This window comes from Lepisosteus oculatus, chromosome 14 (assembly GCF_040954835.1).
Source record: "Lepisosteus oculatus isolate fLepOcu1 chromosome 14, fLepOcu1.hap2, whole genome shotgun sequence".
NCBI classification, from domain to species: Eukaryota; Metazoa; Chordata; class Actinopteri; order Semionotiformes; family Lepisosteidae; genus Lepisosteus; species Lepisosteus oculatus.
Window position 1 is genome coordinate 40,250,034 of NC_090709.1, and position 222,555 is coordinate 40,472,588.

General features: G+C 53.5%; 12 protein-coding genes and 3 long non-coding RNA genes across 27 annotated transcripts in view; 5 read left to right on the forward strand and 10 right to left on the reverse strand.

The window, feature by feature from the left end:
* The window catches only part of LOC107075370 (uncharacterized), an 11,260-nt gene extending 2,935 nt beyond the window's left edge, over nt 1–8,325 (reverse strand). Inside the window, exons 1-7 of one of the 2 annotated variants that reach the window (XM_069197879.1) lie at nt 8,203–8,325; nt 8,041–8,110; nt 6,132–6,188; nt 4,364–4,696; nt 3,261–3,581; nt 1,719–1,970; nt 834–869 (exon numbers count right to left, since the gene is read on the reverse strand). In XM_069197879.1, the coding sequence (XP_069053980.1) occupies nt 834–869; nt 1,719–1,970; nt 3,261–3,581; nt 4,364–4,696; nt 6,132–6,188; nt 8,041–8,065 (1,024 nt within the window). In that variant the 5' untranslated portion in view covers nt 8,066–8,110; nt 8,203–8,325. The other variant, XM_069197878.1, reaches the window with a different exon arrangement.
* Nucleotides 8,326–11,527: 3,202 nt separating this feature from the next.
* On the forward strand, nt 11,528–13,172 carry LOC107076050 (uncharacterized). Of its 2 annotated transcripts, none has more exons than XM_015339401.2 (2): nt 11,528–12,544; nt 12,885–13,172. In XM_015339401.2, exon 1 carries the CDS (start codon nt 11,869–11,871, stop codon nt 12,502–12,504), a length of 636 nt encoding a protein of 211 aa, XP_015194887.1. In that variant the 5' UTR covers nt 11,528–11,868; the 3' UTR covers nt 12,505–12,544; nt 12,885–13,172. The 2 variants fall into 2 exon arrangements, with proteins under 2 accessions (XP_015194887.1, XP_015194888.1); XM_015339402.2 differs by having other exon boundaries at nt 12,935–13,172.
* Nucleotides 13,173–40,017: 26,845 nt separating this feature from the next.
* LOC138242715 (uncharacterized) lies at nt 40,018–44,325 on the reverse strand. The gene is made up of 3 exons (XR_011191667.1): nt 44,025–44,325; nt 41,843–43,899; nt 40,018–41,620 (listed from the first exon to the last, which is right to left on the reverse strand). It is a non-coding gene; the product is annotated as an uncharacterized lncRNA (long non-coding RNA).
* A 4,731-nt stretch (nt 44,326–49,056) lies between these two features.
* Nucleotides 49,057–55,533, reverse strand: LOC138243124 (uncharacterized). The gene is made up of 3 exons (XM_069198628.1): nt 52,845–55,533; nt 50,476–50,808; nt 49,057–49,994 (listed from the first exon to the last, which is right to left on the reverse strand). Exons 1-3 carry the CDS (start codon nt 52,882–52,884, stop codon nt 49,675–49,677), a joined length of 693 nt encoding a protein of 230 aa, XP_069054729.1. The 5' UTR covers nt 52,885–55,533; the 3' UTR covers nt 49,057–49,674.
* A 778-nt stretch (nt 55,534–56,311) lies between these two features.
* Nucleotides 56,312–69,054, reverse strand: LOC138243086 (coiled-coil domain-containing protein 177). Of its 2 annotated transcripts, XM_069198591.1 has the most exons (12): nt 68,808–69,054; nt 68,441–68,626; nt 65,531–66,689; nt 64,879–65,013; nt 63,144–63,260; nt 61,954–62,064; nt 60,719–60,856; nt 59,774–59,953; nt 58,959–59,150; nt 58,643–58,834; nt 57,951–58,087; nt 56,312–57,080 (listed from the first exon to the last, which is right to left on the reverse strand). In XM_069198591.1, the coding sequence occupies exons 3-11, from the start codon at nt 66,659–66,661 to the stop codon at nt 57,983–57,985; spliced, it is 2,301 nt and encodes a 766-aa protein (XP_069054692.1). In that variant the 5' UTR covers nt 66,662–66,689; nt 68,441–68,626; nt 68,808–69,054; the 3' UTR covers nt 56,312–57,080; nt 57,951–57,982. The 2 variants fall into 2 exon arrangements, with proteins under 2 accessions (XP_069054692.1, XP_069054691.1); XM_069198590.1 differs by lacking the exon at nt 68,441–68,626.
* Nucleotides 69,055–69,795: 741 nt separating this feature from the next.
* On the reverse strand, nt 69,796–79,082 carry LOC138243478 (lysosomal thioesterase PPT2-A-like). Its single transcript, XM_069199100.1, has 8 exons — nt 78,551–79,082; nt 76,048–76,201; nt 75,394–75,489; nt 74,438–74,545; nt 73,947–74,030; nt 73,696–73,780; nt 73,535–73,589; nt 69,796–72,170 (listed from the first exon to the last, which is right to left on the reverse strand). The coding sequence occupies exons 1-8, from the start codon at nt 78,716–78,718 to the stop codon at nt 72,027–72,029; spliced, it is 894 nt and encodes a 297-aa protein (XP_069055201.1). The 5' UTR covers nt 78,719–79,082; the 3' UTR covers nt 69,796–72,026.
* Nucleotides 79,083–79,586: 504 nt separating this feature from the next.
* cratb (carnitine O-acetyltransferase b) lies at nt 79,587–98,067 on the reverse strand. Its single transcript, XM_069199099.1, has 14 exons — nt 97,560–98,067; nt 96,128–96,343; nt 95,916–96,034; nt 95,788–95,841; nt 95,149–95,314; nt 94,400–94,574; nt 87,017–87,195; nt 86,832–86,932; nt 86,043–86,162; nt 85,152–85,274; nt 83,941–84,076; nt 83,411–83,473; nt 82,665–82,802; nt 79,587–80,576 (listed from the first exon to the last, which is right to left on the reverse strand). Exons 1-14 carry the CDS (start codon nt 97,608–97,610, stop codon nt 80,367–80,369), a joined length of 1,851 nt encoding a protein of 616 aa, XP_069055200.1. The 5' UTR covers nt 97,611–98,067; the 3' UTR covers nt 79,587–80,366.
* A 1,447-nt stretch (nt 98,068–99,514) lies between these two features.
* LOC138242407 (collagen alpha-1(I) chain-like) lies at nt 99,515–114,307 on the reverse strand. Its single transcript, XM_069197877.1, has 4 exons — nt 113,701–114,307; nt 108,778–112,012; nt 101,282–101,483; nt 99,515–100,861 (listed from the first exon to the last, which is right to left on the reverse strand). Exons 2-4 carry the CDS (start codon nt 111,991–111,993, stop codon nt 100,842–100,844), a joined length of 3,438 nt encoding a protein of 1,145 aa, XP_069053978.1. The 5' UTR covers nt 111,994–112,012; nt 113,701–114,307; the 3' UTR covers nt 99,515–100,841.
* Nucleotides 114,308–114,972: 665 nt separating this feature from the next.
* On the reverse strand, nt 114,973–122,007 carry nrm (nurim). 2 transcript variants are annotated; one of them, XM_069197883.1, is made up of 5 exons: nt 121,784–122,007; nt 119,744–119,937; nt 119,385–119,561; nt 117,063–117,402; nt 114,973–117,019 (listed from the first exon to the last, which is right to left on the reverse strand). In XM_069197883.1, exons 1-4 carry the CDS (start codon nt 121,938–121,940, stop codon nt 117,097–117,099), a joined length of 834 nt encoding a protein of 277 aa, XP_069053984.1. In that variant the 5' UTR covers nt 121,941–122,007; the 3' UTR covers nt 114,973–117,019; nt 117,063–117,096. The 2 variants fall into 2 exon arrangements, with proteins under 2 accessions (XP_069053984.1, XP_069053983.1); XM_069197882.1 differs by having other exon boundaries at nt 114,973–117,402.
* An 8,973-nt stretch (nt 122,008–130,980) lies between these two features.
* Nucleotides 130,981–157,845, forward strand: dhx16 (DEAH (Asp-Glu-Ala-His) box polypeptide 16). 2 transcript variants are annotated; one of them, XM_069198281.1, is made up of 21 exons: nt 130,981–131,200; nt 132,822–133,020; nt 133,974–134,239; nt 135,108–135,297; nt 136,614–136,670; nt 141,533–141,787; nt 142,539–142,790; nt 143,918–144,118; nt 144,709–144,819; nt 144,934–145,049; nt 146,858–147,068; nt 147,936–148,034; nt 149,146–149,298; nt 150,176–150,316; nt 151,505–151,667; nt 152,189–152,307; nt 153,378–153,445; nt 153,595–153,757; nt 154,983–155,144; nt 156,335–156,508; nt 157,173–157,845. In XM_069198281.1, exons 2-21 carry the CDS (start codon nt 132,823–132,825, stop codon nt 157,299–157,301), a joined length of 3,228 nt encoding a protein of 1,075 aa, XP_069054382.1. In that variant the 5' UTR covers nt 130,981–131,200; nt 132,822; the 3' UTR covers nt 157,302–157,845. The 2 variants fall into 2 exon arrangements, with proteins under 2 accessions (XP_069054382.1, XP_069054383.1); XM_069198282.1 differs by having other exon boundaries at nt 143,921–144,118.
* A 3,653-nt stretch (nt 157,846–161,498) lies between these two features.
* Nucleotides 161,499–164,390, forward strand: rnf183 (ring finger protein 183). Its single transcript, XM_069198689.1, has 2 exons — nt 161,499–161,662; nt 162,332–164,390. Exon 2 carries the CDS (start codon nt 162,439–162,441, stop codon nt 163,279–163,281), a length of 843 nt encoding a protein of 280 aa, XP_069054790.1. The 5' UTR covers nt 161,499–161,662; nt 162,332–162,438; the 3' UTR covers nt 163,282–164,390.
* A 6,519-nt stretch (nt 164,391–170,909) lies between these two features.
* Nucleotides 170,910–179,405, reverse strand: LOC138243065 (uncharacterized). 3 transcript variants are annotated; one of them, XM_069198565.1, is made up of 5 exons: nt 179,126–179,405; nt 178,313–178,654; nt 174,297–174,437; nt 173,590–173,663; nt 170,910–173,322 (listed from the first exon to the last, which is right to left on the reverse strand). In XM_069198565.1, exons 1-5 carry the CDS (start codon nt 179,337–179,339, stop codon nt 173,185–173,187), a joined length of 909 nt encoding a protein of 302 aa, XP_069054666.1. In that variant the 5' UTR covers nt 179,340–179,405; the 3' UTR covers nt 170,910–173,184. The 3 variants fall into 3 exon arrangements, with proteins under 3 accessions (XP_069054666.1, XP_069054665.1, XP_069054664.1); XM_069198564.1 differs by having other exon boundaries at nt 173,590–173,720; XM_069198563.1 differs by lacking the exons at nt 170,910–173,322; nt 173,590–173,663; nt 174,297–174,437 and having other exon boundaries at nt 176,177–178,654.
* Nucleotides 179,406–182,266: 2,861 nt separating this feature from the next.
* LOC138242621 (CD276 antigen-like) lies at nt 182,267–187,263 on the forward strand. The gene is made up of 8 exons (XM_069198164.1): nt 182,267–182,277; nt 182,423–182,512; nt 184,085–184,140; nt 184,647–184,978; nt 185,075–185,477; nt 185,568–185,852; nt 185,943–186,221; nt 186,388–187,263. Exons 1-8 carry the CDS (start codon nt 182,267–182,269, stop codon nt 186,492–186,494), a joined length of 1,563 nt encoding a protein of 520 aa, XP_069054265.1. The 3' UTR covers nt 186,495–187,263.
* Nucleotides 187,264–190,759: 3,496 nt separating this feature from the next.
* On the forward strand, nt 190,760–194,905 carry LOC138243072 (uncharacterized). The gene is made up of 5 exons (XR_011191921.1): nt 190,760–190,821; nt 192,572–194,266; nt 194,357–194,471; nt 194,554–194,686; nt 194,768–194,905. It is a non-coding gene; the product is annotated as an uncharacterized lncRNA (long non-coding RNA).
* A 15,380-nt stretch (nt 194,906–210,285) lies between these two features.
* LOC107076021 (uncharacterized) lies at nt 210,286–215,997 on the reverse strand. Of its 6 annotated transcripts, none has more exons than XR_011191914.1 (3): nt 214,004–215,997; nt 213,744–213,797; nt 210,286–211,166 (listed from the first exon to the last, which is right to left on the reverse strand). It is a non-coding gene; the product is annotated as an uncharacterized lncRNA (long non-coding RNA). The 6 variants fall into 6 exon arrangements; XR_011191911.1 differs by having other exon boundaries at nt 210,287–211,169; XR_011191915.1 differs by having other exon boundaries at nt 210,296–211,169; nt 213,744–215,634; nt 215,764–215,997.
* Between the last annotated feature and the right edge of the window lie 6,558 nt (nt 215,998–222,555).

Here is a 222,555-nt window from a genome sequence, read left to right on the forward strand (position 1 = left end):
CTGGACTGGGACTGGAGCTCCTATTGTAACAGACTGTTCTACTGCACTGGGACTGGAGCTCCTATTGTAACAGGCGGTTCTACTGCACTGGGGCTGGAGCTCCTATTGTAACAGACTGTTCTACTGGACTGGGACTGGAGCTCCTATTGTAACAGACTGGTCTACTGGACTGGGACTGGAGCTCCTATTGTAACAGACTGTTCTACTGGACTGGGACTGGAGCTCCTATTGTAACAGGACTGTTCTACTGCACTGGGACTGGAGCTCCTATTGTAACAGGCTGTTCTACTGCACTGGGGCTGGAGCTCCTATTGTAACAGACTGTTCTACTGGACTGGGACTGGAGCTCCTACTGTAACAGGACTGTTCTACTTGACTGGGACTGGAGCTCCTATTGTAACAGACTGTTCTACTGCACTGGGACTGGAGCTCCTATTGTAACAGACTGGTCTACTGCACTGGGACTGGAGCTCCTATTGTAACAGACTGTTCTACTGCACTGGGACTGGAGCTCCTATTGTAACAGACTGGTCTACTGCACTGGGACTGGAGCTCCTATTGTAACAGACTGTTCTACTGGACTGGGACTGGAGCTCCTATTGTAACAGACTGTTCTACTGCACTGGGACTGGAGCTCCTATTGTAACAGACTGTTCTACTGCACTGGGACTGGAGCTCCTATTGTAACAGACTGTTCTACTGGACTGGAGCTCCTATTGTAACAGACTGTTCTACTGGACTGGAGCTCCTATTGTAACAGACTGTTCTACTGCACTGGTAGACTTAGCAACACTACATAATGAAGCTGCAATATTAAATTACAGAAACATTACCTTTATCTCTTTGATGAGGATTTTTTTTGTCTGACACTAGAAAAGAAGAGAAAGAAATCAGTTTTGTATTTGCTGTTGTGTCTTTTTTGAAGATATCTGACTGTGAAAAGAGGATATGGCTCTTTTTGTCTGGAAAATCTTCTTGATCATCTATCCAGAACACAGCCATACTGTGTGGCTGCAACAGTATAAACGTACAGACAACAGAGCAGACAATGTGGTGTAACTCACTGGTGTTGATTCAGATCAGGCACTGAACTGATTGTTCTAACTGGTCCACATGAATGTCTCATAATTCAAATTACTACCCGAACATCATGAAAGCAGGACTTTTACCCAGTTCTACCTTGTAAGATATTACAAACATGAAAAGATCGACATCTTTCAGTAAACTGATTTCAGACTTAGTAACAGAAATGTAAATGATTTGTACGTAAAGATGTGAGGATTATATACTGTATTTTCGGTTTTAAAAACCAGGTGACAACAGAAACTTTATATGACCCCCTGTATTCTGTTAAAGGATATTTCTGTGCACATCTTCATCACCAGTCATGTGTTTAGGTTCAGCAGTGAAAGGATCTGATTCTGGAAACAGACTCCAGAGATTTCTGGGGTGAATTCTATGAGTGTTTCCTCTCTATCATCTGTTGCTAGCTATTTCTCCTTCTCCAAACTGTATCCTGCATTTCTCTCAGTGTCAGACACACCTGAAATCTTCAATCAGCCTCGAATCTTTCAACACCCCAATATAACATTTCCATTCTCAGCTGTAGACAGGACCCTGACTTTATTTGATATAATCTGTTCAACTCTGTCTCCTTTGTAATTTAAGAGCTCAAAGCTGAGGAACAGGAGAAATGAGAGTGTAGTAGCTCTCCTCACCTTCGACAGTGACAGTGATGACACTGATGGTCCTGTTCATCCTCCTATCTCTCACAGTGTAGCTGCCCTGATCAGCCTGCGTGAGGGTGTGGATGACCAGAGAGCCGTTCTGCACTGAGACATGCTCATTTCGGGTGTCTGAGCTCTTTGGATAAACCACAGTGTTGTGAAACAGCACCTCCACCTCATCGTCATCGAACACAGGGACTGAGAGATCTCCTCCAGACACTGCACTGCGGTTCTCTGTCCGAACTGAAAGAGACAGACGGAGTCACCATGAACTTCATCTCACTTCACAGAACACCTGGATCTGCTTGTGTGGATCAGCTGAGAGAAGAGGAGCCACATTCCACAGGACAAAGAGAGTACAGGCTGGATATAAAGGAGGCTCGGTGTACCAGAGGTGCTGGACAGTAAGTCACTCAGGGTGGAGGGGTGGGCAGGAGAGTAGAGAGGGACACGTGTGTGACTGTCCAGCTGGAGGTTGAAGACAAAGGACAGTGACCCCTGATTACAGACGAGGGGAAATGAGTCTGTCAGCTGGAGCTCCCAGGTGCTTCCAGGGGTGGGACACTACAATATCCAGTCTAGCATTTTAATGGGCGACGGGATTAGACACATGCTAAAATACTTGAAATGATTATTACAGACCCGTTTTCTTACTGACTCAACTGATTTCATGTAAATTCTGTTTCTGCTCTCTCATGTCCCTCATTTCTTTTTAAACTTGAATTAATCACAGTTTTGTATCCTCAAACCAAAGTGTTCTCAGAGAAAATACCGTACATTTAGTTCCATGTCACCCTGGCAGCTTGTGTGGGTCTCATGAGTAAGGAGCTCTGAGGTCCACAGGCAGGTGTTCTCATACCCTGATGTTACAATTTCACACAGCCGTGAACACCACTGAGACCTGACTGTGGCTCCTTAAATCTTACACCTGTGTGCGTGTTAAAATGAATCATGAACTACTTACTATTACAGAGGAAAACATTGTGTGACTGTAACCCGTGACAGTGAGTCCAACATCACGAGGAAACTCCAGCTTATCATGTTTCCAGTAGACAGCAAACGCAAATATGGATCTAGGAGGCCCTGACCCAGCGAGTCCACCAGCTAGAGTCCAGAAGAGGTTGTGGACAAAGTGCTTCCATTTTCTAACGGCTTGTTCCTGCTGAAGTTCGCAGCGCTAACAGGCTGAGCAGACCAGACCAGACTCCTCCTGGGGGGCTCCCAGGCGCTCAGTGAAGATATATAATCCCTCTTGTGTATCCTGGGGCTGTCTGCTCCCAGCAGGAGGCGCTGGTGAGGCTTTGCTCCAAGTCTGAAGCCCTTGTGGGTTTTAGACTTCTTCTATAACAAGGATTGCTTTGCTCGGTGCAATGCTGTATAACGTTTTTAGAAATGTTTAACAAAGAAACGTTGATGACCTGTTCGCTTCAACTTTATCAGAGTTAGGAATTAGTTTGGAGGGCACCCTAAATATATGTGTAAATGTAAACTATGAACTGTTTATTTGTAAGAAGAGGTAACAGAATGTGTTACCTGTCACAGTGAGTCGAACGTCATCGAGAAACTGCAGGTGATCATGGTTCCCTCTGTAATAACAATTGTATTCAGCTTCATCTGAGAGCTTTGTGTGGTGGAGGGTGAGAGAGAAGTTCCCCTGTCTGATCTTCTCTCTGGACACCTCAGCTCTGCTCTTATAGTCAGGGCCAGGATACTGTTTCCCACTGGAGACATCAAGCACTGGTCTGTCTGGAGTCTGCCAATGGATTCTGAGCTGCTCCTCAGGGATTCCAGTAGCCCTGGTCCCATCACAGGGCAGAGTGACCGAGTCACCCAGAGGCACCGATAGTGGGAGCGCTGAGGAGACAGAGACACAATACAGCATTATACACACATACACACCCTCACAGACACACACAGGAGAGAGAGACACAGCAACACACCTAGACACCCCCTCACAGAAACACACTGGAGAGAGAGAGACACAGCAACACAACTAGACACCCCCTCACAGACACACACTGGAGAGAGAGACACAGCAACACACCTAGACACCCCCTGACAGACACCCACTGGAGAGAGAGACACAGCAACACACCTAGACACCCCCTGACAGACACAAAGAAACAGACATATTCACAAACACATCTCTGCCCAACACATCATGGGCAGTGCCTTACCATCCATCCAGGAAATCTACAACACCAGGAGTCTGACAAAAGCCACCAGAATTATGTCTGACCCCACTCACCCCAGTCATAACTTGTTTGTCCCCCTACCATCTGGCAGAAGGTTCCGGACACTCCAGTCGCACACGACTAGACTCCAGAACAGCTTCTTCCCCAGAGCCGTCAAGCTGGTGACGCCCCCACTCCCTCCCATCATGCTGTGATCTCTCCTCACTGCTTCCTGTCCCCACAACGACTGTACTCCAACACTACTACACACACGACACCTGAATGCAAGCCGAAACTGAACTTAAAACTGGACTACTTGTACTCTTTATTAATCACTGTATTGTTTTTGCACTGTTCGTCGAATTACTTTTGCACTGTTTTTGTCCTGTTTGTGTACTTTTCTCTGCTGGCGTGTTTGCACAGTTTCTTCAGCACTGCAGAGCGATCAAGAGTGATGGTTACCTAGGACGATGACCTCAACTTCACCAAGAAGCTTCATCAGGCCTCCCATCCCTCTGTAATAACACTCGTACAGGCCAGTGTCGGAGAAGGAGGCCTGGAGGAGGCTCAGGGAGAAGTCCCCCTGTCTGACCTTCTCCCGGGACACCTGGGCTCTGGGCTCGAACCCGGGGCCGGGAAAGGCTCGTCCGCTGTGGAAATCCAGCACAGGCCTCGTGGGGGTTTTCCACTGGACGTGTAACTGGTCCTCGGGGATCCCAGCGGCTGGTGTCCCATCACAGGGCAGAGTGACCGAGTCCCCGACTGTCAGGAACACTGGGACTGGAGCTGCTGAGGCTGAGAGAGACAGCAGCACAGTTACACAACTGCACACACCCTCCGACACACAGCTACACAACTACATACTGTACACCCTCAGACACACATCTACACAACTACACAACTGCACACACCCTCAGACACACAGCTACACACACCCTCAGACACACAGCTACACAACTGGACACACCCTCAGACACACAGCTACACAACTACACAACTGCACACACCCTCCGACACACAGCTACACAACTGCACAACTGCACACACCCTCAGACACACATCTACACAACTACATACTGTACACCCTCAGACACACAGCTACACACACCCTCAGACACACAGCTACACAACTGGACACACCCTCAGACACACAGCTACACAACTACACAACTGCACACACCCTCAGACACACAGCTACACAGCTACACAACTGGACACACCCTCAGACACACATCTACACAACTACACAACTGCACACACCCTCAGACACACAGCTACAGACACCCTCAGACACACAGCTACACAACTACACAACTGCACACACCCTCAGACACACAGCTACACAGTTACACAACTGCACGCACCCTCAGACACACAGCTACACAGCTACACAACTGGACACACCCTCAGACACACATCTACACAACTACATACTGTACACCCTCAGACACACAGCTACACACACCCTCAGACACACAGCTACACAACTGGACACACCCTCAGACACACAGCTACACAACTACATACTGTACACCCTCAGACACACAGCTACACACACCCTCAGACACACAGCTACACAACTGCACACACCCTCAGACACACAGCTACACAGCTACACAACTGCACACACCCTCCGACACACAGCTACACAACTATATACTGTACACACCCTCCGACACACCTACACAACTACACAACTGCACACACCCTCCGACACACAGCAACACAACTACATACTGTACACCCTCCGACACATAGCTACACAACTACATATTGTACACCCTCCGACACACAGCTACACAACTACACAACTGCACACACCCTCAGACACACAGCTACACAGCTACACAACTGCACACACCCTCCGACACACAGCTACACAACTATATACTGTACACACCCTCCGACACACCTACACAACTACACAACTGCACACACCCTCCGACACACAGCAACACAACCGAACACACCCTCTGAGACACACAGAGGAGAGAGAGAGAGACACACACACAACAACAACTAGACACGTTTTATATTTAAAAAAAACAGAATAAGAAATATCACTAAGCTACATACAGTCGGATGAAGTTTAACCCATTTGCATTGCTGAGCTGCACTGAACATCACTGCCCGGGTGGTGAGAGTGCGTCTCAGCTTTGTGCTTGGTCTCTGCATCACGCTTGTCGTATCCTCGGTCCTGCGCAGTGTAGGTTTACACTCTCACACTTACCCAACCGAAGAGCTGACAACAGCAGAGCTGTGCCTCTAAGCAGGGAGCAACCAGTCACTGGAGCAGGAAGAGAAAGACAACACAAGAGCCTGACTTTACACTGTCGTCTGACAAGCTTTCTGGAGCTTCGCTGATCAGACAGTCCGGCTTAAACTTGTACATCAGATACCTACAGTAGCAGCGAATCCAGCAAAAAAAAAAAAGTCCTGTCCCTGGCCTTCTTTGCGTCTCAAAAACATGCGGAAAGGTTTCGGAATTTTTAGGTTTGCTCGAACTGTCCCCTTGTGAGGAAACCTGGTACCATTCGCGATTCTGGGGTGTCTGCGGTTCGGTCAAACGCTGATTGACACGACACGACGACAAAGGCAAAAGGCAGCCGTCCGAAGATCGGAATCGGAATCAGTAGTAAAGAAACACCTGATAAACAAAAGTCAGGTTTGGCCGTTGACGAGCTGGGACAAGTCTCAGTCCAATCAAATGCATTTCGACCGTGGAAGAAGATTATAGTCCTAATCTCACTTTTGTCAGGTTTGGAGTTGACTGGCTACATTACACTGGACTTTCTACAGGGGCATTCAGTGTATTTAAATATATTGGATATCCATTCATCCAATTTCTAACAGCGTTATCCAGTACACCAAGACAGGGTTCACCTTGGACAGGACACCAGTCCATCACAGGACACACACATACACTCACACACCCTGGACAGGACACCAGTCCATCACAGGACACACACACACACTCACACACCCTGGACAGGACACCAGTCCATCACAGGACACACACTCACACACCCTGGACAGGACACCAGTCCATCACAGGACACACACACCCTGGACAGGACACCAGTCCATCACAGGACACACACACACTCACACACCCTGGACAGGACACCAGTCCATCATAGGACACACACACACTCACACACACACACCCTGGACACCAGTCCATCACAGGACACACACAGACACACTCACACACCCTGGACAGGACACCAGTCCATCACAGGACACATGATAAACTACAGCGACCCTCCTTAAACCACCGTGGGAGGGTCACTCGTGGGAGTCCTGACACCCGTGGTCCCCTTTGCAACGCGATCCAGCTGTAGGACAGGGATCTGGTAAAAAAAAAACCTCTGACACCCCAGTCTATACAGCGCCTGCGCACAGCTCCGTGAGGCTGACACGCCTAGAAACAGCTCAGACGCTCTGAAGACCCCCCAACTCCTGAACTTCAACTCCCAGTGCGGGCGAGGATCCGAGCCAGATAACACGCGGTTCTTAGAAGATTTAACACTCACAGATAGATGTCAGATGCCGAAACTAATTAAAAAAATATAGACTACAGTACCTCTACGTGCCCAGGGCTCGATTTAAAGAGCAATTGTTCTACTGATCTGGCGCTGTTTGAGCTTGAATTATCGTATATATTATATGCATCTTCCTAATGATTTCACTTTGCTTTTTTGTCTCCTCCTCGCCCCCACAAAAAAATGACAGAACAATCAACTTTCGTTGTTAAAGGGAAAGTAGTTTCTTACTTTCGCATTCAAATCCGCCAACAATTTCATTGCGTCGAATTAAAAATTAACCGTTTTAAAAAAATGCGATAGTTTGGATGGGGTCACTTAGAAGTGAATCTTAGGCAACATACAAGCCTGTTACCCGGAGAGTTTTGCTAAACAATTTCAGAATCTCCGAAAACCTAAAGAAGACGAAGAGTCAAAACGAAACTTTAACTTTAACGATTTGCCCCTTCGAGAACATACAACACTAAAAACAAAACTTACGACCTTCACCAGAATACCAGAATATACAAATCCGTAAACGACACCGAGGAGTCTTTCTATTAAACGACCAAACCGAAATCACATCTGAAGACTTAAAACCAAAATGTCGCTCACCTGCGACACGTCCCGATTCAATCATTTCCCGCGGGGACACAGGTTCTCGGCAGTTAGAGGTTACCTTACTCTTAGAGGGAAAAGATTTTTTTTTTTAATAAGAAAAATCCAACTTCAGTAAATCGATCTTCGATGACAATGACAGCACTGTCGTTTTAATACCTGACAGAACACGAGCCCAGGGAAGCTGAAATGCAAATATCCTGCCTCATTTGGGTGTGGAGGACGACTTGTTTTCCTATAAAGCCTGCAGGGTCTGTGATAACTGATCTAGATCTTCCTTGTGTGTTGTATCAGGAAAGAGAATCAGACGCGGAAATACAACTGAAAATAGCCCCCCCCCCCATTCTGCCCAGATTCTAGCCTTGAAATCCTGCGATCTCGGTATATTTTCACGCTAAAAACCGATGAAGACCACCGTTAGCACCAGGCAGACCCCCCCACAGAAGAACTAACCTATAGTCTATCGTGAGGGAATGCACGATCACGTTTTCTCAAGGGGCACCCCAAAACATTATCCCCAGAGCGGAATGCGGTTCATTGTTGAGCCCACGAGTAACTAAGAGAGAAACCAACAGGTGTCCCGTCGACCCACAGCAGAGAGCTGGCCTTGGACCGCCAGACTTGGTGTCGGTGTTCTCTTGCTTGAGTGAGAATCGCCTTTCTGTTGAGGATGATGATGATGATCTAGCGCGCCTGACGACGACAGAACACGTCGTGGTGTTTTCAGTGGAGACCTGTGCGCCGTCGTACAAGCTGCAGACTCTAAAATCTGGCCCGGCTCCACCTGTCCGGACCACATTTCACAGGTGCGCCTGAGAGCGCGCTCGCGTGTGGGATTCCAGTGGGGCTCGCTGTCGGACTGGAAGGCGTTATGGGGGTGATCAGGTCGGCCAGTCCGTCCCTGGGGTACAGCACCCTTTTTTGCGGACATTTTTACAGCTCGCTGTCTCAGGAGGGCCGGGACTATCGATAGGGATTCCAGTCAGCCTGGTGTCTCTCTCTTCTCCCCCCCGTCCCGCTGGGGAGCGTCACAGGAGCAGACAGACCCGAACCCCCAGATTCAGAGACAGCGGATGACTGACCTCCACCCCTGCCCCTGACTACACTCACCTACACTGTTACACCTGCAGTACTACACACACAGCTGGTTTTTCTCTCCTCACACCGCTCTGCACTGGCTTGTTTGTTGTTGCTGCTGTTGTGTGTTTGTGTTTTTGGTGATTCCTTTAATGTCTTTGCATCTGAGCACGCGTGCAAGAAAGCACCTCGTTGCGCTGAACCGAACCATCGTCGAAATGAATGTAGATGATAACTGTGCCTTTCGTGAATGTAGCTCAGAAACCACACGGCATATTATTATTATTTTTTGATTATGTCCTGTTGTCAATCTTCCAGGACCGAGTTGCAAACTTATTGTGATATAAATACTTTTTATATTACTTCTTATGTTATATTTTTATATTGTTATATTAAAAAAAACTTATAGAAACTTCAATCCCATTGGAAACAATACAAAACTGGCCCCTGTATTTGACTTCATCATTATACTGGCACGCTGTTACAGTATATACGCAAGAGTCCGCTGTTTGAACATTTTAAAACAGATGTAAAGGCGTGTTTACAGACGATTTCGAGAGGTACAGTGAGGACATGAAAGCTTATCTTTATTTAACAATAAACTTCATTTTATATAGCGCCTTGAAAGGTGGCATCTCAAAGCGCTTTACTCTGTTTAAACATGCACCCCCTGACGATGTGATCGATATGCTTGTTATATGTGTACTCGTGCTCGTATTGAATTTCCTTTTGTGGTTCAGATAAAAACAAAAACAAAACCAAAACCAAAAAAAAACAAAAAACTTCTGAATCGAAAACTCTTGTAAGGAGCCCTTACGCCGAGGCGGTGTGAAAACCAGCGGTTTTATTTCAATTTTATTTAATTTCATTATCAATGAGGCAAATTAGGTTAGTTAACTTCACGGTATTTTGTTTTCCAGTTATTTGTTTGGATTTCAGCCCAACCAGACTTTGGCTCCGTGTCTTGCGATTGTTCTAGTCCTATGGGTACGGACAAAAAAACTGCCCTCTTCCTGTAATTAAACCCCGGTCGATGAGTTTAGATTTACATGATAAAATGTGAAAGGTTTTCCCTGTGCGCCCTGAAACTCGAACAAGACGTCCGTGGGCAAGTGACGAGAAACAGCTCCTGTGTCACAACAAACAGAGCGTTTGGGAGGAGGACACCCGACGTCTGTATTTAAATAGAGAAAATGACAGTTAAACGACCACAGGGGACACATTTCCTCATTCAGCCGCGCAGACACGTCTTCCTCGTCGGGAAAAGGAAGATGTCGCTCTACCCATGCTTCTTTGACAAGAAACGAGCCAAGTTTAGCTCCCAGTCCGAAAGACCACACTCCTTTCCGACTGGTGTGGACTCCTGAGACCAGTACCCACTTGTATGTCATATCTGTAATATATCCCGCAGAGTACAAACAGCGTATGAGCGCTTCAGATGTCCTGAGGTACGGTTTCAGACGCACTGCCCCCAGGAAGTCCAGAGTTGATCTTTCAGGTGTCGTGCAGATAAACTGCAGTTTCTACCGAGTCTTACAGTATGTGCATCTCCTGAACATCTCCTGCTGCCGGATCTACCGCTGTGATCATGAAGCACCTCCGGTCAGGACAGCGACTCGCCCATCTCTTCCTGTTTGAGTGAAGGGCGTGTGCGAACACAAGCTCCCGGTGGGGGGTTATTTTATCAATCTATCTTGTATGGCGTCTTTCGATTCTAGAGACACTTTACACGCATTAACCCATTGCAGGTCCAGAGCCCAGCTCCTCTGTGGTCAGTCAGTATCGGTCAGTACCGTGTCCCTGCAGGTCCAGAGCCCAGCTCCTCTGTGGTCAGTCAGTGTCGGTCAGTACCGTGTCCCTGCAGGTCCAGAGCCCAGCTCCTCTGTGGTCAGTCAGTGTCGGTCAGTACTGTGTCCTGCAGGTCCAGAGCCGAGCTCCTCTGTGGTCAGTCAGTATGGGTCAGTACCGTGTCCCTGCAGGTCCAGAGCCCAGCTCCTCTGTGGTCAGTCAGTATCGGTCAGTACCGTGTCCCTGCAGGTCCAGAGCCCAGCTCCTCTGTGGTCAGTCAGTGTCGGTCAGTACTGTGTCCTGCAGGTCCAGAGCCCAGCTCCTCTGTGGTCAGTCAGTATGGGTCAGTACTGTGTCCGGCAGAACCAGAGCCCAGCTCCTCTGTGGTCAGTCAGTGTCGGTCAGTACTGTGTCCTGCAGGTCCAGAGCCCAGCTCCTCTGTGGTCAGTCAGTGTCGGTCAGTACTGTGTCCCGCAGGTCCAGAGCTGAGTAGTGTCTAAGAAATCGAAACTGAAACTGTGGATATGAAGAATAAACAAGTCGTTTACTTTCGTTTCCCCTCCTGTCAAAACCACCACATTCTAGAAACCGGGCTCGGTCACAGAATAGTTTCTGTTCTGAGAATAGTTTTCTTTGCGTTTGATCAGGCGGCCAGCGATGTGCTCAAAGTGTGCCCCGCACTCGTCACGTGGAGTTTTATCGGAAACATGCTGAGGCTCACGGAGAACCGCACTGAGCTGGCATGGTGACCACATACGACAACCCGTTACACAAGCGTGCTCACACACAACACAGCACAAGGTAGGTATGCCTGCAGTCTGTAAACGCAGAGAGAGAGAGACTGCGATAGGTGAACAGATGGACCAGTCTGGGCTGTTGTTTTTTTTCGGGGGGTGCAGGTAATATAAGCCCAGAGTCAATCATAGTCCAGTCATTCCTGGACGCAACATCTCTCACAGAATGACTGGCACAGATGCTCATCGTGGCGGGTGCAGAGAGAAGCTCCGAACAGCTGATCGTTTCACAGAGGATGAAACACACAGGCTTCAGACGTTTGTGTGGAGGTATTGGATTAAGGTGGGATTCCCTCTGCAGTGCAGAGGATGTCGTCTGGACTATCTGATCAACGACAGGGGCTACGCTACATTCCAGGGACAGCAGGACCATGTGAACTTCTCACAGGGCGGCAGTGATGAAGCACTTGTCTCTTGCTTTGTCAACTCGCCTGATGGCGGTGGGGAGAAGGGACAGATTGCTGTCAAAAGCAATCCCAGTGCTTCTCCTGGATACAGAAGCGCCCGTCCTTTCGTAAGCTCCCACACGTACCAGCTGTACTCGCCGACGGAGGTGTTGAGCATCGGCTTCCTGGCCGCAGCCAGGCTGGAGAGCGTGGCCATCGACGTGGTCGAGCGCAAGGAGCTCAACACAGTCTACATGCAAACTGCCGAAGCCGTCCTGGTGGAGAGGTACAGGGAGAAGAGAGCGTTAGAGTCCCTGAGAGGGAGGTGTCAGGTCCTGAAGATCAAGAAGGAAGAAGAACAAGCAGGGGACAACCGTGTGGGCGGAATGGAGAGACTGGCAGTGAAAAACGAGTAGACCCCCCTGTCCGCTCCAGTCAGAAGGTGCAGAACTGCAGGTCAGTGCACAGCCGTCTAGTCCCTAGAGCCTCAAGACAGGAAGCTCTGTAACGGAGCGTCTGATGTCCGTTTTAGTCGTTGTGCATAAAACTCCACTTTTTCTAGATAGCATCTACTTGGCTCATTTCTGTATTACATCTCCCTGAGCGAAACTTAAACCCTGAACTTCACTGAGGCACTGATGAGTGATGTACATCAGGGGAGGCAGCGGATTCCTTTCGTGTGAGAGTCTTGAAATGCTTTTAAAGGGCTCTCTGTTTTATTTCCGTGCAGTGAACTGAAACTATTTAGTGATTAATTCCTGTATTGGTGTTCTCTCCATCTCTCTCCTGTTCTCAGTCTCTCTCTCTGCCTCCCTCCCTCTACCTCTCTCCCACCACCCTGACCAGGCACTTCGGAGACCAGTGCCTCCGGTCCCGCTCACCTCCCTGCCTTGGAATCCTCTACAGCTCCCCGGCGCCCCCTGCTGGTCGCCGCTGGCCTCCACAGCTCCTGCCGGATGGATCAGAGCCCCCGCAAAGCTACCGCTGTTTAAGCACAACACATCAGTCAAGAAGTGCAGATCTTGATGTGATCCGTTTCTCTCTGCTTTCCTGTGCCTTAATAAAGAAACTGCGATTTTACCCAGCCTGGTTCCATCAGTCTCTGTTCTGCTGCGCTCCTGTCTCTCTCCGACTCGGTATGTTCTAAGGCAGTGGTTCTCAAACTGTGGTACGCGTACCGGCAGTGGTACGTGGCGTGCCGACAAGTGATACGCCAAATGACCCTGGTACTGTGTCGTGTGCGCTGAAAAAGCTGGACGGGTTTTCATATTTTGTATTTTAAAACGTGTCGAAGACGCAGCCTACGTCCTACGATACAGTGCGCGCTAATAGTTCAGTGGACACAAGAGATACTCTGTAATTCTATACCACTATAGGGAATGCGTGCTACGGATGCAAGTGACCAATTGTATTTAAAAAAAGCTACTGTATCTCCAGCAAATAGGGAGAAAGGAGAATGTGCGTGATTTTGGAACAATGCTAACGTTGTAAACACAGGAATGCATAGAAATACGTGCTACGAACGCAGGTAATCTTGTGAGCACACGAAAGCGTGATAACGGAAAAATATTTAAGAACTGTTCTAATTTGCGAAAAATACACCGAGCGTCTCTGTGTTTCGCTCCCATGCGCATGAAATAAAAACTTTAAATAAATACGGAAATAAAAACGGAAACGCGGAAAAATGCAAGCTTGCGGATTGCTAAAGCAGGTAAGCTACACTATTTTTGAAGAACCTTATTTACCGTTGGCAAAAGAGCTGACACGTATTATGTGTAGAGAAAAGGCTGCTAAACAGCTCGACCTGCTGCCCCCCTGAAAGACACAGTCATTCATAGAATTATTGAAATGAAGGATTATATCAAAAGTGATATAAGTGATACACTGTTTTTCCACTATGAATATTATTCAGTATTTATACAGGTTTGAATACCGTGTGGTGGAGAAAAAAAGCACGTGTGTATTATTTTATTGTTGTTTCTCACTACGGCTGCTCCTACAGAGGCTGATTTGAATGTTTACAGTTTGAAAAGGGGCGATTTGACACTTTTTTTTTACTTTTCTGTGTTTCCTCACAAGTTACTCGAGTTCTTACGAGAGAAGGGTTTCAAAACATAAACCAGGCATGCGCGCTATGGGGGGGCGGGTTTAAGGTTCTGGTTGGTCAGAAGTCGCTGGGAATGACAGAGACCTCAACCTATCAGAGGAGCTGTTCCCACAGCCGGGCTATTTGAACCGGTGGGAGGGGTGAGTCGCCATCTTGGCTGCAACTTGTGTTAAAGCGGACAGGTGCTTCACTTGTACTGCAATCAAAGGCGTTTTTATGTAGCTCAGCAAACATTTGCTTTTGCTGGAAAGCCGATAGATTGTCGACGTGCTTTGTCGTCTTTTAAACTGTTCTAAACGAGAGGTGAATATTTTTAATGGGGAAGAAATGTTCGTGTTGCTGTGTGTTGATGTATCTGGTTACAGAACACAGTTCTGAGGAGTTGGGCTCGTCTGGTGTTTTGTGATGTGTAGTCCGTGGTGTGGCGTTTTGTGGTTTTTATATTTATAAATATTTATCATTCCGTTGTGCACTTTGTATCTGAAGTGTTTTGGCACACGTTGCGCTGTTGACTCGTTTATTATACAATAGTTGCTCTGCGGTGAAAACACACATTATGTTCGTCTTTAGTGAGTTATCGGACCTCACCTGCGCCTGCCGTATTTTGCAAAACAGTTAATTTATTTGGAAACGGAGAAGTGAAGCGTTGTCAGCAAATACAGACGTGTTGTCGGATGTGTGTACTATGTGCTGTGCAGTGTGTGTCCGTACTTCTTGACAAAGGGATGGGCACTTTCTGATGCTTGAGCTTGGGTCCGTGTTATAAACAACATCCATTTTTTTTTGGTTCAGTTTACATTTTTATGTCTTGGATAGACTAGGGCTTTAATATTACCGTTCAAAGATAATTACATGCTACAAGTAAAGTATTTTTGTTATGTAAAATGACATTTTCAACCCTGGATATAACGACACCGACCCACAGAAACCACGCAATGCCCTTATAATAGAAAATATTTGTTTGCAGCGTTAATTAGCAACAGATGCCCCCAGCTGCTCTTAAAGTCATCATTACAAAAGGCCTGAACTTGACCGGGTGCTTCACTTTTACTGCAATAAAAAGCGTTTTTCTCCAAGGTAAGGGGAAAAAGTTATGTAACTTCACAAACATTTGCTTTTGTCATTGCGTTTTGCTGGAAAAACGATAAATTATCACCGTGCTTCGTCGTCTTTTAAACTTCTCAACGCGAGGTGAATATTTGTAATGGGGAAAAAAAGGATCATTTGCTTTTTGCTGATTGGTTACAAAGCACAGTTCTGGAAAGTTTAGGTTGCGTTGTGGTTTAGCTGGTGTGTGTGTATATATATATTATTCACCCGTTGTGCAGTTTCTATCTGAAGTGTTTTTGTCAGCGTTGCACTGTTGACTCGTTTATTACAAAATAGTTTCACTGCTGGAAAAACAAACAAAACATTAAATAGCGGAAGATGCACACAGCTACTCTTAAAGTCATCAATAAAACAGGTCTGTGACATTATTTCTTTCAAAGACCGTATTGGTGTTATCCGCGCTGGCATAATGCGAATAGTTCATGATATAAAAACAACCGGAAGATGAAAGCAGTAGATTGTTTTACTTTGTGTTGTTTGTAAATCCCTTCACTGTTAAAGAAAAAACATGTATTCAGAGGCAGCTACATTACACCCTCTCAAAAAACAGGTTTTTCTGATGCACATTAACATGAGTGAGAGTCAGAGAGAGTGTAGCTGAGACAGAGGGACTGTTCTCAGTTCTGTTTCTGTCTTGAGTCATTTTCACTCCACAGCTTCTCCCTGAAAACTGAGTCCTGCTGGTTTGTTTTACAGGCTTCTCTTATAAATCAACACCTAGGCTGTAGATGTGTGCTGTTTCTTATTACTTTATAGGAAAATCTCATCATTTGCAATGTAGTGGAGTATGTTTGCTAGCAAGATATCAGCGATTTTCAGTCAGAACCAGTGTTTTCTGTACACCAGGTGGAGTTTTGCACGAATGTCGGTTATTGTGCGAGACGTCGGTGTGAAATGGCGAGTGTGGAGTGACCAGGGCAGGTTGGGGTTCCAGTGATGGATGGGGGTGCACCTGCAGGCAGTGGGCTGGTGAGGACTGTGTCTGTGGGCTCATGTGGTCGTGTTTGTGGACGGGTGTCTCAGAGGGGCCTTCCAGCAGGTTCTCAGGAAGCTCTTCAGGAAGAGAGCCGGCAGTGGTCTGAAGTGGATCTCCTGGACTCGCCCCTGACCGGTCTGCTCCCAGTCCTGGCCTGGACTCTGGGATTCGCTGTGGGAGCTGAGTCTTGGGTCAGGAGTCGATGCTGACTCACACACTGAGAGACAGACAGGCGCCACCCCAACCCTGCTCCACCTACACACAAACACACAGAGTCCTACACAATTGCAAATTTGGTTTGGGAAGCTCCAGGACAGGTCAGGAGGGACTGGGAATGTGGGGGCTGCTCCCCCTGATGATAGGAAATGGGACCAGGCAGCCAGGACTGGAGAGGGCGCCCCCAGACCTGCAGTTAGAGGACAGGGGGACAGGGGACCCCCCCATCAGCCAGGCAGGTAAGTGCAGAGCAGGTGAGTCTCTCCTTCGCTGGGTTTCCCTCACAGGTGACGCTGGTCTTCATCGGTCCTGCAGGGATGTGATCGGACCAATCTGGGATTGACACTCCGAGGGGGCAGAGCAGGAGTTGTCTCGGGGAGACCGACAGGATGTCCCGACTGCCTTCCTCCTCCTCCCTGCCTGCTGGAGGAAGAGGAGGATGACGAAGAGCTACTGCTGACCCTGGTCCAGGTGGAGAGGGGATCTCCATCCTTTTGTTGGGGTGTGGGAGAGTGACCTCAGGGTGGTGTCCTGACCTGCTGTCTCTCCCTCAAGATTCTGGTCAGACTGCTGCCTCTAGACTCATGAAACATCATAGTCACTGCACTGGGTATTTAATATAATCGTCACTGCACTGTTTTCATGACGAAGGACAGTTACTGTACTGTGTGTTCACTGTTATCACCACACTGTTTATTTAAATAATAACCACTGTACTGTGTGTTCACTAATCACCATACTGGGTATTCAGTATAATAATCACTGAACTGTTTTCATAATGAGGGACACACACTGTACTGTGTGTTCACTGTAATAATCACTGTTCTCTGTTTTTATTGTGAGGGACAATCGCTGTACTGGGTTTTTACTGTAATCACCATACTGGGTCTTCAGTATAATTGCTTTATTGGGTAATTGATGTTATAGTCACTACTCCATTTTCACTGACAGACAGTTGTTGTACTGGGTATTTACTGTAAAATACTGTAAAAATCACTGTACCAGGTGTTCAGTATAATAAAAACTAGTGGGTGTTCACTATGAGAGGCAAACACTGTGCTTGGTATTCACTGTAATCATCACTGCACTGGGTGTTCAGTACAATAATAACTACTGGGTGTTCACTGTTATAATCACTGCACTGGGTATAATTTCACTGTACTGGGTGTTCAGAGTGCTGTCTGTTACTCACTGTACAGATCAGTCCTGTTTTTCAGTTGTAGGTGGGCTCCTGAAAAGACTGCTGAGCCCAGAAGCAGGAGTGTGATTAGAGAGGAGGGACAGGTGAGGGGAGCTGTTTAAATCACCTGTGTGAGGCTGTCAGGGGCTGTGGGGCAGGGAGACACTGGGGGCTGTCGGGGGCTGTGGCGCAGGGGAGACACTGGGGAGGCTGTGGGGCAGGGGGACACTGGGAGGACGAGCTCAGTGTTGTCCCCATGAGGTACCTCTCACTCATCCCTGCTGCAGCTGTGTGTGTGATTCCCAGGACAGAAGTGTGGAGCTCACAGAGCAGAGGAAGTCAGAAACTCCTGCTGGAGCACCTGACTCAATATTCTGTACAAACAGGCAGAGAAATAACATGGAGCCCTTTTCTTGGATAGAAACTGCAATTCAGTTATCCGTTTTTTCTTGATTAATAATTTTGTGCTGTTTATTTGGAGAACTTTTCTCTAACAGACAATGTTTTTTGTGAATAGTTTTACTACAGATTCACTGTACTGGGTATTCACTTTAATGGTCAGTCACTTCTACAGTCTCTTGAATATTTACTGGAAACTCACTGTAGTGGTTAGTCATTTTAGATAGATACTTTATTAATCCCGTGAGGGAAATTGCAGTGCAACAGCAGCTTAACACACACAACAGCCACAGTGTAACGAATTATATAATAATAGTACAATACATACAATACAAGAGTTACTCACAGTCCGAACACACAAGAACAAACTAGAACAGAACAGTACACAGAACATCGTATCACACATATGAATATAAATATAGATGTAACTATAGATATAAATATAAATGTATTGCACAGGTCCCTGGCATATATATATATTGCACAAAAAATGGTTGTAAACGGGAAAGGAAAGAGAACAGATGTAGCAGTAGATGTGTTCAGTCCAGAAACAGGTCCCTGTCAGTGTTGCCTCTGCCCAGACGCAAGGTGGATGTGTTGTACAGTCTTATGGCAGAAGGCCAGAATGACCTCCTGTAGCGCTCCCTGTCGCACCGTGGATGGATCAGTCTATTCCTGAACGTGCTCTTCATTCCTGCAAGCCTGTCGTAGAGGGGATGGGAGAAGTTGTCCATGATGGCCTTTGACAGATTCACTAAGAAATAACCTCTACTGCACATTCACAAACTAGTAAGTTTCTTACCTCAATAATTACTGACTTGCATTTTCACTGTTAATAGTTAAACACTAAACCAGTGTTTTTCCTGAATATTCACTCCACTGCTGGTCCCAGTCTGGCGAGAGCAGGAGGACTGGGGGTACCACTGGAATCCTGAAGGAGAAAAAGTCAAGAGGGAGGACAGACACCCCGACATCGGAGCTCTCTCCCAGTTGGACACCAGGAGCCCTGACGCCCTCATCCTCCCCCATCGGCTCCATCTCTCCGGTCGTCTCGTCTGGACGTCGGGCTCCAGGATCTCAGGGAAGGTTCCCTCCTCCCAGCCCGGCTCAGGCCTGAGGAGTCTGGAAGATCTGGGAGAAGCCAACAGGAAGAAACTCCTCCTGGACCTCGACTCTGGGAGGAGCCCAGAGCCTGGACCCCCCTGGAGACTCGGGCTGGCCAGGAGGAGGAGGAGGAGCCCAGGGGTGTCAGGAGGAGGAGGAGAAGGAGCCCAGTGGTGCAACAGAAATGAAGGGGAGCCCAGGGGTGTCAGAACCTCTGAACGAGGTGAGGAAGGGGGAGAGAGAGCCTGTGGACAACACACCTGTGTTTCTCCAGGACGGGTCTCCAGAACAGCAGCTCTGGACCGGAGCAGTCGGGACTCGGTGGAGCACAGGCTGCCTTCAGGCCTGTTTATTCCCACCAGGAGCCTGGTCAGGCCCTGTACCAGGCAGGAGAGGGCACCCCCAGACCTGCACAGGACAAGGGGGTGTGTGACTGGTCGTACAAGATGGGACAGGGTACCCCCATAAGCACAGAAGGGTACAAGGTGCCAAACAGGTCACTCCCTGCCCGCTTAAGCCTGTGAGGGTGACGATGATGAAGAGCTGCAGATGCCCCTGGTCCAGGTGGAGAGCTGGACTCCTCCTGTCGGGGTGCCAGGGGGTGACCCTCAGGGCTGTGTCCTGACCTCCTGCTGTCTCTCGCCCACAAGGACCTGGTCAGTGTGCTGTTGACACTACGGTCTCGAACCCGAGTCCAGCTCGAGCACAAGGTCAGGTTAGTCCTGTCACTCCTGTGTCACACCCAGGGCTGGAACCCACAACCCTACTAGTGAGAGGAGAACTGTTAATGCTCCACCAGTATTGATATTGGTACATGATGAAATATTGTTCATTTTATTACCATTTATATTAGTCAAATTAGTTTATTAGCAGCACCAGCATTAGAATCTAATTATCGGTGCTGAATATGCACTACACCACCATCAGGAGCGGAAGAGAGTTCAGACATCTCTGATTCATTAACTAACTGGCTCCTCTGATTCTCAGGTGTAATATTGTACTGTTGTCATTATGGTCTCCTGCGAGCTCATCTTGAGAGACGAGTGAAGGTTGGGCTCTGTCTGAGATGACAAAGCTCAGAGAGATGACAGAGCCTTCAGACTCCTGAAACAGCTGCTCAGCCTACACCCCCGCCTCCTGCTCTCTGATGTCAACACCCACAAACCACGGGATCAGGGGTCAAGGGTCAGGAGCGACTCCAGTACACGGCAGATTTCCTGTTTTCCTTAATTTTCCAGCATGTCCAGAGGCTGACGTTGGGAAGACGGGTAGGAGGGGGCTGTTCCCAGCCGAGGGTGAGGGAGACGGAGCCTGAACACTGCAGCACAGGTTCTGAGCACAACGGCGTCTCTCCAGTCGGTAACGCCTGTCTGCTGTGCTCTCTGGTCCGGTGTGCTTTGTTACTCGGCTGTCTCTCCAGTCAGGTCCTGGAGCACTGAGGCTCTGTCTGTGAATCCAGGAATAATCCTGCGGTACCCAACCAGCAGTCCCAGGACTGAGCGGACTTGTCTGGGAGCGAGGCCGGGATCTCGTTGGCCCGGTGCTTGGACAGCCCAGTGGCCGGCGCTGTGCTCCAGGTGGACCGAACCGCTCCCTTCCCGCCCGGTCCCGCTCGGTGGGTCCCCCCCCCTTGAGGGACGTCTCGGTCGTTGCAGGCGCTCGGTCCAGGAGGGGGCGGTAGATGATGACGTCATCACCATGCGCCCCTGGGAGGAAGTCTCCGCGGCCCCCTGGGGTCCAGAAGGCAGAGAGTTAACTGGAAGCAGACGTCCGGGCGTTTGGAGAGCAGCTGAGTGTTCACAAGGTCAGTTCGTGTCACAGTGTTCTTGCCAGAGGTCTGGTGGGCTGATCTGTGTGACTGTTCCTCGCCTCCCCAGTATGTCATCCGCCCGGGGCGCCTGCAGGTGTCGGGGGTCAAGTCCCCACAGAGTCTCGAACCTCCATCTCGCCTTCGTCGGGACCAGAGCTCCGGGTTCTGCCCCGCTGGCTCACCGGTGGGGCTCGGCTCGGTCCAGTTTCACCAGGGTGTCTCGTTCTTCTTTCAGCTGCCTGGTCTGGACGAGTCGGGATTTGGGCCGGCCCTTTCTCCGTCGGCTCGATAACGCTGTGGTCTCGCCGCCCTCCCTCCTGACCAGTCCCAGAATGGAGCGGGAGAGGAGACACTGGTCAGGTCCGGTCGTTGGTCTGGCTTCAGGGTGAGAGAATCAGCATTGATCAGGGCGTTTCAAACCACGACACGAGTCAAATGTGCACTTGGACTTGGGAAACCTCCTGTTGACATCGCAGGATAGACCGAATTTCCAGGTACGTGCGGCGCTGTGTTCTGTAGTTCAGGACGAGGCAGAGGAGAAGTGACACTGTGAACAAGCAGGCCTGCTTTAGTTCAATAGAAAGATGACTCTCCGTTTCAAGATGGGTTTTGCCCACAAATACTCCTTGTGAACTCTGCACGTAGATCACGTCTCTGCGGTGAAGTATCTGCTGCACAATCGGTGCTCATTCGCTCATCACTGTGACTAGTGAGCAGGAAGGGCAGCTCCACATCGCGATGCCTGGGAACTCTCGCTCTCGCCCGAGGCCAGAGCAGGGGTTTCCAACCAAGTGGCGACAATTCAGTACTGCCAGGAAATTCACGACTTGGTGCTTAATTTGGAATTTGAAAAATCTTGTAAGATTGTCAATGAAGTTGTTACAGAGGTTTAACAACTGGGCTGAGAAATTGGGACTGCAGTTCATCTTGAAACGAGCCGTTGTGTTCGTTTTCTGTGTGATGAAGCCAGTCGCCCTTCACCACGGAGTCTTCCTCGGCCTCCACAGCTCCTGCTCCCAGCATGTCTCCGCGGGAGAGGCGGTCCGGGCGGGAAGGACCGGTCTGTCTCCTCCGGCCCAGTCGCTCCGCTCCCCTGGGCGCGGGCACAGTACTGGTCTCCTCCGGCCCAGTCGCTCCGCTCTCCTGGGCCACAGGCACGGTACTGGTCTCCTCCGGCCCAGTCGCTCCGCTCTCCTCTCTCTGCGCCTTGTCCTGTCTCCGGGGTCTCGATCGTCCGCAGCACAGTGAGGCATTTCGCCTCGGACCACTCTCTTGCTGTGCCGGACCCCCAGCTGGGCGCGAGACCTGGGGGTAACGCTCGCTCGGTGTGGATATCGGGCTCCGGTCGGGGGGTCACTGACCTGGTCTCCTGGCCTGGGAGGATTCTGAACTGGACCCCAGAGAAACAGCTGAGAGCCCTGGACATCATCAAGAACAGCTCCCGGGCCCCAAGCAGACTCTTCAGACCCCATTCAGGGCTGGACATGAACATGGCTGGACTCAGGCGATATAAACCTCTGGAAAGCTGTTCCAGTTCAGGGCTCTGTGGGAAGTGCACCTCGTGTGTGTCTCCTGTGTTCTCCGCCATTGTCGTTCCAGTCGACCTGATCTCGAACCCTCACGGGACTGTGCTGGGACTCCTCTCATCCCGACTCCTGGGAGCTCGTATCGGGATCTTGTGAGGAGTCCACCAGGATGGGTTCGGTGACTCCTCAGCACTACCCACGGCGAGCCTCGAGCTGGGTCCCTCGGTTCGGACGGTCCTGTCTGCTTCAGGGTCTTCCTCCTGATCTCCATGACCGCAGCGCAGGTCTTCCCAGCGGCTGTGTGCTGTCGGATCTTCCCACAGTCGTCACTGGGAGGATCCCCTCCCTGGAGTTAGAGGATCGCTGGTGTCACCTGGGTGAGTCAGGTGTGGGACGTATCTGAGTACCTTTCACTGGGGGGACGGGAGACACACTGGGGGACTTTCAGTGTCCCTTCTGTCCACATCCAGAGCACACAGGTGCTGTTTCCTTGCTTTCAGGGCCACTGTGGTCTGCAGAGAGCTGCCCTTCTCCTCTACACTCTACAGAGCGGGTTACCGAGCCCGGGAGCTGTCCAGGTCTGAGGTCAGTGGGCATGTCGGTTCGCAACACGTATGGGTGGAGAGATCGGGTATAGGCTGGACTCTCTCTGCTGTATTTTCCTTAATTCTCCAGGATGTCCAGAGGCAGACAGTGAGAAGATGGAGGTGGGATACTCTCTCCTGTCCGTCTTAATCCTAATTTTCCAGGATGGCCAGAGGCAGACAATGGAGAGACAGGTATAGTTGGGATTTGGGATAGAAGTTGGATGCTCTCCTGTAATCTTTTCCCTTATTTTCTAGGATGTACTCAAAATTGACAGTGGGAAGATGGGTATGTATGAAGATTGAACCTGTTCCTGTATTCTTTCCTAATTTTCCAGGATCTTCTGAGGAAGACAGTGGCGAGACAGGTATGGATGTGAAGATGGAGTCGGGTTTGGGTGCTCTCTCCTCTCTTTTTCCCTAGTTTTCCAGGGTGTCCAGAAAAGTCAGTGGGAACACCAGTGTTGATGAAGTGTTGGGATGGAGGTTGAATGCTCTCTCCTGTCTTTCTTTTCCCTAATTTTCCAGAGTCCAGAGGCTGCCAGTGGGAAGATGCATATGGATGAGGTGTTGGGGTTGACATTGGAATGTATTTTTCCAGGTTGTCCAGAGGCAGACAATGGAGAGATCGGTATGTTTGGGATATAAGTTGGATGCTTTCTCTGTAATCTTTTCCCTAATTTTCCGGGATGTACTCAAAATTGACAGTGGGAAGACGGGTATGTATGAAGATAGAATATGGGAAGAGGTTCATTCCTAATTTTCCAGGATGTCCAAAAGCCAACAGTCTATGGATAGGAAGATAGATAGGGGATTCATGATCTGTCCTGTTTCTTTTCCCCAATTTTCCAGGATGGCCAGAGACTGCCAGTGGGAAGACAGGTATGGATGTGAAGATGGAGTTGGGGTTGGATGCTGTCTCCTGTTTCTTTTCCCTAATTTTCCAGGAGGTCCAGAAAAGTCAGTGGGAAGACTAGTGTGGAGGAAGTGTTGGGATGAAGGTTGATGCTCAGTCCTGTGTTCATGTCTGTGGTTTTCCCGAATGTCCAGAGGCTAACAGTGGGAAGACGGGTATGGATGAGGAGTTGGAATGGAGCTTGGATGCTCACTCCTGTCTCTTTTCCCTAATTTTCCAGAGTCCAGAGGCTGCCAGTGGGAGGATAGGTAAGGATGAGGTGTTGGAATTGACATTGGACTGTATTTTCCTTAATTTTCCAGGCTGGCCAGAGGCTGATAGTGGAAGACAGGTATGTATGAAGATTTGAAACCTCTCCTGTCTCTTTTTCCTAATTTTTCAGGTTATCCAGAGGCTGCCACTGGGTAGATGGGTATGTAGGAGGTGTTGGGATTGACATTGGACTGTATTTTCCTTATTTTTCCAGGTTGTCCAGAGCCGGCCAGTGGGGAGACGGGTATGGCTGGGAGTTGGGATGGAGGTGAGAAGCTCTTTCCTGTCTCTCTTCCTCCTTGTGTTGGTCTCTGTGACGTCTGTCTGTCTCTTGAGCTGTGTGTCTTTCTCTCAGTCCAGCTGCTTGTGCTCTGTAAAACACTACACTCCTGCAGTATTAAACAGGGCTTTTTGACTGTGGATTGCAGGTTTGATTCCAGAGGGGACACAGTCTTGTACCCCAGAGTGAGGTACTTTGCTCAGATGGGCTGTTCTGATCATGGTTATCAGTGGCTGTACTGTAGGGAGTGGAGTGCTGACAATGGTGTACTCCATTCTCGAGAGTATTGTACCTTAATACACTGACACGTCTGTGTGTTGAACTGTCACCTGAGCTGAACTTTGGTACTGCATGATACACCAGTGAGTTCTTTCCAATATTATATTTTAATACCCTCACCTGTGTACTGTACCCACATCTCCACTGAGCTTTAATACGCAAAACCGGGGGAATTATCAAGCCTGTACCTCTCTTGTACTGAGCCTTTATTCTGAGTGACACACCTGTGTGCTGAGCTCACACCTGGACTGGACTGTAGTACTGAAACCAGTGTGCTGAGCTCTCACTTGTAGTGAGTGTTAATTCTCACATTGACACACGAGTGCTGAACTCTCACCTTTACTGTGCTTTTATACTCAAGTGTGTACTGACCCCTCATGTGAACTGTACTATCATACTTAAACCAGTATAACCAGTGTGATACACCTGTGTGCTAAACCTTGACTGTGCTTTAATACTCAAACCTCTGTGCTCAGCTCTCACCTGGACTGGACTAAAATATTTAAACCAGTGTGCTGAACCCTCACTTGTACCGAGTGTTAATTCTCCCATTGACACACGAGCGCTGAACTCTCCCCTTTACTGTGCTTTCAAACCTGTCAAACTCAAACCTGTGTTGTAAACCTTCACACAGACTGGACTATTAATACTTAAACAAGTTTGGTGAACTGAGCTTTAATATTCAAGTGATACACCTGTGTGCTGAACTCTCACCTTGACCGTTTTAATACTCAAACCTGTGTGCTCAATTCTCACCTGGACTGTACTGTAATACTCAAACCTGTGTGCTGAACTCTCATCTCCACTGTGGTCTAATACAAACTCCAAAGGGCTGCACTGCTGTCTGTGCGGTGTGGTAATACTCCAACCTAGAAACTAAACTCGCCTTGACTGTTGTAATTCTCAAACCTCTGTGCTGGGCTCTCAGCTGTACTATACTGATACTCTGTACTGTACTGTAATCCTCAGATAAGTGGACTCACAGGTCTGACTGGTACTAATTTACAATACTCAGACCTGTGTTCTGGACTCTCACCAGTACTGAGCTTTCATACGCAATGACATCTTTGTGTTGAATTTTCACCTGTACTGTACTATAAAACTTAAACCAGTGTGCTGAACTCTCAATTGCACTGTGCTTCAATACTCAGTGACACACCAGTATGCTGAACTTCCACCTGCAGTGTTCTTTAATACGTGAATCAGTGTGCTACACTCTTACCTTTTACTGAGTTGTAATACCTAATGACACACCTGTGTGCTTTACTCTCACCTTGACTGTTTAATACTCACACCTGTGTGGTCAGTTCTCACCTGGACTCTAGCTTGTACTGACCTTTAGTACTCAGTGACACATCAGTTTGCTGAGCCTTCACCTGCAGTGTATTGTAATACTCAGATGTGTGTGTGTGCTGGATTCTCAACTTTCTGTGCCTTAATCCTGAAAGTGTTGTGGTCACCTCTCACCCGGACTGTACTAAAACACATCAACTAGTGCTTTTTTCTGTGCCTTAATACTGAAACCTGTGTTCTGAACTCTCCTCTGCAGTGAGCTTTAATACAAAAACCTGTTTGCTTCTTTTTCGTCTGTAATGAGTGGTAATACGCAGATTGGTCATCTTTACTCTGGTCTTTTCTGTGCTTTAATCCTCTCATCGGTTTGGACATCTCTCTCCCTGACTGTACTAAACTACTTCACCCAGTGTGCTGAACTCTTGCTTGTACTGAGCTGTCATACTCAGTGACACAATCGTTTGTAGAACCCTCACCTGCAGTGTTTTATAATACTGAGCCCTGCATGATGAACTGTAACCTGTGCTGTTCTTGTGCAGTGCTCAGACGTGTGTCCTGAATGGTCTCCAGTACTGAGCTTTAATCCACCACAGCACCCCTGGGTGCTGGATTCTCACCTGTACTGTACAATACGAGTTAAACCAGTGTGCTGCTCTCACTTGTGCTGAGCTTCAGTACTAGACCAGTCTGGTGAACCTTCACCTGTGGTGTTTTAATACTCAAATCTGTGTGCTGATCTGAACTGTTATAATACTCAGCCCTGTGTCATGTGCTGAACTCTCATCTGTACTGTTTTGTAACCCACAGACCTGTGTACTGTACTGTGTTGTCATATATGGACTGGTGTACTGAACCGTCACCTGAACTCTGGAAAACGAGAGTACCGGAGGTTTCGGGCCCGGAGTACCAGACTCGGAGACGGTTTATACCCCTGCACTATCAAACTACTGAACTCCCAGCCTCTCTCGCCTACGATCTGAACCTCACAGCGCCTTCTCTATAACCACAAACACACACACATTGAAATCTACTTCTACCTTCCATGTCAAAAAGCTCACTCCACATCATTTCTGTCCTTTTTATTTCATTGTGTTGATGTTGTTGCACACTGCCTGTTGTCTCTGTCTTCTATTATACAATTGCATTGTTGTTTTTGTGTACTACTTATTGTCTGAGAGCCAGCTCACTAGCATTTCGTTATCCTATATACCTGTAGGTGAGTGTAATGACAATGAACTTGAACAGTGTTGTAACAATCAGCCTCTGTCCTGTATTGCAGTGTTAATACTCAGACTTCAGGCTGAAAGTGTCCCCTGTCATCGATTGTAATACTGAGCCCTATGTGTGGTAATCTGAACTATCGCCTATAGTGTGTTGTAAAACCCAGACCGATGTAGTGTTGCAGTCTAATAATTGGACCCGTGTTCCAAACTGTCCCCCGTCATACTCCTGCCTGTGTACTGTACTCTGCTGTAATAATGTGCTGACATGTCACCTCGATCCTCTTGTATTGTTCAACCCTCTGTCCTGTGATGTGAACTGTCCCCTCTCCTGTTGTAATACTGAAACCTGTGTGCTGTACGACAGTGTAATAATTGGACTGCGCTGCTGAACTGTATTGTAGCACTCGGAGCTGGCCATGGTCCTGTGCTGTAATAGTGTACTTCTGTGTGCTGATCTGTCACCTCTATGGTGTTGTAATACCCTGACTTGTGGACTGTGCTTTAGTCTATTCAGTTGACCAGTGTGCCAACTGGTTCTCTGTACTCCACTGTAATATTCAGGTCTCTGTATTGTACTGCAATGTGAAGTGTCACTTGTACTTTATTGTAAGATTCAGATCTCTGTATAGTACTCTTATGCGCATGGTCACCTGTACTTTAGTGTAATATCCAGGTCTTTATTGTACTGTCATGTACTCTCTCATATGCTGGGCTGTGTATTGAACTGTCTCCTGTACTTCATTGTAAGATTCAGATCTGTATTGTACTGTGAAGTTAATTGTCCTCTGTCCTCTATTGTCATATTCAGATCTTTGTATTATGGGCATTGTCACCTCTACTCTATTGTCATATACAGGACTCTGTATTGTACTGTGAAGTGACATGCCACCTGTACTTTATTGTAAGGTTCAGATCTCTTTGTTGTACTCTTGTGTGAACGGTCACCTGTACTGCACTGTAAGACTCAGATCCCTGTAGTGTACTGTCACCTGTACTCTATTGTATCATTCAGATCTCTAGTGTATTGTGAAGTGAATTGTTCCCTGTACTGTCATATTCAGATCTTTGTATTGTCATGTGAACTGTCATCTCTACTATATTGTAAGACTCACATCTCTGTATTGTTCTGTTACCTGTATTCCGTTGTAATATGCAGGACTCTGTATTGTATTGTGAAGTGAATTGTCCTCTGTCCTCTATTGTCATATTCAGATCTTTGTATTATCATGTACACTGTCACCTGTACTCTACTGTAAGACTCAATTCTCTGTATTGAACTGTGAAGTGAACTGTCACCTGTACTCTATTGTCATACTCTGATTTCTATTCTAATGTGAAGTGAATTGTCCCCTTGTATACTATTTTCATATTCAGATCTTAGTACACATGAACATAGTCACATCTCCTCTATTGTAATATGCAGGACTCTGTATTGAACTGTCACCTGTACTTTATTTTAAGATTCAGCTCTGTATTGGACTGTTACTTCATCACTATTGTATTCAGCTGTCTGGACTGTAGGCTGATGTCAATTGTCACTTGTACTCTATTGTAATATTCAGGTCTCTCTATTGTATGGTGATTTGAACTGTCCCCTGTACTCTATGGTAGTATTTTGCCCCCTGTAGGGTAGGGAGATGCACTGTCTCTTCTACGGTGTTGTAGTGTTTATCTTTGTATTGTACTCTCATGTACACAGTCATCTGTAATCTGTTGTAGTATTCCGCTCTCTGTACTGTCTATTGTAAGACTTGTAGCTCAGACCTCTGTCCTAAACTCTTAGGAGAGGAAGTGTAAAATCTCCAGGCCTGATCTCTTCCCTGGTACTGTCCTAGAACAACATGCCTACTCGTGTTTCACCTCTGTTGAGCAGCAGTGTTTACAGTTGGAGTTATTTTGCTGCTCAACAGTTTGTCATGTCCTGCTCCACTACTCTACTCTCCCTTAATCAGATCTGCCTTCTCTTCTACAGTAACCACCTCAAGCTGAGGTTATTGTGGACATGATGTGTGAATTGTCTGTGCTCAGCCTATATTCCTTTGCTATTCCCCTCGCAGAAGGAGGTCTTGTTTTGTCAATGTAGCCTGTGGGGGGTACCCCCATGTCGGATGCGTAAGAGAGCTGATGGACCGGTCACTATAGTAACCGCGCAGGGTGAGTGAGCGAAGACTGATGCACCTACTGCCTGTGGCCACGCCGTCTTCACTGCTCAAGGGTGAGGAACCCCACTCCCAGGAGTCAAACCCCAGGAGCGGAGAGGAGTGCGAGTCTGGGGCAGTCCTGAGGGCAGGGCTGCTGTCTCTGTGCTCAGGGTGATCTCCTCCTGGCTCTGTTTCATACTGCAGAAGTGTTACCCAAGGTGTGGGAACTGAGGTGCAGTAACAGCCTTTGTCCACCAGCTGGTGTCTGACAGTGGGGGCGCAGAGATGGTCAGGTTTCCTTTCAATCTAATGCAGCTCCTTCCTCTCAGCTCCATGGTGCAGTCATCTGCTCCAGGCTGGCCTCATCTGATACTGGGAGATACAGGTGGGACAGTGCTGGAGTGTGTGTACAATGGGCCAAGGGAGGGGTACAGTCTCAACTCTCTGTTACTCTCACTGGGACTGTCCTGCTTCATGAACTACATTTCCCAGCAGGCCATGAGGAGGATTGTGGCCAATAGGCTGCCTTCCCCTGGGTTGATAAGGTGCAGGTGTTGTCAATTGAAGCCTGCAGCCAGTGTATATAATAAGGAGCTCAGAAAAGAGAGAGCTCAGGGCCTGGTTGAACTCCTGCAGAGGGCTGGAGCCTGGAGGTGCAAGTTCATACATTCTGTGGATTTGTCACTGGGAAGGAAAAGGTTAAAGAGCAGGGAAACTGTCTGAAGCTGTGCTGAAGGAATATATATTGATCAACAAACTGGGTTATTTTTAATAAGAGTTTTGTAACTCACTCTGCCCATTGTGTCAGTTTTGCTGCATTCTGACACTCCAGCTCATAGTGTGACAAACTTCACTGTGACACTACGATGGTCCTGGTCACAACTCTGTCAGCTGACCAGCTGCAGAAACAGGATTGGTCAGGTGACAATTAAAAAGCAGGAAGTGGAGTCTCCCAGTGTTGCTGCAGCCAGAGCAGCGAGTGGAGGAAGGAGCTGCTGGAGAAGGAAGACCAGTTCACAGCTCTGTCTGTGTCCTTCCCAGCACAACCCCCTGCTCTCCTACAGTCAGGGCACGTGTTTCATCTCTCTCACTTCCACAGAGCTCAGCAGGACTGGTTTGCTTTAGACATCGTTCACATATGATCTGGGATATGGTGCATGTCCTCTACTACCTATTTTCCTGTTTTTCCATTGATCTAGAGTGGAAGTTTGCTGGTGACCCTGTGACAACTCGCAGATTCTCCCCTCATGACGATCAACCTTTCTCACCAGCCCAGCAGTGGCCCTGACTGACCAGAAGATAAAGCCAGTTGTTTTTCCAGCTCAGAGGGGACAGGAGACCTGTCCTGACCCAGTGTCCAGTTGACAGCCCCACTCCCCGTCCAAGTGAGATGCAGGCAGACGGCTCTCAGAACAAACACTTTCACAGCCAGGTAAGGAAGGTAAGGAAACGGTACTCTTTATTCACAGTTTGGGATAAAGCAGTCCAGAAACCAGAAGACAAACCTCTAGTTCTTCTGCAAACTGTTGATAGACATGCATCCAGACACAGCTCCCAGGCTCAGCAGTCAGACGACCTCCCCCTGACTCAGCTCTGCAGCTCTTCCCTCCTGCTCTGCTCAGCACAACTGCTCTCTGTCCCCAGCAGCACCAGACTGAAGGCCTCCCCTCCTGCCTTTTAACTGTCTCCCCACCAATCGTCTTCCACCAATTAGGCAGGTGATTATAGGCAGCAGGTTGTTCTCCTGGGCCTCGTTGGGGATGAAGGTCAGACCAGTGCCACTGTCTTGCCTGAACCTGCTGTGGTTTGGGAGAGGCGTGTGACGGGAAGGTGAAGTGGTTTTTGGGTCTTTCTGATCCCATATTATAATCGGTGTTAAACCATTGCTGTAGTTTGTTTTGGGTCTCGGGATTAACCTTGCTGGATGTCCTACAGGCTCACCTTCCTCATCCTCTGTGTTGGGACTCAGTTGTTCCTGAAATCAATAAAAAATAAACCCAATTCAACTAGGAAAACTGTGTGATTAGTTTTCCAGGATGAGTAAAAGCATAAATGTTAAAATATGCAGAAAATTCAATGAAAATAAACAGCTTGTTTATCAGAGGCTTTGATCCCACAGCCCCAGAGTTAGAAGCCCAGAGCTCTTCCACTGAGCCACAGTGTCTCTGTGAGTCTGGGGCTCCTGTGTGCTCTTGGTTTTCCCGGCTCAGGGTTCAAGACTGAGGGATAAAAGACAGACCGAATAAACTCTCCATCAGGACAGGAGCCAGTGGAGGAGTGGAGATGGTGCAGAACTCCTGAGCCCAAGGTTGCAGGTTCAAGTCCTGGCTGAGGTGGGTTTGCAGTGTGGTTCTCCCCAGCAGTGACAGGGTGAGAAGTAAAAGCCCACAGCTCTCGTGTCTTTATTTATCACCGTGTTACTGTTCACAAGAATTAAATTAACAAAAGCTCCAGGTCCTTCCAGGATTTGAACCCACAACCACCAGGCAGAAGTCCAGAGCTCTTCCCCTGAGCCACAGTGTGTCTTTGTAGATCTGGGGCTCCTGTGGGCTCTTGGTCTTCTTCCCAGTTCAGGGCTGAAACGGAGGGATAAGAGCCGGACCGAATCCCTCTCCCCTTGGGCCTGGAGCAGGTGGAGGAGTGGAGACGGTGCTGCGCTCATGACCAGAAGGTTGTGGGTTCAAGTCCTGGCTGATCCCTGGTAAGTAAACCAAGGTGAGTATGTGGGCAGGATGATGGGGAGGGGCTATTACTGGGGGGTAGTGGGGGGGGTGGAGGAGGCAGAGCAGGGCCAGGGGGAGGGGCAGCTAGTGGGGGGTGGGCTAGAGCAGGGTAGCTGCTAGGTTAGGCAGGGGGGTAGTGGGTGGTTAGGGTAGAGTAGCAGTAGAGGGAGGGGTAGTGAGTGGGTAGAGTAGGGTAGGGCTAGGATAGGATAGACAGTTAGGTGGGTGGGGTAGCACTAGGGGGAGGGGTAGCTCCAGTGGGGTAGTGGGGGGTAGGATAGAGTAGGGCAGGGCTAGGGAGAGAGGTGGGGGGTGGGTGAGTAGAGTAGGGCAGGGCTAGGAAGAGGAGCTGGGAGGGGTGACAGGAGGAGGCAGGGCTGGAGAGGTGAGGGAGGAGGAGTGGCCTGGGCCTGAGGGGGCAGGAGGAAGAGGAGCTGGGAGGGGGGCCCAGGCCAGGGTAGGAGGGAGGGGTGACGGGAGGAGGCAGGTAGGGGCAGGCAGGCAAGGAGAGATGAGGGGCAGGTGGAGGAGCTGGGAGGGTGGGGGTAGAGCAGGAGAGGAGGCAGGTAGGCAAGGAGAGGTGAGGAGGGAGGGAGGCCCAGGCAGGAGGGAAGGGGGAAGGAGGCCCAGGGAGGGGGGAAGTGCAAAACTTCTAAACTTCTTTTCTTTTGTAGGAGTGGAGGTGGGGGGGGGGGGGGTGACTGGGGCAGGAGGGTGGAGATGATGAAAGTTTGAAAGTTTTCCATGCAAAAGAAGTTTTGCCCTCCATCCTTCCTCACCTCTCCTCTACTTGCCTGAGGGAGGCCCAGGCAGGAGGGAAGGGGGAAGGAGGCCCAGGGAGGGGGGAAGTGCAAAACTTCTAAACTTCTTTTCTTTTGTAGGAGTGGAGGTGGGGGGGGGGGGGGGGGGGGTGACTGGGGCAGGAGGGTGGAGATGATGAAAGTTTGAAAGTTTTCCATGCAAAAGAAGTTTTGCCCTCCATCCTTCCTCACCTCTCCTCTACTTGCCTGCCTGCCTCCTCTCCTCACTCCACCCCACCTCCACTCTGCCTGGCCCTGCCCCCCTCACCTGCTCTACCCCCACCCTCCCAGCTCCTCCTCCTCCTCCCTCACCTCTCCTCGCCTGCCTCCTCCTGTCACCCCTCCCTCCTACCCTGGCCTGGCCTGGGCCCCCCTCCCAACTCCTCCTCCTCCTGCCCCCTCAGGCCCAGGCCACCTGCCACTCCTCCTCCCTCACCTCTCCTTGCCTACCTGCCTCCTCTCCTGCTCTACCCCCACCCTCCCAGCTCCTCCACCTGCCCCTCATCTCTCCTTGCCTGCCTGCCCCTACCTGCCTCCTCCCGTCACCCCTGCCTCCTACCCTGGCCTGGGCCCCCCTCCTCCTCCACCAGCCTAGTCCTGCCCTACTCTACTCTACTCACCCCTCCCCCTTGTGCTACTCTACCTGCTACCCCCCTGTCTAACCTCACACTTGTCCTGCCCTACTCTATCCTACCCCCCACTACCCCACTGGAGCTACCCCTCCCCCTAGTGCTACCCCACCCACCTAACTGTCTATCCTATCCTAGCCCTACCCTACTCTACCCACTCACTACCCCTCCCTCTACCCTAACCACCCACTACCCCCCTGCCTAACCTAGCAGCTACCCTGCTCTACCCTTCCTAGCCCACCCCCCACTAGCTGCCCCTCCCCCTGGCCCTGCTCTGCCTCCTCCACCCCCCCACTACCCCCCAGTAATAGCCCCTCCCCATCATCCTGCCCACATACTCACCTTGGTTTACTTACCAGGGATCAGCCAGGACTTGAACCCACAACCTCCTGGTCATGAACACAGCACCGTCTCCACTCCTCCACCTGCTCCAGGCCCAAGGGGAGAGGGATTCGGTCCGGCTCTTATCCCTCCGTTTCAGCCCTGAACTGGGAAGAAGACCAAGAGCCCACAGGAGCCCCAGACCTACAAAGACACACTGTGGCTCAGGGGAAGAGCTCTGGACTTCTGCCTGGAGGTTGTGGGTTCAAATCCTGGAAGGACCTGGAGCTTTTGTTAATTTAATTCTTGTGAACAGTAACACGGTGATAAATAAAGACACGAGAGCTGTGGGCTTTTACTTCTCACCCCGGTCACCGCTGGGGAGAACCACACTGCAAACCCACCTCAGTTCTCAGCCAGGACTTGAACCTGCAACCTTGGGCTCAGGAGCTCCGCACCATCTCCACTCCTCCACTGGCTCCTGTCCTGAAGGAGAGCTCATTCGGTCTGTCTTTTATCCCTCAGTCTTGAACCCTGAGCTGGGAAAACCAAGAGCACACAGGAGCCCCAGACTCACAGAGACACTGTGGCTCAGTGGAAGAGCTTTGGGTTTCTAACTCTGGGGCTGTGGGATCAAAGCCTCTGAAAAACAAGCTGTTTATTTTCATTGAATTCTCTGCATATTTTAACATTTATGCTTTTACTCATCATGGAAAACTAATCACACAGTTTTCCTAGTTGAATTGGGTTTATTTTTTATTGATTTCAGGAACAACTGAGTCCCAACACAGAGGATGAGGAGGGTGAGCCTGTAGGACATCCAGCAAGGTTAATCCTGAGACCCAAAACAAACTACAGCAAAGGTTTAACACTGATTATAATATGGGATCAGAAAGACCCAAAAACCACTTCACCTTCCCGTCACACGCCTCTCCCAAACCACAGCAGGTTCAGGCAAGAGTGGCACTGGTCTGACCTTCATCCCCAACGAGGCCCAGGAGAACAACCTGCTGCCTATAATCACCTGCCTAATTGGTGGAAGACGATTGGTGGGGAGACAGTTAAAAGGCAGGAGGGGAGGCCTTCAGTCTGGTGCTGCTGGGGACAGAGAGCAGTTGTGCTGAGCAGAGCAGGAGGGAAGAGATGCAGACCTGAGTCAGGGGGAGGTCTGACTTCTGAGCCTGGGAGCTGTGTCTGGATGCATGTCTAGCGACAGTTTGCAGAAGAACTAGAGGTTTGTCTTCTGGTTTCAGGACTGCTTTATCCCAAACTGTGAATAAAGAACACCGTTTCCTTACCTTCCTTACCTGGCTGTGAAAGTGTTTGTTCTGAGAGCCATCTGCCTGTGTCTCACTTGGACGGGGAGTGGGGCTGTCAACTGGACACTGGGTCAGGACAGGTCTCCTGTCCCCTCTGAGCTGGAAAAACAACTGGCTTTATCTTCTGGTCAGTCAGGGCCACTGCTGGGCTGGTGAGAAAGGTTGATCGTCATGAGGGGAGAATCTGTGAGTTGTCACAGGGTCACCAGCAAACTTCCACTCTAGATCAATGGAAAAACAGGAAAATAGGTAGTAGAGTACATACACCATATCCCAGATCGTATATGAACGATGTCTAAAGCAAACCCGTCCTGCTGAGCTCTGTGGAAGTAAGAGAGATGAAACACATGCCCTGACTGTAGGAGAGCAGGGGGTTGTGCTGGGAAGGACACAGACTGAGCTGTGAACTGGTCTTTCTTCAGCAGCTCCTTCCTCCACTCACTGCTCTGGCTGCAGCAACACTGGGAGACTCCACTTCCTGCTTTTTGTCACCTGACCAATCCTGTTTCTGCAGCTGGTCAGCTGACAGAGTTGTGCCCAGTGACAAATCCACACAATGTATGAACTTGCACCTCCAGGCTCCAGCCCTCTGCAGGAATTCAACCAGGCCCTGAGCTCTCTCTTTTGTGAGCTCCTCATTATATACACTGGCTGCAGGCTTCAATTGACAACACCTGCACCTTATCAACCCAGGGGAGGCAGCCTATTGGCCACAATCGTCCTCATGGCCTGCTGGTAAATGTAGTTCATGAAGTCCTGCAGCAGGACAGTCCCAGTGAGAGAGTAGCAGAGGGTTGAGACTGTACCCCTGCCTTGGCCCATTTTACACACTAACACTGCCCCACCTGCATCTCCCACTGTAAGACCAGTCCAGCCTGGAGTGGGTGACTGCACCAGGGAGCGAACATCAAGGTGGTGCATTAGATTGAGTAGCAAGCAGACTGATCATCTCTGTGGCAGGGGACTTTTTTTCCCCTCTTGTGGCACTGGGTACAGCTGCACAAGTAAGAATTCCACTAGGGTTATGGTAGATGGCAAATATAAAAAACCTGGACTCTTGCACCTCCTCTCCTGCACACACTGCCATCTGCTGGAGCACAGCTGTTACTGCACCTCAGCTACCCCACTGGGGTAACTCTTCTGCATGAGAGAGGTGCTGCAGCCCTTTAGACATGAATTGGTGACTGAGGAGTCTTCAATCTGAAACAGGTAGGAGGTTATACTGACAGAAGACAGAGCAGCCTCTGCCCTCAGGAAACCCCCAGACTCACCTCCTTACCCATGGCTCAGTTTGGGTCCTGGACCAGGGGTTTCACCTCTTTACTCTTGAGCAGTGAGGAGCTCCAGCTCTCCCCCTGTCTCTCGTGGGCACAGGCAGCAGCTGGGTCAATATCCTTACTCACACCTCGACTTACTGACCACAGGCACAGGGTAGGCAGCTTTCTTGACCTTCAGCTACAGGGGGAGCATGTTTGTGCACAACTCAGGATGACCGAGGCCACATTTCCCAAACGAGACCTACTTCCTGTGAAGCCCACAACCACAAAGCACAGCCCAGGAGTAGAGCAGGACCCTAGCCACTGATGCGCACACACGTGTACAATAACCTCCCCCCAGGTTACCACTGTTAATTCAGGATACGTCAGTCCTGAACTTGAGGGAGAGGCTCAGCGCGGTGTAACAGAATACAAAACACTTCAGCACCAGATTGGGTCCATCTTTAAGGACTGGAGCTCCCTAGAGGAAGAACATCAACGCCTGCCTTCGGCTGTGACAGCAGCAGACTGGGGTGTGGTCATGTGGGGAGGTTACACCAACACTAGTAAGAGCTTAGGCCGCAGGTCAACCATTTTTAAAAGAACAGGTCAGAGACGGGAGTGCTACAATACAGGACAGGCGAGAGTCCACCTTCAGGTACACAACTGAGTTGAATAGGACAGGGGAGCTGTTGGCCTCCTGGGGCAAGTACTACAGTCCACAACTTTGGCTGTTAAAACACAATAGAGATAACGGTTCACATGATAGACAAGGCTAAAGGTTACAGTACTATATTAGTAACACTGTTTTAACTACACATAGTACAGTGGATTACTGGACAGAGGGCCCAGGGTTCATCCACAGTACAAGTGACAGCTCAGTACAATAGTCCACATTCACCAGTACAGGACACAGGTCTGACTCTTACACTAGAGTACAGGTGACCATTTAGTACACAGGTCCACTTATTATAGTGCAGTAGAGGGCACATGACTATATTACCACAGAATACAGGTGACAAGTCAGGGTATTACACTAGATTACAGGTGACAGTTTGGCACACTGCTCTAATTACACCATCATACAACAGAGCTGAGTATTACATCACTCCAGTGACAGTTCACATGCCCATACAATACAGAGGTCTGGGTATTACAAGACAAGTAACATTTAACAACACCACAGTACCCAGGTCTGAGTATCACACTAGAGTACAGGTAACAGTTTGGTACACTGAACGGGTTATTACATTATAGTACAGTACCCATGGCTGGGTATTACAGCACCATACAGGTGACAGTTGACATCCCAGTACAAGAGATCAGGATCTCACACTAGATTACAGGTGACAGTTTGGCACACATTCCTCTAATTACACCATCATACAGCACAGAGGGCATTACAACAGTACAAGTGACAGTTCACATCACCATACAGTACAGGTCTAGGTATTACTACAATATAGGTAACAGTTAACAGGAGAGTACAGTACACAGGACTGAGTATTACACTAGAGCACAGGTGACAGTTTGACACACTGCTGTGTTTATTACACTGTCATACAGCTGGGTAATACAACAATACAAGTGACCATTCACATCCCCATACAACACATAGGTCTGAGTAATACAATATAGAAAACATTTAACATGACAGTGTACAGATGTCTGCCTATTAGCACAGATGAGTGGTACACTGAACTGGTTATTACACTATAGGACAGTACACATGGCTGGGTATTACAACACTGGACAGTTGACATCACAGTACAGTAGACAAGTCAGTGAATTACAATAGATTACAGGTGAGAGTTTGGTACACCAAATGGGTTATTACATTGTAGATCAGTACACATGGCAGGATATTAGAATACACTACAGGTGACAACACAGTACAGTAGAAAAGCCAGGGTATCACACTAGAACACAGGTGACTGTTAAAGACTAAAGGCTGTATGTTACACTGAAATACAGAACAGAGGGTGACTGTTACAACAGTGGACAATCTCAGTTCAGTACAGCAGTCCATGTATTACAGCACAGTACGGTACACAGGACTGACTATGACAGAACAGTACAGGTGACAGTTCAACACACTCGGCTCAGTCTTACAACAGTACAGGACACAGGGCTGAGCATTGGCACAGTACAGCTCATCACACAGATCTGAGTATTAAAACACCGCAGGTGAGGGTTCAACAAGCAGTTGTGTCACAGAATTAATATCTAGTACAAGTGAGTTCAGCACAGTCCAGGTAAGAGGGGAGCACACATTTGAGTAATTATAATTATAATCATAATCAAGTGAGAGAAAAGCACAGAGGAGCGTCATTGAGTACTGAAACCGAGTAAAGGCGAGTGTAGCACACAGACTCAAGTATTAAAGTAACTTACCACTGAAGGTTCACTCTACTTCCATGTCACTGTGTATTAAAGCTCAGTTACAAGTACAAGTTCAGCCACACTATTAGAGTACAGTCCACCTGTTTAAATAGAAGAGATGAGAGTTCAGCACACAGACACGAGTATTATAAAGATCACTGCAGGTCAAAAGGTCAGCATACTGGTTTAACACTGAGGATTCAAGTCAAGTTCATTGTCATTATACTCATACAGGTAGATGGGATAAAATGCTATTGAGCTTGTACTCAGACGATAAGTAGCAAAAAAAAACAATACAATTGTATATTAAAGGACAACAGGCAATGTGGAAATACATGCATCAACAGAACAGAATAAAGGATAGAAATGGGGAGTGTGAGGTAGGGGTAGATTTCAATGTGTGTGAGTTTGTGGTAAGAGAGAAGGCACTGTGGGGTTCAGATCGTAGGTGAGAGAGGCTGGGAGTTTAATACTCTGATAGAGCAGGGGTAAAAACTGTCTCCGAATCTGGTAGTCCAGGTACCATTTTCCAGATGGTAGAGGGTCATGCAGGCTGTAGCTGGGGTGGGTGGGGTCTTTGAAGATGCCTAGAGCTTTCCTCAAGCCCCGTCTGCTGAGAGTTCACATCTCTATTACAACACAGTACAGTTACAGTTCATCACACAGGGCTGAGTACCCTAATAGGACAGCTGCCAGTTTAGCATAAACATCTGGGTATTAAAACACTGCAGGTGAAGGTTCAACAGACAGTTGTGTCACTGAGTATTACATTTCAATACAAGCGAGAGATGAGCACACTGCTTGAAGTAGTTTAGTACAGTCCGGGGGAGAGCTGAACACAGATTTGAGTATTAAAGTACAGTAAAGCTAGAGTTTAGTGTACAGGTCTGTGTATTACCACACATTACAGACAAGAATGAAGCACACAGGGTTTTGTATTAAAGCTCACTGCAGATGAGAGTTCAGAACACAGGTTTCAGAATTAAAACAGAAAAAAAGTACCAGTTATTTTTAGTACAGTCCAGGTGAGAGCCGACCGCACAGATTTGAGTATAAAAACATTAAAAACAATGAAAGTAAAAGTAAATTATACAGGTGTGTCTGAGTATTAAAACCCAGTAAAAAGGTAAGAGTGTAGCACACTGATTTGAGTATTAAAGAACACTGCAGGTGAAAGTTCACCATACTGGTGTCGCCGAGTATTGAAGCGCAGTACAATTGAGAGTTCACTACAGATGAAGGTTCAGCATAGAGGCATGTCAGTGAATATTGAAGTTCAGCACAAGTCTGAGCATTACAACAGTACAGTTCATCACACAGGGCTGAGTACTCTCATAGTACAGTTGACAGCTCAGCACACAGACTTGAGTATTCAAGTACACTGCAGGTGAAGGTTCGACAAACTAGTGCATCACTGAGTATTCCAGTTCAGTACAAGGGAGAGTTCAGCACCCTGGTTTAAGTAGTTTAGTACAGTCCAGGTGAGGGTTTACTCACCAGATTTGAGCATTAAAAAAAAAAAAAATCAAGCTATAAAAAGGTGAGATTAAAGCACACAGGTGTGTCAGTACGTATTAAGTCTCACAGGGTAGCACGCAGATTTGAGTATTGAAGTACACTACAGATGAAGGTTCAGCATACACGTTGCTGAATATTAAAACTCACTTACAAGTTAGGGATCAGCACAGTGGTTTAATAAGTATTTTAGTGCAGTCCAGGTGAGAGCCGAGCGCAGAGGTTTGAGTATTAAAGCACAGTAAAGGTGAGAGTTCTGCACACAGGTGTATCACACTGGTTTAAGTATGATAGTCCAGTCCACATGAGGGGTCAGTACACACTTGAGTATGAAAGCACAGTAATAGGTGAGAGTTTAGCACTCGTGTGTCAATGTGAGAATTAAATTAAGTACAAGTTCAGCACCCTGGTTTCAGTATTACAGCACAGTCCACAGGATAGCTCAGCACACAGGTCTGTCATTGAGAATTAAAGCTCAGGACAGGAGAGAGTTACTTATACAAGTGTGAGGATTACCAGTATTAACGCTCAGTGCAGATGGGAGTACAGTACACAGGTTTGGGTGTTCAAGTGTTATATAGGAAAGACTTCAGCACCCTGGTATTTATCATTGAGTAACAAAGTTCAGCTCAGGTGAAAGATCAACTCACAGATGTGTCAATGTATTAAGGTACAATCCTCTTGAGAATTGAGTACACCATTGTCAACACTCCACTCCCTACAGTACAGCCACTGATAACCCTGATCAGAACAGTCCATCTGAGCAAAGTACCTCACTCTGGGGTACAAGACTGTGTCCCCCTCTGGAATCAAACCTGCAATCCACAGTCAAAAAGCCCTGTTTAATACTGGAGAAGTGTAGTGTCTTACAGAGGACAGGCAGCTGGACTGAGCGAGTGAGACACACAGCTCAAGAGACGTCACAGAGACCGACACAAGGAGGAAGAGAAAGACAGGAAAGAGCTTCTCACCTCCACCCCAACTCCCAGCCATACTTGTCTTCCCACTGGACAACCTGGAAAAATAAGGAAAATACAGTCCAATGTCAATCCCAACACCTCATCCATACCCATCTTCCCACTGCCAGCCACTGGACTTTCTGGGAAAACTACAGAAATGATCACAGGACAGAGTATCAACCTCCATCCACACTGGTCTTCCCACTGTCAGCCTCTGGACATTCTGGCAAAACTAGAGAAATGAAAACAGGACTGAGCATCAACCTCCATCCACACTGGTGTTCCCACTGACTTCTCTGGACACCATGGAAAATTAGGGAAAAGAAACACAGGAGACAGCACCCAACCCCGACTCCATCTTCACATCCATACCCGTCTCTCCACTGTCTTCCTCAGAAGATCCTGGAAAATTATGGAACAAGAAAACAGGAGAGGGTTCAATCTTCATTCATACCTGTCCTCCCACTGTCAGCCTCGACAATTTAGGAAAATACAGTCCAATGAGTCCAGTGTAAACCCCAACATCTCTTTCATACCCATCTTCCCACTGGCAGCCTCTGGACTAAAATTAGGGAAAAGAGACCGGAGTGAGCTTCCAACCTCCGTTCCAACTCCTCATCCATACCCATCTTCCGACCGTCTGCCACTGGACATTCTGGAAAACTACAGAAATGAACAAGACTGACCGTCAACCTCCTTCCACACTAGTCTTGCCTCTGGCCATTTTCTGGACATCCTAGACGGCATCTGAACTCCAATCCATCTTCCCACTGTCAATTATTTTGGACATCCTGGAAAATTAGGGAAAGATTACAGGAGAGGGTAACCAACCTCTATCCCAACTCCCAGCCATACCTGTCTTCCCACTGTCTGTCCTGTGTTCATTGCTGTAGTTTTCCCAGAATGTCCTGAGGCAGAGCATCAACCTTCATCCACACTGGTCTTCCCTCCGTCTTCCTCAGAACATCCTGGAAAATTAGGGAACAAGAACACAGAAGAGAGTTCAATCCTCATACATACATGTCTTCCCACTGGCAGCCTCTGGCCAGCCTGGACAATTCAGGAAAATACAGTCCAATGTCAACCCCAACACCTTTCATACCCATCTTCCCACTGGCAGCCTCTGGACACCGGAAGATTAGGGAAAAGAGAGACAGGAGTGAGAATCCAACCTCCATTCCAACTCCCCTTCCATACTCATCTTCCCACTGTCAATTTTATGGACATCCTAGAAAATAAGGGAAAAGACTACAGGAGAGAGCATCTAACCTCTATCCCAACTTCCAGCCATACCCGTCTTCCCACTGGCAGCCTCTGGACATCCTGGAAAACCAGGGAAAATACAGGAGAGGGTTGACATTTTCTGGACATCCTAGAAAAGTAGGAAAAAGATTAAAGGAGAGAACATCCAATCTCTATCCCAACCATACCAGTCTTCCCACTAGCCACCTCCATTCAGCCTGGAAAATCATACAGGAGAGAGTTCAGCATCAATCCCAGCACCACACCTGCCTCTCGACTATCTGCTTGTGGACATCCTGGAAAATTTGGGGAAAAAATTACAGGAGAGGGTAACCAACGTCTATCCCAACTGCCAGCCATACCCCTCTTCCCACTGGCAGCCTGGAAAATGGAAAAGATCACAGGAGAGAGCATCCCACCTCTATCCCAACTCCTCATCCATACTGGTCTCCCCACTGTCAGCCACTGGACAACCTGTCTTCTGTCTGCCTCAGGACATTCTGGAAAACTACAGAAATGAACACAGGACAGAGCGTCATCCTCCATCCCAACACTCGATCCACACTGGTCTTCCCACTGTCTGCCCCCGCATTGGAGTCCATCTTGACCTTTGACACCTGACATTTTGGTGTTTGACCTCAGAGCAGGAGACGCTGCTGGAGACAGGAGAGACAATCAACCCCCATTCTGTCTTCCTATCCGTACCGGTCTTCCCACTGGCAGCCTCTGGATATCTTGGAAAATAAGGGAAAAGAGATGGGAGAGACCATCAACCTCCATTCCAACTCCTCCTCCATACCCGTCTTCCCAGTGTCAATTTTATGGACATCCTAGAACATCAGGGAAAAAGATTCTAGGAGAGAACATCCAACCTCTATCCCAGCCATACTTGTCTCTCCACTGTCCGCCCCTGGACATCTTGGAAAGTTAAGGAAATGAAAACAGGAGAGGGTTACAGCCCGTCGTCTTCCCACTGTTTGCCACTGGACAGCCCATCTTCCCATTGGACATTCTGGAAAACCACAGAAATGAACACAGGACAGAGCATCAACCTCCATCCCAACACTCCATCCACACTGGTTTTCCCACTGGCTGGGAAAAAAAATAGGATTCCCACCTCCATTCCAATTCCCCTTCCACTCTGTCTTCCCACTGTCAATTCTTTTGGACATCCAGGAAAGTTAAGGAAAAGAAACACAGGAGAGGGTAACCAACCTCTATCCCAACTCCCAGCCATACCTGTCTTCCCACTGGCAGCCTCTGGACAGCCTTGAAAATTAGGGAAGAGAAAACAGGAGGGGGTTTAATCTTCATACATACAGGTCTTCCCAGTGTCAGCCACCAGACTTACTGGAAAATGGAGAAGGGAAAAGAGACAGGAGAGAGCATCCCACCTCCATCCCAGGAAACGCTGCTGTAGGCTACACAGCTGGGACAGCTGGTTTGTGTGTCTGAGGGCAGCAATCTCTCTGTGCCTGGTCATCCGTCTTCAGCCCAGCGTTCACCTGTCACTCAAGATGGAGAGAAAACCTGACCTTAACTATTACAGCTGTACAATAACTACACAACGTCACTCAGCACAGAGGAGCTGTGTGGATTCTTTCACAACTAACAGAGCAGAGGCATGTCTGAGCTCTCTGTTCTAGTCCTGATGGTGGCGTCATACACATTACATACAGGTGACAAGAGTGCTGCTTCTATCACCAGTGTTTCTGCTGAAAATAACAGAACTGTGTCTCTTACTAGTGTCCTCTTGGGGAAAAAAAACAGCAACACTGCTTCTATTACAAGTACTGCTACTGAAAACAACAATAATACTGCTTCCAATAATAGTGCTGCTAATAAAATAAGTCTACTAATAGTATTACTATTAATTCAAGAATAACTACTTCACCAGGCTCTAATATCAATGCTAGTAACTAAGTTAGTGCAGGTTCTCCTCTCTCACTAGTAGGGTTGTGGGTTCCAGCCCTGAGTGTGACACAGGAGTGACAGGACTAACCTGACCTTGTGCTCGTGCTGGAGGGTGGTGATGGACTCGGATACGAAAAAGGAGTAGTATCAACAGCACACTGACCAGGTTCTTGTGGGCGAGAGACAGCAGGAGGTCAGGACACAGCCCTGAGGGTCACCCCCTGGAGCCCCGATAGGAGGAGTCCACTGGCTCTCCGCCTGGAGCTCGTCTCCCAGGAGCAGCCTGAATCAGGGTCACCTGCAGCTCTTCGTCATCATGGTCATCCTCACAGGCTCCAGCAGGCAGGAGATCGGGACACCCTGGATGTCTCCCCAAGACGATTCCTACTCTGTCCCCTCGGAGTCTGTGGATCCCAGATTGGTCCGATCAGCACCGATCATGAAGTCCAGCGTCACCTGCGAGGGACAGCCAGTGAAGGAGAGACTCACCTGGTCTGCACTCACCTGCCTGGTGCCTCGTACCCTCCTGTCCAGTCCAGAACATCCTCTTGCATGGTACAGTGTTGCCCCACTTCACCCCTGGCTGCCTGATCCTGTTTCCCAACACAGGGGGGCAGCTCCCACATTCCCAGTCCCTCCCCACCTGTCCCACAGCCTCCCTGACCTCTCCCTGCCTGCAGGGTCAGGTTCCTCCTGCAGGAGCTGTGTCTGGTGGGAATAAACAGGCCTGAAGGCAGCCTGTGCTCCACCGAGTCCCGACTGCTCCGGTCCAGAGCTGCTGTTCTGGTGACCCGTCCTGGAGAAACACAGGCCTGTTGTCCACAGGCTCTCTCTCCCCCTTCGGAGGTTCTGACACCCCTGGGCTCCTCTTCATTGTTGTGGCACAACTGGGCTCCTCCTCCTCTTTGTTCCAACACCCCTGGGTGTCCAGGCGCCAGGCTCCTCCTCCTGGCCAGCCCGAGTCTCCGGGGGGGTCCAGGCGCTGGGCTCCTCCCAGAGTCGAGGTCCAGGAGGAGTTTCTTCCTGTTGGCTTCTCCCAGATCTTCCAGACTCCTCAGGCCTGAGCCGGGCTGGGAGGAGGGAACCTTCCCTGAGATCCTGGAGCCCGACGTCCAGACGAGACGACCGGAGAGATGGAGCCGATGGGGGAGGATGAGGGCTTCAGGGCTCCTGTTGTCCCACTGGGAGAGAGCTCCGATGTTGGGGCATCTGCATTTCCTTTCGTCTCTTCCAGAATTTCCACAAGAAGTAGCCTTGTACCCCAGTGTGCTCATTGACTGGTTTAGTGACAAAAATCACGTTTCCTTACCTGGAGACGAAACCACGTACCAGGACCTTATTTTACGATCCGCTCAGAAGAAATGCGAACGTGATGGGACATGATTTGGTGCTTTTTCGTCACTATCGACTGACTCCGCGGTGAGGAAGATGCGGCACCCGTCTTCGTCACTGGTGGACGTCCCCGTAACCGACTCGCAGCCTCAAACAGAGAAGATACACCCATTCAAAACAGACTGGGATCAAGCGCAACACGTGTCGCCCCTCAATGTGCGGAAGACCTCTGCAGACACAAATGTATATACTGTATTGTACACACAACGGAGGAAAAAAAACGTTTCCTTACCTGTGAAGGATCTCCGTATGAATCTGTATCATTTATCAGTGCAAATAAAAACCGCTTCAATAGGATTCGCGTTCAAATTCAAACCTAGTAGTCTCGTACACTCATTTAGTATAATGTATCATGAATGACCCTCTTAAATTAAGAACAGGAACATCCCGTTATACATAAACGCGACACAAAGTTATAGTTCTATATTAACCTGACCAAACATTCATTTACGGTTTAAATGAATTGAAATGCTCCGACTCAGAGCGTCTTGTAGCTCGTGTTAATCAGGACAGCAATGCGGAGCCCTTTGTGTATTAAGCACAAGTTCAGCTGGTCTCGAACTTGACACACATTAAAAACAAACTTGGATAAAGTGCAACAAGCCGCCCCTCAATGTGCAGAAGACCTGTGCAGACACAAATGTATATATGATACAGGCAACCGAAAAAAACGTTCGCTTACATATGAATCTGTATCATTTCTCAGTGCAAATAAAACCCGCTTTAATAGGATTCGCGTTCAAATTCAAACCCGCAGCTGCTGCTCTCGTTGGTGTCGTGACTAATTGCACTTGAGTATGGCGTTAGTCATCTCGGACCCTCATCTGGTCTGATTGAGCATGACTGTCCTTCTTAAATTAAGAACAAGAACATCCCGATATACATAAATACCACACAAAGTAATAGTTCTACATATTCATTTACGGTTTAAATGAATTTAAATGCTCCGACTCAGAGCGTCTTGTAGTTCGTGTTAATGAGCACAACAATGCGGAGCCCTTTGTGTATTAAGCACGAGTTCAGCTGGTCTCCAACTTGACACACATTAAAAACAAACAGATTAAAGTACATTACATGTTGCTGCTTAAAATGCAGAAGACCTGTTCAGACACAAATGTATACATGATACACACAACCGAGAAAAACGTTCGCTTACATATGAAGGATCTCCGGATGAATCTTCTTCATTTATCAGTGCAAATAAAAGCCTCTTTAATAGGATTCGCGTTCAAATTCAAACGCAGTAGTCTCGTACCTCATCTGGTATAATTTAGCATGAATGACCCTCTTAAATTAAGAACAGGAACATCCCGTTATACATCAACACGACACAAAGTCATAGTTCTATATTAACGCGACCAGCATATTCATTTACGGTTTAAATGAATTGAAATGCTCCGACTCAGAGCGTCTTGTAGTTCGTGTTAATCAGGACAACAATGCTGAGTCCTTTGTATATTAAGCACGAGTTCAGCTGGTCTCCAGCTTCACTCCGCACGGTTTTTTTCGTAGCATTGAGCTCAGAGCTGTAGCTCTTCTCCAGACAGCAGCGTGCTCTCCGAATGCTCGTTATAACTGACCCACAGCGGTCAGTATGAAGTTTGCGCTGAACACTGTACATCACCCACACGCGGTACCTCTGCTTCCGAGCCCAGTCAGCTCTGCTGTGTTCACGACGGGACCTCCGCTCTCTCTCTCCGGTGATCTGATCCGACAAATGACGTTTCCCTCCGCTCTGGGCCCCAGACCTCTCTCACACCACCTGGGTGCGATCGCACCCCGGCCAATCAGGAGACTTCGTCAATTAAGCAATTAAGAGTCCCGAAACTTTATTGAAAACGCAAGTTCAGTTTCTGAAGAATGCATCTGAAAATACAGTTATAATTTTGCTTGAAAATGCACTTTACCGGTGTAACAAGGATAAGAAGCAGCAGGCTGTACACTAAAAAACAAGCTTAAAAAAATACGATTTCCTAAAAACGACATTCGATCTTTTAAACAACACAGGGCAGAGAGGGGCGACCGGAGAATTGCAGAGTAAACTTAACGATATTTAAGTTCATAAATGTTAAGATAGGTGTCAGTTCTGTACGTGATAGAAATATTTATGCAACACAATAAGTACATCGAAGATGACTAACAGAATTGGAATTTTATGACCTTTCAAAGGTATAAATCTCAGTTCTGTACATTATGCAGTATATCTAATAAGTCATTATATTAAAATTAAAATTAAAAATTAATGTAAATTAAAATATATACATCTCAGTTCTGTTCCACGATAGAAATATTTCTCTAACGAAGTAACTAATTAAATTAAAGAGGATATAAATTCATGTGATGGCAAATAATTAAATCTCAGTTCTGTACATGATGTATCTAATGAAGAAAGTTATTGTAATAAAGATGATAGAATTCCACGTCATTTCAAAGACATAAATCTCTTCTGAACACGATACAAGTATTTGTCTAGTGAAATCAGTAATTGCGCATAAACAAATCTCTGTTCTTTCTGCACATGACAGTACTGTAGCTCTTAGGACTAACATATACGTCACTGCGTCTGTACAGATACACTCAACGTGAAGAGACAGTTCTGTAAAATGGTCCGATTTCGATATAGAAGGAGTCTCTGATCCGGGGGGGGGGGGCTTGACCTCTGACCTCTGACCTCTGGGTTATCACTGTCTGTCCACTAGTGGGGTTTCAAGAAAACCGCCACCTCATCTCCACCCCCACAGGGCTCAGATTCGGGGCTCCAGCTGCATCCCCTGTCCCCTCCGAACCGGGGTCTGGACCGGCCGAGTGGACGCCGACCCGACCCGACCCGACCCGACCCGCGACCCCAGGACGCCATGGTCAGTTCTTGGTTCCGAGCAGGCTCTCGAAACGCGTCCTCAGAGCTCTCCTCTTGCAGAAGCCAATCGCCAATCCGCAAATAATCAGAGCCACAGTGACCACAGTGACCGCAGCGATGACCGCAGCGATGGACTGGGCTCCTGAGGGCCCTGAAACCACAGAAACTGTCCGTCAGTAACTACATGGTGACCACAGTACACATCGGTGATGAGGATTCTGCACTGAGATTCATGGAGATAGACTGGGACTGGAGCTCTTATTGTAACAGACTGGTCTACTGGACTGGGACTGGAGCTCCTATTGTAACAGACTGTTCTACTGCACTGGGACTGGAGCTCCTATTGTAACAGACTGGTCTACTGCACTGGGACTGGAGCTCCTATTGTAACAGACAGGTCTACTGGACTGGGACTGGAGCTCCTATTGTAACAGACTGTTCTACTGGACTGGGACTGGAGCTCCTATTGTAACAGACTGTTCTACTGGACTGGGACTGGAGCTCCTATTGTAACAGACTGTTCTACTGCACTGGGACTGGAGCTCCTACTGTAACAGACTGTTCTACTGGACTGGGACTGGAGCTCCTATTGTAACAGACTGGTCTACTGCACTGGGACTGGAGCTCCTATTGTAACAGGACTGTTCTACTGCACTGGGACTGGAGCTCCTATTGTAACAGACTGGTCTACTGCACTGGGACTGGAGCTCCTATTGTAACAGACTGGTCTACTGCACTGGGACTGGAGCTCCTATTGTAACAGACTGGTCTACTGGACTGGGACTGGAGCTCCTACTGTAACAGACTGGTCTACTGGACTGGGACTGGAGCTCCTATTGTAACAGACTGTTCTACTGGACTGGGACTGGAGCTCCTATTAATCAGTTACAAATTCCTCTCTCCCTTATCCACTCACCCTCCACAGTGACGATCACAGTGCTGATGGTGTTTCCCTGAAGGTCCCTCACTGTGTAGCTCCCCTGATCAGACGCCCTCAGCTCCTGCAGTCTGAGCTCCTGATTGTCCACTGACACTCTGTCTCTGTACTGGGGGACACAGCTGGCTGTGCTGTTCTGGACAGAACACACTGAGGTCCAGTCTCCTGAGCCTGCAGGGTCAAACAGCACCTCCACCGGCTCTCCAGTGAACAGGGGGACAGACAGAGAGGCTCCAGCCTGCAGGCTCAGGACTTCTGATCGAGCTGAAAGACACAAGGAGGAAGGAGTTGACTGGGCAGAGTTTCACACACTGGTGACCAGTTCACGCTCACATCCCCCATTTCTGTGGTCTGACTATATTCCCGTCAGACAACATTACACAATCTCGCATCTCCTCTCTCCACTGCCCGTTTACCCAGGGCACAATAATAATAATAATAATAATAATAATAATAATAATGTCTTACACTTATATAGCGCTTTTCTGGACACTCCACTCAAAGTGCTTTACAGGTAATGGGGAATCCCACTACCACCACCAATGTGCAGCCCCACCTGGATGAACCCATTCCTGTGTCCCTGCCTGTCTCCTGTCTCACACACCCTCCCCTTACCACTGACGGCCAGGACTCAGGCACGATGCATCCTGGGATCCGTCTGGAGCGACACTTTGAAAACACGAGACTATTCTCTCCTGGCCCGAACCCTGCCCCCCTGTCTTGGAAAAAACGTCCCAGATCGTACCTGTAACGTTGAGCCGGACCCTCCCCAAACAAAGCAGGTTGTTGATTTCCTTCTTGAACGCGCACTCGTAGACGTCCTCGTCGGAGAAGGAGGCCTGGAGGAGACTCAGGGAGAAGTCCCCCCGTCTGATCTTCTCCCGGGACACCTGGGCTCTGGTCTCGAACCCGGGGCCGGCGTAGGGCTTCCCTCTGCTGAACGCACAGACGAAGAGCCGAACGGTTTTCCATCTCAGGTAGATCCGATCTTCTGGGGTCCCCCTGTAGGCTGATCCATCGCAGGGCAGAGAGACAGAGTCCCCAAACCTCACCGACACCGAGACAGGACCTGGGCAGACTGAGGGAGACAGCAGCGCCGTCACGGACACACAAAGACATCAGCCACTGCCTCCCAGCGACACCGAGAAAGAGACGCAGGACAGCACCCTTACAGACACACGCAGGAGAAACTCAGCCGCAGTGACAGACAGCTGTATTGATACCGTTATAGTTATTGGAAGAGGCTCTTGAGGTGTCTCGGGTGTCTGAGGGACAACAGTCAAACGTCCAGCGGGTGTCAACATTTCTAACGCTCGGGAGCTTCGGAGCAAGAGAGGAACTGAGGTCCTCACTCGGGTGGGGGGGACACACACCAACCCGATGGGAGGAATGGTCTGGTTCTCCTTGGTTAAATCGAGCGCTGGGTCAATGGTCGAGAGACATTGACCGCGGAGGAATAGAGAGATCTGACAGGTAGAGGAGTGAAGACGGGGCCAGACGGCGGGGGGGGGTCCTCGTTCCGATTGTCCCCCAAGACCAGACTGGGGTTCAGTATCTGAAGCCAGTCCGTTGTACTTAGGAAACTCGGATTTCCTGTATAGGGAACCCCGAGGTGAAAAACAGTCTCTCCTGTTCAACGGAGGCCGTTTCGGAAAGAGGGAGATACGCTGCCCGTTCATTCTGTAGCACCTGGGCTGACAGAGAGAGATTTCACTCCAGGTTGGGTGCCGTCTGGCGGAGAAGGTAGGTTTAGGTACCCCGTTTGGCAGCGTAGGTGTTATACAGCAGTGGTTCTCAAACGTTCTGGGCCAAGTACCACCCCTGACCAAACCAAAGCATCCAAGTGACACCTGCAGGTCGTCTTCACCTACAGGAACCCCAGGAATTCTCAATGAGCAACATGAGCGCGCACACACTCACGCTCACAAATAATCAAAATAGCACCGAGCACTTAGATCATATGGATCAGGCGTGCGTGCTCGATCGGCGCTGGGCGTCAGTACTCTCGGTGTCTGTTCCTTTCAGCCAGGACATATGTGTCACGGACGTCCAAAGGGACTCACCCTGGGGAGCAGGAGAGCGGAAAAAGACCCATATGCGTAGCGGCGAGACGGGAAAAAGGCCCGGGCTCGTTAGTGCAAAGAGTTCAGGAATGCCGTATAGAAACCTAGGCCCTCAGGGAGCGGACGTGGGGCGCCCTGGTGCTAGGCGGGTCTCAGGACATCCGAACGTCAATGCTGAGCCAGGACAGAGTGCAAGACCCGGAAATATATAGCCCAAGGGAAAGAGAGGGACCGGAAGGACAGCAGACCGGAAACTAGGGACAGGGCAGAGAAGGAGCGCCCTCTGGCTGCAGAGGGCGTGACAATAAGACCTGATTTCTGCGAGGTATTTACTTCCGATCGCTTGTTCTGTTGGCAAAGGTGGAGCTGAGCCGTGTCTCTAGAGGGATTCGTGTGGGCGTTGCATCGACGAAGGGAGGCACTCATTTTATTCAAACAGAAAATCTGAAAACCCGTCTCAAGCTTTCTGAAACTGGTTAAGTAAATTCCAGATGAAAAACGCATATGATTTTTAATTGTTCGATTTTTAATTCCCAATTCTTCAGTGCACACAACACATTTCCAGGGTCATCTGGCACACCACCAGGGGGCGCTCCGTACCACAGTTTGAGAGCCACTGTTACGGAGGATTTGGGTACTTGCTAGCAGTCTGGGGATTTTCTGGTTGTTCAGGACCTGGGCCTTCTGAGATACCTGGTTTGTAAACTGAGTAACTTGTATGTTGTACTGTAGGTTTATGTGGTGTGTTGTTCAGTGTGTCATCATCATGCAATTTTAATATTTCTTTAACCCAGTGGGGCAGAATTATTACTGTTATTTAAGGACAAGCACTGATTTCTGTGAGAAACAGTTAATACTGAACAGCACACAGAGCGCCAACAGAGACACACTGAGAGTAAATGAGATATTATTTTCCAATCGGGGCCCGAAGATTAAACACAAGCAGGATGCATTGATCATTACTGGGTCTCTGCACTTTGAATATTTAGCATTTTGCTTTTACCTCCCTGTAAATAGGAGAAACAAAGTAATAAATGTCTTGAGCTCTCACCTCCATTGAAGATCCCACCAAAGAGAACCCAGAGCATCATACGGGGACTCAGCAGAGAGACACAGCACAGCAAATACAGAAACAGTCGCTATAACAAGGAACACATGAATAAGACTCACTCACTTTTAGAACAGGCTCAATCATAGATCAGGCATTTCAGAAACAGCAGGGCTGTCCAGTCCTGGTCCTGGAGGGGTCAGTGTGTGTGTGTCTGCAGAGTCTCCAGGGGTCTTTAAAGCAGGGCTGTCCAGTCCTGGTCCTGGAGGGGTCAGTGTGTGTGTCTGCAGAGTCTCCAGGGGTCTTTAAAGCAGGGCTGTCCAGTCCTGGTCCTGGAGGGGTCAGTGTGTGTGTGTCTGCAGAGTCTCCAGGGGTCTTTAAAGCAGGGCTGTCCAGTCCTGGTCCTGGAGGGGTCAGTGTGTGTGTGTGTCTGCAGAGTCTCCAGGGGTCTTTAAAGCAGGGCTGTCCAGTCCTGGTCCTGTAGGGGTCAGTGTGTGTGTGTGTCTGCAGAGTCTCCAGGGGTCTTTAAAGCAGGGCTGTCCAGTCCTGGTCCTGGAGGGGTCAGTGTGTGTGTGTCTGCAGAGTCTCCAGGGGTCTTTAAAGCAGGGCTGTCCAGTCCTGGTCCTGGAGGGGTCAGTGTGTGTGTGTGTCTGCAGAGTCTCCAGGGGTCTTTAAAGCAGGGCTGTCCAGTCCTGGTCCTGGAGGGGTCAGTGTGTGTGTGTCTGCAGAGTCTCCAGGGGTCTTTAAAGCAGGGCTGTCCAGTCCTGGTCCTGGAGGGGTCAGTGTGTGTGTGTGTCTGCAGAGTCTCCAGGGGTCTTTAAAGCAGGGCTGTCCAGTCCTGGTCCTGGAGGGGTCAGTGTGTGTTATGTGTGTCTGCAGAGTCTCTGTCTTTAATGCAACACCACCAGAAGAGCTGCTAAACTCTGTCAATTAAGCCAATAACAAGCTAAACGTAATGTTTAAGAGCCCTCCCTACAGCAGCCTGAAAATATCAATTCCTTTGAATAATAGACAACTGTGCAGGTACTATACAGCATTAATGTGCTTTCATTTCCGTTTGGTATGTGGTATTTATGCAGAGTTACTCAATAGAAGAGGTAAAGCTCTGACACATATTATAATCAATAATTTATATAACAGTGTGAAACAAAGAAAAACTCCGACGAGACCCGACACGAGACTTGAAAATCCTCAAGAGCCGTTCGTGCCACTAGCAGGTAACAGGGAGAACAGTTACACGATGGAGACGAAGCGAAGCGTTAAGAAGACATACCGAGGCGCACAAATTAAAAAGGCGGACGTCACCTTCACGATAGCGTCCAAATCAGCACACAGACTGGCTCAAACCGCACAAACACAATTCTTCACCGAACCTCAGGCGCACAGCGTCACATGAGCCTTGTCCCTGTGTCTGCCGACGTAAAAAAACATTAACAGGCAGAATATTTCTCTTCACCAAGATAACTGCAACTCGTTCAACTGGCTCACGCCCCTCAAAGAGGAAATGAATTTCAATCTCTTCGCGATGCAAAAACAGAAACACCGCGCCTGATCTCAACAGCTTGTATGAGAGGGGAGGAATGAGATTCTTCTCCGTCATTTACTGTCATTCGAGCGCTGTTTGGTCCGGCTGAGAAATTTCTGCAGCTTCTGTCCGATTTTGCGCGGGGCAATAATATCAAATTCAAGTAAAAGCCCCCCCAGACGTGGACTAGCTTATCCCAGCACTGCAGATACCCAGACCGACCCCTCCAGGACCAGGACTGGACAGCCCTGCTTTAAAGACCCCTGGAGACTCTGCAGACACACACACACACTGACCCCTCCAGGAACAGGACTGGACAGCCCTGCTTTAAAGACCCCTGGAGACTCTGCAGACACACACACACACACTGACCCCTCCAGGACCAGGACTGGACAGCCCTGCTTTAAAGACCCCTGGAGACTCTGCAGACACACACACACTGACCCCTCCAGGACCAGGACTGGACAGCCCTGCTTTAAAGACCCCTGGAGACTCTGCAGACACACACACACTGACCCCTCCAGGACCAGGACTGGACAGCCCTGCTTTAAAGACCCCTGGAGACTCTGCACACACACACACACTGACCCCTCCAGGACCAGGACTGGACAGCCCTGCTTTAAAGACCCCTGGAGACTCTGCAGACACACACACACACTGACCCCTCCAGGACCAGGACTGGACAGCCCTGCTTTAAAGATTAGTTACAGCGTCAAAAAATAAGATTATTTACCAACCTACACCAGTAACACAGAAGCGCCTCAACTGCATTCCTTCCCAATATAAAAATGGAAATATGTCTTCCTCTCCTCCAGAAAACTAACCCTAAAGCTTGTTTGACAGCTATCATGTGCTTCACTGCACAAAACTAAGAAAACGCCCCACCTGATCGCAGGAACCACCTGATCCCTTTCTGACTCAATACAGAGATGTGTTATTACAGGTCAGGCGTTTCGGCTTCATCAAGGGCTGTCCTGGAGGGGTCAGTGTGTGTGTGTGTCTGCAGAGTCTCCAGGGGTCTTTAAAGCAGGGCTGTCCAGTCCTGGTCCTGGAGGGGTCAGTGTGTGTGTGTCTGCAGAGTCTCCAGGGGTCTTTAAAGCAGGGCTGTCCAGTCCTGGTCCTGGAGGGGTCAGTGTGTGTGTCTGCAGAGTCTCCAGGGGTCTTTAAAGCAGGGGTCCCTTTAAACCTCGATGACCTCAGGCCAGGGCCAAATGTCTGCACCAGCACCAGGTACATGGCAGGAGGAAGACAACGCCAGAGCCTTCCTCCTCCTTCTCCTCCTCGGCTGCTCTCGGTGGTGTCCGAGTCCCCCTGCCCCCCGTGTCTGAGCTCCCTGTCTCCAGTCCTCTGGGGCGACCCCGGGTTATTCTGGGGTGCGGGGGGGTGTCCCTGTGGCCAGAGCTCGACCAGCCCGCTGTGTGCAAGCAGCCAGCACTAACCAGAGTGTTCGCACCCCATCCCCCAGCGCCCCTCTGCCGGTCCCTGGCGCCGGCGCACCCCTCTCGCTCTCCCAGACCCCCCCTGACCAGCGGGGTGATACCGAGCGACGACACAACTCGGGGGGGGGTCCATCTCGGTGGACTGGCGCCTGCCCCCCTTTCAGAGCTTAGATGATGATGATGATGATGCCGACAGTACCTCACACTTCTTCTTGCGCCTTTCTGGACCCTCCACTCAGAGCTCTTCCCAGGTCAGGGGGCTCCCCTCCAGCCCCCCCCCCCAGTGTGTACCCCCACCTGGATGATGCTCCAGTCCGCTCAGCACACAGCAGCTCTCAGTGGGGAGGAGAGCAGAGGGATGGAGCCAGTTCAGAGAGGGGGGGTGATTAGGAATCAGGCCAGGACACTGGGGTAACACCCCTACTCTTCTGGAGAGACGCTCTAGGATTGTTAATGACCCCCGGTCGATAAAAATACAGATAAAGAGACTGCAAAGGCCAGCGAGGTGGTGTACGGTCAGCGCCCAGCTTTATAAGAACAGCAGAGGGGGTATCTTCAACATCCAGTCCCACAGAGCGCCGTCAGAGTCCGAAAACAATCAGCAACGTGCCCTCCCATGTACCACCCCCACCCCCCCTCCCGATTCCAGTTTTTTTACCCTTAAAATAAAATCCCACTCATTCCCCCTCCGACCTTTGACCTTTGACCCCAGAACCCCCTCCACACACACACCCAAAAAAAAGAGAGTCCTTCGTCCTTCACTGTCCGCCAGCAGGGCACTGCCGGATCGCCGTCGGGAGACTCCCCAGCACCCGGGAGGGGTGAAGGGAGGAGGGTGGAGGATCGGCGGAGATCAGCACCGTCGCAGGGCAACTCTCTGAGTGGGGGCCAGAGATATCGGGGTCCCCACCTCAGATTATACTACTCCCCCTCCCCTCCGTGGTGCACCAGCATGGATGTCCCCCCACCACCCCCTGATTTCACGGGACACTCCCATCCAGCGACACAGGAAGACACACACTCAGGTGAGCCTGTCCAGTCCAGCTCGTTCATCTGAGCCCGATGAGGCAGAGAGCTGTGGGATCACAGAGTCCAGCAGGCCGGGCAGTGGGCAGCCAGCGGGTGGGTGGACTGAGCTGTTCACCTCTCTGGCAGGTAAAAGCTTTTTTGTGTGTGTGTGTGTCGGGCAGTGAGGTGTCGCCCTCTTGTGGCGACAGGCGGAATGGAGGAATTTTCGCCGGAGACGGGAGAGACGTCGGTCTCGCATGCCGGCGGCTGGAAGAGAAAGACAGGCCGAAAAAAAAAAAAGGCCGAAAATCAACAAAAAATTATTTAAAAAAAACAGAGGGTGCCGACCGTTCAATTAGTCTGTCAAGGTGCAGCAGTGCAAATCAGAGATTCAGTCACGGACAGAGAAATCCAGCTTTCGGGAAATGGGAATTAATTATGAAAGTAATAACTGTTAAGTATGGCTTCTCTCCAGACACAGCTGGGTGAGCTCCTCCAGTCAGGACAGGAGGCTCTACTGTACACAGAGGGGGGCGGGGGTGGGGAACAAGCTGCCCAGCCCTGTGGTTGAAGCCGATACCCTGGCTTCTCTCCAGACACAGCTGGGTGAGCTCCTCCAGTCAGGACAGGAGGCTCTACTGTACACAGAGGGGGGCGGGGGTGGGGAACAGGCTGCCCAGCCCTGTGGTTGAAGCCGATACCCCGGCTCCTCTCCAGACACAGCTGGGTGAGCTCCTCCAGTCAGGACAGGAGGCTCTTCTGTACACAGAGGGGGGCGGGGGTGGGGAACAAGCTGCCCAGCCCTGTGGTTGAAGCCGATACCCTGGCTTCTCTCAGGACACAGCTGGGTGAGCTCCTCCAGTCAGGACAGGAGGCTCTTCTGTACACAAAGAGGGGTGGGAGAGGGGAACAAGCCGAATGAGCTCCTCAAGTCAGGACAGGAGGCTCTGCTGTACACAGAGAGGGGTGGGGGAGGGGAACAGGCCGCCCAGCCCTGTTGCTAAAGATGTGATGCTGGGAAGAATAAACTGCTAACGATCAACCAGGCCCGTCTCGGCCTCCTCTCTCCTCCAGACTCCTCTCCTCTGCGATCAGTCCCGTCTTCGTCTCGCGTAAGGACGAGACGCTCAAACTCACCGGACCGACGGCGGCTCCCTCCCCCTGCTGGGTCACAGGGTGTCCTTCAGGGCCGTGCGGGGCTCCAGCCGGGCCAGCAGGGTCTGCTGCAGCTCTGACAGCAGCCGGTCCTTCTCCTCCGCGTCGCTCAGGATTTGCTGGACCGGAACCACAGAGAGAGAGAGAGAGAGAAAGTTCTGAGCTCAGGACCCAGGGAGCAGGACACTCTCACCCCTGGGCAGGTTCTCCCAGAAGAAGTAATAATTGTTAAGTATGGCTTCTCTCCAGACACAGCTGGGTGAGCTCCTTCAGTCAGGACAGGAGGCTCTTCTGTACACAGAGAGGGGTGGGGGTGTGGAACAAGCTGCCCAGCCCTGTGGCTGAAGCCGATACCCTGGCTTCTCTCCAGACACAGCTGGGTGAGCTCCTCCAGTCAGGACAGGAGGCTCTTCTGTACACAGAGAGGGGTGGGGGTGTGGAACACGCTGCCCAGCCCTGTGGTTGAAGCCGATACCCACCAGCCTGTGTTTGGACTGTGGGAGGACACACACACCGACATGGGGGGGGGTCATGCAGACTCCACACAGACAGCAGCGCCGGTACAGCACTGACCTCAGGGCCACAGAGCCGAGAGGCGGCAGCGCTCAATACTGTACCCCCCCGGGAACAGAAGCCATCCCCATCATCACCACCCTCATCACAACACCGGAGACCTGAATGAGCTGGTCCCGGTTCTCCAGCCTCTCTCTCAGCCCCCTCGTCTCCCTCTCCTGCTCCTCCCTCTCGCACGCCCGCTGCCTCTCTCCCTCCCGGATCTCCCTCTCCTTCTCCCGGAGCTCGCGGAGAGCCGCGGCCAGTCGGGCGGACACCGCGTCCAGGGCCTGGGAGTGACCGTCACACCGCGCCTGGGAGAGAGACAGAGACGGAGAGACAGGAGAGAGACACACACACAGGGGTTAATAACTCTTCATCGGGCCGGGGCAGGTGGGGCCGGAAATTTCAGCATTCCCAGAAATGGCGGCTGCCCACCTGCATCGCCGCCTCCAGGTGGTGCAGGGCGGCCGTCAGCTGTTCGACCTCCTGCCACTGGGTGGCGCAGTGCTCCTCCCGCTCCCTCAGAGCCCGGGCCAGCTGGTCCCCCTTCTCCCGCAGCTGACTGGCCAGCTGGCTCTCCGCCCCGCCCCCCTCCACGCCCCGGCCAATCACGGACTCCGACAACGCCTGTGGGGGGGGGGGGGGGGAGGAGACAGGGAGTGATTGACAGGTTCTGTTCTGTATTTCGTACACACACATGTACACATCCTCTCTGCAAACTGCTCTCCGCTCGCACCGGACTTTGACTGCAATGTCTCTCCAGGGTGTGTGAGTGTGTGTGTGTGTCCTGTGATGGCCTGGTGTCCTGTCCAGGGTGTGTGAGTGTGTGTGTGTGTCCTGTGATGGTCGGGTGTCCTGTCCAGGGTGTGTGAGTGTGAGTGTGTGTGTCCTGTGATGGACTGGTGTCCTGTCCAGGGTGTGTGTGTGTGAGTGTGTCCCGTGATGGCCTGGTGTCCTGTCCAGGGTGTGTGAGTGTGTGTGTCCCGTGATGGACTGGTGTCCTGTCCAGGGTGTGTGAGTGTGTGTGTCCCCTGTGATGGACTGGTGTCCTGTCCAGGGTGTGTGAGTGTGTGTGTCCCCTGTGATGGACTGGTGTCCTGTCCAGGGGTGTGTGTGGGGGTGTGTGTGTGTGTGTCCTGTGATGGACTTGTGTCCTGTCCAGGGTGTGTGAGTGTGTGTGTGTCCTGTGATGGACGGGTGTCTGTGTGTGTGTGTGTGTGTGTGTGTGTGTGTGCTGGATGGATCAGTACCTGCATGTCGCGGGCTGTGCTCTCCAGCGCCCCCTGCAGGTCCCCGGCGAGGCGAGTCCTCTCCAGCAGGGCGGCGCCCTGCGCGGCGTCCCGGCGCCTCCAGGCCTCCCGCTCCCTCTGCGCCGCCGCCCGCGCGTCCCGCAGCGCCCCCTCCTGGCGGCCCAGCGCCGCCCGCAGCTCCTGGCCGGGCAGGGAGACCGCCGTCACCTCTCCCCGGGGGTACAGGGGGACAGGGGCCTCGAGCGCCCCTGGGGGGACTCCAGATCTCCAGGCGCTGCCGGCTCCCCGGACACCCGGACACGGTTCGGAAGAGTATCCCCCCCCCCACTTTTCCCAGTTCGGCACTTTGTTGTGCTGTTGGGGGACCAGTAGGGGTGCCCTAGAGCTCTAGACAGGACCCCCACGTTCCCCTGCAAATACTGCCCCCCGTGAGGTTACGACTCCCAGGTCACTGTGTGTGTGTGTGTGTGAGTGAGTGACTGTGTCCTGTGATGGACTGGTGTCCTGTCCAGGGTGTGTGAGTGACTGTGTCCTGTGATGGACTGGTGTCCTGTCCAGGGTGTGTGAGTGTGTGTGTGTGTCCCGTGATGGACTGGTGTCCTGTCCAGGGTGTGTGAGTGTGTGTGTGTGTCCCGTGATGGACTGGTGTCCTGTCCAGGGTGTGTGAGTGTGTGTGTGTGTCCCGTGATGGACTGGTGTCCTGCCCAGGGTGTGTGAGTGTGTGTGTGAGTGTGTGATGGACTGGTGTCCTGTCCAGGGTGTGTGAGTGTGTGATGGACTGGTGTCCTGTCCAGGGTGTGTGAGTGTGTGATGGACTGGTGTCCTGTCCAGGGTGTGTGAGTGTGTGTGTGTCCTGTGATGGACTGCTGTCCTGTCCAGGGTGTGTGAGCCTGTGTCTGGGCCCGCTCAGGGTGAAAGGCGCTATACAGACCGGCCCTCACTCACGTGGATGGTGTCCTCGTTGCTCTGCAGCACGGCGGCCAGGCGGCTCAGGTCCCTGTCCTTCTCCCGGAGTGCCCTCCGCAGGGACTCCAGCTCCCGGTCCCTCTCCCGCAGCTCCGAGAACTTGGAGTCCAGGGCGCGCTGGAGACGCACACAGACACGCAAACACGCCGCACGTTACACAGACCGGACACTGATCGCACACAGCCCCTAGAGCCGATCCCAGAGAGAGAGAGATCGCACCAGACGGACAGCCCTAAAGGCCGATCCCAGAGGGAGAGATCACACCAGACGCACAGTCCCAGAGAGAATCACACCAGCCACACAGCCCCTAGAGCCGATCCCAGAGAGAGAGAGATCGCACCAGACGGACAGCCCTAAAGGCCGATCCCAGAGGGAGAGATCACACCAGACGGACAGTCCCAGAGAGAATCACCAGCCACACAGCCCCTAGAGCCGATTCCAGAGAGAGAGATCGCACCAGACAGCCCTAAAGGCCGATCCCAGAGGGAGAGATCACACCAGACGCACAGTCCCAGAGAGAATCACACCAGCCACACAGCCCCTAGAGCCGATCCCAGAGAGGGGGATCGCACCAGACGGACAGCCCTAAGGGCCGATCCCAGAGGGAGAGATCAAACCAGACGGACAGTCCCAGAGAGAATCACACCAGCCACACAGCCCCTAGAGCCGATCCCAGAGAGGGGCATCCCACCAGACGGACAGCCCTAAGGGCCGATCCCAGAGGGAGAGATCACACCAGACGGACAGTCCCAGAGAGAATCACACCAGCCACACAGCCCCTAGAGCCGATCCCAGAGAGGGGGATCGCACCAGACACTCAGCCCTAAGGGCCGATCCCAGAGAGCGAGAGAGACCGCACCAGACACTCAGCCCTAAGGGCCGATCCCAGAGAGCGAGAGAGACCGCACCAGACACTCAGCCCTAAGGGCCGATCCCAGAGAGCGAGAGAGACCGCACCAGACACTCAGCCCTAAGGGCCGATCCCAGAGAGCGAGAGAGACCGCACCAGACACTCAGCCCTAAGGGCCGATCCCAGAGAGCGAGAGAGACTGCACCAGACACTCAGCCCTAAGGGCTGATCCCAGAGAGCGAGAGAGACCGCACCAGACACTCAGCCCTAAGGGCCGAACCCCGAAGGAGAGATCGCATCGAACCCCGTCTCGGGGACACTGGGGTCCCGGGACACCGCAGGGAGTAACCCGCCGGACGCTCACCTCGACGGCCAGCTCCCTCTCCTTCAGTCTGTCCTGCAGCCTCTCTACCAGGGCGCCCTGGAGCTCACCGGCCGACCCCAGGGTGACCTTCTTCAGCAGGCCGAGACAGTCCTGCAGAGAGACGCCCACACGGTAAGGCGAAACTGATCAGGGTACGGAGACGTCCAGGATATCGACTCAGCGAGATGTCTGGAGAAGTCCAGGTCCATTCTCAAGGGCCCCAGTCATCCCAGTCGCAAACTGGTTTCCCTCCTACTGCCCGGTAAACGGTACCAGAGCATCCGGTCCAAGTCCGACAGACTACAGAACAGCTCCCACCTCCAGGCAGTCAGACTGCTGAACAGCCGGCCTGCGGCTCCTTCAGCTCATCCCCCGCCCTGGATACACGGACACAGCTGTCACTGTATTGGGCACAACTGGACCACTGGGACACTGGGACTGCACTGTATTGGGCACAACTGGACCACTGGGACACTGGGACTGCACACACTCTGGACACATCGCAGCTCTGTGTAGACTGACCCCTGTCTGAGCTTCTCTTGTTCCGTTTCTATCGCACTGTTCTCTACTTTTATGTCACCTTATTTCGTAACTTGAACTGTGTGATTTTTTCCATTTTGGGAGCTCGTAGAAAAGACATTTCATTGGCAGCAACCACTGCGGCACGCTGTCTTGTGGTGCATTTGAGAGATAAACTTTGATTGATTGATGCATTTGATAAATAAACTTTAATTGATTGATTGACTGTATTGTGGTGCATTTGAGAGACAAACTTTGATTGATTGATGCATTTGATAAATAAACTTTCATTGATTGATTGACTGACTGTATTGTGGTGCATTTGAGAGACAAACTTTGATTGATTGATGCATTTGATAAATAAACTTTAATTGATTGACTGACTATTGTGGTGCATTTGAGAGACAAACTTTGATTGATTGATGCATTTGATAAATAAACTTTAATTGATTGATTGACTGACTGTATTGTGGTGCATTTGAGAGACAAACTTTGATTGATTGATGCATTTGATAAATAAACTTTAATTGATTGATTGACTGACTGTATTGTGGTGCATTTGAGAGACAAACTTTGATTGATTGATGCATTTGATAAATTGACTTTGATTGATTGATTGATTGACTGACAGGGCGAAGCCCGCCTCCCCCCTCCCCTCCCCCATCACTGACCTGTACGATCCTCTCCCTGCTGTGCAGACTCTGCCCCAGGCGGTGTACCAGCTGCAGCTGCCACTGGGGGGCGCCGTGCTCTCCGTTCTCGGGGGGCTGGACGGCGGGGCCGGCCGGCTGGGGGGGGGGAAGACACGGGCTCGTCAGCCCCCCATGACCGCCGACGCAGGCCAGCGGGACCTTGGGGGCTCTGTGCTCGGGGACAGCGACCTCCTTTCTGAAAACCCCGAGCCCCTCCATTGATCGCCGTTTGAGTCGGCTTCCCAGACGCGTTTGACCTCTCCCCCCGAATATCATCGGACGGGTCACTAACGAGAGGTCAATCGGGCCCGTTTAGAGGTCATTATTCCTTCTTCCACACACCCCCACCACAAAGGGTATCAGCTTCCAACCACAGGGCTGGGCAGCTTGTTCCCCACCCCCACCCCCCTCTGTGTACAGCAGAGCCTCCTGTCCTGACTGGAGGAGCTCACCCAGCTGTGTCTGGAGAGAAGCCAGGGTATCGGCTTCAACCACAGGGCTGGGCAGCTTGTTCCCCACCCCCACCCCCCTCGGTGTACAGAAGAGCCCCCTGTCCTGACTGGAGGAGCTCACCCAGCTGTGTCTGGAGAGAAGCCAGGGTATCGGCTTCAACCACAGGGCTGGGCAGCCTGTTCCCCACCCCCACCCCCCTCTGTGTACAGTAGAGCCCCCTGTCCTGACTGGAGGAGCTCACCCAGCTGTGTCTGGAGAGAAGCCAGGGTATCGGCTTCAACCACAGGGCTGGGCAGCTTGTTCCACACCCCCACCCCCCTCTGTGTACAGTAGAGACTCCTGTCCTGACTGGAGGAGCTCACCCAGCTGTGTCTGGAGAGGAGCCAGGGTATCTGCTTCAACCACAGGGCTGGGCAGCTTGTTCCCCACCCCCACCCCCCTCTGTGTACAGAAGAGCCTCCTGTTCTCAGCTTTGGACACAGTTTCCCAGTTCATCCTGCAGAACGGTTTGACTTCCTCAGCGATGGCGGAGGATTCGGAGCCCTGGGAGTGAGTGCCCCCCCCCCCCGCTGCAGAGCGAGCGATTATCGGATCATCGCGTCTCGCCTGCAGGCTGACTGGCGGAGCGAGGGAGAGGGGGGACACCAGCCCTACAGAGGAATTCTGCTCCAGCGAGATTCCAGACGGGAGACACGCCCTGCACCTGTCCGTACCCGGGCGAGTCCTCAAGGCACAGAGGACAGCTCACGTCTGTAGATGAACAGATCTCACAGAGAAACCTCATCCTGCACTGGGACCCCGACTGTAGAGACTCACCCCAGACTGGGACCCCGACTGTAGAGACTCACCCTGCACTGGGACCCCGACTGTAGAGACTCACCCCAGACTGGGACCCCGACTGTAGAGACTCACCCTGCACTGGGACCCCGACTGTAGAGACTCACCCCAGACTGGGACCCCGACTGTAGAGACTCACCCTGCACTGGGACCCTCACTGTAGAGACTCACCCTGCACTGGGACCCCGACTGTAGAGTCTCGTCCCGGACTGGGACCCCGACTGTAGAGTCTCGTCCCGGACTGGGACCCCGACTGTAGAGACTCACCCTGCACTGGGACCCTGACTGTAGAGACTCACCCCAGACTGGGACCCTCACTGTAGAGACTCACCCTGCACTGGGACCCTCACTGTAGAGACTCACCCCGGACTGGGACCCCACTGGTGATATTCCAGTGCTTGAACACTGCTCTGCACACACTCACCATGTCTGGGCTCTGCGCCGCCCTGGCCCCGCCCCTCAGCTCCGCCTCCAGGGTCCTGATCCGGGCCTGGGCCTGATCGAGCTGCCCTCTCAGCTGCCCGACAGCGTTCTGCAAGAGCTGACGCGCCGCAGCCCTCTGCCCAGAGAGAGAGGGAGAGAGAGAGGGACGCGCAGGTCGATGAAGGATGAGGATGTTCACAGTGACCCTTAACCCCTGACTGAAGACCCCCCAGAGCCCCTGAAGGACTGGGGTGCTCAGAGCCTGTGACCTTTAACCCCTGACCGAAGACCCACCAGAGCCCCTGAAGGACTGGGGCTCTCAGAGCCTGTGACCTTTAACCCCTGACTGAAGACCCCCGGAGCCCCTGAAGGACTGGGGCTCTCAGAGCCTGTGACCTTTAACCCCTGGCTGAAGACCCCAGAGCCCCTGAAGGTCTGGGGGTCTCAGAGCCTGAACTGAGCCAGTTACTGTCTTCATGAGCCCAGAGTCACAGTGACCTTTAACCCCTGACTGAGGACCCCCGGAGCCCCTGAAGGACTGGGAGCCTGTGACCTTTAACCCCTGACTGAAGACCCCCCAGACCCCCTGAAGTACTGGGGTCCCCTCAGCGGCTCCTCGACACATCCCCCCTCGAGACCGTTCGTCCCCTCACCTCCCCGTGCAGAGGGATGTACTCCTCCCCCAGCCGGGCCAGGACGTCCCTCTCCTCCTCCTCCTCCTCCTCCTCCTCGCCGCGCGCCTCCAGTCCCTCCCCGAAGCTCAGCTTCCTCGCCAGCCCCCGCCCCCTGCTCCGGTCCCGGACGGGAAGCCTGCTCCCGGCCGGAGAGGCGACGGGCCTGGGCTGGATCCCCCTCAGCAGCCCGAGGGCGTCCGCCAGCTCCCCGGCCCCGCCCCCCGAGAGCAGCGATAGGCCGGAGGCCGGGCGGGAGGCGGGGCCGGGGGCGGGGCCGTCGAGGCCCGGCAGCGACAGGCTGGAGCTGGCCAGGGAGGAGGGGGTGGAGCCCAGGCTGAGGGCGCCGCGGCGACCGGCCGGGGGGGGCGGGGCCGGGCCCAGCCCGTCCAGGGACAGGCTGCGGGCCGGGCCGCGGGGCAGCAGGGGCCGCTGGGCCAGGCGGCGGGGGAGCCCGCAGACGGACTCGTACTGGGACTCGGGCACCCGGAGGGCGTGGCAGCCCCCGCAGAGCCTGCCCCCCCCCGGGCAGGCCGCCCCGCCCTCGGCCCACCACTCCAGCCCGGCGAAGGCCATGTCGTCCTGCAGGAGCTGCCGGTACGCCTCCCCGGGCCCCCCCTCCTCCTCCTCCTCCTCCCCCTCCTCCTCGGCCCGGTGGCGCCGCCCGTACGCCCGGGCCAGCTGGCGGCCCAGACGGGCCCGCTCCCCCTCCAGGCGGCGCAGGCGCTCGGCCGACAGGGCGCGCACGCGGGCCATCACGGCGTCGAAGCGGAAGAGCCGCGCCAGGGCGGCCGCGCACCTGCCGCAGAGGAACTCCCCCCGCCCGCCCCCCCGCGGCACGGGCCGGCCCAGCAGGTGGGTCAGCACCGCCAGCGGGTCGGGCCGCGGCCGGGCGGCGGGGGAGGGGGGCAGGGAGAGGGAGGAGGAGGAGGAGAGGGAGGAAGAGGAGGAGGAGGAGGGGGGGGCGTCGGCTCGGAGGGAGGGGACGCTGCCCCAGGACGCGGGGGCCCCCCCCTGGGGGGGCCGGCGCCGGCCCCCGAAGAGCCACCGCCGCTGGGCGCCCCTAAGGGGCTCCCCGCACACCCGGCACTCCTCGTTGGCCCTCGTCGTCATGGCGCCGCCGCCGAGCTTCTAGAACGACCTAGAAGAGGGAAGAGGGGGTGTCAATGGGGGGGGGGGGATGGGGGTCCCCCCTAGAACGACCGGGCCCAAGAATTGAAAACGACGCACGGGACCGGGGGAAGAGGAACCGGGCCAGGAAACCGAGTGTCTCCCGTGTTCCAGGGGTCCCGGGGGTTCGGGGGTTCAGGGGTCCCGGGGGTACGGGCGGGGCTGTCTGTTTGGAGCCTGCACGCTCTCTCCAGGGGCTCCTCACACCCCCCCGGGCCGGGGACCGGCTGGTGGGTTACTGGGCTTCTGGGAAAACTGGCCCTGGTGTGAGTGTGCGTGTGTCCTGTCCAGGGTGTGTGAGTGTGTCCTGTGATGGACTGGTGTCCTGTCCAGACTGGTCTACTGCACTGGGACTGGAGCTCCTATTGTAACAGACTGCTCTACTGGACTGGGACTGGAGCTCCTATTGTAACAGACTGTCCTACTGGACTGGGACTGGAGCTCCTATTGTAACAGACTGGTCTACTGCACTGGGACTGGAGCTCCTATTGTAACAGACTGGTCTACTGGACTGGGACTGGAGCTCCTATTGTAACAGGACTGTTCTACTGCACTGGGACTGGAGTTCCTATTGTAACAGACTGTTCTACTGGACTGGGACTGGAGCTCCTATTGTAACAGACTGTTCTACTGGACTGGGACTGGAGCTCCTATTGTAACAGACTGTTCTACTGGACTGGGACTGGCGCTCCTATTGTAACAGACTGGTCTACTGCACTGGGACTGGAGCTCCTATTGTAACAGACTGGTCTACTGCACTGGGACTGGAGCTCCTATTGTAACAGACTGGTCTACTGGACTGGGACTGGAGCTCCTATTGTAACAGACTGGTCTACTGCACTGGGACTGGAGCTCCTATTGTAACAGACTGTTCTACTGCACTGGGACTGGAGCTCCTATTGTAACAGACTGGTCTACTGCACTGGGACTGGAGCTCCTACTGTAACAGACTGTTCTACTGGACTGGGACTGGAGCTCCTACTGTAACAGACTGTTCTACTGGACTGGGACTGGAGCTCCTATTGTAACAGACTGGTCTACTGGACTGGGACTGGAGCTCCTATTGTAACAGACTGTTCTACTGGACTGGGACTGGAGCTCCTATTGTAACAGACTGTTCTACTGGACTGGGACTGGAGCTCCTATTGTAACAGACTGTTCTACTGGACTGGGACTGGGGCTCCTATTGTAACAGACTGTTCTACTGGACTGGGACTGGAGCTCCTATTGTAACAGACTGTTCTACTGGACTGGGACTGGAGCTCCTATTGTAACAGACTGTTCTACTGCACTGGGACTGGAGCTCCTACTGTAACAGACTGGTCTACTGCACTGGGACTGGAGCTCCTACTGTAACAGACTGTTCTACTGGACTGGGACTGGAGCTCCTACTGTAACAGACTGTTCTACTGGACTGGGACTGGAGCTCCTATTGTAACAGACTGGTCTACTGCACTGGGACTGGAGCTCCTATTGTAACAGACTGTTCTACTGGACTGGGACTGGAGCTCATATTGTAACAGACTGGTCTACTGCACTGGGACTGGAGCTCCTATTGTAACAGACTGGTCTACTGCACTGGGACTGGAGCTCCTACTGTAACAGGACTGTTCTACAAATTTGCTAGTCATATCACCCGCTGCAAAAAACAAGTTCAGCGAGGGAGACAATTTGCAATTTCAAGCGAGTCCAATTTCGACAGCGAACCCCAGTCGGCCTGACCTGCACGACCGGAATCACGCCACGCCGGGGGTCACGCCGTGTGTGACGACAAACCAGCACCGAGCACAGATACTCCAGCGATCGACGAAACAGCAAGATAAGCTCTGATTTCCCAACAGCGCCGGCACCTCCGATATAACTCAACCCCGCTCTGTCCCGCTGAAGTCGGTTTGCCCGCAACGCCCGCTGTTTCAAAACAAGTCGCGCAAAACAAACAAAATAAAAAAAATAAATAAAAGAAGCTTTTAGCTGCAGCCGACGTGTCGTGCTGTCGACTCACCTCCGACGACACGCCGGCTTTTCCGCGACACCCCAAGTTCCCAAGCTGTTCGGATCGGATCGGATCGGGTCGGATCGGGTCGCTTACCTGAGTGAACGCGGAACTCCTGCAGCCCGAGTCTCTCTCTCTCTCTCTCTCTTTCTCTCCCTCCTGTGACAGGAGACCAGTTTTCTCTCAATCCGCCCGTCCGAGGCAGCTGATCAGACACACGTCCCCCGCTTCTGCGCTGGTTCGGACGGGTAGGTTTGGAGGTTAATGAGGGGCGATGGAGAAAGACACACACACAGAACTCCCTCCGAGCCGTGTGTGTGTGTGAGACAGAGTGATTACTGGGAGGGAGCTGCTGACGTCACGGCTCTCTACCTGTCGGTGACGCGCCCCTCAGAGACTCCCCTTTCTTCGCGCGTGGCGTGTCGGGACCAGCGCGGCTTCTTACGTCTCCTCTCTTTCCCTGAAGGAAGCCGAGCCCAGCCGAGCCGTCGAGGGGGGAGATCACGCAGGAGGATTTCCACAGCGGGGTGTGCGCGGGTGTCTGCCGGCCGCTCAGTCCGGCTGTTGAACGCTGGTGTACGGAGCTGATCTCCATCACCCGCAACTGCAGGGAGCCCCGGCCCGGGGTCAGAGGTCACCCTCAACCAGGGGTGTCCCACCCTGGGGTCATAGGTCACTCTCAACCAGGGGTGTCCCACCCTGAGTGCCCTGGCCTGGGGTCATAGGTCACCCTCAATCGGGGGTGCCCCACTCTGAGTTCAATAGGGTCATAGGTCACCCTCAATCAGGGGTGTTCCACCCTGGGGTCATAGGTCACTCAATCAGGGTTGTCCCACTCTGAGAGCCCTGCTCCAGGTTGAATAGGGTCATAGGTCACCCTCAATCAGGGGTGCCCCACCCTGAGAGCCCCGCTCCGGGTTCAATAGGGTCATAGATCACCCTCAATCAGGGGTGTCCCACCCTGGGGTCATAGGTCACCCTCAATCAGGGGCGTCCCACCCCGAGGTCATGGGTCACACTCAGTATCTTGTCTTCCTGTTGGAGTGACCCCCGTTCCCCCCAAAAAACACAACCGGAAACCAGGCACTTTTCCAAAACCTCGTTTTAATGAACAGAGCTCAGAGCCAGGCCGGGAGAGGTGCAGCTCAGTCCGTCTCCCTCCGTAGCTCACTCCTCCTCCTCCACCGCCAGTACAGCATGCCGGCTGGCTCTGGGACCCGTCTCCCCTTTTCAGCTCGGAATTCGGTTATTGCAGAGGAATCCCGAGGGACAGGGGCAAAATACGCAAAACCGCTCGCCGGAAAATACGACACAGGTACAGAGTTCCCTTCTGAGGACACTCACACACTAACACACACACACAGGTACAGTTCCCTTCTGAGGACACTCACACACTGACACACACCGACACACAGGACCAGTTCCCTTCTGAGGACACACACACACACACACCCACACACAGGTACAGTTCCCTTCTGAGTACACTGACACACACTGACACACACACAGGTACAGTTCCTTCTGATGACGCGGAACACCAAGAGACACACACTGACACACACACAGGTACAGTTCCTTCTGATGACGCGGAACACCAAGAGACACACACTGACACACACAAACACACACTGACACACCCACACAGGTACAGTTCCTTCTGATGACGCGGAACACCAAGAGACACACACTGACACACACAAACACACACTGACACACCCACACAGGTACAGTTCCTTCTGAGGACGTGGAACACAAACACACACACTGACACACACACACTGACACTCAACAGGCGCCTCTGGCTGGGAGCTCAGCGTGGAGAGTGGGAGTGAGCTTCCCTTCGTCCCGAGATCCGGGGTACAAGCCCCGACTCTACCTGCCGAGGGGGTGGGGGTCTGTCAGGGGGGGAAACGCCCTCTTCAGAGCCCCAGTTCAGGGTCACAGGTCACCCTCAATCAGGGGTGTCCCACCCTGGGGTCATAGGTCACCCTCAATTAGGGGTGACCAATCCTGAGAGCCCCAATCCAGGGTCATAGGTCACCCTTAATTTGGGGTGTCCAATCCTGAGAGCCCCAATCCAGGGTCATAGGTCACACTGAATCAGGGGGGTCCCAACATGAGAACCCCAGTCCAGTAAGTACGAAAACAGCGACCTTACTGGTATCCCCCTCTCTATACACACACACACGTGTGAGTTACCCCCAAGTGCACAAGCTGTGTGAAACTACAAATCCAGGCTCTTCTGGGTGAGTGATCAGACCTGCTCAGAAAACGTGCAAATTCCTCCTGTCTGATACCTCCTTCCCCTGCCAGGGCAGAATCCTGCTGAGCTAACAGAGATAATACCCTCAGGCCTGGCCTTGACACTGAGAGAGCACACACAGGCACAGGAGAGACACCCAGCCCAGAGAGCAAACACTTTAAACACACACAGGAGAGACACTCAGAGCAGACAGCACACACACACACACAGGAGAGACACTCAGAGCAGACAGCACACACACAAACAGGAGAGACACTCAGAGCAGAGAGCACACACACACACAGGAGAGACACTCAGAGCAGAGAGCACACACACACACAGGAGAGACACTCAGAGCAGAGAGCACACACACACACAGGAGAGACACTCAGAGCAGAGAGCACACACACACAGGAGAGACACTCAGAGCAGACAGCACACACACACAGAGCAGAGAGCACACACACACAGAGCAGAGAGCACACACACACAGGAGAGACACTCAGAACAGACAGCACACACACACAGAGCAGAGAGCACACACACACAGAGCAGAGAGCACACACACACAGAGCAGAGAGCACACACACACAGGAGAGACACTCAGAGCAGAGAGCACACACACACAGGACACACTCAGAGCAGACAGCACACACACACAGGAGAGACACTCAGAGCAGACAGCACACACACACAGGAGAGACACTCAGAGCAGACAGCACACACACACACAAACGCAGGAGAGGCACTCAGAGCAGAGAGCACACACACACACGAGAGACACTCAGAGCAGACATCACACACACACATAGGAGAGACACTCAGAGCAGACAGCACACACACAGACAGGAGACAGCACACACCCACACTCCGATCGACAATTTCACAACCCACGCAGGTGTGACACACCATATAGAAAACAAAACCGTAGGCGCATACAGAGGCCAAGAAGCACACCACTTCTTCTCGATCGTTACTCTCACATCTGGACAGACGACTGAGCACAGAGGAAAGAGGACACATCCTTACAAAACACGGGTTGTACTGGGCAGTAAGGGTGTGTGTGTGTGTCTCTACGTGAGCCACCTCTCTATACAGCCTGTGAACACTGTCAGGTTGGAGTGCCACTTGGTGTGGTAGACTCCTGGGAAAACACAGACCACCAGGTCACCCCTGGACTGTAGCGTCTGGAGACCAAAAGAGTCCTGTTTGTACACCTGGGAGAGAGAGAGAGAGAGAGAGAGGGGTTAATACACACACACTGGACACTCCAGTACATGAACACTGCACTGAGAGAGAGAGGGGTTCACACACACACACTGACTGGACACTCCAGTACATGAACACTGCACTGAAAGAGAGGGGGGTTCATACAGACACACTGACTGGACACTCCAGTACATGAACACTGCACTGAGAGAGAGAGGGGTTCACACAGACACACTGACTGGACACTCCAGTACATGAACACTGCACTGAGAGAGAGGGGGGTTCATACAGACACACTGACTGGACACTCCAGTACATGAACACTGCACTGAGAGAGAGAGGGGTTCATACAGACACACTGACTGGACACTCCAGTACATGAACACTGCACTGAGAGAGAGAGGGGTTCATACAGACACTGACTGGACACTCCAGTACATGAACACTGCACTGAGAGAGAGAGGGGTTCATACAGACACACTGACTGGACACTCCAGTACATGAACACTGCACTGAGAGAGAGAGGGGTTCATACAGACACTGACTGGACACTCCAGTACATGAACACTGCACTGAGAGAGAGAGGGGTTCATACACACACACTGACTGGACACTCCAGTACATGAACACTGCACTGAGAGAGAGGGGTTCATACACACACACTGACTGGACACTCCAGGACATGAACACTGCACTGAGAGAGAGAGGGGTTCACACACACACACTGACTGGACACTCCAGTACATGAACACTGCACTGAGAGAGAGAGGGGTTCATACACACACACTGACTGGACACTCCAGTACATGAACACTGCACTGAGAGAGAGAGGGGTTCACACAGACACACTGACTGGACACTCCAGTACAGGAACACTGCACTGAGAGAGAGAGGGGTTCATACAGACACACTGACTGGACACTCCAGTACATGAACACTGCACTGAGAGAGAGAGGGGTTCATACACACACACTGACTGGACACTCCAGTACATGAACACTGCACTGAGAGAGAGAGGGGTTCACACAGACACACTGACTGGACACTCCAGTACAGGAACACTGCACTGAGAGAGAGAGGGGTTCATACAGACACACTGACTGGACACTCCAGTACATGAACACTGCACTGAGAGAGAGGGGTTCATACAGACACACTGACTGGACACTCCAGTACATGAACACTGCACTGAGAGAGAGGGACACAATCCGTCAGTAATCAATGCTAAATCTGTTAGTCTGCGTCTACAGTCCGTCTACAGCAGATCAGCACAGGGCTTCCTGACGAGACCTGTCGGAGAACTAACACTCTCGCTGAGGCCCCTGAATCAGCCCCATTAACAAGACCTCCGGGGGTAACAAATCATCCTCACCTGCTGCTCCTTCAGCTCCACCACGGTTTCGTTCTCGTTGTAGAAAGCAAAGTGACTGAGAGGAGGGAAAAGAGAAGAGAAGGAGAGATTAGAGGCAAAACAATAGTACCACCAGTACAGACGAGACAGGATGAACCGAGCGTCCCACACCCCACACCCACCTGGACTGCCAGGGCGTGATGACTCCATCGTCAGGGCCCCCGATCAGAACCAGCTTCTTCAGACGCAGGAAGTTCTTCTTCCACACTGCGGGGGGGGGGAGAGAGAGAGAGGGGGGCTCATGCTGGGGCCCAGGACCGACACCGAGAGAGGCCCGCAGACGGCTCCGTGCCGGATAACCCATCAGGTGGGGGAGGAGGAGAAAGAGGAGGAGGAGGAAGAGGAGGAGGCTGGGCGGGCGGCCCTTCCTTACCTGTGGAGTTGGGGTTGGGGCGCTCGCTGTTGACCACGGCCAGGAAGTCGCTGCTGTTGACATACAGGTCCCTGTGGTGGGGGTCTGGAACAGGCGAAGACGACGTCGGGGTTAGCGTGCGTCCTGAGGCTTGACCGTCTCTCTCTCTCTCTCTCCGTTTACCCCCCCAGGGTCTCGATTTCAATTCCTCTCCCTCCGTCAAACCCCCCCCCACGCCTCCTTCGTTTCGTCCCACGAGGGGAGGGCGGGGGGCTGGAGGTCGATCACACCTGCCTCACCCCTGGAGTGAGCCACCAGACTGGAGTGGAGTGCGACATTGGTGTCAGTGGTGGGATGGCGGCTTCAGCATCGCCCCCCTTAAGAGTGACCGGGGGATACGGGAGTGAGACTGACCCTCGTTGGGACCTCTGTACCCCTCGCGTCACTACCCGAAACGTGATGACGCACAGCAGACAGAAAATGAAGCCCCCACCCCCCACCCCCTCTCTCACCGTTCCAGTAGTTACAGATGGACACTTTCTGGCCCACGGCGCTGTAGCAGAAGCGAAACAGGTTGGATTTCACGAAATGAGGAAACAGGTACTTCAGGTAGTCTGTGTCTGGAGAAAAGAACAGTCGATCACATAAACCGATTGCATTTCGACCAGTTAATTCCACCATTGATTGCTAGCATCAGCCCTGTCACTGCAGATACATCACCTCTGTCAGTGCAGATACAGCGATAACCATCACCCCTGTCACCGCAGATAAAGCTGCTACCATCACCTCTGTCAGTGCAGAGACAGCTACCACCATCACCTCTGTCACCCCAGATACAGCTGCTACCATCACCTCTGTCACCCCAAATAGTTACTACAGTCACCGCAGATAGTTACTACTGTCACCTTTGTCACTACAGATACAGCTACTACCATCACCCCTGTCACAGCAGATACAGCTACTACCATCACCTCTGTCACAGCAGAGACAGCTACCACCATCACCCCTGTCACAGCAGATACAGCTGCTACCATCACCTCTGTCAGTGCAGAGACAGCTACCACCATCACCTCTGTCAGTGCAGATACAGCTGCTACCATCACCTCTGTCACTGCAGATAGTTACTACTGTCACCTTTGTCACTGCAGATACAGCTATAACCATCACCTCGGTCACCGCAGTTACTACTGTCACCTCCGTCACCACAGATAGATACTAGTCACCTGTCACTGCAGACAGCTACTACTATCGCCTCTGTCACCGCAGAGACAGCTACAAACATCACCTCCGTCACCCCAGATAGTTACTACTGTCACCACAGATAGTGACTACCGTCACCTCTGTCCCTGCAGATACAGCTACTACCATCACCTCTGTCACTGCCAGTACTGTCCTACTGCTGCTGGTATTACTGCTCCAGATGGTACTGGCACTGCTGTCGAGAGAGCGAGGGAGAGCAGACCCTGACCTCCGTACTGTCCGGCCTGCGGAGAGGACAGGGAGATGAAGGAGTCGACGTTGTGATCTGGGAGGGTGGAGAGGATCCCCCGACACACCAGCCCCCCTGAGAGAGAAAGAGAGACAAGAGAGCCAGGTGTTGAGACAGTCAAACTGGGAGACAGACCATGCGCTCCTTTAACGAGAGAGAGAGAGAGACAGAGTGAGAGGAGAGGGACTGGAGAGGGACAGAGATGGAGAGGAGACAGGAGAGTGAGAGGAGAGAGACTGGAGAGGGACAGAGAGGGAGAGGAGACAGGAGAGTGAGAGGAAAGAGATAGGAGAGGGACAGAGTGAGAGGAGAGGGACAGCGAGGGAGAGGAGACAGGAGAGTGAGAGGAAAGAGACTGGAGAGAGATAGGAGAGAGACAGAGTGAGAGGAGAGTGGAGAGGGACAGGAGACAGGAGAGTGAGAGGAGAGAGACTGGAGTGGGACAGAGAGGGAGAGGAGAGAGACTGGAGAGGGACAGAGAGGGAGAGGAGACAGGAGAGTGAGAGGGAGTGAGGCGAGAGTGACACACAGAGATACAGATGGCGTTCAGTCCCCCAGTCGAACACCGCCGTGTGCCCCGTAACCTGGCGGGGGTGGAGAGAGAGAGAGAGAGAGGCGGCGAGGCCCCCGTACCCTGAGAGTAGCAGATGAGGTGCACTCCGTCCGCAGCGTTCTGCATGATGGGGTAGATGGCCTCTTTGAACCCTTCCACCTGCTTCCACAGCGGCTGCAGGCTGGCGCTGCGGTCGAACAGGTCGATGACCGTCACGTTGGTGCTGGGATGGGACTGCAGCACGCAGAGAGAGACAGAGAGCAGGGTTAACTGCCCGTCTCGCTGAGGGCCTGTCTCGCTGAGGCAGAAGCAAGTGTGTATCTGTGTGACCCTGTGTGTGTGCGTCTATGAGGCAGTGTGTGCCTGTGCTACTCTGTGTCTGTGAGGCAGTGTGTGCCTGTGCTACTCTGTGTGTGTGTCTGTGAGGCAGTGTGTGCCTGTGCTACTCTGTGTGTGTGTGTGTGTGTGTCTGTGAGGCAGTGTGTTCCTGTGCTACTCTGTGTGTGTCTGTGTGACCCTGTATGTGTGCGTCTATGAGGCAGTGTGTGTGTGTGTGTGTGTGTGTGAGCCAGTGTGTGCCTGTGCTACTCTGTGTGTGTCTATGAGGCTGTGTGTGTGTGCCTGTGCTACTCTGTGTGTGTCTATGAGGCTGTGTGTGTGTGCCTGTGCTACTCTGTGTGTGTGTCTGTGAGGCAGTGTGTGCCTGTGCTACTCTGTGTGTGTGTGTGTGAGGCAGTGTGTTCCTGTGCTACTCTGTGTGTGTCTGTGTGACCCTGTATGTGTGCGTCTATGAGGCAGTGTGTGTGTGTGTGAGCCAGTGTGTGCCTGTGCTACTCTGTGTGTGTCTATGAGGCTGTGTGTGTGTGCCTGTGCTACTCTGTGTGTGTGTCTATGAGGCAGTGTGTGTCTGTGCGACCCTGTGTGTGTGTCTATGAGGCAGTGTGTGTGTCCCTGTCAGTTCTTCTCAAATGACCACAGCTCCAACCAGACCAGCTCTCCGGGTCAGGTGGGGAACTCCTGAGTTTTCTTAAGCACTTTGCAAGGGCCGAAAAGAGGATTTCCCTCCCCCCAAACTTCCCCCTTTTGGGCCGTTTCGTTTTCTAACCGGACAGGCGCCGGCCACCACCAACGCCGCAGGTTTCGGGCCACACAAACAACAACAAAAAAAGATTAAAAAAAAAACCCCGCCGTTAACGGCATCTTCCTTTCCGTTTTCGCCATCTTTAACGGCTCCCGTCTTACAAAGTGGGGGGCTTTGAGTGGAGTGCCCAGAAAAGACGCTATATAAGTGTAATTTATTATTATTATTATTTTTATTATTATAAAACGGCGCAAACGGTGAGAAAACGAAACCGGCCCAACGGTCGGGCCCGCGCCGGTTCAAACGGCCCGCCCGGGCTCCTCGCGCCGCGGCGGTTGGAGGCGGAGAGACGAGGAGAGGAGGAGAGGAGGAGGAGGAGGAGGAGGGGGGACGAGGTTAATGGCGTTTAAAATAAAAAGAAAACAAACAAAGTTTACGACGGGGAGGGCGTGACGGGCGTTGGCAGGAGGGGAGCTCGCATTACGCTTATCGCAGCGGTTTGCCGCGGGGGAGGCGGCCTCGCCGGCTCAAAGGGCCGTGTTGACCGCAGCCGGCCAGCCGCCGTGTCGCAACGGCCATTAGGAAACGCTTAACACGCCGCAGGCACACGGGAGGGGGGCTACAGCGCCCTGGGCCGAAACTCGCCTCCCGTCTCCGACTCCTCTCCCCCTGTGCCTCCTGTCCTCCCGTCTCTGACTCCTCTCCCCCTCCTGTCCTCCTGTCTCTGACTCCTCTCCCCCTGCCCCCCCTCCTGTCCTCCTGTCTCTGACTCCTCTCCCCCTGCCCCCCCTCCTGTCCTCCTGTCTCTGACTCCTCTCCCCCTGCCCCCTCTCCTGTCCTCCTGTCTCTGACTCCTCTCCCCCTGCCCCCTCTCCTGTCCTCCTGTCTCTGACTCCTCTCCCCCTGCCCCCCCTCCTGTCCTCCCGTCTCTGACTCCTCTCCCCCTGCCCCCCCTCCTGTCCTCCCGTCTCTGACTCCTCTCCCCCTGCCCCCCCTCCTGTCCTCCTGTCTCTGACTCCTCTCCCCCTGCCCCCACTCCTGTCCTCCCGTCTCCGACTCCTCTCCCTGTGCCACCTCCTGTCTCTGACTCCTCTCCCCCTGCCGCCTCCTCCTGTCCTCCCATCTCTGACTCCTCTCCCCCTGCCCCCTCTCCTGTCCTCCAGTCCCTGACTCCTCTCCCACTGTGTTCCCTCCTGTCCTCCAGTCTCTGACTCCTCTCCCCCTGCCCCCTCTCCTGTCCTCCTGTCTCTGACTCCTCTCCCCCTGCCCCCCCTCCTGTCCTCCCATCTCTGACTCCTCTCCCCCTGCCCCCCTCCTGTCCTCCCGTCTCTGACTCCTCTCCCCCTGTGCCCCCTCCTGTCCTCCAGTCTCTGACTCCTCTCCCCCTGTCCCCTCTCTTGTTCTCCCATCTCTGACTCCTCTCCCCCTGTCCTCCTATTCCTTTCTCTTCTCTAACTCCTCTCCTCCTGTCCCCCCCCCCCCGGTCCCGTGTCTCCTCTCACCTGGTTGATGAAGCCCAGCAGGGTCAGGAAGTCCAGCGAGCTGTCGAACAGCCCGTGCACGATCACCACGGGCTTGTAGCCGAGCGCCGAGCCCAGCAGGCAGGCGGCCAGCAGGGGCAGCCAGGGGCGCCAGGGCCGCCGGGACCCCCCGGCTCCGGCTCCGCGCATCGCCCCCTGTCTCACCCGAGGGCCACCATGCGAGGACAGGCGGAGCGACCCGAAGCCCCCTCACGGGCTCAGCGCTGCCATTCCCCCGTGAAAACAAAACCAAACAAAACACCAGCGCTCTCGCCCTCTCTCCGTCTGTCTGCGCGCCAGCAGAAATAGGAAACCACAGCGGCCCCCGGGCGACCTGCTTCACAAGACGCCGTGAGAGGCGAGGGGCGGCTTCTTCTCCGCTTTTCTCCGCCGCACAAGCTCCGCTGTCCCCCCCAGCGCAGACGGTAGTCACAGAAGTGCAAACACTCCGGGCTGCTGCTGCTGTCTGTCTCTCTCTCGCCGGCCGGCCCTCCTCCTCCTCCTTCCGAGATGCGCGCCCGTGACGTCACGTCCGCTCTGCCCGGGGTGTCCGTCGCGCTGTCTCTCTCTCTCCTCCTCCTCCTCCTCCTGCTGCTTCTTCTTCTTCAGCCGAGCCCCGCGATAAAGGCAGGAGGGAGAGTCCTCGCCCCCGATCGATTTTCTCTCCGCTCCCTCCGGCGAGAGCCGACCAAGCCGGAGAACCCGTTGTGTTGGTGTTGTTGTTGTTGTTGTTTGTGTTGTTCCGCGGGTCGCCGAGGAGGAGATGGCGAAGATAAACAAGCTTCTGTCCGCCCACCCCAGTATTGACTGGGGCTGCAGGGAGACGTGGCAGTGCAGAGCTACTGCTGCCCCAGCTGGCCTTTTGGAGCCCGGAGGGGGGTTGAGTCCGGTTGGGGGCACCTTCTGTGGGGAGTCTGCATGTTCCACCCCACCCCCACACATAACCGCCCCCCTCTCCCACCCGCCGAACCGCCACCGAGCGACACACGCACAACAAAACGAGGGGGAGACTCGTCCATCCAAGAAACGTCCTTTTATTTCATGTCCCGTAAAAAGGGATTTGGTCACAGGTCAGAGGTCAATTCCCAGAATCTCACCCCCCCCCCCCCCATCCCTCCTTTCTCCCCCCCCAGCTGACAGCAGCACCCATGGGGGGGTGGGTTGAAGGCCTAATTACAACTTGGCCAATGGGCTTCGAAGGTCCCAGGCAATCAGCCAATAGTCTTTGAGGGTCCCAAACTCTCAGCCAATCATCTTCAAGCTTCCCAAACTCTCAGCCAATCATCTTCAAGTGTCCCAGACTCACGGCCAATGGCCTGCGACGGGCTCAAGCTCTCAGCCAATGGGCTTCAAGCTTCCCAAACTCACAGCCAATGGCCTGCGACGGGCTCAAGCCCTAAGCCACACCCAGTCTCCTCCACCCAACACTTCTTTAAAAAGGTTTTCAAAGACGGCTTTCAAACTGCACCCAGAATCCCACTTCTCTTTGCTGCTTGTGTGTGTGTGTATATAGAAGTGTGTGTACATGTGTCTGCTTGTTGTTAGTGTGTCTGAGTGTGTATAAGTGTGTGTGTGGCTGGGTGTGGGAGAGTGTGTATAAATGTGTGTGTGTGTAGTTGTGTGTGTGTGCTTGCGTGCTGCAGTTTCTGTTCCTCACAAGCGATCCAGGAGGCACGGCGGGGGTGAAGTGGTCACACATCAGAGTTAAGTGTGTGTGCGTGTCCCTCCACACCACAACCTGCCTCCAGGGATCCCAGAACCCCCTGCAGCGTGCGTGTCCGCGAGTCCCCCCGCGCTCTCAGGCCGTGTACGAGGGCTGCAGCAGCTCCTGCAGCAGCAAGAGGGCGCTCTGCAGCTCCTGCGCCAGGCGGTCCGCGTGCGTCTCCTCGCAGCAGTTGAAGGCCGAGACGGAGAAGTTGATGTGCTCGTTCAGGGGGTTGTAGCAGACGGCGTAACCGTCGGGCACCTGCGGGCCGAAGCACATCACGCTGTCCGTCCGAGAGGACACCTGCAGGGGCAGGGAGAGGGGCTGAGGGCACGGTACTCTCAGGGCAGTGTTCATGTCCTGGAGTGTCCAGTCAGTGTGTGTGTATGAACCCCTCTCTCTCTCAGTGCAGTGTTCATGTACTGGAGTGTCCAGTCAGTGTGTGTGTATGAACCCCTCTCTCTCTCAGTGCAGTGTTCATGTACTGGAGTGTCCAGTCAGTGTGTCTGTATGAACCCCTCTCTCTCTCAGTGCAGTGTTCATGTACTGGAGTGTCCAGTCAGTGTGTCTGTATGAACCCCTCTCTCTCTCAGTGCAGTGTTCATGTACTGGAGTGTCCAGTCAGTGTGTGTGTATGAGCCCCTCTCTCTCTCAGTGCAGTGTTCATGTACTGGAGTGTCCAGTCAGTGTGTGTGTATGAACCCCTCTCTCTCTCAGTGCAGTGTTCATGTACTGGAGTGTCCAGTCAGTGTGTCTGTATGAACCCCTCTCTCTCTCAGTGCAGTGTTCATGTACTGGAGTGTCCAGTCAGTGTGTCTGTGTGAGCCCCTCTCTCTCTCAGTGTAGTGTTCATGTCCTGGAGTGTCCAGTCAGTGTGTGTGTATGAACCCCTCTCTCTCTCAGTGCAGTGTTCATGTACTGGAGTGTCCAGTCAGTGTGTGTATGAACCCCTCTCTCTCTCAGTGCAGTGTTCATGTCCTGGAGTGTCCAGTCAGTGTGTGTGTATGAACCCCTCTCTCTCTCAGTGCAGTGTTCATGTACTGGAGTGTCCAGTCAGGGTGTCTGTATGAACCCCTCTCTCTCTCAGTGCAGTGTTCATGTACTGGAGTGTCCAGTCAGTGTGTGTGTATGAACCCCTCTCTCTCTCAGTGCAGTGTTCATGTACTGGAGTGTCCAGTCAGTGTGTCTGTGTGAACCCCTCTCTCTCTCAGTGCAGTGTTCATGTACTGGAGTGTCCAGTCAGTGTGTCTGTATGAACCCCTCTCTCTCTCAGTGCAGTGTTCATGTACTGGAGTGTCCAGTCAGTGTGTGTGTATGAACCCCTCTCTCTCTCAGTGCAGTGTTCATGTACTGGAGTGTCCAGTCAGTGTGTGTGTATGAACCCCTCTCTCTCTCAGTGCAGTGTTCATGTACTGGAGTGTCCAGTCAGTGTGTCTGTATGAACCCCTCTCTCTCTCAGTGCAGTGTTCATGTACTGGAGTGTCCAGTCAGTGTGTCTGTATGAACCCCTCTCTCTCTCAGTGCAGTGTTCATGTACTGGAGTGTCCAGTCAGTGTGTGTGTGTGAACCCCTCTCTCTCTCAGTGCAGTGTTCATGTACTGGAGTGTCCAGTCAGTGTGTCTGTATGAACCCCTCTCTCTCTCAGTGCAGTGTTCATGTACTGGAGTGTCCAGTCAGTGTGTGTGTATGAACCCCTCTCTCTCTCAGTGCAGTGTTCATGTACTGGAGTGTCCAGTCAGTGTGTGTGTATGAACCCCTCTCTCTCAGTGCAGTGTTCATGTACTGGAGTGTCCAGTCAGTGTGTCTGTATGAACCCCTCTCTCTCTCAGTGCAGTGTTCATGTACTGGAGTGTCCAGTCAGTGTGTCTGTATGAACCCCTCTCTCTCTCAGTGCAGTGTTCATGTACTGGAGTGTCCAGTCAGTGTGTGTGTATGAACCCCTCTCTCTCTCAGTGCAGTGTTCATGTACTGGAGTGTCCAGTCAGTGTGTGTGTATGAACCCCTCTCTCTCAGTGCAGTGTTCATGTACTGGAGTGTCCAGTCAGTGTGTCTGTGTGAACCCCTCTCTCTCTCAGTGCAGTGTTCATGTACTGGAGTGTCCAGTCAGTGTGTGTGTATGAACCCCTCTCTCTCTCAGTGCAGTGTTCATGTACTGGAGTGTCCAGTCAGTGTGTCTGTATGAACCCCTCTCTCTCTCTCTCAGTGCAGTGTTCATGTCCTGGAGTGTCCAGTCAGTGTGTCTGTGTGAACCCCTCTCTCTCAGTGCAGTGTTCATGTACTGGAGTGTCCAGTCAGTGTGTCTGTATGAACCCCTCTTTCTCTCAGTGCAGTGTTCATGTACTGGAGTGTCTCTCTCTCTCTCTCTCTCTCTCTCTCTCTCTCTCTCTGTACCTGTCCCGTCCTGAGTCTCCAGTGGGTGGCCAGGGCGTAGGCAGTGTCCATGAACAGTCTGGGCACGCTCAGCCCCTCCTCGATGGCCTGCAGCTTGAGGCCCAGCAGGTGCCGGTCAATGGCCTGTCCCTGGAGCGCCTGAGAGGAAATCGTGAAGAAAAGACCCCAGAGATTCGCCAAGGTGGGGATTCAAACGCGCAAACATCTGTACATAATCCATGCGGGGTGGGGGGGTGGGAGGGATCTGATCTGCACGTCACTCACCGAGCTGGGTGTATGCCCTGCTGCTGGGCTGCCCACGGACCGCCTGAGCCAAATTTGCAAAAGGACCCCCCAGACTGGAGCTTTCTGGCCCCCTGCCAGCCCCCTGCCTCCGCCCCTCCCTGGCGTATCCGGGGCAAGAAACGGCCGCCCCACGCGTATCGACCCGACAGAACCGGTCCACCAGGGGAAACCAGGAACCGAACGCCGGCCCGCGATTGGCCGGCCCGGGGCCGACCCCCAGGGCCTTTGTGATGTCATCCCAGCAGCGAGTTCCGGCCGCTCTCGGGCTCCAGCGTGTATCCCTACGCCGCCCCCAGAGAACTATTTAACGCGGCAGGAAGGTCGATTTGTCTCGTTTTCTGTTCCCGTACGGCGCTGAAAGAAGGCCCAGCGTTTGCCTTAAGCAAGATCACCCCCCACACACCCGTCCCCAGCCGGGGATACAGGGACGAGTTCGGGGTCCTCGGCCCCAGGAATGTTACCTGGTCCGTCAGGGTGCTGTGAGCCTCGATGGCCTCCTTCAGCAGGGCCACCTTCATCTCCCTCTGCAACAAGAAGACCCCGCGTCAGCGCGCTGTCGCCTCTCCCTTCCCCTCTGCCCCCACCCCCCAGGGCTCACTCCCCGCCCCTTCCTGTCCCCGGGACTCACTCCCCGCCCCTTCCTGTCCCCGGGACTCACTCCCCGCCCCTTCCTGTCCCCGGGACTCACTCCCCGCCCCTTCCTGTCCCCACCCCCATGGCACACTCCCCACCCCTTCCTGTCCCCGGGACTCACTCCCCGCCCCTTCCTGTCCCCGGGACTCACTCCCCGCCCCTTCCTGTCCCCACCCCCATGGCACACTCCCCACCCCTTCCTGTCCCCGGGACTCACTCCCCGCCCCTTCCTGTCCCCGGGACACAATCCCCGCCCCTTCCTGTCCCTGGGACTCACTCCCCGCCCCTTCCTGTCCCCGCCCCCATGGCACAATCCCCGCCCCTTCCTGTCCCCGCCCTCCCCGGCAGGGGTCGTTACCATGGTGCCGGGGTCGTCGACGGCCTGCACGAACCGCAGCGCCTCGCTGGTGGCCGAGCGGATGGTGTCGGTGCGCCCCCCTCTGAACATCCGCAGCGACGCAGTGTCGCTGGTCGCACACAGCTCCCCGTACATCCTGGGACACAGAGAGAGAGATTAACACCCCACACACTGACCCCTCCAGGACCAGGACTGGACAGCCCTGCTTTAAAGACCCCTGGAGACTCTGCAGACACACACACACACTGACCCCTCCAGGACCAGGACTGGACAGCCCTGCTTTAAAGACCCCTGGAGACTCTGCAGACACACACACACTGACCCCTCCAGGACCAGGACTGGACAGCCCTGCTTTAAAGACCCCTGGAGACTCTGCAGACACACACACTGACCCCTCCAGGACCAGGACTGGACAGCCCTGCTTTAAAGACCCCTGGAGACTCTGCAGACACACACACTGACCCCTCCAGGACCAGGACTGGACAGCCCTGCTTTAAAGACCCCTGGAGACTCTGCAGACACACACACTGACCCCTCCAGGACCAGGACTGGACAGCCCTGCTTTAAAGAGCCCTGGAGACTCTGCAGACACACACACACACTGACCCCTCCAGGACCAGGACTGGACAGCCCTGCTTTAAAGACCCCTGGAGACTCTGCGGACACACACACACTAACCCCTCCAGGACCAGGACTGGACAGCCCTGCTTTAAAGACCCCTGGAGACTCTGCAGACACACACACACTGACCCCTCCAGGACCAGGACCGGACAGCCCTGCTTTAAAGACCCCTGGAGACTCTGCAGACACACACACACACTGACCCCTCCAGGACCAGGACTGGACAGCCCTGCTTTAAAGACCCCTGGAGACTCTGCAGACACACACACACACTGACCCCTCCAGGACCAGGACTGGACAGCCCTGCTTTAAAGACCCCTGGAGACTCTGCAGACACACACACACTGACCCCTCCAGGACCAGGACTGGACAGCCCTGCTTTAAAGACCCCTGGAGACTCTGCAGACACACACACACTGACCCCTCCAGGACCAGGACTGGACAGCCCTGCTTTAAAGACCCCTGGAGACTCTGCAGACACACACACACTGACCCCTCCAGGACCAGGACTGGACAGCCCTGCTTTAAAGACCCCTGGAGACTCTGCAGACACACAGAGCCCAGAGACAGAGACAGGCAGTGTTCCTCACCTGTAGTAAGCCAGCTGGAGAGCCACCTGGATGAGGGAGTTCGGGCTCAGCCGGTATTTCTTGGGGAAGTTCTTCCCGAACCTCCGGAACGTGAAACAGCTGATGTCCAAGTCGTTGATCAGGCTGCGGAAACGAAAAAAATCGCCGACTCAGACGAGGAGGAGGAACGCCACAGACGCCCCTTCCCACAATCCCCGGCAGCCCCCACAATGCACCGCCTCTCGATTTCCTTTTTGTTTTTTTTTGGGGGGGGGCGGTCGTGCTTTTCCAGCTCGTCCGAATTTAAAATCCGCGCGTCCGAGAGAACGTCACGCTGCCTGGAAACGAGAGGAGGAAGGGTTCTCCTCCCAGCCTTGACCGCGGGGGATTCAGAGCTGGACTGCGAGACGCCCGTCTTCAGCTTTACCCTCCTTCGTGACTCCTGCGCTGGAGTCCCCGCACTGGCTCCCCGTCAAGTGTCCCCTCGGCCCCTGTCCTCCAACTCCGGTCCCCCCTCTGTCCCCCCCAGCCCGTCTACACTCTGGGGGAGGTGTAGAAGGGGTCTTTCGCCCGCTGCGCCCCCGAGCTCTGGAACCCTCTCCCCCAGGAATCTCAGAGAGGCCCCCCTGCAGGTCCAGACTCAAAACCCGCTTCTTTCGGGAATCAGAATCATCTCCCGGCCCCGGCCCCGATATCGCCTGTCCCTGTCACGTCCGTCGCCTAAAACGCTTCGAGAGGCTGCTTTTAAAAGGCGCTATATAAAGTCCAGTTTATCGAAGCATTACCAGGGACGAGCCGCCGCCCACCCCGGCGTGGCCAGACGGCGCTGCCCTTACGCAGGCTGTCCATAAGGTGGCGCTGGACCGCAGGGCTGGGGGGCACTGCGGGGGGACCCCCCCGTGGGTCACTGACCTGTCCAGGTTGAGCTTGGCCATCTCGATGTCCCTCTTGATCTCGGGGTCGATGTAGAAGTACAGCTTCTTGGGCAGTGGCAGGGGGACCATGGGGGCGCGCACCGTCTCCGGCTGCTTGCTGCGGGGGACACGGCGACGCCGTTTCCAGGGGCGACAGGCACGCTCACACGAGCGCAGCATCGCCGTCTCCAAGGGCGACAGGCACGCTCACACGAGTGCAGCATCGCCGTTTCCAAGGGCGACAGGCACGCTCACACGAGTGCAGCATCGCCGTTTCCAAGGGCGACAGGCACGCTCACACGAGTGCAGCATCGCCGTCTCCAAGGGCGACAGGCACGCTCACACGAGCACAGCATCGCCGCCTCCAAGGGCGACAGGCACACTCACACGAGCACAGCATCGCCGCCTCCAAGGGCGACAGGCACACTCACACGAGCGCAGCATCGCCGTCTCCAAGGGTGACGGACTGACACACAAGCACAGCGTCGCCGTTTCCAAGGGCGACAGGCATGCTCACACGAGCACAGCGTCGCCGTTTCCAAGGGCGACGGACCGACACACGAGCACAGCGTCGCCGTTTCCAAGGGCGACAGGCACGCTCAAACAACCACAGCGGTGCCGTTTCCAAGGGCGACAGACCGACACACAAGCACAGCATCGCCGTTTCCAAGGGCGACAGGCACGCTCAAACAACCACAGCGGCGCCGTTTCCAAGGGCAACGGACTGACACGCAAGGCGGTGATGTATGCAGTCCCCGCCCTGCCCCGCCCTCTCCCCTCCACTGACCAGTAGTCCAGCACGTGGTCCACCAGCGTGGCCACCGGGGGGCCCTCGGCGATGGCCTGCTCGTACACCACTCCACAGGAGCCGTCCTCCCCCACGACGAACTGGGCAGAGGGTGGACAGGGCTGTGGTCAGCGTGCACGTGGACTGTGACGGTGATGGGCTGCCAGGGATGACGGACAGCTCACCTGCAGGGTCTTGTCGAACCAGCGGTTGCCGCTGTTGGAGTAGGTCCCGCCCCCGTGCAGCATCTGCGCGGCCATGCGGCTGGAGTACCTCTCCTCCGACACCCTCATCACCGGGGCGTCCAGACACACCGTGAAGACCCCCCTCTCGATCGCCCGCACCGACTCCCGGTTAATCTTGTCTGAGAGAGAGAGGGGTCAATACAGACACACTGACTGGACACTCCAGTACATGAACACTGCACTGAGAGAGAGGGGTTCATACAGACACTGACTGGACACTCCAGTACATGAACACTGCACTGAGAGAGAGAGAGGGGTTCATACACACACACTGACTGGACACTCCAGTACATGAACACTGCACTGAGAGAGAGAGGGGTTCATACAGACACCCTGACTGGACACTCCAGTACATGAACACTGCACTGAGAGAGAGAGGGGTTCATACACACACACACTGACTGGACACTCCAGTACATGAACACTGCACTGAGAGAGAGAGGGGGGTTCATACAGACACACTGACTGGACACTCCAGTACATGAACACTGCACTGAGAGAGAGAGGGGTTCATACACACACACTGACTGGACACTCCAGTACATGAACACTGCACTGAGAGAGAGAGGGGTTCATACAGACACACTGACTGGACACTCCAGTACATGAACACTGCACTGAGAGAGAGAGAGGGGTTCACACAGACACACTGACTGGACACTCCAGTACATGAACACTGCACTGAGAGAGAGAGGGGTTCATACAGACACACTGACTGGACACTCCAGTACATGAACACTGCACTGAGAGAGAGAGGGGTTCATACAGACACACTGACTGGACACTCCAGTACATGAACACTGCACTGAGAGAGAGAGGGGTTCACACAGACACACTGACTGGACACTCCAGTACATGAACACTGCACTGAGAGAGAGAGAGGGGTTCACACAGACACACTGACTGGACACTCCAGTACATGAACACTGCACTGAGAGAGAGAGGGGTTCATACACACACACTGACTGGACACTCCAGTACATGAACACTGCACTGAGAGAGAGAGAGGGGTTCACACAGACACACTGACTGGACACTCCAGTACATGAACACTGCACTGAGAGAGAGAGGGGTTCACACACACACACTGACTGGACACTCCAGTACATGAACACTGCACTGAGAGAGAGAGGGGTTCATACAGACACACTGACTGGACACTCCAGGACATGAACACTGCACTGAGAGAGAGAGGGGTTCACACACACACACTGACTGGACACTCCAGTACATGAACACTGCACTGAGAGAGAGAGGGGTTCATACACACACTGACTGGACACTCCAGTACATGAACACTGCACTGAGAGAGAGTTCAATCAAACTTTATTTGACAGAAAAAAAACAAAAGTATTAATCAAGGGTCTTAAAACTCTATTTTAAGAATTAAGAAAAAAAAAATAATAAAAATAAATAAAAATCATAATTGGAATAAAACTCTTTCATTATTTATGATCCTGCACAGGACATTTCCAAAACACCAAAACTTTTCGAATGTTCTGAGGTCATTATGCGATTTGTAAAACAGAAATTCTAACGATATCCTGCTCTTCACCAACCCTTCGAACATCCTCACCAAGTCTACAGACCCGGAACCAGAGATCTTATTTTTCCGAGTCCTGTAGATGGTGAGTTTGGCCTGGCCCAGCAAAAAATTAGCGAGGAGGGTCTGAGTTTTCCGTTTTTTTGTGTGACCTACCCCAAACACGAAGATAACATTGTTGAAGGCCAGGCCAAGGTTGGTGAAGAGCCGGATCAGTACGGCAAACATGGGCGACAGGCGGGGGCAGGCGCTGTAGCAGTGGAACACCGTCTCCCTCTGAGCGCAGAAGGGACAGGCGTCAGACACCGCCGGGTCCAGAACCGACACAAACGAGTTGACCCCCAGGATGGTGTGCAGGACCCTCCACTGCAGATCACCAGCCCTCTTGTTGAGGGGAAATCTGTAGAGGCTACCCCAGGCAGGCCGGACGTCATCCGGCACTCCCAGACGAGCCCTCCAGGGGGTGTCAGGGAGCGCGGACAGCTGGGCCTGGTGCCTAGATGTTACGACTAGTCTGTACAGACATTTCCCCCCAACACCAGCTAGAGACCTCTCCTCTGAGGCAAGGGGCTCAAGGAGAGATCCCGTCGGTCCGGAACTGAGCGCAGGAGACACTAGCAGACCAGGGAAAGGAGGCTGTGTGGTTGGAATGCGATGATCCTCAAACAGACCCTGGATCAGCAGCATCTCCTGGAGAGGCAGAGCAGAGCGAAGCTGACTGAGAAACCTGTCTACACACCGCCGCGAGTGTAGTCCCAGCGCGTCACACGCCCACTCCACGCTGCGCCAGCAGCCCTGATCCACGTCCAGCAGGTGGTGGAGCTGTGTAATGTTGGCGTGGACCAGTCTGCTGGTAAAGTCCAAGGAGCGGCCCGGTTCTATGTCCATTCGTAGATTGTGTATTAATGGTTCCCTGAGTGTCCAGTATAGACTGGGCCGCTCCTCTTCCCTCTGCACGCGCAGATGCCGCCAGGCCTCCAGGAGACTGCGCTGGAAAGGCGGCAGTGGAGACAGGTCAACCCTGCTGGTGTCCATTAGGAAGAGCACACAGTCGAGCCCGAGGTGTCCTGCTCGACGCAGCAGGGTGAAGGTCAGCTCCCTCCAGGACAGCGAGGCCGGGCCGAACAGCAGCTTCTGCACTGCCTGCAGGCGAAAGGCGTCCACTCGGCTCCGGATGTCGATAAGTCCTTGCCCTCCGTCCTCTCTGGGCAAATAGAGGACGCCCCTCCGCAGCCAGTGCAGTCCGTCCCAGAAGAAGTCGAGGAGCGTAGCCTGCAGCTCCTCGACCAGTCCGGCTGGTGGCTCCAGACACACCAAGCGATGCCACAACATCGAAGCCACCAGGGTGTTGACAATCAGAGCCCGGCCTCTGTAGGAGATCTGGGGGAGCAGCCAGCGCCAGCGGTCCAGACGACCTTTCACTTTTTCAAGGAGCCCCTCCCAGTTCTTTTTCACGCTGGCCTCATCCCCCAGGTGCACCCCCAGGTATTTGAGTCCCCCTCTGGTCCAGCTGAGCCTCTCTGGCAAGGCTGAGGGACCCATCTCGCTCCACTCCCCCAGGAGTAGGGCGCTACTCTTGGCCCAGTTCACTTTGGCTGATGATAGCCGCTGGAAATCACTTAAAGTTGTCTGTAGCGCCCTGACATCCTGTTCTCCACTGACCACGACCATGATGTCATCAGCGTACGCCGAGATCTTGACAGTGGAGTCAGGGCAGCCCGGGATGGACAGCCCCTTGATGACCCGGCGCAGCTGATGTAGCAGAGGCTCGATGGCAAGGGAGTAGAGCATTCCTGAGAGTGCACAGCCCTGCCTGACTCCCCTCCGCACTGGAAACGGAGCACTCAGCCCTCCGTTGACCTTTAGCACACTGAAGATGTCACTGTACAGCACCTGAATCATGGCAACAAAGACAGGGCTGAACCCGAAGGACCTCATGGTCCTCCACAAATACTGATGTTCAACCCTATCAAAGGCCTTTTCCTGGTCTAACGAAATGAGACCAGTGTCTAAACCCAATAGTCTGGAGGTGGCCAAAACATCTCGAATCAGAAATATGTTATCAAAGATTGACCTTCCGGGCACGCAGTACGATTGGTCGGAGTGCACCACAGACCCCAGCACCACCTTCAGCCTGTTGGCCAGAGCCTTGGACAGGATTTTATAATCCACACACAGCAGGGCAACAGGTCTCCAGTTCTTAATGTCACACAGGTCCCCTTTCTTGGGCAGCAGGGTGACAATAGCTCTCCTGCAACTCAGTGGCAGATCCCCCTGCTCCAGACTTTCCAAATATACATCGAGCAGGTCAGGACCCAGCACAGCCCAGAAGGCACGATAGAATTCGGCTGACAGGCCATCGAGACCAGGGGTCTTGCCATTGCTCAAGCCACTGAGTGCGGTGGAGAGCTCCTCCAGGGAGAGAGGCCTCTCCAGCCCTGCCCTTTCCTCTTCGGGGACCTGTGGAAGGTCTTCAAGGAACCTGCGTGTGCGGACCGAGTCCTCACTAGCCTCGCTGGAGAAGAGCGCTTTATAGAACTGCACGGTCCTCTCCTGGATCTGCCCGGCCTCGTGCAGCTCCTGCCCTGTCTCCGAGCGCAGGCAGTGGATCTGCCGGCTCTGGCCCGGTTTCTTCTCTAGGCCGAAGAAATAGCGAGTCGGGGCGTCTACCTGTGATGCACTCTGAACCCTAGAATTTATTAGAGCTCCTTGTACTTTTGTGTCCAGAAGGCCAATGAGTGATTCTTTTTGGGTTTGGAGGTCATCAATTAGCCTCCTGTCTGCACGACACTCCAGAGCCTGGTGGAGCTCCAGAATGTCTCTCTCCAGAGCCTTCATGGACTCATGGATACCTCTCGTGACACTTCCAGTGTACTGCTGGCAGAACTGGCGAATCTGCACCTTGCCAATATCCCACCACTGCCTCAGGGAGACAAAGTGGGCTTTCTGACTCCTCCACTGCTGCCAGAAGAACACGAGGCAGTCGCAGAAGTGAGCATCGTCAAGCAGCTGGGTATTAAAGTGCCAGTAGGCACTGCGGGCCCTCACTGATGGCACAGCGACTGTGCAGACAGTGAGACAGTGGTCCGACAGGCCCACTGGACAGATGGAGCACTGCTTGACGATGCTGTAATGATGTTTACGGCAGTAAAGTCGGTCTAGCCTGGCCAGAGAGAGGGTATTCCCCCTGACCTGGGCCCAGGTGTACTGCCTCGTGTCCCCATGACATCTCCTCCAGATGTCAGTGAGGTCAGACTTGACGAGGATCCTGCGCAACTCCCTGGCCGACGGGCCATGTGGCTCTGCATGATTCCTGTCCAGTGTGCTGTTCTCTGTGCAGTTGAAATCCCCCCCCAGGAAGACCAGCTCTTCAGGCTGGCAGGTCGCCAGTGCAGTCTCAAGCTCCCTGAAGAGGGTGACCCTCTCCCCGCCGTCGGTGGGAGCGTAAACGTTAATAAAAACAAAGGTTTTCTTTCCGATAACTACTCGCACGAGTAGCAGGCGACCCTTCACCACCTCCTGGACGGCGATAGAGAGGGGCTTGAACCCCACAGAGAACAGCACCGCGACCCCCGCGCTCACAGGGGACCCGTGACTGTACACGATGTCCCCCTGCCACTCCCGCTGCCAGGCGACGATGTTGGAGCTGTCGGTGTGGGTCTCCTGCAGGAAAGTCACCTGCAGGTTCTTTTCTTTGATAATCTCCAACACCGCAGCTCGCTTCAAAGCCCTCCTGCACCCATTGGTGTTCAAACTCCCTATCCTAATGTCGCCCATGTTTGCGGAAAAGAAAAAAAGAAAAAACATAAAACACGAACAGACACGTAGCACGCAGACGGATAGTGATGTGACGTGAGGGACAGGACTCATTCGTGCTGAGGTGCGTTCCGCGGTCCTGCCTTGATCTTACCTAAAAGGCTCTTCAGGCGCCATCTCTCCTGATCGCTGAAGTCATTCGCACCCGAGCCCCTCTTCAGATGGCGCGTCGCGGAGAGGACAAAGAGCTCGGTGTCGGGAAAAAAGTCCTCGACCACAGTTCCCCTCTTACCTTTAGTCTTCTCTAAGAACTCCCTAATGCTCTGGAAACTGTAGCCTCCTCTGCAGCTCCGCCGGGCCGAGGAGCCCGAGGCGAGAGAGGAGTCGGTGAAGCCGCCCTCGTCGTCGCTCCCGGACTCCGAGGAGCTCCGGGCGGCGGCGGCGGTGGCGGCGAGGACACTCCAGCGCGTCCTCACTCTCCCGGTGTCGGAGTCACTCGCGGCCCCCGGGCCGGCGACAGAGCCGCCCTCCACCGAGCTCTCTGTGCTGCGCTTCTTCTGCACCGCACTCTGCACAGATTTTTTCGTGCGCTTTCTCCGCGGCGTCTTAAAACCATCATCTATTTTTTCAGATGATAACTCATTTCCTCCCCACACCGTGTCTACAATTTTCGCTGGCGCTTGAGACGCGTTTTCCCCTGTCGGTGTCACTACCTGCTCTCTCTCTCCCTGACTCTCCTGAGCAGCGCTCATCTCTCCGCCAGCGCTCATCTCTTGCTCTCCGGTGTGGGGGGCTCCCTGCTCTTCTGAGGGCTGCGGTGGTCCACTCTTTACTATCTGCTCTCCTGATTGGGACGCCACCGGCTCGGGCTCACCTGCTCCCTCCAGCGATCTCCTCTCCTGCACCCCGGCCGTGGGCTCTGACTCCCCGCTGCCTCCCTGTGCTGCTCCGCTCCCCGCTGCCTGACGCTGTCGGCTAGCCTCCTGTGCGCCCTGGGGCTGAGGCTCCCTGCCTGTCTCTTCCTCCACCTCCGGGCAGTTCTTCACCACATGCCCCTCGCTCCCGCACCTGAAGCACTTCATCGATTCCGAAGTCACGAATACAACATAGTCGCAGCTGTCAATACGAAATTTAAGGGCCACATTGATCTCTTCCGTGGGGTTTTTTAGGATGACGTAGACCTGTCTCCGGAAAGAGACGACGTGCTTCAGCTGCGGAGCCCTGCAGCCCAGAGGGACCCTCCTGATCGGAGAGACCACCTGTCCGTATCGGGACAGTTCCCTCTCCAGCAGCTCGTTCCTCATGAACGGAGGCACGTTGGAGAGGGTGATCTTTCGAGCCGGGGCCGCGAGAGGCAGTACCGGGGTGAAGGTGCCGTCCAGGACAACTCCCTTCTCCACCAGGGTGTTTGCCAAATCGGTAGACTGCAAGAAAATGACTATACCTCCACTCATGCGGGAAGCGGACCTGATGTTCCTGCAGCCCACGACCTCCCCGACCGCAAGAACGCACCTCTCAAGCGGACAGAACTCCGCAGGGGAGATTTTCACACCATGGCGACGAGTTAGTTTCTCAAAGGAGAGGTCTGGAGGATCAGAGCCTCCAGAACCGGCCATGATGAGAAAATAAACCCCGCTTTTCCCCAAAAAAGACAGAAAAACACAAACCCAGTGAAGAAAACACCGCCACACGATCAAACCCACCGAAGCTCCGCCCACTCACTCACTCAGTCTCGCGAGAAACACACAGAGAGAGAGAGAGGGGTTCATACAGACACACTGACTGGACACTCCAGGACATGAACACTGCACTGAGAGAGAGAGGGGTTCACACACACACACTGACTGGACACTCCAGTACATGAACACTGCACTGAGAGAGAGAGGGGTTCATACAGACACACTGACTGGACACTCCAGGACATGAACACTGCACTGAGAGAGAGAGGGGGGTTAATACAGACACTCTGAGAGAGACAGGGGTTAATGCGGACACTGGACACTTCTGTCCCCTGTGCCTCACACCTCTCAGGAGTCTGTTGTAGGCTTGACCCCACGTGTTCCTGTGCTGGCTGGTCAGGATGCCCATGGGCTCTTTGTCTGTCTTCCATGACTGAGCTCTAATCCTCTGCAGCTGTGTGTGGATCTGACCCACGGTCAGTGGGGAACCATCACTGTTGTACACCTCTAACTGGAAAAACTGACCAGAGAGACACAGAGAGAGAGAGAGAGAGAGATCACTGCTGGACACCTCTAACTGGAAATAACTACCCATCTTACAGCTCCTGTCCACAATGACAGCTGAGTACAGCAGTAGTAAAGAAGGAGTAAACAGTGAGTAGAGTGCGTGTAGACACCAGACAGCTCCTGTCCATAATGACAGTTGAGTACTAGTAAAGAAGGAGTAAACAGTGAGTAGAGTGTGGGTAGACACCAGACAGCTCCTGCCCACAATCACAATTGAGTGCAGCAGTAGTAAAGAAGGAGTAAACAGTGAGGAGAGGGTGTGTAGACACCAGACATCTCCTGTCCACAATCCCAGTTGAGTGCAGCAGTAGTAAAGAAGGAGTAAACAGTGAGGAGAGGGTGTGTAGACACCAGACAGCTCCTGTCCACAATCCCAGTTGAGTGCAGCAGTAGTAAAGAAGGAGTAAACAGTGAGTAGAGGGTGTGTAGACACCAGACAGCTCCTGCCCACAATGACAGCTGAGTGCCGCAGCAGTGAAGTGCGAGTAGAGAGCGAGTAGAGAGCGAGTAGGGCCCGCGGGCAGTACCTGGTAGTTCCTGACCACGGTGATGTGCGTGGGCGGCCGGCGGGACCGGTTGTGCAGGATCACATGGTCGTGTTTGGGGCCGGGGACTCGGCAGGACGAGAAGATCTGGGAGTACTGCTCCATACAGAGAGGGCGACCCCGCATGTACTCCACTAACAGAGTGTGACTGAGGGAGAGAGAGGGGTTCACACTGACACCCTGACTGGACACTCCAGTACATGAACACTGCACTGAGAGAGAGGGGTTCACACACACACACTGACTGGACACTCCAGTACATGAACACTGCACTGAGAGAGAGAGGGGTTCATACACACACACTGACTGGACACTCCAGTACATGAACACTGCACTGAGAGAGAGAGGGGTTCATACACACACACTGACTGGACACTCCAGTACATGAACACTGCACTGAGAGAGAGAGGGGTTCATACAGACACCCTGACTGGACACTCCAGTACATGAACACTGCACTGAGAGAGAGAGGGGTTCATACACACACACTGACTGGACACTCCAGTACATGAACACTGCACTGAGAGAGAGAGGGGTTCATACAGACACACTGACTGGACACTCCAGTACATGAACACTGCACTGAGAGAGAGAGAGAGGGGTTCATACAGACACACTCACCTGTCAATCTTGGCCTTGAAGTCCAGGACTCCTGCGATGAGTTTGGCTGCAAACCTGCCGACACACAGACAGATATGAGATACCTGGAGCCAGAGGGGGGTCTGGGGGGGCCGGGGGGGGTGACCTACATGAGCTGCCCTCTCCAGTCGCTGTAGTCCTGCCGGGGCAGAGTGAGGGCGGGGTTCGAGTGCACGGCCAGGGGCAGCCGGCTCTCCAGGTAGGCCGAGCGCTGCCACCAGTCCGAGATCTGGGAGGGGGAGAGGAGACAGGGCGCTCAGGCCGGCCCGCGGGGCGGGGGGCAGGGGGCGGCGCCGGCGGGCCCGGTTCGGTGCGGTCTTACCCAGTTGTTGGTCCGCTGGGCCCTCCTCTCCAGCCCCCCCTGCAGCCTCTCCCCCGGGCCCCCCGGGGCCCCCAGCTTCAGGGCCTCGGAGCGCGTGTGCTCCAGCTCGGAGCTGGGCAGGTGGGGCTCCAGGGCCCGCAGGTACCGGCTCAGGGTCTGGGCCAGGGGGGGCACCGGCTGGGGGGGCACCGAGGAGCTGAAGCCCCGGGCCCACAGCTGGGGGGAGAGGGGGGGGGGGAGAGAGGGAGGAAGAGGGAGAGGGAGAGATGGAGAGAGGAAGAGGGAGGGGGAGAGGGAGAGGAAGAGGGAGGGGGAGAGGGAGAGGAATGGAGAGGGAGAGGAAGAGGGATGGGGAGAGAGAGGAATGGAGAGGGAGAGGGAGAGGGGGGGAGAGACAGGGGGAGGAAGAGGGAGAGGGGGGGAGAGAGGGAGGGGGGGAGGGAGGAAGAGGGAGAGAGAGAGGGAGGGAGGGAGGAAGAGGGAGGGGGAGAGGGGGGTGGAGAAAGAGAGAGGGAGAGGGGGGTGGAGAAAGAGAGAGAAAGAGAGGTTGATATCATCATCATCATCTCCCTCTGCAGGGCTTCAGCGCCCAGCGACAGTCCGCCCGCCCCCCCCCCGGGAGACAGCCAGCCCGACACTGGCGCCGTGGACTCGGTCACGTAGCGACCGCGCACCCGACTCCCGTGACCAAAAAAACCCTCAACTCTCTCTCGCTCCGGGTCTCCGTTAACACAACACAACAGCCCAGCCCAGCGACCCGCCAAGCTCGCCTTTCCCACTGCTGCTCGAGTCCTGCCAAAAATAAAAACCCACGACCAGATCTAGTTTTCCCACGCACGCCGCTTCTGCCCAGCGAAAAAAGCAGGAAGCGTTCGCGTTCGTGCGTGGAGGCCGGGGCGACGCGGAAGCGAGGCGCGATCAAACCAAGGACGTTTCAGGTGTCGAATAATCGCGTCTGAACTCTCCCCCACTCCCACTCGAGTCCAGACGGCTCCGCGGAGGACATACAGAGACACTCGAGCTGTCGGTGGGAGGAGAGCAGCGCAGGTGCTTTTGTTTTGGGGTGGGGAAAAAAAAGTTTATGTTGAACACGCCAGCAAAAAATCAGGAAGCCAACAAAAACACGCAGGAAAGAAAAACACTCGCATTGATCTCGGTTTCAGGAGGGGGGAAAAGTCAACTCGCTCCCCCTCTCTCCTTCCACGCCCGCCCGCCCCGCAACCCGTAAAAACACGAACCGAAACATGGAAGAAACAACCACGCGAGTCCACTCCACGGCGCCCCGAGCCCCAGGAGACTTAGCTCTGTAAAAAGCAGGTCCGCGAAACACAAGCTTTCAAAAACGACGTATGTTTTTTTCTTATAATTATCGTTGCGATGTGCACAGAAAAGTTTGTAAAACAAACCGAAACACGCCTCCAGGCCCACTTACCCGCAACATGAGCGCGCCGTGTCCCGCACACCCACTCCCCACGGGCAACATGACAGCGCCCCGGGCCGACGGCCGGGAGGGAGCAGGGGGTGGAAGAAATGAATGTAATTAATTAATCCGGTGCAGTGTGGCCAGAGAGAGCTGGCGCTGGCGCTACAAACCCCCCCCACGCGTGAACGCGGATGTGTCTCCGAAGGTCCACGCAGCCTGGGGAGAGCGGTTAGTTTTTTTGGGGGGTTGACGGTGCCACCCCACAAACAGACACGACCTCAGGGCTGTCCCGTCCCGTGTCGTGTCGTGTCACGGAAGCTCGGTCAAGCCCCCTTCGCGAAAGCTGCAGGTTACGTGTTTATTCCCACGGGTCGCATGTCTGGGTGGGGGGTAAGGTTTTTGCTCTCGTGTTTTACGGCCCGACACCTTCCTCCACAGCCGACCGAGAGAGGAACAGCAGCAAAGAGAGAGAGTGGGTTTGTGTTTCTGGAGGGGACTGCGTGATTTCGGACACGCAGAGCTGGGCAGAGCCTCACACGTGCGCGAGCGCCACCCACTGGGCTACCGTAACTCCCCGCGTATAGGGGCGATGCAAGTTTTCTTTTTCTTTTGCACTCGATTCCAGCAAGTTTTAGCGTGTGAGTTCGTCTTTTAAAAGCACAAAAGAGGGGTGGCATTTCGTCATCGGGGTGCTCAGTTTATTCCACTGTAGTTTAAACCTAGAGACCCCTAACATCGGTGTACTCATCCCGCCCTATGTCCCGGGACTGCCCTGTAAATAGGAGTATTACGGTAAATCCACCCAGCGGGGGACGACCCGGTTGTTGTTGTTTCGCCAGCTCGTGACCCAGGAACTGCTTCCGGCCGGGCCGCGTCGACTCGCTGGGGCTGCGAGTTCAGCTCCGTTAGTGCTAATAAACTCAGAAACGCGTGGGGGCTGTTCTGCCCCTGCAGGTCCTGTGGTTGCTCAGCAGCCAGTTATTGGTAGGAGCAAGGATCTCACCCAGCTGTGTCTGGAGAGGAGCCAGGGTATCGGCTTCAACAACAGGGCTGGGCAGCTTGTTCCCCACCCCCACCCCCCTCTGTGTACAGAAGAGCCTCCTGTCCTGACTGGAGGAGCTCACCCAGCTGTGTCTGGAGAGGAGCCAGGGTATCGGCTTCAACCACAGGGCTGGGCAGCCTGTTCCCCACCCCCACCCCCCTCTGTGTACAGCAGAGCCTCCTGTCCTGACTGGAGGAGCTCACCCAGCTGTGTCTGGAGAGAAGCCAGGGTATCGGCTTCAACCACAGGGCTGGGCAGCTTGTTCCCCACCCCCACCCCCCTCTGTGTACAGCAGAGCCTCCTGTCCTGACTGGAGGAGCTCACCCAGCTGTGTCTGGAGAGAAGCCAGGGTATCGGCTTCAACCACAGGGCTGGGCGAGTGGGCGTGTGGGGGTGGGGGCGCGATTTCACCCCTCCCACGCCGATCTGCCGTGCAGTGGGGTTCCCTCCCACGCCTCAAGTGCTTTTGGGATGGAAAAAAAAAAGAGCTTTTCTGAGGCGCTGGATTGTTCTCGGAGCGAGCTGGAGGGGGGCGGGGGTCGATTCCAGGCAGAAAAACAAAATCCAAATGAAAATGAACAAAACTGTTTCGGTCGCTGAGCTTTCTTCGGGTATTATCGTTTTTATTGATTTCATTCTTCATCTTATCGACGCTGCAGTGGGACCCCGTACAGTACGGGAAGCTGCAGTGCCGACTCTTGTCCAGCAGGCGGCAGGAGAGAGCAGCCCACCGAACACCATAACACAGCACCTCCGCCCAGCCCCGATCCGCCCGGGACCCCAGTCATCTCCGGGTTTTTCCTCCCTCCCGTCACTGGCCTTAACAAACTCTTCGTCAGCTTAACTCGAGTGGTTTAACATTTTGTGCCAAGTCTCAGATACGCTTCACAACGACAACAACAATAGAAAAATAAGTCACGAGTCGATACATATCGTCTTTATTGATTTATATAGCAGTACACAGGATGGGGGGGAGGTACATTCGGAATAAAATACCCACACCGTATTTAAAAAATAAATTATTCAAAGCTAACAAACCACAGGTGTGTGTTTTTTTTATTAAAGCGCTCTCCGAGTTCAAGCATGCGCAGGTAGCACTGCACCGCGTCGATCTGTAAATGTACATTCTTTTAAGAGGGTTTTTAATCTCATAACGACCCCCAAAATTGTCAAACAATCTATTAATACCGACCCGCCAGGCTGTTAAAAAACTGTAAAAAAAAAAACAGCGCTCGGAAAAGTTATTCGTCCTTAAATATTCTAAATCTGGGGTCTCCAGCCCCAGTCCTGGGGTACCCCAACTCAGCAGACTTAAAATGACCAATTTCTAAAAATATAATAATTTAGGACTAATAATCCGAGTACTGGACTGCCGGCTCCTCTGACACCTGCCCTGAGTCACCTGGAAATGAAATTACAGGTGAGCCCCAACTCTAACTGCACGTGACCCGGGAGACTTACTGGACCAGAGCTCTGCAGAACCAGGGACTCAGACCCCAGTACTAACTGGACTAGAGCTGTCCAGAACCAGGGACTCAAACCCCAGTACTAACTGGACTAGAGCTCTCCAGAACCAGGGACTCAAACCCCAGTACTAACTGGACTAGAGCTCTCCAGCACCAGGGACTCAGACCCCAGTACTAACTGGACCAGGGGCTCAGACCCCAGTACTAACTGGACCAGAGCTCTCCAGAACCAGGGACTCAGACTCTAGTACTAACTGGACTAGAGCTGTCCAGAACCAGGGACTCAGACCCCAGTACTAACTGGACCAGAGCTCTCCAGAACCAGGGACTCAAACCCCAGTACTAACTGGACTAGAGCTCTCCAGCACCAGGGACTCAGACCCCAGTACTAACTGGACCAGAGTTCTGCAGAACCAGGGACTCAGACCCCAGTACTAACTGGACCAGGGACTCAGACCCCAGTACTAACTGGACTAGAGCTGTCCAGCACCAGGGACTCAGACCCCAGTACTAACTGGACCAGAACTCTCCAGGACCAGGGACACCGACCTCTGGACTAACTGGAGCAGAACTGTCCTGGACCAGAGACACAGACCCAGTACTAACTGGACCAGAGCTGTCCAGGACAGAAGGAAGAAGACGGTGTCTTTTTTAACCCTGGACGGATCGGGTCGGGTCCTAGGCTTGTGGTCGAAGGAAGGAGGAGTCCGGGAAACCGACTGTCCCACAGAAGCGATCTGGAACGGGTCTGAGAGAGGTTCTGGCGTTGTCCTTCTGCTGGGGCTATCGCCTGCAGGACTCGTCTGGGGGAGAGGGGGGGAGGGGTTAATACTGACCAGCTGGGGCCAGATCATACCACACACACACACACACACACACACACCTGGACAGGACACCAGTCCGTCAGAGGACACACACACACACACACACACACACCCTGGACAGGACACCAGTCCATCACAGGACACACACACACACACTCACACACCCTGGACAGGACACCAGTCCATCACAGGACACTCACACACCCTGGACAGGACACCAGTCCATCACAGGACACACACACACCCTCACACCAGTAGCCCATTAACCCACCAGCCTGTCTCTAACCCACACCGACCTGGGGAGAACACGCAGACTCCACCCAGACAGCACCGCCCGGTGCCGCCCAGTCCAGTCCCTCAGTCCAACCCCTCAGGCGGGCTGGGCCCCGCGAGACTCACCCACTCGGAGCGGCCGGCCCCTGCCAGCGCCCGGGGTGCCCCCCCTGCAGAGGAAGGCCACGCCGACGTCCTCCTCCTCCTCCTCCTCCTCGTCCCTGGGGGCGGGGGCAGCGGGGGGCTCGTCCCGGCTCGTCCCCTCGGAGCTCTCGGGGGGGTACTCGAACGTCGTCTCCAGCCGCGCCTCGTCGAAGCACACCGCCGCCTGCCGGGCCGAGAGGGACAGGGTCTGACAGTTAACCTGTCTCACTCTCTAACCTTTTAACTTTTAACCTGTCTCTCTCTAACCTTTTAACCTTTATCCTGTCTCTCTTTTCCTCTGACATTTAACCTGTCTCACTCTATAACCATTTAACCTTTAACCTGGTTTTCCTCTGACATTTAACCTGTCTCACTCTCTAACCTTTTAACTTTTAACCTGTCTCTCTCTAACCATTTAACCTTTATCCTGTCTCTCTTTTCCTTTGACATTTAACCTGTCTCACTCTATAACCATTTAACCTTTATCCTGTCTCTCTTTTCCTCTGACATTTAACCTGTCTCTCTCTAACCATTTAACCTTTATCCTGTCTCTCTTTTCCTCTGACATTTAACCTGTCTCACTCTCTAACCTTTTAACTTTTAACCTGTCTCTCTCTAACCATTTAACCTTTATCCTGTCTCTCTCTTCCTCTGACATTTAACCTGTCTCACTCTATAACCATTTAACCTTTATCCTGTCTCTCTTTTCCTCTGACATTTAACCTGTCTCACTCTCTAACCATTTAACCTTTAACCTGTCTCTCTTTTCCTCTGACATTTAACCTGTCTCACTCTCTAACCTTTTAACATTTAACCTGTCTCTCTCCCCCTCTCACATGTAGCCTGTCCCAGTCTCTCTCCCAGCCAGCACCCTCCCCTCCCTGCCCTCTCTCTCAGAGCCCTGCTCTTAATCTCCTCTCTCTCTCCAGACCCCTGCGCCCTCCTGCTGCGAATTCACCCCAGTTAATCCGGTCAGCACAGCCGATTAACTCCGGCTCTCCCTGCGCTCACCGCAGTTGACCCCCTGTCCCACCTGGAGCTGGGGGGTCGGACTGTCCAGTCAGGGTGTCTGTGTGAACCCCTCTCTCTCTCAGTGCAGTGTTCATGTCCTGGACTGTCCAGTCAGGGTGTCTGTGTGAACCCCTCTCTCTCTCAGTGCAGTGTTCATGTACTGGAGTGTCCAGTCAGTGTGTGTGTGTGAACCCCTCTCTCTCTCAGTGCAGTGTTCATGTCCTGGAGTGTCCAGTCAGTGTGTCTGTATGAACCCCTCTCTCTCTCTCAGTGCAGTGTTCGTGTACTGGAGTGTCCAGTCAGTGTGTCTGTGTGAACCCCTCTCTCTCTCAGTGCAGTGTTCATGTACTGGAGTGTCCAGTCAGTGTGTCTGTGTGAACCCCTCTCTCTCTCAGTGCAGTGTTCATGTACTGGAGTGTCCAGTCAGTGTGTGTGTATGAACCCCTCTCTCTCTCTCAGTGCAGTGTTCATGTACTGGAGTGTCCAGTCAGTGTGTGTGTATGAACCCCTCTCTCTCTCTCAGTGCAGTGTTCATGTACTGGAGTGTCCAGTCAGTGTGTCTGTATGAACCCCTCTCTCTCTCAGTGCAGTGTTCATGTATTGCACTGTCTTTCTTCTCTCACACGCTCTGTTATCGCCACACTCTGAAGAGGAAGTGGGTGGCTGTGACACAGGAAGTGCGACTCAAGAGCCAGCGTTTCTTTTGTAGACTCTGTGCTCTCGTGCTGCACAGGCAGTGCTGCCGACACTTCCAAAGGCTTAAAAAAGAGAGGCAGAGAGAGAGCACTGGGCCTAACATGCTCACAGCTATCTGTGCGCCCTCTGTCTCAACTGCCTGCCTCTTCTGAAAAAACACCCTTCACAATCATCGCCTTGAGAAATCTGCAGAAGTATCGCTGTGTGGTTTTATTTTCACTTCACCCTGTCGAGTAAACGTATTAGATAAAGTAAATATTCACTTGGTTAATACGGCAGCCCAGCGTTGTATCTTCGGTAGAATCGGTGCTCATCATACTGATACTTTTACCCTAAATAGGGGCTACAGTAAAGTCAGTCTAATTGACATTAATATTAATCTGTATTATCTACGGTAAAGTCGGTGTTAATGATTTTAATACACCAACTTAGTCTGGGGTCACTGTTGATGATGTTAATACACAGCCCAGTCTGCCATCTACAATAACGTCGAGGATAACGATGTTAAGACACTGACCCAGTCTGGGCTGTACAGTAAAGTCAGTGTAAATGATACTAATGCACCAGCCCAGTCTGGGGTCTAAAGTCAGTGTTAATGATGTCAATACAGCTGAATTTGCTGTAGTCTGGGGTCTACAGCAAAGTCAACGTTAATGATGTCAATACACCAGTACAGTCTGGGGTCTATAGTAAAGTCAATGCTAATGATATTAATACACCAGCCCACTGAAGAGTCTACAGTAAAGTCAGGGCTAATGGTATTAATACATCAGCCCAGTTAGCAGTCTACAGTAAAGTCAGGGTTAATGATATTAATACACTGCCCAGTCTGAGGTCTACAGTAAAGTCAGGGTTAATGTGTTAATACACAGTCTAGTCTGAAGTCTACAGTAAAGTCAGGGTTAATGATGTTAATATATCAGCCCAGTATGAGGTCTATAGTAAAGTCAGGGTTAATGTGTTAATACACAGTCTAGTCTGACGTCTACAGTAAAGTCAGGGTTAATGATGTTAATATATCAGCCCAGTATGAGGTCTACAGTAAAGTCAGGGTTAATGTGTTAATACACAGTCTAGTCTGACGTCTACAGTAAAGTCAGGGTTAATGATGTTAATATATCAGCCCAGTTAGCCGTCTACAGTAAAGTCAGGGTTAATGTGTTAATACACAGTCTAGTCTGACGTCTACAGTAAAGTCAGGGTTAATAATGTTAATATATCAGCCCAGTTAGCCGTCTACAGTAAAGTCAGGGTTAATGTGTTAATACACAGTCTAGTCTGACGTCTACAGTAAAGTCAGCGTTAATGATGTTAATATATCAGCCCAGTATGAGGTCTACAGTAAAGTCAGGGTTAATGTGTTAATACACAGTCTAGTCTGACGTCTACAGTAAAGTCAGCGTTAATGATGTTAATATATCAGCCCAGTATGAGGTCTACAGTAAAGTCAGGGTTAATGTGTTAATACACAGTCTAGTCTGACGTCTACAGTAAAGTCAGGGTTAATGATATTAATACACTGCCCAGTCTGAGGTCTACAGTAAAGTCAGGGTTAATGTGTTAATACACAGTCTAGTCTGACGTCTACAGTAAAGTCAGCGTTAATGATGTTAATATATCAGCCCAGTATGAGGTCTACAGTAAAGTCAGGGTTAATGTGTTAATACACAGTCTAGTCTGACGTCTACAGTAAAGTCAGGGTTAATGATGTTAATATATCAGCCCAGTTAGCAGTCTACAGTAAAGTCAGGGTTAATGTGTTAATACACAGTCTAGTCTGACATCTACAGTAAAGTCAGGGTTAATGTGTTAATACACAGTCTAGTCTGACGTCTACAGTAAAGTCAGGGTTAATGATGTTAATATATCAGCCCAGTATGAGGTCTACAGTAAAGTCAGGGTTAATGTGTTAATACACAGTCTAGTCTGACGTCTACAGTAAAGTCAGGGTTAATGATGTTAATATATCAGCCCAGTTAGCCGTCTACAGTAAAGTCAGGGTTAATGTGTTAATACACAGTCTAGTCTGAAGTCTACAGTAAAGTCAGGGTTAATGATGTTAATATATCAGCCCAGTATGAGGTCTACAGTAAAGTCAGGGTTAATGTGTTAATACACAGTCTAGTATGAGGTCTACAGTAAAGTCAGGGTTAATGATGTTAATATATCAGCCCAGTATGAGGTCTACAGTAAAGTCAGGGTTAATGTGTTAATACACAGTCTAGTATGAGGTCTACAGTAAAGTCAGGGTTAATGATGTTAATATATCAGCCCAGTATGAGGTCTACAGTAAAGTCAGGGTTAATGTGTTAATACACAGTCTAGTCTGAAGTCTACAGTAAAGTCAGGGTTAATGATGTTAATATATCAGCCCAGTATGAGGTCTACAGTAAAGTCAGGGTTAATGTGTTAATACACAGTCTAGTCTGAAGTCTACAGTAAAGTCAGGGTTAATGTGTTAATACACAGTCTAGTCTGAAGTCTACAGTAAAGTCAGGGTTAATGATGTTAATATATCAGCCCAGTCTGAGGTCTACAGTAAAGTCAGGGTTAATGTGTTAATACACAGTCTAGTCTGAAGTCTACAGTAAAGTCAGGGTTAATGTGTTAATACACAGTCTAGTCTGAAGTCTACAGTAAAGTCAGGGTTAATGATGTTAATATATCAGCCCAGTCTGAGGTCTACAGTAAAGTCAGGGTTAATGTGTTAATACACAGTCTAGTCTGAAGTCTACAGTAAAGTCAGGGTTAATGTGTTAATACACAGCCCAGTATGAGGTCTACAGTAAAGTCAGGGTTAATGTGTTAATACACAGTCTAGTCTGGGGCCTACAGTAAAGTCAGGGTTAATGTGTTAATACACAGTCTAGTCTGACTTCTACAGTAAAGTCAGGGTTAATGATATTAATATATCAGCCCAGTATGAGGTCTACAGTCAAGTCAGGGTTAATGTGTTAATACACAGTCTAGTCTGACGTCTACAGTAAAGTCAGGGTTAATGATGTTAATACACAGCCCAGTATGAGGTCTACAGTAAAGTCAGCCCTGAAAAGAGGAAAGCACTGAACCGCAGCCATCGATATGATCAAATACACGTCCCTCAGTTTCTCTGCCATCGAATCTCCATGAGCAACAGCTAATTGAATTTGCTTCTGCAAAAGTGAGAAAAACAGGAAGAGACTTCGAGTGGCGGAAGAGCGAGTTTGCGAAGAGGAAGTCGGTCCTGTCAGAGCGAGCAAGAGAGTCGCTTGCCTCCTCTGCTGCTCCTGACACAGCGTCCTGCCCCTGAGTCTGCACAGCCTGCCACCCGCACGCACACGCACACCCACAGAGACTCAGACACACACTCACACGCACACGCACAGAGACTCAGACACACACTCACACGCACACTCACAGAGACTCAGACACACACTCACACGCACACGCACAGAGACTCAGACACACACTCACACGCACACTCACAGAGACTCAGACACACACTCACACGCACACTCACGGAGACTCAGACACACACTCACACGCACACTCACGGAGACTCAGACACACACTCACACGCACACTCACGGAGACTCAGACACACACTCACACGCACACTCACAGAGACTCAGACACACACTCACACACACACTCACAGAGACTCAGACACACACTCACACGCACACTCACAGAGACTCAGACACACACTCACACGCACACTCACAGAGCCTCAGACACACACTCACACGCACACTCACAGAGACTCAGACACACACGCACGCAAACGCACACTCACAGAGACTCAGACACACACTCACATGCACTGTAACTCACACTTACACGCACACTCACACCAAGACACACACAGAGATTCAGACACGCACACACACTCACTCAGACACACACAAAGACTCACACTCACATGCACACACACGCACACACTCACACACTCACATGCCCGCACACTCACACTCAGACACACTCACACACAGAGACTCCAGGCCTGCGCAGGACTGTGTGGCCTTGATCTGCTCGCTCTGCCTGAGAGACACGGTGTCTGGGTTTTCTAAAATAAAACCCCAGTCTGACCACAGACGGCGTGATTTGCTCTCCTCACGATGAAGCAGTAAGTAAGCATCTGGGAAAATCACTCTGTGATCACTCAGGGCCAAGACAAGGGAAAGCATGTGTTTTTACCCTGCTCTCACTGTGTTTTTACCCTGCTCTCACTGTGTTTTTACCCTGATCTCACTGGGCTTGACTGCACTGGACTGAGTTTTTACCACAGTCTGACTGGTCTGTACTGCACTGTACTGTGTTTTTACCCTGATCCCCCTGGGCTGGACTGCACTGGACTGTGTACTTACACAGATACCACTTGTCTTTACTGGGCTGTACTGTGTTTTTACCCTGATCCCCCTGGGCTGGACTGCACTGGACTGTGTACTTACACAGATACCACTTGTCTTTACTGGGCTGTACTGTGTTTTTACCCTGATCCCCCTGGGCTGGACTGCACTGGACTGTGCTTTGTCAGACAAGCAGAACAGGAAGCGCTCCCATGGTTTGGTAAAGCAGTATCTGACCTGCCAGCAGGCCTCCTGAGCTCACTGAGCCTGGCAGCCAGCACTGCTGTCACTCCTCATTAACAGCCCAGCCAGAGGCCTGTGATCACAGTCCGGGTTAATCCCATTAGACCACCTGTCCACACGCACTGACCGGGTGGTCACTGACAGGCTGGATTAAGAGACAGCAGCCTGAGCTCCAGGAGAGAGTCACTCTAACTGCCTGGACACTCCAGTACATGAACACTGCACTGAGAGAGAGGGGTTCATACACACACACTGACTGGACACTCCAGTACATGAACACTGCACTGAGAGAGAGAGGGGTTCATACACACACACTGACTGGACACTCCAGTACATGAACACTGCACTGAGAGAGAGGGGTTCATACACACACACTGACTGGACACTCCAGTACATGAACACTGCACTGAGAGAGAGAGGGGTTCATACAGACACACTGACTGGACACTCCAGTACATGAACACTGCACTGAGAGAGAGAGGGGTTCACACAGACACACTGACTGGACACTCCAGTACATGAACACTGCACTGAGAGAGAGAGAGGGGTTCATACACACACACTGACTGGACACTCCAGTACATGAACACTGCACTGAGAGAGAGAGGGGTTCACACAGACACACTGACTGGACACTCCAGTACATGAACACTGCACTGAGAGAGAGAGGGGTTCATACACACACACTGACTGGACACTCCAGTACATGAACACTGCACTGAGAGAGAGAGGGGTTCATACACACACACTGACTGGACACTCCAGTACATGGAAACACTGCACTGAGAGAGAGAGGGGTTCATACAGACACCCTGACTGGACACTCCAGTACATGAACACTGCACTGAGAGAGAGAGGGGTTCATACAGACACACTGACTGGACACTCCAGTACATGAACACTGCACTGAGAGAGAGGGGGGTTCATACAGACACACTGACTGGACACTATAGTACATGAACACTGCACTGAGAGAGAGAGGGGTTCATACACACACACACTGACTGGACACTCCAGTACATGAACACTGCACTGAGAGAGAGAGGGGCTCACACACAAACACTGACTGGACACTCCAGTACATGAACACTGCACTGAGAGAGAGAGGGGTTCACACACAGACACTGACTGGACACTCCAGACACCGAGCTCGTCTCAGGCGATCTCAGCACCACGGCGCCCGGCACGGACGGGACTCACCTTCCTGTCTCCGGTCTTCGGCTTCCCCAGGCAGGACCTGGGCAGCGACACGTACCCCCCGATCACCGTGATCTCCTCCGCCGTGGGGTACCTCTTCTTCGCCTGGGTGCCCTCCGGGAGCAGACCGTTGGGGACCCCCGCGGGGGGCGCCGGGTCCTGGACAGGGGTCGTCGGAGGGGTCACGGCCTTCCTGGGGTTGATGGTGATGGTGTTGCCCCTGCGGGACTGGGTCGCCCCCAGACTGCGGAGAGCCACCAGGGCGGGGGGGGCCGATGAGGAAGAGGAGGAGGCCGGCGCTGGTGTGAGACGGGGCCAGGCCTGGTTTTTCGGGGTGCAGTCCTCAGTGAGCGGGGTGCCCGGTTTCCAGGAGGAAGAGGAGGAGGAGGAAGAGGCCGGCGCTGGTGTGAGACGTGGCCAGGCCTGGTTTTTCGGGGTGCAGTCCTCAGTGAGCGGGGTGCCCGGTTTCCAGGAGGAAGAGGAGGAAGAGGAGGCCAGCGCTGGTGTGAGACGGGGCCAGGCTGGGTTTTTCGGGGTGCAGTCCTCAGTGAGCTGGGTGCCCGGTTTCCAGGAGGAAGAGGAGGAAGAGGAGGCCGGCGCTGGTGTGAGACGGGGCCAGGCTGGGTTTTTCGGGGTGCAGTCCTCAGTGAGCGGGGTCCCCGGTTTCCAGGAGCAGGTGGAGGAGGAGGAGGAGGAAGAAGGGGGCTCGGCGGGGGCCGTCGCCCGGGGCGCCAGGCCGGACGGCGGCTTCTCGGGGCCCGGGGTCCCCTCTCGGGGCCGGGGCCCCGCCGGCTGGAGGCTGTAGAGGCGGCTCATGGCCGCGGGGGGGCCGGGGGGGGGGGAGGTCGGAGGCGAGTAGGGAGCGTCGAGCCCCGCTGCCCCTTCGCCTTCGTCTTCTTCCTCGTCGTCTGGACCCCCGCGGAGGAGGGCGGCGGCGGAGCAGGAGCAGGAGGAGGAGCAGGAGGAGGAGGAGGAGGGCGCCGGTCCGCTGCCCCGGCGATCCTCGGCGACAGAGGCAGGACCCGCCGGTGCCGCTGGTGCCGCTGGTGCCGCTGGTGCTGCTGGTGCTGCTGCTGCGCTGGAGACGGTTTGACAGGAAGCGGGCGGCCGGCCGGGGCAGGAAGGCCCGCCCGCCCCTCCCCCCGGCTCTGCGCTGACGCGGGCGGCAGGCCGCGGAGGCGCCGCCCCCTCTTCCTCTTCCTCTTCCTCTCCCTCTCCCTCTCCCTCTCCCTCGCCCGCCGGCTTCCTCTCTCGGGCTTCTCCTCCAGCGTGGCCAGACGCAGGCCCCCTCCTCCCTCCGGCAGGGGGGGGGCCCCGCTCGCTCCCCGTACCCCCGTCCTGAGGCACCGGGGGGGCACAGGAGGGCCCCCTTCCTCCCCCGCCCTCGCGGGGCTCCCCGTCTCCCCCGGGGCCCGGGCACAGACCGGCGCGTGTGGGCAGGGGTCCCCCCCTCGGCCCCAGCTCCCTCTGTCCGGAGTGGGGCGTCCCCCCGAGGGGTGGCCCCCCGCTGGGATCCCCCCCGGGCCCGCTCCGGGCCGGGCCCCCGCCCTCCACGTTTCGGGGAGCCCCGCCGGCGCCCCCCCCGTGCCCCCCCGCCCCCTGCCGCTGCCGGCTCCGCGAGGCTATCCCAGCATCCCCGTCCTGCTCCCCTCCGCCCCCCTCCCCCTGGGCGCCGGCAGCGGGGGTCCCCGCGTCCCCGAGGGGAGCCCCCAAAACCCCGCCCTCGCCCTCGGCGCCGCTGGGGAAGCTGAGCGACCGTTTCGGGACGCCCCGGGACGGGGGCCCGGTGTCGCCCCCCTCGCGCCCCTCCCTCCAGCGCCCAGGCCGGGGCGCCCCCTGGGGGTCGGCCATGTCGTCCCTGCTCCGGGAGCGCGGCGCCGGCGGCGTCCTCGAGCACTGGGGGGCACGAGGGGGAGCCCCAAATTTGCTGAGCATCTGGCTCACCTTCCCTCCTCCCCCTTCACTACCCCCCTCTGCCCCTGGGTCCTGACCTCTCCCTGTCTCCCTCTCTCTCCCTGTCTCCCTCTCCCTGACTGTCTCCCTCTCTCTCCCCATCTCCCTGCCTGTCTCCCTCTCTCCCCCTGTCTCCCTCTCTCTCCCTGTCTCCCTCTCCCTGCCTGTCTCCCTCTCTCTCTCCCTGCCTGTCTCCCTCCCAATCTCTCTCTCCCTGCCCGTCTCCCTCTCTCTCCCTGTCTCTCTGCCTGTCTCCCTCTCCCTCTCCCTGCCTGTCTCCCTCCCAATCTCTCTCTCCCTCCCGACCTCTCTCTCCCTGCCCGTCTCCCTCTCCCAGCCTGTCTCCCTGCCTGTCTCCCTCTCCCAGCCTGTCTCCCTGCCTGTCTCCCTCTCTCTGCCTGTCCCTCTCTCCCTCTCCCAGCCTGTCCCTCTCCCTGTCCCTCTCTCCCTCTCCCAGCCTGTCTCTCTCCCTGTCCCTCTCCCTGTCTCTCTCTCCCTCTCTCTCCCTGTCTCTCTCCCTGTCTCTCTCTCCCTCTCCCAGCCTGTCCCTCTCCCTGTCCCTCTCCCTGTCTCTCTCTCCCTCTCCCAGCCTGTCCCTCTCCCTGTCCCTCTCCCTGTCTCTCTCTCCCTCTCCCAGCCTGTCTCTCTCCCTGTCCCTCTCCCTGTCTCTCTCTCCCTCTCTCTCCCTGTCTCTCTCCCTGTCTCTCTCTCCCTCTCCCAGCCTGTCCCTCTCCCTGTCTCTCTCCCTGTCCCTCTCTCCCTCTCCCAGCCTGTCCCTCTCCCTGTCTCCCTGCCTGTCTCCCTCTCCCTGCCTGTCTCCCTCTCTCTCCCTGTCTCCCAGCCTGTCTCTCTGCCTGTCCCTCTCCCTGTCTCTCTCTCCCTCTCCCCCCCAGGCCTGCAGGGTGTCTGTTGGCCAGGGGGGGCGCTGGTGGGCCGGGGGGGGCCCCGCTGGATGATCAGCACCTCGGAGGCGCGGATCTCCGCCACGACCCGGCCCAGACGCAGCAGACCCCACCCCCCCCCCGGCCCCCCGCGCTCCGCCTGCCCCGCGTCTCCCCTCCTCTCCGGGCGCGGGGAGGGGTTCTGCTCGGGTCCGGGGTCCGGCTCGGCCCGCCGGGCCCGCCGGCGCTCCAGCAGGCCCAGCTTCCAGGCCGGCATGCTGGCCAGGCGCTGGCCTTCCTCCCGCTGACGCCGCGCGCGCTCCTCCTCCTCCCTGCGGCGCCTCTCCAGCAGCTGCAGCTTCCACTCCGGGACAGGAGCCGACATGACCCCCCAAAACACTGCCCTGAGAGAGAGAGAGAGAGAGGGGTTCACACTGACTGACCCCCGAGATCACTGCCCTGAGAGAGAGAGAGAGAGAGAGGGGTTCACACTGACTGACCCCCGAGATCACTGCCCTGAGAGAGAGAGAGAGAGAGGGGTTCACACTGACTGACCCCCCAAAACACTGCCCTGAGAGAGAGAGAGGGGTTCACACTGACTGGACACCCCAGTACACTAACACTGCCCTGAGAGAGAGAGAGAGGGGTTCACACTGACTGACCCCCGAGAACACTGCCCTGAGAGAGAGAGGGGTTCATACAGACACACTGACTGGACACTCCAGTACATGAACACTGCACTGAGAGAGAGAGGGGTTCACACACACACACTGACTGGACACTCCAGTACATGAACACTGCACTGAGAGAGAGAGGGGTTCACACACACACACTGACTGGACACTCCAGTACATGAACACTGCACTGAGAGAGAGAGAGGGGTTCATACAGACACCCTGACTGGACACTCCAGTACATGAACACTGCACTGAGAGAGAGAGGGGTTCATACAGACACACTGACTGGACACTCCAGTACATGAACACTGCACTGAGAGAGAGGGGGGTTCATACACACACACTGACTGGACACTCCAGTACATGAACACTGCACTGAGAGAGAGAGGGGCTCATACACACACACTGACTGGACACTCCAGTACATGAACACTGCACTGAGAGAGAGAGGGGTTCACACAGACACACTGACTGGACACTCCAGTACATGAACACTGCACTGAGAGAGAGAGGGGTTCATACAGACACACTGACTGGACACTCCAGTACATGAACACTGCACTGAGAGAGAGAGGGGTTCACACAGACACACTGACTGGACACTCCAGTACATGAACACTGCACTGAGAGAGAGAGGGGTTCATACACACACACTGACTGGACACTCCAGTACATGAACACTGCACTGAGAGACACAATTCCTCTGGACAGACAATAACATCCTTCATTACGCTGGTTTCTGGTATGAGACCCTGCGCTTTATTATAAACTCTGTCTCTTCTGAACGCCCCGCTGAGGACAGCGACAGGACTCGCCGGTGAGCTGTACCGCGAAGGACAGGCGGTCCCGTCGAGCTGATGCCCTCCCAGCGTGAGCGGATGATACGGGCGGGTGGCCGCCCTGTCCCGGACCGGACCGGACCGGGCCAGTCCCCGGTCTGTCCCGGGTCTGTGCCGGTCACTCTCCTGACAGGTCACCCGCGAGCACCACCACCAGCGGCGGAGACCCCGCTCTCGTGGGGGGGTGGGATCAATTAATTAATCAATTAACTAACCGAGGGGCTCATTTTACCCCCCGGAGTTTCGTCAGCGGAGACGGTGGGGGTTGATACCCCCTGAAAACCTTGTATTGGGGGGGCTCCCCTCCCCAAGGAGGCCAGAACAGCACCCCCCGCCCCCCGGCGGGTCCGTCATAACGTCACGGAGACGAATAGAAACGGCACACACACACAAAAAAAACAAAACAACCAACAACTGGATTTTTCCCACCCACTTCCTGTTAGCGGCACCAGGAATGTGGGTGAAAAATAAACCCGAACTAGAACTAAAAACCCCAAACTAAAAACTACAACACGGGCCCCCGTCCCTCCCTCACCCCCTCACCCCGTCCGGACGGTCCCAGCTGAGGGCGCTCACCTCACGTCTCAGAGCGGCTGTCCGGTCCGGGAAGTCCCGACCCGGCGGCGTCTCATCCGAACCAGCTGAAGCACTGCCCCCAAACCAGTGCCGCCGCCGAGTCTCCGGCTGCCTGCCTGCCCGCCTGCCCGCCTGCTCGCTCAGATCTTCTCCAGCTCGTTTCTCCTCTTTTTAGATCTATCGATCCAGAGGGGAGACTGGGCTGGGGGTCGTGAGAGAGAAGGAGACGTCCAGCGGGGTCGGTTCCGAAGCGGTCCGGCTGGGCTCGCTGGAGCAGGCGAGGCGAGGCGGGCGGTCACTCCACCCCAAACACACACACACACACTCTCACTCTCTCTCTCCCTTCCTCCCTCTCTCTCTCTCTCCTTTCCATCCCTGCCGGTCCCGCTGATCCCGCCCGGACGGGCTGCCTTCCCGGGACGCCGCGACCCGCTGTCGTCTGCAGGCGGCGCGTTTCCCTCCCACGAAGCGCCGTCTTTTTTTTTAAGAATGGAAACGAGACGCGCGGGTCCACGATTCGTGGCGTTTCTGAAACCGCTCTCAGGGTCGAACTGTATTGCCCTTATATGTACAAAAATATACAGGAGCTTCTTTTACATTCGTATAAATATACAGGAGCTTCATCTCTAGAGTATAGGAGCTTTATAACTATATACATATATAGGAGCTGTAACACTATCACGCACACTAACACACACAGACACTGACACACACAGTCACTGGCACACAGACACAGACACACACCAAAGACACACACAGAGATTCACAGTCACTGTCACAGAGATTCACACATACTGACACACACAGTCGCTGGCACACAGACACACAGACACACATACTGACACACACAGTCACTGGCACACAGACACACACAGTCACTGGCACACAGACACAGACACACACCAAAGACACACACAGAGATGCACACATACTGACACACACAGTCACTGGCACAAAGACACACAGACACACACATACTGACGCACACAGTCACTGGCACACAGACACACACAGTCACAGGCACAAAGACACAGACACACACCAAAGACACACACAGAGATTTACACAGTCACTGTCACAGAGATACACACATACTGACACACACAGTCACTGGCACAAAGACACACAGACACACAGATACTGACGCACAGTCGCTGGCACACAGACACACACACACAGTCACTGGCACACAGCCACTAACACGCACACACTAACACACAGCCAAAACCAGACTGACAAACACTGTCGCCAACAAAAACGTCCTTGTCAGACTCTTTTTTAAAAACCAGTTTATTACACACGATGCAAGGCAAGTGTGACCCCTCTCACAGCACCCCTAGTATAAAAATAGACCCTACATAGCTTACATTAAAAAATTATTGCTTTGTTATTTTTCAAAAATAACACTTTGCAGGCGGTTACTCTGAATGAAATGATGCTCCAGCGGTTATCGAGTGCATTAGACATTTTTTGCTTTAAATACAGAACGCAGTGCAAACTCAAAGAGAATTAAAATATAAAAACGCAGCATTCATCCATTAAACACTGAAGGTTCTCCTATCACTTTCTACCTGAACTCTTATTTCTTACTGTGTCTCCTCTCCTGTTGTGTTTATTACTGAGGGACTGCTACTCACTGTGTCTCCTCTCCTGTTGTGTTAATTACTGAGGGACTGTAACTCACTGTGTCTCCTCTCCTGTTGTGTTTATTACTGAGGGACTGCTACTCACTGTGTCTCCTCTCCTGTTGTGTTAATTACTGAGGGACTGTAACTCACTGTGTCTCCTCTCCTGTTGTGTTTATTACTGAGGGACTGTAACTCACTGTGTCTCCTCTCCTGTTGTGTTTATTACTGAGGGACTGTAACTCACTGTGTCTCCTCTCCTGTTGTGTTTATTACTGAGGGACTGTTACTCACTGTGTCTCCTGTCCTTTGTGTTTATTAATGAGGGATTGTTACTCACTGTGTCTCCTCTCCTGTTGTGTTTATTACTGAGGGACTGCTACTCACTGTGTCTCCTGTCCTGCTGTGTGTGTTTGTTACTAAGGGATTCTCTGGGATCTCCTCTAAGTGTCTCCTGTTCTGCTGTACACACCACACTTCTTACTGAATCCTTCACTAATAAAGACACACAAACACACAACAGGGCAGGAGCTGAAGACGGGGATCAAACAGAGCAGGGGGTCAATGTATACAACTTAAAAAAACATTTAGTTCTTTATAAAAACACCACAGATACAAATGCCCCCGGAGAGCAGATACAGTCCTGATTTTACAAGACTGTTTGGCAGGTGACTCTACACCTCTGGCGGCCCTTAATCCAACAGTCACATTCAGAGCAGGGACACGGGTTCGAAACGCAACCAGCTGTCAAACACTGTTGCCTGGTGCGTGACCCGAGTGTCCAGTGTTTGTTCATGACCGCAGGTCTGGGCAGACAGGTCAGCCCTGACCGTGCCCAGAGAGAGAAAGACCGGTACTGACAGTGTGCAGAAAGAGAGAGAGAGGTCAGTCCTGACAGTGCCCAGAGAGAGAGACAGGTCAGTACTGACAGTACCCAGTACCCAGAGAGAGAGACGGTTCAGTAGTGACAGTACCCAAAGAGAGAGACAGGTCAGTGGTGACAGTACCCAGAGAGAGAGACGGGTCAGTAGTGACAGTCCCCCGAGAGAAAGAGACGGGTCAGCAGTGACAGTACCCAGAGAGAGAGACGGGTCAGTAGTAACAGTACCCAGAGAGAAAGACAGGTCAGTACTGACAGTACCCAGAGAGAGAGACGGGTCAGCGGTGACAGTCCCCAGAGAGAGAGACGGGTCAGTAGTAACAGTACCCAGAGAGAGAGACAGGTCAGTACTGACAGTACCCAGAGAGAGAGACGGGTCAGTAGTAACAGTACCCAGAGAGAGAGACAGTGTCACGGACGTCCAAAGGGACTCACCGTGGGGAGCAGGAGAGCAGAAAAAGACCCATATGCATAGCGGCGAGACGGGAAAAAGGCCCGGGCTCATTAGTGCAAAGAGTTCAGGAATGCCGTATAGAAACCTGTGCCCTCAGGGAGCGGACGTGGGGCGCCCTGGTGCTAGGCGGGTCTCAGGACACCCGAACGTCAATGCTGAGCCAGGACAGAGTGCAAGACCCGGAAATATATAGCCCCAGGGAAAGAGAGGGACAGGAAGGACAGCAGACCGGAGACTAGGGACAGGACAGAGAAGGAGCGCCCTCTGGCTGCAGAGGGCGTGACAGACAGGTCAGTACTGACAGTACCCAGAGAGAGAGACGGGTCAGCAGTGACAGACCCCCGAGAGCGAGACGGGTCAGCAGTGTCAGTACCTAGAGAGAGAGAGAGAGAGAGACGGGTTGGCGCTGACAGACCCCCGAGAGCCAGCCCCCGGCCTCAGTCCTGCCTGTGGTTGGGGGCGCCGGCGCTGGGGCTGCCCTGGGGCTCGGAGAAGAGCCTCAGCTTGCTGTGCAGCTGGGCGCCCAGGTAGGCGCAGTCCTGGGGGTCCAGCGAGTGCCCCAGGCCGAGGTAGGCCGTCAGGCCGGCGGCCAGCAGCAGGCGGTCAGGGGGCAGGCAGGGCACGGCCCACAGCACCGCGCACAGCTCCAGGAACACCGGGTGGCGCAGGTGGGCGTACAGACGCTGGGCGCGGGGCGACTTCATGGCCAGAGGGTCGCCCAGGCCCAGGCAGTGGTAGTACACCTGCAGCGGGGGAGAGTAGAGGGGGAGTAAGGAGTGAGTGAGGAGTGCAGGGGGGTGGGGGTGAGAGTAGAGGGGGAGTAAGGAGTGAGTGAGGAGTGCAGGGGGGTGGGGGTGAGAGTAGAGGGGGAGTAAGGAGTGAGTGAGGAGTGCAGGGGGGTGGGGGTGAGAGTAGAGGGGGAGTAAGGAGTGAGTGAGGAGTGCAGGGTGGGGTGGGGGTGCCCCAGCTGAAGACGAGCAGGGCGCCTGCGCAGTGTGAGAATACTGGCTATGGTGCGAGTAAACTGGAAGTAAAGAGTGAGTAAATTGTGAGTAAAGAGTGTGGGGGGCCCTGAGTGCTGAGTGCCCTGCCGGAGACTGGCTATAGTGTGCAGTGTGAGTAAATTGGGAGTAAAGACTGAGTACCTGCTTGATTCCCAGCAGCTCGGGGTAGTCGAAGATGAGCAGGACAGCTCTGGGTGTACAGGGTGACTAGACTGTGAGTGGAGTGTGAGCAGGGTGTGAGTAAGGCACGAGTACAGTACCTGCTTGATTCCCAGCAGCTCGGGGTAGTCGAAGATGAGCAGGACAGCTCTGGGTGTACAGGGTGACTAGACTGTGAGTGGAGTGGGAGCAGGGTGTGAGTAAGGCACGAGTACAGTACCTGCTTGATTCCCAGCAGCTCGGGGTAGTCGAAGATGAGCAGGACAGCTCTGGGTGTACAGTGTGACTAGACTGTGAGTGGAGTGGGAGCAGGGTGTGAGTAAGGCACGAGTACAGTACCTGCTTGATTCCCAGCAGCTCGGGGTAGTCGAAGATGAGCAGGACAGCTCTGGGTGTACAGGGTGACTAGACTGTGAGTGGAGTGTGAGCAGGGTGTGAGTAAGGCACGAGTACAGTACCTGCTTGATTCCCAGCAGCTCGGGGTAGTCGAAGATGAGCAGGACAGCTCTGGGTGTACAGGGTGACTAGACTGTGAGTGGAGTGGGAGCAGGGTGTGAGTAAGGCACGAGTACAGTACCTGCTTGATTCCCAGCAGCTCGGGGTAGTCGAAGATGAGCAGGACAGCTCTGGGTGTACAGTGTGACTAGACTGTGAGTGGAGTGGGAGCAGGGTGTGAGTGAGGCACGAGTACAGTACCTGCTTGATTCCCAGCAGCTCGGGGTAGTCGAAGATGAGCAGGACAGCTCTGGGTGTACAGGGTGACTAGACTGTGAGTGGAGTGTGAGCAGGGTGTGAGTAAGGCACGAGTACAGTACCTGCTTGATTCCCAGCAGCTCGGGGTAGTCGAAGATGAGCAGGACAGCTCTGGGTGTACAGTGTGACTAGACTGTGAGTGGAGTGTGAGCAGGGTGTGAGTAAGGCACGAGTACAGTACCTGCTTGATTCCCAGCAGCTCGGGGTAGTCGAAGATGAGCAGGACAGCTCTGGGTGTACAGTGTGACTAGACTGTGAGTGGAGTGGGAGCAGGGTGTGAGCAGGGTGTGAGTAAGGCACGAGTACAGCACCTGCTTGATTCCCAGCAGCTCGGGGTAGTCGAAGATGAGCAGGACAGCTCTGGGTGTACAGTGTGACTAGACTGTGAGTGGAGTGGGAGCAGGGTGTGAGCAGGGTGTGAGTAAGGCACGAGTACAGTACCTGCTTGATTCCCAGCAGCTCGGGGTAGTCGAAGATGAGCAGGACAGCTCTGGGTGTACAGTGTGACTAGACTGTGAGTGGAGTGGGAGCAGGGTGTGAGCAGGGTGTGAGTGAGGCACGAGTACAGTACCTGCTTGATTCCCAGCAGCTCGGGGTAGTCGAAGATGAGCAGGACAGCTCTGGGTGTACAGTGTGACTAGACTGTGAGTGGAGTGGGAGCAGGGTGTGAGTAAGGCACGAGTACAGTACCTGCTTGATTCCCAGCAGCTCGGGGTAGTCGAAGATGAGCAGGACAGCTCTGGGTGTACAGTGTGACTAGACTGTGAGTGGAGTGTGAGCAGGGTGTGAGTAAGGCACGAGTACAGCACCTGCTTGATTCCCAGCAGCTCGGGGTAGTCGAAGATGAGCAGGATGCTGCAGATGACCAGCCAGCAGACGAAGTGCAGGACGAAGCAGAGCAGGGGCAGCCAGGTGTCCCAGGGCGCGGAGCTCACCGACCACAGGCAGGGGGCGCCACTCACCGGCCGCCAGCAGCGCATCATCACCTGAGACACGCAGACAGGCGAGGGTTCGACCGCTGCAGGCCACACACACGCTGACAGATGTCAACAGACACACCGACAGTCTGACAATATAGGCAAGCGGCCTATATGACATCACACACGTCTGACATCACACACGTACGTCCCGCGGCTGTCAGGCAACAGCACACAGGGCACAGGGGTACCTGCAGCGCCAGCGCGGTGGTGAACACGTAGAAGGCTCTGTTCATGACGCCCAGCACCGCCCGGCAGGCCTGCTTCACCGGAGCCCAGGCGAGGGCGCTGTGCTGCAGGGCGAAGAGCAGGACCAGCCCCCCGTCCACACACAGAGCCCTGACCACAGCCTGGTCACGCAGGGCCTGTCCCCAGGACACTGAGTCTGAGAGAGAGAGAGAGAGGGGTTCATACACACACACTGACTGGACACTCCAGGACATGAACACTGCACTGAGAGAGAGAGGGGTTCACACACACACACTGACTGGACACTCCAGTACATGAACACTGCACTGAGAGAGAGAGGGGTTCAGACACACACACTGACTGGACACTCCAGTACATGAACACTGCACTGAGAGAGAGAGGGGTTCAGACACACACACTGACTGGACACTCCAGTACATGAACACTGCACTGAGAGAGAGAGGGGTTCATACACACACACTGACTGGACACTCCAGTACATGAAGACTGCACTGAGAGAGAGAGGGGTTCATACACACACACTGACTGGACACTCCAGGACATGAACACTGCACTGAGAGAGAGAGGGGTTCAGACACACACACTGACTGGACACTCCAGTACATGAACACTGCACTGAGAGAGAGAGGGGTTCAGACACACACACTGACTGGACACTCCAGTACATGAACACTGCACTGAGAGAGAGAGGGGTTCATACACACACACTGACTGGACACTCCAGTACATGAAGACTGCACTGAGAGAGAGAGGGGTTCATACACACACACTGACTGGACACTCCAGGACATGAACACTGCACTGAGAGAGAGAGGGGTTCACACTGACACACTGACTGGACACTCCAGGACATGAACACTGCACTGAGAGAGAGAGGGGTTCATACACACACACTGACTGGACACTCCAGTACATGAACACTGCACTGAGAGAGAGAGAGGGGTTCATACACACACACTGACTGGACACTCCAGTACATGAACACTGCACTGAGAGAGAGAGGGGTTCATACAGACACACTGACTGGACACTCCAGTACATGAACACTGCACTGAGAGAGAGAGGGGTTCATACACACACACTGACTGGACACTCCAGTACATTAACTCCAATTATTTGATACATCCTTCATGCAAGTGACTTTAAATGGTGCAAAACGTTTTTTAAGTCGTTCAGTTAAAAAGCAGACCGCCCAACGTGGGGCTCGAACCCACGACCCTGAGATTAAGAGTCTCATGCTCTACCGACTGAGCTAGCCGGGCTGGTGTGAATATCCGGCGACGTGTTCTTTTAAATGAATGCAGCGTGTCGTGACACGATCACCGAGCTGCGCGCAAAACACAAACACCAGTGTGTGCAGCGTTTGCGCGGAAGATAAACAGCAGAGCAGGAAGAGAAGAGAGCCTTTTTTATTACGAGGTTTCACACCGACTGTATTTACACCACAGGGAAACATCTGCCTGCCTCTCTTAAGCAGAAAACAAGTAAAAGATCCGAGTAGCTCCAGGAGAGCTTTTATTGATTTCAGATGGATAGATCCTGCGGCAGCTGTCTTTTTTATATATGTATATAATATTATTTGACAATTAATTACGAATAACTAATCGGTCGACCAGAATAAAATCTCAAAACACGGAATAATGGCGGACCACCTTCGAATCGCTTCGTAAAGACGGCAGGAAAACTGAGCGATATATCACCCCCCTACTTCATTTATTTTTTAAAAAGGCAGCGATTTGTGAAAGTGTGCACCACCCACACACACACACATACAGTGACCTGGCGCAGGCTGCGATCACAGCTCATGCATTTCTCGTATGAAAACGGGCGCACAGCGAGAGCAGAAAAGGTAAACACCGCCGCCCAACGTGGGGCTCGAACCCACGACCCTGAGATTAAGAGTCTCATGCTCTACCGACTGAGCTAGCCGGGCTGGTGCACGCAGCCCCCTGACCCCCGAGTTTTTCTTCATCGCAGACAGCTCGGGAGTGAAGGATAAACGTTCATACACACCCACCCACCTACACACACCGGGGCGCCGCCCGTCAGGTTGCGATAAATCGCCCGGAACGACAGGAAGCGCACGAACTCGGCGCCGGTGCCGAAGACGAAGACGAAGTTGAGGAGGGTGAGGGCGGCCAGGCACAGGCTGGGGAGGGTGACGGCGGCGGCGGCCATGGGCGTCAGAGAGAGAGGAGACACACACACACGCTCACGCACGCACAAGAAGAAAGGAACCTCCTCTCTCTCTCTGTGTGTCTCGCCCAGCCCCTTCCGCCCAGAGCGGCGCTGCAGTGAGGCCCGGCGGCCGCCAGGGGGAGCCCTTGCGCCTGTGTTTCCGCCCAGCGGCGAGACACAGGAAAAAAAAAACCCGAATCACAGTCTCTCTGCATCCATAAAGCGGGCTTTTAAAATAAGATTTTAAACGAGCCGGGCCCTCGCCGCTGTCAGGACCAGAGGGCCCTGCGAGGCTTTGCCGAGATCCGTGAGCGAGTTCGGGACCGGAGCGGCCCGGCTAGCTCAGTCGGTAGAGCATGAGACTCTTAATCTCAGGGTCGTGGGTTCGAGCCCCACGTTGGGCGGCGCCGGATTATTTTCTTGCTCAATAGCATTTCGTTATGCCATATGAGTATCATGCCAATGAACTTGAACTTGCTCTGGCTGCGGGGGGACTCACGGGAAACGTTTTCCAGCTCTTGTTCCCGACGGGATTAATCTCCCTCGCTAATCTCCCCCGTCCACACACAACTCTGACGAACGCGACGGCTGTCTCTGGGGGCGAAAGGACCCGGAAACCGGGTTTAAAACGCTCAAGACGCGGCGTTTCCGGCCTTGTCCGAGTGGGCACCCCTCCCCACGTCATCAAGCACTTGATTCTATACAGCGCCTTTCAAAGGAGGCTTCACAGAACGACAACAGCATGATTCATCATCCAGGGGATCCCCATGACCTGTAAAGCGCTTTGAGTGGAGTGTCCAGAAAAGCGCTATATAAGTGTAAGCAATTATTATTATTATTATTATAATGTCTTACACTTATATAGCGCTTTTCTGGACACTCCACTCAAAGCGCTTTACAGGTAATGGGGACTCCCCTCCACCACCACCAATGTGCAGCATCCACCTGGATGATGCGACGGCAGCCATAGTGCGCCAGAACGCTCACCACACACCAGCTATCAGTGGGGAGGAGAGCAGAGTAATGAAGCCAATTCATAGAGGGGGATTATTAGGAGGCCATGATTAGTAAGGGCCAATTGGAAATTTGGCCAGGACCCCGGGGTTACACCCCTACTCTTTTCGAGAAGCGCCCTGGGATTTTTAATGACCACAGAGAGTCAGGACCTCGGTTTTACGTCTCATCCGAAGGACGGCGCCTGTTTACAGTATAGTGTCCCCGTCACTATACTGGGGCATTAGGACCCACATGGACCACAGGGTGAGCGCCCCCTGCTGGCCCCACTAACACCTCTTCCAGCAGCAACCTTTTTCCCAGGAGGTCTCCCATCCAGGTACTGACCAGGCTCACACCTGCTTAGCTTCAGTGGGTTGCCAGTTGTGAGTTGCAGGGTGATATGGCTGCTGGCCATAATAATTATATTATTATTATTATTATTATAGGAGTTTATGGTGGGCTCTGAATACAGCAGAAGCAGAGGGGGTGAAGACCGGAAGCCGTTCAGGAGAGGCTGTCCCGCAGAAGCAGGCTGGGAGTCTGTGTGTGAAGGAGTTTCAGGGAAGGGGCTACGAACCACAGCGCGCTCCGGTACTGTACAGACCCTCCGCGCGTCTCTCGAGGGTGACGTCAGCAGTGCTGGTCGCCCACAGGACCGCAGCGGCCCGGCTAGCTCAGTCGGTAGAGCATGAGACTCTTAATCTCAGGGTCGTGGGTTCGAGCCCCACGTTGGGCGGCGCCGAAAATTATTTTCTTAGCATTTGCGATTTAAAAAAAAAAAACAACAACAACCGACGGCCCTGAAACGCGGGGGAAAGCGGGAGAGGGTCTGTGAAGCGGGGACGAGGCACGAACTCGAGACGGGCGGTATCTTTCCCCTCATCTACAGCCGGATAACGGGGCTTTCGCCGGACACGGGCCTCTTTAACAACAACAACAACAATAATAGTAATAAAACTAAGGCTGCTGCTGGAGGAGGTGTGAGTGGGGCCAGCAGGGGGCGCTCACCCTGCGGCTCATGTGGGTCCTGATGCCCCAGTATAGTGACGGGGGACACTGGATTGTAAACAAGCGCCGTCCTTCAGATGAGACGTCAAACCGAGGTCCCGACTCTCTGTGGTCATTAACAATCCCAGGGTGTCTCTCGAGAAGAGTAGGGGTGTTACCCCAGTGTCCTGGTCAAATACCCCCCTGGTCTTGACCCATCATGGCCTCCTAATAACCCCCCTCTCTGAACTGGCTCCATCCCTCTGCTCTCCTCCCCACTGAGAGCTGCTGTGTGGGGAGCGTTCTGGCGCATTATGGCCCCAGGTGGGGCTGCACACTGGTGGTGGTGGGGAGTCCCCATTGCCTGTAAAGCGCTTTGAGTGGAGTGTCCAGAAAAGCGCTATATAAGTGTAAGCAATTATTATTATTATTATTATTATTATTAAACTGTATTTTATAGAGCGCCTCTAAAGGTGGCTTCTCACAGCGCTTTATAGGACGAGCACAACAATAAAACAAGATTACACACCAGCTCAAACACAATGACAGCACACAGAGGAGACTGGGGGTGGTGGTACTGGGAAGAGCAGAGGGGTGAAGGACAGAACCAGTTCAGAAGTCATCTGGCTGCTGGGAGCTCACAGGGAAGGTTTTCCAGCTTTTTTTCCCCGACGGCTGGAATCTCTCTCCCTCATCGGACCTTTTTTTTTCCCTTTTATCTGGAGGAAGAGGCCGGTTCACACGCAACTCTGACTTTTTTTTTAAAAAAAATTATTAAACGGATAAAGAATTTAGAAATACAACTACAACCAGAGGATCAGAAACAGGTACAAGAGGAAAAAAACAACATTTAACCGCCAGAGGTCATGATGCCAATCGTGTGATCAAATTGTATTTTTTTACATCTATCATGTTTTCCTTGCTTTATTATTTCTCAGAGTTTTTATAGACTGTAAATAGTGTTTCACCTCCACCTCAGAAGTACTAAAAGGGGGGGATTATTAGACCATTTGGATTTATGGATGTGAAATTTACCCAGAATGACTAATAAATTAACTAGAAACAAGTGCTCTCTTTCCAAATTTTCTATTACAACGGTATAATAAAATATCAAAATCCTTCAATCTAAAAAACACCTTTAACTGCCTGCAAACACAAAGAACTCTGCAAGTCCGTCCAAAACAGCTTCATTATGAACAAATAAACGCATCAAAGTTTCCCCTTCAGCCCGACACAGAACACACACCCAGATCCTCCCGCCCATGCTAACACTGAGAGAGCGCTAACTGGACCGGCTGAAACTTCTGCACAACTTGAAAATGACATCACGCCGCTCACATATTGAAAATGCTCCAGACGCGGCGTTTCTACCTTGTCCGAGTGGGCGAATCTCCCCGCGTTATATACGGTTTTAAAAAACGGTTCAGCTGCTCTTTCTTTCTTTTTTTAACGGCTAAATTCATTCCTGTACCCTGGACACCTTAACAGTTTTTTTAAAAGAATTTTTTATTAAATGTGTAAAGAATTTACAAATACAAATACAATCAGAGGATCAAATTAGGTACAAGAGAACACAAACAGAAAAATAAACAGTTAACCGCCAGAGGTAATAAGTAAGTTATATGATTAACTTGTATTTTTTACATATATCATATGTTTTCCGTGCTTTATTATTTCTCACATTTTTAATAGAATTTAAATAGTGTTTCAGCTCCACCTCATAAGAACTAAAAAGGGGAGGATTATTAGACCATTTGGATTTATGGATGTGAAATTTACCAAGAATGATTAATAAATTGACTATAAATAAATGCTCTTTTTCCAAATTTTCTACTAAACAGTACAATAAAATGTCAAAATCCTTCGATCTAAAAAACACCTTTAACTGCCTGCAAACAAAACTCTGTAAATCCGTCCAAAACAGCTTCACAAACCTACACCTAACAAATGAATGCACCAAAGATTCCTTTTCCGCCCGATAAGAAACACACAGATCATCCTGCTCATGCTTAAATTTAAAGAGTACTAATTTCACTGGATAAAACTTATGAATGATTTTAAACGATCTCTCTTTAACTTTATTTGTAATACAAAATCTATCAGGAATTGCTGGACACCTTAACAGTACCTCGGACAACACCACAGCGTGCGTATGTAAACAGAAGAGCCGATTGTCCTTCGGATGAGACGTAAAACCGAGGTCCTGACTCTCTGTGGTCATTAAAAATCCCAGGGCTCTTCTCGAAAAGAGTAGGGGTGTACCCCGGTGTCCTGGCCAAATTTCCAATTGGCCCTTACTAATCATGGCCTCCTAATAATCCCCCTCTATGAATTGGCTAGATTACTCTGCTCTCCTCCCCACTGATAGCTGATGTGTGGTGAGCGTTCTGGCGCACTATGGCTGCCGTCGCATCATCCAGGTGGATGCTGCACATTGGTGGTGGTGGAGGGGAGTCCCCATTACCTGTAAAGCGCTTTGAGTGGAGTGTCCAGAAAAGCGCTATATAAGTGTAAGCAATTATTATTATTATTATTATTATGAGCGATCGATCGATCGATCGATCACCCAGCCGTGCGCGTCTCCGTGTCAGTCGGATGAAGACTCGGCGCAGCGCACAGGCGCACCTGGCACTCGGACACCGGGAAACGTTTCAACGGAGCGACGGGAGTGTTTCTATTCCCGGCCAGAGATGAAACCGACGAGCGGCCCCCCCAGACCATTAACCCCCCCGGCGCTGACAGCTCTTCAGGTGACGTCAGCAGGGACGAGGGCGCTGGGAACCAGCAGCCCGGCTAGCTCAGTCGGTAGAGCATGAGACTCTTAATCTCAGGGTCGTGGGTTCGAGCCCCACGTTGGGCGGCGCCGACTTATTTTCTTATCATTTGCGATTTAAAAAATTTATGGATGTGAAAGTTACCCAGAATGACTAACACCTTGACTAGAAATAATTGCTCTCTTTCCAAATCTTCTATTAAAACGGTACAATAAAATATCAAAATCCTTCAATCATAAAAAAACACCTTTTACTGCCTGCAAACACACAGAACTCTTCACGTCCGTCCAAAACAACTAAATTATTAACACATAAACGCATCAGTTTCCCCTTCAGCCCGACACAGAACACACACACAGATCCTCCCGCCCATGCTAACACTGAGAGAGCGCTAACTGGACCGGCTGAAACTTCTGCACAACTTGAAAAACAGCTCCGACTGTTGCAGCTACCGCTGCACACGGTACTGTAGTGCATTTGATCAATAAACTTTGATTTGATTGGACTGACGTGACATCACGCCGCTCGCATATTGAAGATCCCTGCCTTGTCTGAGTGGGCGAGTCTCCCCGAATCATATACGGTTTTTAAAAAAGGTTCAGCTTCTTTCTTTTTTCTTTTAAAAAAAGGGCTAAATTCATTCCTGTACCCTGGACACCTGAGACGACTGCTCTTAGTGGCACAGCCCGGCTAGCTCAGTCGGTAGAGCATGAGACTCTTAATCTCAGGGTCGTGGGTTCGAGCCCCACGTTGGGCGGCGTGGTCTTTTGCTCTACCTGAACCGGATCGAGTTAATTCCTGTGCGTCTCACACTCCCACGGTGTCCGAGGTTGTATCGCGACCTAATCGAGCCCAACACGGATGAAAGCACCCCTTTCCCCTCGTTTTTGGCAGACCCCTCCAAGCCTCCAGCGTCCGAAACCGACGCGCCAGGGGCTCTCGGACACGCACGAACCGCCGTGGAAAATCTGCCCCGTGTGATAGATCACCCGGGATTCCACCCGTGATCTACCGAGCGCGCCGTCAGACTCCGGGTCGCCAGACAGTCACTGAAACTCGACAACAAGCCCGGCTAGCTCAGTCGGTAGAGCATGAGACTCTTAATCTCAGGGTCGTGGGTTCGAGCCCCACGTTGGGCGGTGGCGTGTGTTTTGTTACCAGGTATTTCATGCGCCGAGTCTTAACACTGGAATTTTCTGAGCGCTACTATTTTTCTTGAAAAAAAAAAAACACAGGCGCTGTGTTCATTAACAATCCCGGGGTGTCTCTCGAGAAGAGTAGAGGTGTTACCCCAGTGTCCTGGCCTGATTCCCCCCTGGTCTTGACCCATCATGGCCTCCTAATCACCCCCCCTCTCTGAACTGGCTCCATCCCTCTGCTCTCCTCCCCACTGAGAGCTGCTGTGTGGGAGAGGACTGGTGCTCTCCAGTCTAGTGTCCCCCTCACCCCTCACTATACTGGGGCACTAGGACCCACACAGAGCGCCCCCTGCTGGCCCCACTGACACCTCCCCCAGCAGCAGCCTGACCGGACTGGTGCTCTCCAGTCTAGTGTCCCCCTCGCCCCTCACTATACTGGGGCACTAGGACCCACACAGAGCGCCCCCTGCTGGCCCCACTGACAACTGGAGGTTGTCCAGGTGGGGGTACACACAGGTGGGGGTGGAGGGGATCCCCATAACCTGTAAAGCGCTTTGAGTGGAGTGTCCAGAAAGAGTAAGCAATTATTATTATTAATTAACTCCAGCCTGACCGGACTGGTGCACTCTGGCAGAAGTATGTATTTTTTTAAAAATGTTCACACCGCCGTTCACTCAGGATATAACACACACACAAGCGGAAACCCTTTTTTTTTGTTGTTACTGGGTGAGGGCCATATCGCCATGGTGTTTGTCCACCTAAAAGGTGGTTGTTGTTTTTTTTTCCGCACGGCGTTTCGAGGCGTAGACAAACAAACAAACCGCTTCCTCCTCAATCCTCAAAGACAGGCAGAAGTGAGGAGGGGGTGCCGAAGCGCTACGCGTTGGAACAAAAACGCAAGAAAAAACAGAAAAACAGACGCAGGTTTTACCTGTGCGGTCTGTACACCTGCGGAGCCGTCTCCATGGAGCCGAGGGGAGGGGAGGGTGGTGACGTCACGCCTACGTGCTGCCCGTGACTCCCGTCTCTCGCGGTATCTGCCGCACCAGCCCGGCTAGCTCAGTCGGTAGAGCATGAGACTCTTAATCTCAGGGTCGTGGGTTCGAGCCCCACGTTGGGCGGCGTTGAATTGTTTTATTTTGTGTTTTTTTTTGTTACACCCACCCCAATTCAAATCAAAATCAAATCAAATCAAAGTTTATTTATCAAACGCACAACAAGACGGCGGGCAGCAGTAGTTGCTGCCAATGAAATGTCTTTTTCTGCGAGCTCCCAAAAGCCACAAGAATCACAGAAATCACAAAATTCACAAAGACACAAAAATCACAAAATTGAGGTTACATTTTTTTTAATTGAATAAAACTCAACATGCGCAGAGCTGTTATGTGTCTGCGGTGTATGCAATTATATACATGCAGTGCAGTTATGGTGAATACAGTAAAAACTGTGTCCATGTAGGCAGGACAGGTGATTTGCTGAAGGAGCTGCAGGTTGGCTATTTAGCAGTCTTATTGCCTGAAGGTATTTCATACGCCCTGAAAACACTGAAATTTTATAAGTGATTGGTTATTTTTTTTAAGAAAACAGTGACTAAAGGGAAGCTCTGAGAAGGTTTGTGAAGCAGGTATGTGGTACAAATTAGAGATTTATGACATCTCTCCACTTATCTACACCCGAATAATGTAGCTTTTGCTGGATACAAGGCTCTGAAAACTTGTTCCTCAGGCTGGGGCAGGGGATCACACACTGTATTATTATTATTGAGAGACAGGCTCACTGTTCCTCAGGCTGGGACAGGAGATCACACACTGTATTGTTATTATTGAGAGACAGGCTCACTGTCTGTTCCTCAGGCTGGGACAGGAGATCACACACTGTATTATTATTATTGAGAGACAGGCTCACTGTCTGTTCCTCAGGCTGGGACAGGAGATCACACACTGTATTATTATTATTGAGAGACGGGCTCACTGTCTGTTCCTCAGGCTGGGACAGGAGATCACACACTGTATTATTATTATTGAGAGACAGGCTCACTGTTCCTCAGGCTGGGACAGGAGATCACACACTGTATTATTATTATTGAGAGACAGGCTCACTGTTCCTCAGGCTGGGACAGGAGATCACACACTGTATTGTTATTATTGAGAGACAGGCTCACTGTCTGTTCCTCAGGCTGGGACAGGAGATCACACACTGTATTATTATTATTGAGAGACAGGCTCACTGTTCCTCAGGCTGGGACAGGAGATCACACACTGTATTATTATTATTGAGAGACAGGCTCACTGTCTGTTCCTCAGGCTGGGACAGGAGATCACACACTGTATTATTATTATTGAGAGACGGGCTCACTGTCTGTTCCTCAGGCTGGGACAGGAGATCACACACTGTATTATTATTATTGAGAGACAGGCTCACTGTTCCTCAGGCTGGGACAGGAGATCACACACTGTATTGTTATTATTGAGAGACAGGCTCACTGTCTGTTCCTCAGGCTGGGACAGGAGATCACACACTGTATTATTATTATTGAGAGACAGGCTCACTGTCTGTTCCTCAGGCTGGGACAGGAGATCACACACTGTATTATTATTATTGAGAGACGGGCTCACTGTCTGTTCCTCAGGCTGGGACAGGAGATCACACACTGTATTATTATTATTGAGAGACAGGCTCACTGTTCCTCAGGCTGGGACAGGAGATCACACACTGTATTATTATTATTGAGAGACGGGCTCACTGTCTGTTCCTCAGGCTGGGACAGGAGATCACACACTGTATTATTATTATTGAGAGACAGACTCACTGTCTGTTCCTCAGGCTGGGACAGGAGATCGCACACTGTATTATTATTATTGACAGGCAGGCTCACTGCTCCTCAGGCTGGGACAGGAGATCACACACTGGGCTGGAGTGGAAATTCTCGGATTAAATTTGTCATTTCAGGGACGAAGGTCTAATCCCAGAGTATTTATCACAGGGCGGAAGAAAGCTCATCCGCCTGCAGTATTATATACCCTCAACTTGGGCCCGGCCAGGCGGAACATGCGGTAGTGAAGACGTAAGACGCGTGGTGCCGCCAGGGGGTGCTCTGGCGTTCCTCTCCCCGCCTCGCCTGCGCCCTTTGACCCGAACTTCCGCTTCCGGGTGAAAGCGGCGGCGGCGGTGGTGGGGGGTCAGATGTTGTTATGGCGTGTGTTTGAAAGTTGAGGGTGTGGGTTCGGATCTTGATTCGAGCGGGACCGGTTCCGGGACCATGAGGTGCTAGGAGCGGGCTGCCTGAAATAAAGAGCGAAGAAAACAAACAGCGCGGACGGACAGGAGACCGGTTCGGACGGGAGGGTCGCCGAGAGAGAGACATGTATGTAAACAGTTCAGCTCTCGGTTTTCAAGTCGCTGCACTGTAAATGGTGCGAGGTGTAGTCATTATCTCCCAGTATTGACATAAAACTGTGTGTTTGCGGTCGGGATCTCACACACATACGACGTTTAGCCTCTATCTGATCATGAACCGGTTTTGTTTATCTGTTGTTTTTTCTAAGTAAATAAAGCACAACCTCGTCTGCTGGTTGTTGTTGTCGTCCAAGCGCCGCTCGTCTGCGCCTTCGTAGCCGGAGCGCGGTGCGAAAGGTGTCGTGTCGTGAACGTGATGTCGTGTGGACGAGACGAGATGGATTTAAAGGCACTGAAGAACTAGTCCAGCTCCCAGTCCAGTCAGTCCAGTCCAGCCTGGAGAGTCTCAGACTGCTCTGTCAGTGTCACTGGAGTCTGATTATAATCCCAGTGAAGAACTCATCCAGCTCCCAGTCCAGTCAGTCCAGTCCAGCCTGCTCTGTCAGTGTCACTGGAGTCTGATTATAATCCTAGTGAAGAACTCATCCAGTTCCCAGTCCAGTCAGTCCAGTCCCGCCTGGAGAGTCCCAGACTGCCCTGTCAGTGTCACTGGAGTCTGATTATAATCCCAGTGAAGAACTGATCCAGCTCCCAGTCCAGTCAGTCCAGTCCAGCCTGGAGAATCTCAGACTGCTCTGTCAGTGTCACTGGAGTCTGATTATAATCCCAGTGAAGAACTAATCCAGCTCCCAGTCCAGTCCAGCCTGGAGAGTCTCAGACTGCTCTGTCAGTGTCACTGGAGTCTGATTATAATCCCAGTGAAGAACTCATCCAGCTCCCAGTCCAGTCAGTCCAGTCCAGCCTGGAGAGTCTCAGACTTCTCTGTCAGTGTCAGTGGAGTCTGATTATAATCCCAGTTCAGAACTCATCCAGCTCCCAGTCCAGTCAGACCAGTCCAGCCTGGAGAGTCTCAGACTGCTCTGGCAGTGTCAGTGGAGTCTGATTATAATCCCAGTGAAGAACTCATCCAGCTCCCAGTCCAGTCAGTCCAGTCCAGCCTGGAGAGTCTCAGACTGCTCTGTCAGTGTCACTGGAGTCTGATTATAATCCCAGTGAAGAACTCGTCCAGCTCCCAGTCCAGCCTGGAGAGTCTCAGACTGCTCTGTCAATGTCACTGGAGTCTGATTATAATCCCAGTGAAGAACTGATCCAGCTCCCAGTCCAGTCAGTCCAGTCCAGCCTGGAGAGTCTCAGACTGCTCTGTCAGTGTCACTGGAGTCTTATTATAATCCCAGTGAAGAACGCGTCCAGCTCCCAGTCCAGCCTGGAGAGTCTCAGACTGCTCTGTCAGTGTCACTGGAGTCTTATTATAATCCCAGTGAAGAACGCGTCCAGCTCCCAGTCCAGCCTGGAGAGTCTTAGACTGCTCTGTCAGTGTCAGTGTCAGTGGAGTCTGATTGTAATCCCAGTTCAGAACTCGTCCAGCTCCCAGTCCAGCCTGGAGAGTCTCAGACTGCTCTGTCAGTAGGTTTTAGACGTGTGCTCTGGAAGTGTAGAGGTGTGTGTGTGTGTGTGTGTGTGTGTGTGTGTGTGTGTGCCCTGTCACTGTACAGCCTCAGTCATGATCCGTGTCTCTCCCTCGCCCTCAGAATGGCCGGCCTGGAGCAGTGGGTCAGTGACCAGCTCCACGGCCTCCTGGGCCTGAGCGACCGCTACGTGGCGCAGTTCCTGATCGGCACGGCCAAGAGGAGCGCCAGCGCCCAGGACTTCCTGTCCCGGCTGAGGGAGACGGGCACCATCGACGTCGACCAGCGCGTCGCCTCGTTCGCCGCCGAGCTCTACGCCAAGGTACCGGGCCCCTGCCTGCTCCCTCCCCCTCCGGCGCGGAGGCAGCCAATCGCGGGCCGGTCGCCGCGGCGCCTCGCCGGGGAGCCGGCGCTGATTGGACGAGCTGCCGGACTGGTCCTCTTTCGCCGACGTCACGGTCGGGTGTTGCCCCTGGCAACCAGAGGGCGCCAGTCCGCTCCCCCCACACAGCAGCTCTCAGTGGGGAGGAGAGCAGAGGGATGGAGCCAGTTCAGAGAGGGGGGTGATTAGGAGGACATGATGGGTCAAGACCAGGGGGGTATTTGACCAGGACACTGGGGTAACACCCCTACTCTTCTCGAGAGACACCCCGGGATTGTTAATGAGCACAGAGAGTCAGGACCTCGGTTTGACGTCTCATCTGAAGGACGGTGCCTTTTTACAGTCCAGTGTCCCCGTCACTATACTGGGGCATCAGGACCCACACAGACCGCAGGGTGAGAGCGCCCCCTGCTGGCCCCACTCACACCTCCTCCAGCAGCAGCCTCAGCTCTCCTCCCAGGAGTCTCCCCTCCAGGTACTGGCCAGGCTCACACCTGCTGAGTCTCCAGTGGGGCTGTGAGCTGGGTGAGAGCGCCCCCTGCTGGCCCCACTAACAGCTCTCCCAGGAGTCTCCCCTCCAGGTACTGGCCAGGCTCCCCCTGCTGGGCTCCAGTGGGGCTGTGAGCTGGGTGAGAGCGCCCCCTGCTGGCCCCACTCACACCTCTCCCAGGAGTCTCCCCTCCAGGTACGGGCCGGGCTCCCCCTGCTGGGCTCCAGGGGGGCTGCCAGCGGGGGGCTGCGGGGTGACACGGCTGCTGAAGGCCTCGGCCGAAGTCCCTGGCCCCGGGCGATCATGGGGGGCTGTTCCCCGCGCGCGGGGCGCAGGCGGAGAGACGTTTCCTTCGCCCCCTGGCGTGACCTGTTTCTTGTTTTGTTTTTTTTTGCCTGCCCAGGTGCCCAGGAGGCAGGTGGTGGAGAAGCCGGCGCGGGCGGCCGAGAGGCTGGCCCTGGAGATGGAGAGGAAGAACCGGAGCTACGTGCTGCTGGAGGACAGCGAGGGAGAGGGCGGGGGGCAGGAGGAGGAGGAGGCGAGGGCGAGGAGGAAGGGCCCGCGGGGAGGGCCGGAGGGGGCCAAGGACCGGGGGAGGAAGAGGAAACACCTGAGGCAGAAGAGGCAGGAGAGCTCCTCTTCTGGGGAGGAGGAGAAGGGGGAGAGCAGGTGAGTCCGTTAGGGAGTTCAGTTCCACGCCCCCGCCACCCTCTGTGTACAGAAGAGCCCCCTGTCCTGACTGGAGGAGCTCACCCAGCTGTGTCTGGAGAGAAGCCAGGGTATCGGCTTCAACCACAGGGCTGGGCAGCTTGTTCCCCACCCCCACCCCCCTCTGTGTACAGAAGAGCCTCCTGTCCTGACTGGAGGAGCTCACCCAGCTGTGTCTGGAGAGAAGCCAGGGTATCGGCTTCAACCACAGGGCTGGGCAGCTTGTTCCCCACCCCCACCCCCCTCTGTGTACAGTAGAGCCCCCTGTCCTGACTGGAGGAGCTCACCCAGCTGTGTCTGGAGAGGAGCCAGGGTATCGGCTTCAACCACAGGGCTGGGCAGCTTGTTCCCCACCCCCACCCCCCTCTGTGTACAGAAGAGCCTCCTGTCCTGACTGGAGGAGCTCACCCAGCTGTGTCTGTGTGAGAGGAGCCAGGGTATCGGCTTCAACCACAGGGCTGGGCAGCTTGTTCCCCACCCCCACCCCCCTCTGTGTACAGAAGAGCCTCCTGTCCTGACTGGAGGAGCTCATCCAGCTGTGTCTGGAGAGGAGCCGGGGTATCGGCTTCAACCACAGGGCTGGGCGGCTTGTTCCCCACCCCCACCCCCCTCGGTGTACAGTAGAGCCTCCTGTCCTGACTGGAGGAGCTCACCCAGCTGTGTCTGGAGAGAAGCCAGGGTATCGGCTTCAACCACAGGTTGATTTTGTTTTGTCACCGAGCATTAATAACCGGTCTGAGAGACTGGTTTAAGACAGAGCTGCACTGGGCCTGCTGGTCCTGACTCTCAGCCCGGCTGGTTTCTGACCCCGTGCGTGCCATCTGCGCAGGCAGAAGCCGGCCGCGGCGCCGAAGGGGGGGACTCGGGGGGAGGAAGAGGAGGAGGAGGAGGAGGAGGACTGGGAGAAGGAGGAGAAGGCCAGGCTGCAGGACCTGAAGGAGCGGGACGCCTTCGCCGAGCGCGTCAAGCAGAGGGACCGGGATAAGACCCGCAACGTGCTGGAGAGGAACGACAAGAAGGTACCAGGGGACGACTGTGTCTCTGAGAGAGGGGGGAGAGGAGGGGGACGACCGCGTCTCTGAGACAGGGGGGAGAGGAGGGGGACGACCGCGTCTCTGAGACAGGGGGGAGAGGAGGGGGACGACTGTGTCTCTGAGACAGGGGGGAGAGGAGGGGGACGACCGCGTCTCTGGGACAGGGGAGAGAGGAGGGGGACGACTGTGTCTCTGAGACAGGGGGGAGAGGAGGGGGACGACTGTGTCTCTGAGACAGGGGGGAGAGGAGGGGGACGACTGTGTCTCTGAGACAGGGGGGAGAGGAGGGGGACGACCGCGTCTCTGAGACAGGGGGGAGAGGAGGGGGACGACTGTGTCTCTGAGACAGGGGGGAGAGGAGGGGGACGACCGCGTCTCTGGGACAGGGGAGAGAGGAGGGGGACGACTGTGTCTCTGAGACAGGGGGGAGAGGAGGGGGACGACTGTGTCTCTGAGACAGGGGGGAGAGGAGGGGGACGACTGTGTCTCTGAGACAGGGGGGAGAGGAGGGGGACGACCGCGTCTCTGAGACAGGGGGGAGAGGAGGGGGACGACTGTGTCTCTGAGACAGGGGGGAGAGGAGGGGGACGACCGTGTCTCTGAGACAGGGGGGAGAGGAGGGGGACGACCGCGTCTCTGAGACAGGGGGGAGAGGAGGGGGACGACCGCGTCTCTGAGACAGGGGGGAGAGGAGGGGGACGACCGCGTCTCTGAGACAGGGGGGAGAGGAGGGGGACGACCGCGTCTCTGAGACAGGGGGGAGAGGAGGGGGACGACTGTGTCTCTGAGACAGGGGGGAGAGGAGGGGGACGACTGTGTCTCTGAGACAGGGGGGAGAGGAGGGGGACGACCGTGTCTCTGAGACAGGGGGGAGAGGAGGGGGACGACCGTGTCTCTGAGACAGGGGGGAGAGGAGGGGGACGACCGCGTCTCTGAGACAGGGGGGAGAGGAGGGGGACGACCGCGTCTCTGAGACAGGGGGGAGAGGAGGGGGACGACCGCGTCTCTGAGACAGGGGGGAGAGGAGGGGGACGACCGCGTCTCTGAGACAGGGGGGAGAGGAGGGGGACGACCGCGTCTCTGAGACAGGGGGGAGAGGAGGGGGACGACCGCGTCTCTGAGACAGGGGGGAGAGGAGGGGGACGACCGCGTCTCTGAGACAGGGGGGAGAGGAGGGGGACGACCGCGTCTCTGAGACAGGGGGGAGAGGAGGGGGACGACCGCGTCTCTGAGACAGGGGGGAGAGGAGGGGACTGCGTCTCGGGGACGAGGGGTCACTGATCGCTCTGTGTCGTTCTCAGGCCTATGAGGAGGCCCAGAAGAGGCTGAAGATGGCCGAAGACGACCAGAAGAAAATGGTGGGCCCGCGTCTCCTTTCATTTTCAGCCGCTGTTGAATAGAATCAAACGTGTGGTTTGCCTGCCAGTGTCTCCGTTCACACACCTCTCTCTGTGTTGACCGCTGTGTCTCTCTGTGTTGACTGTGTGTAGTGAACCCTGTCTCTCCCTGTGTGTCGGCTCCCCCTGTGTGTCGGCTCCCCCTGTGTGTCGGCTCCCCCTGTGTGTCGGCTCCCCCTGTGTGTCGACTCCCCCCGTGTGTCGACTCCCCCCGTGTGTCGACTCCCCCCGTGTGTCGACTCCCCCCGTGTGTCGACTCCCCCCGTGTGTCGACTCCCCCCGTGTGTCGATATTGACTCCCCCCGTGTGTCGATATTGACTCCCCCCGTGTGTCGATATTGACTCCCCCCGTGTGTCGATATTGACCCCTGTGTTGACTCCCCCTGTGTGTCGATATTGACTCCCCCTGTGTGTCGATATTGAACCCTGTGTTGACTCCCCCCGTGTGTCGATATTGACTCCCCCCGTGTGTCGATATTGACTCCCCCCGTGTGTCGGTATTGACCCCCGTGTGTCGGTATTGACCCCCGTGTGTCGGTATTGACCCCCGTGTGTCGGTATTGACCCCTGTGTGTCGATATTGACTCCCCGTGTGTCGATATTGACTCCCCCCGTGTGTCGGTATTGACCCCTGTGTGTCGATATTGACTCCCCCTGTGTGTTGATATTGACCCCTGTGTTGACTCCCCCCGTGTGTCGATATTGACTCCCCCCGTGTGTCGATATTGACTCCCCCCGTGTGTCGATATTGACTCCCCCCGTGTGTCGATATTGACTCCCCCCGTGTGTCGATATTGACTCCCCCTGTGTGTCGATATTGACCCCTGTGTTGACTCCCCCCGTGTGTCGATATCGACTCCCCCCGTGTGTCGATATCGACTCCCCCCGTGTGTCGATATCGACTCCCCCCGTGTGTCGATATCGACTCCCCCCGTGTGTCGATATCGACTCCCCCCGTGTGTCGATATCGACTCCCCCCGTGTGTCGATATTGACCCCTGTGTTGACTCCCCCTGTGTGTCGATATTGACTCCCCCTGTGTGTCGATATTGACCCCTGTGTTGACTCCCCCCGTGTGTCGATATTGACTCCCCCCGTGTGTCGATATTGACTCCCCCCGTGTGTCGATATTGACTCCCCCCGTGTGTCGATATTGACCCCTGTGTGTCGATATTGACTCCCCCTGTGTGTTGATATTGACCCCTGTGTTGACTCCCCCCGTGTGTCGATATTGACTCCCCCCGTGTGTCGATATTGACTCCCCCCGTGTGTCGATATTGACCCCTGTGTTGACTCCCCCTGTGTGTCGATATTGACTCCCCCTGTGTGTCGATATTGACTCCCCCTGTGTGTCGATATTGACCCCTGTGTTGACTCCCCCCGTGTGTTGATATTGACTCCCCCCGTGTGTTGATATTGACTCCCCCCGTGTGTCGATATTGACTCCCCCCGTGTGTCGATATTGACTCCCCCTGTGTGTCGGTATTGACCCCTGTGTGTCGATATTGACTCCCCCTGTGTGTTGATATTGACCCCTGTGTTGACTCCCCCCGTGTGTCGATATTGACTCCCCCCGTGTGTCGATATTGACTCCCCCCGTGTGTCGATATTGACTCCCCCCGTGTGTCGATTTTGACTCCCCCCGTGTGTCGATATTGACCCCTGTGTGTTGATATCGACCCCTGTGTGTCGATATTGACTCCCCCTGTGTGTTGATATTGACCCCTGTGTGTTGATATCGACCCCTGTGTGTCGATATTGACTCCCCCTGTGTGTTGATATCGACCCCTGTGTGTTGATATCGACCCCTGTGTGTCGATATTGACTCCCCCTGTGTGTTGATATTGACCCCTGTGTGTTGATATCGACCCCTGTGTGTCGATATTGACTCCCCCTGTGTGTTGATATCGACCCCTGTGTGTTGATATCGACCCCTGTGTGTCGATATTGACTCCCCCTGTGTGTTGATATTGACCCCTGTGTTGACTCCCCCCGTGTGTCGATATCGACTCCCCCCGTGTGTCGATATCGACTCCCCCCGTGTGTCGATATCGACTCCCCCCGTGTGTCGATATCGACTCCCCCCGTGTGTCGATATTGACCCCTGTGTTGACTCCCCCTGTGTGTCGATATTGACTCCCCCTGTGTGTCGATATTGACCCCTGTGTTGACTCCCCCCGTGTGTCGATATTGACTCCCCCCGTGTGTCGATATTGACTCCCCCCGTGTGTCGGTATTGACCCCTGTGTGTCGATATTGACTCCCCCTGTGTGTTGATATTGACCCCTGTGTTGACTCCCCCCGTGTGTCGATATTGACTCCCCCCGTGTGTCGATATTGACTCCCCCCGTGTGTCGATATTGACCCCTGTGTTGACTCCCCCTGTGTGTCGATATTGACTCCCCCTGTGTGTCGATATTGACTCCCCCTGTGTGTCGATATTGACCCCTGTGTTGACTCCCCCCGTGTGTTGATATTGACTCCCCCCGTGTGTTGATATTGACTCCCCCCGTGTGTCGATATTGACTCCCCCCGTGTGTCGATATTGACTCCCCCTGTGTGTCGGTATTGACCCCTGTGTGTCGATATTGACTCCCCCTGTGTGTTGATATTGACCCCTGTGTTGACTCCCCCCGTGTGTCGATATTGACTCCCCCCGTGTGTCGATATTGACTCCCCCCGTGTGTCGATATTGACTCCCCCCGTGTGTCGATTTTGACTCCCCCCGTGTGTCGATATTGACCCCTGTGTGTTGATATCGACCCCTGTGTGTCGATATTGACTCCCCCTGTGTGTTGATATTGACCCCTGTGTGTTGATATCGACCCCTGTGTGTCGATATTGACTCCCCCTGTGTGTTGATATCGACCCCTGTGTGTTGATATCGACCCCTGTGTGTCGATATTGACTCCCCCTGTGTGTTGATATTGACCCCTGTGTGTTGATATCGACCCCTGTGTGTCGATATTGACTCCCCCTGTGTGTTGATATCGACCCCTGTGTGTTGATATCGACCCCTGTGTGTCGATATTGACTCCCCCTGTGTGTTGATATTGACCCCTGTGTTGACTCCCCCCGTGTGTCGATATCGACTCCCCCCGTGTGTCGATATCGACTCCCCCCGTGTGTCGATATCGACTCCCCCCGTGTGTCGATATCGACTCCCCCCGTGTGTCGATATCGACTCCCCCCGTGTGTCGATATCGACTCCCCCCGTGTGTCGATATTGACCCCTGTGTTGACTCCCCCTGTGTGTCGATATTGACTCCCCCTGTGTGTCGATATTGACCCCTGTGTTGACTCCCCCCGTGTGTCGATATTGACTCCCCCCGTGTGTCGATATTGACTCCCCCCGTGTGTCGGTATTGACCCCTGTGTGTCGATATTGACTCCCCCTGTGTGTTGATATTGACCCCTGTGTTGACTCCCCCCGTGTGTCGATATTGACTCCCCCCGTGTGTCGATATTGACCCCTGTGTTGACTCCCCCTGTGTGTCGATATTGACTCCCCCTGTGTGTCGATATTGACTCCCCCTGTGTGTCGATATTGACCCCTGTGTTGACTCCCCCCGTGTGTTGATATTGACTCCCCCCGTGTGTCGATATTGACTCCCCCCGTGTGTCGATATTGACTCCCCGTGTGTCGGTATTGACCCCTGTGTGTCGGTATTGACCCCTGTGTGTCGATATTGACTCCCCCTGTGTGTTGATATTGACCCCTGTGTTGACTCCCCCCGTGTGTCGATATCGACTCCCCCCGTGTGTCGATATCGACTCCCCCCGTGTGTCGATATCGACTCCCCCCGTGTGTCGATATCGACTCCCCCCGTGTGTCGATATCGACTCCCCCCGTGTGTCGATATTGACCCCTGTGTTGACTCCCCCTGTGTGTCGATATTGACTCCCCCTGTGTGTCGATATTGACCCCTGTGTTGACTCCCCCTGTGTGTCGATATTGACTCCCCCCGTGTGTCGATATTGACCCCTGTGTTGACTCCCCCTGTGTGTCGATATTGACTCCCCCCGTGTGTCGATATTGACCCCTGTGTTGACTCCCCCTGTGTGTCGATATTGACTCCCCCTGTGTGTCGATATTGACTCCCCCTGTGTGTCGATATTGACCCCTGTGTTGACTCCCCCCGTGTGTTGATATTGACTCCCCCCGTGTGTCGATATTGACTCCCCCCGTGTGTCGATATTGACTCCCCCCGTGTGTCGATATTGACTCCCCGTGTGTCGATATTGACTCCCCGTGTGTCGGTATTGACCCCTGTGTGTCGGTATTGACCCCTGTGTGTCGATATTGACTCCCCCTGTGTGTTGATATTGACCCCTGTGTTGACTCCCCCCGTGTGTCGATATCGACTCCCCCCGTGTGTCGATATCGACTCCCCCCGTGTGTCGATATCGACTCCCCCCGTGTGTCGATATCGACTCCCCCCGTGTGTCGATATCGACTCCCCCCGTGTGTCGATATCGACTCCCCCCGTGTGTCGATATCGACTCCCCCCGTGTGTCGATATCGACTCCCCCCGTGTGTCGATATCGACCCCTGTGTGTCGATATCGACCCCTGTGTGTCGATATTGACTCCCCCTGTGTGTCGATATTGACTCCCCCTGTGTGTTGATATTGACCCCTGTGTTGACTCCCCCCGTGTGTCGATATTGACTCCCCCCGTGTGTCGATATTGACTCCCCCCGTGTGTCGATATCGACCCCTGTGTGTCGATATTGACTCCCCCTGTGTGTTGGTATCGACCCCTGTGTTGACTCCCCCTGTGTGTCGATATTGACCCCCCCTGTGTGTTGGTATCGACCCCCAGGTGCCCGAGCTCCGGAAGCAGTCCCGCCGGCAGTACCTGGGCAAGCGCGAGGCGGAGAAGCTGGAGGACCTGGAGGCGGAGATCGCGGACGAGGAGTACCTGTTCAGCGTCCAGGAGCTGACCCGCCGCGAGCAGGAGGAGCTGGAGTACAAGCGCACCGTCCGGGACCTGGCCCGCGAGTACAAGCACGCCGGCGCGAAGGAGAAGGAGGAGAGGAAGAACCGCTACTACATCCCCGAGGAGAAGAGGAGCAAGGTAGGGGGGGCCGGGGGACAGGGGGTGGGCAATCCCATCATCCCTTCAAGGAGGACAGGAAGGGGAGGGGCTTCGGTAAAGAGCAGGGACTGACGGGGCGGAGACAGGAAGTGTGCAATCCCATCATCCCTTCGAGGAGGACAGGAAGGGGCGGGACTTCAGTAAAGAGCAGAGACCAATGGGGAGGAGACAGGAAGTGTGCAATCCCATCATCCCTTCGAGGAGGACAGGAAGGGGAGGGGCTTCAGTAAAGAGCAGAGACCGACGGGGAGGAGACAGGAAGTGTGCAATCCCATCATCCCTTCAAGGAGGACAGGAAGGGGAGGGGCTTCGGTAAAGAGCAGGGACCGACGGGGAGGAGACAGGAAGTGTGCAATCCCATCATCCCTTCGAGGAGGACAGGAAGGGGAGGGGCTTCAGTAAAGAGCAGAGACTGACAGGGAGAAGACTGGAAGTGTGCGATCCCATCATCCCTCGGAGAGGACAGGAAGGGGTGGGGCTTCAGTAAAGAGCAGAGACCAATGGGGAGGAGACAGGAAGTGTGCAATCCCATCATCCCTTCGAGGAGGACAGGAAGGGGTGGGGCTTCAGTAAAGAGCAGAGACAAATGGGGAGGAGACAGGAAGTGTGCAATCCCATCATCCCTCGGATAGGACAGGAAGGGGCGGGGCTTCAGTAAAGAGCCGAGACCGACGGGGAGGGGCTACAGTCTGAGACTGACACCTCCTCCCCCCTGCTCCCGCCTGCGCAGACGGTGCCGGAGCGCGCGGAGGTGGAGGAGGGCGAGGCGGGCGGCGGCGGCGAGGCGGGCTGGAGCGGCGCCGGGGAGCAGAGCCGCTGGGAGGACGCGCGGCTGGAGGCGGCCTCGCTGCGCTTCGGCGCGCGGGAGGCGCGGGAGCGCGGGCAGGAGGCGGAGAGGGAGAGGTACCAGCTGGTCCTGGAGGAGGACGAGATGATCAACTTCGTCAGCGCCGTCACCATGAAGGGCTCCGACACGGGCCAGGTACCGCGCCGGCTCTCCGTGTGCCCCCTGGCCTGTCTGTGTGCCCCCTGTGTGCCCCCTGTGTGCCCCCTGTGTGCCCCCTGTGTGCCCCCTGTGTGCCCCCTGTGTGCCCCCTGGGCTGTCTGTGTGCCCCCTGGGCTGTCTGTGTGCCCCCTGTGTGCCCCCTGTGTGCCCCCTGTGTGTCCGTGTGCCCCCTGTGTGCCCCCTGTGTGCCCCCTGTGTGCCCCTGTGTGCCCCCTGTGTGTCCGTGTGCCCCTGTGTGCCCCTGTGTGCCCCCTGTGGGCCCCGTGTGTGCCCCCTGTGTGTCTGTGTGCCCCCTGTGTGTCTGTGTGCCTCCTGGGTGTCCAAGTGCCCTCTGTGGGCCCCCTGCCCTGTCTGTGTGCCCCCTGGCCTGTCTGTGTGCCCCCTGGGTGTCCAAGTGCCCTCTGTGGGCCCCCTGGGTGTCCAAGTGCCCTCTGTGGGCCCCCTGGGTGTCCAAGTGCCCTCTGTGTGCCCCCTGGCCTGTCTGTGTGCCCCCTGGGTGTCCAAGTGCCCTCTGTGGGCCCCCTGGGTGTCCGTGTGCCCCCTGGGTGTCCAAGTGCCCTCTGTGTGCCCCCTGGGTGTCCAAGTGCCCTCTGTGTGCCCCCTGGCCTGTCTGTGTGTCCCCTGGGTGTCCAAGTGCCCTCTGTGTGCCCCCAGGCCTGTCTGTGTGCCCCCTGGGTGTCCAAGTGCCCCCTGTGTGCCCCCTGGGTGTCCAAGTGCCCCCTGTGGGCCCCCTGGGTGTCCAAGTGCCCCCTGTGGGCCCCCTGGGTGTCCAAGTGCCCCCTGTGGGCCCCCTGGGTGTCCAAGTGCCCCCTGTGGGCCCCCTGGGTGTCCAAGTGCCCCCTGTGTGCCCCCTGGGTGTCCAAGTGCCCCCTGTGTGCCCCCTGGGTGTCCAAGTGCCCCCTGTGGGCCCCCTGGGTGTCCAAGTGCCCCCTGTGGGCCCCCTGGGTGTCCAAGTGCCCTCTGTGTGCCCCCTGGGTGTCCAAGTGCCCTCTGTGGGCCCCCTGGGTGTGTCTCTGTACTCATGGTGCCCTCTGATTGGGTCTCTCACTGTCCTTCACTCCCTCATGGTGCGCTGTCCCTCTCCCCCTCCCCCTGTGCCCCAGGAGAAGAGGGACCAGGCCGAGCCCGAGCTGTCGGAGGCCCAGAAGGCGAGACAGTCGATCCAGGAGGTGAGGCGCAGCCTGCCCGTCTTCCCCTACCGCGCCGACCTGCTGGCCGCCATCGCCGAGCACCAGGTGCTCATCATCGAGGGCGAGACGGGCTCGGGGAAGACCACCCAGATCCCGCAGTACCTGCTGGAGGAGGTGAGCGGGCCCCGCGCCTGTCTGTCTGACTGCTCGCCTCCGACTGTCTGTCTGTCTGTCTGAATCCCAGCTCACCTGTCTGTCTGAATCCCAGCTCACCTGTCTGCCTGCCTGCCAGCTCACCTGTCTGCCTGCCTGCTAGCTCGCCTGCCTGCCTGTCTGTCTGTCTGTCTGTCTGTCTGTCTGAATCCCAGCTCACCTGTCTGTCTGAATCCCAGCTCACCTGTCTGTCTGAATCCCAGCTCACCTGCCTGTCTGTCTGTCTGTCTGTCTGTCTGTCTGTCTGTCTGTCTGTCTGTCTGTCTGTCTGTCTGTCTGAATCCCAGCTCACCTGTCTGTCTGCCTGCTACCTCACCTGTCTGTCTGTCTGCCTGCTCACCTGTCTGTCTGCCTGCCTGACTCCCAGCTCACCTGTCTGCCTGCCTGCTACCTCACCTGTCTGTCTGTCTGCCTGCTCACCTGTCTGTCTGCCTGCCTGACTCCCAGCTCACCTGTCTGCCTGCCTGACTCCCAGCTCACCTGACTCCCAGCTCATCTGCCTGCTTGCTCACCTGTCTGTCTGCCTGCTCACCTGTCTGTCTCTCTCCCAGGGCTACACCGAGGGGGACAAGAAGATCGGCTGCACGCAGCCCCGCAGGGTGGCGGCCATGAGCGTGGCGGCCCGGGTGGCGCAGGAAGTGGGCGTCAAGCTGGGCAACGAGGTGATGATGACGTCACTTCCTGTCGGGGCGGGGGGGGGGGGGGCGCCGCACGCGGGCTCTCTCGCGGCGCGGGCCTGTTCTGAGCAGGTGTGTGTGTGTGTGTCTGTGTGCCAGGTGGGTTACAGCATCCGGTTTGAGGACTGCACCTCCGAGCGCACGGCGCTCAAGTACATGACCGACGGCATGCTGCTGAGGGAGTTCCTCACCGAGCCGGACCTGGCCAGCTACAGGTCTGTGTGAACCCCTCGGAGCGGAGCGTCTGTGTGAACCCCTCTCTCTCTCTCAGAGCGGAGCGTCTGTGTGAACCCCTCTCTCTCTCTCAGAGCAGAGTGTCTGTGTGAACCCCTCTCTCTCTCTCAGAGCAGAGTGTCTGTGTGAACCCCTCTCTCTCTCTCAGAGCAGAGTGTCTGTGTGAACCCCTCTCTCTCTCTCAGAGCAGAGTGTCTGTGTGAACCCCTCTCTCTCTCTCAGAGCAGAGTGTCTGTGTGAACCCCTCTCTCTCAGAGCAGAGTGTCTGTGTGAACCCCTCTCTCTCAGAGCAGAGCGTCTGTGTGAACCCCTCTCTCTCTCTCTCAGAGCAGTGTCTGTGTGAACCCCTCTCTCTCTCTCTCTCAGAGCAGTGTCTGTGTGAACCCCTCTCTCTCTCTCTCTCAGAGCAGAGTGTCTGTGTGAACCCCTCTCTCTCTCTCTCAGAGCAGAGTGTCTGTGTGAACCCCTCTCTCTCTCTCTCAGAGCAGAGTGTCTGTGTGAACCCCTCTCTCTCTCTCAGAGCAGAGTGTCTGTGTGAACCCCTCTCTCTCTCTCTCAGAGCAGAGTGTCTGTGTGAACCTCTCTCTCTCTCTCAGAGCAGAGTGTCTGTGTGAACCCCTCTCTCTCTCTCAGAGCAGAGTGTCTGTGTGAACCCCTCTCTCTCTCTCTCAGAGCAGAGTGTCTGTGTGAACCCCTCTCTCTCTCTCTCAGAGCAGAGTGTCTGTGTGAACCCCTCTCTCTCTCTCAGAGCAGAGTGTCTGTGTGAACCCCTCTCTCTCTCTCAGAGCAGAGTGTCTGTGTGAACCCCTCTCTCTCTCTCAGAGCAGAGTGTCTGTGTGAACCCCTCTCTCTCTCTCAGAGCAGAGTGTCTGTGTGAACCCCTCTCTCTCTCTCAGAGCAGAGTGTCTGTGTGAACCCCTCTCTCTCAGAGCAGAGTGTCTGTGTGAACCCCTCTCTCTCAGAGCAGAGCGTCTGTGTGAACCCCTCTCTCTCAGAGCAGAGTGTCTGTGTGAACCCCTCTCTCTCAGAGCAGAGCGTCTGTGTGAACCCCTCTCTCTCTCTCTCAGAGCAGTGTCTGTGTGAACCCCTCTCTCTCTCTCTCTCAGAGCAGAGTGTCTGTGTGAACCCCTCTCTCTCTCTCTCAGAGCAGAGTGTCTGTGTGAACCCCTCTCTCTCTCTCTCAGAGCAGAGTGTCTGTGTGAACCCCTCTCTCTCTCTCAGAGCAGAGTGTCTGTGTGAACCCCTCTCTCTCTCTCTCAGAGCAGAGTGTCTGTGTGAACCCCTCTCTCTCTCTCAGAGCAGAGTGTCTGTGTGAACCCCTCTCTCTCTCTCTCAGAGCAGAGTGTCTGTGTGAACCCCTCTCTCTCTCTCTCAGAGCAGAGTGTCTGTGTGAACCCCTCTCTCTCTCTCTCAGAGCAGAGTGTCTGTGTGAACCCCTCTCTCTCTCTCTCAGAGCAGAGTGTCTGTGTGAACCCCTCTCTCTCTCTCTCTCTCTCAGAGCAGAGTGTCTGTGTGAACCCCTCTCTCTCTCTCTCTCTCGGAGCAGAGTGTCTGTGTGAACCCCTCTCTCTCTCTCAGAGCAGAGTGTCTGTGTGAACCCCTCTCTCTCTCTCTCAGAGCAGAGTGTCTGTGTGAACCCCTCTCTCTCTCTCTCGGAGCAGAGTGTCTGTGTGAACCCCTCTCTCTCTCTCTCAGAGCAGAGTGTCTGTGTGAACCCCTCTCTCTCTCTCAGAGCAGAGTGTCTGTGTGAACCCCTCTCTCTCTCTCTCTCTCTCTCTCTGTGTCTCAGCGTGGTGATTATAGACGAGGCCCACGAGCGGACCCTGCACACCGACATCCTGTTCGGCCTGATCAAGGACATCGCCCGCTTCCGGCCGGACCTGAAGGTCCTGATCGCCAGCGCCACGCTGGACACCGAGCGCTTCTCCACCTTCTTCGACGACGCCCCCGTCTTCCGCATCCCCGGCCGGCGCTTCCCCGTGGACATCTACTACACCAAGGTGCGGCCCGGGCGCTGTGCGGCGCAGACGCTGGCGGCTGGCGGTCAGGAGCGGTCTGTTGCCGTTTGAGGCCGCCAGACCGCTGGGCCGTCGAGCAGTTAAGCAAGACCCCTAATGAGCTAAAGACCCCCCCCTGTTGCGTTTCGTGTCCGCTGGATGAGGTCAGTGTGTGTGTGTGCGTGCGTGTCTCATCTTGACCGCTGACCCCTGACCCCTGACCCCTTTCACTGGGAAGGTCAGTGTGTGTGTCTCGTCTTGCCTGCTGACCCCTGACTCCTGACCCCCTGGCACCAGGAAGGGGTGTGTGTGTGTGTGTGTGTGTGTGTGTGTGTGTGTGTCTCTCGTCTTGACCCCTGACCCCTGTCACCGGGAAGGTCAGTGTGTGTGTCTCGTCTTGCCTGCTGACCCCTGACTCCTGACCCCCTGGCACCAGGAAGGGGAGTGTGTGTGTGTGTGTGTGTGTGTGTGTGTGTGTGTCTCGTCTTGCCTGCTGACCCCTGACCCCTGGGAAGGTCAGTGTGTGTGTGTGTCTCGTCTTACCTGCTGACCCCTGACCCCTGACCCCTGTCACCGGGAAGGTCAGTGTGTGTGTGTCTCGTCTTGCCCGCTGACCCCTGACCCCTGACCCCCGGGAAGGTCAGTGTGTCTCTCTGAAGTCACACCTCCTCAGTCACCCTAGGCCAGCTGGGGTGGAACAGAACAGTCACACGTGAACAGTGAACACCCTGGACCAGCGCCTGGCCTCTCACCCCTGCTGGCCTGTGACCCTCGCCCCTCGCCTCCGAGCGGGTCTGAAAGGTGGTGTTGGGCTCCGACGGTCCGCGCGGTCAGCCCTGGCCCGGCGCTCACCTCCCCCCCTCCCCGCAGGCCCCCGAAGCGGACTACCTGGAGGCCTGCGTCGTCTCCGTCCTGCAGATCCACGTGACGCAGCCCCCCGGAGACGTCCTGGTCTTCCTCACTGGGCAGGTGAGCGCGCTGCTGTCTGGTCTGTCTGTCTGCAGGAGAGTTCAGTGTGGCTCGCGGTGTTCAGTCTCTCCACTCTGTGTGGCTTGCAGTGTTCAGTCTCTCCTCTCTGTGTGGCTCGCAGTGTTCAGTCTCTCCTCTCTGTGTGGCTCGCAGTGTTCAGTCTCTCTCCTCTGTGTGGCTCGCAGTGTTCAGTCTCTCTCTCTCCTCTGTGTGGGTCACAGTGTTCAGTCTCTCCACTCCGTGTGGCTCGCAGTGTTCAGTCTCTGTGTGACTCACACAGTTGTCTCTGTGTGACTCGCAGTGTTCAGTCTCTCCTGTCCCTGTCTTCAGGAGGAGATCGAGGCGCTACAGTGGAGCTGTAGCTCAGAGTGTTCAGTCTCTCCTGTCCCTGTGTGACTCACAGTGTTCAGTCGCTCCTGTCCCTGTGTGACTCACAGTGTTCAGTCTACTTGCCCCTGTGTGACTCACAGTGTTCAGTCTCTCCTGCCCCTGTGGTCAGGAGGAGATTGAGGCGCTACAGTGGAGCTGTAGCTCAGAGTGTTCAGTCTGTCCTGCCCCTGTGTGACTCACAGTGTTCAGTCTGTCCTGCCCCTGTGTTCAGGAGGAGATCGAGGCGCTACAGTGGAGCTGTAGCTCAGAGTGTTCAGTCTGTCCTGCCCCTGTGTGACTCACAGTGTTCAGTCTGTCCTGCCCCTGTGTTCAGGAGGAGATCGAGGCGCTACAGTGGAGCTGTAGCTCAGAGTGTTCAGTCTGTCCTGCCCCTGTGTGACTCACAGTGTTCAGTCTGTCCTGCCCCTGTGTTCAGGAGGAGATCGAGGTGCTACAGTGGAGCTGTAGCTCAGAGTGTTCAGTCTGTCCTGCCCCTGTGTGACTCACAGTGTTCAGTCTGTCCTGCCCCTGTGTTCGGGAGGAGATCGAGGCGCTACAGTGGAGCTGTAGCTCAGAGTGTTCGGTCTGTCCTGCCCCTGTGTGACTCACAGTGTTCAGTCTGTCCTGCCCCTGTGTTCGGGAGGAGATCGAGGCGCTACAGTGGAGCTGTAGCTCAGAGTGTTCGGTCTGTCCTGCCCCTGTGTGACTCACAGTGTTCAGTTTGTCCTGCCCCTGTGTTCAGGAGGAGATCGAGGCGTGCTGTGAGATGCTGCAGGACCGCTGTCGCAGGCTGGGCTCGAGGATCGCAGAGCTGATCGTCCTGCCCATCTACGCCAACCTGCCCTCCGACATGCAGGCCAAGATCTTCAACCCCACGCCCCCCGGCGCCAGGAAGGTCAGTGTGTGTGTGTGTGTGTGTGTCACCTCTCGCCCCCTGACCCCTGACCCCTGACCCCACGCCCCCGGGCGCCAGGAAGGTCAGTGTGTGTGTGTGTGTGTGTCACCTCTCGCCCCCTGACCCCTGACCCCACGCCCCCTGGCACCAGGAAGGTCAGTGTGTCTCCTCTGACCCCAGCACCAGTAGGGTCAGTGTGTCTCTCCTCCTGCCCCCTGGTGCCAGTAGGGTCAGTGTGTCTCTCCTCCTGCCCCCTGGTGCCAGTAGGGTCAGTGTGTGTCTCTCCTCCTGCCCCCTGGTGCCAGTAGGGTCAGTGTGTGTCTCTCCTCCTGCCCCCTGGTGCCAGTAGGGTCAGTGTGTCTCTCCTCCTGCCCCCTGGTGCCAGTAGGGTCAGTGTGTCTCTCCTCCTGCCCCCTGGTGCCAGTAGGGTTAGTGTGTCTCTCCTCCTGCCCCCTGGTGCCAGTAGGGTCAGTGTGTGTCTCTCCTCCTGCCCCCTGGTGCCAGTAGGGTCAGTGTGTCTCTCCTCCTGCCCCCTGGTGCCAGTAGGGTCAGTGTGTGTCTCTCCTCCTGCCCCCTGGTGCCAGTAGGGTCAGTGTGTGTCTCTCCTCTCCCCCCCCGAGGCCGTGGCTGGTGAAGGCAGGGGGGCGCTTGTCCAGGACACGCTGATAAGCTTCCTGAGACGCTGCTTAACGGCTTCAGACCAAACCAAGCGGCTCTTGACCGCAGCCCCTCCGTGAGACTCCTCAGCTCGACTCCTGCCCCTCCTGGAGACCTTCTTCCTCCCAAACCGCCCACCGACCCCCGAAAGCCCCCTGCTTCTGTTCTGTCTCGCCCGTCGCCTGACCCATCGCCTTCCCTCCTCCCCCCCCCGCGGCAGGTCGTCGTGGCGACGAACATCGCGGAGACCTCCCTGACGATCGACGGTATCATCTATGTGATCGACCCGGGCTTCTGCAAGCAGAAGAGCTACAACGCGAGGACGGGCATGGAGTCGCTGATCGTCACGCCCTGCTCCCGGGTAACGTATCGGTCCCCCGTCTGTCTCGCGCGCTCTCTCACTGGACACAGAGTCACACATCGGTCCTCTTGGGCGGTCGGTAGCTAACTGACCCCAGGGGTATCAGGGCTTCAACCACAGGGCTGGGCGGCTTGTTCCCCACCCCCACCCCCCTCTGTGTACAGAAGAGCCTCCTGTCCTGACTGGAGGAGCTCACCCAGCTGTGTCTGGAGAGAAGCCGGGGTATCAGGGCTTCAACCACAGGGCTGGGCGGCTTGTTCCCCACCCCCACCCCCCTCTGTGTACAGTAAGGCCTCCTGTCCTGACTGGAGGAGCTCACCCAGCTGTGTCTGGAGAGAAGCCAGGGTATCGGCTTCAACCACAGGGCTGGGCAGCCTGTTCCCCACCCCCACCCCCCTCTGTGTACAGTAGAGCCTCCTGTCCTGACTGGAGGAGCTCACCCAGCTGTGTCTGGAGAGAAGCCAGGGTATCGGCTTCAACCACAGGGCTGGGCAGCTTGTTCCCCACCCCCACCCCCCTCTGTGTACAGTAGAGCCTCCTGTCCTGACTGGAGGAGCTCACCCAGCTGTGTCTGGAGAGGAGCCAGGGTATCGGCTTCAACCACAGGGCTGGGCAGCTTGTTCCCCACCCCCACCCCCCTCTGTGTACAGAAGAGCCTCCTGTCCTGACTGGAGGAGCTCACCCAGCTGTGTCTGGAGAGAAGCCAGGGCATCGGCTTCAACCACAGGGCTGGGAGCTTGTTCCCCACCCCCACCCCCCTCTGTGTACAGAAGAGCCTCCTGTCCTGACTGGAGGAGCTCACCCAGCTGTGTCTGGAGAGAAGCCAGGGCATCGGCTTCAACCACAGGGCTGGGCAGCTTGTTCCCCACCCCCGCCCCCCTCTGTGTACAGCAGAGCCTCCTGTCCTGACTGGAGGAGCTCACCCAGCTGTGTCTGGAGAGAAGCCGGGGTATCGGCTTCAACCACAGGGCTGGGCAGCTTGTTCCCCACCCCCACCCCCCTCTGTGTACAGAAGGGCCTCCTGTCCTGACTGGAGGAGCTCACCCAGCTGTGTCTGGAGAGAAGCCAGGGTATCGGCTGTACGCCGTGATTCTGAGGGTGTGGCCCCCGTGCGGGGAGCTCGTTTGGCTCGGTGGTTGACGTGGCGTGTGTGTGGGCGCTCACGCGTGTTCCTGCTCCCCCGCCCAGGCCTCGGCGAACCAGCGGGCGGGCCGGGCGGGCCGGGTGGCGGCGGGGAAGTGCTTCCGGCTGTACACCGCCTGGGCCTTCAAGCACGAGATGGAGGAGACCACCGTGCCCGAGATCCAGCGGACCAACCTGGGCAACGTGGTGCTGCTGCTGAAGAGCCTGGGTACGAGGGCCGGGGCACGTGGGCGCTGTGGGGGGCGTGGGAGTGTCAGAGGGGGCAGGGCATGGGAGTGTCAGAGGGAGAGGGGGCGTGGCGTGGGAGTGTCAGAGGGAGAGGGGGCGGGGCGTGGGAGTGTCAGAGGGAGAGGGGGCGGGGCGTGGGAGTGTCAGGGGGAGAGGGGGCGGGGCGTGGGAGTGTCAGGGGGAGAGGGGGCGGGGCGTGGGAGTGTCAGAGGGATAGGGGGCGGGGCGTGGGAGTGTCAGATGGAGGAGGGGGTGTGGGAGTGTCAGAGGGAGAGGGGGCGGGGCGTGGGAGTGTCAGAGGGAGAGGGGGCGGGGCGTGGGAGTGTCAGAGGGAGAGGGGGCGGAGCATGTGAGTGTCAGAGGGAGAGGGGGCGGAGCATGGGAGTGTCAGAGGGAGAGGGGGCGGGGCGTGTGTGTGTCAGAGGGCAGAGATGGTGGTGCTCAGTTGCGTCACGCGCGGGGCTGGCGGTGGGGCTGACCTTCGGTCTCTCTCTCTCTCAGGCATCAATGATCTGATCCACTTTGACTTCATGGACCCTCCTCCCCACGAGACGCTGGTCCTGGCTCTGGAGCAGCTGTACGCGCTGGGGGCCCTGAACCACAGGGGAGAGCTCACCAAGGTACAGGGGCCAGGGAGGGGCGGGGCAGGTGCAGGGAGGGTGAAGCAGGGTGATGCAGGGGGGCCAGTGTAGGGTGAAGCAGGGAGGGGTGGGGCAGGTGCAGGGTGATGCAGGGAGGGGTGGGGCAGGTGCAGGGTGATGCAGGGAGGGTGACAGGTGCAGGGTGATGCAGGGAGGGGTGGGGCAGGTGCAGGGTGATGCAGGGAGGGGTGGGGCAGGTGCAGGGTGATGCAGGGAGGGGTGTGACAGGTGCAGGGTGATGCAGGGAGGGGTGGGGCAGGTGCAGGGAGGGTGACAGGTGCAGAGTGATGCAGGGAGGGGTGTGACAGGTACAGGGTGATGCAGGGAGGGGTGGGGCAGGTGCAGGGAGGGGTGGGGCAGGTGCAGGGTGATGCAGGGAGGGGTGGGGCAGGTGCAGGGTGGTGCAGGGAGGGGTGGGGCAGGTGCAGGGTGATGCAGGGAGGGGTGGGGCAGGTGCAGGGTGGTGCAGGGAGGGGTGTGGCCTGTGCAGGGTGATGCAGGGAGGGGTGGGGCCGGTGCAGGGTGATGCAGGGAGGGGTGGGGCAGGTGCAGGGAGGGGTGTGACAGGTGCAGAGTGATGCAGGGAGGGGTGTGACAGGTGTAGGGTGATGCAGGGAGGGGTGGGGCAGGTGCAGGGTGATGCAGGGAGGGGTGTGACAGGTGCAGGGTGATGCAGGGAGGGGTGGGGCAGGTGCAGGGAGGGTGACAGGTGCAGAGTGATGCAGGGAGGGGTGTGACAGGTACAGGGTGATGCAGGGAGGGGTGGGGCAGGTGCAGGGTGATGCAGGGAGGGGAGGGGCAGGTGCAGGTGCAGGGTGAAGCAGGGAGGGGTGGGGCAGGTGCAGGGTGATGCGGGGAGGGGTGGGGCCGGTGCAGGGTGATGCGGGGAGGGGTGGGGCCGGTGCAGGGTGATGCAGGGAGGGGTGGGGCCTGTGCAGGGTGATGCGGGGCGGTGCAGGGTGATTTAGGAAAGGATGGGGCAGGTGCAGGAAGGGGGAGTGTTCCCCTCCAGCCTCAGCGCCTCACTGGTCCTCTCCGCTCCCCCACAGCTGGGCCGCAGGATGGCTGAGCTGCCTGTGGACCCCATGCTGTCCAAGATGATCCTGGCCTCGGAGCAGTGAGTATCCCCTGTCCCTCTGTGTGAGAGAGCGTGTGTGTGTGCGACTAAACACATGCTTGGACAGCTGTCTCCTCTCTTATCTGTCTCTTCTCTTTCTCCTCTCTCCTCTCTCTGTCCTCTCCTCTCTCCTGTCTCCTCTCTCTCAGGTACAAGTGCTCGGAGGAGATCCTGGCCATCGCCGCCATGCTCTCGGTCAACAACTCCATTTTCTACCGGCCCAAGGACAAGGTGGTCCACGCCGACAACGCCCGGATGAACTTCGTGGTGCCGGGCGGAGACCACCTGGTCCTGCTCAACGTCTACAACCAGGTCTGGTCCGGCTTCTTGTGTGTGTGTGTGTGTGTGTGTGTGTGTGTGTGTCCTGTGATGGACTGGTGTCCTGTCAAGGGTGTGTGAGTGTGTGTGTGTGTCCTGTCACGGACTGGTGTCCTATCCAGGGTGTGTGTGTGTGTGTCCTGTCCAGGGTGTGAGAGTGTGTGTGTGTCCTGTGATGGACTGGTGTCCTGTCCAGGGTGTGTGTGTGTGTGTCCTGTGATGGACTGGTGTGCTGTCCAGGGTGTGAGTGTGTGTGCGCGTGATGAATGAATGATGTGATTGTGGTGATTGGAAGTGATGACTTGGTAATTGATGAGGATTGATTGGTGATTGGCTAGTGATTGATGCTTAATACTTAGTGATAAATACGGATTGGTGAAGGATGGCGATTGGTGGTGAATGGTGATTGATTGGTGTTTGATGTGATAGGTAGGTGGTTGGTAGTGATTGGAAGTAATTGATTGGTGATGGATATTGATTGATTGGTGATGGATGTGATTGATTGCTGATTGACATGATGTTTGGAGGTGGTTGATAGGTGATTGATAGGATTGATTGGTGATTGACATGGTAGCTGGTGGTGATTGATGGGTGATGGATGGCATCTGATTGGTGATTGATGGTGATTGTTGAGTGATGGATGGTGACTGATTGGTGATTGGTTATTAATGGTGATTGATTGTTGATTGTTGATGATTGATTGTTGATTGAAGGTGGTTGGTGATGGATGGTGATTGAAGCTGATTGAAGGTGGTTGGTGATGGATGGTGATTGAAGCTGATTGATTGGTGATGGATGGTGATTGATTGTTGATTGAAGGTGGTTGGTGATGGATGGTGATTGAAGCTGGTTGATCGGTTATTAATGGTGATTGATTGTTGATTGAAGCTGATTGATTGGTGATTAATGGTGATTGATTGGTGATGGATGGTGATTGATTGTTGATTGAAGGCGGTTGGTGATGGATGGTGATTGAAGCTGATTGATTGGTGATTGATGGGTGATGGATGGTGATTGAAATTGATTGTTTGGTGATGGATGGTGATGGATGGTGATGGATGGTGATGGATGGTGATTGATGGGTGATTGATGGTGATTGAAATTGATTGATTAGTGATGGATGGTGATTGAAATTGATTGTTGCCTTGGTACTGGGGCTGTGGCTCGGGCGGGGCGTCTGTGTGCTGACCCGTATATCGGTCGCGTGTCGATACCGCAGTGGGTGGAGAGTGGCTACTCGACTCAGTGGTGCTACGAGAACTTCATCCAGTTCCGCTCGATGAAGAGGGCCAGGGACGTGCGCGAGCAGCTGGAGGGGCTGATGGAGAGGATCGAGATCGAGCTGACCAGCTGCCAGGGGGACACTGTCCCTGTGCGCAAGGTCTGTCCCCCCTCCTCTCACTCTCTCTCGGTGTCCAGTCAGTGTGTCTGTATGGACTCCTCTCTCTCTCAGTGCAGTGTTCATGTACTGGAGTGTCCAGTCAGTGTGTGTGTATGAACCCCTCTCTCTCTCAGTGCAGTGTTCATGTACTGGAGTGTCCAGTCAGTGTGTCTGTATGAACCCCTCTCTCTCTCTCAGTGCAGTGTTCATGTACTGGAGTGTCCAGTCAGTGTGTGTGTATGAACCCCTCTCTCTCTCAGTGCAGTGTTCATGTACTGGAGTGTCCAGTCAGTGTGTCTGTATGAACCCCTCTCTCTCTCAGTGCAGTGTTCATGTCCTAAAGTGTCCAGTCAGTGTGTCTGTATGAACCCCTCTCTCTCTCAGTGCAGTGTTCATGTACTGGAGTGTCCAGTCAGTGTGTCTGTATGAACCCCTCTCTCTCTCAGTGCAGTGTTCATGTACTGGAGTGTCCAGTCAGTGTGTCTGTGTGTGAACCCCTCTCTCTCTCTCAGTGCAGTGTTCATGTACTGGAGTGTCCAGTCAGTGTGTGTGTATGAACCCCTCTCTCTCTCAGTGCAGTGTTCATGTACTGGAGTGTCCAGTCAGTGTGTCTGTATGAACCCCTCTCTCTCTCAGTGCAGTGTTCATGTACTGGAGTGTCCAGTCAGTGTGTGTGTGTGAACCCCTCTCTCTCTCAGTGCAGTGTTCATGTACTGGAGTGTCCAGTCAGTGTGTCTGTGTGAACCCCTCTCTCTCTCAGTGCAGTGTTCATGTACTGGAGTGTCCAGTCAGTGTGTGTGTATGAACCCCTCTCTCTCTCAGTGCAGTGTTCATGTACTGGAGTGTCCAGTCAGTGTGTGTGTGTATGAACCCCTCTCTCTCTCAGTGCAGTGTTCATGTACTGGGGTGTCCAGTCAGTGTGTGTGTGTGAACCCCTCTCTCTCTCAGTGCAGTGTTCATGTACTGGGGTGTCCAGTCAGTGTGTGTGTGTGAACCCCTCTCTCTCTCAGTGCAGTGTTCATGTACTGGAGTGTCCAGTCAGTGTGTGTGTATGAACCCCTCTCTCTCTCAGTGCAGTGTTCATGTACTGGAGTGTCCAGTCAGTGTGTGTGTGTGAACCCCTCTCTCTCTCAGTGCAGTGTTCATGTACTGGGGTGTCCAGTCAGTGTGAACCCCTCTGTCTCTCTCAGGCTGTGACGGCTGGGTTCTTCTACCACACTGCTCGCCTCAGTAAGTCGGGGTACAGGACGGTGAAGCACCAGCAGACGGTCTACGTCCACCCCAACAGCTCGCTGTTCGAGGAGCAGCCCCGCTGGCTCATCTACCACGAGCTGGTCTTCACCACCAAGGAGTTCATGAGACAGGTACCCCTCTCTCTGTCTGCGTCTGTCTGCGTGTGTCTGCGTGTGTCTGCGTGTGTCTGCGTGTGTCTGCGTGTGTCTCTGCGTGTGTCTCTGCGTGTGTCTCTGCGTGTGTCTCTGCGTGTGTCTCTGCGTGTGTCTCTGCGTGTGTCTGCGTGTGTCTGCGTGTGTCTGCGTGTGTCTGCGTGTGTCTGCGTGTGTCTGCGTCTCTCTGCGTCTCTCTGCGTCTCTGTGCTTGCCTGTCTCTCTCTCTCTGCCCGTGTCTGTGTGTCTCTGTGTGTCTGTCTCTCTCTCTCTCTGCCCGTGTGTCTGTGTCTCTGTGTGTCTCTGTGTGTCTCTGTGTGTCTCTGTGTGTCTCTGTGTGTCTCTGTGTGTCTCTGTGTGTCTCTGTGTGTCTGTGCTTGTCTGTCTCTCTCTCTCTCTGCCCGTGTGTCTGTGTGTGTCTGTGTGTGTCTGTGTGTGTCTGTGTGTGTCTGTGTGTGTCTGTGTGTGTCTGTGTGTGTCTGTGTGTCTGTGTGTCTCTCTCTGCCCGTGTGTGTGTGTGTGTGTGTGCTTGCCTGTCTCTCTCTCTCCCCACCCGTGTCTGTATTGGCGTGACTGCAGACAGTGCCAGGCAGGCGCGGGCGGGCGGGCTCTGTCCTCACTCGGGCCCTCTCCCCCTGCGCAGGTGGTCGAGATCGACAGCTCCTGGCTGCTGGAGGTGGCGCCCCACTACTACAAGTCCAAGGAGCTGGAGGACAGCGCCAGCAAGAAGATGCCCCGGCAGCAGGGGAAGACGAGGGACGAGCTGGGCTGAGCAGCGCTCTCTCTCTCTCTCTCTCGCACACCGGACACCGAGACTGACCGGGCCTCCGGAGGGGCTTACTGGGGGGTACGGGGGGGCCTCTTTCTCCGGAAGCGCGGGAGTCCACACCCACACACAGGACTGGCGGCGGGGAGTTGTCCTGTACCTCGTAGTTGGACTCCTTTCTCTCTCTTTTGTTCTGGTCGTCCTGCTCCGTCCGACATCGGGATCGGGGCTCCGCCGGAGAGAGGGAGAGACGGACAATAAAAGCCTTTTCTGCGGCCGGCCAAGACTGTAATGCGGAGTTGAGCCGTTTTCTAGTTTTAATCATCGTTTCTGACCTGCTGCTGGTACGGGGGGGGGGTGGGGGTTTCACCACCAGAGGGCGGCCTTTCCTTGTTGTTGTCTCCCCCCCGATGTCTGATATGTGAGAAAGCGATGATGTGGCTGTCCTGCCCCCCAGGGACGTGCAGGTCGAGTTATTTCGCAGGTTCCTGCTGGCGGGTGACAGCAGCGTTTTTCTGTTCCTTTTTAATAAACCTTTTCTAAAGCTCCACCTTGATTCGCCTGGTGCTGCGGTCTCTCTCCCCTCCCCCTGATGAGCTGGTGCAGGACGATCGCCGTGCGTCTCCCAGGTGGGGTTACTGGTTGCAGAACGATCGCCGTGCCTCTCCCAGGTGGGGTTACTGGTTGCAGAACGATCGCTGTGCGTCTCCCAGGTGGGGTTACTGGTTGCAGAACGATCGCCGTGCCTCTCCCAGGTGGGGTTACTGGTTGCAGAACGATCGCTGTGCGTCTCCCAGGTGGGGTTACTGGTTGCAGAACGATCGCTGTGCGTCTCCCAGGTGGGGTTACTGGTTGCAGAACGATCGCTGTGCGTCTCCCAGGTGGGGTTACTGGTTGCAGAACGATCGCTGTGCGTCTCCCAGGTGGGGTTACTGGTTCCAGAATGATCGCTGTGTGTCTCCCAGGTGGGGTTACTGGTTGCAGAACGATCACTGTGCGTCTCCCAGGTGGGGTTACTGGTTGCAGAACGATCGCTGTGCGTCTCCCAGGTGGGGTTACTGGTTGCAGAATGATCGCTGTGCGTCTCCCAGGTGGGGTTACTCTTCATTGTGGGATTCTCTCGGTAGGAAATACTGTCATAATGAAGTGGATCAGACTGCTGTTCACTGCTAGTCTGACTGACAGCACTGTCACACCTGGAGCAGATCAGACTGCTGCGCACTGGGAGTCTGACTGACAGCACTGTCACACCTGGAGAGGATCAGACTGCTGCGCACTGGGAGTCTGACAGCACTGTCACACCTGGAGAGGATCAGACTGCTGCGCACTGGGAGTCTGACTGACAGCATTGTCACACCAGGAGTGGATCAGACTGCTGCGCACTGGGAGTCTGACTGACAGCACTGTCACACCTGGAGACGATCAGACTGCTGCGCACTGGGAGTCTGACTGACAGCACTGTCACACCTGGAGAGGATCAGACTGCTGTGCACTGGGAGTCTGACAGCACTGTCACACCTGGAGAGGATCAGACTGCTGCGCACTGGGAGTCTGACTGACAGCACTGTCACACCTGGAGCGGATCAGACTGCTGCGCACTGGGAGTCTGACTGACAGCACTGTCACACCTGGAGCGGATCAGACTGCTGCACACTGGGAGATTGACTGACAGCACTGTCACACCTGGAGTGGATCAGACTGCTGCGCACTGGGAGTCTGACTGACAGCACTGTCACACCTGGAGCGGATCAGACTGCTGCGCACTGGGAGTCTGACAGCACTGTCACACCTGGAGCGGATCAGAGTGCTGCGCACTGGGAGTCTGACTGACAGCACTGTCACACCTGGAGAGGATCAGACTGCTGCGCACTGGGAGTCTGACTGACAGCAGTGTAAAACCAGGAGTGGATCAGACTGCTGCGCACTGGGAGTCTGACAGCACTGTCACACCTGGAGCGGATCAGACTGCTGCGCACTGGGAGTCTGACAGCACTGTCACACCTGGAGCGGATCAGACTGCTGCGCACTGGGAGTCTGACAGCACTGTCACACCTGGAGCGGATCAGACTGCTGCGCACTGGGAGTCTGACTGACAGCACTGTCACACCTGGAGCGGATCAGACTGCTGCGCACTGGGAGTCTGACTGACAGCACTGTCACACCTGGAGCGGATCAGACTGCTGCGCACTGGGAGTCTGACTGACAGCACTGTCACACCTGGAGCGGATCAGACTGCTCTCCTCAGTGTAAAACTCGGAGTGGATCAGACTGCTCTCCTCAGTGTAAAACCCGGAGTGGATCAGACTACTCTCCTGAGGGAAACTTTATTCTGTAACGCGGAAGGGGTTGCCGTTGAGACAAATTAAATGTGTGAACCAGGGCTGGGAAACCACTGGTTTTGAGCTCGTGTGTGTTCGTGTGTGCAGCCTGTGTCCCTCCTGCATTATTGCCACTGTTGTATGGGGGGAAAAATCAAAACAGGTAAAGCTATTTTATTAAAAACGAATAAACGATTTGAAGAAAAAACCGGAGAGGTTATGAGACTTGGTGGCGGCGTGCGAGATGGGGTTCTTGTGGGTGATATTAATATCAGCAGGGGTAATATTGATATCGGGAACATTCATGTTCCTGTCCTTTTTAATCCCGATGGCCTCTTTAAATCAGTCCTGCCCCTCCTCACAGAGCAGGGACTCCCAGTCCACACACCCCTGTTTCCAGTATTACCGAAGAGGCGACGTTGACATTGGACATATTCGTGTTGACATCAGTCAAACGGATCAGTTGGCAGTCCCTGATCCCAGTGTTCTGAAAGAGGGAACGTCGACATCATTTAATTTAAGGAACAGGTAAAGGTTTATTCCAGGCTGAACAGAGAGAGTCTCTTTCCCTCTCTCTTCGACGCAGGAATAAACCTACTGGAACTCATTTCGTTTGAAGAGGCCATCAGGACTCAGAGCAGCCATTTTACTGATATCAATGTACAATATCACCGCTCCTGATCCAGGTATCATCAAAGAGGTGGCGTTGCTATCGGACATACACAGCACGTTGCTATCAGCTGCTCTTGGTTCTGATGTCCTCTTCAGATGGATTACAGAGCAGGGCCGCCCAGTCCGCAGACACACACCTGTTTCCAGTGTTGTCAAAGAGGTAACGTTGCTACCTGTCCAATGGCTGGTGTCCATGCTGAGCTCCTCACTGTCGCAGCAGTGGTGTAAGACACCTCTGTGAATGCTGTATAACGTAGACATTATCAGACACGGGACACTCTCACAATATTATATACACCTGCTGGGACAGCCTTTTATACACTGAAACACACACTACACTAACACACAGACCCTCTGTACCCTCTGTGCACTAACACACAGACCCTCTGTACACAGGTACACACACTACACTAACACACAGACCCTCTGTACACAGGTACACACACACACACTGCACTAACACACAGACCCTCTGTACACAGGTACACACACTGCACTAACATACAGACCCTCTCTACACAGGTACACACACTACACTAACACACAGACCCTCTGTACACAGATACACACACACTGCACTAACACACAGACCCTCTGTACACAGGTACACACACTACACTAACACACAGACCCTCTGTACACAGATACACACACACACTGCACTAACATACAGACCCTCTCTACACAGGTACACACACACACACTACACTAACACACAGACCCTCTGTACACAGGTAAACACACACTACACTAACACACAGACCCTCTGTACACAGATACACACACACTACACTAACACACAGACCCTCTGTACACAGGTAAACACACACTGCCCTAACATACAGACCCTCTCTACACAGGTACACACACTGCCCTAACATACAGACCCTCTCTACACAGGTACACACACTGCCCTAACATACAGACCCTCTGTACACAGGTAAACACGCACACTACACTAACACACAGACCCTCTGTACACAGATACACACACACTGCACTAACACACAGACCCTCTGTACACAGGTACACACAGACCCTCTGTACACAGATACACACACACTGCACGTGCACACAGGCCCTCTGTAGACGGATACACGCACACACTGCACGCGCACACACTCTGTACACAATGACAGGCTGGCTCACGATAGCAGGGCGACACCCCCACGCCTAGTCATGCTGTCATACATACCTCTCCGACAGGTCGGACCTGCTAGGCAGGACCGAGGCAGAGAGGACACACTCTGAGCAGTGCAGGGAGCAGCAGAAGGAAAACAGCACAGGAGCAGCAGGGAAGAGGAGACACAGGCTGAGCTGCTGACACAGACAGAGGGACCCTGTGTGGAGACAGACTGAGGAGCCAGGAGAGAGCAGGTGAGAGAGAGAGAGGGGTTCATACAGACACACTGACTGGACACTCCAGTACATGAACACTGCACTGAGAGAGAGAGGGGTTCACACAGACACACTGACTGGACACTCCAGTACATGAACACTGCACTGAGAGAGAGAGGGGTTCACACAGACACACTGACTGGACACTCCAGTACATGAACACTGCACTGAGAGAGAGAGGGGTTCATACACACACACTGACTGGACACTCCAGTACATGAACACTGCACTGAGAGAGAGAGGGGTTCACACAGACACACTGACTGGACACTCCAGTACATGAACACTGCACTGAGAGAGAGAGGGGTTCACACAGACACACTGACTGGACACTCCAGTACATGAACACTGCACTGAGAGAGAGAGGGGGGTTAATTCTGCAGTTAATATTCTACTCTTGTGATGTTGTACGCCCGTCATGTGATCGTGCTGAATGTTTTTCCTGATCTGGGTGTGCACTGCCCCCGTCCAAAAGACCTAGCTGCTCTCCTGAATGTCCTGAATGTCGTTCTGTGCCTCCGCCATGCTGCCACGCGCGCTTGTCTGCTTCCCTGGGCCTCCTCGGTGCGCGTCCGCACGTCCGAGGCCCGCAGCCCTGTCCTGCCTTCCGAATTCGAGCTGTGACCCTCTCCCTTCCACCCCCTCTAGGACCACCCCGCCCGCGCCCGGAGACCGTATCCCTCCGCCCTGCCCGCCTCCGATGACCTCCTGACCGGGACTACTTGCCCAGCCCCCGCCCGCCGCCGCCGCCGACGATGCTAGCGGTCGCCATGCCGACGGAAGCCGGCGACAAGGGCGCCGAGGGGGGCGGGGCCGGGGGCGGGGCCGGGGGCGGGGCTTGGGGTCGCCGCCCAGGCAGCGCCAGCAGCGAGCGCAGCCAGAAGGGGGCGGGCGCGCGGCCGGAGAAGGGGAGGGCGAGCCGGCGGCGGCGGCGGCGGGAGCGGAGGGCCCTGGAGGCGCCCGGCGGCGGGGAGGCGGGCGAGCCGGGCGAGCCGGGCGAGCTGGGCCTGGAGGTGAGCGAGCAGGAGTGCGTCGTCTGCTTCTGCGCCTTCGACAACCTCTTCAAGACGCCCAAGCTGCTGGCCTGCGGGCACACCTTCTGCCTGGAGTGCCTGGCCCGCATCAACGTGGCCTCGGCCCGCCTCACCAGCCTGCCCTGCCCGCTGTGCCGCGCGCCCACGCCGCTGCCCCACGGCCGCGACCTCACCCGGCTGGCCACCGACGCCCGCGCGCTGGGCCGCCGCCGCCCGCCGCTCTCCGTGCGCTTCGACCGCAGCCGGGGCCGGCTCTTCGTGCGGGGCCCCGGGGCCCTGCCGGGGCTGAAGCGGGGGGGCGGGGCGGCCGCCGGCCCGTCCCTGGAGGTGGGGCGCCCCCCCAGCCGGGCGCCCGGGCGCCTGCGGCGGTTCTTCCGCTCCGACGGGTGCTACTACGGGGTGCTGGCGGTGGTCGTGCTGGTGATCGTCGTGCTGCTGCTGCTGGGGGTCCTGGCCTTCCTGACCGTGCCCGGCCTGGGGGGCGGCTCCCGCCCCACCTCCTCCTCCTCCTCCTCGGCCCCCAACACTTCCGGGTCGCAGGCCACCGGCCAGCCCAATCCCTGAGGAGGAGGAGGAGGAGGAAGGGCAGGGCAGGGCAGGGCGCAGCTGGCAGGGGCCGGAGGAGGGCGCGGGCGACCGGGGAGCAGCTCGGAGGGGTTCGTGCCCGGCGTTCAGCCGAGACACAGGACGACAGCGAGGCCTGCTGGGAAATCCCTGCCACTTCCTGTTCCTGTCCGGTTGGCTGCGGCCGGCGCCGCTTCCTGTTCCTGTCCGGTTTGGCCGCGGACGGCGCCACTTCCTGTTCCTGTCCGGTTTGGCCGCGGGCGGCGCCACTTCCTGTTCCTGTCCGGTTTGGCCGCGGGCGGCGCCACTTCCTGTTCCTGTCCGGTTGGCTGAGGCCGGCGCCGCTTCCTGTTCCTGTCCGGTTGGCCGCAGAAGGCGCCACTTCCTGTTCCTGTCCAGTTGGCCGCAGAAGGCGCCACTTCCTGTTCCTGTCCAGTTGGCCGCGGGCGGCGCCGCTTCCTGTTCCTGTCCGGTTGGCCGCAGAAGGCGCCACTTCCTGTTCCTGTCCGGTTTGGCCGCGGGCGGTGGGGACTGTGGGACGGTCTCTGGCAGAGCAGCGCCCGGGTCCTCGTTTGCAGGGGGTGGACAGTCATGTCCGTGGTCAGGACTTCCGGCTCCTGATCCCCCGCTGTCTGGATCTGCATCGTGGCTCCAGTGCCCTCCCGGGGTCACAGTGGGGTGATATCGTGGCCGAATCGTCTGTCCGGGGGGCGCCTGGAGGAGTGGGCTGGACTTGCTGGAGAATCTGGGCGAATCCTACGCTCTCCGCCCCATGTGACTGCCTGCGCACCAGGAGGAGAGTTCACTGCTCTCCAGGGGACATCGGACCCCCGTCTGCTGTCTGACAGCTTCTTCCAGTCCAGGGTCACAGACTGGGGGAGCTGGAGTCTGTCCCAGCAGGCAACAGGCACAAGGCAGGGTTCACCCTGGACAGGACAGCAGTCCATCACAGGACACACACACACACTCACACACCCTGGACAGGACACCAGTCCATCACAGGACACACACACACACACACGCTGGACAGGACACCAGTCCATCACAGGACACACACACACTCACACACCCTGGACAGGACAGCAGTCCATCACAGGACACACTCACACACACACCCTGGACAGGACACCAGTCCATCACAGGACACACACACACTCACACACCCTGGACAGGACACCAGTCCATCACAGGACACACACACACTCACACCCTGGACAGGACACCAGTCCATCACAAGACACACACTCACACCCTGGACAGGACACCAGTCCATCACAGGACACACACACTCACACACCCTGGACAGGACACCAGTCCATCACAGGACACACACACACACTCACACACCCTGGACAGGACACACACACTCACACACCCTGGACAGGACACCAGTCCATCACAGGACACTCACACACACACCCTGGACAGGACACCAGTCCATCACAGGACACACACACACACACACACACACACACACACACCGCAGCCTGTCTGTGGACCGTGGGAGGAAACCCAAGTGAACAAGGAGGGGGCAGCATGCAGACTCCACACAGACAGCGAACCCCCCAGACCCGGAGCGGGACCTGGGGCCCCAGCGCAGGGAGGCGGCAGTGCTGAACCCTGGCCCCCGCCGGCGGTGTCCCGCGCTGAGGTCCAGCCGCGAACTGGGAGCACAGGAGGCACGTTCTGGAGGAGAGAACGGCACACTGCCCGTTGCGATGCTCTAAGCGCCCTCGGGCTGGAGCGCTGCATGATGGGACTCTGCGGAGCCGTTTGCCGTCGCACAGCGATACAGCAGGCGCTGGCTGCCGGCGAGCACCGGGTGAGAGGACTCTGGTGACGCGCCCCCCCGTGGGGCGGGCGGGGGCGGACCGGAGCGCTCTGATTGGGCGGCGCGGACCCCGCTGAAAGGGCCCAGCCAATCGCAAGGCTGGAATGGGGGAGATTGACACTGGTGGGTGGTGGTGGTGGGGGGGGGGGGGGTGATTCTGTATTCCTTTGTACATATTCCTGGTGTAAATAAACACATTTGACTTTAAGGGACCCCTCCCAGAGTTCCTCTTCATTCGCTCCGGGGGGGTAAGCTGCATATCCTTAGTGGTCACAAATGACATGAGGTCATTCTGTCCAGCTCTCACCCAGCTGTGTCTGGAGAGAAGCCGGGGTATCGGCTTCAACCACAGGGCTGGGCAGCCTGTTCCCCACCCCCACCCCCCTCTGTGTACAGTAGAGCCTCCTGTCCTGACTGGAGGAGCTCACCCAGCTGTGTCCTGAGAGAAGCCAGGGTATCGGCTTCAACCACAGGGCTGGGCAGCCTGTTCCCCACCCCCACCTCCCTCTGTGTACAGTAGAGCCTCCTGTCCTGACTGAAGGAGCTCACCCAGCTGTGTCTGGAGAGGAGCCAGGGTATCGGCTTCAACCACAGGGCTGGGCAGCTTGTTCCCCACCCCCACCCCCCTCTGTGTACAGCAGAGCCTCCTGTCCTGACTGGAGGAGCTCACCCAGCTGTGTCTGGAGAGAAGCCAGGGTATCGGCTTCAACCACAGGGCTGGGCAGCTTGTTCCCCACCCCCACCCCCCTCTGTGTACAGCAGAGCCTCCTGTCCTGACTGGAGGAGCTCACCCAGCTGTGTCTGGAGAGAAGCCGGGGTATCGGCTTCAACCACAGGGCTGGGCAGCCTGTTCCCCACCCCCACCCCCCTCTGTGTACAGTAGAGCCTCCTGTCCTGACTGGAGGAGCTCACCCAGCTGTGTCCTGAGAGAAGCCAGGGTATCGGCTTCAACCACAGGGCTGGGCAGCCTGTTCCCCACCCCCACCTCCCTCTGTGTACAGTAGAGCCTCCTGTCCTGACTGAAGGAGCTCACCCAGCTGTGTCTGGAGAGGAGCCAGGGTATCGGCTTCAACCACAGGGCTGGGCAGCTTGTTCCCCACCCCCACCCCCCTCTGTGTACAGCAGAGCCTCCTGTCCTGACTGGAGGAGCTCACCCAGCTGTGTCTGGAGAGAAGCCAGGGTATCGGCTTCAACCACAGGGCTGGGCAGCTTGTTCCCCACCCCCACCCCCCTCTGTGTACAGCAGAGCCTCCTGTCCTGACTGGAGGAGCTCACCCAGCTGTGTCTGGAGAGAAGCCAGGGTATCGGCTTCAACCACAGGGCTGGGCAGCTTGTTCCCCACCCCTACCACCCTAAAGACGTAAAGACGTGAGTCTTGTGCTCTTTTCTAAACAGTTTCCTGCAGCTTCCACTTGTGTTTTCTGGTTTGTATCTCAGTGTTCACCTGCTGGCTTGAGTTTTCAGTGCTTTTGAGGATTTTAATACTCTTATCCGGCCTCTTTTCAGTTCAAAACTAAAGAGACTCAGTTCCTCCAGCCTGTCAGTACGGGACACTTCCTTCAGACTGAAGAGAATCAGTTCCTCCAGCCCATCAGTGTGAGACACCCCCTTCAGACTGAAGAGACTCAGTTCCCCCAGCCCATCAGTGTGGGACACTCCCTTCAGACTGAAGAGACTCAGTTCCTCCAGCCTGTCAGTGCAGGACACTTCCTTCAGACTGAAGAGACTCAGTTCCTCCAGCCTGTCAGTGCAGGACACTTCCTTCAGACTGAAGAGACTCAGTTCCCTCAGCCTGTCAGTGTGGGACACTCCCTCCAGACTGAAGAGACTCAGTTTCCCCAGTCTGTCAGTGCGGGACACTCCCTTCAGACTGAAGAGACTCAGTTCCTCCAGCCTGTCAGTGCAGGACACTTCCTTCAGACTGAAGAGACTCAGTTCCTCCAGCCCATCAGTGTGAGACACCCCCTTCAGACTAACGAGACTCAGTTCCCCCAGCCCATCAGTGTGGGACACTCCCTTCAGACTGAAGAGACTCAGTTCCTCCAGCCTGTCAGTGCAGGACACTTCCTTCAGACTGAAGAGACTCAGTTCCCTCAGCCTGTCAGTGTGGGAGACTCCCTCCAGACTGAAGAGACTCAGTTCCTCCAGCCTGTCAGTGCAGGACACTTCCTTCAGACTGAAGAGACTCAGTTCCTCCAGCCTGTCAGTGTGGGACACTCCCTTCAGACTGAAGAGACTCAGTTCCCTCAGCCTGTCAGTGTGGGAGACTCCCTCCAGACTGAAGAGACTCAGTTCCCCCAGCCTGTCAGTGTGGGACACTCCCTTCAGACTGAAGAGACTCAGTTTCCCCAGTCTGTCAGTGCGGGACACTCCCTTCAGACTGAAGAGACTCAGTTCCTCCAGCCTGTCAGTGCAGGACACTTCCTTCAGACTGAAGAGACTCAGTTCCTCCAGCCCATCAGTGTGAGACACCCCCTTCAGACTAACGAGACTCAGTTCCCCCAGCCCATCAGTGTGGGACACTTCCTTCAGACTGAAGAGACTCAGTTCCTCCAGCCTGTCAGTGCAGGACACTTCCTTCAGACTGAAGAGACTCAGTTCCCTCAGCCTGTCAGTGTGGGACACTCCCTTCAGACTGAAGAGACTCAGTTCCTCCAGCCTGTCAGTGCAGGACACTTCCTTCAGACTGAAGAGACTCAGTTCCTCCAGCCTGTCAGTGCAGGACACTTCCTTCAGACTGAAGAGACTCAGTTCCTCCAGCCCATCAGTGTGAGACACCCCCTTCAGACTAACGAGACTCAGTTCCCCTAGCCTGTCAGTGCGGGACACTCCCTTCAGACTGAAGAGACTCAGTTCCTCCAGCCTGTCAGTGCAGGACACTTCCTTCAGACTGAAGAGACTCAGTTCCCCCAGCCTGTCAGTGTGGGACACTCCCTCCAGACTGAAGAGACTCAGTTTCCCCAGTCTGTCAGTGCGGGACACTCCCTTCAGACTGAAGAGACTCAGTTCCTCCAGCCCATCAGTGTGAGACACCCCCTTCAGACTAACGAGACTCAGTTCCCCCAGCCCATCAGTGTGGGACACTCCCTTCAGACTGAAGAGACTCAGTTCCTCCAGCCTGTCAGTGCAGGACACTTCCTTCAGACTGAAGAGACTCAGTTCCCCCAGCCTGTCAGTGTGGGACACTCCCTTCAGACTGAAGAGACTCAGTTCCCTCAGCCTGTCAGTGTGGGATTGTAGGAGTGTAATGAAGTCCCTGATCTGCGTGGGTTACGAGCGCGGGTGGTCCTTGAATCCGATGGTGTTTGCCGCCCGATGTCCCGACGTCTGGCGCGTCCGGGTGATGGTATGAGTCACGGAGGCGGGTGAGCTGAACGTGCCGTTTTCAGCCGACAGACCACTCGCCAAGAGGCGACGTGAAAGTGTCGTGTGTGTGTTTTTTGTTGTTGTTTTTTTGCGCATGCTTCTGAATCTAAACTCTTTTCCCCCGACTTCCCCTGTCCGCGGTCTGCTGGTGTTTCGCCGGCGCCTCGTGCTTTTGGTTTTGTAAAGAGTTTCCCCCGGTCCCGAGCTGACCGGAACTGACCGGAAGCGAGCGTCTGTTCCTCTGTTACACAGCCGAGACGCCGAATGGTATCTGGGTGTTTTTTTTTTTTCTTCAGGTCAGGGGTGAGCCAGACAGAACTGGTTGTCGCGGTTTTTCCTAGACTGGGTGGGTTTGTGGTGGTGGTGGGGGTCGCCTCACAGGTATGGGCGCATTCCTGAGATCCCACCAGCCGATAAACGACCGCTTTCAGCATATTAAGTACACCCCCCGCAGGTGGGATAGCTAACTTAGCTTGTTCAAGATGAAACAGACCACCTGAACCCGTAACCTGACAGCAGGCTGCGCGTTTGAAGACTGCAGGGCTGGGGACGATACACACGGACGATAAGATACCCCCCAGCTGTGAACAGGGGCGCGGAGCAGGCTTTACCGGGAGAAACACCCATCGAAACGGACGCCGAAGCTGACCCGGTGAATGAGTTATTTTTGGCGGCGAGGGGCAGCTGATGACTGACAGGGGTTAGAGGGCTCTGGCCTGGATAACGACAGCGGGACGCAAAAATGTCTTAATTGTTTTTCAAAGTTGTTGTTGTTGTTGTTTTACGGTTGGGAATTCCTCTGGCTGAGAAGTGTCTATTTCTGGATCGGTTTCAATCTTCTGTCTCCTGGTGTTGTATTATTTGTGGTGTTTAAATAAATATATATATATTGGCGAAAACATGACAGCGGGGAGGTGACGAGGGCAGGAATGATGAGCCCATTTGAGGTGACCCCTGACCCCTGACCCGTAACCCCACACAGCCTCTGCACTGTTGAGAAACGTCTAGCCGAGGTTGGCTCTTACCGTCATATTGTGACATCGGTACGCGTATAACCTCGTTTTTTTTGTATTTGACTTTTTGTTTTGTCTTTAAAAAACCAGACAAACTAAACAAACGGAGCTGTGAGTCTTTCGCGTGAAGCAGGTTTTTTTTGTATTGTGGGGAAGTTTATTTATATACGTTTGCGTGTGTGTGTGTGTGTGTGTGTTGTTTTTGTTCCGAAGAGGAAATTAACGAATTCGCTCGACTCCTTTGCGCTTTACGTGACCCGCTACGCCCGTTCGCTGTGTGATTGATGTGAAGATGAAGATGTCTGTCTTTGGCTCGGTATGAGGTTCCCTCTTTGAGCTCCTGCCAGAGCTTCAGCGCCGACGGAGGAGCAGGTCGGACTGCGTTGATCTCCCGGGTGCGTCACCAGGAGGAATGTTCTTCTGCCCATCCGAGGTAGAAACCGGAACACGCGTGAGCGGAGACATCGGCACAGGCCAGTAAACGCAAGGGGAAACTATAGGACTTTCTACAGTCCCAGTCCCGCAGAACAGTCTGTTACAATAGGAGCTCCAGTCCCAGTCCAGTAGAACAGTCTGTTACAATAGGAGCTCCAGTCCCAGTCCAGTAGACCAGTCTGTTACAATAGGAGCTCCAGTCCCAGTCCAGTAGACCAGTCTGTTACAATAGGAGCTCCAGTCCCAGTGCAGTAGAACAGTCTGTTACAATAGGAGCTCCAGTCCCAGTCCAGTAGACCAGTCTGTTACAATAGGAGCTCCAGTCCCAGTGCAGTAGAACAGTCTGTTACAATAGGAGCTCCAGTCCCAGTGCAGTAGGACAGTCTGTTACAATAGGAGCTCCAGTCCCAGTCCAGTAGAACAGTCTGTTACAATAGGAGCTCCAGTCCCAGTCCAGTAGACCAGTCTGTTACAATAGGAGCTCCAGTCCCAGTCCAGTAGACCAGTCTGTTACAATAGGAGCTCCAGTCCCAGTCCAGTAGAACAGTCTGTTACAATAGGAGCTCCAGTCCCAGTGCAGTAGAACAGTCTGTTACAATAGGAGCTCCAGTCCCAGTCCAGTAGACCAGTCTGTTACAATAGGAGCTCCAGTCCCAGTGCAGTAGAACAGTCTGTTACAATAGGAGCTCCAGTCCCAGTCCAGTAGACCAGTCTGTTACAATAGGAGCTCCAGTCCCAGTCCAGTAGAACAGTCTGTTACAATAGGAGCTCCAGTCCCAGTGCAGTAGACCAGTCTGTTACAATAGGAGCTCCAGTCCCAGTCCAGTAGGACAGTCCTGTTTCAATAGGAGCTCCAGTCCCAGTCCAGTAGGACAGTCCTGTTTCAATAGGAGCTACAGTCCAACAAGAGTCTGTACAGGTGTGCATGTACAGTGTGTTTGATACAAGCCTGTACACCAGTTGCACAATATAATGGGAATCAATAAGAAATAAACAGGTTTATTGTGCCTGAGGCAGAGAGAGAAAACATTTGTCACTCTTCTATCAGCAGGGCAGTGGAATGCAGAACATCACAGGAATTTCAAACCAGTCTGTCTACAGCCTGTTTGTTCCTCCACCAAGCACAAGAAGGTAAAGATCAACAGATACATACCGGATACACACTGCACTGAGAGAGAGAGGGGTTCATACACACACACTGACTGGACACTCCAGTACATGAACACTGCACTGAGAGAGAGAGGGGTTCACACAGACACACTGACTGGACACTCCAGGACATGAACACTGCACTGAGAGAGAGAGGGGTTCACACAGACACACTGACTGGACACTCCAGGACATGAACACTGCACTGAGGTAATACAGAACTTGAGTTGTAGCGCTGCTGCCCTCGTGTGGTGAGGTGAGGGAACTGCGCCCTAGCCAGGTCTTCACTTCTCGCTGTGAAATGAACTGTTCTGTGGTCACCAGCCTCCCTGCGGAGATTCATCACGCTGTATCTAGTGAAGTCCGATGGCGGTGCGATTCTGATTCTGAATCTAACTATGCCTTACTTGTGCTTAGTACTGTCGTAACTTGCTTATTTTACAGTCCCTGACTTTTAATTATTTACTTTGTAACAGATACTTTGTACGCCAGACTCTGCAGACACACACACACTGACCCCTCCAGGACCAGGACTGGACAGCCCTGCTTTAAAGACCCCTGGAGACTCTGCAGACACACACACACACTGACCCCTCCAGGACCAGGACTGGACAGCCCTGCAGACTCTGCAGACACACACACACACTGACCCCTCCAGGACCAGGACTGGACAGCCCTGCTTTAAAGACCCCTGGAGACTCTGCAGACACACACACACACTGACCCCTCCAGGACCAGTACAGCTCATTCGTGATCTAGATTCCCGTCTGGTCTTGTGTAGAAAGACTGGCGGAGGTGCCTTTATAACGAGCTGCCAGCTGGCTTCCTTGTGGGCGTGTTTTCTTGAAATACCCCCCTCTCCCCCCCCAGCCTCAGACTCGAGTCTCTTGGTGGAAACTTGCCTGGCTGACAATAACCGCGGCCACTGGAAACTCCCCCCTGTGTGAGCGGCTCAGATATCAGAGGAGGGAGGTGGTGGGGGCGGTGTGGTTTTGCTGAGACTCCGCTCTGGCCAGAGACCACATCCTCCCCTGCAGCTGTAAGCAAGGAAGCCAGGCGAGCTTCACCTGCACGCTGGTCAACCTGTGATCACCTCGCAGGTAAACAACAGCAGCAGCAGCAGCTCAGAGCTCTCTGCACCCAGGCCAGCTCAGCTCAGCCCAGCCCAGCCCAGCCCAGCCCAGCCCAGCCCAGCCCAGCCCAGCTCAGTTCAGCCTAGCTCAGCTCAGCTCAGCTCACCTCAGCCAAGCTCAGCTCACCTCAGCCAAGCTCAGCCAAGCTCAGCCGAGCTCAGCCAAGCTCAGCCCAGCTCAGCCCAGCTCAGCTCAGCCCAGCCCAGCCTAGCTCAGTTCAGCCTAGCTCAGCTCAGCTCAGCTCAGCTTAGTTTTGCTCGGCTCAGCGCAGCCCAGCTCAGTTCGGCCCAGCTCAGCTCGGCTTAGCTTGGCTTGGCTCGGCACAGCCCAGCCCAGCTCAGCCCGGCCCAGCCAGGAGATCGTTCCGCGTCGCTGACATCCTCCAGACCAGACGCTTCTTGCACAAGCAGGTGTCTGTTTTGTGTCTCTCTCGGGTCCGGGCCGGGGGGGGGGCTCTCGCCGCCCATGTTCACCGCGACCTACAAACCCGTGACACGCTCTGGGCGGCCCGTGCAGTGAGGTGCAGCGCAACACACCAGCGCGCACAACCACACACACACATCCTCCCCAGCGCCGGCGCGAGACCTGTAAACAAGCACTCCCAGACGTGCGACACAAGGCCGGTCTGCAGTTTCCAACGACATCCTCGTCGCCATGCTAATAAAACTAATAACAATCACAACAACAACAACAACCACAATCGCATCCACGCCAGCCTGCGTGTATTATCCCACCTCTCCGGGCCTCCAGGACGCCGAGAACAGGACGTCCTGCGAACGCACACGACTGCATACACGTTGTTTCGCGGCGCGACAGTTTCGCAACGCGGAACGCTCCGCGGGCCGGGTCAGGGCGAGTCCGACGCTGTGGCTCCGGCACCGCAGCGAGTCCGAAAAAGGCCCGGGAGAAAAAGGGTCCTGGGAGACAGCCCACGCGATGACCCCCGGGGGGGGGGGGGGTCGTCCGATCAGGACCATCACATCCTCCGGCGGTGCTCCACCTCCGAGTACAGGGAAGACTCGGCGCGCTGCGGCGGTTTGCTCCGGGGGCGTTTCGGGCCGCCCTGGATCTGCAGCGTGGCGTAGTTCAGCGCTTCGTCGTCGTCGTCGTCATCCTGGAGGGGAAACAGACACGAGCGGCACAGAGTGGGGCTCAGGATTTAAAACACACACACACACACGTTTATCCTCCCTCTGGTGGCACCGGTCACAGGGGCTCTGGGGGTGTGGCCGGAGGGGCGACGGGTTCGAATCCAGATCGCCTCTGCGCTGCGGCACGCCTGTGTGTGAGGGCGCTCCACCCGGATCGCTGCGCGGAGAGGGAATCCGCCCCAGGGGTCCTGATCTCTAGACTCTAGCGCCGCGGGAGACAGCGGGCTTACCTGCGCCGTGCCTGCGCCGCGCCTCCTCTCCGCGCTCGCCCGCCCGCCCCCTGGCTCCCCGGCGCTTCCCGGGCCTGAGGGGGACACGGACCGGGACCGCTCGGTTACCCCACTGCTCCTCCGGTTTGGCCCTGCGGTAGCCGAGCAAGATCGCCAAATGGGGGAAAAGGGTGGGACCGGAAGGCGTTATGGGGGTGATGGGGTCGGTCCAGTCCGTCACTGGGGTACAGCCCCCCTCTGTCGCTGACATATTTACAGCTCACTGTCTCAGGAAGGTGTTATGGAGGTGATTGTCATGGAGGTTGTGATGTTGATGAAGATGGAGGTGATGTTGATGAAGATGGAGGTGATTGTGATGGATGTTGATGTTGATGAAGATGGAGGTGATGATGAAGATGGAGGTGATTGTCATGGAGGTCGTGATGTTGATGAAGATGGAGGTGACTGTGATGAAGGTGGTGATGGTGATGATGGAGGTGATTGTCATGGAGGTTGTGATGTTGATGAAGATGGAGGTGATTGTGATGGGGGTGGTGATGATGAAGATGGAGGTGATTGTGATGAAGGTGGAGATGATGATGACAACGAAGATGATGTAATGGAGGTGATTGTGATGAAGGTGGTGGTGATGAAGATGATGTAGTGGAGGTGATTGTGATGAAGATGCTGGTAATGGCGGTGATGAAGATGATCAGGGCAGCCCTCACCTTTCTGCCGACGGCACCAGTAGACCCAGGCGGACGACCCCAGGACCCCCAGCAGAAGGACCGAGGCCAGCAGTGACCAGCACAGCGTGCAGGACCGGTCCACCTCCTCCTCCTCCTCCAGGTCAGTGCTCCTCCCCCCTCCTGAAGGACACCAGCGCCCAGGATCAGAGCTCAGGTCCGGACAGCGGTACAGCACGGACCCCCCTCCCCCCAGACCCAGGAGCAATCTCCCCCCTCCTGCAGCGCACGTCCTCAACCACTCGCTGCGCAAAGCCATACACGTCGGCGCTACGAACTTCCCGCACGGTCTGTCAAAGGGTTTTTTTTTTTTTTTTTTTACAGATCTACCGTCCAGAAACACATTTATGCGTCCGGTCCCTGTTCTTATTATTGACTATGCGTGTGTGTGAGGTGGTGTGCACATCGTGTGTGGTTGTCTGCTGTGCTGTGCTGTGCTGTGTGTGTGTGTGTCCAGAGCTCAGCGCGGTGAAGAACCCCTCTGTGCGCGAACACAGGGCGGTGAAGTCCCCTACTGCAGATCCTCGGCACGGCTCTGATCGCCAGAACAAGCACAGAATAGCGCTGGCGTGACAAAACACTCCTACGGGTCCCCTTACAAACACTGTTGGCTTTGCGGTATTCGTACCAAATACATTTCCCACTTATGATATTTTTTTTTCCGTTTCCCCCTGGGGGACATGATCTGTGCCCACGTCAAAATAACACTTTTAACAACAACAACAACAACAACAACAACAACACAAAAACAGGACGCGCACGACTACAGCTCGCCTTGTCTCCGGCGGGAAAGGCAACTACGGGTTCACCCATTATAGTCAAGACGTGGAGATGATCGCGGGGATTTTAACCATGTACAATAAATATATATATATATGCTGTTCGTCCATACGCCCCAGAAACGTCACGACTTGTTAAATGACCTCACCGCTAAATGTAAAATCGGGGCCGCCGTCTGTAGACTTTTTGGGTTCAAAACTTCCGAGTTCGGGTTAAAAAAAGAAAGTGCAGAAAAGGAGAAATGATTCGTTCCTACGTTAAATGTTATCGACGAAATAATATGATCGTGTCACGAACTCATTACAAACGTTTGCTGGAGCGATTACCAACGTACCGATGCCCTGGGAGAATTCAAGGACCGGGTCTGATCTGACAGAGACGCGGGGGAACCTTTCTCCGTCCGCGAAGGCAGGAGGGAGGGCGGTTCGGCACGTCCCCGTTCTCTGAACGCCTTCAAACCCAGAGTCCAATCCTGCTTCTTCTGCAGAAGAGCCTCTCCCGACCCGGTTCTGTTCTGTTCTGTCCTCCAACCCTGCTGTATTTAGTACCGCCGTGCGCGGTCTCCAACGCGTGTGGTAATTCGTGTTTAATCCCGGCTGTTCTTTTTGTATGAGTTGTTGTTGTAGTGAAGTGATTTATAAAATAAAGGTACAAGTATTATTTGGAATTACAAGAGTCCATCAGATGCCTCTGCCCCATCCTCGTCGCCAAAATGTGTTGTATATCTTTACACGAAGCAAAGACTGACACGGAGGCGGGTGTGGAGCGGTGAGCTATTTATCAAAGTGAAGCTTGTTTGTACAGACCGTTACCCTGCCGATCCGACCCCTCTCTCTCTCTCTCTCTCTCCAACCAGCTCTCCTCAGCTGTCCCCCAGCTCCCCAGTTCTTCCCGGTTTTCTCCCTCGCTTGTTCTGGCGCCGGGAGACTCCTGCAGCTTCGGAAAACGGGATCCGATGGACTCTCACTTGTCATTCCAAATCATACTTATACCTTTCTTTATAGATATAGCTCTCACTGTACGACAGCTGTCGTCCCGTCAAGCGCATTGAGAAGCCATCTTTAGATAGAGAGATACTTTATTGATCCCGTGAGCGAAATTGCAGTGCAACAGCAGCTTCACACACACAACACAGCCACAGTGTAACGAATGATACAATACTAATAATAGTACAATACAGACAATACAATCAGTACAGTGAGGGTGCACTAAAAGAGCGACTCTCAGTCCGGACACACAAAGAACAAACTAGAACAGAACAGCACGCAGAAAAATCGTATCACACATATGAATATAAATATAGATATAGATATAAATGTATTGCACGGGTCCCTGGCATATATTGCACAAAATACGGTTGTAAACGGGAAAAGAGAAAGAGAACAGATGTCGCAGTAGATGTGTAGATGCGTTCAGTCCAGAAACAGGTCACTGTCGGTGTTCAAGGCGCTATATAAAATCATGTTAATGTTATAAAAACACTGTCAATGTTAAAGGCGCGATATAAAATGGTGTTGTGTTTATGATGATTATTTATGAATTAAATAATCATAAATTACTGGCGACACGCGGGCGGAGGGACGTCGTGCGCGGATTCGCCGTCACGCCACGGAGACGGAGCTGGACAACTGAGAAGTGAAGAGCCTCTCCGGGCGCTTTTATCGACCGACTGCCCTCTCTCTCTCTCTCTCCCCCTCACCCCTGAGGAAGACCCCCGCAGCCGAAACGTTGTGTCCTAAATCGAAGTTTTCAGGAAACCCGTACTTGGTTCCTCGGGCCGCGTTCTGACCTTTGAACCCGGGACGCGGCGAACGCGAGGCAGGGGTGCGATTCGTTTAACAGAACTGTTGGCCTTGGGGGGGACTTCTGTAAATTGAGCAGCAAACAGGACTCGGGAACATTAATCCGAGCGGGGAGGATTAAAACGCACAGAGAAAGGCGGCTCTGGGAACGGCCGGTCCAGCGGAATTAATAGATGCACACCGCTCGTTCACTCACACAGCGACCATGAATAAATATGTCGATACCGTAAACGAATCTATCTACTGAATTCTTATTAATCTACGAATACTGCGTGTGGAATTATTAATGGGCTGGATCAGGCTGAAAGCGGCGTCAAAATGGTAGATCGCTCGCGTACGATTCATCGGTCATATTGCTGTTGCTCATGATTTTGGGGGGCGCCGGTTAATTATACCGGTTCGTTTGGCTACGAAACGTGTTTCTTTCGTGCTCCTTTTTCTGCGATTTAAGCGTGAGCGCCGGCCGAGACTCCGGGGTTTTAAAATAACATCCAGCCCCGCTCGCCCGCCGTGTACAGGACGCGCTTGTTCGCCACCAGAATAAAATCAATACGAGATATTGGGAAATACCGACGTGTGTTCGGTCTCACAAGCTCGTCGTGTCTCCCGGTTCAGGTCGAAATGATCGGCGACCTTTTACAGATTGCGAACGTTTCGGGACGTTTTCTCTTCTTTCTCTCCTTTTAAAGGGATTTTGAAAACGGATGAATTTAGCGAGTTCATAAAAACCCGGGTCTCGTCCCAGCTGAGCTCTGGATCGATTCGGCGCATCGATCCCCCCCCGGTGCGTCGACGACCCGATTAGACATTTGTTTCGAGGTCGCGTCGGCTGGAGAGGACACGGGACACGGGCCAGTCAGTCCACACACTGAGCACGGGTTGGCGACGGCGGGGGGGTGATTCCTGACCCCACCCTAACTCCCTCTTCTTGGCCCAGCCGAGCGAATCGATCGGTGATCGGCCGATCGGAACACGAGAGACGACGGGAGACGCCCGGGAGATCAGGACTCTGGGGACCTCGCCGGGGACGATGCCGACTCGGGCGTCGGACCCCCTCCGCCATCACCCGCAGGCGTAAAAGCCCCCCCCAAAATTGACCCGTTTCGGTCTTTAAACCCGTCTCTCTCTCTCTCCCTCCCAAACCGCGCGAAACACGCACTCTCTCTGGTCTCCCCAGCCGTGTCTCCCGTGCCGACGTCTGGGGGAGGGTTGTCACGCGTGCGTTGGTATGGTTGTGTCGTGAAAACGTGAATTTAAGCCCCCGGAGACAAGAGACTGGACTGGACTGGACTGGGGGGGGAGGTCTGTACCCCTCGCCTTGCTGCCCGCAGCTTGGGCGACCCGGTGCCGGATGAAGCGCCTCGGTGTCGGGTGGGCTTGCGCGCTGTGTGGAAACGGCACGGCCCTGTCTCTTACCCGGGAAGACGAGCCGGGTGCCGTTCCCCACGACCAGCCGCCCGCCGACCCGGTCGGCGCAGTAGTACATCGCCAGGTCGGCCTCGCCGACGTCCCGGATCCGCAGGCGGACGGAACCGGCGGTCGCGTCCAGCTCGCCGGTGAGGCGCGGGTCCGGCCCCCGGTGGACGAGCCCTCCCCGCAGGCTCTTGGACACCGCCACCCCCATGGCCGGCGTGGCGTTGGGCCGCTGGACGAACCACAGGGTCTCGTACTGGAGCGGGATGTCGCAGCGCAGGGTGACGTTGCCCCCGGGCCGGACGGGCGCGGTCGCGATGGAGCCGGCGACGAGGTCCCGGGTGACTGCGGAGGGGGAGACAAAAACGGGTTTGAGTCAAGGACCAGGAGCCGGCCGACCGCGTGGGTCCGGCCCACGGGCGAGGGGCGACACGAAAGAATAGTTTTCATCTCTCCGCCAAAATCTTCTCTCTGCGGGATCTCTCACACGGGCGGTTTATCGCTAAAAAACAAACCCCCCCCCCGGAAAAAAATCGATATAAGAAAGCGACTTTTTTCAATTTTCAATTCCATCCCCAAAGGCAGTAAGAGCATCCAGGGTGGACACACAAACAACACAAAACAACACAAAACGGGCACGCTGATGGGTGAAATCAAAGTGCAGACTTTGCAAACTTTTTGTTTTGCATGGGCACGACGCGTCCCGACCCCGTCAGGTGCACCGCCGCCCCCCCGGCTCCTGATCGACGGACGGCCGGACCCGCCGCGGTGCCGGCCTCAGACTCAGCCGGGTCCAGCCGGACTGGCGGTACTCACGGAGCAGGGCGACGAGAACGGCCGGGCCGGCGGGGACCGTCATGTCTGCTGCTGCTGGTGCTGCCTGTGGACCCCGCTCACCCCTGACTGACAGACAGACTGGTGGCCAGGTGGGGGTGCGAGGGAGACCCCCCCTTCCCTCCTCCGTGGGGGGGGGGCGGCACTGGGCGGGCTCGCGGTTCATTGGCCCGGCGGCGAGAAAGGGCGTTATCATCCCTCGGGCCTGGGGGGGGTTCAGAAGTTGGGGGGGAGACCAGACACACACACACACACACACACACACACACACACACACACTACCGGGTGACTGTCATGATGTGGAGACGGGTTGCGCCCAGACAGCCAGCCCAGCGCACACGCCGTCTTCGGGTGTGCAGATAACGACATCTCATATATATATATATTTATATCGATATCTGCGGGACGTGTACTCTTAAAATAAGCACGGTGTGGTATTTGAGGGGCGAGTCTTGTACAGGTCGCGGGTGGGAGTCTGTATCGGTGGGGTGTTCTGGTTTGTGCAGATGTTTGAGCATGGTGTCGCGTGTACATCGCCCCTTTGGCCCGGAGAGAAGCTGCCTCAGAAATTATTCGCCTTCGTCCCTGGTGTTCAGGGAGATCGATGTTCAGGGGTGGTTGTTTTTTTTTTTCTAAGTTCACCTGCGCCGCCGGGAGCGCGGATTCCACTCGCGGCAGTGCGCGTCCTCGGCCGCCAGGCGGCGCCCCACCGCCCAGAACTGTAACCTCTCTTCGGTCAGACCTCGTCGGCTTCTGACAACCCCGTCTTCCGCCACCCCGCGCTAGGCAGTGGGCTGTCTCTCTTTTCTCTTCCCTCTCTGCGCAGTGTCTTTGCGCAGAAGACGCAATCAAAGGCCGTTCACAACACACAATCTGCGTCGCTGCGCGTAGGAGAGGAAACGTCCGACAGCATTGCTCTCCTGTGCCCCTGATGTCCTCAGGTCTATCGATTAAGATCTGAAAGCACCGCGCAGAGTCCCGTCAGCTGCCTCGATGCACGGGGCATATCGAATAATAATAATAATTCCTCACACGTCTAGAGCTCTTCCCAGGTCAGGGGGCTCCCCTCCAGCCCCCCCCAGTGTGTACCCCCACCTGGATGATGCTCCAGTCCTCTCCCACACAGCAGCTCTCAGTGGGGAGGAGAGCAGAGGGATGGAGCCAGTTCAGAGAGGGGGGGTGATTAGGAGGCCATGATGGGTCAAGACCAGGGGGGTATTTGACCAGGACACTGGGGTAACACCCCTACTCTTCTCGAGAGACACCCCGGGATTGTTAATGAGCACAGAGAGTCAGGACCTCGGTTTGACGTCTCATCCGAAGGACGGCGCCTGTTTACAGTCTAGTGTCCCCCGTCACTATACTGGGGCATCAGGACCCACACAGACCGCAGGGTGAGAGCGCCCCCTGCTGGCTGTCTTCACTAACTGTCTTCTAAATTCTAAATCTATGTGTATTCAGACTCGAAAATAAACATCAGTCCGCCTGTCTCTTAGGAACCAAAACTAAAAAAAAGGTTTTATTTCCTGCTCCAGTGCTCGAAACAAGCTGGATCCAGGTGTGCTGTTACTGGGGTTTATGTCCTGAGATCTGCAGCTCCTCAGGCTGGTTCTGGCTGGAGGTGACAGTCCGAGTGACGCCCAGGAGAGGGCGCTGTTGTCAGAAGAGAGGGTTTATTTGAAAGGCTCCAAATATCTGACAGTGTAATCCCACCCATTGCGCTATACGGCAGTGAAGTGTGGGGTCCCCTCACAGACCAGGAGTACACTCAATGGGACAAACACCCCACAGAAACTCTGCAGTCTAACAACCGGTGCAGACCAGTACCCACTATTGATAAACATACAGAAAAGAGTATTAAAGTATTGGCTACACCTACAAAACAGCGACCAAAATTCCTACCACCACAAAGCCCTGCTGAGCCAAGAGCTGAGCCCAAAACAGAGCCCCCTGAGCCAGCTGGTCCTGAGGCTCACTGACCTGAGCCACACCGACACCAGCCAGCCTCAGGACAGCACTGCTAGAGCACCACAACCCAGACTCAAGCACATCACAGCACAATACACACAACACACAACCAGCCTCAGGACAGCACCGCTAGAGCACCACAACTCAGACTCAACCACATGACAGCACAATACACAACACACAACCAGCCTCAGGACAGCACTGTGAGAGCACCACAACTCAGACCCAACCACATCACAGCACAGATCAAACAGCAATATCTCACACACTGGGACACACACACACACACAAACACAACACAAACTGGAATGCTACAGAACCCTAAACAGACAATACACACTAGCCAAATATCTAACCAAGCTAAATAACAGCAAAGAGAAACAGACCCTGACGAAGTACAGGCTCAGTGACCACAGCCTGGACAGAGACACTGGACACAGGCAGACCTGGCTGTCCAGAGAGGACAGGCTCAGTGACCACAGCCTGGACAGAGACACTGGACACAGGCAGACCTGGCAGCCCAGAGAGGACAGGCTCAGTGACCACAGCCTGGACAGAGACACTGGACACAGGCAGACCTGGCAGCCCAGAGAGGACAGGCTGTGCTCCCACTGCCAGCGGGGAGAAACAGAGACAGAGGTGCACTTCCTACTGCACTGGGACAGATACTCTGGGATTAGAAAAACATTCTTCCCTAAATTCAGAAATCTATTACCAGAGTTCCCACACCTACCAGAATCCCAACAGGTCTCAATCCTACTGGGAGAGGGAGGAGGGAACTCAGCTGAACTGGCAGCCCAGTGTGTGATCTCCTGTCCCAGCCTGAGGAACAGACAGTGAGCCTGTCTCTCAATAATAATAATACAGTGTGTGATCTCCTGTCCCAGCCTGAGGAACAGACAGTGAGCCTGTCTCTCAATAATAATAATACAGTGTGTGATCTCCTGTCCCAGCCTGAGGAACAGACAGTGAGCCCGTCTCTCAATAATAATAATACAGTGTGTGATCTCCTGTCCCAGCCTGAGGAACAGACAGTGAGCCTGTCTCTCAATAATAATAATACAGTGTGCGATCTCCTGTCCCAGCCTGAGGAACAGTGAGCCTGTCTCCCAGTAATGCCCCATCTGTCTACAGTATATGTCAATATTTTAGGATATGTCCTTATTGTAAAAGTCTATAATAGGTCTGTAGATTTTATTTTATTTTTGTTGTGCTTCATGTTCATTTTATTTTGATTGGCTCTGGCAACACGGAGACCCTCAGTGTTCAGTCTCCTCCACGCCTCTCCTGACTCCCTCCCCGGCCGCCCAGAATCCACTGCGCGGCGCACGAGTCGAGCCGCAGGAGGAGGAAGCTGGACTCTCGGGTCAGTATCGACTTGAATCAATCATCAACAGGGAGGTAGGAAGTCTTGTGTCAACAAAACCACTGTTCCGGGAGGCTCTGAACTTGACCCTGGTCACAGTCACGGAGGCGCGATCCGAAGATATTCATTGTCGTGATCTCGCCGGAGAGAAAGTGAAACTGCTTTCCGATGTGCGCCTCTTGTTGAAACATTCTCCAAATTCCAAAAATGATGAACAGCCCTGCGCTGGTAACAGAGAGGGTGGAGACAGGGAGCAGAGAGTTTGTGACCGATACTGACAGTCTGATCTCCTCCAGGAAAGAGATGAGCACATTAGATTAGGAGTATTTGCACAGTATAGACACGGATCACATGACCCGGACGCACCCCGGATACAGCAGGCCTGGCCTCTCTGTGCTCCGGGCGGTGCACTCTCATACTGTACATACACCCAGCAATGCGTGTTTTAAACAAGTAATCCACTCCCAGCTGGTCTGTCCCTGCTGCCTCTGCTGCTGCAGGGACTCTGGTCTGACTGCAGATCTGTGCTGAGGTGGGTCTCTCTGCCCGTCTGGCCCTCTGATGGCCTCTCCCAGCCCTGAAGTATGACTTCATCTTGAATGCAGGAAGTGCTCTTGCATACAGCCTGAGCCTGACGAGAGCAGCGTTCCCGGAAAAGACAGACCTGCACTGGTAACTGACAGGGGGTGGACATTGAGAGGAGAGAGTTTGTGACCGATACTGACAGTCTGATCTCCTCCAGGAAAGAGATGAGCACATTAGATTAGGAGTGTTTGCATAGATCTCATGACCCAGATACAGGCCTGTCGTCTGTGCGTCATGTCTCCTGCACCAGGAGCTGGGTGTGTATCCCAGTGGGAACCAGTGCAGGTCCGCAGGGAGTCCAGGAGCTGGGTGTGTTTGTGTGTATCCTAGTGGGAACCAGTGCAGATCCCCAGGGAGTCCAGGAGCTGGGTGTGGATCCCAGTGGGAACCAGTGCAGATCCCCAGGGAGTCCAGGAGCTGGGTGTGTATCCCAGTGGGAACCAGTGCAGGTCCCCAGGGAGTCCAGGAGCTAGGTGTGTATCCCAGTGGGAACCAGTGCAGGACCCCAGGGAGTCCAGGAGCTGGGTGTGGATCCCAGTTGGAACCAGTGCAGGTCCCCAGGGAATCCAGGAGCTGGGTGTGGATCCCAGTGGGAACCAGTGCAGGTCCCCAGGGAGTCCAGGAGCTGGGTGTGGATCCCAGTGGGAACCAGTGCAGGTCCGCAGGGAGTCCTGGAGCTGGGTGTGTATCCCAGTGGGAACCAGTGCAGATCCCCAGGGAGTCCAGGAGCTGGGTGTGAATCCCAGTGGGAACCAGTGCAGGTCCCCGGGGAGTCCAGGAGCTGGGTGTGGATCCCAGTGGGAACCAGTGCAGGTCCCCAGGGAGTCCAGGAGCTGGGTGTGGATCCCAGTGGGAACCAATGCAGATCCCCAGGGAGTCCAGGAGCTGGGTGTGGATCCCAGTGGGAACCAGTGCAGGTCCCCAGGGAGTCCAGGAGCTGGGACATCAGTCAGGTGCCAGGTGGTGTTTTGGGCTGTACAGACATGAGTGAGGTGGACTGTGACTGGATTGTCTCTCTGCAGGGCTGTGCTGATGGGCCTGTTCCTCCCTCTGCTCCTCACCCTGCTGCACACAGAGGGTAGGTACTGATCCCACCTGCTCCTGTCCCATCAGGCACAATATATCTGCTGGTGTACCCCCTGTCCCCAGCTTTGTCACATATCCCCTCCTGCACCCCATATCCTCCACCAGTACCCCACATCCCCTACTGTACCCCATATCCTCCACCAATACCCCACATCCCCTCCTGCACCCCATATCCTCCACCAATACCCCACATCTCATACTGTACCCCATATCCTCCACCAATACCCCACATCCCCTCTTGTACCCCACATCCCCTCCTGCACCCCATATCCTCCACCAATACCCCACATCCCCTCCTGCACCCCATATCCTCCACCAATACCCCACATCTCATACTGTACCCCATATCTCTGTTTGAAAAAAACCAGACGTCTCAAAGAACTCCCAGATTATTTCCCAGAAGCCTGGGTTTGTCTGGGCAGAACAACATCCAATCAAGTCGTGTCAAACCTCATGTCCCTTCTCCTGATGTCTCTCCCTGTGTCCCCCCAATTCCAGCTCTCGCAGGGACCTCGGTGTGGGTGAGGGTCGGGGATGGGGTCACCCTGCCCTGCGACGGGAGCAGAGCTCTGGGAATCCCGGAGAATGAGCTCCATGTCATCTGGAGAACTCCGACCAAGAATGTGTGGAGTTTCGAAGGTGGAAGAGAACTCGCTGGTCCTGGGTACGAGCACAGAGCTGAGGTCTCCAGAGACGGGATCGGACAGGGGAACTTCTCCCTGACTCTGCGGCGCACGCAGATCTCGGACTCGGATCTGTACGAGTGCTACTATTTCACGGGCTCCTTGCAGTTTCTGGGGGACGTTGAGCTCTCTGTCACCTGTAAGTCTGTGGGACTCTCAGTTTCTCCATATCGTAGGAAGGGAGATATATCATAAGTGTCTGTTTATAGAGGAAGGAAAGGATTCTTCAGCTACGCTAGTTAGGAGGACAGAAAAGTGCAAATCATACTACACAGAAACACTCGATTCCCTCATAGCACACAAACAGGCTATGAAGGGAGTAATATCTGTGATAATAGTGTAAATATTTTTTTCCACCTAGATCTTAAAGCATCCCTGAATTTGAAGACTGGAGCCTCTCTGTCTGTCCCACTGTTCACTGGAGAGCCGGTGGAGGTGCTGTTTGACCCTGCAGGCTCAGGAGACTGGACCTCAGTGTGTTCTGTCCAGAACAGCACAGCCAGCTGTGTCCCCCAGTACAGAGACAGAGTGTCAGTGGACAATCAGGAGCTCAGACTGCAGGAGCTGAGGGCGTCTGATCAGGGGAGCTACACAGTGAGGGACCTTCAGGGAAACACCATCAGCACTGCGATCGTCACTGTGGAGGGTGAGCAGGTCTACAGCAGGGGGACTAGAGGGGTCTCCACTCCTGACAGAGGGGGTTCTTATATCGCTCTCTGTCCTGATTGTCTTCCAGCTCACAGAGACACTGTCACCCTGCAGGCTGGAGCCTCTCTGTCTGTCCCCCTGCTCACTGCAGAGCCGGTGGAGGTGCTGTTTGACCCTGCAGGCTCAGGAGACTGGACCTCAGTGTGTTCTGTCCAGAACAGCACAGCCAGCTGTGTCCCCCAGTACAGAGACAGAGTGTCAGTGGACAATCAGGAGCTCAGGCTGCAGGAGCTGAGGGCGTCTGATCAGGGGAGCTACACAGTGAGGGACCTTCAGGGAAACACCATCAGCACTGCGATCGTCACTGTGGAGGGTGAGCAGGTCTACAGCAGGGGGACTAGAGGGGTCTCCACTCCTGACAGAGGGGGTTCTTATATCGCTCTCTGTCCTGATTGTCTTCCAGCTCACAGAGACACTGTCACCCTGCAGGCTGGAGCCTCTCTGTCTGTCCCCCTGCTCACTGGAGAGCCGGTGGAGGTGCTGTTTGATCCTGCAGGATCTACTAGGTCTCTCAGGGTTTTCCTGAGCAGCGCAGGGCTCCCTGGCCCCGGGTACGAGCAGAGAGTGTGGGTGCAGGACGGCTCTCTGACACTGCGCTCCCTCACACCAGCTGATCAGGGGAGCTACACAGTGAGGGACCTTCAGGGAAACACCATCAGCACTGTGATCGTCACTGTGGAGGGTGAGTCTGGACGCCGAAGTGCTGGAAAATCTTCTTATGAATCATTTTTGGGGTTGTAATGTATTTGATTGAGTATTTTGTCTTTTGAGCTGCCAGCTCTAAACATGTCTGCTCCTTTCACCTCTTTTACTGATGATAAGAGTGTTGCTGTGTTTCTCTGCTCCAGAGACGCCTCATCGAGCAGCTCACTTGATCCCAGCGATTGTGGGTCCTTCTGCTCTGGTCATCGTGATCGCGGTCGCTGTGGTCATGTGGAGGAAACACAGGAAGTGAGAAGTGTTTGCTCAGGAGACGGACTCTCTGGACCGGAGCTGTCAGATGTTAAAGGAGCAGAGACACTTGGGAACGCTGGGCATGACTGGGGGTGAGGACTCCTGTCTCCTGTCTCAGAGGAGAGACACTGTCACCGTCTCTCCTGAGACACCACTGGTCACCCTGTGAGCCAACAAGAGAGACACTGTCCCTGACCACAGTCAGACACCACTCGTCACCCTGTGAACCCACAGCACTGACCCAGAGCAGAGACACTGTCCCTGACCACAGTCAGACACCACTGGTCACCCTGTGAGCCAACAAGAGAGACACTGTCCCTGACCACAGTGAGACACCACTGGTCACCCTGTGAGCCCACAGCACTGAGCCAGAGCAGAGACACTGTCCCTGACACACTGACAGTGAGACGTACCTGTCTCAGACACCGAGTCGGCCAGATCATCTCTGAGACTCCCCCTCCCAGATCCAGTCCTGCTCCTGTCTCCCTCCTGCGTGTCCAGTCCTCATCCGCTCAGGACCCTGGACAGGAAAGAGGGAGGGAAGACTGTTCGGAAAGCTGCCTGCAATAGAAGGAACATGCAAACTCCTCACAGACTGTTCCTCAGAAGGTGCCTCAATCTGCTCAGTCTGGAATCGGACTCAGGACTTGCTCTAACCTGCCTTCATTTCGTGTTTTTACAGTATTTATACAGTATTCGTGCAGTATTTTCACCTCTTTGTGTCCGTAAAGTGGTTCAGTATCGGGTTCAATACATTTCCTTTTTTGAAATCATGGAGTGGACTACCGCGGTGAACTTCAGAGACGGTTGAGTGATTATTGTTGTGTTTATCCTGCGACGGTAAAAACGATAGTCGTGGCCTCACCCTGTCTGGCTGAGCTCTCGCCCTCCTGGTCAGTGCAGAGCGCGGAGTGACCAAGGGGCAGCTGGACAGCCGGGCACGCCGGCCGACCCCTCAAACCCTTATTGACTTAATGGCCGCGTCACTGTTTGCTTCCAGATCTCAGAAAATGCAGCTTCTCACCCGAAGCAGCTGCTCAGAGCCAGTAAGGCTTCACTGATCCAGCAACCGGGCGGGTTAACCGGGACTGGGAACCAGTGAGGGCGAGTATTTATACTGTCGTGGGTGAAAGGGTGAGGTCAGGAGGTGGGGGGTCGCGCATTCGGAACCATCTCGAATTCGACCGCGGCTGTTGTCACCCCGTTATAAACTCGATTTGACGAGGCGCTGAGCGACCCTCGGGGGTCAAAAACGTTTTCGTGGTGGTGTTGTTGTTGGCCGATTGCGAACTGAATCCACCTGAAATTCGCGGAACGTTTTGCTCAAGATCCAGGCAGCCGACGTGCGAGTCCCAAAAAAAAAAACAAAAACAAACAACAAAGTTCTGATCGCAGCGACACCTCCAGTAATAAACTACAGAAACAGGACGGAGAGGAAATTCACACGCCCGCTCAGCAAGGAGATCAGCCGGAATAATCTACCAGCGCGCATCTAGAACATCATTACACTTCGTCCTTCATAACAAACCCCGAGATGGAGAAATACTTGAGTTTTATGGGGGTTTTTTTAACAAAAAATAAAACTACGAAAAGGGGAGTTCGCGTATTTTAAAACGGCACGTTTAATCGCGCAGCAGAGCGATCTTGTGGTTGTTGGTATTGGCTCTCTGGGCGGCGCGCTGTTTGTCCAGCGCTGGGAAATTCGCTTAGCAAAGATTACGACAGGAGCAGCAGGCGGCTCCATTGCTGCTATATTACTGTCGCTGCTGCTGCTGTTCAAATGACAGTTCAAATGATGAGCTCGATTTGTGTCATAATCCTGAGGATGATGTGATCGGACCTACCCGAGAGAGTGTGATCGCGGCATCAGTCCAGTCGCGTTCGCGTCTCCTCTCCTTGATCCTGCCCTTGGTGTTTAAGTCAGACCTCTGGTGGGGAAAAAAGACAAACTTCCACTTCCTCCTCATGAAGTCCACGCAAGTTGGAACTTTTCGCACTTGCGGCGATATCTGACGGTGCGATGCAGGATTCGTTTCTCCTTCTCCAACAGCGGCCGTGCCGACAGAGACGTGACTCGGTCACGGGCTCGGCGTGTGTCCCTGCTCAGAAGCTAACGCGGAAATAGACTCGGGCTGAGAGAGGTGGAGTTTACTGTTCTACAGATAAAGGAATAGACAGCCTGGCTCTGACACTGAGTCCACCAGCGCCAGGCTGTGACAGTCCTGCTCTTGTCCAGAAAGCGTGTCGGTGCCCAGCTCAGACAGTCCTGCTCCAGCAGTGCCAGGCTGTGCCAGTCCTGCTCTTGTCCAGAGTGCCTGTCGGTGCCCAGCTCAGACAGTCCTGCTCCAGCAGTGCCAGGCTGTGCCAGTCCTGCTCTTGTCCAGAGTGCGTGTCGGTGCCCAGCTCAGACAGTCCTGCTCCAGCAGTGCCAGGCTGTGCCAGTCCTGCTCTTGTCCAGAGTGCGTGTCGGTGCCCAGCTCAGACAGTCCTGCTCCAGCAGTGCCAGGCTGTGCCAGTCCTGCTCTTGTCCAGAGTGTGTGTCGGTGCCCAGCTCAGACAGTCCTGCTCCAGCAGTGCCAGGCTGTGCCAGTCCTGCTCTTGTCCAGAGTGTGTGTCGGTGCCCAGCTCAGACAGTCCTGCTCCAGCAGTGCCAGGCTGTGCCAGTCCTGCTCTTGTCCAGAGTGCCTGTCGGTGCCCAGCTCAGACAGTCCTGCTCCAGCAGTGCCAGGCTGTGCCAGTCCTGCTCTTGTCCAGAGTGTGTGTCGGTGCCCAGCTCAGACAGTCCTGCTCCAGCAGCGCCAGGCTGTGTCAGTCCTGCTCTTGTCCAGAGTGTGTGTTGCAGAGTGAGAGTCATACCCTTTTGGCTGAATTTACTGACAGAGTTTCTTCTGAAATACTTCCAGAGTGTTTCTGTTCGGTATTCCGGGTATTTCCGTCGTGTCGTGTTGGTGTGTCCAGGTTCTGGGTCTGGAGTTAGCCCGCCACCGTGTGGACATCGCGATGAAGTACCGAAAAGAAATGTGTTTCCTTTAACAGAACAGGATCAGCTTGACACCGTCCCTTGTGTCCTTCAGATCCGTCCCGACAGTGACACCCGGTGACAGTGCGCAAGCCCACACCCTCAGACCCAGATCAGGGTTCGCCAAATGTGCATATCCGGGCAGCTGAAAGAAGAGGTTCACAGCTCAGAGCAAGGTGGTGATGGGTCAGAGGGCCGGCCCGGTGTGTAAAACCCTTGCTTACCGCCTCAAGAAGTAAAAGTTTCACAAAGCAAAGGTATAAAAAGTCTTATTTATAAAACATTTGACACACACAGAGAGAGAGAGGCAGCCCAGTGTGCAACCTCCTGTATATTTTATATGTCTCTGTTGTAAATGTCTGTAGATTTTATTTTACGTTTATTTTTTGTTTCGTGTTAATTTTATTATTTTTATTGGCTTTGGCAACACTGATTGTACCCATCGGTCATGCTAATGAAGCACCTCGAATTGAATTGAGAGAGAGAGAATGAATGGAGGCGTGCTGGCGTGTCTATCCGCACCTGGGTCGGAACCCTTCGGACCGGACAGAACCGAGCTCAGAAAACCTTCACGTCTCTGACCCTCGCTAGCGGGACGCGTCGAGGGTCCGAGATGACTAACGCCATGCTCAAGTGCCATCAGTCACGACACCAACGAGAGCAGCAGCTGCGGGTTTGAATTTGAACGCGAATCCAATTGAAGTGGGTTTTATTTGCACTGAGAAATGATACAGATTCATCAGGAGATCCTTCATACGGAAGCGAACGTTTTTCGTCACGACACACTCCTGATTGGTCCAGAGGGCAGCCAAGGGAATTTTCCCATTGGTCCAGAGAGTGGTCAGCAACACACTTCTGATTGGTCCAGAGAGCGGCCAAATGAATTTTCCCATTGGCCGCTCTCTGGACCAGCTCTTTCCTGAGTTAATCGAATATCGGCTTTAGGAAGTCTTATTTTTAAACCGAATTCACTTTTACGTACTGTTGGCTGCTTCTTATCCTTGTTACACCGGTAAAGTACCTTCTCAAGCAAAATTATAACTGTATTTTCAGATGCATTCTTCAAAAACTGAACTTGCGTTTTCAATAAAGTTTTCTGCACTCTTAATTGCTTAATTGACGCAGTCTCCTGATTGGCCGAGGTGCAATCGCACCCAGGTGGTGTGAGAGAGGTCTGGGGCCCAGGCCGGAGGGAAACGTCATTTGTCGGATCAGCTCACAGCAGAGAGAGAGAGAGAGAGAGAGAGAGAGAGAGAGAGCGGAGGTCCTGTCGTGAACACAGCAGAGCTGACTGGGCTCGGAAGCAGAGGTACCGCGTGTGGGTGATGTACAGTGTTCAGCGCAAACTTCATACTGACCGCTGTGGGTCAGTTATAACGAGCTCCCGGAGAGCACGCTGCTGTCTGGAGAAGAGCTACAGCTCTGAGCTCAATGCTACGAAAAAAACCGTGCGGAGTAAAGCTGGAGACCAATTTAATACACAAAGGGCTCAGCATTGTTGTCCTGATTTACACGAACTACAAGACGCTCTGAGTCGGAGCATTTCAATTCATTTAAACCGTAAATGAATATGTTGGTCGCGTTAATATAGAATGAATATTTTGTGTCGTGTTTATGTATAACGGGATGTTCTTCTTTTTAATCTAAGAGGGTCATTCATGATAAATTAAACCAGATGAGGTACGAGACTACTGCGTTTGAGTTTGAACGCGAATCCTATTAAATTGGGTTTTATTTGCACGGATAAATGATGAAGATTCATACGGAGATCCTTCATATGTAGGCGAACGGTTTTTTCGGTGGTATGTATGATTATGTACAGTTGTGTGTGTGTGCACAAGTCTTCTGCACATTTAGGGGCGACGTGTAATACGACGTTTACACAATTTTGTGTAAAATTGGAGACCCGCTGAACTTGTGCTTAAGACACAAGGGGCTCCGCATTGTTGTGCTCATTAGCACGAACTACAAGACGCTCTGAGTCGGAGCATTTCAATTCATTTAAACCGTAAATGAATATGCTGGTCAGGTTAATATCGAACTATCACTTTGTGTCGTGTTGATGTATAACGGGATGTTCCTGTTCTTAATTTAAGAGGGTCATTCATGCTAAATTATACCAGATGAGGGTCCGAGACTACTGCGTTTGAATTTGAACGCGAATCCTATTAAAACGGCTTTTATTTGCACTGAGAAATGAAGATTCATACGGAGATCCTTCATATGTAGGCGAATGGTTTTCTCGGTTGTGTATCTCATATATACATTTGTGTCTGAATAGGTCTTCTGCACTTTTAGGGGTGACATGTGTTGCACTTTATTTAAGTGTGTTTTTAATGTGTGTAAAATTGGAGACCGGCTGAACTTGTGCTTAATACACAAAGGGCTCCGCATTGTTGTGCTCATTAACACGAACTACCAGACGCTCTGAGTCGGAGCATTTCAATTCATTTAAACCGTAAATGAATATGTAGAATCGTTACTTTGTCGTGTTTATGTATATCGGGATGTTCTTCGTTTTAATTTAAGAAAGTCATTCATGCTGGATTAGACCAGATGAGGGTCCGAGATGACTAACGCCATACTCAAGTGCAATTAACCACGACACCAACGAGAGCAGCAGCTGCGTGTTTGAATTTGAACGCGAATCCTATTGAAGCGGGTTTTATTTGCACTGAGAAATGATACAGATTCATATGTAAGCGAGCGTTTTTTTCGGTTGCCTGTATCATATATACAGTACATTTGTGTCTGCACAGGTCTTCTGCACATTGAGGGGCGACGTGTTGCAATTAATCCAAGTTTGTTTTTAATGTGTGTTAAGTTGGAGACCAGCTGAACTTGTGCTTAATACACAAAGGGCTCCGCATTGCTGTTCTGATTAGCACTAACGAAATGCTCCGACTCAGAGCGTCTTGTAAATTCATTTAAACCGTAAATGAATATCCTGGTCAGGTTAATATAGAATATGAATTCACTTTTACGTACTGTTTGCTGCTTCTTATCCTTGTTACAGCGGTAAAGTACCTCTTTAAGCACAATTATAACTGTATTTTCAGATGCATCTTCAGAAACTGAACCTGCGTTTTCAATAAACTTTTCTGCACTCTTAATTGCTTAATTGACGAAGTCTCCTGATTGGCCGGGGTGCGATCGCACCCAGGTGGTGCGAGAGAGGTCTGGGGCCCAGAGCGGAGGGAAACGTCATTTGTCGGATCAGATCACAGGAGAGAGGCAGCGCTGGAGTCCTGTCGTGAACACAGCAGAGCTGACTGGGCTCGGAAGCAGAGGTACCGCGTGTGGGTGATGGACAGTGTTCAGCACAAACTTCATACTGACCGCTGTGGGTCAGTTATAACGAGCTCTCGGAGAGCACGCTGCTGTCTGGAGAAGAGCTACAGCTCTGAGCTCAATGCTACGAAAAAAACGGTGCGGAGTGAAGCTGGAGACCAGCTGAACTTGTGCTTAATACACAAAGGCTTCAGTATTGTTGTCCGGATTAACACGAACTACAAGACGCTCTGAGTCGGAGCATTTCAATTCATTTAAACCGTAAATGAATATGCTGGTCGCGTTAATATAGAACTATTACTTTGTGTCGTGTTGATGTATAACGGGATGTTCCTGTTCTTGATTTAAGAGGGTCATTTGTGTTAAATTAAACCAGATGAGGGTCCGAGACTACTAGGCTTGAATTTGAACGCTAATCCTATTGAAGCGGATTTTATTTGCACTGAGAAATGAAGATTCATCCGGAGATTCTTCATATGTAAGCGAACGTTTTTCTCGGTTGTGTGTATCATATATGTTTGTGTCTGAATAGGTCTTCTGCACTTTTAGGGGCGACGTGTTGCACTTTATTTAAGTTTGTTTTTGATGTGTGTAAAATTGGAGTTCAGCTGAACTCGTGCTTAATACACAAAGGGCTCAGTATTGTTGTCCTTCTTAGCACGAACTACAAGACGCTCTGAGTCGGAGCATTTCAATTCATTTAAACCGTAAATGAATATGCTGGTCGCGTTAATATAGAACTATTACTTTGTGTCGTGTTGATGTATAACGGGATGTTCTTGATTTAAGAGGGTCATTTGTGTTAAATTAAACCAGATGAGGGTCCGAGACTACTGCGTTTGAATTTGAACGCGAATCCTATTTAAGCGGTTTTTATTTGCACTGAGAAATGCTAAAGATTCATACGGAGATCCGAAAAAAAAACGTTCGTTACCTATGAAGGATGTGTCTCGTATATACATTTGTCTGAACAGGCTTCAGCACTTTAAGCAGCGACATGTAATGTACTTTATCTGAGTTTGTTTTTAATGTGTGTCAAGTTGGAGACCAGCTTAACTTGTGCTTAATACACAAAGGGCTCCGCATTGTTGTCCTGATTAACACGAGCTACAAGACGCTCCGAGTCGGAGCATTTCAATTCATTTAAACCGTAAATGAATATGAAGAATTATTTTGTGTCGCGTTTATGTATAACGGGGTGTTTCCCTTTTTAAATTAAGAAGGACTATCATGCTAAATTATACCAGGTGAGACTACAAGCGCGTTACTCAAGTGCAATTAGTCACGGCACAAACGAGATCTGAACGCGAATCCAATTATAGCGGCTCTTATTTGCAGAGATGAACGGTTTTGTTTTTCGGTTGTATGTGTCTGCACGGACCTGAGGGCGTCTGATCAGGGGAGCTACACATTGAGGGACCTTCAGGGAAACGCCATCAGCACTGCGATCGTCACTGTGGAGGGTGAGCAGGTCTACAGCAGGGGGACTAGAGGGGTCTCCACTCCTGACAGAGGGGGTTCTTGTATCGCTCTCAGTCCTGTTGGTCTTCCAGCTCCACTCACTCTCCCGGTCTGAGAATTGAGAGGCTCAGAGAGACGGACTGTCCTACTGCACCACCAGAGACGGAGGAGAGATCCCCATCGGAAGAGGCACCAGACTGCTTACAGGTGGGACAAATCCCACTCTTCTTTATCTTTGGTGTGTCAGGATGTGATCTCAGTGTTGAGAGATGAAAATATTTTCCTGCAGCTGTGTGGGGGTTTAGTTCAAACTGGGAAGAGAGCCAGACTGATACCTTGAGGAGGCAAGAGCAGTGGTCCTGTGAGGCTGCTTGTGCTCTGTGTGGGACATCCTGACGGTGGGTCAGGGGCAGATGAAGGAGGTGTGTTAAGTCTGTAAATTCTCTGGAAAAATGCAGACGTTGGTTGCATTACTTCCTTGTGGAAGTGTTTATTCCCAGCAGGTGGGTGGAAGTTGGAGCTTGCTCTTGGATGGGTCATATCTACACTTCATTACACAAAGGCTGGTGGAGGTGGGGAACAAGCTGCCCGGCCATGTTGTTGAACCCTGGCTTCTCTCGTGATCCTCCAGACTTGTAACTACTAACTGCCAGAGGGGTAAGATGGGCCAGATGACTCCTCCTCTTTGTGATCTGTCTTGTCTGTTGTAGGAAAAAACAACTCATTGTAGTTCTTCCTCAGTCTCATCTTCCCTCATGTTCCTGTTTGCTGAATAAAGCTGGGCAGGACCATGAAATTAGTAATGACACTGCTCTCCTTCTGCATGTGTGTCCACTGGCTCAGTCACGGAGCAGGAGAGAGAGCTGAGTGAGGTGCACCTGTCCTGTATTTATACAGTCTAGAGGCACACAGTCTAGAGACACACCTGACCTGTTTATACAGTCTACAGATGCATGGTACAGAGGCGCACCTGTCCTGTATTTGCATGGTCCAGAGGCGCACGGTCTAGAGACGCACCTCTGCTATATCTACAGTATTTATACAGTCTAGAGACGCGCGGTCCAGAGTCACACCTGTCCTGTATTTATACAGTCTAGAGATGCGCGGTCCAGAGTCACACCTGTCCTGTATTTATACAGTCTAGAGATGCGCGGTCCAGAGTCACACCTGTCCTGTATTTATACTGTACAGAGCAGAGACGGCTACTTCACTGTCAGGTTTAGTGTGGTTGTAATTTGAGTATCACCAGCTGTTTTGAGCATATGATGTTAATATTAATATCTGACCAGGCATGAGTATGTCAATAAAGTTTGTCGTTCATCTCTGATTCTCCTCACAAGCCCACGAGATTCCCTGGAAAACAGACGGAAGTTCGGATCAGATCAGTGGAAGTCTGCAGGTGTTGCTTCATGAAGGACCGTTTTGTACCAAAACAACTGAAAACCCAACGGAGAATTAAGGAGGACTCCTTTTCTGGATATTCTCTGTACTTGTTAACCACTAAACCAGACAGTCTCTCCAGTCTGTGTCCTGAATAATTAATTTGCCTATTTCCCATGCTGGGAATGCACTGGGATGGTAGGTCACTAAACCAGTTTCTTTCCTAAATATCTTTTTGTGTCTTCACTGTCCTGGATCTTCACTAATCCAGGCAGTTTTTTTCCTGAATATTTTGTTGGATATTCAGTTTACTGGATAATAATTCTAATGGTTAGTCACAACAGTCTTTGTCCTGAATACTCACTCTTATTCACTGTAATGGCCAGTCACTATTACTGGTATCTTGTTGTAAAAGATAATTACAATTATTCACTAACTGATATCCACTGTGAGTGGTACTGTGTATTCATTATAACAGATAAGCACTGTAATTATTCTCTGACTGATAGTCCCTGTACTGGGTATTCACTGTCATAGATAACTTTCTGTGTTGGAAATTCACAGTAATGGCTATTACTGATATTCACTGAATTTTAAAGTCGCTACACTTGTTGGTGTCTTTGTTTATCATTTCATTAAATACTTGCTGTACAGAATGTTCACTGTAATGGGTGGACACTAAACCAGTAACTGCCTTCTATGAATGATTATTGCATCTTCACTATGCTGGGTGTTCAGCAATGGCTGTACAAAAAAACATCTGTTTATTTAGTGAATATTGTACTACATAGTTTCTGTGCTGGGTATTCACTGGAATGCAGTGAGTCACTAAACCAGTTGGTCTCTGTGCTGGGTATTCACTGGAATGCAGTGAGTCACTAAACCAGTTGGTCTCTGTGCTGGGTATTCACTGGAATGCAGTGAGTCACTAAACCAGTTGGTCTCTGTGCTGGGTGTTCACTGGAATGGTGAGTCACTAAACCAGTCGGTCTCTCTGTGTTCACTGGAATGGTGAGAGGAGTGGGGTACCAGCCAGTTGAAGCCAAAGAACATTCCTGTGTGACACTGAACACGCTCAACCATGATCTTTGTGGAATCCTGAAGGAGGATAAGTCAAGAGGGAGGACAGACATCCCGACATCGGAGCTCTCTCCCAGTCGGACACCAGGAGCCCTGACGCCCTCATCCTCCCCCATCGGCTCCATCTCTCCGGTCGTCTTGTCTGGACGTCGGGCTCCAGGATCTCGGGGAAGGTTCCCTCCTCCCAGCCCGGCTCAGGCCTGAGGAGTCTGGAAGATCTGGGAGAAGCCAACAGGAAGAAATTCCTCCTGGACCTCGACTCTGGGAGGAGCCCAGCGCCTGGACCCCTCCGAAGACTCAGGCTGACCGGGAGGAGGAGGAGGAGCCCAGGGGTTTCAGGAGGAGGTGAGGAAGGGGAGAGAGAGCCTGTGGACAACACGCCCGTGTTTCTCCAGGATGGGTCACCAAAACAGCAGCTCTGGACCGGAGCAGTCGGGACTCGGTGGAGCACAGGCTGCCTTCAGGCATGTTTATTCCCACCAGGAGCCAGGTCAGACCTGTACCAGGCTGGAGAGGGCACCCCCAGACCTGCAGGTAGAGGACAAGGGGTTGTGCTTGACTGGTCAGTGCAGGATACAGGGTACCCCATCAGCATTGAAGGGCATGAGGTGCCAGGCAGGTGAGTGCAGACCAGGTGAGTCTCTCCTTCACTGGCTGTCCCTCGCAGGTGACGCTGGTCTTACATGATCGGTGCTGATCGGACCAATCTGGATCCACAGACTCCGAGGGGACAGAGCAGGAGTCGTCTCGGGGAGACATCCAGGGTGTCCTGATCTCCTGCCTGCCGGAGCCTGTGAGGATGACCATGATGACGAAGAGCTGCAGGTGACCCTGATTCAGGCTGCTCCTTAGAGACGAGCTCCAGACAAAGAGCCAGTGGACTCCTCCTATCGGGGCTCCAGTGGGTGACCCTTAGGGCTGTGTCTTGACCTCCTGCTGTCTCTCGCCCACAAGAACCTGCTCAGTGTGCTGTTGACACTACACTCTCGTACCCGAGTCCAACACCACCCTCCAGGACGAGCACAAGGTCAGGTTAGTCCTGTCGCTCCTTTGTCACACTCAGGGCATGAATACACAGCCCTACTAGTGAGAGAGGAGAACTGTTATAAAGTTACTAGTATTGATATTGGAGCCTGGTGAATAAGTGTTATTGTTGAATTAACACAATCTTGAGTGACGGGTGAACGCTGGGCTGAACACAGATGACGAGGCACAGAGAGACTGCAGAGCCAGACTGCTGCCCTCAGACACACAAACCAGCTGTGCAGCGTGTCCCGGGATGGAGGTGGGATGCTCTCTCCTGGCTCTTTTCCATTTTCCAGTAAGTCCAGTGGCTTACACTGGGAAGACATGTATGTATGAAGATTGAACCCTTGTTTTTTTTTCCCCTCTATTTTTCCAGGATGTCCAGGGGCAGACAGTGGAGAGACAAGCATGGCTGGGATAGAGGTTGGATGTTCTCTCCTAGAATCTTTTCCCTGACTTTCTAGGATGTCCATAAAATGGACAGTGGGAAGACAGGTATGGAGGAGGAGTTGGAATGGAGGTTGGATGCTCACTCCTGTCTCTTTTCTCATTTTCCAGGATGTTCAGGGGCTGCCAGTGGGAAGATGGGTATAGATAGAGGAGACCATCAATCCCCATTGTCTCCAGCAGTGTCTCCTGCTCTCTGAGGTCAAACAGTCAGGGGTCAAAGGTCAAGGTGGACTTCAATGCAGGGGAAGTCAGTGGGAAGACCAGTGTGGATGAAGTCCTGTGATCATTTCTGTGGTTTTCCAGAATGTCCAATGGGAAGACGGGCTGTCCAGTGGCAGACAGTGGGAAGATGATGGGGCTGTATGAAGATTAAACCCTCTCCTGTTTTCTTTTCCTTATTTTCCAGGGGCAGACAGTGGAGAGACAAGCATGGCTGGGATAGAGGTTGGATGTTCTCTCCTATAATCTTTTCCCTGACTTTCTAGGATGCCTGTAAAATTACCAGTGGAGAGACTGGTATGGAGGAGGAGTTGGAATGGAGGTTGATACTCTCTCCTGTCTCTTTTCTTATTTTCCAGCATGTCCAGTGGCTGACAGTGGGAAGACCAGTGTGGATGAGCAAGACAGAATGGGGATTGATGCTCTCTCCTGTCTCCAGCAGCGTCTCCTGCTCTCTGAGCTCATACACCAAAGTCAGGGGTCAAAGGTCAAGATGGACTCTAATGCAGGGGCAGACAGTGGGAAGACCAGTGTGGATGGAGGTTGATGCTCTGTCCCGTTTTCATTTCTGTAGTTTTCCAGGATGTCCAGAGGCTGCCAGTGGGAAGACGGGTATGTATGAGGAATTGGGATAGAGGGTAGCTGCTCTCTCCCTGTTTTTTTTTCCTTAATTTCCAGGAAAAGTGCAGAGCCTGACATTGTGGAAGACAGGTATGTATGAAGTTTGAACCCTGTCCTGTGTTCTTGTTCCCTAATTTTCCATGATGTCCACACTCAGACAGTTGAGAGGCAGGTATGGATGTGGTGTTGGGATTGATCCTGAACTCTCCTGTATTTTCCGGGCTGACCAGAGGTGGCCAGTGGGAAGACGGGTATGCATGAAGATTTGAAACCTTTCCTGTCTATTTTCAGGGCTTTTTGACTGTGGGTTGCAGGTTTGATTCCAGAGGGGACACAGTCTTGTACCCCAGAGTGAGGTACTTTGCTCAGATGGACTGTTCTGATCATGGTTATCAGTGGCTGTACTGTAGGGAGTGGAGTGTTGACAATGGTGTACTCGGTTCTCAAGAGTATTGTACCTTAATACACTGACAAGTCTGTATGTTGAACTTTGATCTGTACTGAGCTTTGTTACTCAATGATAAATACCAGTGTGCTGAAGTCTTTCCTATATAACACTTGAACACCCAAACCTGTGTACTGTACTCCCATCTGCACTGAGTGTTAATACTGGTAATCCTCACACTTGTATTGTAACTCTCTCCTGTCCTGAGGTTGAGTTCTCAATGACAGACCTGTGTGCTGAGCTATCCTGTGGACTGTGCTGTAATACTGAAACCAGGGTGCTGAACTTGTACTTGATTTAATTCTCACATTGACACACGAGTGCTGAACTCTCACCTATTACTGTGCTTTCATACTCGTGTGTACTGACCGCTCATGTGGACTGTACTATCATTCTTAAACCAGTGTGCTGAACTCCAACTTGTAAGTGGGCTTTAATACTCAAACTCTGTGCTCAGCTCTCAACTGGACTGGACTAAAATACTTAAACCACTGTGCTGAACCTTAACTTGTAAGTTAGCTTTAATTTTCAGAGACGTGTATGTTGAACCTTCATCTGTAGCGTACTTCAATACTTGAATCTGTGTGCTACACTCTTACCTTGATTGAGTTTTAATACTTGATGTTGTGCCTGTGTGCTTTACTCTCACGTGTTTTAAATTCTCAGATCGGTGTGGTCAGCTCTGGACTAAAACTTAAACCAGTGCTTTTTTCTGTGTTTTAAATAGTGAAACCTGTGTTCTGAAGTCTCCTCTCCACTGAGCTGTAATGCGTGGTAATACTTAAACCTGTGAACTTAACTCGCGTTTACTGTACTTTAATACGTCAATCTGTGTCATCAGGTCTCACCTGGACTGTACTGAAATACTTAAACCAGGCAGGTGAGCTTGTACTGAGCTTCAATATTCAGAGATGTGTATGCTGAGCCTTCATCTGTAGTGTACTTCAATACTCATTTGTGTGCAACACTCTTACCTCTATGGAGTTGTGTTCAATGACACACCTGTGTGCTTTACTCATCTTTGCTGTACTATAAATGTGAAACCAGTGTGCTGATCCCTAATTTGTACCGTAACTGAGCTTTAATACTCACTTGTACACACATGTATGCTAAACATTCACAAGCAGTGTATTTTAACACTCAAATCTGTGCCCTGGACTGTCAACTGTACTGTTTGAGTACTCAGCCCTGTGGGATGAACTGTAACCTGTACTGTTGTAATACTCAGGTCTGTGAACTTGCATGTCTGGCTGGTACTATCTTACAATGCTCAGACTTGTTCTGAACTCTCACCAGTACTGAGCTTTAATACTTAAACCAGTCTGCTGAACTCACTTGTACGGATCTGTAATATTCAGGGACGTGTATGCTGAACCTTCATCTATAGTGTACTTGTATACTCATCTGTGCTACACTCTTACCTTGACTGGGTTTCAGTAGTCATTGACACACCTCTCACCTTTTAAAAAAAAAAAAAAAATAATTCTCAGATCTGTGTGCTCAACTCCTCACTTGGACTGTACTAAAGTACTTAACCTAGTGTGCTGATCTCTTGTTCAGACTGAACTTTATTACTCCGTACTACAACCATTACTTAAACCTTCACTGGCAGTGTACTTTAATACACAAGGCTGGGTGAAACTTCAACTGTCCTATTATAATACTCAGCCCTGTGTACTGTGCTGTTAGAGTAGAGGGAGTGGTGTACTGAACTGTCACTTGTACCCTTTTGTAACAGTCCCTCGTCAACCTGTATTTCAGTGTAAAATTCAGACTTCTGCTCGACACGTTCAGCTGTACTTGATGGTAATACCAGACCTCTGTGTTGTATGTTACTTTAACAGCACGTTGATGGTGTAGAACTAGACTGAGGGCAAAAAGCACACCGAAAACCTGTTTGGGATTTTAAGGTTTAAAAACAAACTTTCTCTAAAACTGATCAAACAAAATGAGCTGTACTCTACATTAGAATTTGTGAACTGTTACTTCTTGTGTAATAATACCCTTTTGTTCTGTAATGTCAACTGTCACCTGTAATCTGTGTACTGTACTGTGATATCTGTCATCTGTTGTAATATCCTCCATATTTACTGTACTATAATATAATAACCTGAGCAGTGTACCAAACTGTCTCCTGTAATCATTATAAGACTGAACTGTTATGCCACAGCTGAAATAGTTTCCTTTCTTCTTTTCAGCAGGGAAGAACCCTGGACTTGTTCCTGTGCTGCCTACAGCTGCTGATAGAGATTCCTACTTTAAACTGTGTTGTAACACTCAGCCCTGTGTACTGTGCTGTTGTAAAATTAATACTGGTGTGTTGAACTGTCATCTGTACTGTTTTTTAGTATGCAGCCTGCTCTAGTGTACGGTGTTGTATACTGAACTGTCACTTATCCAATGTTGTAACACTCAGATCTCTGTACTGTTTCAGTGTAACACATGCAGAGTGAACTATCTGACAATGTCATCTGTTCTTACTGTAACACTCTCCTGTGTACTACTGTAAAATTAAGACTGGTGTGTTGAACTGTCAACTGTACTGTTTGTTAATACGCAGACCTCTGTAGTGTATGGTGTTGTAACAGATGGACAGGCATACTGAACTGTCACCTGTACTATAATGTAACACTTGCTCTGTACTGTATTTCAGTGTGACATATGGAGTGTGGACGAACAGAAAACATCAGTGGTACTTGACTGTAATACTCAGCCCTCTGTACTGTATTATGTGAACTGTTACCTCTGGTGTGTTGTAATACTCACTTTTGTTTGGAACTGTTATCTGTCCTGTTCTCTTACTCATGCCTGGCTATTGTACTACTGTAAGGTATGGACTACTCTATTGAACTGTCACTTTCACCATGTAACAATCACCCTCTCCACTGTATTTGAGTGTAACAGATTTCTATCTGAAAATGTCACCTGTAGTGTGTTGTAATACACAGCCCTGTGTACTGTACTGCCCTGTGCTCTGTTACCTGTATTATTGAAATACCCAAACCTGTGGCCTGTGCTGCAGTGTAATACTCACTTCTGTCTAAATCTGTCACCTGTACTCAATACTGTCTATACTAGTCTACTGTCAATAGTGCCATGTGAACTGTCACCTTTATCATTTGTATTGTAGTGTAATACTCAGATATATGACCCAAACTCTCACCTGTACCTGATTGTAAGATGTAAAGGTATGTAATGTAATACTGAGATTTGCTGCCTTGGCTCAGGCCTGCTGTTGCAATATCACACCTGGCTCCTGTATTGTCACACTCCACTGGGGGACTGTTCTGTTGTGAATGGGTCAGACAGCTGTACTGCTCTTACTATTTTAATCCCTACCTGTCCACTCCCCAGTATGGTGCTGTAGTGGACAATGTCCTTTCCTGAGCTTGAGCCTCTCCGAGCCTGAGCTTGTTCCTGTGTTTTACACCCTCTCGCTGGGTGAGGCTGGAGCTGGAGTCCTGTTTTTTCCCCACAGGTGATAGAGGTGTTCAAACAGGGACCATGAGACCCCACAGGTGGGGTGGGGGAATGGAGGCAGGGGAGTGGTGTCTGAGAGGAGGAAGACTCTTTTAGGAACGGTCCTACTGTTTAGGCACAACTCCCTTTTTTCCAGTTCTAGCCCATCTTTGGGTTCTTTGGCTTCATTTTTCCCTTCCCAATGGATTAGGAACATACACGTCCGGAGTTCTCCTCCTGTTCTGTGGTCATCATGAAGTGGACTTGTTCCCAGGGGGCAGACCGATCTGTTGGGTGTTCTTTTGTGTTGTGACTGTGCGTGGGCTCCTAGATGTGTTTTTAAGGTTGTAACGCTCCCTGATTTAACTGCTCTGAGCTGTGACAGGGTTATTGGAGAGGTGTGTGACTCCTGGCTGGAGTTGTGCTCCAGGACAGAGCTCTGCGTGGGGTCTGTGTGCCGGGAGAAGGAATAGGTCTCCTGGAGGAAACGTAGCCTGTGAGCAGCAGGAGCTGTGTACAAACACACCACCCCTCTGTCTGAAAGGGGAGAGAGCTGACTGAGCTGTGAGTGAAGCCAGTAAGTACTGGGGAGACTGAATATTAATCCACCTGCTGCCTCTGGATACGAGCGATAGAGCAGGAGCTCTTAACTGTTTGAGAGGGAGAGAGCAGGTTACTATTCCACAGAGACCACCAGTCTGCTTTCTTTTCAATATAACACACCACCTTGCTCTTGGCTCCCTGGTGCAGTCATCTGCTCCAGGCTGGACTGGTCTTACACTGAGAGATACAGGTGGGGCAGTGGAGGAGTGTGTTTAAAATGGGCCAAGGGAGGGGTACAGTCTCAACCCTCTATTACTCTCTCATTGAGACAGTCCTGCTGCAGGACTTCATGAACTACATTTCCCAGCAGGCACTGAGGATGATGGTGGCCAATAGGCTGCCTCCCCTGGGTTAATGAGGCTCAGCTGGTGTATATAAGGAGGGTATGGGAGCTCAGCTCCTGCAGAGGGGTGAAAGGTGGAGGCAGGGGTCTGTTCAGTTAGTTGGACTTGGGGGTGGGAAGAGGACATCTGAGCTGCAGAGAACCTGGCAGCAGTTTTAAGAAAGGAAGAGATGGAGGGACAAGCTGGGTGGTTCTCAATGAGCTAGGAGCTGTGCTGGGGGCTGGGTTCAGGTTTTATTAATCTCTTCCTGAATCAGTCCTCTCCCCTGGGAGCGGGATCCGTGTTCCTGCTGTTTGAAGGCCAGAGGGGGGGGCTCTGGGGTGCAGGTAGGGCCAGTGTTTCTCTTTCCTCACTGTGGAGGCTCAGCAGGAGCCCTCATGAACCTCTAGAACTAGACTGGACAGGGGCCCTTATTTCTTCCTGGGCTTGTTGCTCAAGGACCAGGGATGGATGTGTGCTGGTGACCCTCTCTCATTTGACACCCACCCTGTAGTCAGACCCTCAGGAAGAGGGCTCAGCTAGAGACTCATCACTGGTTTTTCTCCCCATCTTTTTTAGCTGGGAGGGGTCGAGGGGCTCACCTGGGCCCAGTCCTCCAGTGCAGGAGGCCCAGCGGGGCAGCTCTGGGCACAAACACTCACAGCCACAAGGTGAGGGATCGCAGTGCTCTTTATTCACAGCGAGGGACCCAGCAGGCCAGAAGCCACAAGACAGACCCTCGCTCTTACCTGGAGCCACCACCAGCTTCAAACCAGGCCTGTGGCAAGAAAGCCAGCACTCCCAGTTCAGACCTTCTCCTCTTCTGACACAGCAACAGCAGCAGAGCTCTGAAGCTCTTCTCTCCTGCTCTGCTCAGCACAACCACTCTCTTCCCCAGCCAAGGCCGGACTGAAGGGCTCTGCTGCCTGCTTTTTAAATGTCTCCCGACCAATGGGCTTCCACCAGTTAGCCAGGTAATTGTTTGGCGTGGCCTGCTGGGAAATGGAGTTGACATCTTGCTGCCTGAACCTGCTGCCCCTCACAGCGTCCAGAGCGAGTGGCACAGAAGCTGTTCCTGAAGTAGCCAAGCCAGTCGGCGAGGGAAATAAATCCAATTCAAATAAAAAAGAGCAAGTAGTCTTCTGGGATGAGTAAAATAATTAACGTTTGTGAGAATTAAATGTAAAAAACTTGTCCCTTGGAGGATTTGAACCTGCAGGCTGGAGGGGAGCAGGCGAGAGCTCTTCCACAGAGCCACCGTGTCTCTCTGCAGGCTGGGGCTCCTGTGGGCTCTTGCTCTTCCCGGCTCAGGGTTCCAGACTGAGCAGTAAAAGGCAGAGCGATGGCATCTCCTCTCAGGGCAGGAGCAGGTGGAGGAGTGGAGATGGTGCTGCGCTCGTGACTGGGAGGTTGTGAGTTCAAATCCCAGGTGGGACCTGAGGTTGGTAAGAAAAGTACATGATCTCAGTGTCTCTATTTATCAACATGTCTCTGTTTTCAAGAATTAAATTGACTAAAACAAGCAGCTAGTTTCTCCCTGGATTTGAACCCACAACCTCTCCAATACAGAGGCAGAGCTCTTCCACAGAGCCACCGTGTCTCTGTTGGTCTGGGGCTCCTGTGGGCTCTTGGTCTTCTTCCCAGGTCAGGGCTGAAACGGAGGGATAAGAGCCGGACCGAATCCCTCTCCCCTTGGGCCTGGAGCAGGTGGAGGAGTGGAGACGGTGCTGCGCTCATGACCAGGAGGTTGTGGGTTCAAGGCCTGGCTGATCCCTGGTAAGTAAACCAAGGTGAGTATCGGAGGTGAGTATGTGGGCAGGATGATGGGGAGGGGCTATTACTGGGGGGTAGTGGGGGGGTGGAGGAGGCAGAGCAGGGCCAGGAACAGGTAGTGGGGTGGGCTAGGAAGGGAGGGGTGGAGGAGGCAGAGCAGGGCTAGGGGGAGAGGCAGGTAGTGGGGTGGGCTAGGTAGGGCAGAGCAGTTACTGGGTTAGATGGAGGAGTGGGCTAGGGGGAGCTGTAGGGTAGGGTAGAGTAGGGCTAGGATAGACAGGGGGTAGTGGTGGGGTGGAGGAGGCAGGGCTAGGGAGAGGAGGAGTGGCAGGTGGCCTGGGCCTGGGGGGCAGCAAGAGGAGTTGGGAGGGGGGCCCAGGCCAAGGTGGGGGGTGGAAGGGAGGAGAATAGGAGGGAGGAGAGTAGGGGGCAGAGTGCAGAAGGGAGGAGAGTGGGGGGGCAGAGTGCAGGAGGGGGGGCCAGGCACAAGGGAGGGCAGGAGGGAGGAGGGGGGCCAGGTACCTCTACTTTTGCTTTGCTATCCCCATGTAGAAGGGGCCTCCCTTCTCTGAGACTACATGGGGGGGATAGCAAAAGTTGAGGTGCCTGCCCTCCCTCCTCCCTTGTGCCTGGCCCCCCCTCCTGCACTCTGCCCCCCCACTCTCCTCCCTTCTGCACTCTGCCCCCTACTCTCCTCCCTCCTATTCTCCTCCCTTCTGCCCCCCCATCTCCTCCTAGCCCTGCCCCCCCATCTCCTCCTAGCCCTGCCTCCACCCCCCACCTTGGCCTGGGCCCCCCTCCCAACTCCTCTTGCTGCCCCCCAGGCCCAGGCCACCTGCCACTCCTCCTCTCCCTAGCCCTGCCTCCTCCACCCCCCACCTTGGCCTGGGCCCCCCTCCCAACTCCTCTTGCTGCCCCCCAGGCCACCTGCCACTCCTCCTCTCCCTAGCCCTGCCTCCTCCACCCCACCACTACCCCCTGTCTAACCTAGCCCTACTCTACCCTACAGCTCCCCCTAGCCCACTCCTCCATCTAACCCAGTAACTGCTCTGCCCTACCTAGCCCACCCCACTACCTGCCTCTCCCCCTAGCCCTGCCCTGCCTCCTCCACCACCCCTCCCTTCCTTCCTAGCCCACCCCACTACCTGTTCCTGGCCCTGCTCTGCCTCCTCCACCCCCCCACTACCCCCCAGTAATAGCCCCTCCCCATCATCCTGCCCACATACTCACCTTGGTTTACTTACCAGGGATCAGCCAGGCCTTGAACCCACAACCTCCTGGTCATGAGCGCAGCACCGTCTCCACTCCTCCACCTGCTCCAGGCCCAAGGGGAGAGGGATTCGGTCCGGCTCTTATCCCTCCGTTTCAGCCCTGACCTGGGAAGAAGACCAAGAGCCCACAGGAGCCCCAGACCAACAGAGACACGGTGGCTCTGTGGAAGAGCTCTGCCTCTGTATTGGAGAGGTTGTGGGTTCAAATCCAGGGAGAAACTAGCTGCTTGTTTTAGTCAATTTAATTCTTGAAAACAGAGACATGTTGATAAATAGAGACACTGAGATCATGTACTTTTCTTACCAACCTCAGGTCCCACCTGGGATTCGAACTCACAACCTCCCAGTCACGAGCGCAGCACCATCTCCACTCCTCCACCTGCTCCTGCCCTGAGAGGAGATGCCATCGCTCTGCCTTTTACTGCTCAGTCTGGAACCCTGAGCCGGGAAGAGCAAGAGCCCACAGGAGCCCCAGCCTGCAGAGAGACACGGTGGCTCTGTGGAAGAGCTCTCGCCTGCTCCCCTCCAGCCTGCAGGTTCAAATCCTCCACGGGACAAATGTTTTACATTGAATTCTCACAACCGTTAACAATGATTATTTTACTCATCCCAGAAGACTACTTGCTCTTTTTTATTTGAATTGGATTTATTTCCCTCGCCGACGGGCTCAGCTACTTCAGGAACAGCTTCTGTGCCACTCGCTCTGGACGCTGTGAGGGGCAGCAGGTTCAGGCAGCAAGATGTCAACTCCATTTCCCAGCAGGCCACGCCAAACAATTACCTGGCTCATTGGTGGAAGCCCATTGGTCAGGAGACATTTAAAAAGCAGGCAGCAGAGCCCTTCAGTCCGGCCTTGGCTGGGGAAGAGAGTGGTTGTGCTGAGCAGAGCAGGAGAGAGGAGCTTCAGAGCTCTGCTGCTGTTGCTGTCAGAAGAGGAGAAGGTCTGAACTGGGAGTGCTGGCTTTCTTGCCACAGGCCTGGTTTGAAGCTGGGGGTGGCTCCAGGTAAGAGCGAGGGTCTGTCTTGTGGTTTCTGGCCTGCTGGGTCCCTCGCTGTGAATAAAGAGCACTGCGATCCCTTACCTTGTGGCTGTGAGTGTTTGTGCCCAGAGCTGCCCTGCTGGGCCTCCTGCACTGGAGGACTGGGCCCAGGTGAGCCCCTCGACCCCTCCCAGCTAAAAAAGATGGGGAGAACAACCAGTGATGAGTCTCCAGCTGAGCCCTCTTCCTGAGGGTCTGACTACAGGGTGGGTGTCAAATGAGAGAGGGTCACCAGCACACATCCATCCCCTGTCCCTGAGCAACAAGCCCAGGAAGAAATAAGGGCCCCTGCCCAGTCTAGTTCTAGAGGTTCATGAAGGCTCCTGCTGAGCCTCCACGGTGAGGAAAGAGAAACACTGGCCCTGCCTGCACCCCAGAGCCCCCCCCACTGGCCTTCAAACAGCAGGAACACAGATCCTGCTCCCAGGGGAGAGAACTGATTCAGGAAGAGATTAATAACACCTGAACCCAGCCCCTAGCACAGTTCCTAGCTCATTGAGAACCACCCAGCTTGTCCCTCCATCTCTTCCTTTCTTAAAACTGCTGCCAGTTTCTCTGCAGCTCAGATGTCCTCTTCCCACCAACAAGTCCAACTACCTGAACAGACCCCTGCCTCCACCTTCCACCCCTCTGCAGGAGCTGAGCCCTCCTTATATACACCAGCTGCAGGCTCCACCTGGAGAACAGCTGAGCCTCATTAACCCAGGGGAGGCAGCCTATTGGCTACCATCATCCTCAGGGCCTGCTGGGAAATGTAGTTCATGAAGTCCTGCAGCAGGACAGTCCCAGTGAGAGAGTAACAGAGGGTTGAGACTGTACCCCTTCCTTGGCCCATTTTAAACACTCCTCCACTGCCCCACCTGTATCTCTCAGTGTAAGACCAGTCCAGCCTGGAGCAGATGACTGCAACAGGGAGCCAAGAGCAAGGTGGTGTGTTATATTGAAAAGAAAGCAGACTGGTTGTCTCTGTGGAATAGTAACCGGCTCTCTCCCTCTTAAACAGTTAAGAGCTCCTGCTCAACCTCTATCGCTTGTATCCAGAGGCAGCAGGTGGATTAATATTCAGTCTCCCCCGTTCTTACTGGCTTCAGTCACAGCTCAGTCAGCTCTCTCCCCTTTCAGACAGAGGGGTGGTGTGTTTGTACACAGCTCCTGCTGCTCACAGGCTACGTCTCCTCCAGGAGACCTATTCCTTCTACCGGCACACAGACACCACACAGAGCTCTGTCCTGGAGCACAACTCCAGCCAGGAGTCACACACCTCTCCCATAACCCTGTCACAGCTCAGAGCAGTTAAATCAGGGAGTGTTATGACCTTAAAAACACATCTAGGGTCCATCCCCACCCCCCACACAACACAAAAGAACACCCAAGAGATCGGAGTGCCCCCTGGAAACAAGTCCATTTCCTGATGACCACAGAACTGCAGCCCTGCGTGTTCCTGTTCCCATTGGATAGGGAAAAATGAGGCAAAAAAACAAACTGCAATGAACTTCAACCAGAAAAAAAGGAATTGTGCCTGAACGCCAAGACCGTACCAAAAAAAAAGTCTCTCCCTCTACACCAACCAAACCTGAAAACATCACCCCCCTCTCTGAAACACACTTACCTGACTTCATTCCCCCATCCCACCTCTCAGGGGGGCCTGTGTGGTCTCCTGTTCCCTGTTTGAACACCTCCAGCACAGTGGTTTTATTAACGTGCAGCACCCAGGGGTGGGGAAAAAGAGGCTGCAGTTGAAGCCTCACCAAGCAGTGATGTAAAACACCAACTGTCCACATAATACAGTACCCAGGAACAGGTCAACATCTCAAAAGCTAAAGCTTAAAAAAAAAAGGCCAGTTAGTCCATTACAGCACCATAATGATGAATAGAGAATGGAGGATTAAAATACTAGTAAGAGTTTAGTACAGATGTCTAACCCCTTCCCAATAGAACAGTCCCCAACTGTGGTACAGTACAGATAACAGTTCAGAGTACAGCAGACAGGTGTGGTTTTACAACAGCAGCCCTGAGCTCAGGCAGCAAACCACAGTACATTATAGACATTTGACTATTACAATCAGTCAACTACAGGTGACAGTTTGGGACAAGTCTGCATCTTACACTGCAATACAATAAACACTGGTGTGGTGACAGTTTTAGACATAGGTGAGTATTGCACTGAAGCACAGACCAGGGTATTATAGCACAATCCAGATAGCCAAACAGAGGGGAGTACAGGACACAGGGCTAAGACTTACAATTAATCAACGACAGATGACTGTTTCAGATAGAAATCTGTTATACTCGGCGACAGTAAAGAGAATGATTACATCATAAAAGTAACAGTCTAGTAGACTAGTCCATGTATTGCACTTGTAAATTCCACAGGCTTAAGTAAGACTTAACAGCACTGGTGTCAGGTTTAGACAAAAGTGAGTATAACAAGCCCACAGCAGTAATGGTTCACATAATACAGCACACAGGGTTGTGTATTACAGTCACATACAGATGCCATTGTCCTATAATCCACAATGCCTGTTTAACACTGAAATACAGTACAGAAGAAATGTTACAGTATAGTACAAGTGACAGTTCAGTACAGCAGTCTATCCATTTTAACACCATACACTACAGCAGTCAGAGTATTAAGGAACAGTACAGATGACACTGACACACCAGTCAATTTTACAACAGTACACAGGGCTGAGTATTACAATCAAGTACAGATGACATTGTCAGATCAAAAATCATCTTTTACTCGCAAATATGGTAAAGAGTGATTACAACAGTGTAAAAGTGACAGTTCAGAAGACTAGTCCACATTTTACAATACACAGGTTAAGTATTACAGAACAGCACAGGTGACTGTTTTAAGTATTACAACCCCACAATGGTAACCGTTCACATAATACAGTACACAAGGCCAAGTATTACAATCGGGTACAGATGACATTGTCCTATAATCCACAATGCCTGTTTAACACTGAAATACAGTACAGAAGAAGTGTTACATTATAGTACAAGTGACAGTTCAATATACCAGTCCATCTACTCCAACACCATACACTACAGCGGTCTGAGTATTAACAAACAGTACAGATGACAGTTCAACACACCAGTCTTAATTTTACAACAGCACAGTACACAGGGCTGAAGGTTTCAACAGTTTAAGTAGGAACCTACATCAGCAGCTGTAGGCAGCACAGGAACAAGTCCAGGTTTCTTCCCTGCTGAAAAGAGAAGAAAGGAAACAATATTTCAGCTGCAGTATGACAGTTCAGTATTAGAGTAGAGTACAGGTTTCAGTTTGGCACACTGGGTGTATTATTACTTTGTAGTAAAGTACCCATGGCTAGATATTACAACAACACAGAAGACAGGTCTGAGTACTACAATAGATTACAGGTGACAGTTTGGCACACTGCTGTGTTTATTACACTGTCATACAACAGACAAGGCTGGTGCAACAATACAAGTGACAGTTCACATTACTCTACAGTACACAGGTCTGGGTATTACAACAACATAGGAAACATTTAACAGAACAGCACAGTACACAGGGGTGAGTATTACACTAGAGCACAGGTGACAGTTGTGGTCAGAAGTCTGACTGTTACACTGAAATACAGGACAGAGGGTGACTGTTACAACAGTGTACAAGTGACACTGCACTACACCACTCCATATATTAGAACAGAGTACAGTACACAGGGCTGAGTATTATAATAGGACAGTTGAAATTTCAGCACCGAGACTTGAGTATTCAAGTACACTGCAGGTGAAGGTTTCAGCAATGGTTGTATCACTGAGTAGTGAAGTTCAGTCTGAACACGAGATCAGCACACTGGCTGAAGTAGTTTAGTACAGCCCAGTGAGAGTAGAGAAGACAGGTTTGAGTATTAAAGCACAGTAAAAGGGGAGAGTTCAGCACACCTGAAGTATTTTAGTACTGTCCACCTGAGAGCTGACCACAGATCTGAGTTTTTTTTTTTTTAAAAAGGTGAGAGTAAAGCACACAGGTGTGTCGTTGAGTATTGAAACTCAGTCAAGGTAAGAGTGTAGCACACATTTGAGTATTGAAGTACAGTATAGATGAAGGTCCAGCATACACGTCACTGAAAAATTACACATCCACACCAGTGAGAGATCAGCACACTGGTTTAAGGATTAAAGCTCAGTTCATTGCAAAATAGTACCAGTCAGACATGCGAGGTCACAGACCTGAGTATTACAACACAGTACAGGTTACAGTTCATCCCACAGGGCTGAGTATCCTAATAGTACAGTTGACACTCCAGCACACAGATTTAAGTATTAAAATACACTGCTTGTGAAGGTTTAGCCTACATGTGTGGCACTGAGGATTAAAGCTCACTAACAAGTTAGGGATCAGCACCCTGGTTTCACTTTTATAGTACAGGTGTGTCATTGATTAAAACTCAGAGGTAAGAGTGTAGCACACAGATTTGAGTATTGAAATTCACTACAGATGAAGGCTCAGGATACACATCTCTGAATATTGAAGCTCAGTACAAGCTCACCTCCCTGGTTTAAGTATTTCAGTACAGTCCAGGTGAGACCTGATGACACAGATTGAAGTAGAAAAGCATAATCAGTCAATGTAAGAGTTAAGTTCACAGGTTTAAGTATTACCACACATTACAACTCAGTGGAGAGGAGAGTTCAGAACACAGGTTAAAGTACTTAAAACGCACAAAAAAGTACCCATTCTGTTGAGTACACTCCAGGTGAGAGATGAGCACACAGGTATCAGTACTGACGCACAGGAAAGAGCACTGGTTTAGTTTTTTAGTCCAGAGCTGACCACACAGATCCGAGAAATAAAAAAATGTAAAACAAGAGTAAAGCCCACAGGTGTGTCAGAGTATTAAAACTCAATCAAGGTAAGAGTGTAGCACACAGATTTGAGATTTAAAGAACACTGCAGGTTCAAGTTAAGCATACTGGTGTGTCACAGAATATTAAAGCTCACTTACAAGGTAGGGATCAGCACAGCGATTTAATTATTTTAGCCCAGTCCAGGTGGGAGCTGAGCAGAGTTTCCGTATTCGAGCACAGTCAAGGTGAGAGTTTAGCACACAGGTGTATCACACTGGTTTAAGTATGATAGTCCAGTCCACATGAGGGGTCAGTACACACTTGAGTATGAAAGCACAGTAATAGGTGAGAGTTCAGCACTCGTGTGTCAATGTGAGAATTAAATTAAGTACAAGTTCAGCACCCTGGTTTCAGTATTACAGCACAATCCACAGGATAGCTCAGCACACAGGTCTGTCATTGAGAATTAAAGCTCAGGACAGGAGAGAGTTACTTATACAAGTGTGAGGATTACCAGTATTATCGCTCAGTGGAGATGGGAGGACAGTACACAGGTTTGGGTGTTCAAGTATTATATAGGAAAGACTTCAGCACCCTGGTCTATATCATTGAGTAACAACGCTCACTACAGGTGACAGTTCAACACACAGACGAAGTGTATTAAGGTACAATACTCTTGAGAACTGAGTACACCATTGTCAACACTCCATTCCCTACAGTACAGCCACTGATAACCATGATCAGAACAGTCCATCTGAGCAAAGTACCTCACTCTGGGGTACAAGACTGTGTCCCCTCTGGAATCAAACCAGTCAAAAAGCCCTGTTTAATACTGCAGAAGTGTAGTGTTTTACAGAGCACAAGCAGCTGGACTGAGAGAAAGACACACAGCTCAAGAGACAGGTGGAGAGACATCACAGAGACCGACACAAGGAGGAAGAGAAAGACAGGAAAGAGCTTCTCACCTCCATTCCAACTCCCAGCCATACCCATCTTCCCACCAGCAGCCTCTGGTCAGCCTTGAAAACAATACAGGAGAGAGAGTTCAGCATCAATCCCAACACCACACCTGCCTCTCAACTGTCTGCTTGTGGACATCCTGGAAAATTAGGGACAGGGTTCAAACTTCATACACAATGTCAGACTCTGCACTTTTCCTGGAAATTAAGGAAAAAAAAAAACAGGGAGAGAGCAGCTAACCACTATCCCAACACCTCATGCATACCCGTCTTCCCACTGGCAGCCTCAGGACATTCTGGAAAGCCACAGAAATGAACAGGACTGAGCATCAACCTCCATCCACACTGGTCTTGACTTTTCTGGACATCCCGGAAAATTAGACAAAAGAAACAGGAGACAGCATCCAAACCCCAGTCTACCACCCCATCTATTCCGGTCTTCCTCAGAATATCCTGGAAAATGTGGGAACGAGACTACAGGAGAGGGTTTAATCTCCATCCATACCAGTCTTCCCACTATCAGCCTCTGGCCAATTAAGGGAAATACAGTCCAATGAGTCCAGTGTCAACCCCAACACCTCTTTCATACACATCTTCCCACTGGCAGCCTCTGCACTCTGGAAGATTAGGGGAAGAGAGACAGGAGTGAGCATCCAACCTCCATTCCAACTCCTCATCCATACCCGTCTTCCCACTGTCAGCCACTGGACAATCTGGAAAACTACAGAGATGATCACAGGACAGAGCGTCAACCTCCATCCACACTGGTCTTCCCCCTGGCTGTTTTCTGGACATCCTAGACACCATCTGAACTCCAATCCATCTTCCCATCTATAATGGGTCTTCCAACTGTCAATTCTTTTGGACATCCTGGAAAATTAGGAAAAAGATTACAGGAGAGGGTAACCAACCTCTATCCCAACTGCCAGCCATACCCATCTTCCCAGTGGCAGCCTCTGGCCAGCCTAGAAAATGGAAAAGATCACAGGAGAGATCATCCCACCTCTATCCCAAATCCTCATCCATACCAGTCTTCCCACTGTCAGCCACTGGACAACTCATCTGTCTGCATCCGGCCATTCTGGAAAACTACAGCAATGAACACAAGATAGAGCATCATCCTCCATCCACACTGGTCCCCCCACTGTCTGTCCCTGCATTGGAGTCCATCTTAACCTTTGACCCCTGACATTTTGATGTTTGACCTCAGAGAGCAGGAGACGCTGCTGGAGACAGGAGAGACCAATCCCCATTCTATCTTCCTATCCATACCCGTCTTCCCACTGGACATCCTGGAAAATTAGGGAAAAGAGACAGGAGAGAACGTCAACCTCCATTCCAACTCCCCTTCCATACTGTTATTTTTACAGGCATCCTAGAAAGTCAGGGAAAAGATAAGAGAACATCCAACCTCTATCCCAGCCATACTTGTCTCTCCACTGTCTGCCCCTGGACATCTTGGAAAATGAAGGAACAGAAAACAGGAGAGGGTTCAGTCTTCATACATACATGTCTCCCCAGTGTCAGCCGCCGGACTTACTGGAAAATGGAAAAGGGCATCCCATCTCCATCCCAGGACACGCTGCTGTAGGCTACACAGCTGTGACAGCTGGTTCGTGTGTCTGAGGGCAGCAGTCTGGCTCTGCAGTCTCTCTGTGCCTCGTCATCCGTCTTCAGCCCAGCGTTCACCTGTCACTCAAGATTGTGTTAATTCAACAATAATACTTCACCAGGCTCCAATATCAATACTAGTAACTTTATAACTGTACTCCTCTCACTAGTAGGGCTGTGTGTTCATGTCCTGAGTGGGACACAGGAGTGACAGGACTAACCTGACCTTGTGCTCGAGCTGGACTCGGGTTCGAGAGTGTAGTGTCAACAGCACACTGACCAGGATCTTGTGGGCGAGAAACAACAGGAGGTCAGGACACAGCCCTGAGGGTCACCCCCTGGAGCCCCGATAGGAGGAGTCCACTGGCTCTCCGCCTGGAGCTCATCTCTAAGGAGCAGCCTGAATCAGGGTCACCTGCAGCTCTTCGTCATCATGGTCATCCTCACAGGCTCCAGCAGGCAGGAGATCAGGACACCCTGGATGTCTCCTCAAGATGACTCCTGCTCTGTCCCCTCGGAGTCTGTGGATCCAGATTGGTCCAATCAGCACCAATCATGTAAGACCAGCGTCACCTGCGAGGGACAGCCAGTGAAGGAGAGACTCGCCTCCATCCCAACTCCCAGCCATACCCGTCTTCCCACTGGCAGCCTCTGGCCACCTCGGAAAATTAATGAATAACAGTCCAATGTCAATACCAACATCCTGGAAAACTAGGAAAAGAGACAGGAGGAAGCACCCAACTCCCGATTTATCTTCCCCATCCATACCTGGCTCTTCACCGGCAGCCTCTGGACAGCTTGGAAAATTAAAGAAAATACAGGGGAGGGTATAATTTTCACACACACCCGTCTTCCTACAGTCCGCCTCATCATGGAAAATATGGGACAAGAGAGTATCCCACTTCCATTCCAACTCCCCAGTCTTCCCAGCACCAGTCTTCCTAGTGTTAGTCTCTGGACATCCTGGAGAATTAAGGAAAATAATCCAGCAGAGAGAGTCCAGCCTATACCCGATCTCCACCCATACGTGTTGTGAACTGACGTGCCCACTGACCTCAGACCTGGACAGCTCCCGGGCTCGGTAACCCGCTCTGTAGAGTGTAGAGGAGAAGGGCAGCTCTCCGCAGACCACAGTGGCCCTGAAAGCAAGGAAACAGCACCTGTGTGCTCTGGATGTGGACAGAAGGGACACTGAAAGTCCCCCAGTTTGTGTCCCATCCCCCCAGTGAAAGGTACTCCGATACTGTACATCCCACACCTGACTCACCCAGGTGACACCAGCGATCCTCTGACTCCAGGGAGGGTCTCCTCCCAGTGACGACTGTGGGAAGATCCGACAGCACACAGCCGCTGGGAAGACCTGCGCTGCGGTCATGGAGATCAGGAGGAAGACCCTGAAGCAGACGGGACCGTCAGAACCGAGGGACCCAGCTCGAGGCTGGCCGTGGGTAGTGCTGAGGAGTCACCGAACCCATCCTGGTGGACTCCTCTCAAGATCCCGATACGAGCTCCCAGGAGTCGGGATGAGAGGAGTCCCAGCACAGTCCCGTGAGGGTTCGAGAGGAGGTCGACTGGAACGACAATGGTGGAGAACACAGGAGACACACAAGAGGTGTATTTCACAAGACTGGCTCAATCAGTTGTGCTCCTGCAGAAAATAACAGCAATACTGCTTCTGTTGGTCTTGCTCCAGCTAAAAATAACACTACTTCTAGTGCAAGTGGGGCTAATAAAAAAAATCAACTATTAATACTGATAATAAATCTAACAATATTTCCTCAAGTACAAATATCAATACTGGTAGAATATTAACGGTTCTCCTCTCACTAGTAGGGCTGTGTGTTCATGCCCTGAGTGCGACACAGGAGTGAGGACTAACCTGACCTTGTGCTCGTGCTGGAGGCTGGTGTTGGACTCGGGTTCGAGAGTGTAGTGTCAACAGCACACTGACCTTGATCTTGTGGGTGAGAGACAGCAGGAGGTCAGGACACAGCCCTGAGGGTCACCCCCTGACACCCCGACAGGATGAGTCCTCTTGGGGCTCCGGATCTCCACCTGGACCAGGGGCATCGGCAGCTCTTTATCAAGATCATCCTCATCCTCACAGGCTCCAGCAGGCAGGGAGGAGGAGGAAGGCAGTCGGGACATCCTGTCTGTCTTCCCAAGACGACTCCTGCTCTGCCCCCTGGGAGTGTGTCGATCCCAGATTGGTCTGATTGGATCCCTGCAGGACCGATGAAGACCAGCGTCACCTGTGAGGGAAATCCAGCGAAGGAGAGACTCGCCTGCTCTGCACTTACCTGCCTGGCTGATGGGGGGGTCCCCTGTTCCCCTGTCCTCTAACTGCAGGTCTGGGGGTGCCCTCTCCAGCCTGGTACAGTGTTGCCCCACTTCACCCCTGGCTGCCTGATCCCGTTTCCCCAACACGGGGGGCAGCTCCCCCATTCCCAGTCCCTCCCCACCTGTCCCACAGCCTCCCTGACCTCTCCCTGCCTGCAGGGTCAGGTTCCTCCTGCAGGAGCTGTGTCTGGTGGGAATAAACAGGCCTGAAGGCAGCCTGTGCTCCACCGAGTCCCGACTGCTCCGGTCCAGAGCTGCTGTTCTGGTGACCCGTCCTGGAGAAACACAGGCGTGTTGTCCACAGGCTCTCTCCCCTTCAGAGGTTCTGACACCCCTGGGCTCCTCTTCATTGTTGTGGCACAACTGGGCTCCTCCTCCTCTTTGTTCCAACACCCCTGGGTGTCCAGGTGCCAGGCTCCTCCTCCTGGTCAGCCAGAGTCTCCGGGGGGGTCCAGACGCTGGGCTCCTCCCAGAGTCGAGGTCCAGGAGGAGTTTCTTCCTGTTGGCTTCTCCCAGATCTTCCAGACTCCTCAGGCCTGAGCCGGGCTGGGAGGAGGGAACCTTCCCTGAGATCCTGGAGCCCGACGTCCAGATGAGACGACCGGAGAGATGGAGCCGATGGGGGAGGATGAGGGCGTCAGGGCTCCTGGTGTCCGACTGGGAGAGAGCTCCGATGTTGGGGCGTCTGTCCTTCCTCTTGACTTTAAGTTCTCCCTCAAATAATTTGGTAGCCCGATAACCCAACTCTTGCTCTCAGCCAGTTGGTACCCCAAAACCCCCTGCTCTCATCAAGACAATGATTAGCTTAGTAATTAACAATTACTATAAACATCGAGTACATTGAATATCCAGGACAAAAAATATCCAGGATAGAGATTGACTAGTAATTCCAGGGAACTTGTACAATAACCATTGAAGACAAACACTGGCTTAGTGTTGAACAGTTATGGTGAAGACCCAGTAGAGTCAAGTCAGTAATCATTCAGGAAAGAAACTGACTAGTTGAGTGATGAACACTACAGTGAATATCTGTCAAAGTGACTAACCAGTACAGTGAATTTCCAGGAAATATTCAGGAGAGAGTATGTGTATGTGACAGACCAGCACAGTGAATATGTAGTAAAGCACTTCAGTAAACTGTAAGGGACTACAGTTCCACTGAATGAACAGCAAACACAAAATAACTAAATCAAGGAAAAAATAGTTTACCAACTAAACAGTACAGTTCCTATCCAAGAAAAGGGCTCCATGTTGTTTCTCTGCCTGTTTGTACAGAATATTGAGTCAGGAGCTCCAGCAGGAGTTTCTGACTTCCTCTGCTCTGTGAGCTCCACACTTCTGTCCTGTGAATCACACACAGAGCTGCAGCAGGGATGAGTGAGAGGTACCTGCATGGGGACAACACTGAGCTCTTCCTCCCAGTGTCCCCCTGCCCCACAGCCCCCGAGAGCCTCACAGGAGATTTAAACAGCTCCCCTCACCTGTCCCTCCTCTCTAATCACACTCCTGCTTCTGGGCTCAGCAGTCTTTTCAGGAGCCCACCTACAACTGAAAAACAGGACTGATCTGTACACTGATTAACAGACAGCACTCTGAATAAACCATTCAGTGATGATTACAGTGATTAATACCCAGTGCAGTGATGACTACAGTGAACACCCAGTGCAGTAATGGTTAATACTCAGTGCAGTGATGATTACAGTAAACACCCAGTGCAGTAATGGTTAATACTCAGTGCAGTGATGACTACAGTGAATACCCAGTAAATTGACTATGCTGAAAACCCAGTACAGTGATCAACCCTCAATGAAAACAGTCCAGTGATTAGTATATTGAATACCCAGTACAGTGATTATACTGAATACCCAGTCCAGTGTCTGTCCATCACAGAGAATAAGCAGCCCAGTGAACACCCAGTGATCTTCTATTACAGGGAACACTGGGCCAGTCGGAGCTGTGCTGCCCCCTGCAGAAGACCTGTCCTGAGGTCAGAGTCACCGGTGGTCTCGCCCTGTCCTCTCTGGGGTCCTGCTCACGGGCCTCGTACAGGTGCTGGAGCTCCCTGCAGCCCCAGAGTGCAGGGTCCGGTACAGGCCAGCTCCTCGAACCCGGCTCTTCCTCCTGCTGTGAAGACGGTGGCCCTGAGGTTCTCAATGGAGGCCCTGGCTCAACTCCCCCCCCCCCATCACCAACGACAGGGCCCAGGGTTCGACTCCTGACCCAAGACTCACCTCCCACAGCGAATCCCAGAGTCCAGGCCAGGACTGGGAGCAGACCGGTCAGGGGCGAGTCCAGGAGATCCACTTCAGACCTCTGCCGGCTCTCTTCCTGAAGAGCTTCCTGAGAACCTGCTGGAAGGCCCTTCTGAGACACCCGTCCACAGACACGACCACATGAGCCCACAGACACAGTCCTCACCAGCCCACTGCCTGCAGGTGCACCCCCATCCATCACTAGAACCCCAACCTGCCCTGGTCACTCCACACTCGCCATTTCACACCGACGTCTCGCACAAGAACCGACATTCGTGCAAAACTCCACCTGGTGTACAGAAAACACCGGTTCTGACTGAAGCAGCCTTATTAGCAAATACACTAGTATTTTAAATGATGAAATTTCCCCCTGAAGTAAGAAAAAACAGCACACATGTACAGCCTAGGTGTTGATTTACAAGAGAAGCCTGTAAAACAAACCAGCAGGACTCAGGGAGAAGCTGTGGAGTGAAAATGACTCAAGACAGAAACAGAACTGAGAACAGTCCCTCTGTCTCAGCTACACTCTCTGACTCTCGCTCATGTTAATGTGCATCAGAAAAACCTGTTTGTTTGTTTTGAGAGGGTGTAACGTAGCGGCCTCGGCATAAATATTTCTTTTTGTTTAACAATTTAAAAATACTACACAAAATAAAATCAACTGCTTTCATATTCCGGTTGTTTCTTTATTATATAAACAATTCACATTACGCCAGCACAGATAAGACCAACACGGTCTTTCAAAGAAATAGTCACAGACTTGTTTCAATGATTACTTTAAGAGCAGCTGTGTGCATCTTTCGTTATTTAATGCTCTAAACATTTTCCATTATAAACTCATTGGATATTTTTGTGGGTCAGTATTATATCCAGGGTTGTAAATATGCATTTGACAACAAAAATACTTTCTTTGCAGCATTTAATGGGCTTTGAAAGTTCATGTTAAAGCAACGGTTTATCACAAACAGAAACTGAACCAAACAATGGATTTGTGTATAAAACCGACCCGAGCTGAAATATCCAATGTCTTTAAGCACAGACACACACTGCTGGGTCTTTAACTTTAAACAGCCCACAACAGACACACCCGACTACACGTGTGTATTTGCTTACAACGCGACGCTTCTCAGTTCCCCAAACAATTTGAAATCGTTTCTCAAAATAAACACACACGCCTCTAAACACGAACATTAGTTTTGTTTTCAAAGCAATTCAACTATTTTGCAATAAACGAGTCAACACTGACCAAGGCACTTCAGACAGAAACTGCGCAACGGGCAAATAAAATGCATTTTTACCCGCAAAATCAAAACACCACAAAACAAGACTTTGCAGAACCGTGTTGTGTCACCAGATACAACCGCACAGAGCAAACGAACCTCTTTCACAGAAATATTCACCTCGCGTTTCAGTTTAAAACACGCCAAAGCACATCGCTCATGTATCAGCTTCCCAGCAAATGTCGCCTAAATTGCCTAAAAACGCTTCCCCTTACCTTGGAAACAACGTTTTAGAACAGTTTAAAACACGACAGAGCACATCGATAACTTACCGGTAACATTTAAAGCAAAGGTTTGCTAAAGGTGCATCAAAAGGGTTTCCTTCACCTCGAAAAACCACCCGTCTGTTCTCGCAGTAAAAGCAGCGCACCTGTTCGCTTGAACACACCTCACAGCCGGAATGACGACCAGCCCCTCCCACCGGCTCAAATAGCCCGGCTGTGGACACCGCTCCTCTAACAGGTGGAAACCTCTGTCACTCAGCGACCTCCGGCCAATCAGAGACTGGGCTCCATCGCGCACCCGCCCACTCTGCTTTCCCAGCCTGTTTCTCATTAAGACCTCAGACCAGCTCACGGTCACCTGCACAGGTGCGATGACAGGCTTGTGCGCGTGTAGGCTCCAGGACAGAGACATTGAGGAAACACCAAAAACACAAACACACAGCAGCAGCAACAAGGAGTTGAATAACACACATCTTTAAAAAGAGAGCATCGGTGTGAGCCGGCGGTGGGGTAGAGTTCAGAACTTGAGTCCCTTGGGAGAAAATACAGAAACGTGCAAGTTAAAAAAAAGGGTAAAATCGCTTTTTTAACTGACAATAAGCCCCATGTAGGACCAGCAGTAGTGAGGTGCAACATCAAAATAATACATCAATTAAATCATCTAAGGGGGTCTCTTTAATTCAAGACCCCAGCCCAGCCTGCACTCAGCTCCTTGTAAGTGCCCAGCAGTCTGATCCGCTCCAGGTGTGACAGTGCAGCAGTCTGATCCGCTCCTGGTGTGACAGTGCTGTCAGTCAGACTCCCAGTGCGCAGCAGTCTGATCCGCTCCAGGTGTGACAGTGCTGTCAGTCAGACTCCCAGTGCGCAGCAGTCTGATCCGCTCCAGGTGTGACAGTGCTGTCAGTCAGACTCCCAGTGCGCAGCAGTCTGATCCGCTCCAGGTGTGACAGTGCTGTCAGTCAGACTCCCAGTGCGCAGCAGTCTGATCCGCTCCTGGTGTGACAGTGCTGTCAGTCAGACTCCCAGTGCGCAGCAGTCTGATCCGCTCCAGGTGTGACAGTGCTGTCAGTCAGACTCCCAGTGCGCAGCAGTCTGATCCGCTCCAGGTTTT

What these genes read in the sequence shown, in the direction of transcription:
- LOC107076050 (XM_015339401.2), top strand. Translation starts at nt 11,869, where the DNA reads ATGACTGGCACAGATGCTCATCGTGGCGGGTGCAGAGAGAAGCTCCGA.
- rnf183 (XM_069198689.1), top strand. Translation starts at nt 162,439, where the DNA reads ATGCTAGCGGTCGCCATGCCGACGGAAGCCGGCGACAAGGGCGCCGAG.
- dhx16 (XM_069198281.1), top strand. Translation starts at nt 132,823, where the DNA reads ATGGCCGGCCTGGAGCAGTGGGTCAGTGACCAGCTCCACGGCCTCCTG. An exon ending in CCGAGGAGAAGAGGAGCAAG is followed by an intron (nt 141,788 to 142,538) that starts GTAGGGGGGGCC and finishes CCGCCTGCGCAG; the next exon opens with ACGGTGCCGGAGCGCGCGGA. An exon ending in GCGTCAAGCTGGGCAACGAG is followed by an intron (nt 144,820 to 144,933) that starts GTGATGATGACG and finishes TCTGTGTGCCAG; the next exon opens with GTGGGTTACAGCATCCGGTT.
- LOC138243478 (XM_069199100.1), bottom strand. Translation starts at nt 78,718, where the DNA reads ATGCGCGGAGCCGGAGCCGGGGGGTCCCGGCGGCCCTGGCGCCCCTGG. An exon ending in CCTCATCTGCTACTCTCAGG is followed by an intron (nt 75,490 to 76,047) that starts GTACGGGGGCCT and finishes TTTCTCTCTCAG; the next exon opens with GGGGGCTGGTGTGTCGGGGG. An exon ending in CCCCAACCCCAACTCCACAG is followed by an intron (nt 73,781 to 73,946) that starts GTAAGGAAGGGC and finishes CCCCCCCCGCAG; the next exon opens with TGTGGAAGAAGAACTTCCTG.
- LOC138243124 (XM_069198628.1), bottom strand. Translation starts at nt 52,884, where the DNA reads ATGATGCTCTGGGTTCTCTTTGGTGGGATCTTCAATGGAG. An exon ending in TGGTGGGATCTTCAATGGAG is followed by an intron (nt 50,809 to 52,844) that starts GTGAGAGCTCAA and finishes TGTCTCCCTCAG; the next exon opens with TCTGCCCAGGTCCTGTCTCG. An exon ending in GGTCCGGCTCAACGTTACAG is followed by an intron (nt 49,995 to 50,475) that starts GTACGATCTGGG and finishes TGTGTCTTTCAG; the next exon opens with CTCGATCAGAAGTCCTGAGC.
- nrm (XM_069197883.1), bottom strand. Translation starts at nt 121,940, where the DNA reads ATGGCCGCCGCCGCCGTCACCCTCCCCAGCCTGTGCCTGGCCGCCCTC. An exon ending in CGGCGCCCCGGTGTGTGTAG is followed by an intron (nt 119,938 to 121,783) that starts GTGGGTGGGTGT and finishes TCTCTCTCTCAG; the next exon opens with ACTCAGTGTCCTGGGGACAG. An exon ending in CCACCGCGCTGGCGCTGCAG is followed by an intron (nt 119,562 to 119,743) that starts GTACCCCTGTGC and finishes TGCGTGTCTCAG; the next exon opens with GTGATGATGCGCTGCTGGCG.
- LOC138243065 (XM_069198563.1), bottom strand. Translation starts at nt 179,339, where the DNA reads ATGATAACGCCCTTTCTCGCCGCCGGGCCAATGAACCGCGAGCCCGCC. An exon ending in CGTTCTCGTCGCCCTGCTCC is followed by an intron (nt 178,655 to 179,125) that starts GTGAGTACCGCC and finishes CCCCCTCCGCAG; the next exon opens with TCACCCGGGACCTCGTCGCC.
- cratb (XM_069199099.1), bottom strand. Translation starts at nt 97,610, where the DNA reads ATGTTGCCCGTGGGGAGTGGGTGTGCGGGACACGGCGCGCTCATGTTG. An exon ending in GACCACGTGCTGGACTACTG is followed by an intron (nt 86,163 to 86,831) that starts GTCAGTGGAGGG and finishes TGTCCCCCGCAG; the next exon opens with CAAGCAGCCGGAGACGGTGC. An exon ending in TCGACGACCCCGGCACCATG is followed by an intron (nt 83,474 to 83,940) that starts GTAACGACCCCT and finishes TTCTTGTTGCAG; the next exon opens with AGGGAGATGAAGGTGGCCCT.
- LOC138242621 (XM_069198164.1), top strand. An exon ending in CACCCTGCTGCACACAGAGG is followed by an intron (nt 184,141 to 184,646) that starts GTAGGTACTGAT and finishes CCCCAATTCCAG; the next exon opens with CTCTCGCAGGGACCTCGGTG. An exon ending in TGCGATCGTCACTGTGGAGG is followed by an intron (nt 185,478 to 185,567) that starts GTGAGCAGGTCT and finishes ATTGTCTTCCAG; the next exon opens with CTCACAGAGACACTGTCACC.
- LOC138242407 (XM_069197877.1), bottom strand. Translation starts at nt 111,993, where the DNA reads ATGTCGGCTCCTGTCCCGGAGTGGAAGCTGCAGCTGCTGGAGAGGCGC. An exon ending in CGAAGACCGGAGACAGGAAG is followed by an intron (nt 101,484 to 108,777) that starts GTGAGTCCCGTC and finishes TCGGCCCGGCAG; the next exon opens with GCGGCGGTGTGCTTCGACGA. An exon ending in GGGCCGGCCGCTCCGAGTGG is followed by an intron (nt 100,862 to 101,281) that starts GTGAGTCTCGCG and finishes CCTCTCCCCCAG; the next exon opens with ACGAGTCCTGCAGGCGATAG.
- LOC138243086 (XM_069198590.1), bottom strand. Translation starts at nt 66,661, where the DNA reads ATGACGACGAGGGCCAACGAGGAGTGCCGGGTGTGCGGGGAGCCCCTT. An exon ending in ACATCCCTCTGCACGGGGAG is followed by an intron (nt 65,014 to 65,530) that starts GTGAGGGGACGA and finishes CTCTCTGGGCAG; the next exon opens with AGGGCTGCGGCGCGTCAGCT. An exon ending in GCACAGCCCGCGACATGCAG is followed by an intron (nt 59,151 to 59,773) that starts GTACTGATCCAT and finishes CCCCCCCCACAG; the next exon opens with GCGTTGTCGGAGTCCGTGAT.